The 281840-nt window shown below is 39.2% G+C and overlaps 24 protein-coding genes and 14 long non-coding RNA genes across 69 annotated transcripts in view; 20 read left to right on the top strand and 18 right to left on the bottom strand.

The window, feature by feature from the left end:
* Positions 1 to 5418, top strand: part of LOC138127799 (uncharacterized) — a 5437-nt gene extending 19 nt beyond the window's left edge. The window contains exons 1-5 of one of the 4 annotated variants that reach the window (XR_011158427.1): positions 1 to 132; positions 847 to 915; positions 1003 to 4773; positions 4830 to 5051; positions 5102 to 5418. The exon at positions 1 to 132 is cut by the window's left edge and continues 19 nt beyond it. This is a non-coding gene — a long non-coding RNA (uncharacterized lncRNA). Of the gene's footprint in view, positions 133 to 167; positions 916 to 1002; positions 4774 to 4829; positions 5052 to 5101 lie in introns of those variants that run through there. The other 3 variants (XR_011158426.1, XR_011158425.1, XR_011158424.1) reach the window with 3 other exon arrangements.
* Positions 5063 to 6013, bottom strand: LOC138127801 (uncharacterized). Its single transcript, XR_011158430.1, has 2 exons — positions 5683 to 6013; positions 5063 to 5529 (listed from the first exon to the last, which is right to left on the bottom strand). It is a non-coding gene; the product is annotated as an uncharacterized lncRNA (long non-coding RNA).
* A 4494-nt stretch (positions 6014 to 10507) lies between these two features.
* LOC138128115 (uncharacterized) lies at positions 10508 to 13448 on the top strand. Its single transcript, XR_011158537.1, has 2 exons — positions 10508 to 11436; positions 11524 to 13448. It is a non-coding gene; the product is annotated as an uncharacterized lncRNA (long non-coding RNA).
* A 1923-nt stretch (positions 13449 to 15371) lies between these two features.
* Positions 15372 to 15933, bottom strand: LOC138128116 (uncharacterized). Its single transcript, XR_011158538.1, has 2 exons — positions 15588 to 15933; positions 15372 to 15532 (listed from the first exon to the last, which is right to left on the bottom strand). It is a non-coding gene; the product is annotated as an uncharacterized lncRNA (long non-coding RNA).
* A 2075-nt stretch (positions 15934 to 18008) lies between these two features.
* LOC138128955 (uncharacterized) lies at positions 18009 to 19337 on the bottom strand. The gene is made up of 2 exons (XR_011158969.1): positions 18615 to 19337; positions 18009 to 18550 (listed from the first exon to the last, which is right to left on the bottom strand). It is a non-coding gene; the product is annotated as an uncharacterized lncRNA (long non-coding RNA).
* A 7543-nt stretch (positions 19338 to 26880) lies between these two features.
* On the top strand, positions 26881 to 50458 carry LOC138129100 (uncharacterized). 4 transcript variants are annotated; one of them, XR_011159080.1, is made up of 5 exons: positions 26881 to 27627; positions 27989 to 29557; positions 40977 to 42924; positions 42981 to 50023; positions 50219 to 50458. It is a non-coding gene; the product is annotated as an uncharacterized lncRNA (long non-coding RNA). The 4 variants fall into 4 exon arrangements; XR_011159078.1 differs by having other exon boundaries at positions 40977 to 42929; XR_011159079.1 differs by having other exon boundaries at positions 40977 to 45280; positions 49710 to 50023.
* On the bottom strand, positions 28261 to 38669 carry LOC138129099 (uncharacterized). 3 transcript variants are annotated; one of them, XR_011159074.1, is made up of 3 exons: positions 38512 to 38669; positions 36766 to 37017; positions 28261 to 29503 (listed from the first exon to the last, which is right to left on the bottom strand). It is a non-coding gene; the product is annotated as an uncharacterized lncRNA (long non-coding RNA). The 3 variants fall into 3 exon arrangements; XR_011159075.1 differs by lacking the exon at positions 38512 to 38669 and adding an exon at positions 37392 to 38460; XR_011159076.1 differs by lacking the exon at positions 38512 to 38669 and adding an exon at positions 37169 to 37379.
* Positions 29503 to 35438, top strand: LOC138129097 (uncharacterized). The gene is made up of 2 exons (XM_069045349.1): positions 29503 to 35137; positions 35199 to 35438. The coding sequence occupies exon 1, from the start codon at positions 32813 to 32815 to the stop codon at positions 34754 to 34756; it is 1944 nt and encodes a 647-aa protein (XP_068901450.1). The 5' UTR covers positions 29503 to 32812; the 3' UTR covers positions 34757 to 35137; positions 35199 to 35438.
* A 5644-nt stretch (positions 50459 to 56102) lies between the features above and the next one.
* LOC138129098 (uncharacterized) lies at positions 56103 to 74128 on the top strand. Of its 5 annotated transcripts, none has more exons than XR_011159073.1 (7): positions 56103 to 56189; positions 56997 to 57065; positions 57153 to 62230; positions 62284 to 66814; positions 66917 to 67177; positions 67232 to 67418; positions 70089 to 70449. XR_011159073.1 is itself a non-coding variant. In XM_069045350.1 (4 exons), the coding sequence occupies exon 1, from the start codon at positions 63030 to 63032 to the stop codon at positions 64092 to 64094; it is 1065 nt and encodes a 354-aa protein (XP_068901451.1). In that variant the 3' UTR covers positions 64095 to 66814; positions 66917 to 67177; positions 67232 to 67418; positions 70089 to 70449. The 5 variants fall into 5 exon arrangements, 1 of the variants encoding a protein (XP_068901451.1); XR_011159071.1 differs by having other exon boundaries at positions 56141 to 56280; XR_011159072.1 differs by lacking the exon at positions 56103 to 56189 and adding an exon at positions 56796 to 56934.
* LOC138129101 (uncharacterized) lies at positions 66810 to 70912 on the bottom strand. The gene is made up of 2 exons (XR_011159081.1): positions 70774 to 70912; positions 66810 to 70648 (listed from the first exon to the last, which is right to left on the bottom strand). It is a non-coding gene; the product is annotated as an uncharacterized lncRNA (long non-coding RNA).
* Positions 74129 to 77977: 3849 nt separating the features above from the next.
* LOC138129102 (uncharacterized) lies at positions 77978 to 79397 on the bottom strand. The gene is made up of 2 exons (XR_011159082.1): positions 78650 to 79397; positions 77978 to 78525 (listed from the first exon to the last, which is right to left on the bottom strand). It is a non-coding gene; the product is annotated as an uncharacterized lncRNA (long non-coding RNA).
* Positions 79398 to 82177: 2780 nt separating this feature from the next.
* Positions 82178 to 82792, top strand: LOC138129103 (uncharacterized). The gene is made up of 2 exons (XR_011159083.1): positions 82178 to 82281; positions 82330 to 82792. It is a non-coding gene; the product is annotated as an uncharacterized lncRNA (long non-coding RNA).
* A 412-nt stretch (positions 82793 to 83204) lies between these two features.
* On the top strand, positions 83205 to 86188 carry LOC138129096 (uncharacterized). The gene is made up of 3 exons (XR_011159069.1): positions 83205 to 85334; positions 85395 to 85538; positions 85599 to 86188. It is a non-coding gene; the product is annotated as an uncharacterized lncRNA (long non-coding RNA).
* Positions 86189 to 90677: 4489 nt separating this feature from the next.
* On the bottom strand, positions 90678 to 94200 carry LOC138127959 (venom serine protease Bi-VSP-like). 2 transcript variants are annotated; one of them, XM_069044101.1, is made up of 10 exons: positions 93995 to 94200; positions 93599 to 93723; positions 93373 to 93549; positions 93161 to 93323; positions 92907 to 93108; positions 92827 to 92859; positions 92612 to 92775; positions 92476 to 92564; positions 92198 to 92335; positions 90678 to 92054 (listed from the first exon to the last, which is right to left on the bottom strand). In XM_069044101.1, the coding sequence occupies exons 1-10, from the start codon at positions 94005 to 94007 to the stop codon at positions 91950 to 91952; spliced, it is 1209 nt and encodes a 402-aa protein (XP_068900202.1). In that variant the 5' UTR covers positions 94008 to 94200; the 3' UTR covers positions 90678 to 91949. The 2 variants fall into 2 exon arrangements, with proteins under 2 accessions (XP_068900202.1, XP_068900201.1); XM_069044100.1 differs by having other exon boundaries at positions 90678 to 92335.
* A 6286-nt stretch (positions 94201 to 100486) lies between these two features.
* LOC138127953 (ubiquitin carboxyl-terminal hydrolase MINDY-3 homolog) lies at positions 100487 to 103035 on the bottom strand. The gene is made up of 8 exons (XM_069044094.1): positions 102751 to 103035; positions 102561 to 102697; positions 102190 to 102513; positions 101983 to 102139; positions 101747 to 101884; positions 101250 to 101409; positions 101041 to 101200; positions 100487 to 100991 (listed from the first exon to the last, which is right to left on the bottom strand). Exons 1-8 carry the CDS (start codon positions 102854 to 102856, stop codon positions 100845 to 100847), a joined length of 1329 nt encoding a protein of 442 aa, XP_068900195.1. The 5' UTR covers positions 102857 to 103035; the 3' UTR covers positions 100487 to 100844.
* A 2208-nt stretch (positions 103036 to 105243) lies between these two features.
* LOC138127949 (uncharacterized) lies at positions 105244 to 114408 on the top strand. 9 transcript variants are annotated; one of them, XM_069044089.1, is made up of 8 exons: positions 105369 to 105491; positions 105549 to 105603; positions 105839 to 105987; positions 106109 to 106265; positions 111694 to 111998; positions 112182 to 112376; positions 112429 to 112833; positions 112996 to 114408. In XM_069044089.1, the coding sequence occupies exons 3-8, from the start codon at positions 105847 to 105849 to the stop codon at positions 114157 to 114159; spliced, it is 2367 nt and encodes a 788-aa protein (XP_068900190.1). In that variant the 5' UTR covers positions 105369 to 105491; positions 105549 to 105603; positions 105839 to 105846; the 3' UTR covers positions 114160 to 114408. The 9 variants fall into 9 exon arrangements, with proteins under 9 accessions (XP_068900182.1, XP_068900190.1, XP_068900184.1 ...); XM_069044081.1 differs by lacking the exons at positions 105369 to 105491; positions 105549 to 105603 and adding an exon at positions 105244 to 105364; XM_069044083.1 differs by lacking the exons at positions 105369 to 105491; positions 105549 to 105603; positions 105839 to 105987; positions 106109 to 106265 and adding exons at positions 106371 to 106565; positions 111310 to 111621.
* LOC138127958 (uncharacterized) lies at positions 107947 to 108359 on the bottom strand. Its single transcript, XR_011158474.1, has 2 exons — positions 108232 to 108359; positions 107947 to 108176 (listed from the first exon to the last, which is right to left on the bottom strand). It is a non-coding gene; the product is annotated as an uncharacterized lncRNA (long non-coding RNA).
* On the top strand, positions 114408 to 118716 carry anchor (integral membrane protein GPR155 homolog anchor). Its single transcript, XM_069044079.1, has 8 exons — positions 114408 to 114549; positions 114600 to 115445; positions 115506 to 115947; positions 115997 to 116162; positions 116218 to 116457; positions 116512 to 116860; positions 117195 to 117694; positions 117745 to 118716. Exons 2-8 carry the CDS (start codon positions 115043 to 115045, stop codon positions 118237 to 118239), a joined length of 2595 nt encoding a protein of 864 aa, XP_068900180.1. The 5' UTR covers positions 114408 to 114549; positions 114600 to 115042; the 3' UTR covers positions 118240 to 118716.
* Positions 118717 to 118960: 244 nt separating this feature from the next.
* On the bottom strand, positions 118961 to 125005 carry Polr1A (RNA polymerase I subunit RpI1). Its single transcript, XM_069044075.1, has 13 exons — positions 124729 to 125005; positions 123888 to 124612; positions 123694 to 123837; positions 122701 to 123412; positions 122341 to 122648; positions 121709 to 122208; positions 121245 to 121659; positions 121029 to 121190; positions 120808 to 120971; positions 120113 to 120763; positions 119731 to 120064; positions 119497 to 119649; positions 118961 to 119445 (listed from the first exon to the last, which is right to left on the bottom strand). Exons 1-13 carry the CDS (start codon positions 124904 to 124906, stop codon positions 119032 to 119034), a joined length of 4860 nt encoding a protein of 1619 aa, XP_068900176.1. The 5' UTR covers positions 124907 to 125005; the 3' UTR covers positions 118961 to 119031.
* A 1148-nt stretch (positions 125006 to 126153) lies between these two features.
* On the bottom strand, positions 126154 to 127290 carry LOC138127956 (dual specificity protein phosphatase 3). The gene is made up of 4 exons (XM_069044099.1): positions 127113 to 127290; positions 126907 to 127064; positions 126636 to 126859; positions 126154 to 126585 (listed from the first exon to the last, which is right to left on the bottom strand). The coding sequence occupies exons 1-4, from the start codon at positions 127134 to 127136 to the stop codon at positions 126365 to 126367; spliced, it is 627 nt and encodes a 208-aa protein (XP_068900200.1). The 5' UTR covers positions 127137 to 127290; the 3' UTR covers positions 126154 to 126364.
* Positions 127291 to 130127: 2837 nt separating this feature from the next.
* LOC138127947 (serine/threonine-protein kinase MARK1-like) lies at positions 130128 to 197738 on the bottom strand. Of its 2 annotated transcripts, XM_069044076.1 has the most exons (14): positions 197378 to 197735; positions 184693 to 184873; positions 184483 to 184637; positions 184295 to 184426; positions 136538 to 136661; positions 135860 to 136485; positions 135659 to 135811; positions 135229 to 135590; positions 135043 to 135179; positions 134749 to 134880; positions 134459 to 134620; positions 133973 to 134356; positions 133582 to 133920; positions 130128 to 131956 (listed from the first exon to the last, which is right to left on the bottom strand). In XM_069044076.1, exons 1-14 carry the CDS (start codon positions 197501 to 197503, stop codon positions 131112 to 131114), a joined length of 3858 nt encoding a protein of 1285 aa, XP_068900177.1. In that variant the 5' UTR covers positions 197504 to 197735; the 3' UTR covers positions 130128 to 131111. The 2 variants fall into 2 exon arrangements, with proteins under 2 accessions (XP_068900177.1, XP_068900179.1); XM_069044078.1 differs by lacking the exon at positions 134749 to 134880 and having other exon boundaries at positions 197378 to 197738.
* LOC138127952 (uncharacterized) lies at positions 136656 to 139793 on the top strand. The gene is made up of 2 exons (XM_069044093.1): positions 136656 to 138203; positions 139497 to 139793. Exons 1-2 carry the CDS (start codon positions 136833 to 136835, stop codon positions 139791 to 139793), a joined length of 1668 nt encoding a protein of 555 aa, XP_068900194.1. The 5' UTR covers positions 136656 to 136832.
* Positions 139947 to 142189, top strand: LOC138127951 (uncharacterized). Its single transcript, XM_069044092.1, has 2 exons — positions 139947 to 141341; positions 141395 to 142189. The coding sequence occupies exons 1-2, from the start codon at positions 139947 to 139949 to the stop codon at positions 141683 to 141685; spliced, it is 1686 nt and encodes a 561-aa protein (XP_068900193.1). The 3' UTR covers positions 141686 to 142189.
* LOC138127957 (uncharacterized) lies at positions 188054 to 189729 on the top strand. Of its 2 annotated transcripts, XR_011158473.1 has the most exons (3): positions 188507 to 189095; positions 189151 to 189539; positions 189597 to 189729. It is a non-coding gene; the product is annotated as an uncharacterized lncRNA (long non-coding RNA). The 2 variants fall into 2 exon arrangements; XR_011158472.1 differs by having other exon boundaries at positions 188054 to 189539.
* A 3346-nt stretch (positions 197739 to 201084) lies between the features above and the next one.
* Positions 201085 to 209137, bottom strand: PIP4K (phosphatidylinositol 5-phosphate 4-kinase). Of its 2 annotated transcripts, XM_069044097.1 has the most exons (8): positions 208829 to 209137; positions 208684 to 208781; positions 208521 to 208631; positions 208180 to 208318; positions 207785 to 208127; positions 207540 to 207734; positions 206468 to 206719; positions 201085 to 201379 (listed from the first exon to the last, which is right to left on the bottom strand). In XM_069044097.1, exons 1-7 carry the CDS (start codon positions 208958 to 208960, stop codon positions 206484 to 206486), a joined length of 1254 nt encoding a protein of 417 aa, XP_068900198.1. In that variant the 5' UTR covers positions 208961 to 209137; the 3' UTR covers positions 201085 to 201379; positions 206468 to 206483. The 2 variants fall into 2 exon arrangements, with proteins under 2 accessions (XP_068900198.1, XP_068900196.1); XM_069044095.1 differs by lacking the exon at positions 201085 to 201379 and having other exon boundaries at positions 205678 to 206719; positions 208829 to 209136.
* Positions 202033 to 204415, top strand: LOC138127950 (testis-expressed protein 10). Of its 2 annotated transcripts, none has more exons than XM_069044091.1 (9): positions 202033 to 202227; positions 202284 to 202490; positions 202539 to 202879; positions 202931 to 203157; positions 203209 to 203306; positions 203354 to 203600; positions 203650 to 203860; positions 203994 to 204148; positions 204199 to 204415. In XM_069044091.1, the coding sequence occupies exons 1-9, from the start codon at positions 202033 to 202035 to the stop codon at positions 204399 to 204401; spliced, it is 1884 nt and encodes a 627-aa protein (XP_068900192.1). In that variant the 3' UTR covers positions 204402 to 204415. The 2 variants fall into 2 exon arrangements, with proteins under 2 accessions (XP_068900192.1, XP_068900191.1); XM_069044090.1 differs by having other exon boundaries at positions 202928 to 203157.
* A 101-nt stretch (positions 209138 to 209238) lies between the features above and the next one.
* Usp32 (Ubiquitin specific protease 32) lies at positions 209239 to 226487 on the top strand. 2 transcript variants are annotated; one of them, XM_069044074.1, is made up of 15 exons: positions 209239 to 209381; positions 209677 to 210139; positions 215281 to 215496; positions 215544 to 215650; positions 215699 to 216046; positions 216099 to 216750; positions 216800 to 217448; positions 217503 to 217794; positions 217851 to 218120; positions 218226 to 218272; positions 219866 to 220197; positions 220259 to 220484; positions 220541 to 220726; positions 220788 to 221228; positions 225853 to 226487. In XM_069044074.1, exons 1-15 carry the CDS (start codon positions 209324 to 209326, stop codon positions 226399 to 226401), a joined length of 4836 nt encoding a protein of 1611 aa, XP_068900175.1. In that variant the 5' UTR covers positions 209239 to 209323; the 3' UTR covers positions 226402 to 226487. The 2 variants fall into 2 exon arrangements, with proteins under 2 accessions (XP_068900175.1, XP_068900174.1); XM_069044073.1 differs by having other exon boundaries at positions 218226 to 218320.
* A 621-nt stretch (positions 226488 to 227108) lies between these two features.
* On the top strand, positions 227109 to 228244 carry LOC138127955 (transmembrane protein 248-like). Its single transcript, XM_069044098.1, has 4 exons — positions 227109 to 227413; positions 227461 to 227811; positions 227888 to 227995; positions 228047 to 228244. Exons 1-4 carry the CDS (start codon positions 227255 to 227257, stop codon positions 228176 to 228178), a joined length of 750 nt encoding a protein of 249 aa, XP_068900199.1. The 5' UTR covers positions 227109 to 227254; the 3' UTR covers positions 228179 to 228244.
* A 298-nt stretch (positions 228245 to 228542) lies between these two features.
* Positions 228543 to 249357, top strand: LOC138129929 (rho GTPase-activating protein 12-like). Of its 6 annotated transcripts, none has more exons than XM_069046264.1 (7): positions 228543 to 229231; positions 243783 to 243949; positions 246763 to 247472; positions 247552 to 247820; positions 247899 to 248178; positions 248229 to 248614; positions 248703 to 249357. In XM_069046264.1, exons 1-6 carry the CDS (start codon positions 228827 to 228829, stop codon positions 248597 to 248599), a joined length of 2202 nt encoding a protein of 733 aa, XP_068902365.1. In that variant the 5' UTR covers positions 228543 to 228826; the 3' UTR covers positions 248600 to 248614; positions 248703 to 249357. The 6 variants fall into 6 exon arrangements, with proteins under 6 accessions (XP_068902365.1, XP_068902366.1, XP_068902364.1 ...); XM_069046265.1 differs by having other exon boundaries at positions 248677 to 249357; XM_069046263.1 differs by lacking the exon at positions 248703 to 249357 and having other exon boundaries at positions 228544 to 229231; positions 248229 to 248684.
* Positions 248763 to 252454, bottom strand: LOC138129933 (RE1-silencing transcription factor B-like). The gene is made up of 2 exons (XM_069046271.1): positions 252207 to 252454; positions 248763 to 252151 (listed from the first exon to the last, which is right to left on the bottom strand). The coding sequence occupies exons 1-2, from the start codon at positions 252336 to 252338 to the stop codon at positions 251339 to 251341; spliced, it is 945 nt and encodes a 314-aa protein (XP_068902372.1). The 5' UTR covers positions 252339 to 252454; the 3' UTR covers positions 248763 to 251338.
* On the bottom strand, positions 252447 to 265320 carry LOC138129930 (sperm-associated antigen 6-like). The gene is made up of 7 exons (XM_069046269.1): positions 265146 to 265320; positions 264941 to 265098; positions 264480 to 264891; positions 264164 to 264427; positions 263355 to 263704; positions 252654 to 252860; positions 252447 to 252598 (listed from the first exon to the last, which is right to left on the bottom strand). Exons 1-7 carry the CDS (start codon positions 265273 to 265275, stop codon positions 252497 to 252499), a joined length of 1623 nt encoding a protein of 540 aa, XP_068902370.1. The 5' UTR covers positions 265276 to 265320; the 3' UTR covers positions 252447 to 252496.
* Positions 265321 to 265546: 226 nt separating this feature from the next.
* Positions 265547 to 266296, top strand: LOC138129935 (CDGSH iron-sulfur domain-containing protein 3, mitochondrial). Its single transcript, XM_069046274.1, has 4 exons — positions 265547 to 265725; positions 265784 to 265910; positions 265959 to 266052; positions 266105 to 266296. The coding sequence occupies exons 1-4, from the start codon at positions 265678 to 265680 to the stop codon at positions 266235 to 266237; spliced, it is 402 nt and encodes a 133-aa protein (XP_068902375.1). The 5' UTR covers positions 265547 to 265677; the 3' UTR covers positions 266238 to 266296.
* On the bottom strand, positions 266275 to 266833 carry blp (mitochondrial import inner membrane translocase subunit Tim16). The gene has a single exon (XM_069046275.1). The coding sequence runs from the start codon at positions 266736 to 266738 to the stop codon at positions 266349 to 266351; it is 390 nt and encodes a 129-aa protein (XP_068902376.1). The 5' UTR covers positions 266739 to 266833; the 3' UTR covers positions 266275 to 266348.
* Positions 266834 to 267062: 229 nt separating this feature from the next.
* LOC138129939 (uncharacterized) lies at positions 267063 to 267559 on the top strand. The gene is made up of 3 exons (XR_011159437.1): positions 267063 to 267203; positions 267256 to 267356; positions 267412 to 267559. It is a non-coding gene; the product is annotated as an uncharacterized lncRNA (long non-coding RNA).
* On the bottom strand, positions 267551 to 268119 carry Tom7 (Translocase of outer membrane 7). Its single transcript, XM_069046278.1, has 3 exons — positions 267776 to 268119; positions 267673 to 267721; positions 267551 to 267623 (listed from the first exon to the last, which is right to left on the bottom strand). The coding sequence occupies exons 1-3, from the start codon at positions 267873 to 267875 to the stop codon at positions 267611 to 267613; spliced, it is 162 nt and encodes a 53-aa protein (XP_068902379.1). The 5' UTR covers positions 267876 to 268119; the 3' UTR covers positions 267551 to 267610.
* A 2275-nt stretch (positions 268120 to 270394) lies between these two features.
* ox (ubiquinol-cytochrome C reductase complex subunit oxen) lies at positions 270395 to 270750 on the top strand. The gene is made up of 2 exons (XM_069046276.1): positions 270395 to 270614; positions 270664 to 270750. The coding sequence occupies exons 1-2, from the start codon at positions 270471 to 270473 to the stop codon at positions 270700 to 270702; spliced, it is 183 nt and encodes a 60-aa protein (XP_068902377.1). The 5' UTR covers positions 270395 to 270470; the 3' UTR covers positions 270703 to 270750.
* On the bottom strand, positions 270700 to 271506 carry mRpL18 (mitochondrial ribosomal protein L18). Its single transcript, XM_069046272.1, has 3 exons — positions 271192 to 271506; positions 270989 to 271139; positions 270700 to 270940 (listed from the first exon to the last, which is right to left on the bottom strand). The coding sequence occupies exons 1-3, from the start codon at positions 271383 to 271385 to the stop codon at positions 270740 to 270742; spliced, it is 546 nt and encodes a 181-aa protein (XP_068902373.1). The 5' UTR covers positions 271386 to 271506; the 3' UTR covers positions 270700 to 270739.
* Positions 271507 to 272190: 684 nt separating this feature from the next.
* LOC138129932 (fatty acyl-CoA reductase wat-like) lies at positions 272191 to 274565 on the top strand. Its single transcript, XM_069046270.1, has 6 exons — positions 272191 to 272476; positions 272527 to 272775; positions 272821 to 272966; positions 273057 to 273166; positions 273219 to 273913; positions 274375 to 274565. Exons 1-5 carry the CDS (start codon positions 272285 to 272287, stop codon positions 273866 to 273868), a joined length of 1347 nt encoding a protein of 448 aa, XP_068902371.1. The 5' UTR covers positions 272191 to 272284; the 3' UTR covers positions 273869 to 273913; positions 274375 to 274565.
* Positions 274566 to 281840: the final 7275 nt, after the last annotated feature.

The following is a 281840-nucleotide window of genomic DNA, read 5'->3' as shown; positions in this document are numbered from 1 at the left end:
CAAAATGAATGGACTTTACACACGCAGTCCATGTTATAGAGGTCAGTCATAGATAAGAGACAATTGACACACGCGTTGGCTTGTGTTGTTATTAATTTATTAGTGTTTGTTAAATCAAATTGTTTTTAGGGGGTAAGTAATATGTCTTGATATTAATTAAATGGGTAATCTTGTAGTTTACGTCGCCCAAACTGTGCATCGCTTCGCGCACCATGCTAAATGTGTACAGCGTTGCCAGACTTATTTATTTGTACCGAAAAAGAGAAAATTCATCGCCTTGAAAATTCACAATTAAGATCACGTGTCGGTGATTTTAATTATACAATTATACTATGTGCAGGAGCCCCTCTACCACCCATTGTTTCGAAACAAAGTTAAAAAAAAGCATACTAAACCAGGGAAACAGATCAATTAACAAACGTATTGGAGTCGTACACATCCAACTAATTAACATCTGGCAACAATGCAGAGTCTATGGGGCTGCGCGTATGAGATACGCAGTTTGGGCCAGGGGGGTGAAACTGGCATTGGCAAAATGGCAGCGGAAAAAGTGTGTGTGCCACCGGAGGGGCGTGAAGCAAAGGGGGGAATTTTGAATAGACCGCGCAGACAAATGTCATTCTTGTCATTTAGTGACTCTTGTGAGCTTGCGCCTTTGCGGGTTTGCGAACTAGCATCCATCTTGTGTGTTTCGTTTTGGGTTATGCCAAGGATGCTTGGCAATGTCATCAGATTTTGTTCACACTATAAAAAATTTCATTTTCCGTTTTTTCTGCAACCAACTGTACATATTTTGTATTATGTTTAGGTCTCCAGATTGTTTTACATTATTCTTATTGTTTCTAGCCGATGAGTTATCATCTAGAAAAACGAGCAAGAATGGAAGGAGGAAGTGCAAATGAGGTACAAAGAAAGGCAAGTTTAATAAATGTAGTCTCATACCTGTTTATGTAGCATTTCTGTTCTTGCACGGTTATGTGATATATGTTTTTATCTTTTCAGAGCACATCACCAAAGAAAATATGTAATTTGTCCACACAATCATTTAGTGAAATCATACACGTTGCTGCCTTTGTGGATAAGACGCTATTTATTAAAGCCTTTCTTGAAGGACATAAAGTGGTAGTAGCTTTGGCGCCTCGCCGCTTTGGGAAATCAACAAACATGGACATGGTGAAAGAATTCCTAACAGGGAACAAAAAACTCTTCCAAGACAATCAGTTAAAGATATGGAAAGAGGAAAGGTTTTTTTTTGATAAGTACTGCCAAGAGAATCCTGTCATATACGTGGACTTTAAAAATATCTCTGGTATAACTGAAGATGAACTCCTTCAATCATTAAAGCATCTCATTTACTGTGCATTTAATGAACATCAATATCTTATAAAAAAGATCGATGGAAAATATTCTTGGTCAGATACGAAATTGGGGGTTCTGGGCCCTATTGAACTATTTGAGAAGTATTGGAAAACTTCTGAAAATTTAAGTCGAAATAATGTGATTCAGGGATTGAAGCTCTTATCTCGCTGTTTACATGTGTACCATAACAAACTCGTTTATGTATTAATCGATGAATTCGATTCTCCTTTCATGAACATCATCGTCAAGCAATCAACTTCAAAGAATGATGTTCTGTACAAAACCTTCTCTGTTATCGGTCGCATCATGTCCATTACGTTCAAAAACAACGAACATCTCAACAGAGGGTTAATAAATGCCTGTGTCCCCGTCGCAGAACAAGTTTTATCTGGCGACGCGAACAACATCGAGTATTATCAGTTTTTGAGTGACCCCAGATTTTCTCCTTATTTTGGATTTACAGATACAGAAGTGAAGAGTCTGCTTGAAAAAGAAGAATTTGCTACTTTTAATAATGACCAAGTAAAAAAGTGGTACAATGGTTATAAATTAATGTATTCAGGGGACTATGCCATTTATAACTGTTATTCAGTTTTAAAATATTTGAGCACAAGTCACGAAATGAAGAAACCATGCTTTGACAATTACTGGGTTGACTCGGACAGCATCACTCACCTAAAACATCTGTTTGGATATAATCGCATTCGTAAATTGATTGAAGAACTTATTGATGGAGAAGAGATCAAAATAAAGGCCATTCAAAAATTTTCGAAAGAAAACATAATTGACTTACTAAACTTGGTTCATCAAGAACTTAAATTTATACATATGTCAGATGCACATCTTTTCCTCCAATTTTTGACCAAAAATGGATACTTGAATGTTTTACGCACTAGCCCTGGGAATCAAAGAATCACCATTCGGATTCCAAATGAAGAAATTAGGATGTTGTTGCGGGGAAAATGTTATGATGTAGAATTGTTTTCAAAGAAACACCAGCTTTTAGATGAAAATATTGAGGGTTATTTGGCTGCATTAGAATCAGTGCTAACAAGAGAAGACAAAAATGTATTTACTGAATATGCAAAGGCTGTCTCTAAATTGTTTGATGGAGCCATAATGCCCCAAAACGAGGACGAATTTTATTGTATTCTCTTTGTTTTGGCATATAATGTTAAATTTTATATAGTTCGTAGTGAACTAAGCATCTCCCGAAGAAAATCTAAAGGAAGACCTCCTCATCTTGATTTGCTTATGATTTTGAATGAAGCTGGCTTGATTGTGGAATTAAAATTTGCCGACCAATCATCAGAGGCCGCTCTTTCTCAAATTACAACGCGACAGTATGAATCAAGCTTCGACAACTACAAAAATGTCACAAAGAAAATTCTTATGGGTTTGCATATGACTAAAGAAGGGAAAGTTAGTCTGACTTACACTATTGGCGATTCACCTCCAGAAACTGTTACCAGCCATGAATAGACTTTTGATGGCACAGACGTCTTTTTTTATTTGTATTGTCATTGTATTACCGTTGTTAAATGAATACAATAATTTTAATGGTGTTTTTAGCGTTTCAATTTTTATAAACAATAGAACTGCATGAGTCTGTGTTGTGAATTTAGCTTTAGGCAACTTTGGGAGTTTCTGGTGTTCCTTTAGTTGGTGGTAAGGTTATTTTTAATATCATAGATAGTGGGTGAAGAGAATTTTATGGATTTAGAGGAATCTTTCGGTTTGTTCGTATTAGGATAATTAATTTTTATTTTTATGGGGTTTTTAATTTCTAAAGATTTTTAATTTTTCTCAACTATAAAAATTAGAAATATAATCATAGGCTTAATTTTAAAATATTTCTTTAATTGGGATTTTTCCATTTTTAACTTACCCGACCAAAGGTGGGTAAGTTTTGAGGTCCCCTGAACACGTTTATGAAGTTTTTAGAATGATGTCTGTCTGTCCCACTTTTCGTTCTCCCACGATTACTCAAAAACGCTTTGACCGATTGCTTTCAAATTTGACCAACACAAACTTACCCATGGTCTCTCGAGTTGAAAAGCTTTTGGTGTCAATCGGATCACGGGGGGTGGAAGAGGGTGAGGGTAGGTCGAAAAAATAATAAGGGAACATGGAAATTTGACTTTACCGTTTGAAAGGGCATGTGTTTTTATGTTGGAAATGATATTTACTATTTGTGAGAATTAGAAGACGACTTATGTGGGTTAACACGGACAAGGTAGGTATCTTGGGTTAATTCAGGTTGGTTTAAATCACGACCTGGGGGCCTACCACCGACTCGTGTGAGATTTCTCACCGGTGAGTTTTGTCACCAAAATGACGTCATTTTAATGAAAAGTGCTAAAACCCTACTATTGACGCTGTGACTTTTCTCACCGGTGACAAAAGTCGAATGAAAACGCGTGAGATTTTTCGATCGCTTTATTATGAGTGGAATTATGGTGAGATTTGACATTTGAAGTGTGTTCAATTCAAATGAAGAATACTAGTTGGTTATAATGAATAATATATGAAATGTTTAATTAAACAAAGTGAATATTTAATATTTTTGGTTTATTATTATTAAATATCAGATAAAATTTGAAGAAAAACGCAGGTAGGTAACCAACCAAACGCTCTTTTTCTACATCTTGAGGAGACTATTATTACTTGCACTGTTAATTCTACGTTTCTTTCTTTAACACACCCCATAGTGTGCCCAATAGTTTTTGTACTTGTAAATTGTAAAATATGCATTACAATACGTGCTTTGCGTGTTTTTTTAGGTTGAAGTGGACTCTGTGGATTATATTTGTTTGGAATTATTCATCTAAAAGTGAACCATCCCTCCATCTATGCCTCTATGGGCAGTAGATCTAGTTCTGGCGCGAAGTCGGTGGTAGGCAGCCCCCCTGCGCCCTGCGTGTGTTCTGCGGCCCTGCCCTCGCCCCTCGTTCCTAGATCCTAGATCCTCGTTCGCGGTGTGAGTACGCCGGACGCCGGTTGTCTCGCTTTTCGTTCGTTTTCAATTCTAATCCATTTCAATCCGTTTGTATTGTAATCAATGCTATCAAATAATTTACCGTTCAAAGTGTTACCTTTTGTAAATTCAGTTTGTCAACTTTGTGTGTTGTTAATCTAATTCTAAGTGTTGACGTTATCCGTTCGTTTTTCTCTTCTTCACCCACGCGTTTCAGTTGTAGGTACAATTCGCAACAATATTCTTTGTGTTATTTTGCCAGTGGTCTGCAATCAAACTTGTGCATAAAATGGATGATTTAATGATGCTCAATTTAATTGAGAATTTGGAGAAGAAGTAGATGTGTTATTGAGGCGAGCTGCTGGAGTTATTTAATTTTATTGTGATCTTATATGCGTCTGAATAGAAGACCCAGTGATTTATCTATCCATACTCAAGTAATTAAGCTAATAAGGTTTTTTTTTGTCTGCATTATTTTTTTATTTGTTGGCAGCACACGCTTCTATGCTACGAGCAGCTATCAGGCTTATGTTGGATGATGTTGGATACAGTTGCTTCATAAGCATTTCTCAACAAACTGTGAGTGACGCACTTCATGAAGTAGGTAACAGAAGCCTTGAGCCAGCCCAAAGTAGGTACTAAATACTTATATTAAGTATCCTAACAATTTGGAAGCCCTTAGAAGTGTCAGACACAAATAAATTCATCAGTTTCAGTGAGCACATGTAACTTTTATGCATTTTTTATTTATCGTTTTATTTACAGGTGGAGTTTCTAATGGTCGGGTTTTTTGGACGTGGAGATCGACGAGGAAAAGGATTTGGTGCTGAACAACTATTAGGACTGGCAGGCTCTGAAGTCACTGAACGAATTGATTGGGTTGGAGGATGGTCAGAACCAGGAGCATTCAAAACAGCAACTGGTGTCAACACTGCAGCAATAAATTCTTCAGTTTGTGACAATGACTGAAAATTGCAAAACTGTTCACTCCACCTCCTGTTTTATTGGCTTTTCTCTTATTCACAGCATCTTCTTATTGTCTTGCCAGATCTGTAGAAATTAAAATAAAATGTTGAAATTAAGCCTTGGATATTTTAATAGTATACAAATGAGCTGTCACCACCAGTTTTCAGGTGCGTGGCTGACTGTTTGAAGCACTTAGCTTGCTGAGTACTGCAAAATAGGCTGAGCACCTGAAAAGTTACCTATTGACAAAAAATCGGTTCTAATTTTTTGATGTTATGTTTGGTAGATGTCAAATTTGTATATTTAGTTATATTCCACTTTGCACCCTTTGAACGATGTAGATATATATAAATTCTAAAGTAACGAATATGAAAAATTACCTTTCTTCACGCTTTCCACTCTTTTTGCGGAGAATTTTCCAGAAATTAATTCTGGGTGAGTCCGCATAAACTCGACCAAAATTTCTTTTTGCTCTTTCGTCACTTTTATGATTGATTATAAAGTTTCAAAAATCGTGAAAAATGATTTGTTAAATGTCAAAACCACGATTGAAACCTATATGTTGCTAAGCAACGAACGCGAATTGCAACGTTGCAATATCTAACAGATGAGAAAACTCATCGGTGAAATTTCTCATCTCACGCAATGTCAATAGTAGCGTTTTTAAAAAATGAGTGACAAAATGCACGTGAGTTTTTTCACTGGTGAGAAAACTCACCGAAGTCGGTGGTAGGCCCCCAGAACTTTAACTTGATGTTTTTGACAATATGTCATAATTTTCATAACCTTACTTGTAAAAAGCCAAATTTACACAATGTATATTTTTGAATTTTGACTTTATACAAATTTGATGTTTGTCCCAGTTTTTTATGTCCACCGATAGTACATTATTGTAATATTTGAATATTTTTCAACAACTACCAACGCACTTTTCCATTGGAACTTTCAAAAATTCCTAAATTCAACTTGACGGCTGAAAATTTCCCAAAGACCACTCACCAAGATAAAGAATGGAGTATACTTCTGGAATTTTCGCGTTTTTTCTGGCTAGACAGCCTCAGAGGGTCCTCCTAGATCATGTCCCACCATTGAAATCTTGTGCAAATGCCTTTTTTTAATCTCTTGTTGTATTTCAAGGTCGCGTCAAGGTCGCGCCAAGTCTTAGTATCAGTGTTGCCAACTTGGTGGAATTTCCACTAAATCTGGTGGATTGAGGGCCCCATCTAGTGGCTGAATTTGGTAGTTAGTGGGATAGTGGAAATTCTGGTGGAATGAGGTTTTTAATTACAGGAATAAATAAATGCATGATGAATTTAAAAGTAAGTAAGTTTTGATCATAAGTAAATTCATTTGAAAAGTTTTATAAAAATTGAAAGTTGAAAAACATTTGAAAAATCATTAATAGGCCCTCTATTGACGAGAGACAAAACTATATTTTGTTACTATGATTGCCGCTAGGCGGTTCAATGCAAGGGGGGTTTTTTCAAATTGTTCAAAAAGAAATCAGGAAAGCCCCGAACATTTTGCATAGCCCGAGGTTATAAAAGGGAGTCCACAACTCTCTGACGTCATTTACGGTTCATTTATTGACTTGCTCATTTGTTGCATTTTTTAAAAATTACATGTGAAGTAAAATTTGGTGGTGTGCAGTTTTATAATATAGGTAAGTAATATTTTATTCCATTTATATTAAGTTTTGAAGTTTATTTACCTGATGTAAATTATTTCACTTTAAATTTTTATTCTATAAAATCTATCATTTTAATTTTTCATAAATTTGAGACTAATACAGGTGTTAGGTAAATGTCTTGCCAAACTTTAAAGAGGGCATGAGAATGCTGAGTTGTTTTTGGCTCAGCTGCACAGTTCATTTTAAATCTGTTGACAAAAAAAGTACACCAACTTGTTGAGAACCACCGAAAATTGTATTATTGCAGCCACTACTACCGTAAAAAAATTAAGTAATATCCTTGGAAACGAAATTTTCTCTTAATTGTGAATCTCAAACGATGGGGTTTATTTTTCCGCACCCCATTTTGAACGAAATTAGCATCCAAATAAAAAATGGTAGAGGAAAAATCTACCTTTTTATCTGATAATGAACTGTTTACATTTTGGCAGATCATTTACCTAACACCCTGTACAAATACGAAATAATTTCCATTAAATCTATACCTACGAATATATGTGTGACATGATGACTCAATTTCACAGATAATAATAGATGCTAAAATGCCGAAACCACATTACCCCCAGAAATTCCGACAAGCTTGGCTCAAAGACCCTCTGTTGAAGGACTGGTTGCAAGCAGTCGAGAGTACATCAGGGACTACTGCAAAATGCAAATTTTGTTCGCAAATTTTAACCAGCCGATACTCAGAACTCAAGTCTCATGGTGAATCCAGAAAGCATAAAACCAACGCAAAAAATATTGTGGGGACATCTCAGCCCAAGATCCCATTTACCAGGTTAGATCAGCTTGATGGAGCTAGAAAAGCGGAAGCCAGGTTAGCACTTTTTGTAGCCAAACACACAGCTATTATTTTAACTGATCATCTGGTTGATTCTTGTAAAAACGTTTTTAAATGCGATGAAGCGCATTATTTGCAAATGCACCGTACAAAATGTAGTGGCATTATTCAAAATGTATTGGCACCTCATTTTGCAAAAAAATTATGTGAGGACATAGCAGATAATCCTTTCAGTCTTTTATTAGACGAGTCTACGGATATTACAACTGATAAATATCTAGGTTGTACAATAATATATTATAGTTATGACAAGAAAAAAATTGTAAATTCCTTCTTAGAATTGACTGAACTTGAAACCCTTAATGCTGATGCCATTGTTAGTGCCATTTTAAATATATTGAAAAAATATAACTTAAAAATCAAAAACTTAAAAGGAATTGGTACTGACAATGCATCAGTAATGACGGGGATTAATAATGGGGTTTATACAAAATTAAAAGAATTTTCTCCAAATTTAATTCTCACTAGATGCGTATGCCATTCTCTCCAGTTGGCTGTATCAGCCGCTGCCAAAGAATTTTTACCCACAAATCTAGAATTTCTAATAAGAGAAACATACAATTGGTTTGCACACTCTTCACTAAGACAGCAAGCATACAAACAATTATTTAATTTAATAAATGAAGGAGAGAATCCTTTGAAAATAACTCAAAGTTGTGCAACGCGTTGGCTCTCAATTGAAACTGCAGTAAGTAGAATTTTCAATCAATGGCTTGAGTTGAAAACGCATTTTGGAATTGCCAGAGAAAAAGAAAAATGTTATACTGCCCAAATTCTTTATGACATGTACAATGATGACAGTAACTACGCATATTTATGTTTCTTAAAACCAATTCTTGCAGATGTGCAAAGAGTTAATAAAGCCTTTGAGTCAAATAATGCAGATTCTACAAAGCTATTTGATGACTTAACAAAATTATTGGAGGGTCTTGTGCAAAAATTAACAACTCCAAATACCAAATTCAAATTATTTAAAGATGAAATTGATTCATTTGTCAACCGGTATAGTTATTTAGGATATCTATTTGAACATAAAATGCAAGAAATGAAAGCAGCGGGTTTTAGAGAAGATCAAATTTTGAGGAATAAGTGCATTGATTTTTTAATAAAATTAATAAAAGAAATAACAAATAGATTACCAGATAATATAGATTTATTAAGACAAATGTCAACATTTTCAGTAGATAATACTTTAAAGGTCATAAAACCAAGCCTGATTAATTTATTAGAACATTTCAAATACCCACCCGCAATTATTGAAAACATTGAAAGTCAGTGGAGAAAAATTACTTTAATTAAATGGCAACACGTCGATAGCACAATAGGGTTTTGGAGCGAAGTAATTGCATATAAAGATAGTAACGGGGAAAATCCTTTTAAGGACTTGGCAGACTTTGCATTGTCTTTTTTAGTGCTACCACATTCTAACGCAGAAGTGGAAAGACTTTTTAGTCAAATGAATATAGTTAAATCTAAACTTAGAAATAAAATGCAATAGCCAATGTTAAGATCTATTCTTCACATCAGGTCAGGATTGCAAAGAGAAGAATGTTGTTGTTATAATTATGATATTCCTACAAATGTTATAAAACAAATTAAAAGTAATGAAACTTACAGTTCTGATTTGACGTTGGGCTTAGATATAGATTTTGATATTTTTATTTAAAACTCCTATCCCACCTCCACCCGGCGGCACGGCAATTTTGCCGGAGTACATACACTATTACGGATAATACTATCAAGTAATAGTGCAGTGCTTATCAACATAATTACCGGCGTCTCGCCTCCGCATTTTGACTTTTTTGTGTTTTATGTTCTGTGTCAATGTTAAGGAATTTCCTCACGATGTGACATGAGTATAATAATATACCTTTTTGAATTTCAACCACCAATGTGTTCTCTAAGTCCAAAATTTTTAAATTTTTAAAAAGAGATTGGGGTACTATTCCTGTTGCTGAAATTATAAATGGTAAAATCGAAATTTTTTCTAAACACCAAAGATTTCTCATAGCAACGGAGAGTTCTAAATATTTATTAATTTTTGTATTATATGTCTGTGTTATATTGTGTGAATTTGGAACAGCTATATCTAAAAGATATGCTTGCTTTTGTTGTTTATTTAAAATAATAATGTCTGGTCTGTTATGCTGAATGTGAATGTCAGTTAAAACTGTCCGATCAAAATATAATTTGTAATTGTCATTTTCTAAACAACTTTCTGGTTTATCTAAACAACTTTCTGGTTTAAATATTTTTGTTATTGTTTATTACCTTATTTTTGCAGTTTTCTATTTTTTTCATTGTATTTTATTTTATTTTATTGTTAGTCTATCAATGTTTATGTTACATTTTGTATTTTATATAATAAAAGAATATCTAAAAAAACGCATAGTTTATTTTACTTTATTTGGAAAAAAGTTAGTGGAATCTGGTGGATTTTGTTCCCCCATGCAGTGGAATTGAATTTCCTAGTGTTGGCAACACTGGATGTAGAAATGCTCTGCATTGTTGCCAGATATTAATGGTGATATGGTGATGTATATGTATGATTCCAATACGTTTGTTAATTGATCTGTTTCTCTGGTTTAGTTTGTGTTTGGTGCTTTTCTTTTATTAACTTTGTTTAGGAACAGTGGGTGGTAGAGGGGCTACTGCACAAAGTATAATGGTATAATTAAAATTGCCGTCACGTGATCTTAATTGTGAATTTTCTCTTATTAAATACAAATAAATAAGTCTTGAGTAAAAGATTTGTAACTATTTTTAAATTGTGTATAATATTCTGCTACAATTTTGTTTTCTTTAGTATTGGTCATTTTTAAATTTATTCAAAAAAAAATATTAATCATTAAATATAATGTGCCATTGATGTTACAAAGATTGGGCGACTCTGTTATGTTTAGTTTAGTATGGTAAAGAGTTAATGATTTTTAAAATGTTGACAAACGAAATCACAATTAAGCTTTTGTCTGTTGTTATTTGGCGTTTTTTTTGTTCATGTGTTGATGTAAATTACGTATTATGCTGTTATACCCACACTATACAGTTTATACATATTAGGACTTATGTAAGCCCAAAATGGCATGACATTAATAAATGTTGATTTTATTTCATACTTCCCTGATCTTGTGCTTATTAAAAAAATAATACAGTTGGTTGCAAAAAAAAAAAACGGAAAATGTCAAAAACTATGTTGACGTTTTTCCTTAAAATTTTGTTAATGTAAAACTGTCGACAGGTCGGCGAGGTTAGAATTTCTTGTCACTGTACTTTTTACTACTCCAAATTCTGCATCTAGATCCGTAATTTTTCTATCATTTTCTAAATGGCCGGCGATGATACCTGTCTGTTTCAGATAAATGAAGCATTTTGGTAAAAAAAAAATTACATTAATTTTTTGAAAACTGTCAATGTCATCAGATTTTGTTCACACTATAAAAAATTTCATTTTCCGTTTTTTCTGCAACCAACTGTACATTTTTTGTATTATGTTTAGGTCTCCAGATTGTTTTACATTATTCTTATTGTTTCTAGCCGATGAGTTATCATCTAGAAAAACGAGCAAGAATGGAAGGAGGAAGTGCAAATGAGGTACAAAGAAAGGCAAGTTTAATAAATGTAGTCTCATACCTGTTTATGTAGCATTTCTGTTCTTGCACGGTTATGTGATATATGTTTTTATCTTTTCAGAGCACATCACCAAAGAAAATATGTAATTTGTCCACACAATCATTTAGTGAAATCATACACGTTGCTGCCTTTGTGGATAAGACGCTATTTATTAAAGCCTTTCTTGAAGGACATAAAGTGGTAGTAGCTTTGGCGCCTCGCCGCTTTGGGAAATCAACAAACATGGACATGGTGAAAGAATTCCTAACAGGGAACAAAAAACTCTTCCAAGACAATCAATTAAAAATATGGCAAGAGCAAAGGTTTTTTTTTGATAAGTACTGCCAAGAAAATCCAGTCATATACGTGGACTTTAAAAATATCACTGGTGAAACTAAAGATGAACTCCTTCAATCATTAAAGCATCTCATTTACTGTGCATTTAATGAACATCAGTATCTTGTGAAAAAGATCGATGGAAAATATTCTTGGTCAGATACGAAATTGGAGGTTCTGGGCTCTATTGAAATGTATGAGAATTATTGGAATAATTACAAAAATCTTGACAGAAATGAGGTGATTCAGGGATTGAAGCTCTTATCTCGCTGTTTACATGTGTACCATAACAAACTCGTTTATGTATTAATCGATGAATTCGATTCTCCTATCATGGACATCATCGTCATGGAATCAACTTCAAAGAATGAATTTCTGAACCAAACCATCAAAGTTGTCGGTCGCATCATGTCCATTACGTTCAAAAACAACGCACATCTCAACAGAGGGTTAATAAATGCCTGTGTCCCCGTCGCAGAACAAGTTTTGTCTGGCGACGCGAACAACATCCAGTATTATCAGTTTTTGAGTCACCCCAGATTTTCTCCTTATTTTGGATTTACAGATATAGAAGTGAAGAGTCTGTTTGAAAAAGAAGAATTTGTTGCTTTTAATAATGACCAAGTAAAAAAGTGGTACAATGGTTATAAATTAGTGGATGAGGAAGGGGACTATGCCATTTATAGCTGTTATTCAGTTTTAAAATATTTGAGCACAAGTCACGAAATGAAGAAACCATGCTTTGACAATTACTGGGTTGACTCGGCCAGCATCACTCACCTAAAACATCTGTTTGGTCATTATCTGATTCGTGAATTGATTGAAGATCTTATTGATGGAGAAGAGATCGAAATAAAGGCCATTAAAAAATTTGCGAAAGAAAACATAATTGCGTTAATCAACTTGATTCATCAAGAACTTAAATTTATAAATATGTCGCATGCACATCTTTTCCTCCAATTTTTGACCGAAAATGGATACTTGAATGTTTTACGCACTAGCCCTGATAATCAAAGAATCACCATTCGGATTCCAAATCAAGAAATTAGGATGTTGTTGCGGGGAAAATGTTATGATGTAGAATTGTTTTCAAAAAAACACCAGCTTTTAGATGAAAATATTGAGGGTTATTTGGCTGCATTAGAATCAGTGCTAACAAGAGAAGACAAAAATGTATTTACTGAATATGCAAAGGCTGTCTCTAAATTGTTTGATGGAGCCATAATGCCCCAAAACGAGGACGAATTTTATTGTATTCTCTTTGTTTTGGCATATAATGTTAAATTTTATATAGTTCGCAGTGAACTAAGCATCTCCCGAAGAAAATCTAAAGGAAGACCGCCTCATCTTGATTTGCTTATGATTTTGAATGAAGCTGGCTTGATTGTGGAATTAAAATTTGCTGACCAATCATCAGCGGCCGCTCTTTCTCAAATTAGAACGCGACAGTATGAATCAAGCTTCGACAACTACAAAAATGTCACAAAGAAAATTCTTATGGGTTTGCATATGACTAAAGAAGGGAAAGTTAGTCTGACTTACACTATTGGCGATTCACCTCCAGAAACTGTTACCAGCCATGAATAGACTTTTGATGGCACAGACGTATTTTTTTATTTGTATTCCCATTGTATTACCGTTGTTAAATGAATACAATAATTTTAATGGTGTTTTTAGCGTTTCAATTTTTATAAACACAATAGAACTGCATGAGTCTGTGTTGTGAATTTAGCTTTAGGCAACTTTGGGAGTTTCTGGTGTTCCTTTAGTTGGTGGTAAGGTTATTTTTAATATCATAGATAGTGGGTGAAGAGAATTTTATGGATTTAGAGGAATCTTTCGGTTTGTTCGTATTAGGATAATTAATTTTTATTTTTATGGGGTTTTTAATTTCTAAAGATTTTTAATTTTTCTCAACTATAAAAATTAGAAATATAATCATAGGCTTAATTTTAAAATATTTCTTTAATTGGGATTTTTCCATTTTTAACTTACCCGACCAAAGGTGGGTAAGTTTTGAGGTCCCCTGAACACGTTTATGAAGTTTTTAGAATGATGTCTGTCTGTCCCACTTTTCGTTCTCCCACGATTACTCAAAAACGCTTTGACCGATTGCTTTCAAATTTGACCAACACAAACTTACCCATGGTCTCTCGAGTTGAAAAGCTTTTGGTGTCAATCGGATCACGGGGGGTGGAAGAGGGTGAGGGTAGGTCGAAAAAATAATAAGGGAACATGGAAATTTGACATTACCGTTTGAAAGGGCATGTGTTTTTATGTCGGAAACGATGTTTATCATTTGCGGATTTTGCCAATATGGCGGACTTATAAAGTTATTTACGTCTTCATAGATCGACGGCGATAACTGCTGAAACTTTTAACAAAATAATCTCGGATCTTGCCATTGGAAATAAATCTGTAATAGTGACTACCGAATAGAGTTTGGTGTCAATCCGACTACGAGGGGTGGAAGAGGGTGGGGGTTGCTCGAAGAAATAATGAGGTGACATGGAAATTTGACATTACCAGTTGAAAGGGCATGTGTTTTTATGTTGGAAATGATATTTACTATTTGTGAGAATTAGAAGACGACTTATGTGGGTTAACACGGACAAGGTAGGTATCTTGGGTTAATTCAGGTTGGTTTAAATCACGACCTGCTAGATAGTCCGAGTGTCTATAGCGGCCTGGGCATAGAGCGAAAAATCCTATTGTTCTCATGATTCTGACCGTCGTCCGCGCCGATAATAACAAGTCGTGCCATTCGATGTGAAATGGCCACCAGAGGCACTTGGATCAGTTGGATCGCGAATGAATGGAAACTGTAATAACTACGGAAGGTTTACAACTAGAATAAATGTCAACCATTAATTCGTCATTGATTATCAAAATAACAATAAATACAATAAGAACTTCAATCATAATCGGTGCAAATCATTTTGTAATATTAATTTGTGTTCGCGAGAAACAGCTAGACATAAAAAGGGTTTGAAACTCGAATAAGTATCAATTGTCATTGATTGTCAAAATAATAAATACAATAAGAACTTCAATGACAATAATGCAAATCATTTTGTGATATCAATTTGTATTCGCTAGAAACAGCTAGACATTTAAATTTTGACAATTTGAATAAATTTTTCCTTCTGTAATTTCTGTAATACTATTACAGTTTCCCATAACGCGCGAGGTGGTGACATCTACCGATATTTTGACTTTTTTCCGGACGCAGAGTTTTGAGCGATTGGCACGACTTGTTATTACGATCAGCGCAGACGACGATTCTGACATTTGGGGTTGTTTTCGGGGGTTGCTGTTAGCAACTAACTGTCATGCTATCAAATGTGTGACAACGTCATGTGCATCGTGACAATTTAGACATGCAGACCACACTCCACACTCATGTATCTGCATGATGCATGCAGTCATACGTAGTTGTCCCGTGATAATTACATTTTGGATATTCTAAATTGGCAGAAGCAAGATGTTGCGCACTGGTCCACTGGTTTGGTTTGCGGAAGGGACAAAGTTTCGGCGCCGCGTTTTTTGAAAATATCTTGGTCAGTGGCGAGTACAAATTCATAGAATAATAATTGTCCAAAATTATATAATTACATTCAAAACTGTACAAAACTTAAAGTATACTTTCCACTCATTTCCACCAAGAATGGCACGGATTAATTAAGCAAATATAATTGTTTTGTTATGGACCCATCTTCATCTGAAATGACCCGTTTAGGAAATAATGTACCCACTGCAAATCCAAGATTGAGATGATAATTTTAATATTATTCCAGAAATAGGTTTACAACTAACGGAACTTGTTGTTGCTGCATTTACCGCAATATCAGTTCTAATATGATAAAAAAGCCACTTTAAACACTAACAGCAAAATACTAAAAACCAGAAACACCAAGCAGAAGTAGCATCAACTAAATTAATAACATTTTTGTTATTAAAGTTACTTTTAAACTGTGAGGCTCTTGACATTGCACTTTGACAACTTCACTGAATTCATTACATTTGTTTGTGAGGTTATGATTATTTAGTGACATTCCCCCCTAAAGTGGCGCCGTGGAGATCACAGGCATTAAACCTTCGCCCAGGCAGATGTATAGTGAAATATGTCAATCATCAAGACGGCGCGGCGGTGGCATAAACACATATAACTAGGAGGACTATAATGCGTGTTTAAGCTGAAAACTGTCGCCAAGAATATGAGATAGAAAATGTATCTTCTATGCCGTTCACTGGGTTCAATCCCAATATGCGCATGCGCCGCATCTACGTGGGGAATGTGGATAATTGTAGCCGACCGCACTACGTCAACTTACGGCTCGCGCGTACATGCGCACATTGGGACTGGACCCACTGAACGGCATAGAACAGTGGCGTAGATAGCTTTTTGCTTTGGGGGGGGTCCACGTACTTTTGCATTAAGTTTTTGGTTTTCAATGTAGTTTCCTACTTATAACACTAGAATATTAAATTATCACAATACGACTTGAAGGAACACATGTTTATTGTTTATACTCATGTTGAAAAAAAAACAAAAAAAAAACCCAAAGAACAATTTTAGATAAATATTCCAGCACGGAAAAAAATCGGCAAAAATTATGCTGTTTTAATTAAAAAAGATCATAATTTAAACAAATACGTACGTATAGTCGCGATCATTAAATTTTGGTCGTCAATGTCATTCTTTGACGCAATTTAAATGGTCCATTGTAAAACGGTCGTACCTAAATGTCATAACCTATCATCATGTCGTATGACATTAATTTTCATTTTTTTCTCATTTTTTGACACTTTGTTGACGTGGGCATAATCCGCTAGGGATTTTTTTTTTAAATTTGACTACCCAAATTTTGAGATGACATTGACGACCAAAATTTACCTATTGCTCGCGACAGTACATAGGTAGGCAGGCAATGTTCACGTTGTTTTGGCATAATGACAGGCCATGATTAATTTTTTTAACGTCGGACACACTGTTTGATTTCTGTCACTAAAGTGCCTGACATGCGGACCTATTAAAATGAACATAACATGTTGCTGAATTTCTCGCGATGTCTGAGTATTCTTCTATTGCAAAGTAGTAAAACTGACAAAAATGCAATAGACATTGACGCTATTTAGGTATAACCTCAAACTTAAAAAAATATAACATAATTCAACAGACAGCGTTACTAAAATTAAATGCAAAATTTCCATGGCCTCCCATTAGGCCAAAACTTTCTTTCAATTTTTAAATCGTGATTTTTTTTCAATACTTTATGTATAGGTACAGTGCATTTTTTTAACTGTTGCCAAAGGTAATTGCATGGTAAAACTTATACCCCCTCTTAACTTTTGTTCAGATGAAAATATTCAAACCATTTTTGGAACAAAGTTGGAAGATTTTTTAAACTAAACTGTCGAAAAAGTTGTGAAAAAAATATTTTAGTATTTTAGTAAAAGTATTTTCTTGCCACTATCATTTTTAGCAGGCTGAAATGTTAGTTAACTTTTGTCACCTTCATTTTAAAAAAAGTATTATTCAGTTGTGAAAGAATATGGATGAACTCTGGGGGGGGTCCGGACCCCCTGGACCCCCCCCTTATCTACGCCACTGGCATAGAAGATACATTTTTCTATCTCATATTCTTGGCGACAGTTTTTGCACATGGGAGGTATACAAAACACGCATTATAGTCCTTCTAGTTATATGCATAAACCATGGATCTATTAGTACTGGATACGGTGTACAGTCATCATAGTTGAACAAGACGTACCATCTATTTCTGTCGCTCTCAACGCATTATCTGGGTATTAGCACTATCCTTTAGCGAGTCCCCCGACTCTGATTGGTTAAAATTCTCAATCTATCAATTATTTATTACTCTCCTGTCATTCGTGTCATCTTTATTCTAATCTGTTTCTCTGAAGTTTGCATAGTTCGAGAGTATTTGAACCGTTAACTCTATCAAGTATTATTGTTTTAGAACTTGAACATATTAAGAATGACTAATTCGTCTAAAGCCAGGTATTTTTCACTCTAATGTGAAACACTGAATGCTGTTGGTAAAGATTTCACAAAAGGAAATCTAGGTTTGGACTACAAAGGTGAAGAGAGTTGTCTGCCTTCAACAACTACCTATATTTTTGTGAATCACTTAACTTTAATTTGTGCGTAAATTCAAACTCACAAAAGTATCCATGAAACTTACAAAAAAACACCAAAATATATATTAGTCGTAACAGATTCTTATATTTATTCATTATTAAATAATACAACTTTGTTAAGTTTACTTCTTATCTTGTTTTTGGTTGGAGCTTTCGCAGTTTTCTTACATTCGTAGTGTATTTCCCTTTGCTCGTCAACATGTTGGATCATATTTACATGTCGTTTTGCTTTTCGAGGGCTACTAAAATGCTCTACTGTTACATCTGCATTATATCTCGAATCTACTGATTAAGAAGCCGTAGTTTTATTTTCTAACAATTTTTAAAAATAGGTAAGTAAGTTATGAAAGAGAAATTAAATATTTAAGTTTTATACGCTCTATCTTTGTTGCCACTACAATGTTCTTCTGGGAAATTGAGATTAAAGGAGGCATTGGGTGTGGTAGGAAAATTCAGGTATTGTGAAGATACCTATACAAACCCTTTTACATTCATCCTAATCAGAATTCCGAAAATGTTTTGAACAAATAACCGCATCGTTTGCAACTTTGATTGTCTCTTCCACACTGATAACCATTTGTTTCTTAAGAATGTTTCTTTTGGAAAACTGAAATCATTTTTTCACCCAGGTCTTCGGTATTTGTAAAGAATCGTCTATTTTAGGTACATACCAGTGAAAAGATAAGTCTTGTCTTGAAGAACTATGAGGAGTAGAACAAATTCTGCAGGTTTTCATTATTGCAATTATTCTATTTTACGAATTCAGGAAGTTTTATGACAGTTCCGACCACAGGTTCAGACTTTTGAATTAATTTCAAACTTCAAAATTAACATTTGCAAAACATCAAAACGACATACGTATTGTAATAACAGAGAGAAACATATTTTAATACAGGTTAGAATGAAATGGGGGAAGGTACCGAAGTCTGTGATATGTTTTTTCAAAGTCGACATACGTTTATAGGGTATTGCCGTATCCAGTACTAATAAATCCATGGCATAAACATACCCGACATAACCTAATTTTTTTTAAATGTCGTGTCAACTTAAAACATCCGGTCAGTGCCAATTACGAAACAGAAAAACACCAATATTTTTCAATTGTTTCATTGCCAACAGACTCAGTCATTGTTGATCACGCTGTACATTACTGTTAGGGATTTTTTTTTTTTTTTTTGTATTGCAATGAAAGTGTTTTATTTTTTCTAATATTGAACATTCAAAGCGGACGTTTTGAATTTGTCAAAATATTTGACACTGTCACATTATAATTATTGAAAAAAATACGATCAAGTAGCGATATCATGGAGGCCACAGGCAGGGTTATAAAGAGAAAATGCTTCACTTTAGAAATAAAACAAAGTGTTCACCGGTGTTTTAAAAACATTTGGGAAGTAAATTGTCATGAACCAAGTGGGTAATTCAAAATTCCCACCAATCGGCCATCTCATTTTTTTTTTTACCAACAAACACAATGAGAAATAAAACCCGCGAAATTCAAAAAAACTGGCCAAGAGCGCGTGATCGTACTTAGTTAATTTCCCTACGTTGTGTTTTTTTTTTTTAAATACAAATTAAACATTACCAGATTCGTTCCAACAGGGTTTGTGAACCACACAGAAGAGTGCAAATAAAACAACACAATAATTAAAACCAGCTATTTATTCAAAGTTATGATTTTCGTTAACGCCGGGATTCATGAATAATAAAACGTCTCGGGAGAGGGCACCCAAGTCTCCTCAAATGTGAGAAGACTACTCATTTAGAACTCTAGGAAAATGGTGAGCTCTGGCCATTCTCCCAGACCCCCGAATGAGGCTCCGCTAAAAACCTCTCCTGAAAATACGAACAAGTCCGAAGTGACAACGTGGACGGGACAGCTAGTGAGAATTGAGCAAACTGATTTCATAAACAACACAATTCAAATTCAGAAAAAAACAGGAGGGTCATGTACCTTACAAACAAAACAGTTACTTCGGACCGTTCGAGCGAGAGCGGGCACTAGGCGAGAACTTCAGCATGTTCTTTTTTTCTTTTCCAAGTTAATTTACAAAATACGGCAGATACGCTGTAGAAGGAGTGAGTGGCTTTGGGTGGTCCGGGGGTCTGTGGTACCTATCCTTACGACTTTATCATTTCCCGCCTACCCGTGATTTAGTGCTAAGGGGAAAAATCCTAACTGCTTTACGTTAAGTCAACAAATTGAGGTACTCTAAGTTCATCGGTTGAATTGAATATGACTATTTCAGAGCAAAAACAAACGACGCTTGTCAAGTACCACAAACTTCGAGAACAGATTACCATTCCGGAAGTTCTGTGCCAAGGAACTCGGATCCAACTTACACCATGAGCGACGTTGCGGACCAGCATTCAGCAAGCCCCGCCAATCGTTATGGTTTTCGGGTCTCTCTTGGGGCACAACATGTTAAACGAGGGGCCGCGGGGTCGTGTTCAACGATTGGATGTTAGGAGCAACTAAACCCCTCAAACAGAGAGAGACCCTCGCGATAAGGAAGAATTGACATTTACAGCAACTGGAAAATGTAAACGAAACCGCGACAAAACTTTGTTGACGGAGTAATCTAAGAACACTTTCAGTTTGGGATGGAAAAGTGGTAACAACCAATAACACATACATAACAATAAAACAAAAAAACACAGTCCAGTCGACCCTAGCCTATTAGAGCCGGATCATCGACAAGGGGTCCCCCCCCCTTGGATAATATGGAGGGCGCCCCGGGACTAAACGATGAAAATACCTAAATGTAGAAGATCCCTGGATAAGGAAAAAGCCCGCGCAGATACCTGAAATATAATCCCAATTGGTTGCTACCGGGATGGAAAGTGGAAACTTTCAAATTTTGATTAAAAATGTTAAGCAATAAAGAAATACTTGTTACACCAAAAGCGTCACTCGGAATAATTAGAAAGGGGATCAAAGTGAGGGAGTGCGCTGATAAAAAGTGAAAGCCACAGACCCACGCTAAAACTTGGAGCCATTTTCTTTTAGGAAAATTAGTGAATTGTAAAAACCTGCTTTGACAACAAAGGGAAAACGTGATCCGTCAATTTTATAAATTTAGCAAAACTAGAACCAGGCTGCCTTACGCTCCTTCGCAAGCTTATAATGTTAAAAACATAATACATGGGGATGGTCGAGATAAATGTGGATTTTGTAAAACATGGTGGAAACCCACGTGCGACCCATTTGTGTCTTATTATTGTTGAACTACATTTCGCGCGAAGCAGAATTAATTTTAGTACCCCAAACACATACCTAGTTCAAAACAGAAGTTGGACAGCAACATTTAGCACAGTTCAATGAAAAAAACAACTAAAATCGCACAATTAGCACATAGAAAGATACACGGTACTTCTGTACTACTCTGCGGTCAAGAAAAAGTGCCCTCCAAAAAAAAAAACATGGCCGTTCATCCCCTGTCGATCCTGTCGACTTTCACCCACGCCCCCAAGCGGTCGCCGACGGTACCGAACGCCGGTAATTCTATAGCTTTCATTGGCGGTTAGTTTTGAATTCAAAAGCGGTTATCTCAAAATGGTCCAAATTTGGGGAAGATGCCAGTTTACCGAATGGTTGAGGAAATTTTTGCCGTAAGTTGATAAATCCACTTTTAATTTAAATTGATCTATTTAAAATGTTAGCTTCAGTCTCCTACAGATATCTGAAGGAAAAATACGGAGTAATTTCTGGATCGGGGGCACAGGCACAGAATGGAAACGACGCACGATGGAACAGTGAAGAAATATTTGCGCCGTTGTGCGCTTTTTTTAATTACAAGACCGCCGGTCTTCAGGCTTGACTTGAGAGGGTCTGCTCCTGAGCACTATTCATTTTGAATGTATCATGCTTTCACTCTGTGTCAGTGGCGGCTCCTCCGAGGAGGCAACGGAGGCAGTGCCTCCCCAAATAAAATTAAATAAAAAGAAAAAAAAATATAGTACTTAATTAAATATTATATTAAATCATATTATTTATGAAGATATTTGCTTATAAATGATAATTATTCTCTTAAAAATGTGTTACAAGAAGATTTTAGCGGTTAGCATTTGTTGCTTTTGTCGGCCGGAGGCAGAGTTTAATTTGGCGCAGCATTGTTCGCCGCTAAGCGGACGAAAATGCATGGAAATGCGCCTAACTAGCATCGAGGCTCTCGGAATAAATCGTTTTGTGCCCGAGAAATGACTTCGGCCGGTGGCTTGCCTTGTTTACAGACGTCACGATTCATGTACATATGACCATCGCGGGAACGAACGCTGTTGGGTCTCGAACTGTGGCCGAGCTCTAACGAGTCTTGACTCTTGACCACGCACCGGTGGTCGTTTACAAGTGTAGATTGTAGGTGCTCGTTTGTTTTTGTTTTGGATTTGGAATGGTGTTATTGGTCCCTGGTCAAAAGTCCGTGTTTTAGAGGTATTTTCATATTTGGTGGCGGAAACAAAAGACTGAGAAATGTCACAAAATTGTATTGTCAGTGTCAAATTTCTCATACACGCCGTAAAAAGGAATGTCGCTAAATAGTCGCTAAATAGACTGAAAAAATAAATTCTAAGGAAACCAATTTTTGTCAGTGGTTCTAAAGAAAAAGTTATTCTCATATAATCAAACGTATTACAAATTATTTCTCTAGTTCGACGATGAATAACTTTCTTATTGCCAATTTGCTGCATTTCTGTCGAAATCACGAACGTCTTTGAGAAATTTGACAGTGACAATACAAATTTGTGACATTTCTCAGTCTTTTGATTCCGCCATCAAACATGAAAATATCTCTATTTATTTTTATATTGTTTAATAAAATGAAGAAAGATATGGAAATTAAAGAAATTGCGAAGATGTTATTGATTAATTGTTAAATCATCCATTTAATTCATTGTCTTACGACAAATTGTAAAAAGTCAAGATCAGCCACAATCAAATTTAACCGGCCTTATATGCCTAAGTGGAAAACAGAAACGGTAATTTAACACTACGTGGTTACGTGGTATCAGAAATGCACACGACTAGTCGGAAGTGTGAACAAAAATTTGTTGTTTTGTTGGCCTTGCATGCTATTTGCTGTTGAAACAGAAAACACGGTTTAGTCGCGTTTAAGATTTAATGATCTTAAAAATATTGCCCTTTGTATCGAACGACACCAAAAATCAAAATACAACAAATATTATGTACAGTCGCGAGCAATAAATTTTGGTCGTCAAGGTCATTCTTTGATGCAATTGAAAATGCTCAATTGTAAACAGTCGTAAATGTCATAACCTATCATCCTGTTGTATGATATTAATTGTCATTTTGTTCTCATTTTTTTGACATGGGCATAATCAGGCAGGGAAATTTTTTAAATTTGTGATAATCTAACCAAATTTTGAAATGACATAGACGACCAAAATTTATTGCTAGCGACAGTAGGTTCATATCTTCTACAAAAAAGAAGATTGAATATTTTTACCTGATATTTTTACTTAACAACGTACTGGTAAGCATTTTGGGGCACCCGGTATAGTATATTTAAAAAAATTATTATTATGGTGTATTTATTATTACTATGTTTGTTCAAGTTTGCCTCCTCAACAATAAAACCCACGAGCCGCCACTGCTCTGTGTCCTGCTCTGAAATCTTTTCGTTAAAATCTGTTTATGTTTATTAAGGTACACCTACTTGTTGGTTTCAATGCCGGTATTTAATATTAACCTGTAGAATACCATATTTTAAGTAAAATATTCAAAACTAGTTTACTTTGCTTGATTGCGGGACTCGATTAGAGATTTGTAAAAAATGACAATAATCGTACATTATAACCTTCAAAATATACATACCTAACCTGAATTATTATCTGACATTGCGTTTACAGTAGAAAAAAGTTGTATCCTATTACACCACAAAAGTTACTAAAATCACTAGATTTAGTTGTGTATATTGAAAATGGATGGAGTTTAGCTAAACAACGAATGAAAAAAGTTGGTATAGTTTGTCCAGCGAGAGATTGGTTGACATAAAAATCACTAAATTCTACGCAGAGAAAGTAGTACCTAGAGCGCGTAAAATTTGAAATATATCCTTCAAGCAAATATTAAGAAAAATTAAAAAAAAATCATAACAACGTCATCATGGTAGTTTACTGTACCAAATCTGCGTAAAAGAACTTCTTTTTTTGTTACACTTTTTACTGAATTCTTTTTCGATAAAATGTTGATCTTATCTCAATTTGTGTGTACTGTACGGTTGTACCGTATTGTTTTTGCCAAATATGGAAAGAAGATTGCATTTAAGTGAATTTGAAGTGAATAGGGCTATTGGAATGCTTGAAGACGGTCCCGCCAAGCAGAAGTAGCCCAAAATTTTGGGGTTAGCCAGAGTATTGTAAGTAAACTGTTGAATCGGTTTGCTGAGACAAATTCTGGTAGATAACGGCCCAGAAGTGAAAGACTGCGAAGTACAACAGCTCCACACGATCGTTATCTGCTTCTAACAAGAGAAGGCATCCTTTCTATCGAGCGTTACAAGTATGAAATGCCTTGCGACATGCTGGTGGACCAACAATTCACGTTCAAACAGTAAGAAATCGATCAAAAGGATTTGGTTTAGACAATTTTTGTCCATACATAGCACCTCTATTAACACTAGCTGATCATGCAGCGTGTTTAGAGTGGACAAGAAAACATAAAAATTGGGTAGTGGAATGGGACTTTGTTCTGGTTGGAGATTAATCACGATTTGGTCTTCATAGCGATAGTGGTCCTGTACGAGGTTCAGTGACGGCTCGTTAGGGGCGGCAGAGTCGGCCGGGCCGTACCACACAAAATTACGAATTTTATTTTCATATTTTCTGATAAAAAAAATGTTTACGTTATTTTTCTTCAAACCCAAATAACAACTTAAATTACAATTTACATGTCTGTCTCGTACCTAATTACATTGTACTGTGTACGGTATCTTCTGTAAATATGTACACATATTGACATATTAGTATAAATACCTAAACGCATCCAGGATAGTTTTGAAAAAAAATGTGTGTGTAAATAAAACTCCGCTTAATAAACGCAAAATTCTTCTGGACATAAATTATGATGTCTGTTCGCCTTCATCGTTTTTTTTTAATTGCCTCAGTAAAGATCAATTTAAATTAGGTGTTGAAGTTAAAGTTATTTTTTCACCATTACAAAAATTAAATGCATATGAATATTTACAAAACTACGACAATAATAGACAAAGCCCTTCCTAGGCTCCTGCGGCAAGTGTTTATTAAATAATAAATACATTTACGATGTATATGAGAAATATTTTTAAGCGCATTCGAAGAAATCATTCGGCTCTGATTCGGCCAAGGAAGGGTCGGCCAGTGACGGATTTGCCGAGTGCAACACAGAGTGCGGTTTTGAAACGATGAATACATTCAGAAATACGTCCAGCTGTCTCGTCTCACCAATCTTAACTTATGTTGTTGTAACCATATAATTATAAAGAAATATAATGCGCCTTAGCTATAGTCTATTTTTTAATCAAAGAACCACGACCTGTTGATTTAGCTTTGTAAATATAAAATTTTACTAAATTTAGGGAATTTAATAATATCTATTGGCTATACCAGCCAATGTCTGTCATTTTTAATGTCCTTGAAAGTACGCAAACTCGCAGCTAAAGTTTAAACGTGTTATTAAACATGCTTAGCAAAGTAAGACATTTATTAAACTCTCAAATTAGTTGTTATTAGTTGTTATTAACTTTATTAACATGCTGCGCTACTAATATCTCTAATAACTTCAATTTTTATATGATGAGATTTTTCACCCTATGTCAAAAGTGTACAATGTTGTCAGCTCTATTTTGGGTGTGAATTGCGGTGTTGTGGCTCTGATTAAAAAATAAACTATACCTTCCCTATGCGTAGAAAGTCTTGCGGTCTTGCCATCTAAGTGAAACAAAACACAAGTGTCATCTCACTCTTTGAGACTGTCCACAAATGCGCATGAGCAAGAAAACAATTTAAGTTATAGCCATCTAAGTGAAACAAAACACAAGTGTGATCTTACTCTTTGAGATTGCCCACAAGTGCGCATGAGTAGTGCAGTACAGCGATATGTTTTTTGTCTAATAATGTTGGCAAGAAAAATTGGGCACAAGGCGCATTATATCTCTTTATAGTTATATGGTTGTAACTTGTAACGGATAGCTTAGCCAGAGAATACAGAGAAGTGACACTTCGCTTGATTTGCCAAAACCACCTTTATTGACATGACGTCATAGTACTCCCTGAACGAACTTTTATTTGCGCCAAATTTAATAATCTACTATTATCCACAGCGTCCTGTACATTTTTTTTCAGACTAAATACCAAGAAAGTATAATTGAACAAGTATTAACAGTAAATATTCAAAACACTATTAAAGGGTATTAAATACCTAAACTCGGTACAGGTTGCAGACACACTTGTCATTTGCAACAGCATTTTTTTCATATTTCTGAACCAAATAAAGGCACAAAGGGACCAGAAAATCATAGTTTGGGTTGAATATTTTCCATATAAGTACAGTTTTAAAGTAATTTCAAATGACTAATGCCATAAAAGTGCTGTTGCAAATGACAAGTGTCTCTTTGCAACCTGTACCGAGTTTAGGTACCTTTTATTAATTTTTTGCCTTTTGTTACAAGAATATCCATTGATCATTATCAGTTTTTAAGAAAATAATGACAGAATTTACAATCTACAAAAAACAGCCTAAAAACAATTTAAATCGGCGTAAACATCCCTGTGAAACTAAACAAAACAATATTTCAAGTAGGTAGGTACCAAAGTGTAAGAGAATTTTAAAAACGCAACAGAAAAACTACCTCTTCCACCCAAACATGTGGCTCATAAATTATGTTCTGAAAGGTCCTTGACTCGGGGGTGATTTTTACTGTCCCACAGGCGAGACGGGGACAGTGTAGCTTTGGCAGCTGGAACCGACGGGCTGTCCAAGGTACGAGTACGAGAGTGACGGCAGGTGAATAGTCTGTGACCCGGGAGTGGTGCAGTGAATTAGGCTTGTGCTAGCCGGTGATACAGTTACCAGGTGTGTCGGTAACTGGGTGATAGCAGGTTTGGGCAACCTGGGCTATGATGTCAGTACCACCAATGCGCTAAAACCTCTGGCAGATACCATGGTATAATTCCTGAGCACCGGATGTCCGGGTGAGGCATCTTTGGCTCATGACACGGCTCGGCCGTTGACTGGGCGCGTCTTGTCGAGACGGCCAGTGGTGACAACCAAATGTAACAGATCATACGTGCTTGATTAACGGTTGGGAGGTAACCCCGGCTCTCCTGTACTGAGGGAGCACAGTATCGTATGGAAGTGGGTTGTAGGCTCACACGCTGGCCGTGGCGGTCTTCTTCTGTGGAGACCGCGGGCGGGCCGTGCATCCCAAACTGCACACGGGGCTGTTACAGGTACTACTAGAACATCCAACGCAATCCCGGAACGTAGCGCTCTGAAGACGACGCCCGTGGTTCGAGCCCCTCATCATGATCGGGCTAGGGGGAGGAATCCCCCGGGTGAGTCACTGTATGACCTTGATTCGCGACAGATGTGTCAGGTGTTTATCATTTACATGTTTGTACCGTCCCATTGAGCAAACCCGAGTCCGGACCTGTGCTTTACCCTTTGAATGACTGAATGAGGTGGAGGTGAGTCCGATTGTAGATTATCGTATGACTGTAGCTGAGATTGTCTAATTTAATGTGTACCGATGAGTCTGATCGGTTAATTATCAAACATTGAGGGATAACGCCCTTGGGCAAAAATCAAGTCTTACAAAAGTCAATGTTAAATTGGTTCTCATAGCGTGTACTGTACATAAATAGAAATGTGTACATATAAAGTATCGAAAATATTTTATGTGCTTTAGATGTTCAGAATTTATTTGCTCTAGTTAATTATTATATTTTGAATAATTTATCAACATTTTATGGACTTCAGTAAATGTTTAGAATTTATTTACTCTGGTTAGTTAGATTGTATACAATATATCGTCAATATTTCATGTAGACGTGTGAAGAGCAAGCAGCTGGATCATGAAGTGTCGCCTTGTGGAGTGCCCCAGCTGGGTCATAATTCTCGAGTTCCTGCATAAACATTTAATAATATTATAATTCTTGATTCACTTCTGTAACACACAGCCGAAGAATAAAGAGTTTGTTGACAGTGCAAGGTTTTCTTTCGCTTAAAATATAAATATTTCCCCATAAAGCGTTTCACTATTTTAACATTAAGTACAAATAAAGATCTCAATATCGTCTGAGAAAAATAAAACACTTGAATAACTGCCTCATCGTTTATTTAGAATAACATTGAAATGAAATCAACAACGAAGTTCGTTTCAGCACCAAGTGGGTAAAGAAGTGGGTAGGTATCAAATAAAAATTTAATATCGTATGAGAAAAATAAAACACTTGAAATAACTGCTTCATGGTCTGTTTACAACAAAATTGAAATGAAACCAACAACGAAGTTCATTTCAAGATCCAGTCTTCATCGCTTGTGGTTGTTTGTTCTCATTTTTATTAAATTAATTGTATATTTTCAACAGTGTATCAAATTATAGTTAGTTTAGTGTATCAAATTAGAGTTAGTTTTGTGTATCAAATTAAAGTTAGTTTAGTGTTAAGTGAGACGATTTTTAGATAGGTGTAGAGACAATGAGTGACAATAAAAGTAAAAAAACCAAACCTAAATACTGTGCTGCCCGTCAGTGTAATAATAATACAATCACAAGTACCTATAGTTTCTTTAGATTTCCAAGTGATATATCAAGGTAAGATTTAACAACTTATTTGTTAGAAAATGCAACGGCTTTGGTATCTTGAATAAATTTTCTAAAACAGATAACGGAAAATGAAATAATTGGTGCGATTCTGTTTTAAAATTTACAAACATTGCTATATAACAATGTTGCAGTTGCTATGATATGAAGCTGTTGATTGGTTGTTCAATAACAATCTTGCTAAATTTTGAAACAGAATCGCACTAAATGTTTAAAAAACATGATTTATGGAAATTCACTGCTAAAGTTCAATAAAAGACTTCATTGTAACTCCCCTCCCTGCACTCAATACATTTGTTTAATACATACATTGTTCTTTGCTTTATAGATTCAAAACATGGGCCCTCGCTTGTGGTCGAAGAGATTTAGTAAACAATCTATATGCTAATCCTGAGAATTATAGACTTTGTGCTGCACATTTTGACAACGAAATGTTTACGAATTCGCAAAAAAGTCGACTACGTTTGGATGCAACGCCAAAAAAACCACTTGGAGATACTTTGTCGACTTTCAGTCAGACTGAAGTAACTGTGCAGCCTCCTGGTGAGAAACCCTCCACAGTAACGTCTGCAATATTTGCCGAAGAAGTCCGTGCCATTCCTTCAACTTCAAAACAAATATATTTGGAAATCCCCGCAAGTTCTTCCGGCGTAAGCCATCCTTCCTATGGGACAACTGCGTCTCAAACAGGATTAACCCTTTCTGCCAGGACACCACGAAAGCAACGATTACGTCGGGAACTGCAAAAGCAAAAAGAAAAATCAAGCCAAAAAGAAGAGTCAATGGAGGAAATGGTAATGCAATTTAATAATCTTAGCGAAAAATTATTACCCCCTAATTTAGCTACAATTGTTAAGACACAAGTTGCATTAAATCAGCAAAACAAAAGTCAATTGAGATATTCAAATGAATATAAACAATTTGCCTTACAGCTTTTCTTTTTGTCACCAATGGCATATCGTTTTCTTAGAACAACCTTTTTCTTGCCAACCATTAGAACTGTTTGAATTTGTACATAGTCAATCTTTTTTCCTTTTCCTTCTTTACCTTTTTTCTTTTGTTGTTTCATTACATTCTAGTTAGTTTAGCTCTTTATCTATTAGATCTTAGCATTTAGTTTCATTGAAAGTGGTTGCACTCTACCATCGTGTATCATTGGCGCGTTTTTCGATTCACGATTCGTCTGTTCGAAAACGACCATAAAACCCTCCCTCTCGGGGAGGCCAAAAAGAAGAAAGTAGTAAGTCTCAGTTCGTTCGTCGGTAACTACAAAAACTCAACATCTCGACCACGAAGTGAGTTCCACCGCGCACAGAGACACGAACGAAATTCAGACGTCCAGCCCCAACGGTAAGTCGTTTTTGAATTTATTGAATCGCGAATCCCGTAACACAGCTCTTCGCTTAGGTAGGCTTATAATCAACAATCGGTTGATATAAGTGCCCTGGAGACACACATTTTTTGGTCCTTCGAGCCGGATCGCATTCAATTTGTTTTTTGTTTTGTTTCGTTGTCGTAATTACTGAATTCAAAATTTAGTACTAAGTGTCTCTAGCGCAGTGTGACCACTTTCGTCTAGTAAGTAGATTAGCACTATCATTAGTTCGCATTTTAATTCTTTTTCTTCTCATTTCAATCGTTTTCATTCGTTTCGCAAATCATCAATTGAAAAATAACGGTACGTACGTACGTACTTCATTGTACTTTTCGGGTTTTCCCAACATCTGTTCGCCAAGTGCCGAAAGAGAGGTAGTAATTTCGTTTCTATCGGTCGTCGAATTGTTGACAATTTATTACTTGTTTCCGACCTTTTGCTTACCTCCCTTGGTACCTGACCACCCATTTCGGATTATCGCATCAAAACAAAGTTGGAACAATGGCCGCAAAAGCAAAAGAAAACCGTGCGTTGAGAAACACCTTGATAAACCAATTACGCGAAATTCGAGAGGTTGCTCAATCCGCGACGGAACAACCAGCATTGCGAGCTCTGCTAAAAAGACGTTTTGCACGAGCCCAATCAATTTTTGAAAAATTTGAGCCACTACATTCCGCGATTATTGCCTTCGTCGCTACTCAACCCGAATCCGATTTGGAAGACGAAGAACAAATACGGATGGAATTTTTCGAGGCATTTGACGAAATTGACGCGGCATATGTACGGTACTTTCCGGAAGTAGAGCGCCCCGCATCCAGTCCCAACTCGATCAACTCCTCTTCGTCAACGTGTTCGAACTTACGGTTGCCGAAATTATCATTACGTACCTTCGACGGTAATTTTAGCGAATGGACCTCGTTCATTCAATTCTTCGACAACGCAATTCATTCGCGACCGGAGTTAGCACGGATTGAGAAATTTCAATATTTGATTAGTAGCCTGACAGGGGAGCCTTTAAATTTGGTAAAAGCGATAACTCTTTCTGAGGAAAATTACCCAATTGCGTACAGTGCTCTAGTAGATCGGTACGAAAACAAGCGGAAACTATCATACCACTATTGGAACACGCTCAAACAGCTTGACATCCAAATTGACATCCGAATCAGCGTCCGGACTACGCAAGCTTTCGGATAAGTTCAAGGAAAATCGGTCTGCCCTTATGGCTTTAAATCTTGCAGAATCGCTGGAAGATTTTATGTGGTTCCAACTGCTGTTGGAAAAATTAGACGCGGACACTCGGAAATTGTTTGAGTCGGACATACGTACACTGGGACAAGCCGAGATTCCAAAATTCAAACAATTAGCGGACTTTATCGAAGGTCAATGTCGCGTTTTAGATTCACTAGGAAAACCTCGGGAACCTGCGAGTACAACCAATTCGTCTCGTCAGGTAAACACGACGTCGAAAGCGAAATCGGTTTTTATAGTGGACTCGTCACTTCAAAATTGTGCACTGTGCACTGGAGAGCACGTCATTTACAAATGTCCGGAGTTTACGCCGAAAACTTCGCGACAACGCAACGGTTTGAAATTGTAAAGTCTCGACGACTTTGCATCAATTGTTTTCGCCCTGCACACAATGCAAATGCTTGCTTGCAATTCGAAATCGTCGTGTCGTGTGTGCAAAGAGAGACATCATACCATGTTGCATTTCGAAAAATCGTCCGCCAGTCCGGCCAATCCCGGTGCGCCATCGTCGACGCTACCGCCCGCGTCCAGTACCACCGTCGCCGGTACATCATCGTCGTCGTCGTCGTCGTCAGCTGTTGACTCGTCATTAATGACGCTGACTAGCGCGATAGAAAACAAAATTGTGCTTCTCGCAACGGCGGTGATCGAAGTAAAGGATGCCCGAGGTCACTTTCAGCGCGTTCGAGCCGTTTTGGACAATTGCAGCCAAGGCAGCTTTATTGCCCAAAAATGTCTTCGTCGATTAGGTCTGCGATTCACACCGTCGAAAATTCGCGTGAGAGGAATCAACCCTGGCGCGGAGTCAACCTCCCCAGGATTTGTTGAATGCCGTATCCAGCCGCGAAACAAACCAGACCAATCGAAAACCATCAATGTCCATGTGCTACCCCAATTAGCGGGCGATATGCCGGCCGGTCCCGTAGATATCAGCAATTGCAATTTAGAACTCGCGGACCCGGATTTCAACACTCCCCACCGCGTTGAGATGCTCCTCGGCGGTGACCTCTACGCCAGCCTTTTAAAACCAGGAGTTTTATTAGGCTCCGGACCCGGTGAACCCGCTGCAATCAACACCGTGTTCGGCTGGGTGATAAACGGACCCGTCGATATTCGCACCCCGTCGGTAGTTCATGCATGTCTCACCACGGTTGATTCGGACTCCTTGGAGTTCACTTTGAAACGATTTTGGCAACTAGAGGAAGTACCAGAAAAAACATTCGCAAATCCTAGCGACGCGCAATGCGAGGAATTATTTTCAGCCGCGGTAACTCGGAGTGAAAACGGCAGGTACACGGTCGCGTTACCGTTCAAAACATCGGCAAGAGAATTTCCAAATTCCCGAGAAATTGCAGTGTGACGGTTTTTTCTCCTCGAAAATCGTTTAATTCGGAACCCCGCTCTCCAAAAGGATTATGTCGCGTTCATGCAGGATTATTTGGAAGCGGGTCACATGTCGTTGGCGCCACCCGCGATGGGCACCACAGCGCGAAGTTACTACATACCGCACCACTGTGTGCAAAAGCCGGACAGCGCTTCCACGAAGTTGCGTGTAGTTTTCGACGCCAGCGCCAAGTGCGCCAATGGTCAATCTCTCAATGACACCCTGCACACCGGACCGAAGCTTTTGCAAGACATCGTCAGGGTACTTCTCAATTTTCGCCTCCACCGAGTAGTTTTTACAGCCGACGTTCGCCAAATGTACCGTCAAATATCGATTGCGCCCAACGATCGGGAATTCCAACGGATTATTTGGCGGTCGTCTCCGGACGATGCGCTGCAAGATTACTACCTAAGCACTGTCACTTACGGAGTTTGTTCAGCCCCCTTTTTAGCTATTCGTACGCTCCTGCAACTTGCGAGCGACGAACAATCGCGTTTTCCTCGAGCGGCAGCCGTAGTTCGCAGCGACATTTACATGGACGACATCGTCACCGGTTGCGATTCGGTCCAAGACGCCCTCGAATTGCAAGAGCAATTAATTAAGCTGCTACAATGTAGCCAGTTTGAACTGAGGAAATGGGCGAGCAACGCGCTCCCGATAATCGAACACCTGGACTCCTCTTTCCGACAGGACGTTCGCGATTTTGATTCCGGAGATTCAGTTGCCTCCGTGAAGATTCTCGGTCTACAGTGGTTACCATCGCAAGATGTTTTTTCTTTCAAAGTAAAACCGACCGACCGCACTTGTACAAAGCGAACCATTTTATCGGAAATTGCTCGGATATTTGACCCTCTCGGTTTTTTATCGCCCTTAACGTTTTTCGCTAAGCACCTGATACAACAGCTATGGTGTCTTGGTTTGTCGTGGGACGAAACCCCCTCTACCGAAATAACCCATCGATGGGAGCAATATCGACCTCAATTACCGGGGATGTCCGAAATCAAATTAAAACGTCACCTATTAACCGGGCAACACCTCTCGTGCGAGTTACATGGATTCTGCGATGCCTCGGAGATGGGCTACGCCGCGGCCGTGTATTTACGCGTGATGGACGTTAACGGTGACGTGTCGATCAGCCTGGTGATGGCCAAATCAAAAGTTGCCCCTCTAAAACGTCGGTCCTTGCCCCAATTAGAACTTTGTGGTGCTCACCTGCTGGCAAAACTACTTAGTTATGTCAGTTCATTGTACGTCGAATGTAACATCACCGTCGTGACTGCTTGGACCGACTCGATGATAGTTTTAGGGTGGTTGCGGGCGTCACCTCACCGTTGGAAAACTTTCGTGAGCAATCGAGTTGCGTACATTCAGGACAAGGTACCTTCGGAATGCTGGCGTCACGTTCGGTCTAGTGATAACCCAGTAGATTGCGCATCGCGAGGCCTACTTCCCGACGAAGTGAAAAATCACAATTTGTGGTGGCGCGGCCCGAACTGGCTGCACCAAGACCCTGAATTTTGGCCAAGCGAACCGTCGACGGCTTCCCTCCCTGAAGAAGCCATAATTAACAGCGAAACGCGTCGCACCATTTTGTTAATCGCCACCGAAGAAGACGCCTTAGATCGCCTAATCAAAAATTGTTCGTCGTTGTCAAGGATCAAAATCATCATAGCGCATCTTCTCCGTTTCGTTCACAATTGCCGTGTTTCTTCAAATTCGAATCGTCGTTTCGGACCAATTTCGCTCGACGAACAAACCACCGCGATGAACATCTTGATCAAACATACGCAACGTTCGGCCTTTGAAGACACGATCCTCAAACTGGAAAACAGTCAACAATGCGCCAAGCCGATTCAGCGACTAGCTCCGTTCCTTGATCAAAACGGAATTATACGGGATGGGGTAGTCCGCGTCGCGACGGTGAAGACTACCAACGGCAGCATTCGACGCCCGGTGGTGAAGTTGTGTCCGTTGCCATCGCAATAGGAAAAATGCACCGCATTTTTGGCGGGCAGAATGTTTGAATTTGTACATAGTCAATCTTTTTTCCTTTTCCTTCTTTACCTTTTTTCTTTTGTTGTTTCATTACATTCTAGTTAGTTTAGCTCTTTATCTATTAGATCTTAGCATTTAGTTTCATTGAAAGTGGTTGCACTCTACCATCGTGTATCATTGGCGCGTTTTTCGATTCACGATTCGTCTGTTCGAAAACGACCATAAAACCCTCCCTCTCGGGGAGGCCAAAAAGAAGAAAGTAGGAAGTCTCAGTTCGTTCGTCGGTAACTACAAAACTCAATCATCTCGACCACGAAGTGAGTTCCACCGCGCACAGAGACACGAACGAAATTCAGACGTCCAGCCCCAACGGTAAGTCGTTTTTGAATTTATTGAATCGCGAATCCCGTAACACAGCTCTTCGCTTAGGTAGGCTTATAATCAACAATCGGTTGATATAAGTGCCCTGGAGACACACAAGAACATTACAAAGGTTGACGGAAAAAGTTGTTATTAATCCGGGCATTAATGCAATTGTTTTTAATATAATGAAGTTAAAAGCCAAACATTTTTCAAGTGAGGCCCTAGAATGCGTAATTTGTGCTGACGAAATGAGCATAAAGTCCAATCTTTATTATGACATTGGGGCAGATGAAGTTATAGGTTTTCATCAGGTGGGTGACAAAAAAGAGTTTCTTCCAGCGAATAATGTTCTCGCCATAATGGCTCGTGGTATTTTTGAAAATTGGAAGCAACCAATCGCTTATGTTTATGTCAATACAACCTGCAATTCAAATGAATTAAAAAAACTTATTTTTGATGCTGTAGGGGAATTACGCAAAATAAACTTTAAAGCGCGAGCATTTATCTCCGACGTGGGATCCAATTTTGTAAAATTTTCTAATATTTTAAATATTTCGCCAGAGCATCCTTTTTTCTATGCCGATTCAGATTTGCTAGATGAAAATAATTTTTTTTACATATTTGATCCTTGCCATTTGCTAAAGGCTCTCAGAAGTAATTTTTTAAAATACATTTTTTTGCTTGAAAATGGAGAAGCGATTGACAGAAGCTATTTAATCCAATTTTGTGAACGCGATTTTAAACGCAGTTTGCGATTTGCCCCTAAATTGACGAGAACCCATATTTGTCCGGGACCATTTGATAAATTAAAAGTTCAATTGGCAGCTCAATTATTTAGCCACTCAGTTGCTGCTGGCATGGAGGCTGAAATGGCACTCAATATTTTATTTTACCACAATCAGCTAAAGCCACAATAGAATTTATTTCTAATATTAATAATTTGTTTGACATACTAAATTCAACAGGACACATAGTTAATGAAATGTCATACAAAGCAATTTTCTCAGGTACTGGAAAGCAAATGGAACTTATTGAAAATATGTTACACTTCTTTGACTTAGTTACAGTACATGCATCTGGGGCTGATGTCACTAAAAGAATAAAATCATTATGGTGCTGGAAAATAACAATTAACAGCATAATATCTATTCACAATTTTTTAAAAAAACCTTTAATAACCAGACGGTTCAATCAAGACATCATTGAAAATTTCTTTGGGGCTATTCGCAAACAAAGTGGTAATTGTTATAATCCAACACCCATACAATTTAAAAGAGCCTTTAAAAAAATTTTTTGTTTAAGATATTTTCAGCATAATCCTGCTGGTAATTGTGCTGCTGATTTGGCCTCTGTATTGAGTGCCATTGAAGGTTTCTCCAATATAGATGAATCTCGTCAATTAGTCAATATAATAAAATTTCACAAACCATTATACCAGCCTGTGGCAATTGATTCAACAGAATACCGAAATTGGGACATATCGATGCAGAATATTTTACGATATATTTGTGGCTACTTAATAGGTAAATGTTTGCATAAACATAATTGCGCTGTTTGTTTTGAGTATGCCACTGCTTGCGGAAACTTATCGCAGGACACTCTTTTTTGTTATTTTAAAGCTTATGATGATGACATACCTTTTGGCCAGTTGAAAATGCCACATGAATCTTTTGCTCATTACGTGGCACAACTTGAGAACATATTCATCACCAAATTTCCAAATATTGCAATACTTGCCCAGCCCGGGTTAAATATGAAAAATGATATGATCCATCTAGAATTCCAACATCCTTGTCAACATTTTCCAAAAGATTATCTTGTGTCATTGTATGTAAGATTACGTATCTTTCATACATTAAAACGTCATAATAGGGAACAAAAAAGTTTGCCTAAAAAAGAAAGGAGAACAATTATATTTACACACTTATAATTGTATCACTTGTGAAGTTAATTTGCATAAGATTGAGATTTTTGGTTTGTCACTGAGAAGTTTTAGATTTAAGTTAAGAGATATTTTTTGTAGAACTTTGCTTTACATACCATGTATAATTCTATGTCCATGTCAATGATTTACTGATTTTCCTTATTAATTGTATTAGTTAATTTCAATGATCTTTGGTTAATTTATAATTAAGTTATTCTCTTTTATACTAATTCATGTAGAAGGGGTCCCTGTTAATAAAGGCTGTTGTTATTAGTCTAGGACTAGTTTAACAAATTTATAATTTAACACAGACCCCCTGTTATATTATATTCTACTTACAAACAAAATAAACTCTTACCACCATTTGTCTTTTCTCTGATAACGTACCCTTGTCGATACTGTAAGAAAATTTTAAAAACGCAACAGAAAAACTACCTCTTCCACCCAAACATGTGGCTCATAAATTATGTTCTGAAAGGTCCTTGACTCGGGGGTGATTTTTACGGTCCCACAGGCGAGACGGGGACAGTGTAGCTTTGGCAGCTGGAACCGACGGGCTGTCCAAGGTACGAGTACGAGAGTGACGGCAGGTGAATAGTCTGTGACCCGGGAGTGGTGCAGTGAATTAGGCTTGTGCTAGCCGGTGATACAGTTACCAGGTGTGTCGGTAACTGGGTGATAGCAGGTTTGGGCAACCTGGGCTATGATGTCAGTACCACCAATGCGCTAAAACCTCTGGCAGATACCATGGTATAATTCCTGAGCACCGGATGTCCGGGTGAGGCATCTTTGGCTCATGACACGGCTCGGCCGTTGACTGGGCGCGTCTTGTCGAGACGGCCAGTGGTGACAACCAAATGTAACAGATCATACGTGCTTGAGTAACGGTTGGGAGGTAACCCCGGCTCTCCTGTACTGAGGGAGCACAGTATCGTATGGAAGTGGGTTGTAGGCTCACACGCTGGCCGTGGCGGTCTTCTTCTGTGGAGACCGCGGGCGGGCCGTGCATCCCAAACTGCACACGGGGCTGTTACAGGTACTACTAGAACATCCAACGCAATCCCGGAACGTAGCGCTCTGAAGACGACGCCCGTGGTTCGAGCCCCTCATCATGATCGGGCTAGGGGGAGGAATCCCCCGGGTGAGTCACTGTATGACCTTGATTCGCGACAGATGTGTCAGGTGTTTATCATTTACATGTGTGTACCGTCCCATTGAGCAAACCCGAGTCCGGACCTGTGCTTTACCCTTTGAATGACTGAATGAGGTGGAGGTGAGTCCGATTGTAGATTATCGTATGACTGTAGCTGAGATTGTCTAATTTAATGTGTACCGATGAGTCTGATCGGTTAATTATCAAATATTGAGGGATAACGCCCTTGGGCAAAAATCAAGTCTTACAATACATCATTACTTTAAACATAATACAACAATATAACATGGTATCAGAATTACTTACCTTAATTACTGCCTATAACCTACCATCTCTGCTATCATTACTACCAAGGAGTTCCTTGATTAGATTACTACTAACTTGGACTTAATTGTTTGCCAAATCTGTCTTCTGTCACACTTCACAATCAAAACAACACACTTTTAGTAACATTTTATTGGATATTTTAGTGAATTCAGAAGTACCAACGCAAAATATGACGTCATAATGACGTCATGGTACTCCCTCAACCGTCATTTTGCGTTAATCACTCCTTGCCAATTGCTGCCAATGCTATTCTTATGGAGCGTTCAAAAGCTGTCGCTTCTCTGTATTCTCTGGCTTAGCTCGTTTCACAGAAACCCGGCCAGAGTTAATTTGGCCGGTGACCGCTCCAGCCTGCAGCGCTGCTAGACTGAGTTTGCCAGAAGGAGTCAAGAGTTTGCGTTTGCGTAGTTTAATTCCTTAATAGGGTATTTCACGGCGCAGGTTTAGAACACGCATGCGCCATTTTTCATACAACTCCTGTCAGATACATATCAGCTTGTGACCTAACCTCACAATATTAATAATAAAAATAATGATAATAAAGTCTTCAAAACTGTTTAAAATGGGTAAAGTTAAGGCAAAGTATTACGGTGCAGTTAAACATTGTGTTTTTGGCGACTGTGTTAGTCATAATAAACATATTCCGAGGAGGGGTGGGTCTCTTGGCACGTATCCTGCTTGGTTTGACAGGGAACTGATATACTTAATAAGGAGGAAGTATAAGGCATGGCAAAGATATAAGCGTTCAGAACGAATTCATGCCTACAATATTTTTAAACAACTCAGAGCCGAGGTTAAGGTGAAAGAAAGACACGCATACAATAATTACGTGACTAGGATGAGCGCCAGTGTCAAAGCTAATCCTAAATACTTTTGGAGTTTTGTGAACTCGATAAAAAAATCCACCTCAATTCCAGACGTCATGAATTATGATGGGTCTATATTAAAAGATCCTAAAGATATCGTAGATAAGTTTGCTGGGTACTTCTCGAAATCATTTATGGTAAATAATAAAAATCAACAATTTAATCAACGTCCTACTGAACTTGTGAACAAAAACGTGTTATACTTAAACGATATATCTGATGATGATGTACAAAAAGCTATAAAAAAGCTGAAAAATAGTCAAACGGCGGGCCCTGACCTGACCAGATACCCTCTTTTTTACTTTGTGACTGTAAAACAATTTTCTCAAGTCCCCTAAAAATAATCTTTAATCTTATTGTTAAAACTTCCGTGTTTCCAGCTAAGTGGAAGGAATCTCGACTCTGCCCAATATTCAAAAATGGTGATAAATCCGATATAACCAACTATCGGCCAATAGCAATAATCAACAACTTTGCTAAAATTTTTGAATTTATTCTGTTTGAAAGAATATATCACCACATATCGTCAAACATCTCTGTTAACCAGCATGGCTTTATGGCTCGAAGATCTACCGTCACTAATTTGGTTTCCACCACGCAATTTTTGTGTGAAAGTTTGGATGCGCACGGGCAGGTTGATGTTATATATATGGACCTGTCCAAAGCATTTGATCGCGTGAATCACAGGTTACTGCTTTATAAATTAGATGATTTCGGTTTATCCGATGGGTTGATTTTGCTCATTGAGTCATATCTTCAGGAAAGGGTTCAGTTTGTTCAATATAGAGGCTTCAGATCTGAATCTTTCTCTCAAACTTCAGGGGTTCCTCAGGGTTCTGTCCTTGGACCCCTGTTTTTTAATATATTTATCAATGATCTGACCTCTTTATTAAATGAAAATTTTCAAATGTATGCTGACGATTTGAAGATTTATCGTACAGTTTCGACACTTAATGATTGTTCTAGGTTGCAGAAAGATCTTGACATCATTCAAAAATGGTGCAATGACAATGATCAGCTAATCAATACTAAGAAGTGCTATGTGTTGACTTTCTCAAGGAAGTTAGACAAAATTATATGTGACTACTGGATAGGTGGGGTAAAGATACTGCGTGCTACTGAACTCAGGGATCTTGGAGTTGTCTTCGATTGTGGTCTCACTTTTCGCAATCATATTGAATATGTGACATCTGCTGCCTACAAATCTCTGGGTTTTGTTCTTCGTAACAGGAGATTATTCCATAGTGCTGAGGCAATTGTATCGCTTTATAAGGCTTATGTGCGATGCAAACTGGAGTATGCTGGTATTGTTTGGTCACCAATATACAATAACCACATCTGGGCCTTGGAGAAGATTCAAAGACATTTTGCTAAATTTTTAGTATTTAATGAAATTGGTCAATACCCACCTAGGGGACTTCAGCAGGAAACCCTTTTAGAATGTGTTCAGCTTCACTCATTGGCGAGTAGACGGGATTTTGCTAAAATCAAATTTCTGTCGGATGTCCTCAGCTTTTCTGTTGAATGCCCCTACCTTTTGTCAAAGCTTCTTATTAAGGTTCCTGCTTTTAATTGTAGAAGATGTGAAGTTTTTGAACTAAGATCTGCGAGGACAAATGTTCTACTAATGTCACCGTTATACCAGATGGTTAACAGCTGTTCAACCAAAACTGACTCCAATAAAATCGACATATTCTTTACAAGACCCTCTGAACTTAAGTCTGTCCTGACATATGCCTCTTAATATAGCAAGAATATATCTGTGGCGGTCGTGAAAAAGTAGGTAAGTCGAAAATGTTAATTTTTCAGGGCAACGATTCAAAATTCCACATCATTCCTAAAATCCTGTAATTAAATAGTCACTTCTTTCTACCTGTACTTGCTTTCAATATAAGTAAATTTTAAACTGTGAAAATCTGAATTATTTAATTCCATGATTTATTATTTTATTTTATATTTTTTTAATTAACATTAGACTTAACCATTATTAATCATGAGTTATCCATTTTTGCACCGTTATTTTACTCCTTCTTAATGAATTAGGTATATTATCGATCATAATGTTTTTTATTGTTGTGTGTATTTCAAAAGGAGTTGATTTTTACTTTAGTAGGTGAATTCGGTAAGCACAAAATAGCATAAAATTAGCTTGACGTTTCGCTTCGACAAGTTGTGACATTTATCAAAATCCGTTCACACAGGAGAAAATTCTCAAATTCTGACAGTGTCGAACAAAAATAGTTATTTATTTAACGAGTTCGTGTGTAAATTGGGCTTTTTTTTTTGCATGAGTGGGTCAGTTTAAAGTCTCACGACGATTGCAAAAAAAAAGTCCAATTTACACACGAACGAGTTGAATACAACGTTTTTTTGTTCGACGAGACACTTAAAGGCTCAAAATCGCTTAAAATATGTAACATTAGCTTGACATTTCGTTTTGACAAGTTTTGACATTTATCAAAATCCGACACTGTCGAACAAAAAAAACAACTTATTTTTTGTTACATTTCGTTACTAAAAATTATAAAATTAAAAAACTCTTACCTTGATATACAGGGTGATTCTGAAATAAGTTTGGAAAAAAAAAATGTGGAGTATCATTGACACAAAATAATTCTGCATAAATGACTTTTGTAGGTGAAATCAAAAGGATGGAAATTACCCTATATCCTTGTATATCCAACGCCAATGAATAGGGAAAATTTTTCCGAATTTGTTCACTTCATTAGAAACCATTGTTACATCAACTCCACAATAAAGTCGTGCAAGCACACTGCTTTGTAAATGTTTCTATGGCAATGATTGAGAGGACACCTTTGATTATTAGTGTTGCTAAACTACCAAGATAATCAGATAATCACCTTTAACTCAGCAGCGTACTAGCAATTTTGACCAAATTTTCAATCATTTGTATCTTGAAAACGAAAAAACTTTTATAAGAAAATTTTTTTGTCAATGACTTCTTCTCATCATCACCAATTACCGTTTTTTTTTTCCATACTTATTTCAGAATCACCCTGTAGACTGCTGTCGTTTTCGGTCTCTTGTTTATCATTAGAAAGAGAAGGCACTGGCACATTTTCGTTTATTTTAGAATTAACATTTTGCCGTACCTATATGGTTAACAAATTCAGATCGCCGATTGAATGACATTTTCAACGCGGTGATCGTGAATAAAAGCAGATTAGAACTGACTAACTTTTGAAAGAAAAGGCCGTTTTTGTTCCGTCTACTTCCCCAGATTGTGCAGTGTCCAATTTAATACCAGAAGTCCAAACGGCAGTACGATAAGTGTTACAATGACTTTAAAGAGCGGTGTAATAAAAATAATGTGAAAACGGTGTCGGAGAATGTTGTTTTGGCTTATTTAATGGAAAAATCAAAAACTGTGAAAAGTTCAACTTTATGGAGTACATATTCAATGTTGAAGCTCACGCTGAACATACGGGATGGCATTGGTGTTACGAAGTTTCTGAAATTGGTACCTTTTTTGAAAAAAAATCAGTTGGTTATCAGGTGAAAAAGTGTAAGGTATTGACACGAGACCAGATCAATTTGCTGTATAATCTGCCCTTTTTTTAGGTCATTTTAATCATGGGAATATTAGGAGCCATGCGAAGAGACGATGACGAACTAACCAAAATGTCTATCGATGACATCAAGGATGAACATTCTGTATTAATAGTGGCCGTTCCTGACACAAAAACTGACATAAAACGAACTTTTACTGTCACCAATACAGAATTTCTAAGATTATACCGCAAATATGCAGCTCTTGTTCCGTGTACTCATCCAGAGTTAAAAAAAGATTATAAATTGTGCAGTGTCGCATTTGAAACCTGAAAAATCGAAACAGCAATATAAAAAATGTTACAGTGACTTTGAGACTGATGTAACAAGAAGAATGTGAAAACCCTGTCGGATAATGTTGCATTTGTTACGATTCCCTAATGGGCGAAGGGAGGATCCCTCGCGGGAAGTCCCCGAGCAGCGCTCCATCGTGTCGGAGTGACCCGAGGAGATCCGAGGACTGCCGACGAGGGGAGCGCGTGGGGAAAAACTCCTGAAGTCCTGACTTGTAATTAACGCGTCGAGAAGAATAAACCGATTAAAAACGTATCGACTTGTTTTTGGGCGCCGGGCGTTAACAAATCTTCAGAAGTGGGATTACCCGTTCTACCTGTGTTTGAGTGTGTGACTGTGTGTACTGGATAATTCTGATTGGAAAAAAAAGTTAAAGGACAAAATAAAAACTTAAAAGAGGCAAGATGAGTGCAGAAGAGGAGGTCCTGGATCGCGACCCAAACAGCCTATACGAAGACCTCTTGGAACGCCACATAGAGAAGAGAGTGTCCGCGGTGTTGGCTAAGAAATATGCTCGTCACCGGGAGGAACCAGAACGCATGGACCTTGGCGTCGAGGATCGGGTTACGCCGTCCACCTCGAGCGGCGCCAGAGGGGACATTTTGCCCGCCTTCGATCCGGACGATCAGGGAAATGTTGTGGACGCCTGGCTAAAGAAAATAGACCAACATGGTGAGATCCACAACTGGGCGGAATATGATAAAATTTGCTTCATGCAGCAAAAACTACGAGGTGCCGCTCGCGAGTGGTTTGGGCGCTTAGAAAGCTATGACAAAACGTGGACCGAGTGGAAGGTCGCGCTAAGACGAGCTTTTCCCCGTTGTGTGGATCCAGCAACATTGTTGGAAGAAATGGTCAAAAGGAAGAAACGACCCGACGAGAGTATGACCCATTATTACCACGCAAAGCTTGCACTGATCCAACAATGTCGCTTGGACGATGAAACGACGATTTCTTGCGTTATCAAAGGACTACCGCTGGAACTACAGGCCAACGCGAGAGCGTATAAGTGCGACTCCGTCGACGAATTGTATGCTGGCTTCATAGCTCCAATGGACAATTACGATTCGTATACATGCCCGCCCGCACCAAAGAAAATGTATGGTGAGGAAAAGTTGCCCCGTTCCCGTTTCCCGCAAAAACGATGTTGTTATACGTGCGGTTCCTATAACCATTTAATGAACCGATGCCCCCGTGCAAGGGCTGCCTCCACCAGTGACATGAAGTGCTTCAGGTGCGGTCGCCTCGGACACCGACGTTACCAATGCACGGCGCCGCCCCGCAGTGCTGATACAGCGTCTGGTAGCTCCAAGGACGTGAAACTTATAAGTGCGAAATCAGTTGGCGACGTTTACAAAACAAAGTGCAAAATCAACAATGAGATCATCGACGCGTACTTCGATACGGGATCACAGCGAAATATAATTCACCAAAAATGCGCTGACAAGTTGGATCTTCCTCTAACAATTAAAGAAAACTCACTTCGTTGTTTCGGCGGAAAAACTATAATGTGTACGCATGAGACAGTTTTTACTTTACATGTCGGTGATATCACACTTGCAACCGATGCCATCGTCACCGATGCCGAAATGGGAGATATTGACCTGCTCATCGGTCAGCCGGTGATTAATCATGAGAACGTTAGTTTTGTAATCGACGGCGGACGGGCTCAGCTTATCGACAAAGTAACACACGAACTAAGCAGAATTACACTAAACGACGCTGAGGAACGCCCCCATCTTTTGGTACACCAGGAAGTGACGCTGCCAGCCAACTCTTCGACACTTGTCCAGGTCGACATCCTCGGAGCCGACGTTTCAGCCAACGTACTGCTGGAAAATCGGATTCATCATAGCGGCAGGGAAATGGTGTGCAGCATCCCTAGTGGCGTGCTACAGGCGCCTGGAGGGAAAATTTGGGTGACTAATCTGGGGGATCGGGACGTGACCCTGCAGCGGGCTAAGCTGATAGGTCGCGGTGATGTCTGCGAGGAGGTACCGGAGGTTGAGATATCCAAGGTGAGAGCTATGAATGAGCGAATGAATGTGGTGGAGAGCTCTCAGATCAATTTTGATAAAGTAAAGGTTGGAGGGACGGTGACTGATAGCGGAAAAGCTGCGCTTTACAGACTTTTAGAACGCCACGCAGGTTGTTTTGCAAATAATTCGAAAGAGTTAGGGACAGTCCAGGGAAGTTGTTTAAAAATCGAGTTGAAAGAGGGTGCGAAAGCTGTCTGTTATCGGCCTTACCGCATGGCGTTGAAAGAGAGAGAAGTTGTTAGGGGTAAAGTGCAAGATCTGTTGGATGCCGGAATTGTCCGGGAGTCGACTTCAAGTTTTGCGAGTCCGGTGGTGCTGGTCCGTAAGAAAAATGGCGATTATCGTCTTTGCGTTGATTACCGCGCGTTGAACAAGTGTACGGAAAAAGAGACCTACCCGATGGCTAACGTAGAGGATGAATTTAGCAAATTGGCGGGAAAATCTTACTTCACGAGTCTCGACTGTAGCCAAGGTTTCCATCAAATTGCGGTAGACCCAAAGTCAATACCAAAAACGGCTTTCATTACGCAAGACGGACATTACGAGTATGTCAAAATGCCCTTTGGGCTCGTTAATGCACCGGCCGTATTTCAACGATTTCTCAATGGGGCTCTAGGTAAATTACGTCACGATAAAGTACTGGCATACATGGACGACCTACTTTTACCATCAATAACGGTTGCTCAAGGACTGGAGTTATTAGACGAAGTGTTAGGGTTGTTGGGAAGAGCAGGGTATAAACTAAATATAGACAAATGCGAGTTTTTAGCGGATAGCGTTAACTACCTTGGGCATCAGATCAGTTCAAGGGGCATTACACCTGGGCTCCTGAAGACGGGGGCGGTTGAAAAATTTAAGAAACCGACCAACGCTCATGAAATACGCCAATTTTTGGGCTTGACCGGGTACTTTCGAAAATTCATCAAGGGATTTGCTACCATTGCGGCGCCTTTGACAATGTTGACGCGAAAGAATGCTGTGTGGAACTGGGGGCCAGAGCAAGACAATGCATTTCGCAAGCTGAAGCAGGCGCTCGTGGAAAAACCTGTGTCAGCCGCTTACAGGCCTGACGCGATTACGGAGGTACATACGGATGCGAGCTCGCAAGGCCTGGGTGCTATCATTTTACAAAAACAATCAGACGATACTTTGAAACCGATTGCTTATTTTAGCCGATGTACCACACCCGCGGAAAAGTTCTATCACAGCTTCGAGTTGGAAACCCTAGCGGTTGTCGAGGCGTTGAAGCGGTTTAGTTTTTATTTACGCGGGTTGCATTTCACCATTGTGACGGATTGTGCGGCAGTACGATATACCTTTTCGAAACGCGACCTTATTCCCCGTATTGCTCGATGGTGGCTTCAGGTGCAGCAATATGATTTTGAGATCGTGCACAGACCGGGTACTGCGATGCGACATGCGGATGCGCTCAGCCGAGGTGCGTTACCAATTGCGGAAGTTTCACAAGTTACGGTCACTGATTGCTTTCTGGCTCTCCAATTGCAAGATGAGTCTCTCCAAATTATTATAAAACAATTACAAGCCGATCCAAAGGAAGAGTTGCACCGAGAGTATAGATATAAAAGCAACCGGTTATATCGTAGGACTCTGAAGGGCGATAGGTTAGTTGTTCCTCGAGCGGCGAGGTGGCAGATTGTGAAGAGATACCATGACGATGTGGGTCATGTCGGATTTGATCGGTGCGTCAAGGCCATTGAGGAGCAATACTGGTTCGCCAAAATGACGCGGTTTATCAGAAAGTACTGCGGTTCATGTTTACAGTGTGCGTACGGCAAGGGTAATTACGGAAAGAGGGAAGGGCAGCTGCATCCAATCCACAAGCCTGATAAACCCATGGACACGGTCCATATCGACCATGTAGGCCCTTTTCCGAAAAGTAGAGCGGGAAACAGCTATGTGTTGACCATCATCGACTCTTTTACAAAATATTTGGTAGTGAAGCCGACAAAAACGTTGGGGTCGGCGGAGTGTATAAAAATTTTGAGAGACGTGTTCGGTACTTTCTTGGGATATCCTAGAAGGATCATCTCAGACAACGGGCTAGCTTTCGGAAGTAGGTACTGTTACGTTATAATTTACGCTCCCGAAACTGGGCAACCCTGTTACCGGTTACAAATCCGGAATGTTCAGGGGTATAACGAACAAGTCGTGGCTTCGACTCGGTTTACAGTGCGAACCACGAGAAACGCCGACCGAAGCTGAAAAATTGGTGAGAACAGCCCGGAGTACGGGAAATGATACACAATCTTCCAACTAATCGTTTATTCAGATGTCAAACAATGAAAATAATGATATAAATGAAAAAGGAAAACAACGAAGCCTGACTAGCGCTATGGCGTGTACAAAATTGAATAACCCTAACTCCTCGGAGGGTCCTCCGGGTCCCAGATATTCAACGAACGAGTACCGGCGAAACAGTAAAAAAATCCCTTCTTTAGCAAAGGAGGAAGGCCGACTGGTCCTACGTAACGTCGCTATTCGGCTACGCCGCCCGCATAAGCGGGGAGGTCCTCCAAGTCTTCCTTCGCTCCAAAAAAAAAAAATTGAAGTTAAGATGTTTTTCTCCGGTACGGACCGGTGAAGAACCACGCGCAAAAAAATGTTCGGTGAGCGCGATACACAATTCCTGGCGAGGTCACTCACGGATTGATAATCGTTCGTGAATATAAAAACCCGACGGACTTGATAAGAAATTTTTTTCTCAAGTTAGTACGATTAATGAAATGACGCGCCTTATGACAAAACTGCAACTTTAACAGTGGAACAAATTATAAATCCTAAACGCGATATACAAATTAAAGGAATTTGATAGAACTTTTCACCCGTCGAAATAATGAGTGACAATGGAAATTTGACTATAGTTAAATACAAACGCTCAATTAGTTCGACGGAGTGACAAAATACAACCGAAACTTTGGAAGCCACGGCCTGTGTAAATGGGGTGTCACCACTGCTCCTGACTTGCTGGAGGGTAGATCCGGCACCTTCCGGTGAGTCCGGGGACGACCTGGACTGACAGAACTCGACGAGATCCTGATCCGCAAAAGCGTTCGGTTTGGAACCTTCCGTAGTGAAGTCCTTGATCCGCTTGGCGATGTGGGCGGTGGTACTTTGACGAATCGTCTCCAACGGCCCTCGTGAACTCCACTACGTCGTCTCGTCAGCCCTGCAAATTCACTCGATCACTGTCCCCTTGACTCTCCCCAGGCACTCACAACACTCCCGGCAAAAGGTCGTGAAAAATCCCCGTTCTGTCTCTGGTTCCCCCGATTTATAGCTTCCACCCCCTCTGTGCGCAGATTTTTCGGCGGAAGTCCTAGTACGTTTCCGTCGCGATGAATTCTAGAACATTCTAGAAAAATCGCGAAGATTTACAATCGCGCGGCGATTTAAATCGTAACAGTACTTCAAAGAATTTGTTGACGATAAACAGATCAAACATGTCATGACTGCGGTTGCGACGCCTCGGGCAAATGGGCAAGTGGAGAGGTACCATCGAACCCTCCTGGACGCCCTTTGCGCGTCAGTGAACGGCTCTGAGTGTTACTGGGACACTGCACTTCCAGAAGTCGTGTGGGGCATGAACAACACGGTTAACTCTAGCACAAAATATAGCCCTTACGAATTGATGTTTAGTAACAAGGGGAGGTTGTTACAGGATTTGGAAGTGGCAGGTAGTAGTACCAGTGTAGAGGAAAAGAGGGAGGCGGCGCGAGAAAATTTGAAGAGGGTTGCCAAAAAAATGAAAGTTGCTTTCGATCGGAAACGAAAAGTCCCTCGCAAGTATAGCAAAGGTGACCTGGTTTTGTGGCGCGGCGGATCCGCTGGCAACACGAAGGGTGTTAGCACAAAGGTTGCAGCAAAATTTGTCGGACCTTATAGGGTGACTAAGGTCTTTGGTAACGACCGATATCAGATCACGAGCGTACGAGGCGTGAGAGGGTACAAGAATTATCGTGTTCTGGTAGCGGTTGACGCACTTCGACCCTTCAAAGCAGCGGTGGAGTATGACACGGAGAGTGACAACAGTGAGAGAGAGAGGGAGGATCTAATTGATCTCCTGGAGGGTTAGTCAGAAGTGCGCTGGAAAAAAAAAAAAAAAAAAGGGAGAGAGTGAGGAAGACGAAGGCAGTGGCTGGGATCTGTACAAAGTAGCAGCGAAAGGTAGCCTGTGTGGCTAATGACAGGTTTGCCTGCCTGTAGTGATGACCTGTGTGGCATGATCGGGCTGCCTGTGTGGCATAGTCGGCGAACCCGAACAGGCGAGAGAGAGAGCCAGGGGAGCCCAGGTGAGGCCGCGGCGGCTCTGGAGAACGTTGTACAGATCTCAACCAGCAGCAGAATACCGCAAGGTGCATGATACTGTTGAAAATGTGACATGTTTCAGGGCCGGAGCATCCCAGCACAGCGCGAGGACGCGCTTCGTTGTTGCCAGGATGGCCGAATGTTACGATTCCCTAATGGGCGAAGGGAGGATCCCTCGCGGGAAGTCCCCGAGCAGCGCTCCATCGTGTCGGAGTGACCCGAGGAGATCCGAGGACTGCCGACGAGGGGAGCGCGTGGGGAAAAACTCCTGAAGTCCTGACTTGTAATTAACGCGTCGAGAAGAATAAACCGATTAAAAACGTATCGACTTGTTTTTGGGCGCCGGGCGTTAACACATTGGCTTACCTATTTACTGGAATTTATTTATTGTGACAGGTAAACGTTAAATTCTGTTATAAGTTTTAGGTTATTTTAATCGTGGAAATATCAGATGCCGTGCGAAGAGACAAATAAACCAAAATGTCTGTTGATGCCATTCATGATTCAGGATATGTTACTACTTACTAGTTACTAGATATTTCCCTTTTTGACCGGTGGAAAATTAACCTAATTCATACGTGTCTGTTCTAGATCGATCTTTTTTACCGACTCGTCAATACGTCAATCATCGAATCATCAGGCGACCACTCCATTTGAAATTGGCGGGAACTTCAAACCGGATGAAAATTCTGTACTAATAGCGGCCGTTCCTGACACAAAAACTGGCATAAATCAAACTTTAACTGTACCCAATCCAGATTTTGTAAGATCACACCGCAAATATAGAGATAGATATGTTGTAATTGTGATAATAAATAAATATTGAAATGACTTTTACTTTTACGGCCGTCGTCAAGGCAACGGCTGCGAAATTCAATTTCGCGGCCTGCTCTAGGCACGCGAAGTGCTCATTTCGCGTACGGTTGCACACAAAATTATTTTGGCAATTTTGACTGTTCCTTTGACGGAAATTTAAATTATTTTTACACGCTTAACAAATCATTTAGTTTCTTACGAATATTAAAATGATCAATCCGGTGGCAAGAAAATGTCGAACAGACACTGACAGAAAAAAAAATTGCATCCGTTGCATCACTGAATCAGTTAGTCCAACATGAAAAGAAAAAATCATAGCCAACTCGGTCCCAAAAAGAACATTTATAAGAAAAAAAGTACTTAACTAGGAATAAACGTTTTCGTTTAATTTTTTAATTTAATCAATAAACGTTATAATAACTATGAATTCGGTCCACAACATTGAAAAAACTATGTACTTCTTACTTTCATCAAAATTATGATTACATCTTCAAAGCTCCTATAAATTTTGCTCGTAGATGATATAAGCTATTTCTCGTCTTTTTTGTTGGCCACGAAAACGGATGTTATTCATAGGTTCTTCTTGGATTTCATTCTCTTCAAGGTCAATTTGCTGCAGTAGTTCCATTTCATCTTTTAAATATTTGGCAATGTTGTGTAAAATAAAACAACAAATAATCAATTTTGGTACTGATTTTAGTGCTAATCGAACTTTGTACTGTAACACTGGGAATCTTTGCTTTAGTTGTCCAAAACATCTTTCAATAATGACTCTCTCTTTGGTAAATAATTTGTTGTAAGCCCTTTCTTCGGGAGTTTGAGGATTTTTAAAAGGTGTCATTAACCAAGGTGCAATACCCTTCATCTCCTAAAAGTAATGCCTTTTCTCGATTTTCTTCCATTACTCTTTTTATGTCCGAGTTTCGACAGATTCTTGCATCATGTACAGATCCTGGCCAAGATACGTGGACACTAATGAACCACTCTTCACTATTGCAAGTGGCTTACACATTTATACTTGGAAACCCCTTCCTGTTAATATACTCATCCCCATGTACCGAGGGCTTGACAATTCTAATGTGTGTACAATCGATAACACCTATTGCTGCTGGAAAATTGTATTTATCTAGCCATTCTCTTTTGGCATTCTGTATTTCTGCTTCAGTTTGAGCAAATTTTATCCAAGTTGATGCTTTTGGTAAAATCTTATCCATTATTTCGACAATAATTTTCGATACAGTTGTTTGGTGGATGCTTATATCTTCAGCAACTCCTGTCTGGAAACCTGGATCACCCACGCATCTCAAAAATATTTTAAGCTTATCGACATTTGATAAAGCACCGCCTCTTTTCTCGTTCTTCTCTTGTCCCATAAAATATGTTGCCATCCATTGAACATTTACTTCATCAAATCGATACAAAGATTTGTAGTCTCGAGTACAAGTCAATTTTCGCACGTTATAGAATTTTCTTCTGCGCACTATCGGATTTATGAACTCCGCCATTTCGAAATTTTCGATGTGGAGTCGGCAACGGACCAGACTCAACTGAACATGAGAATCTACTCACAAATTTGAGCATGAACAAATATTTTATTCTTATAAAAATAGAGTAACTACTCATACCAAATTTTACATAAGAGTATGTACTCCTGCCTCGAGGTGATACTCATATTTTATTATTAGGATTGGGAGTCTATACTCGTACTCCACATTTTAGAGAATGAAGTATACACTCACTTTTATTCATACCACCCAATGTTTGAGTGACATTTTGAGTAACGTCACTTTCAATCCCATTTACAAAGCCGAAAGTTTGGCGTTGTCAAAGTGTCTGAGTTTTCAACGGCCGCAACTGTACCTACATACCTACATATAGTCGTTTTCAATGACATCCGTGCTGCCAGTATGACAGCATGTTGGCATCACTGGGTGTTTCAGTTTAGTAATTTTGAATTTCCTAATTTGGCAATTTATCCTGACGCGGCAAATTGACAAATTCAAATTATTATTTATCATTTCCGATAAAAAATGTAGTCTGATTCGGATTCCGAGGATGACTTCGTTTAACCATGTTTTACACCATGTTGAAGATTGGGTTTTATCGTTTGTTGTTGACGTTTCACGAAATGTAAATTTTCTTTTACCATAACCTCAATTTCTTGTTTGACATTTTTATAACTAGGATTTTCTTATACTCTGAATACTGGTTATAAATTTGTGAGTACAATCTGCACCAACATATTAAAAATGACACTGACAGCACGGATGTCGTTGAAAACGACTATACCTATCCACACATTTAGGTATGTTCTTCAGTTATCACTCCTTTATGCTGTTTAAAATTAAGTTACTTTCGAGTTTTGTTCCTTTTCCATTGTTTTATGTAAATAATGTACATATTAAATATAGTTAGTTTACAGTCGATCATCGATAAATGTAGAATTTGCGGAACTGAAGGGGAAACCATTGAACACATCATTTCTTCTTTCACCGTTTTGGCTCAAAACGAATATAAAAAACGTCATGATATATTCGCTAAAATTATACACATGAATTTAGCAGTTAAATTCAACTTATTAAAGGATACACAACCACACTATATTTATAAACCAGAAAGTTGTTTGGAAAATGACAATTACAAATTATATTTTGATCGCACAGTTTTAACTGACATTCACATTCAGCATAACAGACCAGACATTATTATTTTAAATAAACAACAAAAGCAAGGATATCTTTTAGATATAGCTGTTCCAAATTCCCATAATATAACACAGACATATAACACAAAAATTAATAAATATTTAGAGCTCTCCGTTGCTATGAGAAATCTTTGGAGTTTAGAAAAAATTTCTGTTTTACCACTTACAATTTCAGCAACGGGAATAGTACCGCAATCTCTTTTTAAAAATTTAAAAATTCTGGATTTAGGGAACACATTCAAAATAGTATATTGTATATCAAGAGTTGAAAATGAAAGATTTCACACGAGTTTGCAGAATTGAGCCACAAGCCGTAGGCGCGTGGCTTAAGCAAACGAGTGTGAAATCGAATTTTCAACACGTGGTATACACGATATTTTTCCGACGACCACAAAAAAAAAACGCTAATATTCGGCGTCCCTTCAAACTTCAAATATTATTCGACAGAGCTGCGGACAAAATAATTATGCCGTTGCGCGGAGATAGACATCGTTAATCATCGGCCCGTGTACCTACAATATAAAAACGCACAGCTGTCGGCCAATCAGATTTCTCAAATTTTTCATTGTACACGGTTAGGCTGTTCGTTCGTGTTCGTGTTGAAATCGTTTGCAATTTTAAATTTTCACTGAGGGAAAACTGTGTGAAATGTGCCACATTGCATAGTGGTCGTCGGAAAAGGTATATAATTGTACTCATGTCATATCGTGAGGAAATTCCTTAACATTGACACAGAACATAATACACAACAAAGTCAAAATGCGGAGGCGAGACGCCGGTAATTATGTTGATAAGCACTGCACAATTACTTGATAGTAATATCCGTAATAGTGTATGTACTCCGGCAAAATTGCCGTGCCGTCGGGTGGCGGAGGGATAGTTATGTATTTTCCAGTTTTACAAGACTATTACATATTTTCGTTTGATTTTCATATCTTTTTGAAACTTCATGACACTTTTGAAGGAAACGTCAATCATTGTTATTAACATTTTTCTCCGCTAGTTGGGGCTAGTTACCAAACGATTTTTTGAGATTAGTAGAATCAATTTCAACAATGAAAATTGCGTGAAAATTGGCATAATGTTACGGCCGTATGGAGCGCAGCGGAAGCTAGATGAAGTTGGCCATGAACGATAATATGGTTAGCGCCATCTAGACCAGGATCGAGCGTGACGCTTTTTCGGTCGATAATTCAGTTTGGATTTTTACTTGTCGGTTGTGGTTCCATTGCGTAGACCACATAATATACACAGTTGAGAGTTGACACCATAGGTTGACAGTGTTGACACAGCGGCCGTTCCTGTGGGCCTGGGCCCATAGATTATAAATATATATATAGCTATAGATTGGCGACTCTAGCGTCCCCACCACAATTTGTACTTTAAGGTTCAGGGTAATGCCGCACAAGCGCTAGTTGTATCGCATTGCGGGAAATTCAAATGTTGGATTTCATCACTTTCGTAAATTTCTTAATTTTTTGTAAAAAATCTGCAACATGTGTTAATCACAAAAATCATGGATTAATCAAAACACATGTTACAATTTTTTTACAAAATGAAGTTTAAAACAATATTAAAAGAAATAAAACATTATATCCCATCTAAAAAAATATATTAAAAAATGAAATTATTAAAATACAAAGCAAAACACAAGCTTTTTCATCAAGTAGGTGTAAAGCATGTCTTTGGAAAAATTTGAAAAGTAACATTAACATTACTTCTTCTTCCGCAAGTTTTCACAATGCACTTAACCAAATACCACTTATAAATAAACTAAACACCACACCCGACTAACATCTACACAACGTTAACACTACATTAAATAGGTACCTACTACGAAAACTTTAAAAGAATAATAGGAGATTCAGAAAATTGAAAAAACACAAGATAAATTATTTCATTATTTTGAGTCTAGTGTTGTAAATTTACCGGTAAATTATATAATTTACATAATTTACCGGATTTTTAACATGTTAATTAACCAGTAAATCAAGTAAATAACAAAATCGAATAAAAGTGGTTTTATTGTCTTTCTCTTGACTTGCGCTTTTAAAAAATACCAAATTCACCTACCTTACCTTCTCTACCTTCAAAGAATAAATAAAATAAAAAATAAATAAATAAATAAATAAATAAAAAAATAAATAAATAAATAAATAATAGTTATTTACACAATTAGTGGGATAAAAGCAATATTACAGGATTCGAGTGTGAAGATTGCAGATGACGAGGGCGTTAGCCCGAGTTCATCTGTAATCACACGAGTTACCTGTAATATGCTTTAGCCCACGTGTTATGTACAAAATTTTATCTAAGACCGCCCCGAATTAAAAAAAAAAAAGGTAAATCTAATTTATTTCCGCCACTTTCATTACACCACTCAGTGGAATAATGACTAACTTATCCCACTGAGTGGGGTAATGAAGCTCACTTATCCCACTGAGTGGAGTAATGCAATGCGTCCGGTAATGAAGTTCCTTATTCCACTCAAATGAGTGGGATAAGTGTCATTTATCCCACGGGATTAGATAAAATAAATAAAATCCAACGTGAATGAACTTTATGTAGAAACGCCTTGTTTTATGCATTCGCTTTGCTCGTATATCAATTTTTGTATTCTTACATGTTTTATAAAAAAATTAAAATTTAATTTTTTTATAAAACATGTAAGAATACAAAAATTGATATACGAGCAAAGCGAATGTATCAATTTTTGTATTCTTACATGTTTTATAAAAAAATTAAATTTTAATTTTTTTATAAAACATGTTTTATAATAAATATTGTAACATTTTATTTGACCTTGTTTTGAATTATCACCCTAAAAATTTTTTTGGAAGCAGTGCATAGTACAGGATTCAATTTTGCCGCCTTAGCACGATTACAGGCCTCCAATCAACTTTTTACCGACTCTTCGTAAAACTTTTTTGCGGCAACTATAGATGGCGCCGAAACTTGTTATCCGTTGAATCTGAGAGAGTGGCCAATCTATTCTCTTCTTTATCTAGGGGGAGCACTACACACGCAGTCCATGTTATAGAGGTCAGTCATAGATAAGAGACAATTGACACACGCGTTGGCTTGTGTTGTTATTAATTTATTAGTGTTTGTTAAATCAAATTGTTTTTAGGGGGTAAGTAATATGTCTTGATATTAATTAAATGGGTAATCTTGTAGTTTACGTCGCCCAAACTGTGCATCGCTTCGCGCACCATGCTAAATGTGTACAGCGTTGCCAGACTTATTTATTTGTACCGAAAAAGAGAAAATCCACAATTAAGATCACGTGACGGTGATTTTAATTATACAATTATACTATGTGCAGGAGCCCCTCTACCACCCATTGTTTCGAAACAAAGTTAAAAAAAGCATACTAAACCAGGGAAACAGATCAATTAACAAACGTATTGGAGTCGTACACATCCAACTAAAAGACGCCCTCAATTCTAATTAACATCTGGCAACAATGCAGAGTCTATGGGGCTGCGCGTATGAGATACGCAGTTTGGGCCAGGGGGGTGAAACTGGCATTGGCAAAATGGCAGCGGAAAAAGTGTGTGTGCCACCGGCGGGGCGTGAAGCAAAGGGGGGAATTTTGAATAGACCGCGCAGACAAATGTCATTCTTGTCATTTAGTGACTCTTGTGAGCTTGCGCCTTTGCGGGTTTGCGAACTAGCATCCATCTTGTGTGTTTCGTTTTGGGTTATGCCAAGGATGCTTGGCAATGTCATCAGATTTTGTTCACACTATAAAAAATTTCATTTTCCGTTTTTTCTGCAACCAACTGTACATATTTTGTATTATGTTTAGGTCTCCAGATTGTTTTACATTATTCTTATTGTTTCTAGCCGATGAGTTATCATCTAGAAAAACGAGCAAGAATGGAAGGAGGAAGTGCAAATGAGGTACAAAGAAAGGCAAGTTTAATAAATGTAGTCTCATACCTGTTTATGTAGCATTTCTGTTCTTGCACGGTTATGTGATATATGTTTTTATCTTTTCAGAGCACATCACCAAAGAAAATATGTAATTTGTCCACACAATCATTTAGTGAAATCATACACGTTGCTGCCTTTGTGGATAAGACGCTATTTATTAAAGCCTTTCTTGAAGGACATAAAGTGGTAGTAGCTTTGGCGCCTCGCCGCTTTGGGAAATCAACAAACATGGACATGGTGAAAGAATTCCTAACAGGGAACAAAAAACTCTTCCAAGACAATCAGTTAAAGATATGGAAAGAGGAAAGGTTTTTTTTTGATAAGTACTGCCAAGAGAATCCTGTCATATACGTGGACTTTAAAAATATCTCTGGTATAACTGAAGATGAACTCCTTCAATCATTAAAGCATCTCATTTACTGTGCATTTAATGAACATCAATATCTTATAAAAAAGATCGATGGAAAATATTCTTGGTCAGATACGAAATTGGGGGTTCTGGGCCCTATTGAACTATTTGAGAAGTATTGGAAAACTTCTGAAAATTTAAGTCGAAATAATGTGATTCAGGGATTGAAGCTCTTATCTCGCTGTTTACATGTGTACCATAACAAACTCGTTTATGTATTAATCGATGAATTCGATTCTCCTATCATGAACATCATCGTCAAGCAATCAACTTCAAAGAATGATGTTCTGTACAAAACCTTCTCTGTTATCGGTCGCATCATGTCCATTACGTTCAAAAACAACGAACATCTCAACAGAGGGTTAATAAATGCCTGTGTCCCCGTCGCAGAACAAGTTTTATCTAGCGACGCGAACAACATCGAGTATTATCAGTTTTTGAGTGACCCCAGATTTTCTCCTTATTTTGGATTTACAGATATAGAAGTGAAGAGTCTGTTTGAAAAAGAAGAATTTGTTGCTTTTAATAATGACCAAGTAAAAAAGTGGTACAATGGTTATAAATTAATGTATTCAGGGGACTATGCCATTTATAGCTGTTATTCAGTTTTAAAATATTTGAGCACAAGTCACGAAATGAAGAAACCATGCTTTGACAATTACTGGGTTGACTCGGACAGCATCACTCACCTAAAACATCTGTTTGGACATTATTGGATTCGTGAAGTGATTGAAGATCTTATTGATGGAGAAGAGATCGAAATAAAGGCCATTCAAAAATTTGCGAAAGAAAACATAATTGCGTTAATCAACTTGATTCATCAAGAACTTAAATCTATAGATGTGTTAGATGCACATCTTTTCCTCCAATTTTTGACCGAAAATGGATACTTGAATGTTTTACGCACTAGCACTGAGAATGAAACAATCACCATTCGGATTCCAAATGAAGAAATTAGGATGTTGTTGCGGGGAAAATGTTATGATGTAGAATTGTTTTCAAAGAAACACCAGCTTTTAGATGAAAATATTGAGGGTTATTTGGCTGCATTAGAATCAGTGCTAACAAGACAAGACAAAAATGTATTTACTGAATATGCAAAGGCTGTCTCTAAATTGTTTGATGGAGCCATAATGCCCCAAAACGAGGACGAATTTTATTGTATTCTCTTTGTTTTGGCATATAATGTTAAATTTTATATAGTTCGTAGTGAACTAAGCATCTCCCGAAGAAAATCTAAAGGAAGACCTCCTCATCTTGATTTGCTTATGATTTTGAATGAAGCTGGCTTGATTGTGGAATTAAAATTTGCCGACCAATCATCAGAGGCCGCTCTTTCTCAAATTACAACGCGACAGTATGAATCAAGCTTCGACAACTACAAAAATGTCACAAAGAAAATTCTTATGGGTTTGCATATGACTAAAGAAGGGAAAGTTAGTCTGACTTACACTATTGGCGATTCACCTCCAGAAACTGTTACCAGCCATGAATAGACTTTTGATCGCACAGACGTCTTTTTTTATTTGTATTGCCATTGTATTACCGTTGTTAAATGAATACAATAATTTTAATGGTGTTTTTAGCGTTTTTTGGGAGTTTCTGGTGTTCCTTTAGTTGGTGGTAAGGTTATTTTTAATATCATAGATAGTGGGTGAAGAGAATTTTATGGATTTAGAGGAATCTTTCGGTTTGTTCGTATTAGGATAATTAATTTTTATTTTTATGGGGTTTTTAATTTCTAAAGATTTTCAATTTTTCTCAACTATAAAAATTAGAAATATAATCATAGGCTTAATTTTAAAATATTTCTTTAATTGGGATTTTTCCATTTTTAACTTACTCGACCAAAGGTGGGTAAGTTTTGAGGTCCCCTGAACACGTTTGTGAAGTTTTTAGAATGATGTCTGTCTGTCCCACTTTTCGTTTTCCCACGATTACTCAAAAACGCTTTGACCGATTGCTTTCAAATTTGACCAACACAAACTTACCCATGGTCTCTCGAGTTGAAAAGCTTTTGGTGTCAATCGGATCACGGGGGGTGGAAGAGGGTGAGGGTAGGTCGAAAAAATAATAAGGGAACATGGAAATTTGACTTTACCGTTTGAAAGGGCATGTGTTTTTATGTTGGAATTTAGTATATTGTTATATAAGTGAGGAAAGGGATGCATTGCTAAACGAGAATGACAATTGGATCACGAGCGATAGCGAGTTGATCTAATCATTCAAGTTTAGCAATGGACCTTTCCTCACGTATATAACATACTATTTTTTCCAATGTCAAGAGCTTTCGGTTTATCTTGCATAGGTATTATCAATTTATTATTTTATACAAATCAACATAGAAGTAAAATTTGAAAATCACGTTTCCATGCTCACAGTAAACAATAAAATTTAATTAATGAATGTCAAGTCGTGTTTTTACCAAAACGTGAAAATTAATCAGAATTTACTAAACAAATAGTGATGGAAGTAGAAGATAGTGTTGTAAATTTACCAAATACAGAAATTAAAGAAGCAGCGAACTAGGTATCTTTGGAATTATTACCTATAAAATCTCGAGCACGCTACGGAAAGGAATACAATCCGTTACTGAGATGGAGACAAGTAGTAAGAAGTGCTAGTTTGGCGTCAACGTCAAGCTCGGTACCGACACGTTATTTAGAAAAAAAAAAATCAGGAACATTTGGAGTTTTAATTCGTGTAAAAAATTGTACATTTAATTTCTATAATACATACTGATAAAAAAGTTAAGTATCTTTGTATGTGCTAATTGTTAATAAAGAATTCTTACAAATGTATATGTATGTATGAACGTTATTTTAAAGAGTACCTAAATGGGGATCAAATTTTTTTTTTACTTTCCCCACTAGTGAGGGAAGTGATTTACTTTCCTCACATGTGATGCAAACGCCTACTTTCATCTCTAAATTGAGTGATGGAAATGTCATTTTCAGACTTGACGTTGGAAAATAGTTATTTATTTAACGAGTTCGTGCGCTTTTTTGGCAAAAAAATCCCAAATTACACAAGAACGAGTTTAATACAACGTTTTTTTGTTCGACGAGCCCCCCCAAAGGCTCCAAATGGCTGAAAATCTTTAAAATTAGCTTGACGTTTCGTTTTGACAAGTTGTCAAATTCATCAAAATCCGTTCACACAGGAGAAAATTCTCAAATTCTGACAGTGTCGAACAAAAAATGATATTTACTATTTGTGAGAATTAGAAGACGACTTATGTGGGTTAACACGGACAAGGTAGGTATCTTGGGTTAATTCAGGTTGGTTTAAATCACGACCTGCTAGCTAGTCCGAGTGTCTATAGCGGCCTGGGCATAGAGCGAAAAATCCTATTGTTCTCATGATTCTGACATTTGGGGTTGTTTCCGGGGGTTGCTGTTAGCAACTAACTGTCATGCTATCAAATGTGTGACAACGTCATGTGCATCGTGACAATTTAGACATGCAGTTCACACTCCACACTCATGTATCTGCATGATGCATGCAGTCATACGTAGTTGTCCCGTGATAAATGATACTTTACTTTAATTGTAATTACATTTTGGATATTCTAAATTGGCAGAAGCAAGATGTTGCGCACTGGTCCACTGGTTTGGTTTTGCGGAAGGGACAAAGTTTCGGCGCCGCGTTTTTTGAAAATATCTTGGTCAGTGGCGAGTACAAATTCATAGAATAATAATTGTCCAAAATTATATAATTACATTCAAAACTGTACAAAACTTAAAATATACTTTCCACTCATTTCCACCATGAATGGCACGGATTAATTAAGCAAATATAATTGTTTTGTTATGGACCCATCTTCATCTGAAATGACCCGTTTAGGAAATAATGTACCCACTGCAAATCCAAGATTGAGATTATAATTTTAACATTATTCCAGAAATAGGTTTACAACTAACGGAACTTGTTGTTGCTGCATTTACCGCAATATCAGTTCTAATATGATAAAAAAGCCACTTTAAACACTAACAGCAAAATACTAAAAACCAGAAACACCAAGCAGAAGTAGCATCAACTAAATTAATAACATTTTTGTTATTAAACTGTCAGGCTCTTGACATTGCACTTTGACAACTTCACTGAATTCGTGGAGGGAGAAAAGACTGGAGATGGCACTAATTCAAATAAGTGTACCTGCCCGCGAAAACTACAGAGTCATAAAAGGTTTCGAGAGTAAGTTCGGCATCACTCTTGGATTTGTCAGATAACAATTATTGCGTTCGGCATTGTGTTCTGAGCGCACTCGATTGCGTTCGTGTTGCTTTTCGAGAGATGAAAATAATCGCTCAATTGGCTCGGTGAAAAATGATCGAGCATTCAGATTTTTCCCTACATGCATTGCATATAATTGAGGTTAGGTTGTTACTGTTGTTGTTGTTGTGTTACATGTAATATGTCAAATGTTTGCAATTTCGCGGCAAATACCTGATGCTAAAAATAAAAAGGTAGAGGGTGTAAAAACACAGGAACACAGCGAAAAAACATCTGTGCATCTCTCTGGTATCGTATACATTGCTCTTGTGTTATTTACCCGTCTCGAGCATGGCTGACAATGTGCAATACCAGTGTTTTCACTGCAAGTTTACGAATGAGGAGTACTCGACAATGTTGAAACACATTGAAAATCATGAAGATTCTGTTAATCATGAGGGATCTCTGGATGAGAGTGATAATACCGCTAGCAAAAATACCGAAAATGGCAAAGAAAAAGGTAATAAAAACAATTCTTTGGTGACACCAATGAAATTCATTAAAACTTTGTAGATACAATCAGTGACAATGACTCTGCTTCTTTGCCTACTTCTACTGAGGTCAACATTGAAAAGTCTTCCAATAATATTTCTTTCCGCTGGTCACAGCAGGACACATTATTGTTCATAAGAATTGTAGAAACACATTATAAAAAATTCAGCTCGTGCCTAAAAAAAAATGTGTGGCATATAATTGCGTCAGAGTTGTCTAATAGGACGCACAAGAACTTCGACTCAACCCAAGTGGATTCTAAATGGAAGAGTCTTAAACAGATGTACAAAAAAATATATGACCACGACCAAAGAACAGGCAACTCCCAAAAAACATGGGAATATTATGATGCAATGCATCAAATTTTATTTAATAAACCAGAAATTAAATTTGAGATTTATTTTCAGTTTGAGTTTTTCAGATTTATTTTCAGTTTAAGTTCACTAATGTTTAAAGTTTGTTCAATTAATTAAAATGTTTGTAAAATTTTGAGTCTTGATGTTCATCCTGCTTTATCTGAAGAGTCTGGCAATTCTATCCCTTTTGCGTCGAGCATCAGGATTAAGATTTACATTTTCTTCTTCATGACGTGGATTCATTATGTGTTCTTCTCTCACCTCATTATCAATATCTATATCTTCCCCATTGATTCCTGGTTTGGCAGCGATAGCGAGCAGACGTGGAAAAAGTGCAGAGATAACAAACGTAAACAACGACGAGTGAGTGAGAGGTGATAAGCAGAAGACAGCGGGCAAGAAAGAGAGGGCATGCCGAAATCGCCGAAAGCAAGGAAAGAAAGCAGCAAGAGAGAAAGAGAAGAGGGTAGGATGTCGGAAGAAGGCCTGAACCCATTCAGAAAGAGTTCCAGAACCGAAAGATCCCCAAGTAGAGGCGAAGAAAGAAATCAAAGCAAAGAAATAGAGAAGAAAATAAAAACAGTGCTCAGAGAGATAGAAGAGGATATGGCGGGAATAGTAGAGGAGAGCAGAGCACGAAGAAAGGAATTAGCGGCAGCGAGAGAGCAAGAGGGAGAGCAAGAAAGAGAGGACATGCTGAAATCGTCAGAAGTAAGGAAAGAAAGCAGCAAGAGAGAAAGAGAAGAGGGTAGAACGTCGAAAGAAGGCAAGAACCCACTCAGAAATAGTTCCAGAACGAGAAGATCACCAAATAGAAGCGAAGAAGAAAATCAAAGCAAGGAAATGGATAAGGAAATGAAAACTACCATGATAAGAGAGATGAGAGAGGAGATCAAAACACTAAGAAAGGAATTAGCGGCAGTGAGAGAGGAGAATGGGGAGCTAAGGAAAGAATTAGCGACAGTGAGAGAGGAGAGGAGAGGAAGAGACGAAAAAGAGCAGTTGGAGAAGGCAGATTGGATGAAAAGGATGGAAATGATAGAGGAAAAGATGGAACAAAGAGAAAAGAAGGAGAGGAAGAATAATGTTATAATAACTGGAATAGGAGCAATAAGTGGAAATATAGAGAAGGGGGTGGAAGAATGGTTAGAAAGGGAGATAGGAGTGAAAGTGAATGTAAAGGAAGCATTTAAAATAAATAAAGATAAGATGATGCTAGCAAAAATAGAAAGTTGGGAGCAGAAGAAGAACATAATGCTAAGTAAGAGTAAGTTAAAGGAAAAAAAAGGTGAGAGAATGTATATAGACGACGATTTGACAAAAGAAGAAAGGGAAACACAAAAGAAGTTAAGAGAGTTGGCCAGAGAGGAGAGAGATAGAGGAAAAAGGGTGAAAATAGGATACAGGAAAATACAGATAAACGGGGACTGGTTTAGATGGGATAAGAGACAGGAGAAACTGAAGAAAATTTGCTAAAAGAAGGAGAGAATAAGAAGACGACTCGGCGAGAAAATGTACAAGGAGAAGGTGAATAAAAAGGTAGGGGGACAAAGACACAGAAAAGTAAGAGAGAAGAGAGAGAATAAGAGAATCGAAGTACAATAGGGAGGAGAAAGAGTATGTGTGAGAGAGGAAAATGATAGCGGGTTGCAGAGGTGGGGACGAGGAGAGAGAGAACAGGAATGGGAAGGAAGGAGAAGAGAGAGAGAAGGTGCAAGAAGTGACGCGAGGATAGTGAGAAGATCAAACACATGCGACGAAATGAGAGAGAGAAAGAGAAGGGAATGGGGATTAATAGGGAGCGAAGACGGCAGGGAGATGGATGAAAGAATAAGCAAGAGGAGAGAAAGAATAGAGAACGAGAGGAGTGAGGGAGAACAATAAATTGTTATTTTTTATGTTTTGTAATCAGGAATCTGAAAGCCCGTAGGGCAAAATAAAGCATTTTTCGTATATCTTCCCCATTATCTGCATTTAATATACACACATTATGCAGTACACATGCACAGAAGATCATAATTGGTATTAATTCCATTCTCATAGCCTCTACAAGTTTTAGTTTGCGAAACCTTCCTTTTAATAGTCCAAAACATCGTTCTATCACAATTCGTGATTTTGAATGAGCTGTGTTGTAGTTTATTTGTTCCTGCGTCAGATGCCCATTATTTTTAAATGAAACCATCAAACGATCTTGTAGTGTATATGCTGAATCTCCAACTAAATGACTATTCTCAGGAATTTGCAATGTTGGCAATCTGACTGACAAATCAGATCTACGAAACAAACTAGAATCATGGAGTGAACCTGCTTCTCCAGTATAACAATCAATGAATTTTAAATTGGTATCACAAACTCCTTGCAACAGTATCGAGTGATATCCATTTCGATTAATATATGAACTCTGATGAAGTGCTGGGGATTTGATGGGAATATGAGTCCCATCTATTGCGCCAATAATTCCTGTAAGTAATAATTTATGGTTTTTCAATATTATGACAAATTACATACCATAAATACCTGGAAAATTTGCCTTTCTTTCAAATGCATCCACATTTCGTAAAGCTTGTCTCATCCCTGGCCAGGCAATGATCAAGAAGCGTCTATTTAGTTCTAGGATCTTCAAGCATGTCTTATAAAAAGATGACCAAGCTGTGGATTTGCTAATTCCAAATCTGTCAGCAACAGACCTAAAATTTCAATAGCTTTTTCTTGGTGAGGGTGACATTAATAATAATTAATTATTTTCACCTAAAACTTTCCAGATTAGCAATGTACCAAATACAAAGAAGAACTTGTTTCTCCAAATCAAGTTCTTGATTGCCAGCCTTGGCAACTTGAGGATAAATAGTGAACTGTTTAGTAGTCATTCTTGGGATCACTTCTTCCACAAAATTATCCACTTTTTCTAATACATTTTTTACTTCCTCTTCTTCATCAAATATAACTACATGGGCGGTAGCTATAGCGTTGGCTATAATAAAACGATCCATTTTTTCTGGATTGCACTTATTATTAAATTCAATTCTGGGTAATTGTTCACTTTAACTACTTCTGGAATTTTCGCGTTTTTTCTGGCTAGACAGCCTCAGGGCGTCCTCCTAGATCATTTCCTACCATTCAAACCTTGTGCAAATGCCTTTGTTTCTCTCTTGTTGTGTTTCAGGGTCGCGTCAATGCCTTAGGATCTATAACTAAAGGGTAAGGAAAATCCATTTGCAGTATTTGCACAAGGTTTGAATGGTGGGAAACGATCTAGGAGGACGCCCTGAAGCTGTCTAGCCAGAAAAAACGCGAAAATTCCAGAAGTACCTAGTTATAGTGAACAATTACCAAATTCTGTTGCAAAATTTACTTATCTGGCAATGGTTTTGTTCTGTTTAAAACAATAATAGAATAACTGATTTTGTTTACAAATAACAAATTACGTTCAACGGAACAAGTGTCAAATGTGTCAAAAATTAAACTGTCGTTTCTCATTTGACGGCCGGGCGCGTTCGGCATTGAAGGACTTCTCTCGGTCATCTGCGATTCATCCTCTCGCTCTAAGGATTGTAATGCCGAACTTACTCTGAATAGTCTGAATATAGACGCTACGACGCTAGGCCAATGGCTTCCTTCGCCTTCCTTCCAGGCGCATTGTGCTTCTTTATTCTTTATCTAGCGCATTGTGGACTGGGTCATAAAAGGTTGTTGCACGTGCTTTTAGAGGGTTCGAATTTTTAACATGGGAAGCATAGGAAATGATATCTCCAGTCTTTTCTCCCTCCACGACTGAATTCATTACATTTGTTTGTGAGGTTATGATTATTTAGTGACATTCCCCCCTAAAGTGGCGCCACAGTATAACCAGTAGCGACACTAAATGACAGGTCCATAAGAAAAGCATTGGGTCGTTATGAACACGATTAAATGACGGTTTGGGTAGTAAAGTCCTCGAAAATGCTTTAAAATTTGTGGTGGTAGCCCTGAATCACTATGAATTCTCTGATTAATAAATGTAAATTCCACTAGAACTTTCTGTTTGTTTTCTGACATTTAAGAAAACAACATGTGAACAACATAACCAAGCATTAAAAGTTGTTTCTTTTTCTTTACGGAAAATTTTGTAGTGCCACTGGGATAATGTTTTTGTGTATTGTGTAAAAAATGGAAATTTTTGCATCTCAGGATATAAAAAAGAAAAATGTATAATGCAGGTGCGTAAAAAATTTATTAAACTGTACAATATATTCATTGCATACACCTTGATTCAATCTTTGTGAATTACATAATTAATACAAAATTATCTTTTATTTCAGCTATAATGTTATTGCCACGATCACTGTAATAGCATGACCAGAGAGCCTTAATAAAATAAACCTATCAGAAACATACAAGATTACTGTAAGATGGTTTATTCACAATCGTTAATTACTAGGTCAATTACAGGTAGTGTAACAAGGAGGGAACTTGATAATTTCTGAGTCACCATGCAAGGCATGCTTAAATTAATTAGAAAATTCAACAAAACAAAGAATAGTCAAAACGATAACTAGAAATATGTTTTATATAAAGTATAAGTAAGCAAAGTAATGCAACAAATGCATTCTTTATTTATTTTTTTGTTCTTTTAGGAAAGTCAATGTGAATTGAAATGAAGCAATGGAATTCCAAATCTCTGGATGGAGTACAGTGTGCTATTTCAATGATTCAGTAAGAACTATTACAGATCTTGCAATAAGATAGAACAGAATAACTTGCCATCACCAATGGTTAGACAGTGGCAGTTTTCAAGTTTTTATATTGCCCACTCCAAAGAAAGTAAGTAACATACTATGACATTGATAGCAGATGAAATAGGTTGTGGTTCAATTATGAATGAAAATTATGATTAAAATATCCTATTCATAATACAATTATACATAATTATGGAAATTGTAAAAAAGTACTGCCAACAGCATTGGCCCCCATATTATCTAAGAGAAGAGAAAGTCATGCTACTGTAACAACAAATCCAAGGTGCGTTTGCAAATGTGTCAGTCACATTAAAATAGGACTCACTCTAGTATGAATGGGCCTGTACATTCAAATTATAATGATATCTACCAAAAGATTAAAGAAAATATATTTTTTAAATGTGTTAAACATTGCAAAATTATTCCAAATGTATACCTAAATTGTAATGAACATTTTCAACATGACTACACTGACTTTTCATAGAAGTATGTACTAGCTAATATTTATACATAGTCATCCAACCCCAACATCTTTAAAAACAAACTTGATGCACACTTTCGATGACGAAGCAGATGCGATCAATTGAAATCGAAATAGTTATTTACTTTTCCGTTTTGATCTGGGAGCTAAATAGACTTCGGTCTCAGCTTCTATTTTGCGTAATAATAATAATAATTTAAATGTTGAATTATAAATTTGAAAAAATTATCAATCTTCGTTGCTTTATAGGTTTTTTATTAGTCTCTTTATTATGATATTTTAAGGTATAGAAAATTCGCATTCTCGTAAATAAAGCTAGCAAATAGTTAGATGGAAAGTCAGTGCATGGATGTTCAAAAACAACTGTAGAAAGCTCATCTTTAATTTTGGAACCGACCCTGTCCTGTATAGAATTGTTCTTAAATGCATTACTTGAAAATTTATTTTCCAACTGCGCTACATAAAAAGCAAAATGCTCATGTGGCATTTTTAAATTGCCAAAAGTTGTGGCGGTATTGTATGCCCTAAAATTACATAATAGGGTATCTTCCGATAGTTCACCACAAGCGTTGGCATAATCCAGACATATTTGACACGTGTGTTTTTTTAAACATTTGGAAATTAAGTACCCGCATATATAGCGCAGAACATTTTGTTCGCCAATTTCTATATTACGATAATCAGTCGAATCGATTTCTAAAGGTTGTTGTGGAAGTTGTGCTCTGTTAACAATTTGGGCAATAGGTAGTTTTTGTTTGAGCTAAATGCGGCATATTTTCAATAGCGCTTAGCACAGAAGCCAAATCATTGTCACAGTTCCCTTGTGGGTTGTGTTGTAAATACATATTTCATGCAAAATAATTTTTTAAATGCTCTCTTAAATTGAATAGGTGTGGGATTGTAACAATTCCCACTTTGTTTACGAACTGTCCCAAAAAAATTTTCGACAAAGTCTTGATTTAATCGACGTGTAATAAGAGGTTCATTTACATCCTGATGCAACGATGTCATGTTTTTGATGGTAAGTTGCCAGCAGTGTAATGATTTAATTCTTTGTGTCACATCTTTTCCCGATCTATCTTCTACTTTAACGGTTGCAAACAAATTTAACATCTTTTGTAAATGTTGAATTTGGTAATCGGCTCCCTTGAATATGTTTTTATAATTTCTTTCGTCTGTGTCTATGTTGCCCGTGGAATTTAAAATATCGAACAAACTGTTAATATTGGAAATGAAATCTATTGTTGGAAATGCCGATGCTGGCAATAAATTCGTTGACAATTCCGTTTCCATGCCGGTAGCCACTTGGTTACTGAATAGTTGTGCTGCTAATTTTACTTTCATTTTGTCAAAAGCACCAGGATGTAAATGAACTCTTGTTAACTTTGGCGCAAGGCGTAAATTTCGACCTTGATCCCTTTCAAAAAACTGATGCAAGTAATTTGCATCTATAATTTGGCCGCATTCTAAAATGAAAAGATATTTTAAAAAATTATTTCGCAATGCTTTAAGTAAGTGGCATATATCGAAAAAATAATAGATTTTCATCGTTTGTTCGAGGACGTCCGTGTAAAAAAATGGTGCATCTATTGTTACATTTAGAAGTTTGGATAAATTTACAAAATTAGACCTCACGTCAGATATGAAGCCTCGAACTCGAAAACCAAGACTGCGTAAATTATCAATTACCTCAAATAACAAAATTTTGAGTTGCTCTACGTTACATGAAGTATTTAAAAAAACATACGCCAAAGGCTGTTTCCAATTTTCAAATATGCCTCGAGCCATTATTGCCAGTACATTATTGGCCGGCAAATAGTCTTTAGACGCACCAAGCTGTTGGAAACCTACAATTTCATCTGCTCCAATGTCATAGAATAGATGTCCTTTTATATTCATCTCATCTGCACATAGGACACAATCTTTTCCCTCGTCACCTAGACTCTTGGATTTAATTTTTAATATGTCAAAAACCACTCGACTCAGTCCAGGGTTGATTTGAATTTTCTCAGTCATTCGCTGCAAGGTACGAACCGTTGGCAATAAAAACGTGGTTCTTAAAAAACGATACGCCATCGGTGACAGAAAAAACAAGGTAATTGCGAATTGCTTATACTCCCTGGAATATCTCCGGAACGTGGGGGCGTTCTTATTAATTACTTGCATTTTTACAATTCCCGCTAAGTTTTGTGGTGACAACTTATCACATAATAAGCAAAATTTTGCGACATCACCATCTTCCTCCTCACCTGATGTTTCTCTTTCTCTTCTTAGCTGGCGCCGGAGATCTTGTTTTCTGGGAGTACTGGATGACAACGTCAACCCTGTCTGTGTGCTGACGCTGGTTCCCATCGGCAAGGAAACTCCACCAACAGTCGCGTAGTAACGTGATGTGGATGGCCGTGGTGTTACTTCGCCTAGAGATGTGGAGGGACGTGGCGATACTTCGCGTTCAGATGAAGAGGGCTGCGGCGATACTTTGCGTTCAGATGAAGAGGGCTGTGGCGATACTTCGCGTTGAGATGTAGAAGGTTTTGGCGATACTTCGCGTTGAGATGTAAAGCGGTGTGGTGGTGTTGAACTATAAGGACTTCTAATTGTACCTACAAGTTATAAACGTTTATCATTAGGTTGATTAACGCTCTTTTACTTTGGTTCCAAATTTACCTCGTAACCGGTTTGTGGGCAATGCATCAAATACAAGTCTCGATTTTTGCGGATTGGAAAACATTTTGTTTTCAAAATGACATGCACACAGTTGGTAATTTCGATGATAAATGTTAGGTTTATTTATTAAGTCCCTGCGTCCGCAAGACAAAGCCCACAGTTTGAACCTGCAAAATAATTCCGTGTTATGCACGTCTATAATGTTGCATTTATACACTGGTAAAAACAAATTTAAATACTTGTTATTACAGAAGAGTCTCGATTATCCGAGGTAACGTGAGCTGAACCTTACCTCAGATAATGAAAACTCGGATAATCCAGAACTAGGTAACTTTTTGTAGGATGTAAATATGCTAGAGATATTTTCATATTTGGTGGCGGAAACAAAAGACTGAGAAATGTCACAAAAATGTATTGTCAGTGTCAAATTTCTCATAAACGCCGTAAAAAGGAATGTCTAGGTAAATTTAAATTTTCGCTAAATAGATTGAAAAAACAAATTTTAAGGAAACCAATTTTTGTCAGTGCTTCAAAAGGAAAAGTTATTCTCATATAATCAAACGTATTACAAATTATTTCTCTAGTTCGACGATGAATGACTTTCTTATTTCCAATTTGCTGCATTTCTGTCGAAATCACGAACGTCTTTGAGAAATTTGACACTGACAATACAAATTTGTGACATTTCTGTCTTTTGTTTCCGCCACCAAATATGAAAATATCTCTATGTGATAATAGAAATGCATAGCATGCTTTTATAAACAATTATTATTAAAGTAAACATAATTATACTGACATATTTTGTGAAATAATTGTCAATTCCCGGATTTCAACCTTGGATAATGCGGTTAATTTTTAAGCAATCTCGCATAATACGAAAAATTGAAAAGATTATGGATCCAAGTTTGGATCTCGGATAAGTGCGACTCGAATAAACGGATTATCGATATTCATCATTATTTGGTGTAAAATTGAACAAAATCTTACATGATAAAATGTCAATAGTTATAACTATTCCTTAACATTGACACAGAACATAAAACACAAAAAAGTCAAAATGCGGAGGCGAGACGCCGGTAATTATGTTGATAAGCACTGCACTATTACTTGATAGTATTATCCGTAATAGTGTATGTACTCCGGCAAAATTGCCGTGCCGCCGGGTGGAGGTGGGATATACTATATTCCAAAGTTCAAACAGTTCTGATCAATCGTTTTGAACATATTGAACCGTATCCATACTTGTTAGCTACCCTGTAAAGTGGGAGCAGTTTTTTTTTTTTTTTGTTATATTTTGCTACATAGTAATTATACATTAGGTAGGTAGGTACTTACCTTTCTGGTTCCTTTGGGAAGCGAAAGAAACTGTAATTACAATTAAGAGTATTGTTTTTACACTGTAGCACTACAATAACGGCGCCTTGTTTTATCCATATTGTGTGGTCCGTGATTAATTGTTGTACTCTACATTAAAGTTAATATATATTGCACTTAAGATTACTGAAATCACAATAACATAGACACTAATGTTGCAATTTTTGCTACCGAACTTGCAAGAACTCTAGGTGAATTATGAATGAGCGTTTAGACACAAAGAGCTGGTGACGATTTTGAGATAATAGGTATATGAGCTTTTGTTTTACTTTGAGCTCCGGGGTTGGATTAAAAATTAACACTGGAATAGCAACTTCTTTAATCAGAGTTAAGAGAATAATAATACATCGTCATCTCAGCTCCTTTTATATGGGCGTTCATTGGGCGTGCTCCTGTCCTAGTTTTGGACTATGTTTTGGATCAGCAAAGTAGCTTTTCGTGGAAGATCTCGCTGCCTCGTGCCATGACGTGCTGCGTTTCGCAGAATGCTTTGCTGGCGCTTCACTTGAAGTGCACCACTTCAAGTTCCGTGGTGAGGTAATCCGGGGCACCGAAGGGCAATCTGGGCGCCGAAATGCCCGCAGGTACATGCAAACACCTTTAGCATTTACTAATACCACAGTCTAATACTAATACCCCAAAACTGGCCCTTAGGGCCAGTTTATAACGAAATTAAGCTAATCGTAATCAAATGCTAGATTAACTGAACAGGTTATCAGATTGAACCAATTGAAGTTTCGGATTCATGGGTTAATCACGCATTAAAATTTAATTCGAATTAAATATTTAATTCTCTTTCTATAAACTGCCCTTAAGGGTAGGGTTTACCTGATGAAAATTTCATAATTCGTGTATATTGGGTTGCATTATTTGAAATGTTTGAAACGAAATAAATGGCTTTTCAGTTGGCCTACTTTTACCTGAAATTCGTAAGTACCTGCCAGAAGGTGTAGTTAATCAGCAAATTTCATTACTAAGCTTTTAGATATTTTCGTTTCCCAAATAAACGTTCAAATGTGAATTTAGTGGCAAAATCGTACGTACGTATGTTTATGTATAATAAGATCTGTGATTCTTTTGGAAGCACGGTGATGACACCAAACGCTTTAAAATTCAATTTCCGAGGTTGTTAATTTCGAATTAGGTTTTAGTGTTACAGCTTCCTGGATGGTCCTCAAATTGCAATTTATTTTATTGTTATTTATAATGAAATCGGAAAAAGAAAAGTATGGGGCCCTGGAGGAAAGACGTATCTTTCAAATAAAAAAAGGACCCTGCCTTCATCTGTTGCGTTTTTCGACCATTTCAAATCAGGTAAACCCCACCCTATCACTGGAAAATTAATATTTAGTTTCGTAAGATTTCATTAGATGTCGCGCAAATATGTGTAATTTTTATGTATAAGAAGTTGCCTATTCATATTTGAGAAGTGACCTTGGAAGTGACGGTTTGGGTAGTATGTCAATAACACGGCTTCCTAGATTAATAAGAGTCGAAGCCTCTAATACGGCTGGTCGAGTTCATCAGTTGCAAGCATTTTTTCTGTTCCTGAGAGGGCGCCACTATACATTTGTGTATTTGGCTGCTTAACCGCGTACAAATCTCATTTTAAAAAGAATCGTAATTTGTATGTTACATACACTACTTCAAAAAGTAGATTATTGATAGAAAAAAAAACATTAATACGATTTTTCATTCATTTAATTAAAAAAATATTCGTTTTTTGGTAGAGGGCGCTACTATACTTTTGGCTTTTGAAGGAACAGACAGTTCAAGGAACTCGACCAGCCGTATTAGAGGCTTCGACTCTTATTAATCTAGGAAGCCGTGGTCAATAAGGGACACGTTCGCAAATCAAGCCTTCTGTCGCTACTGGTTCTACCACTTTGGACTTGAGTTGTGGGGAGAGGTGTGAGCTGTTAGTTACACATTTGGTAAATTGTGAGGTTAAAATCATAGTTGTGATATAAAACAACTAAATAATATGTGTAATAAGAGCTGCAAATTTTCTTTGTTATAAATGTATAGAAAATGGTGCGTTGCAATTGCCATCGCCAGAGAAGAGCTGATGGTTAAAATTCTGGCTGCAAAAATATTATCGGGTTTGTGATATACATTTCGATGAACAATCCAAATCTCCAGATAGTCCCAACTGACCATTTTCCGAGTCCCGACCTGTCTGTTGCCGTTCAACTGACGGATTGAAGTAGAGGTGAATCCGATTTAAAATGTGTACCAACGAGACCGATATTTTTATATTAATTGTATTATGTAGGGATGTGTTGTTATTTAGCAACCTGTTATTTTACAACAGTTATTTAGTTGTAGCAGTTGCCACCTGTTATTCGTTTTTAGAAGTAACAGGTTAGAAAATAACAGTTTGATAAAAACATCCGCATCACACAGCAGAGAACAGAACACTACAATCACATCGGCACCAGTCGACACAAGTCGAGTCGCAGTTGAAATGTCGTAAACAGGTACTGAAGCAGAAAACCAGAGTATAAAAATAACAGGCAACGCAACAAAAGCAGAGAGCAGAGCTGCAGAGCAGACAACGTCTAGCCCAATAATCGACAATCGATTTGAATATTCGAAGCTGTGATTGGTTGAAAAACAATAGTTGTGGAAAATGACATAAGTGGTACCTATAATAATATGTATCTCATTTCTCATTGAATAGTGAATACTGGACTGTTACTGCGTGTTTGAGTGTGGCATTGCGGAATATTATAATCGCTCTGAAAATAAATTAAGCATTTCCAAATAAAAACGAAAAATAATATTTTATTAAGAAATATAAATGTAAATAAAAACAGAGCAGAGCGTTAGTAAACCAACTGTTATTTTGAACCTGTTAAAAATAACTGTTATTTTAAAATAACAGAAACAGATTGTACCTGTTACCAGAAAATAACAGTTTGGCCCATCCCTAGTATTATGCGTCGTCTGCGCTGATCGTAATAACAAGTCGTGCCAATCGCTCAAAACTCTGCGTCCGGAAAAAAGTCAAAATATCGGTAGATGTCACCACCTCGCGCGTTATGGGAAACTGTAATAGTATTACAGAAATTACAGAAGGAAAAATTTATTCAAATTGTCAAAATTTAAATGTCTAGCTGTTTCTAGCGAATACAAATTGATATCACAAAATGATTTGCATTATTGTCATTGAAGTTCTTATTGTATTTGTTATTTTGACAATCAATGACAATTGATACTTATTCGAGTTTCAAACCCTTTTTATGTCTAGCTGTTTCTCGCGAACACAAATTAATATTACAAAATGATTTGCACCGATTATGATTGAAGTTCTTATTGTATTTATTGTTATTTTGATAATCAATGACGAATTAATGGTTGACATTTATTCTAGTTGTAAACCTTCCGTAGTTATTACAGTTTCCATTCATTCGCGATCCAACTGATCCAAGTGCCTCTGGTGGCCATTTCACGTCGAATGGCACGACTTGTTATTATCGGCGCGGACGACGGTATTATGTATCTTGTATTTGTAATACGGTTTTATAACAATACTAATTATTGTCTACATTTCTTTGTTTTCTTTATTTTATTTTGATACTAGCTTTTACTCGCAGCTTAAAGTAATTTTCCCCTTGTTTTGAAGGTCAAGTGTGCAAAATTTCATCACAATCGGAGTAAAACTGTAGATTTGCATACAAAACAGACATTCAAACAAAGATCAAATTTGGCGCGATTTTACAGAACCTTGGCGACGCTAGCGACCACGCGAAAAGCGACCGAAGGTAGAACTAAACCCACTTATGTTGTTATTGGCAGGAGTGGGCTGTCTATATACCCAATATATATCTTTAGTCTGTGGTGACGCTTTTGGTGTGATAAGTACCTAGTTATTGTTCAACACTTTAATCAAAATTTCAAAGTTTACACTTTCCATCCCGGTAGCAACCAAATGTTTTATATTTCAGGTGTATCCGTGGGTTTTCCTTAGCTAGGGATCTACTACATTTAGTCCCGGGGCGCCCTCCATATTATTCAGGGCGCCCCCTTCTTGTCGATGATCCGGCTCTAATATGCTAGGGTCGACCGGACTATGTTTTTTTTTTTGTTTTTATGTATGTGTTAATGGTTGTTACCACTTTTCCATCCCAATTTGAAAGTGTTCTTAGATAGCTCTGTCAACAAATATTTGTCGCGTTTCTTTTTTTGTTTGCTTTTTCCAGTTTGCTATAAATGTAAATTCTTGACCTTACCGCGAGGGTCTCTCTGCTTGAGGGGTTCTGTTTTTCCTCTAACCTCCCAACGTTGAACACGACCTCGCGGCCCTCATAAAATTTGCACCCCAAGGGAGACCCAAAAACCTAACGCTTGGCAGGACTTGTTGAATGCTGGGTTTTACTCGAGCTCCATGGCACACTTCCGGAAATGTGATCAGGTCTATTTTCCCTGAGTCTGTGTAGCCTGACAAGCGTCGTTTGTTTTTGCTTTGAAATAGTCATATTCAACTCAACCGATGAACTTAGAGTACCTCAATTTGTTTACTTAACGTAAAGCAGTTAGGATGTTTCCCCTTAGCACTAAATCACGGGTAGGCGGGAAATGATAAAGTCGTAAGGATAGGTACCACAGACCTCCGGACCACCCAAAGCCACTCACTCCTTCTATAGCGTATCTGCCGTATTTTGTAAATTAACTTGGAAAAGAAAAAAAAAGAACATGCTGAAGTTCTCGCCTAGTGCCCGCTCTCGCTCGAACGGTCCGAAGTAACTGTTTTGTTTGTAATGTACATGACCCTCCTGTTTTTTCTGAATTTGAATTGTGTTGTTTATGAAATCAGTTTTGCTCAATTCTTACTAACTGTCCCGTCCACGTTGTCACTTCGGACTTGTTCGTATTTTCAGGAGAGGTTTTAGCGGAGCCTCATTCGGGGGTCTGGGAGAATGGCCAGAGCTCACCATTTTCCTAGAGTTCTAAATGAGTAGTCTTCTCACATTTGAGGAGACTTGGGTGCCCTCTCCCGAGACGTTTATTATTCATGAATCCCGGCGTTAACGAAAATCATAACTTTGAATAAATAGCTGGTTTTAATTATTGTGTTGTTTTATTTGCACTCTTCTGTGTGGTTCACAAACCCTGTTGGAACGAATCTGGTAATGTTTAATTTGTATTTAAAAAAAAAAACACAACGTAGGGAAATTAACTAAGTACGATCACGCGCTCTTGGCCATTTTTTTTTAATTTCGCGGGTTTTATTTTTCATTGTGTATGTTGGTAAAGAAAAAAAAATGAGATGGCCGCTTGGTGGGAAATTTGAATTTACCCACTTGGTTCATCACAACACATTGGTAGTTGAAATTCAAAAAGGTATATAATTGTACTCATGTCATATCGTGAGGAAATTCCTTAACATTGACACAGAACATAATACACAACAAAGTCAAAATGCGGAGGCGAGACGCCGGTAATTATGTTGATAAGCACTGCACAATTACTTGATAGTAATATCCGTAATAGTGTATGTACTCCGGCAAAATTGCCGTGCCGTCGGGTGGCGGAGGGATAGTTATGTATTTTCCAGTTTTACAAGACTATTACATATTTTCGTTTGATTTTCATATCTTTTTGAAACTTCATGACACTTTTGAAGGAAACGTCAATCATTGTTATTAACATTTTTCTCCGCTAGTTGGGGCTAGTTACCAAACGATTTTTTGAGATTAGTAGAATCAATTTCAACAATGAAAATTGCGTGAAAATTGGCATAATGTTACGGCCGTATGGAGCGCAGCGGAAGCTAGATGAAGTTGGCCATGAACGATACAAGGCCATCTGAATCAAAAAGCTACGCTTATAAGGCCGTTTCAATGTACATAATAATTGTTTCTGCAGAGTGGCCATAAAACAAAAGAAGGCAGAACCTTATTGCGCGCCCTCGGTGGCCGATTAACGAATCAAAGCTACAATATTGGCGGCAATTTAAAATATTACCCTTCTATTTTACATGAAATGGTAAAAGCGTGTTTCATTTGTGGGGCAAAAGATGTTCGCTTATTTGAAATTCGCAGCAATATGAAACAAAGACGAAAATGGTTCGAAGCTTTTGAAACGTTTTGCGGGAAGCAAATTTATGGAGACAATGATAAGCACAACCTTTTAATTTGTATTTGTAATATAAAAAACTACAAAAATTACGGATTACTCAGAAATTTGTGAGCAGCATTTTCAACAAGACTTTATAATTACAAACCCCAAAAGACGACGCTTATGTAAAGATGCTGTTCCTTGTCCTTCTATTTTTGTAAGTATCTATAATTAAAAAAGGGTTGTGGTGTTTATTGCTACATGAAATATACATAGAAGCGAAGTCAACCACGAAATATGAGAAAACTTCCTCTTCTCATTTTTCGACCTCCAGTTATTAATTACTGTCATCTTATTAATGTTTTTGTTTTTTAGACTTTGCCCACTGAAACTCCGGTTGAAATTTCTGTACCCCAAAATCCTGTAAAGTCTTTCATCATTCCAACTGTTCCAATGACGTCCAAATGAATTCAAGTAAATAGTATTTCTGCGGAGTATATGCCACCAAATGGTTGAGATAATGGGCCCTCATTTGCTAGAAATTCCAATACTTTCATTTTGTCTGGTACATAAAAATCAGATCTGCGAGCTGATAATAACCGCAACGCTGAAACCAGTTTTAGATAATACAAATTTGTCAAGAAAAAACAGATTTATTAAAGGAGAAATGTGCAATCCAGAACAAACTCCTTTGCAGAAAAATATTAAAGTTATAAATTGTTTTAACCTACCTTGTGTTATGATTTCATGTTTTTTTTGCAATTCTAATTTATTAGTATTTTGCTAGTCCAGAATGTATCCAAAATAAGCTCGGATCGTGGAGGGAGAAAAGACTGGAGATGGCATTTCCTATGCTTCCCATGTTAAAAATCCGAACCCTCTAAAAGCACGTGCAACAACCTTTTATGACCTAGTCCACAATGCGCTAGATAAAGAAGCACAATGCACCTGGAAGGAAGGCGAAGGAAGCCATTGGCCTAGCGTCTATATTCAGAAACCTTTTATGACTCTGTAGTTTTCGCGGGCCGGTACACTTATTTGAATTAGTGCCATCTCCAGTCTTTTCTCCCTCCACGGCTCGGATCTTGGATATTTTATTGCATTCATGTTTTAATTGACGTTTTAAGCACTTAACCTCAAAGTAAAAAGTCTCAATCGATTGCGTTCGAAATCGGTAGATGGAGCGCAAAAAGGTTCTGCCGCCCGAAATGTCACAGAAACAAAGTTTATATGGAAAACTCGAAAATTGAAACGGCCTTATAAGCGTAGCTTTTTGATTCAGATGGCCTTGGAACGATAATATGGTTAGCGCCATCTAGACCAGGATCGAGCGTGACGCTTTTTCGGTCGATAATTCAGTTTGGATTTTTACTTGTCGGTTGTAGTTCCGTTACGTAGACCACATAATATACACAGTTGAGAGTTGACACCATATCTTAGGTGTTCTGTGGTTGACACCATAGGTTGACAGTGTTGACACAGCGGCCGTTCCTGTGGGCCTGGGCCCATAGATTATAAATATATATATAGCTATAGATTGGCGACTCTAGCGTCCCCACCACAATTTGTACTTTAAGGTTCAGGGTAATGCCGCACAAGCGCTAGTTGTATCGCATTGCGGGAAATTCAAATGTTGGATTTCATCACTTTCGTAAATTTCTTAATTTTTTGTAAAAAATCTGCAACATGTGTTAATCACAAAAATCATGGATTAATCAAAACACATGTTACAAATTTTTTACAAAATGAAGTTTAAAACAATATTAAAAGAAATAAAACATTATATCCCATCTAAAAAAATATATTAAAAAATGAAATTATTAAAATACAAAGCAAAACACAAGCTTTTTCATCAAGTAGGTGTAAATCATGTCTTTGGAAAAATTTGAAAAGTAACATTAACATTACTTCTTCTTCCGCAAGTTTTCACAATGCACTTAACCAAATACCACTTATAAATAAACTAAACACCACACCCGACTAACATCTACACAACGTTAACACTACATTAAATAGGTACCTACTACGAAAACTTTAAAAGAATAATAGGAGATTCAGAAATTTGAAAAAACACAAGATAAATTATGTCATTATTTTGAGTCTAGTGTTGTAAATTTACCGGTAAATTATATAATTTACATAATTTACCGGATTTTTAACATGTTAATTAACCAGTAAATCAAGTAAATAACAAAATCGAATAAAAGTGGTTTTATTGTCTTTCTCTTGACTTGCGCTTTTAAAAAATACCAAATTCACCTACCTTACCTTCTCTACCTTCAAAGAATAAATAAAATAAAAAATAAATAAATAAAAAAATAAATAAATAAATAAATAAAATAAATAAAATCCAACGTGAATGAACTTTATGTAGAAACGCCTTGTTTTATGCATTCGCTTTGCTCGTATATCAATTTTTGTATTCTTACATGTTTTATAATAAATATTGTAACATTTTATTTGACCTTGTTTTGAATTATCACCCTAAAAATTTTTTTGGAAGCAGTGCATAGTACAGGATTCAATTTTGCCGCCTTAGCACGATTACAGGCCTCCAATCAACTTTTTACCGACTCTTCGTAAAACTTTTTTGCGGCAACTATAGATGGCGCCGAAACTTGTTATCCGTTGAATCTGAGAGAGTGGCCAATCTATTCTCTTCTTTATCTAGGGGGAGCACTACACACGCCATGACCAACTTCATTAAACTATGTTATGGCCATCCCAAATGTCGAAAAAACGTAAACCAAATGACAAGCCGATGATGGAGATGAAGTGGCGATATCTAGTGAAATTTAGAATAACCACACATTTAAAAAGTTAAATATCAGGTTATGTTATATGCCATTTCATTGTCAAAAACTGTCAGTTTATACTTTTATGACACTATGGCAGGAACATGAAAAATTAGTTGGCGTCTTAGAACCTCGAATTCTGTAATTCTTGCATCGTTTTACTCCGAAATGATCAAGCTCCACGACGAAATTCCCATTCGGAGCAGTTTTGCTGTGATCTTTCATACTTGCGTGTGTAAAAACGTATTTAGAGGAAAGTTAGCGTCTTAAAACCTCGAATTCTGTAATTCTTGCATCGTTTTACTCCGAAATGATCAAGTTCCACGACGAAATTCCCATTCAGAGCGGTTTTGCTGTGTTTTTTCATACTTGCGGGTGTAAAAACGTATTTAGAGGAAAGTTAGCGTCTTAAAACCTCGATTTCTGTAATTCTTGCATCGTTTTACTACGAAATGATCAGGTTCCACGACGAAAACGTATAAACTGACAGTTTTTGACAATGAAATGGCATATAACATAACCTGATACTTAACTTTTTAAATGTGTGGTTATTCTAAATTTCACTAGATATCGCCACTTCATCTCCATCATCGGCTTGTCATTTGGTTTACGTTTTTTCGACATTTGGGATGGCCATAACATAGTTTAATGAAGTTGGTCATGCACACGCAGTCCATGTTATAGAGGTCAGTCATAGATAAGAGACAATTGACACACGCGTTGGCTTGTGTTGTTATTAATTTATTAGTGTTTGTTATGTTGCAGTTTAAGGTCCTACTAGTACGCACCGCTACTGCGCACCGGGAATACGTGCACGATTTCTTCTCCCATTTTCCTCTGTATTTGCAGTATGAACTTACACCGTTGCCAGATTTATTAACGAATTAACACCCTTTTCTCGATCATGTGCGTTTTGGAGCAATTTGTTAATTTGTTTAGTTCTATTGGTAGTCTTGTTTGTAATAGGGTGATTAGCCCAATTTTTTAAAGAATCGCTTCATTGTTTAAACCAACCTTAAAAACAATTGTTGCTACGATTTTAATAATTGTAACCAAGGTTTTATGCTTTTCTTATTTTTAAGCTACGACGGTGCAAACGGCTATTATAATAGTCGAATTTATACACGTTCACATTTTTTCATAAACAAAATTATTTCCCTATGGTAACAAAAGCAGAACAATTTGAACAATCCTGATTCCGCAAGTGATCGAGAAAAAGGTGTTAATTCTTTAACAAATCTGGCAACGGTGTAAGTTCATACTGCAAATACAGAGGAAAGTAGGAGAAGAAATCGTGCACGTATTCCCCGTGCGCAGTAGCGGTGCGTACTAGTAGGACCTTAAACTGCAACATTACCTCAAAACATATTACTTACCCCCTAAAAACAATTTGATTTAACAAACACTAATAAATTAATAACAACACAAGCCAACGCGTGTCAATTGTCTCTTATCTATCAGGGGGTTGGCACTTCATATGAAACAGCGAGAAACACATATTTAGTTAATCATACTTTTTATAGATGGCCCCACCATCGTTCCTCCATGACACTGCCAACAGAAACTTGGTGGGTAAAATTGGTAAAATAAAAATACCAAGACCAAGTTGTTTTTAGCACGTGCGGACGCTGTTTCGTTGTTTACTTCTTTTCCTTCTTTCGCTGGTCGTGAACAGTTCGTCTTTGCATCTCCGCTCTTTCGTTTTTCTTCAGTGTTCCGGTCTGTGTTACTGTTAAGTTAAGTTTTTCTACTACGTTTTATATTCCTAAAGCTACAAAACAAATGTGTTACTTAAGTCGCCGGTCATTTTAATGTGTAACAACTTTAATCAGTTCGCTACAAGGTGTGACATACACTTTGACTCTCTGAAGACAATTCTCGACGCTGTAGAATGTCGACTATTGTCTTTAGAGAGTTGAGATCATTATCTGTAATCTTGTCGTATGTACCGTGCTCTCAGCACATTATTTCCTATAATTGGGTGCTTCCTGTAGGAAATATATTTATGTATATGTACGTTGTTTTGTCCCATCATTTTGTTACATAATGACAGTAGTTATAATATAGTTTGAAAGTTTGTATTTTTTTTTATTGTTACCATTCTCTTTGTGTATGTATTTTTTTTTAGGTTGCTCATTCAACACTAATCACATTTTAATCAAAGTTGTGTTACATATAATTATTTAATATTTTATTTTAACGTAAAATATTATTATATTTTTATGTACATACAATGTTGATTGTGATTAGTGTTGATTGGGCGACTGCAATTCCTTGGAAAAAAAATATTATTTGAATATCCCGCGCATTTTTCTCCGATGTTTTACGTTAAAGAAATCTGTATTTCTGAGACCTTTTAGCGGCTGTGTAAACCCATACCTTCAACAGATGGCGCTACAAAATGTGTTTCTCTTTTGAGAGAGAGAGTGGCCTATCTATTTCTCTTCATCTAGGTTATCTATGACTGACCTCTATAACATGGACTGCGTGTGTAGTGCTCCCCCTAGATAAAGAAGAGAATAGATTGGCCACTCTCTCAGATTCAACGGATAACAAGTTTCGGCGCCATCTATAGTTGCCGCAAAAAAGTTTTACGAAGAGTCGGTAAAAAGTTGATTGGAGGCCTGTAATCGTGCTAAGGCGGCAAAATTGAATCCTGTACTATGCACTGCTTCCAAAAAAATTTTTTGGGTGATAATTCAAAACAAGGTCAAATAAAATGATACAATATTTATTATAAAACATGTAAGAATACAAAAATTGATATACGAGCAAAGCGAATGCATAAAACAAGGCGTTTCTACATATACACATATATTGCGATCAAAAAATTTTGGACACTAATGTCATCGTGCTGTCATACATTTTAAAACGACCCTTATGTATTAATAACCTCAATTTTGATTGTGACAGTTTTGAAAATGTGAATGTCAGATTTACCGAGAAAATATTAAAAAAATTATATTTTAAACCGGTGTCAAATTGACAACAATTTCATCTTTCATGTGACAGTTTCAATAAAGCATGGTTTAGAGTAATTTTTTTAAATGGGACAGAAGTTTGATATCCAAAATTTTATGATCGTGATAGTACGTACAAAGGCCGGCAAAAAAAAAAACTAGCCATCATTTAAATGTCAGTGTCAAAAAAGCATTAATTACACATTTGGATTTTGACGTAACACAAAAGTGATGTCTGGTTTTAATTGTATGTATTTCAATTTAAAAAAAAAACGGGAAATGTCAAAAAAAAAAAACCCGACACGTTTCTTTTCATGTTTGTCAGTTTGAAAATAGCTTTTTAGAAATAGATTACAATGTTTTGACGGTATGTCAGGATATAAATAAATAATTCAATGACATAAAGTGTTTAAAAATTATTTGATAGGTACTGTCGAGTAGACAATTAATTGACAAATATTTAAAACCCAAATTACATTACGAAATACATATGTCATTTCCCGTTTTTTCAAATTCACCTACATTTTGAATAATAATAATAATAAATACCTATTATACACATTTATACACAATTTTTAATAAATATACAGGAGAACGAAACAACAACAATTGACCATTTCTATCTCAACAATTAATGACACAGATTACTTCGGAAAAGGTATTTGAATTTACTTTTTTTGTTATATTTTTCAGATTGTAGTGCAAGTATAATAAAAAATAGCGTATAATACACGTTTTAAGGGTCTTTAAAGCATTTGCGACGTTAAAAGCACTCCGCTACGCGTCGTGTTTTAAAGGCTTCCTTATAAACAATATTGTACAATGAGGGACATGAAATCCTGGGCAGTCTGTTATTGTCATTTCAAAAAGTGTCAATGTAAATGCACCTTTACTGTCATTATGATTGATATTTTCAAAAAAACTGTCAAATTAACTTAAGCTTGGTTATGAGTAGCTAAGGTATGGTTTAGAAATGTTGACAATGAATGACACATCTGCCCACATCCTTTTGCGCGAGCGCGTTATCGCGGTGTATGCGCGCCGGGGTGCGCAGAACGCAGAATCGTTGCTTGAATATTCCAACAAATTCTATACTTGGGCCAACCAAGAGATATAGTAATAAAAAAAAGGGGATGTGGCCTAGTTGCGTAGAACGATATACGCCGAAGCCTGTTTCACAATGAAGTAAGTTCTTTGCCATTTGTCATTCTTATAAGTCTTGAAAAAAAAAACTATTTTGTAATACAAATTTAAAAAATGCCAAGGAAAACAAACAAACATAAACACGTGGTCAAACTCCCGAAGCGAGGTTAAAACGAATGAGATGCCGGATGCCGTCAAGTAATTTTTGTGGATGTACATCAGGCTTTCGAAAATCTGCTCACGTTTTGAATAAGCCAATTGGAAGCTGCTATTTAAAATACGCGGGCACTAGGGGGCGGTTTTATTACTATATCTGTTGGTTGGCCCAAGTATAATGTCGCGGCAAGTCTGTTACTAAAATTGTTTCGTTGCAGTGGCAAGGTAGTCCGACTACAACAGCTGTGTGAGTTTCCAGAAAGTGCTAACATCTTGTCTTCATCAACTTCCGTCTACATAAATGAAGAATTTTCGAAACCAACGATCTCAATGTGTAATCAAGAAGACAAGGAAAATGCGGGGTATGAAAATTTTGACAATGCCAATGTCGCGGCAAGTTTGCTAATGCTATTTCGTTGCAGCGCCAAAAAAGCCGACTACAAGAGCCGTGTGAGTTTCCAGAAAGTGCTAACATCTTGTCTTCAACTTCTGTCTACATAAATTAAGAATTTTCGAAACCAACAACCTCAATGTGTACCTAATCAAGAAGACAAGGAAAATGCGGAGTATGAAAATTTTGACATTGCCAATGTCGCGGCAAGTTTGTTAATGCTATTTCACTGCAGCGCCAAGGAAAGCCGACTACAAGAGCTTTATGAGTTTCCAGAAAGTGCCCCCACATCTTGTCTTCAACTTCTGTCTACATAAAAATTATTATAATAATCGATTAACTTCGAATAAACTTTACTTACCGTTCTAGAACACCAAAAATTACTTACCATCGAGTTTATCGTTAGCAACGAGTAAACAGAGCTTACCATCTTGGAAACAGACGTGGTAAACTGCTCTTGTCCATGACAACGGTTGTCAAGAAGTTATTGACAGGTTATGAATATGATTGTGTAAAAACCGAACAAAAATCTTTTTCTCTTAAATAATTTCGGTAATCAATTTCAATTTGTTCAATATTTTTTAGAATCGACAAGAAGAATATGAAGGTTTAGCACAATTGGGTATGTTTAGCTTTTAAGAAAAAAAAATGACGAAGAAAACCATTTAGATAGTTTCTACATATCGACGGCTCCAACGCAGTACCTCGTAAGTGCTTAAAACTAAATTGTGCAGGAATCGAAAAAAACGCTGACAGTCAATTTTTAATAGATTTTGAAGATTATGTTGTATGAGTATAATTATATAATAGAGACAAATCATGTTTCTATAATAATTTTGTTCGATACCTCCCTAGAAAGTGGGTCTGTATCCATGGTTACCAGTGAGGGAATGGTTCCACTTTCACTCACGCACTTTCGCTCACGCATAATTGAAATTCGATTTTTTGAAAAAGAATTTTGTATATTGAAAATAATTACATACCAATAATAACTAAACGTTATTCACGTGGAGTTGAACATTTCAAGGTCAAATAATTTTATTTTTTGGCTCTGTAATTATGTTATGTAAATAGTGACATGCAGCTAACCAACATAATGCGAATTTAGCAATGCTTTTATTATTTGACCTTGAAATGTTCAATTCAACGTGAATAACGTATGCAGTGCGTTTTTTAGGGACTGGTCAGAGGGTTTTCCATGCTAATTTTTCAACCTCCTGTTAACTTTGTATTTGTAATACCTAAATGGTTGTAATAGACAATTTACAAATAAAATGTTATTTGTAAAAAATAGTGTGAACATTAATATTTTACATTTTATAACGATATATTCATTATTTATGTTATAACAAGTTTCTTTACTTTAATAAAAATTAAATGAAATGTTCAAAATGTCCTCCAGAGGCAGTTAAGCAATCACATAATCAATTACATATCAAAATTACAAATGTCAGGTGAAATTTTAACCTACTGAAAATTTAAAATTAGAGCAAACGGAATTCAAAAAACGTTTTTTTGCTATAACTTATTCCTTGATTCTGGTTATTAAATTGAAATTGTTTCAATTCATCATCATATCCCACAACTTTACTACAAAACTAGGAGGACAAAAGTTAACAGGGGGTTGAAAAATGTAGCTTGTAAAACCCTATGGCCAGTCTTAAAAAAAACTCACTGTATAACAATTCATCACTTTACATAATTAATCACGACGGCCACCGAATATGCCCATCATCAGTACAACTTTCTGAAGGATCCACTCTTGGTCCGCCGCTTCCAGTAAAAACTTGCAAACATCGTTTCTTGATGAAGTTGTAGCTTTTTTCGGCTGATAGTTTCTACATTTTGTTTTCAAAAAGGAGGTGAGACTGTTGAACCTGTACAATTTATTATATTAAAACAACTAATAACTTATTAAAAAAACCTCTTACCTGGATACCTGGACCTGGAGATATAAACGTTTTGAAATACAAACAGTGTACTCTTCAACATTGAATAACCGCGCTGATGCTGCTTTCGTCTTTTCCCTTGATCTCGGTCTGCCATTGTGTAAATATTTCCAATTCTTTCTGGTATCGTAATTTTGATTTCGTAGGCACCATTTGGTACTTCGCGGCACTTGCCTCTTCCAGGACGTCATCAGGAACACAGAATTCTTCTTCATCCATTTCCACAACGTGGTGTGCACAATCACTTTATTGACTTTGCAAAACTTTGTTTATTTTGTATTTTATTTTTTTCCATAGCAACAGATCTCTCCGAAAATGTGATTTATTTATTTTATTTTAATTTTATTTAAAATTTTGAATATGAAGTTACAGACTCATTTTCTAAGGAGTTATGTCTGGTATCGAACAAAATCAAATACAGCACTCGAGAGTAAGGCCGCTTTTGTTCACTTGAATTGCATCGACCACTCCGCTGCGCGTCGTGGCCGAACATGCAATTCGCGTGAACAAAAGCTTTACCTTCCTCTCTCGTAGTGTAAATAACTATTTCCCATCATATTTGTTTACGAGGTACTGCCTTGTAAAAGGTAGGCACATACGAGTTACTGTTTCGTATGTTGAAATATTTAACCAACAAAAAAAAAATTATATCAATTTTGTTTATTTTTTTTAACGCTGACTCTTTAGTAAGTAGCATAATAATCATAATATAAGTCAACAAAAATTTAAAAAATATTATCGTATAAGAAACTTAAATGAAAAATACTAAATATAGTCAAAACAGAAACGAAATTTTATTTTTTCTTAGTATGGAATCAGAAAATATAATAAACAAGTCATTATTAAAAAATTAACATTGTTAAATAATAATTATTTCAATTATTATAATGTCATCAAGGCATCATAAAACGGCCAGCAATCTTTCGGAATGACTAGCTTAATTTGTTGCAGGTCCTCAAATTTCTTTTTTGTTATTTTGCGGGTCGTCGAGAATAAATTTCCAAATTGGCATTCTCGCAAATTAATATTTTTCGCACGCCGTGGTAACAGTTTATACTCATCATCAAAATCAATTTTGAAATAAATTTCTCCAGATGGAAGATATTGAATTTCCCGCAGGTCAGTTACGACGGGATCCTTTACAGTTGTCCCTGGACGGATAGACTCATATTTGAGATTCTTTTTATCACCATAATTGATGAAAAACGTGTAATCTGGACATTTAACTACGTAAGGATTCATTAATTTTTCATTTTGGAGTTTTTGTTTTCGCCTAGATTTTTCGCACAATCTTGCATAATCTAATGGCAGATAAATACCTATCTTGATTTTTTAGTTTCCTTTCAATGGTAGCATATACGGAGTCACACTCCATTTGAGTGTGACCCTTTTCCAAAATTTTTTGCGTAATGCACACTTCATATTTTTCGGCAAGATAAAGTAAGGCATTTGCCATAGTTGCATTCCTGTTCTGTGCTGTGCACCCGTCTGAATATATTATTATTGGCTTTTTGTCAACGTTCAAATATTTTTCTTGTAGAAAATCTACTAAGCACGATGCAAAAGTAGAGGCCTGTAAATCGGCATTCGTCTCATCGAACCAATAACATCTCACATCATGGGATTCTAAATCATAAATTGTATAGTTGTGGCAACACAATTTGGTTCTGTAATAAAGTGCACTAGCTTTAGTTTGTGGGGACAACTTTGCAGCCTGGAGATCAACTGTGATAACCAGTGTCCGGACGAAATAGTACCGGACAAGTCGACCAGTACAACTTTGCGTAATCCCTCGCTCGCACATGAACACGATTCAGCTGGTTCCCTGTTATTGAAAGCGAACCAGCTGAATCGTGTTTATATGTGAGTGGGGTATTACGCAAAGTTGTACTGGTCAACTTGTCCGGTACTATTTCGTCCGGACACTGGTGATAACATGACATGTGCCAGATTCAGCCTTTTGTTTATCACTGTCCTTTTCGCTTCTTGCTTTTATCTTCTTTTGGTTGTGTTTCTCCCATTCTTCTTGATCTAAATTTTGATGTTTATATTTTTCGCACAAGTCGCATCTGTCTTTACGGGGTGTAAAGACACCTATATTTTTTTCACCTATTGCTTTCATGAAACTAGTTAATGACATATTTTTTAAACTGCTTTCTTCACATTGTTTTTTATATAAATTATATACATCACTCACAGTTTTAAATGTTTCTTCAAGATACAACTTATTCGTTGCTTTACGACAGTAATGCGACGGAAGTTTTGGTAATTTGTCTAAAAAATTGACCATAAATTCTCGATCTTCTTTATGTACGTTCGTTCGTGATGGTCTACTTTGAACCCTTTTTGCCTGATTTGTTGTTACTCCCATCTTGCTTTGTGTAGCCCAATTTCTCACCGACCACTCTTTTAACCCAGTTGTACGAAGGTACATAGTTTTACAAACAGGCAACAATCGATTCTGGTTCCATAGATTATACTTTAGTGTATTTAATCGTCGCTTGTTTTCTGTTTCTGGATCACGTCGTTTCTTGGGTTCTGAAACTACTACTGTATTAGCTACAAAAGTTGTTCTTTGGTCCCAGGTGGTTAACTGCCACAAATTCGTAAAAATTTCTGTGTGGATATCTTCGGAAAATTCATTGCACTTATAGTAACCCGATTTACATTTACATCTGTCTCCCATTTTGCGTTCGTCCCTCTGCGCATTGTGAAAAGTATTTCTTTGGTTTCGTGGTTTTGAAAATTCTATATAAGATTTTCCTAACCTTCTTTTCATTTTATTAATAACTCTCTTATTGCCCTTATTTTTTTCGTTCTTCGGATTTATTGTATTGTTTTGCTCCTCAGTTTCAACGTTTTCTTCAGTCTCAACATTTTCTTCTGTCTCATAAGTTCTGTCTACTAGTTCATTTTCACTATATTGATAGTGAATTGTTTCATTTTCCATTTCGATAATTATATTTTCAACAGGACTTAAGATGGCTGTATTATCATTAATAATGAGAATGGGTTTCAAGTTGTTAACTGTGTCATTCATTGTAGTCTACTGGAGACAAAACATTTTATTTATCTCATTGTCAGAAAAACTTGGTAGAACTTCAACAACACAGTTTTATAAATTACTTTTTTGTAGGTCTTTTTCTTGTTCAATTTGTCCGAGACTCCGAGATTAGGTTTTTACCCTCCTCGTTTATCAGTGATACTTCAAATGCAGGAACGGACAGGCACGTACGAGCTAATGCCTTTAAAATTTCGCGGGTAAAACATACGAGGTCCTGTTTTTCTAAAATTTTGGAAAACGTGTTTACTTTATTTAGTTTAATGGTTTACCAACAGATGGAGTATCAAAACATTTATGAAAATCATCTAAAAACTTTATTTCGCTAAAAATGGAACTTACGAGGTACTGCGTTGGAGCCGTCGATATTCGTTCCACTTTGTCCATTACACGATAATTACATACATTTACAACAACACAAAATCAATGCAAATTGTTTAATATGTTTCAGGCAACAACTCTATATCTAGAAGATTTTGTATTGGGCCATTTTTTCCATAATAAAGTTAGTTAATGTAGGTTCCAACTCGAGTATAAAGGTCATATTTTGACGATATTGAATACGGTGCAACACATGACGTCGACAATAACTTTACAAATGACCAAATAGTCGTTTCACAACATTTTATTTTAGTTTTTATCTTCAGTAGTTTACAAAACAAATGAATAACTCTTAAATTGTATAACTGGAAACTTGTTTATCACCTAACTGAATTTTTGCTGCAACTGTGATAACATCCTTCGTAACACTTCAAGCTCAAGTCTTGAAATACAGTAGATTCTGGATATAATGAACCCGCTTTTAGTGAACTTCCGGCTATAGTGAACTTTAGGTATCCCAATGTTTTCCCATAAGACTAATACATTTTTTATCCGGTTATAATGAACCCGCTTAAATTAACTTCCGGATAAAGTGAACCGAATTTTATAAACTTAAGGTTTAAAATTTCCGTTTATAGTAAACTTTCCGGGGGTTCCCCGGGTAATTCCCCAACTGTAACGTACGTGCTTATGCGTATCTCATCGCGTGGGCCACTTTAAAACGCCCAATTTACACAAGAACGAGTTGAACACAACGTTTTTTTTGTTCGACGAGACACTTAAAGGCTCAAAATCGCTTAAAATCTTTAAAATTAGCTTGACGTTTCGGTTTGACAAGTTGTCACATTTATCAAAATCCGTTCACACAGGAGAAAATTTTCAAATTCTGACAGTGTCGAACAAAAAAATATTTTTTCCAAGCCAGTAGCTCGTGGTGAAAATTTGTACACGCATTTGAAAAACACTCTGTACAGTTGGTTGCAAAAAAACGGGAACTGTCAGAATAAAACTGACACAGATAGGTTAGAATTATGGTCAAAATTCAATAACGTTTTTAAAAATTATTTGATAGGTATGGTCAACTAGCCAGTTAATTGACAAATGGACAAAACCAAATTTACATTAGGAAAAAATTCCTTTCCCGTTTTTTTTCGCAACCAACTGTACGTTAAACCTATAATCAACATGAGAAATTTTATTTTCATTTTTAGTGAACCTCGGATATAGTGAACCAATTTTCATGTATTTTTCAAGTTCACCATGTCGGGGCTCCACTGTATGTCAATTCGAATGTAACCTGTTTCCCTTGAAGCATATCCCACGATTTTCCATCTTTATCGACGTAATTCGAAATAAAAACCTAGAACATTCAAAATTAAATCTAGCCTAGACTCTTCCATTCGTGCAACTTTGTTTTATAAATTGTTCTCCATAATTGCACAATAAGTATAAAATTTCAGTTTTCAAAAATTTAGACTTGACAAAACGAAACAAATAACTTACATAGTATTTAAGCTGATTTAGAGTTCCTCTCGGATATATCTTTATCCAGTCACATGTCTTTTCAAGACTAAGCGCAGTCTTGAAGGTCTTCTTTACTACTATAAACGTAGTGTTTTCAATTACCACAATATCACCCAACTTAAAAATAATAACAATATAAGTAACCAAGATACACAAACATCTCTTTGGAGGAATGTTTGACACGTTTCTCGCAAATTTATAATTTCTCTTTTCTTCTTGGCTCGATGACAATATACATATTCTCGATTTGTACTTACATCAGTATAATCGTCCTCGTAGGGGTTGAAAAGATCTCTTTTAATCCTGTAATCTTCTTTTCGTGATCCAGGAAACACACAAGTCCTCACTAAAATAACAACAATTTTCAATTGGTCACACTTGTGGAAAAACTACTTGTCAGAAGAACTTTCTCGTTCAGCAAGACTCCGCTGCAGAAAATAGTCTTGACTCTCATTCCAACATACGAGTATATGGCATGTTGCCGAGGATTTCGTTCCTGTACCACACTCCCGTTGGCAATCTTTGTGGCTAAATCTTTCGGCAAAGTGCAACCTTTCCTTGATTTGCTTTAAGTATTACTTTGTTTCACAATTCTGGTCTTTACTTACTCTGGTGAGCAGCCATCGCAGTTGACATCAGACCTTATATGACAATAATTATCAAATTTAACAACTTTGCTAAAACTTACGACTCAAATCGGAGCATATTCCTTAGGATGAAAATGTCAGCGTAATTGTATACGAAAGTGTAAAGGCTGTCTTGCTGACTATTGCATCCTCTGTCTGGTGTGTCGGTGATAGGAGACGAGCTGACAACACCGCCAATGTAGTACCTGTCCTGATATTTAAAAACCAGACCTCCACCACTGTCCCCGAGACAGACTGAAGTACCTGAAATGTCAACATTTCTTATTGTTGAAGCGCTTCACTGAAGCGTAATTACTGTGGTTCAAGTAGCCCGCACATAACTTATCATATGTGAGATATCTTGCGAAATCTTCGGGTACTTCCTTTTCGCATTTTTTCTTGGGAACAACTGAAACCTCTAACTTTCGAAGGGCCTCTGAAGAGTTTCCTGTTTCTCGAGTATAACCCCAACCACTAACCTACACCGTCAAGATCTAGACAACACCAAAAATGAAACTCTACACTTACCACTCCTTTTTTCTTTTCGTCCAAAATTAACCTGTCATAATTTTTCTGCCAGTCTATACATACAGGTTGGACCCAAGCCGTCAGTTTGAAAGATTTCACAGTAGCTATTAGAGCTATGTCGGCTAGGTAATTCTGATCGAAACCTTGATATTGTTCAGGAACAAACATTTCGTGGATCTAAATCGGAAAAGAAAAATTGTTTGCTGATTCTTGACACCAGACTTACAGAAGAGGTTTGCTTGTGGCTAGAGTCTCGAGAGTCGTCGAAATTTCGGTAATTTTTTCCAACGGCTACGACGTAATCTGCTTTAGGAAGGAGATGTCCTTGGCTATCCGTTATGCAGTGTGCAGCTGTTGAAAAAAAGAGAACAATCAAAATAGGGAAAGGATAGAAAAGTATTGAAGTCGGGAGAAGAATTGAAGGAAAAGAATAAACCTTACAATTATTGAAAGGTCGAGGGAGTGGAGGATGATTGTTTCAGTTTCATGGACTTAGAAAAGGCTTTGGGGTCAGAAATAAAATCAGTGAAAAACACAAAAAGATTTGTTGTTGGAAAATTTTGGAAGGAAGAAGGATGCAAATGGTGTTGAAAGAAGAACTGTACTGATGGAACTGACAAACCCGTCAAGATCATTCTTGCGTTCAACAAACTTCCCCCGCAGAGCAACTCCTTATCTTTGAGTCGATACAAGGCCACCTGCCATGGAAAATCTTATAACGTGGCATCTTCTCCGTTAATAATCAACGTAGGATCTCGCAAAGCTGACGTCTTACCACATGCTGAAAGCAACAATAAAATTCCTCCAGACTAGAGTGATTGTACTAACTTGGAATGCATCTAGGAGCCTCCTCACTCCATCTCCCATCAAGACAAATGGCTGGGAGTATGAAACGTCGCGAATTTTCATAGAAAGAAGCACAGCTGAACCGTGCCATGGTACCATGAATGGCGTCAGTACAGTTGACCGCTTCTTTTCCGTTGGTGGTACATTTGACAGTCATGATCGGTGTAGAATATATTGCTGGACACGTTTCAAAAAAAAAAACTTAATCTAGGAGGTAACGATTAAATAAGAAATTGATTACTGAGACAACGTCCAATGGTCGGTGTCCATTTTCCGTCCAGACACGCTACAATACTGGGACCTTCCAAGATGTGAGTCTCGTTGCAAAATATTCGCAGAATTGTATATTCCAACACCGTTCCGGTGTTCGTTGACTCGTGGTTTTTATTTGCTATTTTCCAAAAACCGAAATTTGGATGTGGTGGTAAAACGCAGTCACTTCTTTCAGATGGTACATTCATATGGAAGGGGTTGTGTGAAGGATTTGATTTTTTATTTACTTGAGGATCCCATACCGGTAAGCACCGAACATGAATTATTTCTTGTTTTGAAACATCACATATTAGCAACAAAAATAAATGCATTCGTTGTATACTCACCAAGAAGACATAAAAGAAAGAGCATTTTCAAACTTGTTGTGCAATACATTTTCGTTGAAAATTACGTCACGCTCTTGCAGTATCTTTATAAAGTGAACACAAAACGACAATAGTTATTGTTATAGCTAGAGAAGAAACATTTCGCAAGTGAGCAAAAAAATGAAGATGGCGTTATCACTGGTTGTGAGGTCAATTTCGCGGTAATTCCAAAACTGATAGCAATATTTAAATTTAACAGTAATTTTACTCTCAAACTGCAAGATTATCGTCTTCTTCTAAATTCGACTCTCCTTTATTATTCATTTTGATGTTGTGGTAGTTTTTACGTCAAATTAACAATGATTCGCGTAAAGTATCTCGGCCACATACTTCAAAACGTCAAAAAAATATACTAATTCACAAATCGTGATAACAATCTTTTCTGAGATGCACAGCTAGGTTAAATGAACAACTTTTCTTAGTGACATTTTTTTTTAATTTGCTTTTTTTATTATGCTGAAGTAAACTGACTAAACTCTGTTTCCACTGTTTGAGAGCCACTATTCGTATCTGTAATTATTAATACCAAGCTAATAAAGATTTGTAAAGGAATATGCGTTAGCTGCCGCCTTTATAATTTAGAAATCCGGTGGATCTCACACAGTAGCTCTATCAAATTGAAAAAATGATTACTAGAAAATTATAACACATACTAAAAAATGTTACTAGAATAACAGTTTTATTTTGTCTATTTCTTTACACAGGAGAAGTTTTTTACCCTATACCCCAAACACCCTGTATATTTTATTTATATTTATATCAATGTTCACTCTATTCTTCTTCTATATTGGCCACTCTTTCCTTAACAATCAATGTAGAATTTTTTGCCGAGCGTGTCTTGAAACACTACTTATAAGAAATTCGCTTTTTTCCAAATTTGGAAGTTTTCGTTTTCGCTCCATGTCTCATTTAGGTAAAGTCTTGAGTCTTCGTAAAAAGAAGCACAGCTGGACTGTGTGATCGTACCATCGAAAGCACTAAATAGTACAGTTGAATCTTTCTCTGCAGTTGTCATACACTCTAAGAATCGATGTAGTTGACTATTGATCATCGTCCGAAAAAAGGGTGTGCAGGTAAAGGACAATCACCCTTTAAACAAATTGGCCATTTAGGTGGGTGAACTTCAAAATATTATTTGTGACAATAAGTACCGAACATTAACTGTACAACTAAAAAGAAATACAAGAATTATTTCATTTTTTATACTCACCCAATAAAAAACAAATAAAACAAATGTTATAAATTATCCTGTGTTGTGCATCTCTTAACACAAAACTAGTTAGATGAAAGCGACAGTATTTTACAATACAAGTCCAACAGTTTTTTTTATCCTGATTGAAATGAAAGTTAAAGTGAAACTCTGTACGATCTCTTCGCGGAAAAACTGAATGTTTAAGAAGTTTTAATTTGATCTTGGAGATCATTTTTTTCTCAGCCATACTGATAACCTATCATTTTAAAATTAGAGACATTGTTTGTTTTGAATCGATACTGATACTCATGACCACCTTATGCCAAGTCCATCTGGAAAAAACGTGCAAATGCACAACATAAAATATACAGGGTGTTTCATATAGGTATCATACAAACTTTAACCGGTGGTAGATTCCAACCTCTAGACACTCTTACAAAAATGTTTAGGTTCTAAGGTTAAAATTGTTGAAGATAAAGCATGTTGAAGAGTGTACTACCGTCTTTTAAGAACTGCAGCTAAATGAAAATATTTTACGTTGAAACAAACTGTCAGGTATTGTTGTCAAAATGAAACTAAAGCGGACTTTATAATACCAATATTCTCTCATAGCAACAATTGTTTCTTTTTGTAATTGACATTCATGACATTCATACATTGGACGTAAAGTGGAATAATCTAGCGAAGAATGGCATAATAGTGAAAAAACTGATATTGTAATTTTTGCCAATTTTTGAAGTGAAACTTTCTATGGGAGGGTTTTGAAATTCTGATCGGCAACCTTTTTGTGTGACGAAAAGTGGTGGGGGTAAACGCTGTCGGGGCGAGTGGGAGCAGTCTCTCGCACAACGGTTGCGCCAATATTTCCATCGCACTTAAATGTAAGTTAATCTGTTTGACACGATACAAACATCCCTTAAAATTGTGTATACTTCTGTCTTTGTCACACTCACGGCATTTATCGATAATGTCCTCTCTTTTAATTTGGAGGCTTAAAAATGAACAATGAGTTACGCATTTCGATGTTGTTTAGTGTTATCGTTGTTTATAATTTATTTTCTTCATTAAAATATACAATTTTGTTGTGAATATGCTATTTAAAAGTGATTGATGAATAATTACAATGTTTCCCTGTAATACAAAAGTTTCATTTCTATCGTGCGTATTTACGACACATTCTGTTTTTCTTCAGAGTTTAACCTTCGTTGCTTTGGAAGACATTCGAAAACGTTCTTTTGAATTTCATGATTATGGTCTGAGGTCTGTGACTGCTGTGAGTCATTTTTGTTAAGGTAAAACACATTTTAAAAGGACAAAGTACCGGATCTTTATAAAAATAAAGTCGTGATCCGCAATTTGCGACTCTAAACAAGAGAGAATAGAAGTACGCAAATTGCGGATCTATAATGTTCGGAATGGATCTCTAGTAACATCATATACGGATGCGTAAAATTGTTTAAATTTTAATGAATTTATTCCATACTTTTGACAAAAAAAAATGTGGAAAATTGGAGAAATATGCACTAATATGCATTTTTTCCCAAAATATGCTCAAGGTGCCTAAAATATGCATTTTCAAAATGACTTAATTTCATTCAAAATTTGTTAATACGCCCAGAAAATCCAAAATTTTGTCTATATACGTCATAGGAACAAATATACAATTTGCATAGAATCTGAGCTTTACGGATACGCAATTTGCGGACTCCGAAACTCTTCCAAACGTTTTTACTTGAAAAGATGTTGGAATTCGATTAATACAGTCCCTCAATGGCAGAGTAATATTTTTCCTTTATTTGAAATTAAGATTAAATTGGATATCGAAACCTCTCTTTTGATTTCCCAGTCTACAAAATGGCGTTTGTAGGCGGAACTTTCCTTATTTTCGTATTCATATCGTACCGCGTGAGCAACAATTACTGTTTGTGTTGGCTATAAAAAATTTTACTTGTAATTGGCAAGACTGTGAGTTATAGTCCATTCAAAAATCAAAAAACCACCAACGTCGCATTTTCCTCGATAATTACTATCGGCAACGCTGTCTAGTGTAAAATTTGGTGAGAATTGTAATTTTGAGGTTAAGTACCTATTTATTAAGTATCTTGTTTTTCTGGGCCTGTTTAAGCAAAAATAATAAAAATGAATGACTGAATCGTACTGAGCAATAATAAAACAATTTGAACGAAATTCCAAGCAATTGAATTTTATTTTGAATCAAATGTCATAATTTATAGTTACAAACATTGCAACAAAAAATAACTACCTAGGGTTTTTTAAATTTTACCAACCTATAATTGATTTCATATAAATGTTCATCAAGTGAGCTGTGCATTTGTAAAAGCACCTTTAATTTAGTTACATTACAAAAGTCACATTTATGAAGGTCATGTCCAATAAATCTTTATTTGCTAAAAATACAAAGACAAAAACAAATAACAATTACTTTAATTTAATCAGTAAAAAGACGTAACATTGCTTTTGAAATCAGCAATGTTAAAATGGACAAAAACTGAAAAATTAGTCAAATCGGGTTCGCGCAGAGCAAGCAACTTTGAAAGTCAAAGTCACTAGCTTTAGCTTTAATACCAACAGAAAATCAGATTTTCATGGTTTGCTTAGATGCACATTTATATGAAATTGAGTATAAAGCAACAGGTAGTGGTTTTTTAATTTTTGAATGGACTTTTTTTTAATATCTATTTCCGTTTGTTTTATTGTCATTATTGACAGCTAACATAAATTTCAAATTTAAACATCTCGGTTTTTATAATCTTTTATTGACAACTTGTTTGTTTTTAAAAATCCCTCATTCTTCAATAAACCGTTGCTTCACATAACACATAACCTAATTTTCAGCGATCTATCAAACCACGTCACTTTCGGTTATGTGACACATTTAGCCAACAGGGACGCAAATAAGTCACCATAGTTTTATTGCCAACTCAAACAATAAGTAACTGTTGTTCACGCGGACATTTATTTTTATTCAGCTATATAGCAACTTATATCGATGACTCTTGCACCGTTGGATTCGTCTCTTCAAGTCGCTTCTTTTTAGCTCAAAACCTTCGCCATTTCATTTTTCGAGAAAATTACAAAACACTACAAACAGATTTTTTGGCACATGACTTTATACAGAGTAACTACAGGACAACGATTCTTGCTTCTGTGGACTTCACAATAGAGATGATTGGAAACTTTTTAAATCTTCACCCTGTGGCAAACCAAATAAATGCAGTTTTTGCAACGAATATTAGAAATATAGATATGTGGTTCTTTGCATTTGATTCGTCATAATCAAATATACAGAGCACAGTTTTCAGGTTTGATCTAACTAAAAGCATAAGGGAGATATCGTTGTTTATAATGTATGCCGGCGCCTCCACCATTTTCACAAGATATTTAATTGTACTGTTCCAGATTTCTCTTGGCAACAGAGTCATGCATTCGTCATAATTTAAACATATAAAACATAGTCTGCGGGTTGAATCTAGCACAACCGATGAGGGAAATATTTTTATTTTACTGAATAAATTAAAACCACCATTTCAGCAAGCCACGTAAATGCAACTTTCTCAACCAGTGTAACGCGACTTTTTGCGTTCGATTCACCACCCTTAAATCTACAAAGCACAGTTTTCCGGTTTGATTTAGCTTACAACATAATAGAGATATCGTCGCATTATTTTAAAAAGCATCCCGGCACCTCCACCATTTTTGTAACGTGTGTTAATATAACTTCTGCAACTGCTGCTATCGACACAGTCATGTGGTCTTCTGCATTCAATAAACTATTCTATAAAACACAATTTTCTAATTTTATCTAGCTCAAATCGTAAGCGAAATATCTCTATTCTGTCAAACTAAAAACTTTCATTTTAGCAAAGCATTTAAAGATAAATTACTCAAGCGGTGTTGGAAATAGAACCATGCGGTTCTTTATTCGGTTCTCTATGATTAAATCTATAAAGTAGTTTTAGGTTTGGTCTAGCGGCAAACGTAACGAAGATATCGTTGGTGTTAATCTATAATCTCTCCCGGCGCCTCCACCATTTTTGAAATGCCGCTTTGTAGCTTTCTTCATCTTGTTAAATACACGTTATGCAATATTTTACATTCTTTTCGTCACAGACCGAACTATGAAGCGTACTTCTTTCATTTGCTGTAGTTCAAATAACAGAAGACATTCGATTAATTGTCTCTTTATTAATGTTTTTTTTTTTGTATCTTTTAAAACATGTTCTTTGTCTCTATTTAATTTTGTTTTTCATTCTTACTCTCATATTAGTCCTAGTAACAGCTAACTAACCATTTAATCCATCTTCGACGGATTTACTTATTTCGTTTTTGGTACAGTTGTCGTTTCTTCTTTGCCCTTTCGTCCATTACAATTTGTGTTGGCGGCCCTTATCGCGACGTAGTAACTCGAATGAGAAGAGAAATGCAACATATTTTATTGTTTTGAAAATACACATGCACTAACAGAACTTAAAATATCTCTCATTCGATAATATTTGTGTTTTACACGATTCGCCTTAACAAATATGTATAACAATGCACATCTCAAAAACAAAATCCGACGAATTTTTCGACACACTGTCAATACAAAAATAGAAATCGAAGAAATTCGCCACAACTAAAAGTGCCTGTGTGTTGTTACTCGATTAAAAAAATTAGGTACGGTTTATTAAAAATTTTTAAAATACAAAACTAAGCAACAATAAATTATTTCCTTGCAACAATATGACCGTAAAAATTAAATAGAATAAATGCGAAAAAAAATGGTAAAATCTTTGTTAGTTGAGTGACGGTGTCCCTAGTTCGTTCCATCGGATTTCTATATTTGGCCACTTGGTTTGTAGTACGGTTAGCATCGGGTTCGACTCGCTCACCGCCCTCAGGTCTGACTCCAGGAGGACGCACTCCCCTATCCTGTATCTTATCTGAAAAACGACGTAAATACAAATTCACAAAAACCGAATCGATTCTCACTTGTCCGTCCAAATTGCTCTGAGCCAATCCGTTATAGTGCACCAGAGAGAACAAGTCGGGCATCGGATTGTCCTCTCTGGGAAAAAACTCGTCCATAAAGCTATTCAACAGTATAATACCTAGATTCTCGGGATCCAGTCTTCTCTTCATAATATCTACACTGAAAAAGTAGTTTTTTAAAAAGATTCCGCCAAATCTGGGACACTTACTATGCTTCTTCACTGACTAGGTCTAGCGCTTGGAGGACATCTTGAAGCAATGAAGAACTTATGAAATTGTTACCGTCCGGATCGAAATGCTTGAAGACGCGCTTCGCTTGATCCGTCTTCGTCTCCGGACTGACCAACCGCCGTTCAGTGCTGAATAATACTGAAAAGTGTAACACGAATTGCATGACATACGGGACAGTCTCTACATCCATTCTGTACATGTTAAAGACACGAACCGATTTTTTGACAATAATATCGAGAGTTTTCGTTACAAACGGCCTTGAACAAGTGTTTGGATCAGTTTGGCCGGCAGTGATCGATCGAAAACGTGATTTTAAATTCAAATTTAAGTTTATTATCGTGGGCAACAACCGGAGAGTTGACGGAATGTCGAAGATGGCGCCACTTGTGTGTGTGGCGCCTCTCGCGGCGGAAACGCGAAACAACAACGTCACTCCATTTATGGATTTAATTTATTTAAATGGATAAACTGGTACCTGTGAGGTGAGTATCGGATCCTAAGACCCACACCGGATGGATGGGATTCTTGTAAAACGACCCCACCGTGCAATACCTCAAGTGTTCCATGGTGGTGATGAAACCAATCTGGCTCTGTTTTTCCAAACCTTTCAATTCTAAAAGCAACGATTACAACCTAGAAACTTGAACGGGAGAACTGCGTCAAGACGGGTTTTCCCCCCACCGTAACGAATAAAATAAAAATGAAACCTACTCAAACCGTCGACATCTTGTTCGTGGTCCCAAACGTACGTCGTCGATCGACCAGTTATCATAAGATTTATTAGGCTCTGACTGCCGTAGCCGTACGTGTCGTCAATAAAAGGCTCCGAGGTGTCGTTTGAATTGTCCGATTTGACCCCCTCCAACCCCTACAAACACGATTAGTGAGCGATTTGTGCGGTGCGAGTGCGCTACTGACCCTAGTCATTATGACCGAGTATAGGAACAGTAGAATGCCGTATTGCGACTTGAGGAGTTGGATGTTGTCCAAGTAATACTTTCTGACCTCTTCCATGTTCTGGAAGGTGTGAATGTGGAGGTTCTCATGGAAGGTGGCGGCTTCGGGCTCCACTGTCAGCCCGTTCCCCACCACGTATCTGTCCAGGTCAGACAACAGACCGTTGCTGGCGTCGTTAAGGTCACTATTTAAATACACTACATAATACTTTTGACTGCTACACTGTTCCAAAATTTCACTTAAAGCGTTTACGAGGAGGAGGTCCTGCATTTCTGGGGTAGCCGCCTGAAACTCGCCTGTCAGTCACCAATTCGACCAATCTCTAACTGTACCTTGTCCCGGAATGATAAATCTTTATATTTTAATAACAAATTTTTTAGAATGAACGCTTGCACCGGAGCTATTATTGCGCACGGGCCCCCTTCCGACTGTTCCAAGGCCGTCGGCTCGCTCGTGCTGAAGTAGAAACCTGAAACGGCAGAGAGCGTGAGTGACGTCGCGGGGGCCCCCGTAGGGAAGTACCTTGGGACCAGCGCCGGAAGATGTCAGGTTTTATGTCGTCGCCCCAGATCAGTTTCTTGATGACGGACAGCTCCTGCTCAAAGGCTGAAGGCGACGTTTCGGCCATTCTGCTCGTAAATACACGAAAAACTGCTAAAAATGATAGAATTGGTTAATAATAAGCACTAGATATATGTGAGGTTAGGATGTAGCGACATTTGGAAAACGCCATTGTGGGGCCAACTTCGAAAAACAAAAAGTACCAAATCGCGCAAATTACAAAATAAAGGCAAAAAGGAAAATCCTTCGGGAATTGCGTCGTAACTGCAATCCGAAAAAGTCAAGGTCAAGGTCCTCATATTATCCTAAAAACATAAACGCAAAATTGATGTCTTGGTTCTTTTTATTTTTTTTATTACATCATCTTTTTTTTTATTAGTTGTGACCGTTCAGCGCAATTTCTCCATTGATTTAAAATGACGTCACATTTTGCCATGGGCTTTTCCTCCATTCTTATTTAAACTTTTTTTTTGCGTTGCTACGACGTAAAATGGCACAAACTGTATGCAATAAATTCCTCATGTTTCGGATGTAAATGAAGAACCAAATTTTTAAGTGCAAAAAAAAATACCAAAATATTAATCTGGAGTTGGGCAACTGGCCAAAAGGTGCTAATTTCCGTTCATCAGATCTTGCACGGTGCACTCCGTAGTGTTGGTTGCAAACATTTACTCAAGTTTCATTCAAAAAGAAAAGTTTTTTTTTAATTGAGAATTAACATTGGAATTCGAGGAAAGAAAAAAAAATTGAAATGTCTGAATGTACTTTTGTATTTGACTAAACATTAAAAAAATATCAAATTCAAAAAAAATTAGATCATGTAATCAAGAAATTTTGTAATCGAGTCGGCCTTGGAAATGTCCGTGATTGAACCGCACCAGTAATTGTAAAAAAAAAATAACAGGGAAAACTAAACGGCGGAGATGATAATTTTTTAATAAGGTTCTGTTATTAATAATAATGTATGTAAAATGTTGGCCAAGATTCCGTGTCCGGAATAGTACTGTCGCGAGCAATAAATTTTGGTCGTCAAGGTCACTCTTTGACGCAACGGAAAGTGCTCTAATGTGAAACGGGTATAACCTCTAATTTGTCTTGTCCTGTCAAGATCTTGTCAACTTTTTGAAAATTCCTACTGGGTTGCCACCCTAGCTTCTGACACATCCGTCTCTATCAGAGAATAATTTTTACTTTGTTATAATATCGCGCGTTCAAGTGAAATCCTGGGCTCTGAGTAGGCGTTGGAAAATTTAAACCGTTTAGAATAGTGTAAATTACACTGTTCAGAGTGTAAAGTTTGAATTTCCCGCTGTTTGACACGAATGACATTTGTTTATGTTTAATCGAGACATAATTGAACATGTTTGTTTTCAGCAAAGAGTGCCCTTAGATATTTGCTTCGAGAATAGAAATCGTTACGTTATTCCATTTTTGGATGTAAAACATTGCAAAGAAACAAAAAAAAAGAAAAATTTTTTGGCTCTAAATTTTAGGTTAGCTGTCAACATGCTCCAATTAATCTACACTTTAAAAAGGACAACAATTGACGGTTTCCAACGCCTTCCCAGCCCAGGATTTCATTTGAACGCGCGATACGATATTGGGGCCATAATTTTGAATGTTTAGAATAAAACTTTGACAATTTTTTTTTTATTAACGTTTTATTGACATTGGCCCTAATTAAGCGGACAAATTTTTTAATTTGTAACAGTAGCGGGAAATTTGAAAATAACCTTGATGACCAAGATTTAATGCTCGCGACTGTATGTCAATTTTCAAAAAAAATATTTGGTTTATTTATTTTATAACATTTATGTTATTAAATTGTGTCGACATAACGGACACTGGACAGTGAGAAAACAAGAATGCGAAAGAGTAAGGTTACCAAGTTGTTTGTTGACGATTCGTGTGAACACATGTGCAGCTGTTACAACGAAGCGCCTACCAAGACTGTCCCAAAATTTAAATTAACGAGAAAAAGTAACTTTCTACGTCCATATTTAAAACGGAACTTTAGATGCACAGATTAACCGTATCAATCGTTGTCATTTTTAAAGCTGCATCCACACTAATTTTCTTGATCCCACGAGACTGCGACCACATTCGATGAACGTATTTCACTTCATCACACACTGAATGACATATGTGACCTTGTCCTTCTTTGAATATTTTACACTTGACTTTATTTCAATTTTTGTAACTCCAAGGGTGAAAATTCTGCTTAATGTCCAACGAACGTTGCCCTACGATTTTCTTCATGCCACGGGATTATTTATTTTAATTTAATTTAATTTAATTATATTATCTATTACACATTTTATAGACGACCCTGTCAAATTTACCGGGTGTGTTCTCTTAAAACAGTCAACTCTTGTCATGTTTTATAAATGTCATCGTCGCAGCTTGCTCGACTGATGCGGAACTCGCAAAATATTTTTCAGATGCAGCGCCAAGTTTAAATGTACGTCCATGCCCAAATTAAAAATCCTCAAATCCTCAATACCACTTCTGACAGCCGCCCCCGAGCATCCACCACCCCCGCAACGACGCTCGAGGAACCGAAAATCATTTGAGCGTGAGCACCGGTCGGACGAGCCTTTTGCTCGTTTTTTTGGCTCAAAGACGTCGAGCACCCTCAAAACGCAGTTACCGAATCCGCACCGGTCCCTTTGAGGTTATTAAGGCCGTCTAAATATAGCGCAGTACGTTTTGAGGTCCGACATAGAGCCGGTAGTTCCATTTTGCTTGTGTATTTTTAGGAAATTTCCAAAATTTCTCCGCAGAGAAACAGCCAAAGTCCGAGCCCTGATTTAGGTAAGGTGCCCTCTCAACCGAAACAACGTTATCGGCGAGTTTCGCTCTCATCATCGAAGTGAATACGTTAAAAATCAAATTTAACGAAAACGGCAACTTTATTGATCTCCGGACATGTTCTATATTTAGGTCCCCTGTCGACGAGCGGTTCCCAAACGGAGGCAGCGTCGCGTCGCTCCTGACGACCGAAACCGGAGCGCCACTTGGAGAAAAGTAAAATTGTCGTTTTTCGCAGGTGACGGGATGGAGGAACAAGTCGAAGTGATCAAGTCGAACAAGGGGGGGATGAAGGTGATACACAAGGGGTACATGTACACCGTGCACAAGAAGCGCCAATGCGGGGGGATCAGGTGGAGGTGCGCCCAGCGCAGCTTGCACTGCAAGGTAATGTCTCAAAGTTGGAGGCGAAAAGCAACTCGGGGGGTTTGGCGCCCTCGAGCGTGATTGGTCGTCGCGAGGATTCGGCCGGAGCGACCAATCGGCGCTGAGCAATTTGACGTTTCAGGGGAGCATCTCGACGGGCGCCGACGGCCCCCCCAAGATCAACATGCCCCACAACCACTTACCCGACTTGCACTCGGTGGCGCTGGCGCGGGGGCGGCAAGCCGACGACTTCACCCCCCTGTCGCACATCCTGGACGTGAAGTTCGAGGAGGACCCAGGTTTGAAATTGGCGCTTTGAATAATTGTCGGTTTGTATTTTTTAATGGGGCGCAGATCGATTGATTGGAGACGATCGTTTTGAATTTTTAATGAGGAGCGCGGTGCGAACTTTTGAGAACCGCCGGTCGACACCGTCTGCTGCCTCGCGTATTTACCTCCAGCCGAGACAAGTGTTTGTTTGCGTTGTCGGTGCGAAAGCGAGCCGGGCCCCGTGTTTGTTTCGCTTTTTGGGCGAATCGTCGACGAGAATCGTGCAAAAACCGCCCGATTCATGATAGACGCCAGGGGAGGTCCGTACGGTAAGGTTATGTCGAACTGCGTATTTCTTTGCCAACCGGGGTGGACCGTGCGCGCGCGGGGCGACTTCGGGGGCGCGTCAGGAGCCGCGGCGCCCCCGGCCGCCTCCGGTCGTCGGAAGCACGGCGTGGCGCCGACAGTTTGGGTACTGCTGGTCGAGTTTTATTGTTGCTGTCGAGGCTAGCTTGGATCTAGCCAGCGTGGTTCGCGTCGAATTTTCTCGAATTTGGTTTTTTCAGTTGGCTGTTGGCGATCGGGGGCTCGAAATGGCGTGATTTCAGCTCGGCCCCCGTCGAAGTCGTTGATGGAGCGTCAGTTTTTGTCGCTCTTTCGCCGGTTCAGTGCTAAACAAAATGGCCGATTGGTCGCTGCCCAGGAAGCCGCGGAAGAGCAACTTCTCCACGGACGAAGTCGATGTCCTCGTCGACTCGGTTAGGTCGTACTACAACGTCCTCTACGGCAAGTTCGCCAAGCGGGCCACCAACAGATGGATCAGGCAGAAGGCCTGGATGGACATTTTGAAAAAAGTCAACGGCGTCAGCATCGAAAAGCGCACCCTGCAAGAAGTCAAAAACAAGTGGAAGAAGTGCCAGTACGCCCTCAAGGAGAAGGCGGTCCACGGCACCCTCGCCGACGACGCCGGTGACAGTTCCCTCGACGACATGGGTACGTTTTTGACAACATTTTTACTTGCGGAGGCGGCCGGGTTTGTTTACTCGGACGTTTTGGTGCCGCTGAAATGTGACAGATGGTTGACAGGTGACAGCGCGCCACGTTCGAATCCACGATCTCGTCTCTTCTGTTTGTATGCATCCACCTCGTGCATCTTTTATTAGCGTCGATGAATCAATAGGTCTTGGGGACATCTAAGTACCGTTCTGGACAATAGTTGTTACCCATCTACGCACAAATCGGACCTTCACTTCGATTATTTCCTCCTCAGTGTGTTCCCGCTCTTGTTTGCGTTACCGGCAGCTCTACGTTCAAGCCACATTTTTATCCTTTTACACGTTTACAGGTCTACATTCTTGTTCTTTTTACTCTCTAGTTAGGTTTCGGTATGTACTTTTACGTTTCTTGCGCACTTTTCACTCCACAACGTCACAAAATCTCAATCTTTTTCATCGTTATCCTTCCAGCAGCGTTGGGCATTCAGTATTTAATTATGTCCTAACCAAATAAAAAAATGAATTGTTATGATCACGATTAATTTATTTTTCAAATATATGTATTCTTAATTATACATAATTACAATCAATTTATTTATTGATTGTGTATTTTTAATCGTCAACGATTCTTGATCTTCTTAAATTATCCCTTTTACATCACTCTTTGTCTAAATGTTACTTCCTCCTAGTAACAAATGTGCAAAACAACTTTAAATAATTTTCACACTTGTACTTTTTATTTGTTTTGTACTTTGACATAAGAAAAAAAATATGATTGTTGTAACAAGTCCTACGCAATACCACCCAGATTGTAATTTATATGTAATTCTTTTTTTTTCTCCAAGACTTTGTTACATTAATTTATTTGACCTTCAGCTCTGTTAATTGGAACTGAAAATTTAAATTGTTTTATGGATTCTCTTGGACATCGTTTCAGTTCAGAACCTTGAAAAGAACTTGCAATAAATAATTCGTTGTGATAAAGGTTAAGTATTCTTACTCGTTCCGACTTTTGACTTCTACAATTGCGAAACGTGTGAAAATCAGTACAAGTTTTTTTCTCCTTAAATAATTAATGAAATGCAACCTTGAAGTTCATCGATACCCAAACTGCGCTGCACCAGTTGTGCCACTATTGATTGATTTTCATTTTGAGTAAAAATTTAATTTTTAATTAAAATTTCGTGCGTTTTAAAAATTCAAATGTTGATACTTGCAAGTTGACATTTTGCAGAATTTAAAAATATTTATATTTAACCATAATATCAAACGATCTTTTATTACAAAAATATGTACTTGCATAAACGTTTACATATGTTACATGTTTACATAAATATTTAAATGTAAAGTTGTATTAATTGGTTGTCACTGTCAAGTTCCGATCGAAGCTGCCAACCCCACAAAGTAGAACGTACTAGAAGTTAATTTTGCTCCTTGTCCTTGCCGCAGGCATAACCTTACTTTTTATTCAGTGGACGGAGTTTTTGTAGATGTTGACTGAAATTACGAAATGAGTGGTTACTGCCTGTCGTGATTTTACACATTCACCGTAAGTTGTGGTCGAAATGGGAGCAAATCGGTTTAATCAACTTTCACCAGTGGTTTTATAGAATCACCAAGTACTGTTAGCTGCCAAGGTCGCTGACATTAGCTGTTGCTGACGTGTCGGGTGTGGCACAAAACGCGTTTCGTTACACTCGCTGTAAAGTTAAAATTAAACTTAACCTAAAACTTGTTTGATTACCGCAATGGAAGAGGAGTACAATCGTCAATTGAAAGAAGACAGGGCGTCGGTGAACGCAAATAGCGTCTGGTTGTCGCAAGAGAAATACAACGAGTTGATAAATAAGGTTTTGAGTGCGAGAGTTAAAGGGAAGAAGGACCCTAGTGACTACAGAGTGTTGAAAACGTACAGCGTCTTGGAGGTGGACGGGAGTAGAAAACTGATAGTGCCCCCGACAGATGGGTCAGATGTTAAATATTACGCGCACGACGGTGAACTTTATGAAATTTTGGACAAGATCCATACTGCTGTCGGACACGGAGGGCGCGACAGAACGATGCGGGAAGTGAGAAAAACTTACAAAAATATCACGTACAAGGATATTATGTTGTTTTTGAGCTTGTGCGAAACTTGTCAACCGAGGCAGAAAAAGGAAAAAAAAGGTGATGGCAAAATTCTTATTTATTAATACATTGAAGTGATTTTCTACATATCTGGGTATTGTGGGAATTCAGTATTCTTTTGTACATCCTTTCGCACTAGATCAGTGAATGTGTACAATCACTAGTAATAATATACAATTGCTCTATTTCCGAAACATGAAGTAATTGCGTTTTTTGCATCAATACAGTATGAAGATTGTTTGATAGATTTTTACAAGACTGGTCTTTCAAGAAAATTGTTTATATCTAGCGATTTTTTTAAATTTCACGTCTAGCCGGCTACGACTTGTTTGTCAAGAAAAGGCGTATTGCTTAGATAGAACTGGCTTAATGTGTTGTATTTTGAGTTGTCTAAGATCGCTCTGCCATCTACTGCCTTTTGTGTTTATAAATTTCCTTTCGCCACTTATTTTTTTAAAACTTCACTTTCGTTTATGATCGAATCAAACTTACCCAAGCGTTTTTCAACTCGAATCAAGCAATATTTTTTTATTTGTGGGGTTCACCGAACGGCAACGGCCAATAAATCGATGGCCAAGGGGTGTAGCAAGCTCGACCGTATCTTTGGGAATTTCGTAAAACATTCCCAGATGTTGCTGTAACGAAACGAATTTCCGATACTGCTGAAAATATGAGACGAGCAGTGAATGATGAGCTCCACACGTCTGTAAGAAGATTTTCACAACAAGTGGACACGGCACATGTTAAAAACTGTTAAGATAGACCACAGTCACTGGTTGGATCAGACAATGAACAACAATCTTCTGGATTTATTCTTTTTCAGTGACGAAGCTTGGTTTCATCCCTAGGATATGTGAACGAAGAAAATGTGCGGATGTGGAGTGCCGTTACACCCTCAAAAAATTTGAACGACGTGGGTCGCCATTTCGCGTAAACGTTTAACTAGACCAGTTTTCTTTGAAGACTCTTTCACAGCTGTGCGGTACCAAAACATTTGGAAGAATTCATTAATCAACTTCATCCCGATGAGTAACCTAACAGTTATTTGCAGCAGGATGGAGCAACAGCTCGGATGACGCTAAATTACCCAAAGAAATTTTATGACGGTCGTTCCATTAGTTCCCACACGGACCACATCCATCCACCTCGATCACCCGATTTGACTCCACTAGATTATTTCTTGTCGTCGACTTTAAAAAACACAATTTTCAAACAACCAACGTACAATTTACGACTTAAAATTGAAAATTAGACAAGAATGTGCGAGTGTTTCACCAGAACTTCTCATCAGAGTATTGGAAAACATGAAACGCTGAGTAACTTGTGTGACGTCGAAGGCCAAGATTTCCAGCAATTGTATGTTTTATAAAAATTTCTGTTGATGTAAATTGTTATAAATAAGTAAACCCTTTTCGTGGTTCTATGTTTGAAATCCAACAACAAATTGTAAACCTATTCAAACGTTTTAAAGAAATTAAGGTTATTGTGACATAACGAAGTTACGCCCTACGTTTCCGGCTAGATGTGAAATTTTAAAAAATTGCCCAGTATTTATAAAAATTATGCAATACAGATGTTAACGTATTGGATCATCTCAAGAGGAAAAAAGACTTAAAATGTCCGTTATATTTTTGTTACATTTATGTAAAATTGAACAAAACCTTAAATAGTGTTTGCGAACTCGAAATGACTTGTAAAGATTTCTACCGCTTTGGTTTGTTTTTGATTTTTGAAAAATGTGTAAAAATGAGATTTTTAAGTCGTTAATCGTGGTTAGATTTTGCCCAACTTTGCGTCCAGCTCCGTTTGTTCATTTCGTGTGAATTCCCGGTCGTCCAGTGTGGTTCAGTTTGTGTGGCGCGACTCCGTCTCGTGGTCCACCCCCTTGGCAAAGAAATACGGCCGGTCGCACCGTCGCTGATTGTCGCCCAACAGTGTTGAACCGCTCCAGCGTGGCCCCCGCGAAAAACCATGCGCCGCAAAAATAAGTACAACCGCCACCTGTACAACGCCTACGACTTGGACCTGAAAAAGTCGGTGGTGATCTTCGCCGAGGAGAACGGCAACAAAGAGGCGCAGGCGCGTTACGGCATCAGCGAGGCCAACATCCGTCGTTGGCGTCGCTTGAAGAACGACATATTCGGCAAACCGGACGAGTACGACCGCGGCAAGCTCCGCACCCGCAAACGCGTCAATTACAATTACAAAATCGAAAAGATCAACTGCGACAGTTTGCTGGAACAGGAGAGTCAGAGTAGCGTTGGTGAGTCGACCAGCAGTAGGGAGAACACGGAACTGTCGCCTTTCGGTATTTGTTGAGTAGTCGTCGTTTTAGATTCGATGCCGCTCCAGGAGAGGCTGTCCAAAGTCGCCGCGCAGGAGAAGATAGCGGCCGGGGCCCAGGGCCAGGTGCTCAAGAGCCAGCCGCTGTCGCCCACCAAGCTGAAGGTGACGCGGCAGAGCCCCAAGGCGGCGCCCAAAGTGGCGGAACCGCCGCAATCGCCCGTCAACGAGGAAATGTGTCTCAGATGGAACAGTCACCATTCCAACATGCAGAAGGCCTTTCCCAGCATCCTCAGCAAGGAGCAGTACGTCGACGTTACGCTGGCGGCTGAAGGGAAAACACTCAAGTGCCATAGGGTGAGTCTGAAACAGGAAAAAATAGAAACATTTGAAAATAATGTAAAGTGACAGTTCAAATGTCAAAGAATTACAGATATCTGTAATGACGCAGGTTTCTGTAAGGGTAAAAAGAAATGTAAACACGTTGCGTTCTGAGAATATTATCACTTGGACAAAAATGACAAAAGTTTTTTTTTGCAGCTTATCCTCTCGTCGTGTAGTCCTTACTTCGAGGAGATACTCAGCGGGATCAGTCCTTACCAACACCCCGTCCTGTTCATGAGGGACATACCATTTTGGATCCTCAAATCCCTGTGCGATTTCATGTACGCCGGGGAAGTACACATTTTCCAAAACAAGCTCGAAGAGCTGCTGACGGTTGCCGAAGCTCTGAAGGTGAGTCTCGTACGGTCGCACATTCAATTTGAGATCACGTGATCTCTTTCAGATCAAGGGACTGGCCGGCAAGTCGACCCCACCGGAAAACCACGAAGAACAATCCGGCAAGCATGACAACACTTCAAACAATAACAACAACAACAACAATAAAGAAGTGAAGAAGAAGCACCACCAACACGAGAAAGAGAGACCGCAACATCTGCCGCCACCGCTGAAAAAGAATCCGGTTTTCACCCAGACGAACAATTTCGAATCGACTAGTCACGACTACGACAATGACGATCTGTTGGATCCTCTGGATTTGTTGGAGCCGCTATACGAGGAGGCAGCTGAAGAGAAGAAGCCGACGAGTACTGTGGTCAGGCCGAAGGAGAATAAGTATCAGTACCAACCAATGAAAAAACCGTTCACTAGGCGGCTGAGGAAGCGGAAGTATTCGGAGCAGAGGGATCCGGTGAGTTGACAGTTGGAACTGTCTGTAGAGTTGAAAATTGTCAGATTTGAGGGTCACTTGTGTCAACACAAAATTGTAGTTGTCACGTTTCAAATTTGCGGACAGTGATTGCCGATCGCAGCGCCTCAAGCGGACGATTGACACATTCGTTTTGATTTTCAGTCTCCGCCTCCCGTCTTCTCGTTCCGCAAGGGTACCAGGTCGCGCCCCAACGTGAAGATCCCCAAGTACTACCACACGGACTACACCAACCCCCCGAAGCAGATGTCCAACGCTCAGACCGACCCGCTCCTCGAGGTGGACGAGATCAAGACCGAGCCGATAGACGTCGAGGACAACCTGATCGTCTACAGCGACGAGGACCACTACATGGAGAACTCCCTCGATCCGGCCAACTGTAACAGCCCTATCATAATAACGAGCGCGAAGCCGTCCCTCCCCCAACAAGACAAGTTCAGGAAGATTAAACTGTCGAAGCCGATTATAACCGAAGTGCACACGATCAAAGAGTCGAACACGACGCCCGGGGGACTGGAAGTGATCAAGATCACGGTCCAGCAGCCGGAAGAGCCGAACGCGAAGCGCGGGGTGCAGGGGACGGATCCCCTGCAAGAAGCGGCGAACGTTAAAGAGGCAGTCGTGGAGCCGGCGGTGGTCATCGCACAGGGTGAAGAGGTGGCGCAGAGCGAGACGCCGCAAGAAGGCGCTGCACAAGGCGAAGGGCAACTAGGGGCGGGGGCAGCAGAGGAAGAGACTGAAGTCAACGTGGCGGAAGTCACGACGGCTGAGACCGTGGAGGAGGCGGATCTTGTACAGGGCCCTGCTGAGGTCAATCTCATAGAGGTGGTCACTGCGGAAGTGAATCTCGAACACGACGCTCCAGAGGTGAATCTCGTAGAGGGCGCTTCAGAGGTGACTTTCGTAGAAAGCGCTCCCGAGGCTACTCTCGTAGAAGACGCTCCTGAGGCTAATCTCGTAGAGGGCAACACTACAGAGACAAATCTCGTAGAGGGCACCGCCGAGACAACGGACGCGAGCGAGGCGGTAGATTGTTGTTCTCGGGAGGTGGACTCTACGGAGCAGACCCCGGAACAAGAGGCTGGGCCTGAAGAGGTGGCTAATAACAATAGTATAGAAGAGAACGAGGAGCAGCTCCATCCAGAGATTCAGATCGAGGACGTCAGGACCACTTGTCTCGAGGAGATGGAAAACGAGGCAGAGGAGGAGAGGAGGACGGCGTCGCTCGACCACTTGGAGAAGGAAGCGATGAACGTCGCCAACGCGATTAACAAGGAAAACCAAGCAGGGCCTCCCGATATTGAATGATACGCAGAGAGGTTGTAAATACTGTTTTAACAGTTTATTTGTATTTTATTTTTCTAGTAGATCCATAGCTCTAATTTCTTGAAAGCGTGATAATGAAGGATTTAAGACTCCAACGTCGGCAATTTTGTAAATAAGAATTTGTTTTCGTTTCACCTAAGAAAGTGTAATTGTTGTTTTTTCTTGATAATTAAATATTATTCATTTTTTATAATTGTACTAGGAAGTAATAATATGGTAATGTTCACTGAAGTGTGCTTTGCTTACCCGCTCCTCCTCAAGAAACTTTTGTACGTCAATTTAAGAGATGTGATAATACAATGTGGAGACTTCACGAAATAAAGCATTTTCAAAACATGGCTGTGATTTATTCACAAGTGCAAAATGAAGACAGTAAGTACAAATTTTTGCAAATGTGGCAATGTTTACTTATTTTGTTTCAGGACTTGTGCGGTGTCATTAAATTCAATCAAGACTGTACTTTTCATTTATGTTGGCCCAGATTACACAAAATCACATTTTCTCCTTTGCGTTGCACAATTCCCATTCCACATTTTTATCAAATTTACAACCTAAAAGCTATTGTGGTCAAAATATTGATTATTTTGGTTGCAAATCGCGCAATCAACAATACATCGCTGTGACCAAATTTGACATCTGTCAGTTGTCAAAAGTCAGGTGTTTTTAAATGTCAAACGTCACGGTTACAGCTGTCGGTACTGCGACGATGATTGTTCGCGATAAAGCTAATTAACACAACAATGCAAAAACTCGATTGATATGTGAGAGCCCGGCGAGCCCCTCGACCGATTGACGTCCGTCACCATCACCAAATCGAATAAGTATTGATTTTCTCTCGACGCGCTTTGTTCCAGTGCGAGTGAAAATGAACGAGACAGCTTTCAAGATGAACGAGAGCGCGGCGCAAGACGCCTCGGGGGCCACCATCGAGAATCTCTATCCGGCCCTGACCGAGTGTTTCGCCATCATAATGTGCGGCTACTTGGCAGGCCGCATGAACATCATTTCGGAGACCGAAGCCAAGGGGATCAACACGTTCGTGGGGACGTTCTCGCTGCCGTCGCTGATCTTCATGTCTCTGGCCCAATTGGACCTGACTTCGGTGAATTGGCTCTTCTTGCTGTCCATCCTAATAGCTAAGAGTATCGTGTTTTCTTCCGTGATCGTGGTCACGCTTTTGGTTGGTAGACCTGTTAACCTCGGCAGGGCCGGGATTTTCGCCATTTTCTGCACGCAAAGCAACGATTTTGCCATCGGGTACCCCATTGGTAAATTTATACTGGTGTACAAAGAAAACACATCTCTAATCCTCCCATATTTCTGTGTAGTGGCCGCACTGTACAGGAACACCCACCCTGACTACGCCTCCTACCTCTACCTGATGGCTCCCATCAGCTTGGCCATCCTCAACCCCATCTCGTTTGTTTTCATGGAAATCGGACGTCGACGAAATGGCACCTCCGAAGATCTCCTCATCGACGGCGAAATCGTCACTTCGCAGAGCGTCCACAAACAGCGATTCAAAATGGTGGTGTCGGTCGGCAAGAGCATCTGCTTCAATCCCATAGTATTCATGACAGTTCTGGGAGTATTGGGAAATTTGATTTTCAAACATAAAATCCCCTGCTACTTGGGCGGCGTCTTGGACGTCCTAGGCTCTGCTTTTTCCGCCAGCGCCCTCTTCCTACTAGGTCTGAGGATGGTCGGTAAAGTCCACAAATTGCGAGGGGCCACACTCGTAGTCCCCGGAATCCTGATCATGGTCAAACTGTAAGTCTCTCAACAAGTCGGCCATGATGATCGCCATCTTGTTTCGTAGAATCGTCTTGCCCCTAGTCACACGCGAAGTAATCAGTATCCTCCACCCCGGATTTAACGCGAGCGAAACAGTAGATTTGAGTACTTACGGGTTCTTGTACGGGACATTCCCGTCGGCCCCCACTGTCTTTGTTTTCGCATCGCAATACCTCATAGATGTTGACCTTGTGAGTGACAACAGCGCCATCTCCACTGTCAATACTAGAAACGCCATGATTTTAGATCGCTAGTGCCATGGTTGCTTGCACTTTTATCAGCGCCCCCTTGATGTTCGTCTCTGCTAAAATGATAACCTTGACGAAAACTGACCCCTCGGAGTACATAAAACAATTGGATTCTTTCACGCTAGATGTCAGCATCATCGCAACAGTGGCTTGCTGTTGGGTGATTTTTGTTTTCGTCCTGACGAAAAAAATAACTAGGTTGCCGCACAAGATCACCGCTTGCTTGATCATATCACAGGTGAGTGTGACACGTGCCCTTTTATTGTAGAATTATTATTTATTTTTTTTGCAGCTGATAAGCTGCTTAGGGGCTATATTGTGGAACACTCTCAATCAAAAGGAGGGCATAGCTGGTTTCATCCAGTCCTCCTTGTTCATAATCGGAGTGTACAGTACTAGGTTGTGGACAACGATTTTGGCTATTACTTTGTTGTTTCTGCAATGCAGGAGTCTCTGTTACGTACTTAAACTCCAACCCTTGTTCTTCTTGGCGGGTTGGGGGCTGCCAGTGTGCATCACTGTGATTCTGCTGTTGTTCGAGAGTAAGAAACAGCTACCGTTGGATAAAAGAAACCCCAATTTTGTCTACGGCACCCCTCAGGCCATCATCGCGGTCACTCTTCTTGTGTTGTGCTTCATACGTACGTTAAATAATAATAAGTTACAACAAATGTCAGTAAACGAGTCTCGGATGACATCTGTCAAATGAGCGACATCTGTGATCGTCTTTCCAATTTAAGATGAGACATCGCCGTTTAGTAAATTAACGCAAATTAATTGTGTTGACAAATCTTGAACCTTATTTTCATTTGAAATGGTCGAAGTCACTTGGGCGATTGTAATAACGTCTTGAGCAGCATTCGTGATTTGTCGAGTGAAGCGAACGACAAATGTCGCTCTACAAGTGTCATACTTGTCACTTGTCGAATTTAAATGTCGCGTTGACAGTGATGATTGATTTTATTTGTTGTCCAGTGACCGTGGGGTGCCTCATCCTGCAGCAGCGCCACCGCCGGCGCTTCTCGCGCTACCTGGACCTGGCCCAGGACGTGTCCTCCGAGCAGGAACCCTCGCCGTCGAGCAGCACCGAAGCGGAGACGAACATCGAGAGTCCCAACCCCGGAACGAGTTCCGACAGCGGTATAAGTCCCGGGAAGGGTAACAAGTGCGGCAGTTTGCCCACGATAAACGAGGGTTGCTGCGAGGAGAGCCCCGTGGTGGACATAGAGGACCTCTTCGGGGGCACGTCCTCCGACATCAAGAATCTGCTGCCGGCGACCGACGATGAAGGGCTGTGTCCTTCTAGGTTCGGGTGTCAGGGGCCTAAGCGGCAGCAGTGCCAGGGGATCGTGCGCCAGTACCAGGAGCAAATCGACAACGACTTGGAGTACATCGAGGAGGAGCCGGAGTCCCACGAGCCCCAGATCTTGAGACACACCGTGCTGTTGATCTTGCTGTTGTGCTCGATGTTCGTGGTAAGTGTAAGCGTGAGGGGGTGTCGGTGACGGTGACGGTTTGTCTCCAGGGGCTGGCCCTCTCCATCTGGACCCTGGTCATGGAGCAGATCTCGGGCATCTACGTGGAGTTGTCGTTCCTCGACGCGACCCTCAACTTCGGCCAGAGCATCATCGTGTTCGGCATCTTCGGCCTCGACATGAGGGAGGTCGCCCTGCCGCTCCTCAAGCTGCGACGCTTGGTCTGGTACGGCGCCAACACGCTCGTCCTCCCCTCCTGGCACGAGCTCAGCCCCGAGACGAGGCACATCTGCGACCAGTTCGTCACCCACCACTTGCAGAGCTGTCGCAACGCCATCGCCTCGGACAAGAGGTGGCGCATCAAGGTCTACCGGAAGGTCTTCACCGGCCACAAGTTCGTCGACTGGCTGATAGAGGTCGGCCTGGCGAGGGACAGGGGCGAGGCGGTCAACTACGCCCGACACCTCATCGAAGGTAAGGTCCTCAAGCACATCAACGGTGTCTACCACTTCTACGACAGAAATCTGTTGTACAGTTTCGTGTAAGCTTTTTCAGCGATTTTTTTTTAAAGCCAAAGAAGTATTTTTGTATCTGGAGTTGACACAACGAGGTGCCGTAACACTGTCTAATTTTAGGTGAACGTGATCATTTCTCGAAACTCACGTCAAATGTTTTTCTGTTAGGTACGGCACCGAGAGTAGGTCGAAAGGCTCGAATGATTTGGTGCATGTGTGAATGTCTGTTTAAATTTAGGTTCTAGGGGGCTGTGCTACTTTAAGTTAGCAGCGTTACCGAGTAGACCGGGCAAAGGTTTTATTTATTTTATTTGCGAGCGAGCGGGGATTGTTTTTTGAAAAAAAAAAACCGGTGAATCTCGAATGAATGAAATCTTGATTTTTGGGAAATAATCCCCGACGTTCTCTTAGCCTGTTGACATACAATGTTAGAAGAAATTGTATCAAGTCTGATGTAGACAATATACCTATGTGTGATTGTTGCAAATAAAGACAAAAATATCAGAACGCTTTTCTTTGTGCCCTCGTCTCAAAAAATCCTCCGCGTTGATGGCCACTTTGAAACTAAAAGAACTGATAGTGTTTTGCTGGAATAGTTGTGACAGTGTCGGATGAACGGTTAATTTTCTCCAAGCGCTGATATTCGATGGTCGCATTTTGCACTGTCTTCGGGTACGGGGAACGGTCACAATACATTTTGCCGAGCTGTACGAGTGACATCCGAAAAGTTACCAGTCAGATTTCGCAAGACTTTTTTCGCTTAAAAATCTTTATTTAATTAATAAAAAAAATGACTTTACAAAACTTCCAATCGTTCGCCCATCACGAATCCATCGTAAACTTGTGCATCACTTCGAAGCAACCCGTCCCCGTGAGACACGGCTTCCCCACCATCAAACAGCTGGACGGATTGCGCAGACTGTCGCTTTTCCCGCCCGTGGTCGCATTCTTCAGAAACGTGAGCGACGATTCGAACGACATCTGCTGCAACGGCGACGCACTATTATCCATCCCCGTCCTGCTCAACGGCTCGAAGCTCCCGTTGAACGTCATGTAGTCGGCAATCAACGAGAGATGGCGCGGATCCACCTTGATCCCGTACACGTTGAACACGTCCTTCACCTCCTTCACGATGATCTTCATCGCCGCCTCGATCCCGTACGTCTCCGCCATCTTGTGTATGTCGTTGCAGTACAGTTTGTTCAAGTCGAGGATGCCGCGGTGTTTTGACATTTCCTGCGAAACGAAAATCAATTGGTGGCACGTGACCGAAAACACGTCGCTTACCAGGATGTTGATGCCGTCCGTGCGCAACGTCAGGCTGTCGTTTTTCATGTAGGTGATGGCCCTCTTGATGCTGGAGGTCTCCCACAGCACGGACTTGCTGGCGACGTCTTTCAAGATGGCCGTCAGGTCCAACTTTTTATAATTCAACGGCAACTGAAAAAATCATTGGCGAATCTTACCAATCGATATTTTTGCGCTTACAGCGCCCTCTTCCGATTTGTCAAGTGTACTCACCCCAAACGTGATCTCACACCACCGATGCTTCTTCTTGTCGTACACATAATTCTGGGCGAAAGTGTAACTCTCCACAACCGTCGCGTCGACTCCTTCGTCCTCTCTCCTTTCCTCCAATCTCTCTTCATCATCTTCATTCTCCGACTCCTCCCTTTCTTCCTCTTCGGGTTCTTGATCGTCGTGCACTTGCTTGAACTTGTTTCCGCTCTTCGCGTCCTCCACATCTTCGGGTTCTTCGTCCGAACTGTCTTCCTGCGCGTTATTCCCTTCGTTGCCTTCACCTTCTTCGCCGTTCTTCGATGCCGTTTGACGCTTCTCCTCGTCCACGACCACACTGCAACTCCCCCGTCACGAATTGTATCTCCCCGACCGATCTACTTACAAATTGGACACGATCTTCGAGTGTTTCCTGATCGCCGTGAACATCTCCCCGAAGAACTTCTTCGTCATGTGCTTCAGTATGTACTTGGGCCCCACGCAGTAGTCGTCTTGGTACAACTTCCTCGGAAGAAACTGGAACTTGAGGGTGTACTGGTTCTGTCTGATCGGTTGGACCTTCAGCTCCACGGTCACGTCCACCTTCTCCAGCACGTCGGCGACCACGACCTTCGTCAGAAGCTTCCTCAGATTATCCGCTTTCTCTTCCAAACCTTCGACCGGGAGAAAAGGAATCTCCATCGAGGGCGTCTTGATGTTTTTCGACGCCATCATCAGTATCTCTCTGAGGCGGGGTATACCCAGGGTCACGTTCATCTCGCCTCTTCCGGCGAAGTGGAACGTGTTCAGGGTCATCTGAGTCGAAGGTTCGCCAACGGATTGCGCCGCCAAAAGACCGACCGGTTCTCCCGGAGCGCACATCGCCCTCATCGCTTTGATCTTCATCATGTTTTCGAATCTCTTGGATTGTTTCTTGTCCTCGCAACGAAAGCTCTCCACCAACTCTTCGATTTTCTCGTTGAGGGAACCAAAGTGGTGGTCCGGCTGGTAGATGGCGTTGATTGGGTCGGGACAGGGTTCGCACTGCTCCCTGAAACTAAATTCACTCGTCAAGAATCCAACCCGCCCGTTCGCTTTTACTTTTCTTTGACGTCGTCGTCGGATTTTCGCCACGCTTTCACCATCTCTTTTCTGCCAAATTTGGGATCTTTTACCTTGCTTCGCACCACCGACGAGAACAGCGCAAATGGACTCTTCCGCTCTTTGGCGATACCCTTACCAAACTTCTCACGCCACTCCCTCAACTAAAACAATTCCCAAAAAAATCAAAAAATTCTAATCTTTACCACAAATCCCATTACTCGTTTCTTGTGCTCTTTGATCAATGCTTGGTCCTCATCCTTCAACGATTTGAGCACCTTCTTGTCGACCATGCCCTTCGCGTTGTCCGCCAAGAACCCCAACTGTTTCTCGTTGAGAAACTGCACCTTCGAGATGTCCATGCCGTCCTCTCCGTACAAAAACTACAACGCAAAATATTTGCACCACTTTCTTCCGTCACCTGTCAAACTCCCAACCTGTATGACACTTCTGTCACTGTCTCTGACTGTCATGTCGTAGCCGACCGTCAAACCTTCGAGATGCTTGATCAGGCACCTCTGCAGGTACCCACTGCGACTGGTTTTGACAGCAGTATCGATCAGACCTTCGCGCCCCGCCATGCAATGAAAGAAGAACTCTTGGGGCTGTATCCCGGTCATGAATCGCCCGTCGATGAAACCCCCAGCTCTGGGGGTGAACTCAAAAATCGGAAAACTCGGCAACGACTTTCCGCTTATCATGACAGGGGGGCGCTTGCCCTCGAGCTCGATTTGACCCAACAAACACGAAATCTGCATAGTGTTCACAGTCGTACCTTTCGCCCCCGACTGCACCATCAACTGTAGATTGTTGTCGGGGAATCTACAGACCAACCCCCCCGGCAAACAAGACCTAAAATCACAAAATAAATCGTGACAAATGAACGCGGCGCAACTCTCACTTGTTAATGTCGTTGGTGTACGAGTCCAAGGTCGATTTGTACTGTCTGTCTAGGGTGGCTCGAAACTTGGGATTTTTCACCCTCGACTCCTTCATTTTCTCCACAATTTCCTCTAGTGGAGTGTCGGGGGTCAGATCTAGTGCCCCGCTCACCACCTCGACTCCGATCGTTCGCGATTTCTCTATGATTCGGCGCCGTTTGGCGTCTGCTTTGGGTACGGCGACGATGTCGTGGACTCCCAAGGTGAAACCTTCCTTCTGGAGGAAACACGTGAAGAGTTTCGCCAGAGCGCTGAGAAGACGAGTCGCGTAGACCGCCCCGTACAGTTCGTAGATGCAGTGGACGAGACCGTATGGGGTCGCACCGTAGTGGGTCTTGTCCAAGACGCCCACCAAGAGTTGACCATCGCGAATCACCACCTCGGCCTCGCTCATGCAGTTGGGGTTCTTGAAAGGGGTCCCTCCGGCCTTCCAACTCCTGGGGCGGGCACTCTCCCATGCCTACAAAATACAACAACACCTGTCACTTGTCGTACTTGGTGACGTGACCTACAGATGTCGCCGCAGCGATCAGACTTCACGACGCAAAACACAGATGTCGCCGCGTTGACAGACACAATTATTGTCACTCACCTTCGCTCCGATTTTCGCCGTAGCTGTCATATTAATCAACTCTTGTCCTTCTGGTATGACGTTGATGATGACGGTCGACAAGATCTGCTTCCCGGACCACAACGCCCTCGGCTTGACTATGGAAGGACGAAGAAGAGTGATTTTACCTGACTTGAACGAAAGCGCTTGAAAAACCAACTGTTTGTAGTCGGACTCGGTGAAGAAGCGCCCCCTGAGTGACAACTTCACCCCCGCGATCATGTGATCTTGAATCAAGCCGCTCAACGGAGTCCCATCTTTGGGTACCAGGTACTGGTGGCACACGTTCACTGCAACGACAATTTTACATTATTTGCAATTTAATTCTAGCTTGTGACGTACCCAAATTGTAGGCCTCGCTCCTCGCCAACTCGTTCTGGGGGAAATGAGCGTTCATTTCGTCACCGTCGAAATCGGCGTTGTACGCCTTGCAGTTGGCGTAGTGCAACCTGAGAGTCTTCTCCCCTTTCAGGACCCTAGCGGTGTGCGCCATGATACTGGGTTTGTGCAACGTCGGCTGACGGTTCAACAGGAGAACGTCGCCGTTGCAAAGATGGCGGTGCACTCGTTTCACCCCTCGGAACCCCACCACCTTGTCCGGCGTGAGAAGACTCTTCAAGATACTCTCCTGTTGCGCGGTGTTTTGAGGATTGATCCTCTTGATTGTTCCGTCTTCGTACTCGACCATCACCGCCCCCGGGTGTTGAGTGGGACCGTTTTTGATCATTTTGCGTAGCTCTTCGACGTTCCAGGTGGTCACCGGTACCGGGTAGGTCAAGTGTTTGGCGAAGGCTTCCGGAATGCCGATTTCGTCGATGTTCAGGTTGGGATCCGGAGTGATGACCGAACGGGCCGCGAAGTTGACGCGCTTCCCCATCATGTGCATCCGGATGATTCCGGACTTCTTCTCGATGATCTGCTTGAGGCCGTTGCCTCCGCTGAGGTTTCGCAAGTGGGAACTGTCGACCAGGGCGTCGACGTCGCTCTGGAGGACCTCCCACGCGCCGTTCAGCTTCTCCACGGGCGACTTACCGGGGGCTATGTTGTACGCTCCCTAAAAACCACAAGGACTTTCGTTATCCCCTCGAAACACCCACAACGACAAACAATATCATTTCTCTGCTGCATTTAGCTTAATCTTTCCAACACTTTGACGTGGTGTTGCACCCCATTAGAGCCCCCTTCAAAGTTTTTGACATAAACTCACAGCCTACTTTGAATTTAAATTACAAGCAGACTATTAGTTCACATTTTAGTCGCGGCGCTGTAACCAGTTCTTGCTGTCACTTTGACCGCATCCATTTTGACAGATAATAATTACGAATTCTCACTTACCCGAGCCTCTGTTGGTAGATCATCCAGCTCCCCCTTACTCTTCACCACTTGTATGATGAGCCGAAGCAAAATAGTATTGTGAACGATACTCTTGTACATAGTAGACAGCGGATGTTCGCTGATCCGGTCGTTCACCACGTTAACCTAAAAACCAATTTTACAATCAATCAATTGCTATTTGAATCATTAAATACCGGTCTCATATTCGGAGGAACTACAGGTATGGTGTCCCAATAGAAAACATCAGTAGGGTGGTCGCCTTCGATCCCTCTCAAAACCGCGACGAGCTCCCTCATCATATCCTTCTCCTGTTCCCAAATCTGCCTCATGTACTGGCGGGACTCATCCGGAGTGACGTACTTGGCCTCAGACGCCTTCACCCTCGACCCGTCACTTTTATCGCTCTTGCGATTGCCCAAAATCACCCTGTTCCTCAAGATCTGCACCTTGTCCATGCTGCTCTTGCAGTGGAGACAAGTCATGTTCGGCTTTATCTCCCTCAGCATCTCGTGGACGAACTGATGCCTCAACATTTCAGTATTCTTCGACAACTGCACTGTCTCGCACTCCTTCACCAAAGTTTCGTATTTTCGAATGGGGGCGAGCTCCTCCTCGGGGATGTTCTCCAGCGACTCGTGAACCTCGATGCTCGCGCTGATCGCGTTGGCCACCTCGTGGGCTTCAGTGACTAACCCGCAATCGAGAAGTTTCATCTGCAACGAGATGCAGAATTTCACGTGCTCGGGGATCTGCAAGCGGAAGCAGCTGAGACAAGCCATGCGCAAAATCGTCCCGATTATGCGGTAGAAAATGGGGTTGACCACGGGGAGGGGCAGTTCGATGTAGCCGAAGTGGCCAGGGCAGAAGTACAAGTTCTTGCGGCAGGTCCCGCAAGGTTCGCTCCTATCGGTCATGGGGCCTGCAACAATAATGCTCTACTGAAAAAACAACTAGGGGACAAGATGATTTGGAAACAATTATATCGAAACTACACTAAATTGTGAACTGTTAGTTTGTGGGCAGGGGATTTGCTACCTAGTGTTTTGTCGTAGAGGCCGCCGGGTAGAGGGTGCCCCAAAGGGTCCAGAGTCAAGGGGGTGCAAATCTTGGTTACGCATATTTTCTGGATTTCTTCTTTAGTGAAAACTGAAAATTGCACAGAGTCGAAGGCGCAGTGTTTGGGGGTGTTTTCGTTGCGATTGTTCTTGGACATTTTAAGGGTAAGTGCACGTTTTCCACATTGACATAACCTCAAAATAACACCGTCGACTACTTCTCACCATGGCACGCACTGCACCACACTGCACTGAGTTGACACTTGACAGATGCACAGATGACAGAATGTCATTCATGCAAATCTAAAATTTCTAAATTAACATTAATTATTTTGTAAAGTAAAAAGTAAGTATATTATAAGATAAATGAGATATTCATGTAAGTAAATTAATTCTATTACGTAAGGAAAAACTACACACACAGTGCTTTCGTAAAGTTCGGAATAAATTCGATAAAACTAAGTATTAATTTCTGAGAAAAATCCTTGTTTTTAAAAACTGCATATTCTTCAGTACTTTATTTATGTTGACATCTCCTAATTATGACGTCATTTTGTTCACTGCTTGTTGGTGTGAAACACATGTGAAATGTATTTTTCTCCCTACCGGTTAGAAATGTAGGCTGTGGATACCTCATTTGAGGTGAGAAAATTCAACTTTCTCGCTAAGGTAAGAAAGTTAATCATGAAATGTTTATGGTAAAACTGTACCAAAATACAAATGTCAAAAGTGTCAAAAGTGAAATAAATTATTGATAAATGAAAGCCAATTCAATGAAGTAAGTTGGTAGGTCAATCATATAATCTGGAAAATAAACAGATAAGCTAGGTAGGTAGATTACTTTACCCTGTTTATATCAAATTTTTGAACAAACCTCAAATCTTCAAATGCGATGACAAGTTAATTAAACAAATAACACAGCCTACTATTCAATTCTCAAAATTTTCGTTTTAATCACGAATATAACCATCTTTTTTTACTTTTTTCAACAAAGTTGTGCCGGTAGGGAAAAAAATTGTATTCAAACCTTGTTAAGAAAGTGTCCTTGCAGACCTTAGGCACTTACAAACCTCGTCTACGACTCGGTTTATAATCTTTGCCTGCGGTCTGCAAGAAACCACTTTCTTACCTTGGTTTGAAATATACTATTTCATAATCCCAAGCCGCACGTTGCAACCGCTGTGGCGCTGGCGTAGCTATTTTTTCGTGAGCGCAAGCGCAAACACTGATTTTGTCGCCAATCGCCATTTTCCCAAGAAAATTTTAAAATAACAATTAATTACGACCCACGCTAATCGGAAAACTGCAAAATAGAGTCTGTTCAGATCCATCAACGCCATGCAATGTACGCAGAAAATGCAGGTAGCAACAACACTGCTGAATGACGCACATTATACCAACCAAATAGCAAACTAGACTTTATTACAATTACAACCATCAATAAATTACAGTTAAGAAGTAACAAATAAAGAAATGACTTTCGTGTAAAATGTAATTATTTTCGTGGAATTCGCTTTGCCGAAATGAAACATTGTATGTAGGACCCATCAACGCTCGAACTAAGCTCGGACATCGCTCAGGCACAGCCGGCACACTCAGCCCCCAAACTGTTCTTCCTAAAGGAGGTAACTCCTGAAACTGGGCTCTCTCGTTTTGTTCAGCACGGAGTTAAGTTGGGCCAGCTGGTTGAGAAACCCCCGATTGGGGTAGACTTTTCGCCTTTTAAAAGTGTAGACGAGCGCTTCCGCGGCGTTCATCCCTTTGCAAATCATGAGATAGGCGATGACCAAAGTGGCGGACCTCGAGATGCCGACCACGCAGTGCACCAGGACCTTGCCTGAAAGGGCGCAGCGTTAGCGGCGTCTTCTTAGACGATGCGACACTCACCGCCGCTCTTGACGGCCTGGTCGATGAATCGCGCGGCCTCGTCGAAGTAAACCGAGATGTTCCAGGAGGGCCTGTCGTGTCCCGGTATTCCAAGATACTTGATTTTCGCGTCTCTGAAGTAGTATTGATTCGTATTGACTTGGTACTCGTCGGTGCCTTCCGCCGCGTTCAGGACGTGGGTGAAGCCGTTCCGCACCAAGAAGCGCTTGTCCTTCGACGTGTACCTGAAACGGGAGGCTCTACGAGGGGTCGACGAGCGGGTGGGGCTCACCTGTCGCCGAGGTACAGCCCGGGGGTGATGAGATTGACGTCGTGCGCCTCCGACAGTTTGCTGTCGTGGTTTGTCGTGACGGTCATGCTGATCCCGTTGAGCAGGTCGTCCAAGTATTCTCCGGTGATCACCTCGTCGGATTTTGGCCGCAAGGTCCCCTACGACACGGATATTACAAAGTTATCGAGAGTAAAGGCGCCACTTACGTTGTAGACACGTTCTCGCCACATTCTACCGATTTTATGATGCTCTATTACCGAGCAGTCTTTCACGTGTGGACGATGTTTAAAATTGGAACACTCGCAATAACAGTCGGTTCTCGAAAATAGATTATTTGATGGTTTGCCAAATATCTGCAGTGGCTGATCTAACACAAACGCGTAGTTGACTCGTGAATGCGACTGATTGATCAAAACCAGACCCCGTAAAAGGTAATGGTGACAACAATGGCAAGCAGCGGCGGCGCATCAATGCAGCGGTTCAGCAAGGAGAGGTCACATTTTCTATATTTTGGGAATCTAAAAGCAGAAAAGTAATTGGAGAGCAAGCGCACCCCTGTTATGATAAGTGGAGCTTGTCGAGTTCGCTTAGGGGTTGGGGGTCGTACAGCTGAGGGACTACGCCCTCTGCAGTTCTTCTGTAGTTGAACGGGGGGCCACAACTGTCAAAACTTTATAGTCGCAGTGGATGTCTGATCGTAAATTAGTAGTTGGCTGTGACATGACGCAAGTTGAAAATTTGACAGATGACAGAACTTTTTTCAAAAATGTTGAAAAATCTTCTGAGTTGTACGACGAGGGCGGTGTGGGTGTCTCAGAAAACTTGTTGAGGGACGAAACAAAAAAGCACTCAAGTTGTTGATGGACGAGAAGTAAGAGTCGAGTCGAGGGGGCAAGAAGAGTAATGTGGTGACTTGCCGCGATAATTTTGATTTTTTTTTAACTTGTTCTAGTTGAGGAAGTTTGGTCAGACGTAAGAAGCATAGAAAACAGGAGTATCTTTATTCTCGGCGATTTTAATAAGATGGTGAAAATGCGATGAAAATCCGACGGTGGCATTAAATGAAGGTAACTTTTGCGAATTCTTCTTTGCAACTCTTTTTCGAGAGGTAACGAGTGTTAAAAACCTTCGTTCAAGCCAACCGTGACTTTGTCCTTCTTTTACAAACGCAGTTGATACGTTTGAAATTTGAATTTTCCTTTATTACATAGATAACCTCACTTTCACCATTTTAATGTAAATGAAATGATTAATTTAAAGTAAAAACCATTTTGTCGCACTATAAGAAAATCAGAAACGCTCTCGTCAGTTGGTTCTATAATAAAAAAAACACTTTGTCTTTTTTTTTGGAAAATTCACACGGATGGTCGTTCACTGAACAAAGACACAATAAATGAGGTTTGGCAGGTAATGAAGTTATGAGTTAGGTCATCATAGGTAGACTAAATGTCGCTGACAGCATAAAGACATATCTTGAAGTTTTTAAAATAAAAACAAAAAATTGAAGAGTAAAGCGCCCCCATGTCATGATAACTAGGAACACCAGGAGACAGATTTGTAATTTTTTGGTTCACTTCAGAGCTGGGGGTTTCACATAGAGGTGATTTATGATTTATGGAAGGGTGAGGATCTGATGTGATCGATGCAACTGTCAAAAATATTTACAGTGAATTAGTGCGATTCTGTTTCAAAATTTAGCAAGATTGTTATTGAACAATATTGATTTTGCATAGATCCAACCAATCAACAGCTTCATATCATAGCAACTACAACATTGTTATACAGCAATATTGGTAAATTTTAAAACAGAATCGCACCAAATGTCTCCAGGGGTTTCAGATAAAACATTTCGAAAGTTGGCCATGACATGATAGAAACAAAAAAACAAATGTCCAACAAGTTGACATTTTGACAGACGACAGAACTTAAAAAAAAATGACGATATTCTTGCGTTGTAGTTTTTGTACTTTGGGGACGGTGTGGATATCTCAAAAGTACTGTTTCTCAATGAAACGGTTGGGATTCTTGACGGATAACGCAAGATAGCGGCAAAATTGTTGAAGGACGAAGACCGAGACTCGAGCAAAGAGTACAAGAAACGAGTAATAATAACAAGTGATTTGAGGTCACAATTTTGATTTTTTTTGGATGTTGTTTTAGTTAAAGGAGTGGCGTGAGAAGTTTGGCGAGAGTCAACGAGTCAATTTTTTTCGTCTCCTCGGGGGTGCGGGGCGAGATGAAGAGTGCAATTTTAGCAGAAAGGAGATGGCCAAAGTGTGAGGAACTGAGGAAGATCCAACGATGACATCAAACAAAGGTAGCAATTAACAATTATTCTTCTTGGTGATTCTAGAGAGAGATTACCGCTCAAAAACGACTATTTTTCGGTACATGACTTAAGGAGCGTTCAAAACTCACTGGTTAAGCAGTCAGCAGTCCGTGGTGTTCCCCCCTTTTACAAATGCGTTTGGTATGATTTCACATCCTAGATAAAGAAGATTCACATTTCCTTCCGATACATAACCTAACTTTCATCATTTTGATGTAAACTAACTAATTACTTTAAATTGGAAGCTATATCGTATTACACACTAAGAAATCCTAAAACACTCAAGTTGTGGACTTCTAAAAATACCGTTTTTGCGAGAGGAATGATTCACACCACTGCTTCTTCCCTGAAGAAACACGAAACAAATGACAGTTGACAATGTTGTCATGCACGATTACCATTTAACAATTGATGGTGATCTGCCAAATTCACAACAAATATTTTCCAACACATGTCGTGCAGCACAAACATTGAGAATCTTAAAGCAAAGAATAATAAATTAACTCACTCGGTGGTTTTAAATGTTTTGGATCCATCACTTTTTTTATTAAATTTTGGAACAAGATCCTTTCGATTGATACATCAATACTGGCACCCTTCAGCTTCGTTTTGAATATATTTTTAAATAGTCGCGTTGCTTGGAAATATTTTTTAAGTAATTTAATTTTCGCGGTCGCATCGTACGTTTTGCGAAGCGTCCACGGAGAGGCGCTGCAATTGCCCCATCTTTTTCTCCACATCACAATTTTGTTTCTTTGTTGAGCGTGTTGTGGTAGCACTGGGCCGAATTAACAGAATTACGAAAGGGACAAATGTAAGGAAAGGGACAAATGTAAGGAAAGAAACAATTAGGAGCTAGAGGGAAAAGGTTGAGGGTGGAACGAAAACGAGATTGTTGTTCCAGTCATTCATTTATTGACATCACAGATTTGAATTGACAGAAAATACTAAATTTTACAACCTTCTTTTACGTAGGTGCCAGATAAGACGAAACATAATGAGAATTACAGTATTACAACATTTTTGTGTATTTTTTTTTTAAGTTTGAGAAAAAAACGATGTATTTACGATACGTATTTAGAGCAACGGAACGAACTCAAGCTCGAAATTGCTCGACGACATTAAAAATTCCTCTACTATAGCTAGTCGAAAAACGTTTCACCGGATGAAAAAGTTGCTCTAAAACCCTAAAAACACCTAATCATCGAACGAAACGGAAAGCTAGTATTGGTATTGTTATATCATTTTTAAGTCAAGTAGAAATCTTAAACACTAGAAGTAGCATATTAAAATTGTGCTAAGTGAATATGAATATTGACAAAGATTTAAAAAATCTTCTCTTTCCCTACCTAATAGGAATGTTCAAGTAAAACTATTTACAGTATTTATAAAAATATACAATTTCAATGCAAGATTTATTAGGTTTGCTTAAGTCGCTGAAACAGAATTTTGTAACGAAACACGACAATATTGCACTAACTTATAACTCGTTACAGTATACTCAAGTCAGGAGATTTATTACAATCTTATATACATTGTGCGATAGTTCAATTAAATATTTACATTATTTCAAGTCCTATTTACAGTAGTAGATTTACCTTACCTAGATTAGTGTCTTCACCAACAAATAAAATGTGGGGGACGAATCAGTCAGAATAAAAAGAAAATCTCAGCGTTTTGGTAACGATCGACGAAATCAATATTCTAGTAGTGGAATGTTATCCTTGGAAAAAATGTATGGCAACGATTACAAGTACATCACATTTAAACGAACCAAAATTCCATACCGCCCGCGACGAATCTTGGATTCGAGATTATTCCATTAAGCACTAAATGAAAACGAAGCGTAATCAAACTAAGACGGTCCCGTTAAATGCTAGGAGACCGTCATGCACGAGATCAGCTGCTGACAGAGCTGGTTGTAGACTAGGTGGTCGCCAGATATCCGCCTCATCTTGAGCCCCTTCGAGTCCTTCCGCTTGTCGATGACCTTGAGCTCGATCTGGATGCCGCCCTCGTACTCGAGCGCCAGCCTGTCGCTCACGTCCTCCGAGCTGGAGTACGTTTTGGGCGGGATCTGGTCGTCGATGGTCCTCTTGACCATCTCGAGTATGTCGGTCGACTGCAGCTTGGAGCAGACCTCGCTCAGCTCGAACTCGAACGAGCCCGAGTTCTTGTGCAGGTTGGTGTCGGCCACGTGGAAGTACCCGCCTGCCCCCCCTCCCTCCTGGTTGTTGCTGTTGTCGTCCTCCAGTCCCAGCTTCAGGTTCTGGAAGATCTGGAAGTTGCTCGTGCCCGAGTTGGTCAGCTCGTGGCTGATCTGCATCTTCTCCCAGGCGTTGTCGACGGGTCGCGACCGGATGTCGCTGTCGCAGGCGTGGCTGCTCTGCGTGTTGGAGCTCGAGCTGGGGCTCTGGTTCCCTATGCTCAGGCTGTCGTTGGAGAGGGAGTCGTCCGAGTAGCACGAGCTCTTGTCCGAGTTTCGCCTCAGAAAAAACTCGTCGCCTTGCTGGGGCTCGCCGGAGTCGTGGGGTTTGCTAAAAAATTTTGAGTCGTCGTTCTCCTGGCTGGTCTTCCGGCCGATGCCCTTCGTTATCGAGGGCAGGTTCTCGGACGGCTCCGATATCACGAACGAGGGGATCTTGGGGATCTTCTGGTTGTCGAGGCTGTCCATCGAGTCTTCGGAGGTGTCGGATCCAGCCACCAAGGTCACCTCGCTCCCTGCAACACGCCACTCAAATTTATAATCGACTCTTACGTGACAAATGTTTTTGTTAAAAGCTGTTATTATTACGTGGTCATTAACGAGCTACTAGATTTTTTATTTTTTTTTTATTTACGAGTAACGCTCCCTGTCTGTCTATCTTGCACCGAGTGACGGCAAAAAACGGCTCACCCTTGATGTCTTATTTTGAAAAGAAACATATTTATTTTGAATTGGTGCCTGCGAGAGACATTTTCGAAAGTTTAATTTGTTTTTGTTATCTTTTGTCGTGTTTGTTGTTTATCTAAATTTTTGTACGAGCAAAAGTGGAAGTCTCGATTAGTTCGCTGACCTGGAAAGCTCAATTTTCAGCTCAAGAACTGAGTTTCGGAAGTGTAGTTTTGACTTTGTTTTCGTCTTAATTAATATTCGAAAGATAGAAGGGGAAGGAAGCTCTCGAGATTTTCGACAAAATGGGATTAAAATAAAATATGACCTACTTTTTAAGATCCACAAATACATCTATCTGTTGGCTACTACTTTTTCTCCACATAATTTTCTGTTGCGTAAAAATTTGTCTCGAAAATCTGTTAACAGACAAAATCATTTGACCTTCGCGGTTTCGTGACGGTTTTTTTTTCATCAAATTCCCAGGCATTCAATTTTCGTTGAAAACAAAAAAACTATCGGATAAAAAAGCTATTTTTTAAATCTTCTTATTTTGTGCTCTCAATTGAATTTAGTGATTACACATCTCATTAAAATGTTATTATTTTGACTCCTTCCTAAGCAAAACATACCGTTTTTTTAAAACGCATTCACATTATTTTGGCATAATGGGAGGCCTTGAAAATTATGCATTTAATTTGGTAATTAAGCTATCTGTTGAAATTGGTTATGTTTTTCTAAGCTTGAGGTTATAAATAGCGTAAATGTCTAGTGCATTGTTGTCAGTTTTACTAGTTTGCAGTAGAAGAATACTTAGAAATCGCGGGAAATTCAGCAACATGTTAGGTTCATTTTGATAGGTCCGCATGTCAAGCACTTGGAAATCAAACAGTGTGTCCAATGTTAAAAAAAAAAAATAAATCATGGCTTCCCATTATGCCAAAACAAATAACGGTCTTTAGTTTAGTCTAGTCTAAACACAGGACGGTCTAATTTTGTTAGTATTCGGCCGAACAAAAATTTTAACAAAACTTGCTTTCCATATTGTTTCTTCACAGACTGAAAATTTTCAGCGTTTTTGTAAACTGCAAATTTATTTACAAACAAACGAGAACACACTGACTTACCCCCACTCTACTCTACACTCAGTGATAACGAAAACCGGTCGTTCTCCTTTTACTTTCACCGGAAATAACTGTAATTTTTAAATTTGAAATTAAGATCTCTACGAAGCTGCAGCAAAACGATTATAATCGTGAAAAAAATTAATAAAAATTCGAAACCATTCCAGATATAGCATTTTCTAGTAGTTTATTGTAACAGAAAAAACAGGGTGAGCAGGTTTTTGTCATTCTAAATAAAAAAAAGTACGGACATCATTTTCAACTGTTAACTGTATCAATCGTTGGCCCTGGCGGCAAGTCGACGAACTACAGAACTACACCTATCAAAACGGTCAAATTTTTCCACTCACCCAACACGTCCGTGACGGAGATCTGTGGATGTCCCACGTTCTGCGGGTCGCTCTTTGCCACGCTGTGCACGTGGGGCAATTCCTCTTGGATCATGTCCAATCCGGGACTCCCCGGATTGCTGATGGGCGAGTTGGTCAAGCTCCTGTGGTTGTGTATGGTGAGGATGTGATGCATGTGGTGGGTCTGGTGGAGGAAGTTCGGCTGGAAACTGCCCAGGCTCGTCGCGTAGCTCGTGTCCATCTTGTCATCCTGCATCTGCTGGTTCCTGATCTCCAGCTGGAGGTTCGTGGAGGGCGTCCCCTGCGTGATCGAACCGGTCGTGTTCAAGCCGCTTATGCCTGCGCAAACGAACGATCAGCCAAACAATTCTCCACCCGCGAGTCGCCTTACCTTGTGTGATCGACGAGATGCTCCCGGGCGCCGTCTGCGTCTGCACGTAATTTCCGAAGACGGGCGACGTGCTGGGGCTCAGGAGGGGGTTCATTATGGGGGAGTTCGTCCCGGAGTACATCGTCAAGTTGGGCACTTGGGAGAACAAGTTCTGCTGGATGGGCGAGTTCAGGTTGCTGCTGGGGCTGGTGTTGAAGGGGGACGTGTGCAGGGGGCTGTTGCCGAAACTCCGGTTGGGGTCGTACGCCTGGTAGGATTCTGGGGGCAGGCCCAGCGTGGGGTCGCGGGCCGGCTCGCTGGGGTAGAACTGGTGGATGGGGGAAGAGCACTCGGTCATCTGGTGACGAACCTGCGAGTCCGAGACCAGCTGGTGTATGGGGGAACCTGCAAAAACAACGTCCTCACGATCGAGTCTCGACAGCCGCGTCTAGGGTAGGTCTGTCATATCGTTTCGACACGCGACAGCGCCACCTATCGCTTCCTCACCTGGGATCGACCTGGGGGGACTGGACCTCGCCTGCAGCCCCCTCTGCAACCTCTGACACTCCTGTTGGGGGGTCGAGGGGCTGAGAGTGCGCGGCCCCGAAGCCGAACCTTCGCTGCCCCTCCTCACCGGACTGAACCTCTCCATGGACTTGGGCTCGCGACCTGCACAGAATACCTCCGCTAACACGACCGCATCGCACGTGACAGTTGAGCATCGAAGCGCGCGGCATTACCAAAATGATGAAGAAAATACAAGAGGTAAAAGAAAACAACAAAAAAAAAACACAAACCTTGCAACTCTTGCACTGTGGGTAAATGCGGTTTGACAGCGTGCCGCGAGTGTTTTCGTTGTGGCAACATTGGAGGCATGTAGTTACGCTTCATGCGTGCTTCGACTTCCATGACTACTTCAGGTGGGATTACTAAACAATGCATGCATATTACACATAAACAGAACCAAAAAAAAAAAAAATAAAAATAAAAAATGGACGAAATAAATAAACAAAAAATATTTAGTGACACAAAAGCAAGCGACACACACGACAACTCTACGATTATTTACAAAAACCGCCGATCTTTGGTACCTGGTGGGCGCTCCATCACCGTCAGAAGGCCGGTACGTCTGGTGCGTCCCCCGGATGCGCCCCCCGACTGCAAGGAGTGGACGTCCTCGGGGTTGGCCATGGTGTGACGTTTGGCGTTCCCCCTCCCTTGCATGTACCTTCAAATGGATGGTAAGTGAGAGTGCGTCGTGAGGGGCGAACGCGTACCTTGCCACCGCCGCCAGCTCGTCCAGAGCCGGCTGGCTGTGTTCCAGGGGTTGGGTGACGGTGCCGCTGCTCAAGCTGGGGTTGCCGCTTGAACTGGTCGACATCATCGAGAGCTGTTCATGCGAGCCGGGCGTGCCCCAGGCCATGTGGAGGTTGGCACCGCCGTCAGACGCCCGCCTTCCGAAGCCGCCGGCCGCGTTCAACACGGTCGGCGGCTTGAGCAGGTGAGGGTCCTTGCCGCCGAAGTAGTGGGGGTTTTGCTGGCCCAAGATGGGAAGATGTAAGGGAAGATTCGTGTGGGGAAGTAGCTTCGCTCCGTTGGGATCTTGCTGGGCCTGGGCCATGTAGTGCGTCTCCAATACCTGTTGTCATAAAGAAAGTGAGGTTAGGTTTACAAAATAAAATAAATGAAAGAGAGTGTAATTTTTACCTGTTCGTGTGCCGAATCCCCCGGCCCCACGGTGTGCCTCCTCACCGTCAAATACTTGTCCCCCGAAGAGCCGCAACTGCTGTACCCCGTCGACGTGGAGGGGACGCTCAACGAACAGGCCTCCTCGGAGGCGTCCTGGTCCATCTCCTTGAACTGAAACCGATCGATTACAATCCGAAGGGCGTAAACCCGATCCGGTACCTTCTCCAGGGGTTGGTTGTCGCCATCGTCGACGAGATACACCGCCGGTATGGTGGGCATCGAAACGAACGGCGAGCCCCCATCCTCGGAGATGCTCTCGTTGAAAGACCTCCTCCTCTCCTTGGCCTCCTCCCGCCTGAGACAGTTCTCGTTGAAGCTCTCCCGTCGGTAGTTGAACGACTCCTCGACCTGGTGGTCGGCCGCCTGGCGCGCCTCTCCCGCCAGATGCGTCACCAGCTGCTGCTCGTTGAACGACTCGCTCCGTTCGTTGATCTTCGGCGGCCTCGTGTGCAAGTAGTCGCAGCCGTGGTCCTCGCCCCGCCTCTGCTGCGATATCTTCGACTGGAAGTTGATTGTGCGCTGGTGCAGCTTGTCCAACAGGAGGTTGTAGATGGCGTGGATATGGTCGAAGGTGTTGTTCTTGAGCGACTGCAGCACCATCGCCTGGTTCAGGTTCGGCAGTTGCAGCATGTGGTCTATCACAGTCTTGTTCAGTTGGAGTTCGCGCTCAGGACCCGTGTCCACGGGGGGCGTGTTCGCTAGCCAACGGTGCTTCGCGATCTGAGACATCGTCAGTCTTTTGTCCGGGTCGACCACCAACATGTGTCTTATTAGATATTCGCAATCTGCAAAATTACGATCAAGTAGGTATTCATTACCGCCTCGAGGTCTCCTCACCTTGTGACATGAAGAATGGAATACGGAATTTGCCTTCGATCACGACATTGCGAAGGTCATGTAATGTTCGACCGTCGAAGGGGAGGGAACCACACACCAAAACGTATAAAACTACACCCAAACTCTGAAAACAAAAGAAAATCATCACAAAATTACCACAACCAATCAAAATGTCTAATGTAGAAAAGATGAGGCTCTAATAACGAAGGACAAGAAAATTGGCTTTTAAGCTGTCACATAAATCATGATCTAATAGTGATGAAACGCCAACGCCAGTTAATCTAGACCACACAAAATGGCGCCAGTGAAACTCTTTTTCGACATGTTGCTGTTGCAAACGGCGACTTCTCCTCTGCAAGAATTTATTTGGAAGCATTTCCAAGACAAAACCGTGGTCGTCGTCAGCTCGAATTTCGAAAACTGGGACCCGAGACTCTTCTTCATCTACAGCTTGGGTCAACCCAAACTGTTGGTGCGACCTGAAGCTCGACACGATCTCAAAATTTTCGACGACTACATAATCGCCGAGAGCAATTTGACCGTGTTGAGGTCGAGTCTGCACCGGTTGAAATACAAAATCAACACTAGAGGGCGCTTCGTGGTGATAAACCAACGCAACGAGGACGATTTGAGATCAGTGTTGGAAACCTTGTGGCATTTCTACATCTACAACGTGGCGGTGTACTCCAATTGGACGAGTTTCGTCACGTGGTATCCGTACAGTACTTGCGGAAACGTCACCGATCTGGTGACAACACCAAAATCCCTAAACCCATTCGCTAACAAAATCCCCAAGATCGTCGAGGGTTGTCGAGCGAACGTCACTTGGAACTACCAGTCGCTGTCTATTACGACACCTTTTGATAAGAGCAATCCGGGGTACAGTGTCAGACTGTTGGACGCCGCAACCGCAGCGATCAACCTCACTCCGGTGTACTTGACCGCAAACCTCAACTACATGGAACTGGCGCGCACCAAGGGAGCTTACCACGACCTGAGGGCGGACATGTTGCGACGCCGCATCGAACTAGCTTTCGTCACTGGTAGATACCGAGAACCGATAGGACCGGAGTTCGAAGTGACCTCATCCTATTACTACACCGACTGTTATTTCGTGCTACCCCCGAGACGCACCAGTCGTACCAACATCTTGGCGATTTTCTCGATGGAGATTTGGGCGACGATTGCCGTCTCTTTGGTGTGCATGGCGGTGGTGTGGAGACGGTTGGACCGCTCCAGTTTCCAAATTGTCCGGTTGGTTTTCCAAGGCGAGGTCACTTCGCCGCTCCCCGAGACCGCCCCACAGAGACTGGTCTGCCTCCTGTTCTTCTTTTACGTCACCAATTTGCAATGGATTTACGTGAGCCAGTTGAGCGGCGTGCTCAGCAAGCCCGGCTACGAACCGAAGATTTCGACCATGGTCGACTTGGCGCGGAGCGACAAGAAGTTGAAGTTTGTGGGCGCGTACAACAACTACTTGATGTACAGAGGCGATGGAGTCTACGAGAGCTTGATGAAGAAGCGGATCGAAGAAACGAAAATCGCGAGTTTCGAGGCAGGATTGAAGGAGTTTGTCCGGAAGTTGGACCACGGGATCGTGATCACCGACCACAGGATGTTTCTCGTCAAGGACCACCAAAAGCTGCAAGTGGTGTCGCACGACAAGGTATAGTAAGACGAAAAGATACTGGAGACGACTTATGCAGGTCCTTATAACATATGTACTAATACTTTTATGAGGGTTGGAACGATGGGGATATGCTGTCGGCCGTCACAAATTACTCAAATTATTGAAGGTTCAGAAATGGACCGTATTTAAACATTTCTTACTGGGGGACTTTAACGCATCATGGTTGTCATAAATGTCATTTTTGACAATAGTAATAATTTAAACCGGACCGAGTCCACTTTTAAACTGAAGGGGTATTCTACCGTGAGATCGAAAAAAAAAAAAAATTAAGAGTAGGCGCTGACCAAAAATTTCAATTGGAAATTCGTTACGATTTCAATTATCTGATGTCAGTCTTAAAAGTTAGGTTAGTGATTTTGAGAATGTTGAAATCTTGATTTTCATAAAGAATTTTGTGTGACCTGTCGGTTGTAAAAGAATTTCCTCAGCTAGTGCAATGGAACAATGAGATTTTAAACCTCCCGCACCTTTATTTAACGTCAACGGTGAGCAGGGAGCACGCGCAGTCCGCTTGTTTATAAATCGATCCAAGATCCAACGATCACCGATCAATAAATATTATCCAGAGAGGTTGTTGTCGGTTGTGGGGTTCTTATTGTCAAGGGGTCATTTCATGCACAACAGACACACGATAGAGAAAAAAGTGCAAATCTTTTTTAAAAGGATAAGCTGAACTGTACCCAAGGATAGGTTAGTTTCTTGGGTTAATCTCTGCAATAATTCTTTGTTCACCCTCTTCAATATTTTCAGCTGATCTTTTTGTCGGTCGTCTACTGCCTTTTTTGCGCAGAACACTACCTGTTTCCAAAAACATGTTTACGTATTTGTAGACTTTCTGGGCAAGTTGTTGGTTAAGTGCCTTGAAAGTCCGAAAACTTTTGTTGAAATTCCTCAAAAACTCGAGGTGTCGCGTAGGACCAAGCCTTTCTCCATTGCTGAAGAAACACTGGACAACGAAAATCTGTTGCTCTAAAGTGAACATATTGTAATAGCAAATTTTAATAGTCAATAATTAATAATGACAACTGCCACTGTAATGACATTTGAATTAAATTTTTACGTGCTGCCAACTGAAGTGTATTATCATGGCCATCCCGATTTTTTTTTATTTTCGATCGCACGGTAGTATTTACAACATCTTTACGGACAAACCATAAACCATTGTAAGAACCAATCGGTTTATTTTATAACGTGATTCCAATATCTTTTGGTCCCACTATAACAAAACGCGATCGAAATCGACGGCGCTTCAGTCGAAATTATTTTCAGATCACCACTTTGCAATCTTTCCTGGTGGTGAGGAAAGGATTTCCCCTGTTCGACAGGCTCAACGCCGCCATTTTGCGCATCACCGAAAGCGGCCTCATGTCAAGATGGATCTACGAGTCTCAAGTCGGCATCGACAAGATGTCGATGTCTAACGTGGAGACGCACAAAAGCAGATCCATAGATTTGCAACGAGTTTTCTCCGCCGTTGTCATTCTAGCTTTGGGACTTTCCGCATCGGGGCTAGCTTTCGTGGCAGAAGTGCTTTGGAAGTGGCTCCATAAAAAGATAAACGAATAAATGGTTTTTGTTGGCACGTTTACGTTAAAATATTTGCTTTCAATTTGTGAGCATTAGCAGAACAAACGTTTTTCTAATAAAATGTTGTTTCGAATTATTTGTTGAAAGAAGCTTGAAGAAGACAATTTCACTTAACGTGCGCTTGTTTTCGAAATGGTTGCGTTTGCGGCGACCGTTCTTATTCTACAGATCATCACGATCCACTCTTTGGAAAACTTCATCGATCGACACTTTCAAGACGAAACGGTCGTCTTGGTTAGCTCTGATTTTGGAGTTTGGGGCGAAAATCTGGATTTTCTGTTGAGACGACAAGATCGGCCGAAGGTTATCGCAAATCCGGGAGTTCCCGGAGAAATGATCACTCCGTTTAAAAATTTCGTATTCGTGGAGGCAGACTTCGACTATTTCGTACCAGTTCTGGAGCAGTTGCGCCACAAATTCAACACCAGAGGCCAGTTGGTCGTGATCTTCCACGAAAACTCTACCGAAGATGATTTAAAATCGACGTTCGAAACGTTGTGGTCTTACTACGTCTACAACGTTGTCGTTTACGCAAATCTGACGCGATTCGTCACTTGGTATCCGTACAGTAGTGCCAGTCGGTGCGGCTCCGTTGTCAATCTGGTGACAAACGCAAAATCCCCATTTGCGAATAAAATCCCCAAAGATTTGGGAGGCTGTCCTGTGAATATCACCTGGAATAGGGTGTCGTACGTCGTGAAGATCCCCTTCGACGACGAAGATCCTGGATATGCTGTCAAAGTACTCAAGACCATCGGAGAAAAAATGAACGTCAAAATGGTGTACCTAAACGACAACATCAACTACTTCTCTTTGGCCATCAAATATGGAACGTTCCACCACTTGGTGCAAGACATGACGAGACGACACATCGACGTTGCTTTGACAATCGGTGACTTGCACCAGGGGAAAAAAGTAGAAACCGGCCAGCACATTCTCCTCTTCGGCCAGTACTTCGTTTTACCACCAAGAAAACGCGTCCCAAGAGGTGGAAAATTTTTGGAGATTTTCTCCGACGAAACCTGGTGGAGCATACTCGTGTCGGTGGTGTCAATGTCGATTGTTTGGAGATTCGTGACGGGAAAAGAACTGATCGGCAGCGTCTTCTACGTGGTGCAGCTGGCCGTGCAAAACGTGGTGAAACAAGCACCCAAAATCACCACCTCCAGATTGATTTTCGTCACGTTTCTCTTATCCGCGACCACTTTGAACTGGTGCTACCTGAGCCAGTTGAGCAGCGTCCTGACCGAGCCCAGCTACGAACCCAAAATCCAAACGATCTCCGATCTGGTCAAATCCGACAAAAAACTGAAGTTCTGGGAGTTTTACAAGGACCATTTCGCGACTTACGGCCGCGAAATCTGCGAAAACCTGATGAACAGGAGAGTCGAAAACTCTGACTCCATGACCCATTCCGGCATGATCAGAGAGTTTGTCGCAGATTTGGAGTACGGAGTTGTTCTGGGAGAAATCGCTTTGTTCCAATTCAAGAATCCGAAGGTGCTGCAAGTGCTCTCTTACGACAATGTACTGTGGCACGCTTTGGTGAAGTTGCGCGATTGATTCGTCTTTTGTTTCAGATCAACACGGTCCCTGTCGCGTGGAGCGTTCGTGGGGGGTTCCCCCTGCTGGACCGGTTCGATGGGTGGACTCTGCGTACCATCGAGAGTGGACTGGTATCGAAATGGGTCGACGATGCTTACAACGATAAATATTTTGTTCCCTATCAAAAGGTCGAAGGGTTTGTCCCTCTCGATTTTGACCACGTATTTTCGATTTTTGCGCTTTGGATTTTCGCTCTCTCCGTATCTTGTTCGTGTTTTGTCGCGGAAATAATCTGCGGAAACCCACGATTCAGATTTATAAAATGAACAAAGAAAACGTCGCTCACTGTCTTTCACTCACGGGTTTTCACTCACTCGTAATGTTTCCAATTTCCATTTGGTAACTCGCGGAATTTGCCTCTTCCACGACATGATCAGGAACATACAACTCTTCAACATCCCTTTCCACAACGTGCACACAACCATTTTACTGACATTACAAAACTTTGTTTATTTTTTATTTTGTTTTTTTACATACCAACAGATATGTCCAAAAGTGTGATTTATTTTTATTTAAAATTTTTAATGCAAAGTCAGACTCACTTTCTAAGGAGGTATCGAACAAAACCAAATACAGCACTCAAGAGTGAGGCCGCTTTCGTTCACTTGATTTGCATCGCAATCCGCGTGAACGAAAACTTTGCCTTCCTCACTGTCACTGTAAATAACTATTTCACGCTTCTTTCTCTGCCCTTATACCTGCGTCCATTCCTTTCCATTCCATCCCTTTCTTTGTCTTTTGTTTACAACTAACAAAAAACACTAATTGGCAACAATTAATAGAATAAAAACAAGTGATAGTTAATTAAAAATATTTTCTATGCACAAAATGCGTTTTTAATTACGCCTTTTATATCCAGCCAAAGTAACGAGAACACTATGAATACTTAATAATTCTGAGAGAATAATTATTGTTTACCACTCAGCAACATTAGCAGAACTATTAAAACACTCGGAAAATATTCTTTAACGATCTCGCCACTTTGGAACAAAACTTTATCCACTTCCTTCTTGTAACGCAACTAAAAGTGACACTTCGAGAATGGTGTCCTCAAAAATACTCGTTGCACTGATTTTACTGATCCCAAAAATCTACTGTTTGGAGAATTTCATTCGTCAATACTTCAGCGACGAAACACTCGTCGTGATCACCTCAAACTACGACGTTTTGGACGACAATCTCAACTTTCTATCGAGACAAAATCGACCAAAAATAATGGCAAATCCAGAAATCCCCGAACTGACAATAACTCAGTTCAAAAATTATATTCTGGTGGTGATAGATCGGGACAGTTTACTGTCATTCGTCGACGATCTACCCTACAAGCTCAACACTAGAGGCAAGATTTTAATCATCTTCGAGAAAAACTCCACCGAAGATGAGTTAAAATCGACGTTCGAAACGTTGTGGGGCTACTACATCTACAACGTCGTCATCTACGCGAACTGGACTGACTTCGTGACTTGGTACCCGTACAGAGCTACCAACCTGTGCGGCACCGCCGTCAATCTGGTGAGAAATCGTGACGACCCGTTCGCCGACAAAATTCCCCCAGATTTGGGAGGTTGTTCGATAAACGTCACCTGGAACACCGTCAGTCCCACCGTGAAGGACCCTTTCGACGGCAGCGACCCCGGATACGCCGTCAAAGTCCTCGACACGATAGCAGAAAAAATGAACATCACAGTGTCGTACTTGAGCAACAACTTGGACTACTTCGCTTTGGGCATCAAAACCGGAACCTTCTATCACCTGACCGTGGACATGAAGAGTCGAAGAATCGACGCCGCTTTGACCATGGGAAACGTGGGGGACCGTTGGGGCAAAGAAATAGAAACCGAACAACCTCTGTACCTCTACAACCAGAACTTGGTCTTGCCCCCGAGAAAACAAGTGCGACACGGTGACAAAATCTTGAGCGTCTTCTCGACGGCCATCTGGTGCAGTGTGTTGGCGTCGATGGGCGCGATGGCGCTGCTGTGGATGACCGCGACGGGGACGGACCTAAGCGGCACAGTTTTCTACGTGGTCCAGCTGACGGTGCAGAACGTCGTGAGGAGACCGCCCCGGGGGCGGGTTGCGCGGGTCATCTTCCTTTTGTTCCTCGCCTGCAGCGCCAACCTCAACTGGTGCTACCTCAGTAAACTGAGCAGCGTCCTGACGCGACCCAGCTACGAACCCAAGATTCGAAAGATCTCGGACCTGGTGAGGTCCGACAAGAAACTGAAGTTCTACAAGTTCTTCGAGAACTACTTGCGCAGCTACGGGAAGGAAATCTGCGACAACCTGATGAGTCGCCGAGGCAGCGATGGTGACAGGATGGTGGATTTTGCCGTCGAGACGGACTACGGTACTATAATGGGGGAACCCGAGGTGGCCCAATACAAAAACGCGGAGGCCCTTGAAGTGATCTACACCAGCGTAACGTCATAAAACAGCGGAGAACACCAGAAAACGATTTTTTTTCCAGATCGTCAGAGTCGGGGTCAACTGGAGTGTCCGGCGGGGGTTCCCCCTGCTTGACAGGTTCAACGCGTGGACTTTGCGCATGGTAGAGAGCGGCTTGGTGGTCAAGTGGTTCCGAGACGCTTTGAGTACCGTCCCCAAGCAGTTGATTCCTGACCAGGACGACGAAAAAATCGTCGCCCTCAACGTGGACCACGTTTTCGTGGCTCTCGTCCTCCTCCTCGTCGGTCTGTCGATATCTCTCGCGTGTTTCGTCGCCGAGGTGCTCTTCGGGGGGTGGCCGAAGCCGCCCCTTGGTTTCGTCGAATGAGCAAAATGAAGCGAGAGTAGAAGTACTGTCAAAAATACAGTAAATAGTTGATACAGCGTGACGTAAAAAATTTCTTTGTTGAGACGAGGAGGTACAGTAAGCAAAAAAAATTATGTCGCCCATGTGCACGGATGACAGATGTCAAAATGAAGAATAACAAAATGGCCGTTCAACGTTAAAAAGTAAACTTTAGACTTTAGTACACTTTACTAATATTATTGAACTTTCAAGTACTAGTAATATTGCAAAAAGAGAACTAGGACCTATTTCCTTACTACTAAATAAAACTAAGAAAAATCTGCAAAATCCAAACATTTTAAGTTACTTTTCCTCGTTCACGAAAGAAAATCTAACTTTTCAATGTCAGTTTGATAAACCTTAGCGTACTCGTGCGAAAATGAGTTTTTTTTTGCACTTGGTGTGAAAAAGTCAGAATATGAAAAAAACTCTTGTATGACACTCTTCTGAAAAGTGCGGTTAAGGCTAAGGCTAAGGTTAAACAGGATAATATTTTTAAAATTAAAATTCAGGTAGAGCACGAATAATTGTTTAAGGGGACCACAGAGTGGATCAGAGAGGAGCAGACCTTGTCATAGTCATAAATTCCATTAGTAGTATGTATTCAATAATAGAAAATTTTCTAATAACTTTTATTAAAAAAAATCTAATTCATCATGTTTATTGTATGCAGTAAATGAAAAAATAGTCATAAATTCTCACAACACGTGACATCTGTAAATACCTATGCAATTACATCTTATTAAAACACAATTTTTGTCAATATTATTATTGACAAATAAATTAGATTATTTCAGAAGTGTCACTGTAAACAATAAAGTGTGGGCAAAAAGCTTTTTATAGAGGGCGTCACAGAAATATTGTTCATCTTTGATGAAAGCCATCTTTTGTTAAATACTTATTTATACATATTTACATTCGTTCGTTATACCCAAGAAAAATATTTTTTATGAAAAAATTAATGTTTTTAGCACTTTCTTCAATGATTTATATGATTGTATAATAATTTAAATTAAGATACAATTTTCATCCATTAATAACTCCTGTTATTTTAAAATTTACGTGAGTTATCTAAAAAATTTTCTAATCACATTATTTTAATCTGTGTGTAGAAAATAATCGAAAAGAAAACAAACAAGATATCATCAAATAAACAAGAGCAACATTTTACATTAGTAAGAATGGGTAATTTACCAGCTTTATTACCAAACGCAACGCCGCTGATAAACAGATGTTTCGTTAAAATGTCAAATAAACGTCAATTTTAAAGCAATGGTGTTGTTGTTAACCTTGAAAGGAAGTTTTTTCGATTTCGGCAAAGTTTACGGACGTTTCCTGTAATTAAGCAACAATTATCCCAGAATAAGCGGTAGAATGGGTTTTACGATTGAAGACAAAGCATTTTTATTAGAATCTTACTTTCGAAACGGGGTGAATAGGCAACCAATAAAACGACTGTGCATAGCAAGTACAGTGTGGGACAAAATGATTATCACTTAGCTGGCTTTGGAATTTTTCCACAAGTAAATTTTCCTGCGCCGCTTTATTCTTTTTGAAGTAGCGATGTAGTTCTGTCAATAAATGTCATCAATCAAACGGACAATTATGTATTACAATTGACTGAATTGAAATAAGAAACGATTAAAATGTATAGGTACCATGCAAGAACACACTTTCATTATTGAGGCGTATTTCCGATCTGACCCCTCGCGATAAATCACATTTGGAATTTTGATGTATATTTTGAGGTTGGGGTACTGCCTTCCTTTTTTTTGTAGAACGGCACATCGTATTTTTACTAGAGTAATGCAAAGGTAACTAAATGAAGATCATTTTGTTCCACACTGTATAAATTTGGTACGATTCAAAGTAGACAAACGTTTCGATAAAACAAAAGATGAGGTAGGACTCTTGATTTGTTTTTTTTTTTGATCATCTTGTACTTGTAACGTAGAAATTTAATATTATTTATCGAGCGATCAAATTAATTTGTAATCGAGTTATCCATGAATCCGAAAACGTATGTCGTTACCTGAACAGCGCGAACACGGGTTAGGTTTTGATATAATTTGTTTCAAAATCAAAAATCTACCAACACTGCATTCTACCTCGAAAATATAACCGACAACGTCGCCAACTTTTGTTTTTAGTGTGTTTCAAAGTGTCAGAAAAACGTGGGGTTATGAAATAAAACTGTTGACAGTCGTTTTGGTCGTAGTTCATCGTGTTTTTTAAATTCTTCGAAGCACTTAATGAACGCTCGCTTTAATTTAGCGGTTAAAAGATTCCTTGTTTTTCGAGGCATTTTTATAATTTGATATTTGTGACACACTGAAAGTCAAATTTTGGCGGAAGGTTGGGCCAACCCAGAAAAATGGAACTTATCTAGGGATTTATTTTTTTCTACCAACATAATTCAACAGGTGGTGGATTTTTGATTTAGAAACAGATTATAGTTGACATTTCGCGTAAATTATTGCAACGGTGGTTAAAGTTATAACGAATTTCATTGCAAACTCTGTCCACTCATAGATTGCTTGACATAAATGTCACTAATAAATGTTCACTTTACGCTACAACAAATAGATCCGGCGCGAAATTTAAAAATTGGAAAGAGCAGGTTTACACGTGATGTTTTATTATTATTTTGCACTTAGGAAAGACGAAAGAAAAGTTCAGTATATTAGGAGTAATATATTTGATTTTATTAATACAGGGTATTTCACGAGTGATAATGTGCCCGACGGAATTAAAAATGCAACCCACAATACATTTTCGAATTTCCGAAAAAAGCTGGCTACTGAAATTAAAATATGCAGCTTTTTTCGGAAATGGCTAAACACAAGCAAGAGATTATTTAATATGTACTATTACGATCATAAAATTTTGGACATCAAACTTCTGTCACATTAAAAAAAATACTCTAAATCATGCTTTATTGAAACCGTCACATGAAAGATGAAATTGTTGTCAATTTGACACCGGTTTAAAATATAATTTTTTTAATATGCGAGTACATTTGGGTATTTGTTTTATATTTTTTATTAATTAAAACCTCATTCTATTCCATTTGTCTGATTTTTACAACTTTTTGAATATTTTTTCGATAAATCTGACATTCACATTTTCAAAATTGACACAATCAAAATTGAGGTTATTAATACATAAGGGTCGTTTTAGAATGCATGACAGCACGATGACATTAGTGTCCAAAATTTTTTGATCGCAATAGTACTCCTATTTAATGCATGAACAAAAATTACCTCTATCATTTTCGATGTTTGTAATTAGATTCTTGAGGCACGCACTGACTTCACAAATTTAAAAAAATCAACAAAAAATCGCAACGGAACAGATCAAAACCGCAACACGATCAAAACGAATAACTCTTAAAACCAGAGAATCGCAAAAGAAAGCTCTAAAGATGAAAAATCGGAAATCTAAATGCTTAACCACTTGACAGAACTGACAATTTCAAATTTGAAATGTCATATAATTTATTTTTCGCGTGGGTTTCATAACAACCAATGAGAATCAGTGACGCGAATGCTTCAAGATATTACCAACACAATCTATGATCCTTTCTTAATATTTTAATGTTATGGTTTGGGGATTTTGTTATCTAAGGATATTTAAAAAAATGCATTCTATCAGTAGACGTAGTCTACTTTGTTAATATTTTAATGTTCTGGTTTGGGGATTTTGTTATCTAAGGATATTCTATCAGTGGACGTAGTCTATACTCAGGATTAGGATTTGACGAAAAATTGAAATTAACAACAAAATTACTTAAAATGACGTAACTTTAAATCCCACAATTAAGCATATCAATCGCAAAATCTTAATATACGAAAACCCACAACCCCTAAGAAACCTTCCCTACAATAGTAGTTTATTTAATGAGTTCGTGCGTAAATTGGACCTTTTTTTGGCACGCAGAGCTAAGCACTTACATATCACCTGCGGAACAAATCTTGTTTTTACCACCTCGAAAAACCAAACCCAAGTGGAAAGAATTCTTCAAGTTTGACACTTTGACGGCGTCCTTCCTCGCACTGGTGATTTTCGGCTGTGGGTTATTGTTACGCCTGTTCTTCAAACTTCCACCTTTGCACTCTTTCTGGCTGTCCTTTCAAGTATTCATTCAACTTGCAACCTCTCTAGAGCCCAAATCGTTCTCCAGTAAGTTTTTCATCTGGTTCGTGGTGGTATTTTCGATGCTGGTCAACACTTTCTACTTAAGCATTCTGAGTGGAGTTTTCACAGAACCAAATTACGAAGCGAAAATCACAACCTTCGAGGATTTTGCAAAATCCGATGTTGTCTTGGAGTAGGGCGAACATCATTTCTGGCTGTTGTCGAACCTTTACGATTCGACCACTTTGAAGATGGTGGAAAAGAAGGTGAAATATACAAGACGAACGGGTTTGGAAGAGATTTTGTACTTTTTGGACAGACCTGATCACGCGTTTGAGGGAAGATTCAAGTACTGTCAAGTCTTCACTCAAACGCACCAACTAACGGAACTGGTTTCAGATTATAACTTCTTATTTTTTTCTATTGGTTCGACCGAGATGTCATCTCAAGGAAAAAATTGACTTTCTCGTTAGAGAAATCGAAGAGAAGGGTTCGAATCGATTTCTGGCATGTTCTTGTCCAAACGTATTTTGGAAGAAAAAGAGAACGTGACCATTTTGAAAGTTGATGATTTGCAAAGAGTGTTTCTTTTGTGGATGTTCGGGTGCCTTCTGGCAACCCTGACGTGTTTTGGGGAGCTGGCAAGGAAAAAAAAAATGAAATTCTGATTTAAAACAAGCGTCGATGAAGAGATTTCTTTTATTTAGAAATTGTAGTATTTCTTGGTCATTAATAATGTATTATCGTAAATGAGGGAAAATTTTAGGGAGGATTGTGTGGCATTTCTGTCAAAAATGATCGATTTTGGTGTATCAAAGATGAAATTGTATCGAAACTTGGTCGCAATAAAATCAAAAATTGTACCCAGAGGATCAAGAATTGAAGCAATTTTTCCATTTTGTTGATAGCTCACTCTCCTGGGACCATAATGAGAATCTGATTAGATTCTTTCCAATTCTGAACCATTACGAATTGTTCTAAATGCGTCTAGACCATACCATCGTCAAAGTTTTAAGCCATGAAGATTTATTTGCTTGTGCTAATTGTCTCAGCTGGTGTCGACTCGATGCCAAAGCTATCGATTGTCAACAAGGAGAATTATTTGAAGAAAATATTTGAAACAGATCAAGACTTGACGTTTGCCACAAGTACGACTTTCGCAAGTTGTGACTTCATTTTCGAAATCCCCAATCCAAAATTGTTGAGAAATTACAAGATAGAACGCACGCAGCGTGTCAACGACAGGAACTATAATTACGTCATAGTGGATGACGATTTTGTCCATTTCCAAAACACCATTTCCAGTTTGTTGAAGGAAGACAATTTGAAAGTCGCAGGAAAATATTTGATACGCGTGGGAAATCTAGGAGAGATCGAGATGCAACTGGTTTTTTCTTCTTTGTGGAAACACGAAGTGTACAACGTGGTCGTGGAAAACCAAGACCAGTTTTACACGTGGTACCCTTACGAAAAATGCGGAGAGGTAATTGTTCGTCGTAGCAACTTGAGTCGACTTTTCGCGAACAAAATCCCCAGAAAACTGAACTGCACTTTGAGGATCGATTGGTCTCGTTCGGCCATTTTCGTCAAAGATCCTTTCGACCAATCGGATCCTGGTGTTCAGGTTTTGTACGCGAATCAAGTGGTGGAGAGCATGGGGGCGTCCCCCGTGTACCTCCAAGACAACATCGACTTCATCAGCAAATTGATGACAACAAAACGATTCGATTTTGGCGCAGCGATGGTGGAGAAAAATGTAACTTTTGCTCTTGGCGGTTTCGGTTATTTCTTAGGAGAAGAGATTTTAAATTCGACTGTCATGTCAACTTTCATCGGTTCTTTGGAACAAGTCTTGGTGTTGCCTCCGCGAAGACTTCGACCGAAATGGAAAGAATTTTTCCGATTTCACACGTCGACCTTCAGCTTGCTGGTACTAACGGTACTCGCGTACGCACTTTTGACACGCCTAAGAACGAGAATGACGCTCTTGGACTCGATTGTTTTATCTTTCCAATTGTTCGTACAACTGTCGACTCCTCGGAGACCGCAGACACCGAGTCGAAGAGTGTTTTTGTTGTCCATGTTGATTTTTTCCATGTTGGTCAACTCGTTCTACTTGAGCATGTTGAGTGGAGTGTTTACTCGACCCAACTGCGACCCAGAACTGACATCCATCGAAGATTTCGCCAAGAGCGACATTCCTGTCGAGTGTCACACCAAGTACTTTGCCTTGTTGGGTAAATTTTTGGAACCTGCCACAAGGAAACTGTTACAGAGGAAATTGATCCACACGAACAAACGCGGTCTGGAACAAGTCTTCAGCTTTTTGGACAATGCGGATTACGCGATTTTCGCATCGACTTTGCGCTTACGCTTCGTCAAGAATGGGGAGCGCTTGGAGACGATTCGAGTACTGTTGGGTACTTTTCGAGAATGCCTCGATTGATACAGTTTTCATTTTAGTTTCTGGGATCGTATTATTTTTTCTTGATGCCTCCCAGGTCGCACCTCAAAGAAAGAATTGATCGCCACATCAGAGATATTGAAGAGAAGGGTTTGAGACATCGGTTCGAGGTGATCTCCATCATGTCTCTGCCCAAAGGAATTTTCAAAGAACCAGATAGAGTTGTCAGTGTAAATCTTGACAATTTACAAGGAATCTTTCTGCTGTGGGTTTTTGGTTGTCTCATGTCTGCTCTGATTTTTGTGGGGGAGTTGGTCTGGAGTAGAACTGCGAGTGGAGGGGAGTGAGGGATTCAAAATAAAGTTTCTGATAGATGACATTCCTTTTTTTTAAGCTTTGAACAATATTATCACAAGCAAAAACCACAGAACCAAAAAGTAGTACTGTAAGAGAATTAGGTCAGTAACTCTGCAACAAGTGTCAAAGTCGCTATCATAAATCCCACTAGCAGAACAATCAAAGCTAAAAATATGTGGTCAAGTGTGAGTTTGACAACTTGATCATCTTCGTCTTCAACGATTGTCATTTTTTGTATGTGTATGGACGCGTCGCGCACCCATTTGAGTATCAATCCGGACTCTCTGATCAACGCGATCCATTTATTAAATTGCTCCAGCAAGGGAAATCCATAACGCACACAAAGATTGACACCGACGGTATTAATCTGGAAGCAGTATCAAAATCGAGAGAACGTCAAAGTGGAGCCAGTGGCCCAGTGAAAAGTTTTGGACTCGTACCTTGTCGTGCACCAGAACTTCCAGTTTCTTGTTGTTTTTGATCCAGGCCAGATCGGTCTCGCCCATGACGATCCCGTGATCTCTTTTGTCGACAAAATCGCGTATCAAGCCGAAATGGTCCATTCGGTCGTCGTCCTCCAACCTTCTCCCAATCAGGTTTCGGTAGGTTGTGTTGCCGAAAGCGGCCAAGAACTGCACGTGGACAGTTTTGAATTTGAGCTTTTTGTCTGAGGCCAACAGGTCTTCCATTTTTCGAATTTGCGGTTCGTACTGGGGACTGGTCAAGATGCTGCTCAGTTGGCTCAAATAGATCCAGTTCAGGGCGGTCATGTACACCACAAACAGCAAGAACACCACTCGCAGAAGAGCGGACTTGGGGGGGTTTCCGACGCTCTGGAACGTCAACCTGACCACGAAGAAGACACTCCAAGGGAGGGGTTCTCGGGTCAGGTGTTTCCAAAAGACGATCATGGCGGTGATCGAGAACAAGATGGCGGTCCAGATCGCCGCCGAGAAAATCCCCAAGATGTTGCGATTGGCTTTGAGTTTTTTGCGCGGGGGGAACACGAAGAACTGATTGGTCTGGAAGAAGGGGCGTGTCGTTTCGACTTGCCTGTCCAGTCGATGAGTCAGACTGGCATACGCCACGCCCACGTCGATCCTCCTGACTGTCATGTCGTGGACCAAGTAGTGGTACGACCCGTTCCGCATGTTCTCCAAGAAGTAGTCGCTGTTGTTGCGCAAGTACTGCATCTCGATGTTCATCTGTTGGGCTATGGTGTCGAGGAATTTGATCGCGTACCCTGGGTTGCGGCGGTCGAACGGGGACCTCACCGCGTAGCTGAACTTGTTCCAGGTCACCTTGACAGGACACCCGTGCATGTCTTGGGGGATTTTGTCCGCGAAAGGTGACAGATTTGTCACCAGATTGACGACTGTACCGCACCGGTTGTCCACACCGTACGGGTACCACGTCACGAATCGCGTCCAGTTCGCCCAAACGACGACGTTGTGGACGTAGTAGCTCCACAACGTTTCGAATGTCGATTTTAAATCATCTTCGGTGGAGTTTTCGTGGAAGATCACCAAAATGCGACCTCGAGGATCGAAGTTGTACAAGAGTCGGTCCACGGACGCGGTCAGAGCGTCCGGATCGTCTTCCACGATGATGTAGTTTTTGTAAGCGCGGAGCGAGTGCGGAACGCGCGGGTTCGCTGCGATCTTCGGATTGTGCAGGTGCAGCAAAGGTTGGAGTTTTGGGTGCCAGTTTTCGAAATTTGAACTGACCACGACCACACTGTCGTCGTGGAAGTGTAGATTTATGAAGTTTTGTAAGGAGAGGGCCGTCGCCATTTCTACGATTAGCAGGAGAGACGAAGCGGCCATTTTAGACTTGGCTTGACAATTGAGTCGTTTATTTATGAGTTCGATTTCGCGTGTAGACAAATTGGAATGCATTAAGTGTCATTTGTCTACCATACATATTTATTTTCTTAATTATTAATAAATAATGGGATAAGTTTGTTGCTGATGGAAATGTCAAAGAGTGTCGACCTTGAACGGTAAATGTGCAAGGTTACAGCTTACACCCACGTTCGTAGGTAATTAAGATAAGTTCATCGTTTTTTCAGTGTTCCTGTGTAATTCGTGTGTTTTTAAGAAAGAAAAAAAAGTTATATCGGGCCGTTTCTGAGACTACAACCAATATTAGGGAGTAACGTGCGATCGAATAAAAAAAAAATCGAGCTACCTGGATTGTGCTATTCTGATGCTTTGATTGGTGCAAATCACCATTTTCGCCTACTCTAATTTTTTTGTATTTGATCGCACGGTAGGGTAACGCGATTTGGATAACTAATATCTATTCACTTTGATTGTGACCACAACGCAAAACATAGTAGGCGCTGTTTAGCTGTGTGCTGCATACGTTTTACACTAAATATTTGTGTGGTGTGAACATGATGTGAAAATGTCAGAATTGTCAAAACTTTACCATGCTAGTAAAGCAATGATTTTAATGTATTTATCAATATTAATAACGGAAGTCAATATTTGAAGTAGGAGAAACTAAAAACGTCTGTCCGATTCTGTGATCACGTCTGTTGAAAAGTGGGGTTATATCCAGGTACAGATTATTTAACGTAAAAACTTCGAAATAATCTCATGCAATTCTCGATATTAATGAAGAACGAAGGAAATGGTCATTTGGCAGTAAGACAAACGTGAAAAATGCCTGGGGATTACCTACTAAAGGTAATAAAAAATTTGCATTGATTCATACAAATATTTTCAGATAAAAACTAGTCAGACAGAAAGTTCAAAAAAATGATGTCCAGGGGAAGAAAAGGCAGAAGGTATCAAACTACAACACTTACTAGCCAAAATGTACAACAAAAAAAGCACAAATAGAGTTAACTTTATTGGTGATGTTCGTCTTTGTGAGTTGTTTTCCCGTTGGCTTCAATAAATGTCTCGAAACAAGTCAATATTAACCGTTTGGTCCCAACTTTGAGAAGACGACGTGGCATTTTCTTTTTGAATTCTAAAATTTTGTACCAAAACTCAATTTTATAGATATGCGCACAGTGTACGTCGAAAAACGTTTGCGCAAGTCGTTCTCCGATCTGTCTTTGTGAGCTTGACGTTTCTGTCAAAATGGCGCCTCCGAGAGTTGCCAACTGCGACTGGATTTAGTGTTATCTAAAATTCCCTATCAATAACCTAGCAACTGAAAAGTTACTAGGGAGTGGTCACAATCAAAATGAATAGATTATATTTTTCTTTATACCATACTGTTATTAGGATTTATCAGTACTCAATGCTTGATTGATATGACACCTATAACAGACTAGGCCGTTATTCAAAATTATCAGACCGAGGCCGTTATTTTTGATGCCATTGCTACGGTTACGGCACAAATGACAACTAAATTTAATTTTTGAAGTAAAGAGAAATGTCAGTCTTACAATTAAATCATCGCTAAATGTTAAGTATTATTGGTACAAAGAAAACTATAAAACAACATACGGCCGATATGGATATAACAGACTCGGTTGATTATAAAATCTCAACCTCGTCTGTTATATAACCCATATCGGCCTAATACCGTTATATACTATTTTGTTCGACACTGTCAGAATTTGAGAATTTTCTCTGTGTCACCAATTGTCAAAACGAAACGTCAAGCTAATTTTAAAGATTTTAAGCGATTCGGAGCCTTTAAGGGGCTCGTCGAACAAAAAAACGTTGTATTCAACTCGTTCGTGTGTAAATTGGGCCTTTTTTGGCACGAGTGGACCATCTTAAAACGCGAGTGAAACACACACAACGTCGTCGTTTGGGCGAACTGGACGCGATTCGTGACGTGGTACCCGTACGGTGTGGACAACCGGTGCGGTACCGTCGTCAATCTGGTGACAAATCTGTCACCTTTCGCGGACAAAATCCCCCAAGACATGCACGGGTGTCCTGTCAAGGTGACCTGGAACAAGTTCAGCTACGCGGTGAGGTCCCCGTTCGACCGCCGCAACCCAGGGTACGCGATCAAATTCCTCGACACCATAGCCCAACAGATGAACATCGAGATGCAGTACTTGCGCAACAACAGCGACTACTTCTTGGAGAACATGCGGAACGGGTCGTACCACTACTTGGTCCACGACATGACAGTCAGGAGGATCGACGTGGGCGTGGCGTATGCCAGTCTGACTCATCGACTGGACAGGCAAGTCGAAACGACACGCCCCTTCTTCCAGACCAATCAGTTCTTCGTGTTCCCCCCGCGCAAAAAACTCAAAGCCAACCGGAACATCTTGGGGATTTTCTCGGTGGCCATCTGGACCGCCATCTTGTTCTCGATCACCGCCATGATCGTCTTTTGGAAACACCTGACCCGAAAACCCCTCCCTTGGAGTGTCTTCTTCGTGGTCAGGTTGACGTTCCACAGTGTCGGAACCCCCCCCCAAGTCCGCTCTTCTGCGAGTGGTGTTCTTGCTGTTTGTGGTGTACATGACCGCCCTGAACTGGATCTATTTGAGCCAACTGAGCAGCATCTTGACCAGTCCCCAATACGAAACGCAAATTCGAAAAATGGAAGACCTGTTGGCCTCAGACAAAAAGCTCAAATTCAAAACTGTCCACGTGCAGTTCTTGGCCGCTTTCGGCAACACAACCTACCGAGACCTGATTGGGAGAAGGTTGGAGGACGACGACCGAATGGACTATTTCGGATTGATACGCGATTTTGTCGACAAAAGAGATCACGGGCTCGTCATGGCCGAGACCGATCTGGCCTGTATCAAAAACTACAAGAAACTGGAAGTTGTGGTGCACGACAAGGTACGAGCCCAAAATTTTCCACTGGGTCCACTTTGACGTTTTCTCGATTTTGATACTGCTTCCAGATTAATACCGTCGGCGTCAATCTTTGTGTGCGTTATGGATTTCCCTTGCTGGAGCAATTTGATAAATGGATCGCTTTGATCAGAGAGTCCGGATTGATACTCAAATGGGTGCGCGACGCGTCCATCCACATAAAAAAATGACAATCGTTGAAGACGAAGATGATCAAGTTGTCAAACTCGCACTTGACCACATATTTTTAGCTTTGATTGTTCTGCTAGTGGGATTTATGATCGCGATTTTGACACTTGTTGCAGAGTTACTGACCTAATTCTCTTACAGTACTACTTTTTGGTTCTGTGGTTTTTGCTTAAAAAAAAGAATTCAAAAGTCGTCTATGAGAAACTTTAATTTGAACTCCTTCACTCCCCTCCACTCGCAATTCTACTCCAGACCAATTCCCCCACAAAAACCAGAGCAGACATGAGGCAACCAAAAACCCACAGGAGAAAGATTCCTTGTAAATTGTCCAGATCTACACTGACAACTCTATCTGGTTCTTCGAAAATTCCTTTGGGCAGAGACATGATGGAGATCACCTCGAACCGATGTCTCAAACCTTTCTCTTCAATATCTCTGATGTGGCGATCAATTCTTTTTTTGAGGTGTGACCTCGGCGGCATCAAGAAAAAATAATACGATCCCAGAAACTAAAATGAAAACTGTATCAATCGAGGCATTCTCGAAAAGTACCCAACAGTACTCGAATCGTCTCCAAGCGCTCCCCATTCTTGACGAAGCGTAAGCGCAAAGTCGATGCGAAAATCGCGTAATCCGCATTGTCCAAAAAGCTGAAGACTTGATGCACACCGCGTTTGTTCGTGTGGATCAACTTCCTCTGTAACAGTTTCCTCGTGGCAGGTTCCAAAAATTCAGCCAACAAGGCAAAGTACTGGGTGTGACACTCGACAGGAATGTCGCTCTTGGCGAAATCTTGAATGGATGTCAGCTCTGGGTCGTAGTTGGGTCGAGTGAACACTCCACTCAACATGCTCAAGTAGAACGAGTTGACCAACATGGAAAAAATCAACATGGACAACAAAAACACTCTTCGACTCGGTGTCTGCGGTCTCCGAGGAGTCGACAGTTGCACGAGCAATTGGAAAGATAAAACAATCGAGTCCAAGAGCGTCATTCTCGTTCTTAGGCATGTCAAAAGTGCGTACGCGAGTACCGTCAGTACCAGCAAGCTGAAGGTCGAGGTGTGAAATCGGAAAAATTCCTTCCATTTCGGTCGAAGTCTTCGCGGAGGTAAGACCAAGACTTGTTCCAAAGAACCGACGAAAGTTGACTTGGCAGTCGAATTTAAAATATCTTCGCCTAAGAAATAACCGAAACCGCCAAGAGCAAAAGTTACATTTTTCTCCACCATCGCTGCGCCAAAATCGAATCGTTTTGTTGTCATCAATTTGCTGATGAAGTCGATGTTGTCTTGGAGGTACACGGGGGCGCCCCCATGCTCTCCACCACTTGATTCCCGTACAAAACCTGAACACCAGGATCCGATTGGTCGAAAGGATCTTTGACGAAGATGGCCGAACGAGACCAATCGATCCTCAAAGTGCAGTTGAGTTTTCTGGGGATTTTGTTCGCGAAAAGTCGACTCAAGTTGGTACGATGAACTATTACCTCTCCGCATTTTTCGTAAGGGTACCACGTGTAAAACTGGCCTTGGTTTTCCACGACCACGTTGTACACTTCGTATTTCCACAAAGAAGAAAAAACCAGTTGCATCTCGATCTCTTCTAGATTTTCCACGCGTATCAAATATTTTCCGGCGACTTTCAAATTGTCTTTCTTCAACAAACTGGAAATGGTGTTTTGGAAATGGACAAAATCGTCATCCACTATGACGTAATTGTAGTTCCTGTCGTTGACACACTGCGTGCGTTCAATCTTGTAATTTCTCAACAATTTTGGATTAGGGATTTCGAAAATGAAGTCACAACTTGTGAAAGTCGTACTTGTGGCAAACGTCAAGTCTTGATAGGTTTCAAAAATTTTCTTCAAATAGTTCTCCTTGTTGACAATCGATAGCTTTGGCATCGAGTCGACACCAGCTGAGACAATTAGCACAAGCAAATAAATCTTCATGGCTTAAAACGCATTTAGAACAATTCGTAATGGTTCAGAATTGGAAAGAATCTAATCAGATTCTCATTATGGTCCCAGGAGAGTGAGCTATCAACAAAATGGAAAAATTGTTTCAATTCTTAATCCTCTGGGTACAATTTTTGATTTTATTGCGACCAAGTTTCGATACAATTTCATCTTTAATATATCAAAATCAGTCATTTTTGACAGAAATGCCACATAATCCACCCTAAAATTTTCCCTCGTTTACGATAATACATTATTAATGACCAATAAAAACTACAATTTCTAAATAAAACAAATCTCTTCATCGATGTTTGTTTTAAATTAGAATTTCTTTTTTTTCTTTGCCAGCTCCCCAAAAAACGTCAGGGTTGCCAGGAGGCACCCGAACATCCACAAAAGAAACACTCTTTGCAAATCATCAACTTTCAAAATGGTCACGTTCTCTTCTTCTTCCAAAACACGTTTGGCCAAGAACATGCCAGAAATCGATTCGAACTCTTCTCTTCGATTTCTCTAACGAGAAAATCAATTTTTTCCTTGAGATGACATCTCGGTCGAAGCAAGAGAAAAAAATAAGAAGTTATAATCTGAAACCAGTTCCGTTAGTTGGTGCGTTTGAGTGAAGACTTGACAGTATTCGAATCTTCCCTACGCTCACTTTATTATTGACGTATTCCAGTCCAAATTGAGTTGAAACAAACGCGTGATCAGGTCTGTCCAAAAAGTACAAAATCTCTGCCAAACCCGTTCGTCTTGTATATTTCACCTTCTTTTCCACCATCTTCAAAGTGGTCGAATCGTAAAGATTCGACAACAACCAGAAATGATGTTCACCACAATCCAAGACAACATCGGATTTTGCAAAATCCTCGAAGGTTGTGATTTTCGCTTCGTAATTTGGTTCTGTGAAAAATCCACTCAGAATGCTTAAGTAGAAAGTGTTGACCAGCATCGAAAATACCAGCACGAACCACATGAAAAACTTACTGGAGAACGATTTGGGCTCTAGAAAGGTTGCAAGTTGAATGAATACTTGAAAGGACAGCCAGAAGGAGTGCAAAGGTGGAAGTTTGAAGAACAATAATCCACAGCAGAAAATCACCAGTGCGAGAAAGGACGCCGTCAAAGTGTCAAACTTGAAGAATTCTTTCCACTTGGATTTGGTTTTTGAGGTGGTAAAAACAAGATTTGTTCCGGAGGTGATACGTAGGTTCTTAGCTCTACATTCCCACGGCTGGCTCTTCCAAAATAATATTTATAACCACCAACAGAGACGGTGACGTTTTCTTCTTTCATAGATTTGACAAAATCAAAAGAACGATTCGCTTTGGATTTGGTGAAGAAACCAACGTTTCCATTTGAATACTGAAGAGACACTCCCATCCTTTTTGCAATTTCGTTGACGTACAAGATAATGGTTCCAGGATCTGCGTCATTGTGAGCATTCTTGGTAATGAGAGATGATTGAGACCAGTCGACCTTCCAAGTGCAGTCGAGTTTCTTGGGGATTTTGTTAGCAAAAACTTAAGTCAAGTTCGTACGACGAACTGTCAACTCTCCCCACCTCTCGTAAGGGTACCAAATGTAAAACTGGTGATTCCTTTCGATCACGACATTGTACACTTCGTACACAACAAAGAAAAAAACAATCGCATCTCAAACTCCTCTAGATTACTTTTCATTTTTATCAAATATTTTCCATTGACTTTCAAATTGTTTTCTTTCAACAAATTGGAGATGGTGTTTTTAAAATCAACATAGTCGCCATCTACGATGACGTAATTGTAGTTTCTGTCATTCTTGCTGCTTAACTGTTCCCCTCCCTTGTAGTTCCGTATCAATTTCGGGTTGGAAATTTCAAAAATAAAGTCATTTTGGAAAGTTGTACTTGTCGCAAATGTAACATCTTCGTCGATATTAAATATTCCTTTCAGACAATTTCCTTTTTCGTTGTCGATCAAGACACTTGATTTTGTCCATTCTGATGTGACCAAGACAACCAACACAAAAAAATAAAGCTTAATCATTTGTAAGCAGATACTTTGATAATGGCCCAAACACAATAGACCAATTTGTAATTACATACTACGGATGAAACAGTCGATAAAAATAATAATTGTTTTGAACGAATTCTCCCCTTGAAACATGAACACCTGTAGATTTTGACAAACGAAATAAAATTCAACGATTGCTAAATGTTTAAATATACTATTTACTTATCATGGAAAATGTAACACCCAGAAACTTTGTACAATAGTTGGGCCACAACTAAGATAAGACAGTGAAAGTTTCAGTAACATTGGTCTTCAAACCAGGCACGACAACACCGTAACACGGTGGCCACATTTCGTCCCACACGATGAGCGATTGCCGTATCTATAGGAAAGACCTGTTTCTCGGCCGTCTTCGTAATGCACTTCGACTTCGTCTCGGTCTTCCATCTTTGGGCTTAGCCCAAAAAGACTCACTTCTACTCTTAATGATACAGGGTGTACCTAAAAAAGAAGACGAGTCCATAGCTCCCTTATTTATCGGACGATTTTAATTATCTATATACCAAATTAAATGGTTGTGAATAGGCTACAAGATGGCCTACTAAATTCACGTATAGCCCTAAGGGCTTCAAGGCTAAACTGTCAAAAAAAAAAATCTAATGGGAACACATTTTTTTTAGCAATTCTGATAGATTTTTATTCTGAAAACAACATTGTACCACAAGTATAACCTCACATAAAAAAATTACACCAACTAACAAATTAATAATAACGTAGGGATTGGGCAATGTTTAGCGCAAAATGGAGCGCATAGACGATATAGTAGCGTTTTTTTTTACTTTTTTTTTTTGTTACGTAAGTGTATACATTGTTGTTTACAGAATAAAAATCTCTATCGGAATTATTAAAAAAAAAGTATGTGTTTGCATTTGGAAAAAAATATTTTGACAGTTTACTATTGAAGCCTTTGAGGCAATACATGAATTTATTAGGCTCTTTCGTAGCCTATTCACAACCATTTAATTTGGTGTATAAATCGTTAAAAATCCTCCTATAAATAAGGGAGTTATGGACTCGTCTTCATTTTTTGGGGACATCCTATATAATCTAGTACATATTTTGTTTGGTTTAAAAATGATAGATATAATCTTCCAGTTTAATTTTTTTGTGATAATTATTATTATTACTATGTATTATTTTTCCAGGCTAATTCCCCACAAAAAACCACAGTCGACAATATGCACCCCGATATCCACAAAAGAAACACCCCTTGCAAATCGTCAACCAACAAAATCGTAACCCTTTCCTTCTCTTCCAAAACTCGTTTGGCCAAAAACATGCTAGAAATCAATTCGAACTTGTGTCTCAAACCCTTCTCTTCGATATCTCTGACGTGAAAGTCAATTTTTTCCTTGAGATGACATCTCGGTCGAAGCAAGAGAAAAAAATAAGAAGTCAAAGTCTAAAACGGGCTCTATTAATTAATGTATTTTAGTGTGAAGACTTGACAGTACATGAATCTTCCCCACATTTTCTTTATTCTTAATGTATTCTAAATGCAACCGAATTGAGAAGAAGGCGTGATCAGGTCTGGCTAAAAAATAGGAAATGTCAACCAAACTTCTCCGGTTCGTTCTGATTATTTTCTTTTCCAACATGCTTCTAGTAGTTGAATCGTAGCCACTCAGCAATATTGAACAATAACTTTCTGGGCATTCGAACACGATATCACTTTTTGCAAAATCATCGAAGGATGTGACTTTTGCTTCGTAATTAGGTCGTGTAAAAACGCCACTCAGAATGCTTAAATAAAAACTGTTCAGCAGCATCGAAGATACCAACATGCACCACACAAAAATTTTACTGGAAAAAGTCTTGGGTTTTAGAGATATCATGAATTGAATATACATTTGAAAAGACAGCAGGAAAGACTGAAGACGTGGGACTTTCAAAAACAGATTTATCAATAATCCACATCCCAACATCACTGTTGTGATAAAGATCGCTGTCCAAGTGTCAAACTTGAAGAATTCTCTCCATCTCGGTTTGGTATGTCTCGGTGGTAAAATCAAGAGTTGTTCCAGAGGTGCCAGGTAAGAACTTTGCCCTGTATTGGTCAGGTTTAACACTCCAAAAAAATAAGTATAGCTACCGACAGCGACGGTGACGTTGTTTTCCTCCATCGCTTTGTCAAATTCAAAAGAGCGATTTGTTCTGTATCTGTCTAAAAATCCAGCGCCTGTTTTTGAATACTGAGGAGACACTCCCATTCTTTTTGCTATTTCGTTAACGTACAAAATAAAAATTCCAGGATCTGTTTCGTTGTGAGCATTCTTGACGACCGTAGAGGATGATGTCCAGTCGATCCTCAAAGTACAGTTGAGCTTCTTGGGAATTTTGTTGGCAAAACCTTGCGTCAGATTGGTACGACGAACTGTCATTTCTCCCCACCTCTCGTAAGGGTACCAAGTGTAAAACTGGTGATCGGTCTCGATCACGACATTGTACACTTCGTATTTCCACAACAAAGAAAAAAATAATCGCATCTCAAACTCCTCTAGATTATTTTTCATTTTGATCAAATATTTTCCGTTGACTTTCAAATTGTTTTCTTTCAACAAATTAGAGACGGTGTTCTTAAAATCAACATAGTCGCCATCTATGATGACGTAATTGTAGTTTCTGTCATTCTTGCTGCTTAACTGTAACCCTCCCTTGTAGTTCCGTATCAATTTCGGGTTCGAAATTTCAAAAATAAAGTCGTCATTTTGGAAAGTTGTGCTTGTCGCAAATGTAACATCTTCGTCGATATTAAATATTCCTTTCAGACCATTCTCTTTCTCGTTGTCGATCAAGAGACTTGATTTTGTCCATTCTGAAGTGACCAAGACAATTAACACAGTCAAATAAATCTTCGGCATTTGTAAGCTGAGACTTTGGTGGTGGCCCAAACAGAATAGAACAATTTGTAATAATTTGTCCTTTTCGAAATAGATTTATTATTCATTGATGATGCAAAATTGGTCCCATTTGGAAATACGTCGTGTCAGAAACATTAGATAAAAATAACTCTCTTGAAAACGGTTTTCTACAAAACGAAATGATTCCCTAATAATTGTTAAACCAACTCCTCACTTAATATTACAGTCGATAAACATCCACAAAAGAAAGACTTATTGCAAATCGTCACCACCTCCTTCCATGAAACTTGTTTGGCATCGGAGAAACCAAATTCCCCCAAAAGCCAAAGCAATCAACACAAAACAATATACTTTCGGTTGTATCTTAAATTCTCTGATGCTGGTTGGAAAAGAAGAAAAACAATTTGTCATTCCCATTTGAAGAAAATTCAAAAAGTGATTCCACTCGAAGAAAACACGCCAAACTTTTACGGACATACATTAGGGGCTTGAACAAAAAAATTCGATAAACTGATTGGGTTTTAATTCTCCCGGGACTACTGATATAGTTTATTACTCCAATAAATTGTCTGGTCGACCCCCCAAACCATTGATTTTTACAAACAAAACATCACTCTTCACTTTGTTCTAATTGTTACACCCGATACACAAAATGACGGTCCAGACAAGCAGACAAATTCTTATTTAAAACCTTCTCCTCCTCCCCCAACATAGACCTTCGTGGTCGCTTTCGTGACCAACTCCCCCAAAAAAGCCACACTCGACAGAGCGCACCCGAACATCCACAAAAGGAAAACTCCTTGCAAATCGTCAACTTTCAAAACTGTGACCCTCTCCTTCTCCTCCAAAACCCCCTTGTCCAAAAACAAACTAGAAATCGCTTCGAACTTCAACCTGAGACCCTTCTCCTCGATGTCTCTAATGTGAAAGTCGATCCTTTGCTTGAGATGGGATCTGCGTGGCAACAACAGAAAAGAGTAGCTCGCCATCAACTGCAACAGATTCGATCAGTTCAAAATCGTCGAGTCTGGAGGCGACAGTACTCGAATCTTCCCCAAAGCGGCCACGTTCTTCACGAAGTTCAGGTGAACAGACGACGACAAAAACGCGTGATCGCTTCGATTCAAGAAGTACAAGATTTCGTTCAAACTTGACCGTTTCGAGGCCTTCGTCTTCTTCTCGATCAGGCTTTTGGTGTTTGGAGTGAAAAGCGACAACAGCGTCGAACAAAAGGCCGCGGGACACTCGAAAGGGATATCTGTGGTGGCGAAGTCGTTGAAGCTTGTGATCTTCGATTCGTAACTCGGTTCGGTGAAAACTCCGCTCAAGGTGCTTTGGTACAAACTGTTGATCAACATGGAAGAGACCAACAAAAAACAGAAAAAAACCTTGCTGGACAATCTCTTCGGTGTCAGGGGGATCGTCAGCTGGATGAACATTTGAAAAGACAAGAGGAGCGACTGCACGGGCGGAAGTTTTGCCACCAGACAAATCAACACACCGCACCCTAAGACCGTTGCGGTGAAGAGGATCGCCGAAGTGGTGTCAAATCTGAAGAATTCTCTCCATCTCGGTTTGGTCCTTCGCGGCGGAACGATCATGAATTCTTCCAAAGGTGCTATGTAAGTGGTCTGTTCCGTGGTGGTGAGATTCATCAGTCCGAAAAAATACGAGAAGCCACCAACGGCAACCGTGAAGTTTCCTTCGTCCATTGCTTGACCCAGATCGAAGGGTCTGATTCGTTTCAATTTGGACATCAAGCCATCATCGGTTTTGGAGTATTGAAGAGACACTCCCATCCGTTTCGCGATTTCGTTCACGTACAAAATAAAAATTCCAGGATCTGTGTCGTTGTGAGCATTCTTCACGATGATCGAAGACGGTGACCAGTCGACCTTCCAAGTGCAGTCGAGTTTCTTGGGGATTTTGTTCGCAAAAGCTCGCGTCAGGTTGGTACGACGAACTGTCATCTCTCCCCATCTCTCGTAAGGGTACCAAGTGTAAAACTGTTCATCCCTCTCGATCACGACGTTGTACACTTCGTATTTCCACAACAAACCAAAAAACAATTCCATCTCGAGCTCCCCTAGATGTTTTACAATTCTAATCAAATATTTCCCACCGACTCTCAAGTTTTTCTCTTTCAACAAATTGGAGACTGTGTTCTGGAAATCTACATAACCACCGTTGACAATCACATAATTGTAATTCCTGTCATTGTCGACCCTCAACTGTTCGACTTCTTTGTAATTCCTCAACAATTTGGGATTAGGAATTTGGAATATCTTGTCACAATCTTGGAAAGTCGTACTCGTGGCGACCGTGATGTCTTCGGAGGTTTCGAAAACGTTCTCCAAGTAATTCTCTTTGTTTTTCGAGATCGGGAGACGCGATTTGATCGATCCGCAAGCGGTTAAGACAATTAACACAAGAAAATAAACCTTCATCGCTTGTAACCCAAGAGTTTGATAGCGATGCTGACACAATGGGGACAATTCGTCGTAATTTCTCCCTTTTCAAGTGCTTTTATCGTGCGCTGTCCCGACGGGACGAATCCATCAATTAACGTGTCCCCACATACAGAATGTCGAACGAAAACGCGTCATTTTTTAGGCTCAATACACACAAACTACCCCAATTTTCTCTCGTTTATCCATTATTTATTAACGGCCAGAAAGAATGATGTGCCACGAGTTCGTACGAATACGGTCAAAATACGGAAACATTTGCAACAGGCTTCAAAAAAATTCTAAATAATAATAATTATTATAATAAGTGGGTGATATATAAAATAAATCATAATTGAATCGATAATGTAATCCTGTATCATTACTCCATAGAAATGAAACCGGCCTGGATGCTGTGCTCTTGTTTTACAAGAAGGTAGAAAAATCCACCAACAGCATTCGTGTACTTTTCCTTGTCCGTAACTTTAGGTAAAGTAAAAGACTTCCCAAGATATGCCTTGATGAAGGCGTCTTGGACAACCATAGACGATGACGGGAGACCAGTTAATTTTAAACGAACACCCCAGTTTCTTAGGGATTTTGTTTGCAAAACTTTACATCAAGTTGGTATGATGGATTTGGTACCACTTCACGTCTTTCATAAGGGTACCAAGTGTATATGTGCTATGGGTCATGTCGTAGCGGAATTCTATGCAAATAAGCGTTCAATGCATGAGCGTAGACAATTTGTGGTGTATTTATCCTACCTCATGAATTTTAGACGTTGGAATTATAATTGCGCATTTTATTATTATTTGATATTGGAGAAAATTTCTAAAATAAACAAGAACAACATTTTGTATTGGTAAGAATGGGTACTTTACCAGCTTTATTGACAAACGTGACACCACTGGTAAGCAGATTTTTCGGTGAAATGTCAAACAAACGTCAATTTTAAAGCAACGGTGTTGTCGTTAACCTTGAAAAAAAGTTTTAGATTTCGGCAAAGTTTACAGGTGTTTCCTGTAATTGTAAGCAACAATTATCCCAGAATATGTAATTGGTAAAATGGATTTTACCATTGAAGATAAAAGATCAATTATTTACAATTAATTAATTAATAATAGATTTTTCTAGAGGTAAGTAACCAACAAAACGACTGTGTATAGTAAGTAGATATACATATGTGTACGATCAAGCTAAGAAAGACGTTTCGATAAAACGAAAAATGAGGTAGCACTCTTGATTTGTTTTCTTGTTGATCACCTTTTATACAGGGTGTTTTCGAAGTTGAGGCGTTCCTTTTAACATGTGATAGTATGCGTTGTTCTAAAGAATTTTAGCCAAAATCACCTTAGTAAAATGTGTACGGCAATGAAGATACAATAAGTTAATTTTTTTGAAATTTTTGAAACCGGTCCTGCTCAAATTTGCGCTGATTTGTTAGAAATTGGAATTGACAAAAAAAAAAAATCAAATCAGCATGGACGTTAATCAAAACTACTGTCAGAGTTGTCATCTAATTAGTCGAAATGGCATTATTATTAGGAAAATAATGAGCTCACAGATATGTTGCAAATGCATGGGCAATGTTATCACGTTATCAGAATGCATCTGCAGCGTCCAGAGAGTATTGCAAAGCGATTTCCGGAAAGACACCATCCTGGGCCAGGTTAGTTATTAATCTAGTACAGCGGAGAAATGGACAGGACCGGATTCAAAATTTTAGAAAACAATAAAAATATACAAACAATTATCTCCCTTAATACAAACATTTTACTAAGAAGATTTAGGCTAAAATTCTTAAGAATAATGTATAGTACCTCGTGTTACAAGGAACCCCTCAACTTCGAGAACACCCTGTATAAAACGGTGTTCTCGAAATTGACAAAATCGCCGTCTACTATGACGTAATTGCAGTTCCTGTCGTTGATACGCTGCGTGCGTTCAATCTTGTAATTTCTCAACAATTTTGGATTAGGGATTTCGAAAATGAAGTCACAACTTGTGAAAGTCGTACTTGTGGCAAACGTCAAGTCTTGATAGGTTTCAAAAATTTTCTTCAAATAGTTCTCCTTGTTGACAATCGATAGCTTTGGCATCGAGTCGACACCAGCTGAGACAATTAGCACAAGCAAATAAATCTTCATGGCTTAAAACGCATTTAGAACAATTCGTAATGGTTCAGAATTGGAAAGAATCTAATCAGATTCTCATTATGGTCCCAGGAGAGTGAGCTATCAACAAAATGGAAAAATTGCTTCAATTCTTAATCCTCTGGGTACAATTTTTGATTTTATTGCGACCAAGTTTCGATACAATTTCATCTTTAATATATCAAAATTAATCATTTTTGATAGAAATGCCACATAATCCACCCTAAAATTTTCCCTCGTTTACGATAATACATTATTAATGACCAATAAAAACTACAATTTCTAAATAAAACAAATCTCTTCATCGATGTTTGTTTTAAATTAGAATTTCTTTTTTTTCTTTGCCAGCTCCCCAAAAAACGTCAGGGTTGCCAGGAGGCACCTGAACATCCACAAAAGAAACACTCTTTGCAAATCATCAACTTTCAAAATGGTCACGTTCTCTTCTTCTTCCAAAACACGTTTGGCCAAGAACATGCCAGAAATCGATTCGAACCCTTCTCTTCGATTTCTCTAACGAGAAAATCAATTTTTTCCTTGAGATGACATCTCGGTCGAAGCAAGAGAAAAAAATAAGAAGTTATAATCTGAAACCAGTTCCGTTAGTTGGTGCGTTTGAGTGAAGACTTGACAGTATTCGAATCTTCCCTACGCTCACTTTATTATTGACGTATTCCAGTCCAAATTGAGTTGAAACAAACGCGTGATCAGGTCTGTCCAAAAAGTACAAAATCTCTGCCAAACCCGTTCGTCTTGTATATTTCACCTTCTTTTCCACCATCTTCAAAGTGGTCGAATCGTAAAGGTTCGACAACAACCAGAAATGATGTTCACCACAATCCAAGACAACATCGGATTTTGCAAAATCCTCGAAGGTTGTGATTTTCGCTTCGTAATTTGGTTCTGTGAAAAATCCACTCAGAATGCTTAAGTAGAAAGTGTTGACCAGCATCGAAAATACCAGCACGAACCACATGAAAAACTTACTGGACAACGATTTGGGCTCTAGAAAGGTTGCAAGTTGAATGAATACTTGAAAGGACAGCCAGAAGGAGTGCAAAGGTGGAAGTTTGAAGAACAATAATCCACAGCAGAAAATCACCAGTGCGAGAAAGGACGCCGTTAAAGTGTCAAACTTGAAGAATTCTTTCCACTTGGGTTTGGTTTTTCGAGGTGGTAAAAACAAGATTTGTTCCGGAGGTCATACGTAGGTTCTTAGCTCTACATTCCCACGGCTGGCTCTTCCAAAATAATATGTATAACCACCAACAGAGACGGTGACGTTTTCTTCTTTCATAGATTTGACAAAATCAAAAGAACGATTCGCTTTGGATTTGGTGAAGAAACCAACGTTTCCATTTGAATACTGAAGAGACACTCCCATCCTTTTTGCAAATTCGTTGACGTACAAGATAATGGTTCCAGGATCTGCGTCATTGTGAGCATTCTTGGTAATGAGAGATGATTGAGACCAGTCGACCTTCCAAGTGCAGTCGAGTTTCTTGGGGATTTTGTTAGCAAAAGCTTGAGTCAAGTTCGTACGACGAACTGTCATCTCTCCCCACCTCTCGTAAGGGTACCAAGTGTAAAACTGGTGATTCCTTTCGATCACGACATTGTACACTTCGTACTTCCACAACAAAGAAAAAAACAATCGCATCTCAAACTCCTCTAGATTACTTTTCATTTTTATCAAATATTTTCCATTGACTTTCAAATTGTTTTCTTTCAACAAATTGGAGATGGTGTTTTTAAAATCAACATAGTCGCCATCTACGATGACGTAATTGTAGTTTCTGTCATTCTTGCTGCTTAACTGTTCCCCTCCCTTGTAGTTCCGTATCAATTTCGGGTTGGAAATTTCAAAAATAAAGTCGTCATTGTGGAAAGTTGTACTTGTTGCAAATGTAACATCCAGAAACTTTGTACAATAACTGGGCCATAACTAAGATAAAACAGTGAAAGTTTCAGTAACATTGGTCTTCAAACCAGGCACGACAACACCGTAACACGGTGGCCACATTTCGTCCCACACGATAAGCGATTGCCCTATCTATAGGAAAGACCTGCTTTTCGCCCGTCTTCGTAATGCACTTCGACTTCGTCTCGGTGTTCAATCTCTGGGCTTAGCACACAAAGACTCACTTCTACTCTTAATGATACAGGGTGTACTTAAAAAAGAAGACGAGTCCATAGCTCCCTTATTTATCGGACGATTTTAATTATCTATACACCAAATTAAATGGTTGTGAATAGGCTACAAGATGGCCTACTAAATTCACGTATAGCCCTAAGGGCTTCAAGGTTAAACTGTCAAAAAAAAATCAAATGGGAACACATATTTTTTTTAGCAATTCTGATAGAGATTTTTATTCTGAAAACAACACAGTATCACAAGTATAACCTCACATAAAAAAATAACACCAACTAACAAATTAATAATAACGTAGGGATTGGGCAATGTTTAGCGCAAAATGGAGCGTATAGACGATACAGTAGCGTTGTTTTTTTTTTTACTTTTTTTGTAATTTTGTAAGTGTATACATTGTTGTTTACAGAATAAAAATCTCTATCAGAATTATTAAAAAAAAGTGTTTGCATTTGAAATTTTTTTTTTTGACAGTTTACCATTGAAACCTTTGGGGCTAAACATGAATTTATTAGGCTCTTTCGTAGCCTATTCACAACCATTTAATTTGGTATAAATAAGGGAGTTATGGACTCGTCTTCTTTTTTTGGGGACATCCTATACAGGCTGATTCACGTAGCCCGTTCATTAGAAACTTTCTGATTTCCCCAAATCATCTGAAAATTGGTAGTTGACTATAATCGATTACTCCAAGTTCAAGTGAAATATTTTCAAAATGGTGGCATTTCCGGAAATACCGGAAACAATTGTTTTATTTAAATTTTTATTCAAAAATTACATGCAATAAAGAGTAAATAACAACGAAATAATAAAAAATAAGCAAATTACAAAAAAATATTTTCAATGAATTCATCTACATTAAAATATTTTTTTTGTTAATTTGCTTATTTTTTATTGTTTTGTTGTTATCTAATATTTTTTGCAATGCTATTTTTGAATAAAAATTCAAATAAAACAATTGATTATAAAAAATATTTTATTCAAAAAATTGAAATTACGCCTAAACGACTGCAAATAGGCATACATAATGTTAATAAAAGTGGCCTTAAAATTTAATTGTACATTTACATCTAGTATCAGAAATGATAGTTGCTATTTAAAAAAATTAAGTTTTCGACATTTTTTGATTATCAATTTTAAAAAATTGCAGTAGGCGTATGAAACATTAAAAAAATATCATTGATAGCGCAAAAAGCGGCCAAATCTTTGGCAAGTCAGTAAAATATAAATAAATTATTTATTTCTGATGGTTCAGGAATTATAAGTTTTTTAATGGAGCCCTGCAACCTCACTTTTTGCAAAAAAGATGACATAGGTCAAAAACGATGACAGATAAGTATTGACAAAAAGACGTACTAAACTCAAAAGTTAACGTAGAATCGAAATGTGAAGTCAAAATGGGGCCTTTCTATTTAAAAAAAACAAAGATGGCATCGATTTCCGGTATTTCCGGAAGTGCCGCCATTTTAAAAATATTTCATTTGAACTTGGAGTGGTCGGTTATAGTCAACTCCCAATTTTCATATTAATATGATTTTGGGAAATCAAAAAGTTTCTAATGAACGGGCTACGTGAATCAGCCTGTATAATATAGTACTTTGTTTGGTTTAAAAATGGTAAAAAGGTATAACATTCCAGTTTAATTTTTTTTTTGTGATAATTATTATTACTATGTATTATTTTTCCAGGCTAATTCCCCACAAAAAAACACAGTCGACAATATGCACCCCGAAATCCACAAGAGAAACACCCCTTGCAAATCGTCAACCAACAAAATCGTAACACTTTCCTTCTCTTCCAAAACTCGCTTGACCAAGAACATGCTAGAAATCAATTCGAACTTGTGTCTCAAACCCTTCTCTTCGATATCTCTGACGTGAAAGTCAATTTTTTCCTTGAGATGACATCTCGGTCGAAGCAAGAGAAAAAAATAAGAGGTCGAAGTCTAAAATGGGCTCTATTAATTAATGTATTTTAGTGCGAAGACTTGACAGTACATGAATCTTCCCCACATTTTCTTTATTCTTAATGTATTCCAAATGCAAACGAGTTGTGAAGAAGGCGTGATCAGGTCTGGCTAAAAAATAGAAAATGTCATCCAAACTTTTCCGGTTCGTTCTGATTATTTTCTTTTCCAACATGCTTCTAGTAGTTGAATCGTAACCACTCAGATATGTTGAACAATAACTTTCTGGGCATTCGAACACGATATCACTTTTTGCAAAATCATCGAAGGTTGTGACTTTTGCTTCGTAATTAGGTCGTGTAAAAACGCCACTCAGAATGCTTAAATAAAAACTGTTCAGCAGCATCGAAGATACCAACATGCACCACACAAAAATTTTACTGGAAAAAGTCTTGGGTTTTAGAGAAATCATCAATTGAATATAAATTTGAAAAGACAGTAGGAAAGACTGAAGAGGTGGGACTTTCAAAAACAGATTTATCAATAATCCACATCCCAACATCACTGTTGTGATAAAGATCGCTGTCCAAGTGTCAAACTTGAAGAATTCTCTCCATCTCGGTTTGGTATGTCTCGGTGGTAAAATCAAGAGTTGTTCCAGAGGTGCCAGGTAAGAACTTTGCCTTGTGTAGGTCAGGTTTATTACTCCAAAAAAATAAGTATAGCTACCGACAGCGACAGTGACGTTGTTTTCCTCCATCGCTTTGTCAAATTCGAAAGAGTGATTTGCTCTGTATCTGTTTAAAAATCCAGCGCCTGTTTTTGAATACTGAGGAGACACTCCCATTCTTTTTGCTATTTCGTTAACGTACAAAATAAAAATTCCAGGATCTGTTTCATTGTGAGCATTCTTGACGACCGTAGAGGATGATGTCCAGTCGATCCTCAAAGTACAATTGAGCTTTTTGGGGATTTTATTTGCAAAACCTTGCGTCAGGTTGGTACGACGAACTGTCATTTCTCCCCACCTCTCGTAAGGGTACCAAGTGTAAAACTGGTGATCGGTCTCGATCACGACATTGTACACTTCGTATTTCCACAACAAACCAAAAAACAATCGCATCTCAAACTCCTCTAGATTATTTTTCATTTTGATCAAATATTTTCCGTTGACTTTCAAATTGTTTTCTTTCAACAAATTAGAAATGGTGTTCTTAAAATCAACATAGTCGCCATCTATGATGACGTAATTGTAGTTTCTGTCATTCTTGCTGCTTAACTGTTCCCCTCCCTTGTAGTTCCGTATCAATTTCGGGTTGGAAATTTCAAAAATAAAGTCGTCATTTTGGAAAGTTGTGCTTGTCGCAAATGTTACATCTTCGTCGATGTTAAATATTCCTTTCAGACAATTCTCTTTCTCGTTCTCGATCAAGAGACTTGATTTTGTCCATTCTGAAGTGACCAAGGCAATTAACGCAACCAAATAAATCTTCGGCATTTGTAAGCTGAGACTTTGGTGGTGGCCGAAACAGAATAGAACAATTTGTAATAATTTGTCCTTTTCGAAATAGATTTATTATTCATTGATGATGCAAAGTTGGTCCCATTTGGAAATATGTCGTGTCAGAAACATTAGATAAAAATAACTCTCTTGAAAACGGTTTTCTACAAAACCAAACCTTTCAACGAAATTATTCCCTAATAGTTGTTAAACCAACTCCTCACGAAATATTACAGCCGACAGACATCCACAAAAGAAAGACTTATTGCAAATTCTCCTACGAAACTCGTTTGGTACCGGAGAAACCAAATTCCCCCAAAAGCCAAAGCAATCAACACAAAACAATATACTTTCGGTTGTATCTTAAATTCTCTGATGCTGGTTGGAAAAGAAGAAAAACAATTTGTCATTACCATTTGAAGAAAATTCAAGAAGTGATTCCACTCGAAGAAAACACGCCAAACTTTTACGGCCATACATTAGGGACTTGAACAAAAAAATTCGATAAACTGATTGGGTTTTAATTCTCCCGGGACTACTGATATAGTTTATTACTCCAATAAATTGTCTGGTCGACCCCCCAAACCATTGATTTTTACAAACAAAACATCACTCTTCACTTTGTTCTAATTGTTACACCCGATACACAAAATGACGGTCCAGACAAGCAGACAAATTCTTATTTAAAACCTTCTCCTCCTCCCCCAACATAGACCTTCGTGGTCGCTTTCGTGACCAACTCCCCCAAAAAAGCCACACTCGACAGAGCGCACCCGAACATCCACAAAAGGAAAACTCCTTGCAAATCGTCAACTTTCAAAACTGTGACCCTCTCCTTCTCCTCCAAAACCCCCTTGTCCAAAAACAAACTAGAAATCGCTTCGAACTTCAACCTGAGACCCTTCTCCTCGATGTCTCTAATGTGAAAGTCGATCCTTTGCTTGAGATGGGATCTGCGTGGCAACAACAGAAAAGAGTAGCTCGCCATCAACTGCAACAGATTCGATCAGTTCAAAATCGTCGAGTCTGGAGGCGACAGTACTCGAATCTTCCCCAAAGCGGCCACGTTCTTCACGAAGTTCAGGTGAACAGACGACGACAAAAACGCGTGATCGCTTCGATTCAAGAAGTACAAGATTTCGTTCAAACTTGACCGTTTCGAGGCCTTCGTCTTCTTCTCGATCAGGCTTTTGGTGTTTGGAGTGAAAAGCGACAACAGCGTCGAACAAAAGGCCGCGGGACACTCGAAAGGGATATCTGTGGTGGCGAAGTCGTTGAAGCTTGTGATCTTCGATTCGTAACTCGGTTCGGTGAAAACTCCGCTCAAGGTGCTTTGGTACAAACTGTTGATCAACATGGAAGAGACCAACAAAAAACAGAAAAAAACCTTGCTGGACAATCTCTTCGGTGTCAGGGGGATCGTCAGCTGGATGAACATTTGAAAAGACAAGAGGAGCGACTGCACGGGCGGAAGTTTTGCCACCAGACAAATCAACACACCGCACCCTAAGACCGTTGCGGTGAAGAGGATCGCCGAAGTGGTGTCAAATCTGAAGAATTCTCTCCATCTCGGTTTGGTCCTTCGCGGCGGAACGATCATGAATTCTTCCAAAGGTGCTATGTAAGTGGTCTGTTCCGTGGTGGTGAGATTCATCAGTCCGAAAAAATACGAGAAGCCACCAACGGCAACGGTGAAATTTCCTTCGTCCATTGCTTGACCCAGATCGAAGGGTCTGATTCGTTTCAATTTGGACATCAAGCCATCATCGGTTTTGGAGTATTGAAGAGACACTCCCATCCGTTTCGCGATTTCGTTCATATACAAAATAAAAATTCCAGGATCTGTGTCGTTGTGAGCATTCTTCACGATGATCGAAGACGGTGACCAGTCGACCTTCCAAGTGCAGTCGAGTTTCTTGGGGATTTTGTTCGCAAAAGCTCGCGTCAGGTTGGTACGACGAACTGTCATCTCTCCCCACCTCTCGTAAGGGTACCAAGTGTAAAACTGTTGATCCCTCTCGATCACGACGTTGTACACTTCGTATTTCCACAACAAACCAAAAAACAATTCCATCTCGAGCTCCCCTGGATGTTTTACAATTCTAATCAAATATTTCCCACCGACTCTCAAGTTCTTCTCTTTCAACAAATTGGAGACTGTGTTCTGGAAATCTACATAACCACCGTCGACAATCACATAATTGTAATTCCTGTCAGTGTCGACCCTCAACTGTTCGACTCTCTTGTAGTTCCTCAACAATTTGGGATTAGGAATTTGGAAAATGTTGTCGCAATCTTGGAAAGTCGTACTCGTGGCGACCGTGATGTCTTCGGAGGTTTCGAAAACGTTCTCCAAGTAATTCTCTTTGTTTTTCGAGATCGGGAGACGCGATTTGATCGATCCGCAAGCGGTTAAGACAATTAACACAAGAAAATAAACCTTCATCGCTTGTAACCCAAGAGTTTGATGGCGATGCTGACACAATGGGGACAATTCGTCGTAATTTCTCCCTTTTCAAGTGCTTTTATCGTGCGCTGTCCCGACGGGACGAATCCATCAATTAACGTGTCCCCACATACAGAATGTCGAACGAAAACGCGTCATTTTTTAGGCTCAATACACACAAACTATCCCAATTTTCTCTCATTTATCCATTATTTATTAACGGCCAGAAAGAATGATGTGCCACGAGTTCGTACGAATACGGTCAAAATACGGAAACATTTGCAACAGGCGTCAAAAATAAATCTAAATAATAATAATGATTATAATAAGTGGGTGATATATAAAATAGAATCGATAAAGTAATTCTGTATCATTACTCCATAGAAATGAAACCGGCCTGGATGCTCTCTTGTTTTACAAGAAGGTAGAAAAATCCACCAACAGCATTTGTGTACTTTTCCTTATACGTAACTCTAGGTAAAGTAAAAGACTTCCCAAGATATGCCTTGATGAAGGCGTCTTAGACAACCATAGACGATGACGGGAAACCAGTTCATTTTAAAAGATCACCCGAGTTTCTTAGGGATTTTGTTTGCAAAACTTTACATCAAGTTGGTATGATGGATTTGGTACCACTTCACGTCTTTCGTAAGGGTACCAAGTGTATATGTACTATGGGTCATGTCGTAGCGGAAATAAGCGTTCAATGCATGAGCGTAGACAATTTGTGGTGTATTTATCCTACCTCATGAATTTTGGACGTTGGAATTATAATTGCGCATTTTATTAATATTTGATATTGGAGAAAGTTTATAAAATAAACAAGAGCAACATTTGGTATTGGTAAGAATGGGTAATTTACCAGCTTTATTGACAAACGTGACACCACTGGTAAGCAGATTTTTCAGTGAAATGTCAAACAAACGTCAATTTTAAAGCAACGGTGTTGTCGTTAACCTTGAAAAAAGTTTTAGATTTCGGCAAAGTTTACAGGTGTTTCCTGTAAATGTAAGCAACAATTATCCCAGAATAAGTGGTAAAATGGATTTTACCATTGAAGATAAAAGATTAATTATTTACAATTAATTAATTAATAATAGATTTTTCTACAGGTAAGTAACCAATAAAACGACTGTGTACAGGGTGTTATTGAAAGTTGTACAGATATTTTAACCAGGAGCTACTGGCTTCATGTAGAACTCGGAAAAAATATCTAAAAAATTCTATGTCAAAAAATAAAATGACATTTATTTATCTACGGGGTTGTAGGACAACGTAGAAAACTAAAAGCAATTTAAAAAAATTGTAGCTCAAAAAAAATGTCATTTTATTTTTTGACATAGAATTTTTTTGATATTTTTTCCGAGTTCTACATGAAGCCAGTAGCTCGTGGTTAAAATATCTGTACAACTTTCAATAACACCCTGTACAGCGAGTATACATATGTGTACGATCAAGCTAAGAAAGACGTTTGGATAAAACGAAAGATGATTGATTAATTTATTTTCTTGTTGATCACCTTTTATATGAAACGGTGTTCTCGAAATTGACAAAATCGCGATCTACAATGAGCTAATTGTAATTCCTGTCACTGACAAACCTCAACTCTTCAATTCTTTTGTAGTTTCTTAATAATTTTATTTCTAACACAGTCTCTTTTCTGTTTCCACTCAAGATCACCATAAAACAATACATAACATTTTATTGTTGTCCCAATACAGTGCGAACAATTCGCACTACTAATTCTCGCCTTGTTAAGAGTTATTTATTATTTATTAATGACTGAAATGTAGTCGTGTACGACTAAATCTACATCGAATCTATTAACATGGAATAAATTGCAATAACGCCACAGTTGAACGTTTTTCGTTCTATTGAAAAACATTTTAAATTGTGTTTAAATCTGATGATATTTACCAGAAACATCTCGACTAATAATGTGACACGAATTCATTATTAAAATACCATCCAAATCGACACAGTGGGACTCGAGATGAAAAAATTCTCAATAAAAATCAAAGACATTCTTCGAATTTTTTTTCAAATACCGCACAAAGAAATTGACAATTCTTTTTATTGCAGGAACGAAAAAAGATTGCATAAGAGCTTCGAATTTGGACGAAAAATTACACAGTTCGACGATAAGAACATGCTGAAGACTTTCGAGCTATAGTTGTTAATGCAACATGTGTATAAATCACCACTTTTTTATTACAAGTGGGAAGTGTGCACACGTGAGCGCCGCGATTGTTCTAACGCCACCATTTATTTGAAAACATGAAGCGAAGAGAGTAACATTATGTTTGGAAGCTGAAGGCAGACATTTCGAACATTTACTCTAGTTTTTGTAAAGAATACGATTGGAGCTCCTCATGTATGATGGGTCTGTCACAATAGTGTTAACGTTAGTGGTAATGTTATAATGTTAGTGGAGATGGCAATGGTGATGTTAGTAGTCCAGTGTTCACAATAATGTTAACGGAATGTTACTCTTACAGCTGTCAACGTGGTGTGACCTGTCACTGCGCCTGCGCGTGCGTGAAATTCTCGATGGTGATTGGTAGATGTTAACGAAGATGTTAAAGAACCAGACATTTTCTGGATCTCTTAACATCGTTTCTAACATTAACAACATCACCATCACCATTATTGTGAACGGTTGAACGTTTCACCAATGTTCTGAAGATTAACATTCTGGCTAACACTAACATTAACATTACCATTAACACTATTGTGACAGATACATGACCCTTCTGCACAATGTTTGAGCTAGTTAGTAATACATAAACATAATCTTTATCCTGGAAACAATATTTGTTCTTTGATTTCATTGGTCAATTATGAAAATTCGATCGTATTGCAGTCATTTACGGCGTAGCTTTTTGTTTTTTTTTTTTTTCACTTGATTTCAGACAATAGAGAGCCCCCTCTCTGAATATTGATCGTTGGATTGATTTATAAACAAACTGCGTGCTCACCGTTGAATAAAGGCGCGGGAGTTTTAAATCTCAATGTTTCATTGCACTAGGTGAGGAAATTCTTTACAACCGACAGGTCACACATAATTCACACCTTTATGAAAATCAAGATTTCAACGTTCTCAAAATCACTAACCTAACTTTTAAGACAGATATTTGATAACTGAAATCTTAACGAATTGCCACCTGAAATTTTTGGTCAGTCAACTCTAATTTTTTTTTTTGATCTCACGGTAAAATAGTTCACGTGAAAAAACAAATAAAGTATAATAAAAAAAATATGATGCTTGTGGGTCAACTTTGAAGTGACGCCAACATCGACAAAGCATTCGTAAAATTTAGACAAACGACGTTTGACCCGAAACCACAAAACACCACCGACCCACTCCTATTTTGACAGTTATTGCGGTCGTACGAATCAATCCGCGACTCCACTACTACCTTTCGGGACCCTTCGCCTGGGAAATGAAATGAACAAAGAAAGAGCGTCATTCTCACTAAATAAATTTTATTTTCGGCAAAAAATGTTATGTAACAGCTCTCGCTGGCATAATCCTTGCTTTCAGTCACAACACCGGCAAGGTCTAAATGCTTGTTTGGCAGTATAAAATTTCAACAGACAAATGTGACTCAAAACAAACCAACGAACCAGGTGTATATTATATATTTTATCACTCAAACTTGTATGAACAGGTATAAAATTCGAGATGAACCGGTGACTGCGGTGGACGATGTAAGTGTAAAAAGTTATCCTTTATTGCACGAACGCGTTTAAAAGACGACCGAGGTACGAGGGAGTATTTTAAAGGATGTGAGTGCAACAAAGGAACTTTTTACACGTTTGTCTTACAATTTTTTATCTACGATCGTGAGATCATCGCACCGGTTTTAACATAAATTTGTATAAAATAATTATCATTGACTCAACATTTTATGAATAACCAAAGTCGTTTGAGAACCACGTCGTTTAGCAACCTACTTCTAAACAATGTTTCCAACAAATTGTATTGTTGTATTCTGACAGTTCTGTGCCATTAAAGCGTGCACTAAAAGTTTTATGGCACGATTCCGCCAGTTCACTAAACGACAATTTTGACAACGATTTTTAGTTCAAAAAGTGCCTACTTTTTACAGTATCGTAGATAAAAAAACGTAACAACTGCAACAATTAAATAATCCCCCGACAAACATGTAGCACCACCTTCATACCGATCCAGATAAATAACGTCAATTTTTTTCTCGTTTGCGTAAATCGTTTTGTCGCGTGGATTTATTATTCATCAGCGACAACCCGAAAAGTTGTCCCAAATAAATGAATAATACATTTAAACGGTCACATTTGACTGTTACGAAAACTAAAACGGACATAACGATCGAGGACTCCGTCCACTTTATTCCCAGCCGTGAGGGGAAAACTCGCAAATTTATTTCAACCGATACTGGAAACGTCCAGTTTCGTCTACTTTCGCCACTGCGAATTCACTTGAAAATTTCACTTAATTCTCATCCCACCGCCCACCCAATTCGTCCCAACAATCGCATATGAATAAATAACCGACATAATAACGTCAAAATCGAAATAATTTTCCCAAATATGTCACCGCAACGACCGTCCCAAAAAAAAACTCACATTACGAAAATGTCGCTGCCGACGCGAGTTTACTTCTTTTCGTTGCTCGCCACCGTCAATTCCGAATTGTCGAAGTGTCAAAGCGTCAAAGATTTCTTGACACACTTCGACGAAACAACATTCGCGACGAGCACATCTTTCGCAAACTGCGACACCCTTTTCGACTCGCCTGACCCAAAACTGATCAAGAACTATCGAAAACTGTCTCCGGAAAAAAATCACGATCCGAGAGACTACGATTACGTGATAGTCGACCACGACTACGACGATTTCACCAAAACAATTGCGAATCTGATGTCTGAAGACAACCTGAACGTCCACGGAAAATATCTTGTGGTTGTCGAAGCAGCGAACTTGTCACAAATCGCAAGTTACTTCCGTTTTTTGTGGAAACGCGATGTGTACAACGTGGTTGTCGCGACCGACGACTCCTTCTACACTTGGTACCCCTACGACAGTTGTAGGGACGTGAGGGTCACTCCTGCCAACTTCACGCACGGTTTCTCCGACAAAATCCCCCAAAAACTCCACTGCCCGGTGAGGATCAACTGGTCGAGGTCATCCATAAATGTCAAAGATCCTTCGAACCGGACCGACCCTGGAATATTTATTTTGTACGCGAACGAGCTGTCGAACGTGATGGGGGCCCCTTTCGAGTACACCGAGGGTAAAACGGACCTGACTCGAACGATGCTGAGAGAACCCGAATTCAATTTCACCAGAGCAATGGAGGCGGAGGATGCGGCCGTATTCATCGGTGGCTTCGGATATTTCCAAGGACAATTCGTCGACCAAAGTCTCTTCTCGACGCACGTGTCGTCCGACGACACTGTCCTGCTCTTACCCCCCCGAAAAATCACCCCCAAGTGGAGAGAATTCTTCAAGTTCACCCCTCCAACCGCGATACTTTTGATCTGCACGCTGTTCCTGTGGGGACTGGCGATTCGCACCTCCACCAACAAATCTCTCGTTCGCTGTTTTTTCCTCTCTTACAGAATCCTGATACAAATGTGCGTCCCCAAACACCCCGACAAACCCCACCAGAGAGTCTTCCTCTTTTCGGCGCTCGTCTTCGCCATGCTGGTCGACTCCTTCTACTTGAGCGTGCTGAACGGCGTCTTCACCAAACCCAACTACGAACCGAAAATCGCAACGGTGGAAGACTTCGCCAGCAGCGACACGCCCCTGCGATGCAACCCTCTCCTAACCGACCAAGTCGACGACGACCTGAAGAACCTCCTGTTGCGCAAAATCACCCCCACCTACACCAGAGGTGTCCAATTGCTCACGGAATTCTTCGACGATGCGGACTACGCGGTCGTACTGACTTCGTTGCACTTGCACTACGTGAAAAACCCCCAAAACGTGGAGAAAATCAAAGTGAGGGTTGGTGTGTTCGTTTCTGGTTACCATTCAAAGCGTACTTTTCAGATGACGACTTCGTACAAAGCGTTTCTGGTACGGCCGAGGTTTCACCTCAAGACAAAAATCGACGCGCACATCAGAGAGATCCAGGAGAAAGGTCTGGGGAGCAAGTTCAACACGATTTCCAGTTTGTACTTGAACAAACGGGTCGTTAAGGAGAAGGATGCGGTCAGAATTGTCGATCTGGACGATTTGAGTGGAGTGTTTGTGTTGCTGATGGTCGGTTGCGCCCTGTCGGTGGTGGTTTTTTTGGTAGAAGTGAAGCAAAGTTTTGTTAAACTCACAGTAGCGTCGGATTTATCCGTGAACACCATTTTCGATGCGAATTTCGTAAATGTCAAACGTCACTAGAGCAGTGTGGCCACCACAGGAAACAGCGCCCCTGTCGGCGCAAATTATAAGCACCATTCGGAGTTGTTAATGGAATGGTAGAAAATGTGTGGTTTTACAAGAATTTAATACCTAGCACAGCTTTGTACGGTACAAGCGTATGCGTTAAATGTAAAATAGTAGCGGAAAAGTATGTAGCACAATTATTTTGGGAAACTTCATGCACGCCACCATTACGAGACTAAAAACACCAAGAGTACGTCATCGTTCTGGAATAATACACTTTGGAGTAGTTTCCGCACTTTCCGCTAATAATTTGTAACTTAAAAGCGTATATGGATATTATGTTACCGATTTTAAAATAAATCTCAAATTTTAAGTCTTCGAGATCATCCGGAAAAACCAATTCCGACACAAACTAAATTAGTACAGCAACTGTCAAATGTCACTCGAGTAATGAAAAAAGGTGCCTCTGTCGGCAAAAACTACAACTAAAACGAACTATGCTTATTATTTTATTATTCCCTTCATTAATGTATTTTTCTACAGTGCGATCGCAAATAAAAGAAGGTCACGATCACTATTCGACGGTTGGCAACATGTTGAAACGTCATTATTATAGCTGTCAATGGTAAAATGGGTTTATTATTCGGAATAAATCAAACTGTCAGCTTGTCAAAGTCGCCGATGACAGATGACATTTAAATTAGAGATGAAAAATCAGAATTGACAACTGTACGATGATAATCATGATCTGGTTTAATTGACAATTTCACCATTACCAACGTCCCAAAAGAAAAACTCGTTTGGAAACAATCCAATGTTCACTAAAATCGCAGTTAAATAATTCGTGACGCTCCTGGGCTGATCTTAATACAAATTTGATCAACGTGACGATCGATCCAAGTGTCAAACGTCACTTGATCAGTGTAGTCACCACAAAAAACAGCGCCTCTGTCGGCGAAAACGAACAACCACGAGCAAGACTTCTGCCATCAAAGCTCTTAGAGTATTGCCGCGCCCCCTTTAAGATATTGATGCCTCTTCAATGGCGACGACTACAAATGGTAATTACTATTCTGTCAATACCTTGTACAAAGCAAGGTATTCTGTCATTTTTATTACATTTTTACCAACCTTCAAAATAAAATTCATCCATTATTTACCAAAGTCACAGTTAAATCTTCAGTGATTCTCCGTAAGTACCATTTATGACGCAAATCCTTTAATATATTATTTAAACTAATTGATCAGCACGTAAACCAGCGTCTGTCGGTAAAAACAACACCACAGTAAACACACAAAATATCAGTAATTCTTTTCAGGAGAAATTGATTCTTTTCATAATAATTAAAGATGCCAATATGGAGAAATCAAAAAGGGCAACTGTCAACATGTCGAGACACGGAACAGATAAATCGCTACCACACGTTATTTCGATGTTTTTGACGTTTCTCGCATTCAAATAGTAATATACATTACATATGCGGTAGGCTACATTTTACAGCGCGAGGTTTTTAGATTGAAACACGACCGCGCAGCGGGAGTGTTTTAACAAAAACCGAGCGATGTAAAATGCCTACCGCATGAGTAATGTATTTGTCTTATTGGCTGACGACCCATTAAGTACTTGTTTTCTCAAATTTGAAATTTGTTGTAACCAATAATTTTGCAAAACCTGTCAAAGACTGACATTTAATGAATGAAATGGCAGAAAGTTATCTATTATACCGATAACTGACACGCTTACGATTTACACCACAAGATTAGACTTTAAAAGAAAACAATTAATTTCTGTGATACTTGTGATACGCTAAACATTTTTTTGGAGGTTCCAGAAAGCTTAAAATTTTCTTGTTATTTTACACACTCCGTGCGGTAAAATGACAGATTGATATTAGTGTGTAAAAATCAAGATACGCTAGCTGTTCAAAATGTGTAAACATGTCATTTACAGCTGAGGCCAAAAAATATTTTTAGTAGTGGCGTGTCAATTCTGACATTTCGTGTGTTACCAACTTTCCAAAAGGAAATCTGCATGGAAGATGCAAACATTCCGAAGTCAACTGCACCCGGATGGCGTAATTAGGGTACCGAAACGTCACTCAGACCATTGTTGCCACTACAGAAATCGAGGTAACGAACAGCGAAGGTGAAACAAAGAACCGTGCTTAGATTCACATATTGTAGAGATACACCACAGCACGCTCTTGTTCCTTGTCACGTTTAAAATCTACGATGCCACGACTGCCAACTTTCAACACAAAAAAAAAGTTTTTCAAAACGAAGCGTTCGGGAAAACTTCGTCTCTGTGTTGTGAGCGGTTGCCAACTTGAGACGACGAAAAGAACTGACTCACCCATATATCGGCTTTAGGTCCGTCGTATTTGAGGCCTTGAAATAGTTCAGGAGCTGCGTAAGGCGGCGAACCACACCACGTCGACAACAGACAACCCTCGGTGAACTGATTGCTGAAGCCGAAATCGGCGAGCTGCAACATTCCCCCGGTCAAATAAAAAACAATAACGAGGTGGGAAAGTTCGGCACCTTGATGTTCAGATTATGGTCCAACAGTAAGTTTTCAGCCTTTAAATCTCTATGAACTACCCCCTGAGTGTGACAGTAGCTTACGGCCGACACGATTTGACTAAATATTCGTCTGGCTTCGTCCTCGGACATGCGGCCCTTCGCCACCAGGTGATCTGCAACGGCACCACCCCATTAAAAACTCATCCTCTTCGATCGACCAGTACTCACCGAAAATCTCCCCGTTGCTGGCGTACTCCGTGACCATGTATATCGTTTGGTTTGTTTCCATCAGCTGGTACAGCCTCGTTATGTGTGGATGTCTTAGTTTCTTGAGAATGGCAGTCTCTCTGAATATTTTTGTTAAGTTTTCTTCATCTAAAGCAGTCTTATCTATTATTTTAATGGCCACCTGCAACAAAAAACCCCTTGAAGCTATGCAACCAACAGCGCTCGTGCCTCGAACACCTGAGACCCACAGCGCCATCTCGATCGCGACGGAACCGCAAAAATCGAGCGGCGGCGATCGACAAAAGACCGCCGGCTGGGGCACATGTGGCGGTGATTTCAATTGTTTGATTGGCTTTAATTCGCGGAATTGACCTAGAGCGACCAAATTGACGTTGGCGGTGTTGAGCCAGAGCGAGACGGCGACAGCATTATGCAATTTATTTGTTTTAGAAATCAATTGTGGATTTTGGCCGTTGTTTGGCGACGAACTCGAATCACTACAGATTAAAATTTATGATTAGACGAAAAACAAAACGCATCTGAATGACAATCACGGGAAACTGGTTCTGATTAGATAAATCCGACGAGTTTCGCACTTGATTGATATTTATTTATTGCGGCAGGGTTGCCATCGAAGTGCGTCCACAACAGTGTTTTGCACGTTCTTGACCGACAATTTTTTATCTCGACGAGAAAAAACAAACCTTTTACTAATAAAAATGGTGTTAAAACTACAGTTAATGACACGCAACACATTGTAAAATTTTATTGGGCGACATTAAATCGCACATAAAAATTACAAATAATTACAAATAGTGGAAATGTGGGAGGAACTGGAAGGAGAAAATCAAACAGTACATTCCAGACACGCATTTTGCACTACAAAGGATTACAACTCCCAGGACCTTCCCCTTTCCTCCAGTCCTGCAACGCCTCTGACGTTGTTGTCTTCTGATTCCATAAAGAAAAACAGAAATCTAAGTGGGATTTCAAAGACGAAACGTGCAGGGAAGAGAAACTTAAAGAGTCATGGAAGCCACAGAAGAACCGCCGCAAGAAAAGATTGTGATAGTTAGTTTCTTTGTGGGAGGTGATCGGAATTACCCCAAAGTCGAGGAATTCCAATAAGAGGAATGTTTTTGATTTAGATCAACACGATCTATTTGGTGCACAGAAACAAAAAGAAAAGAAACAAATAAAAGAACACTTCAAAACACAACAAAATAACATTAACAAAACCCAAGAAAGAGAGGAGGGTGTAGAAACACTAGAAATGAAGACGAAATTATAATCTCTCAGCAAGAAGTAAAGGAAACGGTTGAAAAATTGAAGAAGAGGAAATCAGCCAGTGAAGACAACATAACTAAAGAACAAAACTAGAAGAAGATAATGAAAACATCCACAATGCCAACCGAGTGAAAAACAAGCATTGCAATATCAATGTTCAAAAAAAAGATAAGAAAATAGCGGAAAACTACAGAGGCGTTAATTTACTAAGTAACACACTTAAGGTTATGACAAAAAATCCACAGCATAAACTAATGGAATACATTAATTTAAAAGGAAAATGGAATGGTTTCACAAATAGAAGATCATGTAAACTGCGTCCAGCGAGAGATTGGGAGATTTTAAATTGTAGATTGTAACCCAATCCATGCTACAAAATGCACTAGAATAAATTAATTTGAGCATAATTTCAGGGCAAAAATGTTACTGCTTGAAGAATATATTTCAAATTTTACGTGCGTTAGGTAGGTATAATAGTACTTTCTCTACGTAGAATTTAGTGATTTTTATGTCAACCAATCTCTCGCTGGACAAACTATACCAATGTACGTAACAAATAAGGGAGAAAGCATTAGAAAATCAGCTTATGTGTGTTGCGTAGATCTACAAAAAGTATTTGATACAGTTGAAGTAACAGACGCATTTAAAATACCGTGCGATCGCATAAAAAAAATCAGAGTAAGCGAAAATGGTGGTTTGAACCAATCAAAGCATCAGAATAGCACAATCCAGGCAACTCGATTTTTTTTTTTATTCGATCGCACGTTACTACAAAAAAGTGGAGGCGCAAATCGAATGGTGATGAAAGTAAAAGTAATGGGAAAACTACTAAGCAAAATATATCGGGTGTTTTTTTAATTTCACCTCAAAGTTAGCGATGAAGAGTCGATTGTGAACGCACCATGGATTACGGATCAGCTGTTTAAATCTAACCTCACTTTTTGCGTTGTTTGTGTTTTTACCGTGCAGACTGACGAGTGGTTGGTACATAATCAACTCATCAACGCCAACTTCGACGCCAAATTTAAAAAAACACCCGTTATGTGTTATGTTATGCAGATGATGCTATATTGATGACAGAAAACGAAAATGACCTACAGAGTTTTCTATTTAGATTTAATATGGCATGCCAAAAACAATGTGAAAATAGCAGAGGGAAAAACAACTACAGGGTTATTATAAATGATTGTAGTCGAAGCAGGCCATGACCATGTTATGAAATTTTTGCCGCTTTTATGTGAACTGTCAATTTTTGTCGCTGTCACTGTCATTTTTTAGGTAAAGATGAGGATTTTCTATTTTTTTTTTTAATTAACGATTGAATCCAAAAATACTGAGTTGTTTTGCACCCAATTTAACTCCTGTGTGTGAACGGTGTGTACTCACTTATTCACATCATTTTGATGTTTCTCATATGCAGCGGCAACCATAATTTTTACATTCAGTTTTTACGCCTACTTGGACTACAATCATTTTTAATAACCCTGTATCTCTCCTCAACCAATACGATACAAGTGGAAGAAAAAATATTTTACTTGAGGAGCGGAAGCAAGAATCTGATGCGAAGACAGATACGTCAACAGACGCAAACACATGGATTATGGAAAGAGGAAGATTGAGGAATTAAAATATTTTGAGAATGGACGAAACAAAGCTAGCTGAGAACCAAATATGTAGTAAAAGAAAACGATGGTGGGATAGGATGCAAATGAAAAATTAAGAATTTTAATACGACCGGACAGTGTGAAAATGAGTTCACGAAGAAGAAAAGAAGAATAGAATTGTGTTGAATTTGCCAGAATTTAGAGGATGGTTTCCAAATGTGGCCATCCTTCAAAATGCACTCTATTTAGAGAGCAAAAGCAAAGCTGGTTGCGTAATTGTCATATTCCAAGCTAATTTTGAGGTTAGAAATATTTTGACAAGAAATTGAATAGTTATTTCAAATATGTATACAAATCTAAAGTCAATGTTAATTCAACAGTTTGGTGAACACATTTGTACAACGTCCTCTAAATCCTTGCAAGCACTTTTCAACAATATACAGTTGATTCCAAAAAAAAAAGAAAAAATGAATTTTTTTAATGTAAATTGTCTTTTGCCTTTTGTCAATTATTGCGCATTTTTCGTCAGCAACGTCATTCCAATCATAACCTTTGTACAAATGACCTATTTTCAAACTATAAGAAAATGTTAAAAATGTGTCAATTTTTTTTCTGACAGTTCCCGTTTATTTATGAGACCAACTGTACTTCCATTCTCCGTTTTCAAAAAGACGTACTATTCCGGACACGGAATCTTGGACATAACTGACAAACATGTGTAAACTGTGAACTGGCCTTTATTGAATACAACCCAACTTTTGACTCGATAATGCCATTTCCTTGCTTTTTTGATGTCAGAATAAAAACTTTAAAGTGATTTTTAATAATTCTCATTTACTAATGACGCTAATGATTGGTTTACATCATTTTTTTTAGAAATGTCAAAAAAATGTTGGCCAAGATTCCGTGTCCGGAATAGTATGTACAGAGTGATCAACAAGAATCCAAATCAGAGCAAGCGTTGCAAATTATAGGTCACGTCGTAGCAAAATCATATGCACATAAGCGGTCAAAACATGGGCGTAGACAATTTATGGTCTCAAACGCTACATAATAAAAAATGATACTTTATGAATTTTAGACGTTGGAATTATAATTGTGCATTTTATTATTATTATAAGATAAGGGAAACAATTTATAAGATTAACAAGAGCAACATTTTACATTTGTAAGAGTAAGTAAATTATCATCTTTATTGCCAAACGCGACGCTACTGGTACGGAGCTGCTTCGTTGAAATGTCACATTTCAAAATTCAAGGTTGTTGTTGTTGACAATTTAAGTGATTTAACCTAGAAAACAAATCTTCCATTTCGGCCAAAGTTTACAGACGTTTATTGAAGTTGTAAGCAATAATTATCCCACAATAAGTTGTAAAATGGGTTTTACCATTAAAGAGAAGGCATTTTTATTACATTATTTTCGAAAGAGGGTGAAACAAGAAAATGAAGACTGGCCTTACTTTGTACCCCCTTACACCGAAGAATTTTAAGCCAGATGTCCGAACCTGATGGTATTGGTTATCAACAAGTTTATCAATGTCTTAAAATTATAGTGCCTAATTTTAGCAAATCATAACCCATCATTAAGAAGAAGTCAGGTCTGTCCTTGGTGCAAATTTTAGAAATGGTGCAAAATGTTCAACAAATTATCAAGGAACATCCCTCAACTTCCATAAGGCGTTTAAGACAAGACAACAAGTTAAATTGTGTTATGGCACTTATCAGAAATTTTTTAAGAGGGATATTAATTTGTTTCCCTTTGTGTGTTGCAAGAAATAAAACCCACACATTACCCTAAACAAATTGACAGCTTCATAAGGGTTTTTGAAATTATGAGAGGCGAGTTTGATTCTGTCTGGACCACAATGGAGAACATTTTGAGCAGTTTTTGTGAAAACTTATTTTTTGACCTTGGAGTAATTTAAATGTTTTAAACACTGCTAGAAAAGATACGAGTAAGTTCTCAATTACCCAAAAATTAGTGAATAATAACTTTTACACTTTTCTTACAGAAAACAACAAAACAAAGAATTGTGAAAAATAATTATTTTTAAAATTTTGTAACTCAAGATTGTGCCTTATGAAGGAATTTTGTGTAACTGTGTGTTTTTTCCTTAATCAATAATAAATAATAATTAATTATAACTTGCTTTTAAATCTATTATTCATGAATTACAAAAAATTTATAAAGGCAATTAATGATAGATTTTTGAGAGGTAGGCAACCAACAAAACGAGTGTCCACAGCAAGTACATAAAAGCGGCTGATCCATGATAGAAATACGTTTCGATAAAACAAAAGATGAGGTAGCACTCTTGATTTGGTTTCTTGTTGATCACTCTGTACATGAATTCTTCAGGTTCATTGGTCACACCATCTTCGCTACTTTACATTAATTGGTTAACAGTCTTAGCGGTTCAACAATCCCACAATTATTGTAATTTTTTTACAACAAAGATGCCACATTTGGCACATAAAATCGGAAAAAGTTCTACCAACGTTAAGACATGTGTGTCATAAATCCAAAGGCGACTTCGACGAGATTTTTTAAGACACGCTACACACGATTTAAGACGGAGTGTCTTGTTACTGATGATCGATTATGCCCCATCTGCAATCGTTTCTTTGGAACGAGTGCTGCAAGGACCTGATAAAATCGCAGTGAGATCAGATTGACGCATAAACACTCACTAAAAAATTACAACCCCCACGGTGAACATCAATTTTGACACACACATTTTGACATGTCAAATCGACAAATGTCACTCGAGCGAAGCGATCACAGTGCCTGTAGCGACCAAAACTCGAAACACATTTTTTAATCGAATTGTCATTGTAACTGTTGCGGTTTTAGAGGAATTTTACGGATCGCTAGGCTTTGTGTGATAAACAGGTGTACTTTGCAAAATAATTGTAGAAACCTGAGTCGCAACAATTATTTTGGAAAATTTCAGACGTTCACTTTTTACGAAACCTACGAGATTCACAATGATGCGTCATTCAATAAACTAACTTCTGTCGGATTTCGATACACAAATTCATCAAACTGAGACGTAAACTTTCAAAACAAATTTAATTAACTACCAAACGTCAGTTGAATTGGTACAGTCACTATAAAAACAGCACCCCTACCGGCAAATGCGTCAACCATATTTAAATATTTTCTTATCAACTCGGATGATCTCAGGAGATGTTAATGTCTTGCATTGAGTGTAAAAAAATAACAGATCTAGTTCAAGCCTTTTAAAAGAAACAACTCGAAGCTTCGAGCGGCAAGACTAAACTTGAGATGCCCAAATGACCTTGAATTTTCGACTAGCAGACTGAATTAGCGGTTTTGAGGAGAAAAATAAAGAAAGAAAAGGATTTTTCTTGTGAGGACTTTAAAATGTTTCAAAACAATATTTAAAACACAACACTCCAATTTACTCTTGTATTGAATTCACACACACAACGCCAAAATCCCTAAAACAGTAAATACACTACACTTGCAAATAAAAAAAGATCAAAGTGAAGTTGCGGAACAGAAACATGTTTCGAAACTTCTATACAGATTGAATATGATAAACATGGCAGCTATTAAACTGTCAATTGAATACTTGAACCGGACAAGAGTTGACACTAGTTGCAACAAAAACAAATGACAAATCGTTATCGTTATCAATTTTTTTGTACACTCGATTTCAATTTCTGTATTGTTTGTGACGATAAGGAAATGAGACAGCGTTATCGCCGCTGATTTAAAAATGATGTAACGAGTCGTTCACTAAACTGGCGAAATCGTCTGAAAGCAAAACCAGAACAAATGCGATACCAACACAAAAAACAAATTCACTCTGATTGTGTAGAATGACAGTTTGACACTTCCGTCAGAATCAAATTTTAAACTATACTTCAAAAATGACCGAATTTTTCACGTGACAGTGGTCTACAATTGATTCGGGTGTTTACAAAAACGCTTTATTAAATATCAAATGTAAAGGAATTGTGCAAACAAAACGAACGGCTCGGTCAGTGCAGATTCGGAGAGGACATTTCACGGATTCATTTCCAGAACGCTGATTATTTGTATTTGTACAAACGTATTTACACTTTCGACTCTAAAACAAACTGTAAAAAACTAGGCGAATTGAAAGTATGGTACAACCGCGATGAACGTCGTAATAAATTTCATCTCGCGGCGAGTGCAATAATTACACGAGGGATGAAACACACAACTTTCGTAGTTCACACGCTATTTTTATTTAATTCACAACTTCTGCTTTTGTAAAAATTGCAAATCTCGTCCGCATGAACCTGATTTTTTTTAAATTTCCTTCGCGAAAAACAAACGTTTCATTCAAGATTTCCTTGCACAAAGTCCATCAGCAAAACGAGGTGATTCGAGGTGAAACAAACTGTCACAAGGCAACACCTGATCTAATCTGGCCTAAATCTTGTATTGAACGCTTGAAAAATATTACAAACAAATCGATTCCATTTCGGGTCAAAAAAGCATCGAGTACCAAGATCAGATTAGAATCTACTCGCGTTGACAAATGTCAACACAAGAAAGTACCCGTTGAGATGCACTTGTCTTCGAGATTTATGCAAAAGCAAAAATCGAAAACAATTCGATTTTCGATAAATCGTTCTAAAGAAAAATCGAATCAACTTTATCTGCCACTACAGGTTAACAAAAAGTGACGAAGACTGTCTTGACCAATGACCAGAAGGCGTTCAAAAACGCATTCAGAGAATCCGGCAGCATATTTGCAAGACTTTTACCATTAAACAATTTGTCTACGTTTCATCCTTCGTAGAATTATTGTCTTCGCTGCACTGGTGCAAATTAACTTCTTCCAACGATCAAATGCAGTGGGTCGTGCGAAAAACAGTTGTCTACGTTACCTCTCGTGTAATTATTGTCCTCGCTGCACTCGTGCAAATTTCTCTCATTCGGTGTTAAAAAAATTACAACCGCGTCTACACCTACTAGACTAGAAACCGCTTCCTGTGAGAAATTGTGTATTTTTCCCAACAATCTAATAAGAGAATGCGGGTCATGTGAACTCGAAGATTTCATCGACACAATGAAAACCGCGAAAATTTTCCACAGTGATAAGTGTGAAAGTGTCGTCCAGTGTGGCCCCCCATATAGATTGTTTCCACTGTCAAAATCCCGTCTCTCTTCGACGCCCTTGAACCCTACTCCTTATCACCCGTGCAATAATAGTGTTTATGTAGAGGAGAGATAACGCAAGGCAGAAAAAATGTCCGTTATCGCTGTTATCTGCACACGAAATTTATTATGATATAACCGGTTCGGTACTGGTTTCTCCGACGTCTTTCTCTTCTCTCCATCTGTGCGTACGTTTTTCGGTCAATCGTAGCGATTTGTTCACCTTCTCCATCGATAAAAATCGTTCTGTTTGGGTGGAACGAATCCGACGGTCTCTCAACGGACCCGCTCATTTATTCCGGTTCCTTTGAAGCCGCGTTTATTTTCAAAACAAACAAGATCTTCGAACAGTTTCATTTCGAAAAGTCTCAATAACAAACGAGATGTTTCGAATGCGTGTGCAGAAATCGGGTCGCGTTTCGACGATCGTCCAGACGGAGGATTTCCAAGACGAACTTTGACCCACAAGACAAGACAAATTCCTGAAAGAATCTCGTTCAACCCTTTGGTTCAGAAATCCAGAAGCGGACAGAGAGAGATGACTGCTTCGAGGTAGTTCGGCACGTCAAAATTGTTTGGCAAAGCTTCAAGAACAAATTTATCAAAACACCCCTCTTGCAGGCCTGATTTGGCACCTCCTGATTCGTGTTGGTTTAGAAAAACCTTGAAGGATCTTATAGTGAGTAGAATTTTTGACTGGCTGTATTGCACCGCAAGTGAAACCTTGAAAACCAAAAACAAAAATGTTTCTCGAAAAATACAGTTTGTTTGACTAGACTATAGAAACTGTCGCTGCAGAAAACGCATTTTTGGAACAATTCAAGAACAATGCATGATGATTTATGGTATTTGGGCAATACGTATATCAGTTCTCCTTGAGTTTATCAAACAATCGGTGATTGATTGCAAAGACATTCTTGATTTATTATTTGACAATGGATCGTTCAAAACGGTACTCGACGTGGGCATTTGGTAATTCAAATACAGAGATGGAGGAAAAAACGAAAAAGAGAGTCAACGAGAAAACAAGACAGAAAAAGAAACGATAAAGTTTAGTGTGTTAAGAATGGGTTAATGACAATAAAAAAAAGAATAGAAGACAATTATACAGGGTGTTTCTGAAATGCGTGCACAAATTTTAACCACGAGCTACTGGCTTCATGTAGAACTCGGAAAAAATATCTAAAAAATTCTGTCAAAAAATAAAATGACATTTATTTTTGAGCTACTTTTTTTTTTAATTGCTTTTAGTCTTCTACATTGTCAAACAACCTCGTAGGTAAAATTTCGGCACATTTTAAAAATACACCCTATATATCACATTTTATAAAACATACACCATTGCGGTTTCCTTGTTTTAAAGCATATTTCCTATAGGTTACTTCGCATTGGCGTACATTTTAAAAAACATAATATACAGGGTGTATTTTTAAAATGTACCGAAATGTTACCTACGAGGTTGTAGGACAACGTAGAAAACTAAAAGCAATTTAAAAAAATTGTAGCTCAAAAAATAAATGTCATTTTATTTTTTGATATAGAACTTTTTAAATATTTTTTCCGAGTTCTACATGAAGCCAGTAGCTCGTGATTAAAATTTGTGCAGGCATTTCAAAAACACCCTGTATTTAAAGCGAATGAAGAAAGAAGAAATAAATAAGTTCGTCGGTCTTGAATTTTCAACAAATGTATTGTGATCACTTGGAGTCAGATCGGGACTGTAACGTGGCGATTCAGTTTCTGAATAATTTTTTACCAAGACGAGAAGTCTCAGTGAAATCATTAGTATTTCATTAATTATACTTAATTAAAAATGAAAATTCATAATTAGTTAATTAGGTAGTTGTGCACCAGGACAACATTTCTCATCCTGTACAACCAAACTTGACATATCAGACTTGGAAGCAAAATTATCAAGACAGCCGCCTTGCGAACCTGACCTGGCACCTCGTGATTTTTTGTGTTGCTCGGATTAAAAGACAAAATCCCAGGTTTCAAGTCTCGACACAAAAATGTTCTGCCATTCATTTTAAAACGTAGAATTCTCGTCTTAACCATTCAATTTGCATTTTAATTTCTTACGTGAAATATCTGATTTGAAATGTTGCCGCCCTGCGGTCAGAAATAACACGTTAACACATTTTAACAGTAACAACATGTACTGTACGTACTTTTAATAAAACAATAAAAACACATTCAATATGTACCATGTGTTTCAAAAAACGAGCCGAACATTCCAAAACTGGTGACTTAACTTGCCTGATGAACTCTCATGAAATAACGAATAGAGGTGTGTGTGGGCAGTTGCAACAAGATTAGAAATAATTTTCGTTCGAGAACGGTTCTTATACGAATGAGTCGCCGTTACTGACAGCGGTAGCACTGTAATTCACGAATTTAAAGTTAGGTTATGTGAATCTTGGTCTGTGGTTATGTCACGTTACTCATTTTCGACAATTTTGTTTTTCACGGCCGTATTCTTTTTGAAACACGCGGTACACAAAATTCGTTAATAAAACGTAATATTTAAACGTTCAATTTAATTTAACCGTGCCACTCTATTTCCGTCGTGTCTATTGTTCTTCCCTTAATATATTTATGTATGTTTTTTAATTACACTAACAACACTAATTTAGTAAATTAAAAAAATATTTAAGTATCATGCCCAGTTCTAATTACGATTTTGGGCCCCTTTGATGCCGAGCCTCGAGACAATCATCTCTCTGCTCGCCGTCTGAAGATCCTACTGCTCTCCGAAGAACCCAAAACTGTCAAAATTTATTCAAAAATTGTCAAAACAGGCCATTCATGTCGCTTGCAAAAAAAAAACAATGAAACAGCTGACAAGCAACCGACGTGTTGTGAAAAGTGATCGCGCGTTCTAATTATGAAGCATAATTTTGAAAAATTACACCAATTAAATTATGCAAATGCAATAATTGAATTTAAATTGCGTGGCATGACTTGTACTACTGAAACATCAGTACACTAGGTCGAACTGTGAACGGTGCCCTAAAATTAAATTGAATTAAATTATAAATATCTAATTTGCCAAATGGAACTGAACTGAGTGATTCTTTAATTATGTACTGTCAACGCGTCCTTGAATTATTGTAATTAAATAATTGAAATACACTTTTACAGAATCAGACGATTTGAATTTTGTACAAAGTGATCCATTTCATTTTGGACTGACAATAATTGTAGAGAATAATCAAGGGTAATTGCTTGTTCTAACAATTAATTATAATTAAAAAACTTATGGTAATTAGATGTAAAAATATAATTAGTAAATTTAAATTGCAAAATGTAATAAAACATTTTAACACTACCTACCGAAAGTGGTAGATCATAATTTAAGGAAGTATACCCAGTAATTTTTTGAAATAGTTATTTAAAAAGCGTTCGAAAAATGTGTGGAACTTTTCGTATGGATTAGCTGTCAAACAATAGATGTCAAGCATCATTTAATGAATTCAATGAATGGTATGAATATTTCTAGAAAGGGTTGAAAAGTAAAGAAGCGCTTGGGCACAATTTATTTGAACGCTCGTTATAACCATAGAACAAGTTGAAGTAAAAAGACAATTTTTAAACATTCAAAATTTGTAGATATGTATAGATAGTAGGTGTGTTTTAAGGTTAGAGTTATTGTCACTTCATTTTTACATTGTGGTACATTGTACGGGAAAAATTTGAGTATGTTTTGGCACTCGCCCAGTATAAAATAAAAAAAATCTCAGAATAAAATTATGAAACGAAATTGGCACAATGAAAACATGAATTTATTTATATTCGGGCGAAAAGTGTCAGTTTTCTGCGTAAAATTGACACCGACAAAACGACAGCTGAGACAAAGTCGTTTGTTGATTTTGACTTTTGACGTGTCAAATGTCAGAATTCGATTTGCGAAGTCGTTCGAGTGTCAAATGCGTGGAGATGCAGTTCGGCGACCTTGAGATTCCTGTCGTTCCGCACGTTCCTGCCGCGAGCGCCGCCCCCGTCGATCGGCGGCGGGCTTGCATCGATCGCACCCCGATCGATGGCAGATCGTTATCGATCGCCGTCGATACCCTCGACGGGTCGGACGGGCGGCGCTCCAGCCGAGCTTGTGAAAAAATAGTTTTTGCACCGTCTCCAAGATCAGATAACCTCAATTCTTCCGTCGGAAACGCACCCCGAAATAAGTCGTCCTGTGTCCTTTGTGACGTCACCGTTTGACAAAGTTTGTTGTCAAACGTGTCAATGCCCCCTGTGCGCTGTCAAACCGAAAAATTTTCAGGGGTGCACCGGGGTCAACAAACCCGACGAAAACAATCGCCGCCCGTAATCGGGCCAGAGAAAAATCAATCCGTCCTTGAAATTCGATAAGACAACACGAACGACATAACCTCCAAATATTTACACTGCGAATTAACATCTCGAAAATATCTGACGCCCGTCCAGTAAACACAGTGTCACACTGGTCTAATTGATGGGGCGGCGGTGGGGCCGCCTGGGCCGGCCGCGCCGGGGGCTCGGCCGCCCCCGAGGGCCGGGCCCGCCGACCAAAACAAAAGAACGAACTGCTGGAGGACGAGACAAATGAACGATTTAATCTGACATTTGATGTGTTGATGTGCGAATATTTACCTTGGTTCTGGTGACAATGTGTGTGGCCAGTTTGACCACGGCGAAGTTGCCCTTGCCGATGGTCTTTTCGAGTTCGTAATAGCCGACGCGCACTAATTTTTCAACGGGAGACGGTTTCGCGGACATTTTTCACCGTAATTTGTCGTCAGGTCGTCACCAAATAATATTCTACAGGCTACTAGATTTTAGTACGTTGATTCACATGTAGATCTCGCTCGCCTTTTACGTCACGTGACGTCACCGGTACATTACGGGAAGAAATTCGTCCGACGATAAGATCGATGTTATGTAAATTTCTGTCGCTGTAATACAACTTTATCTCGTCACATTTCATTATTTATTTCTTACCCCCTCTACTGGGGGATCGTCGACGGTCCTGCTGATCGACGGCCGCCGCCGGCAACTGGGGCCGCACCACTGCCGGCCGGGTTGCATACGTCACCACCTCGCCTTCTTCAAAAATCTATTTGCGAACGGAAAATATGGAAATCGGACGATTCCGCGTACGGTCACAAATAAATGTGCCGACCGACTCGTTTAATTTGCAATTCTATCGCCGCCGGTGTAATAATAGCGAAAAGAACAATTACTTCCGTGCTGTCAAACCAGTGGCGGAGGTGTCACGCTACCCCGCAGATCGAAACGAAATATCGACGCGTTTCGACCTTGCCAAATTATACTCGCAAACAAAACATTCTAACAAACTCATGACGCAACAATCAATTTTTCACTATACTGCACGATCGAATCAACGGAAATGCCTAATTACACGTGAAAACTACATCGACCATAGACAAGTCGGCTAGAATAGAAGAAAGACAAAATAGATTGTACAAAAAAATTCTTACAACTCATTGGAGGACGTAATTATTCATAAATCTGACTGATTTAACTTTGAACCGTGTGAATCAAGCTACGAAACGACTAATTCTGTTTTAATTTGACATTTAATTCGAAACAGATGAACCAATCTACGAATGGATTCTTGACATGACCAACTGGATGTTTGATCAGATAGCAATTCAAAGCCGTGGCTACCATTCCACTTTATTGTTGGCAGGTACAAAAACTACACCACAAAATCTCACGAGAAAAGATTTTAATAAAGAACTTACAATTTTAGTTGCTCTTGATGTGAAATTTATTTGCTCACAGGATTTAAGTAAATTCACAAGAAACTAGACATGACTGTCATGGTCCTAGTTTCAGGATTTCCGTTGTCAAATAAACATACATATTTAAGCTCTAACAGAGAAACTTGACGCTTGTCAAATACTGCCAACTGCACCATGATTGGCTAACTCGATTTGTTTTGTTTTCGATCGCACGGTACAATAAGAAACGGAAAGTTTTCCTCCTGTATTATTTGTAAGTGTCAAGTTTAGTCAAAGAAAAATATCTCAGTCAAACAATATACAGTTGGTTGCAAAAAAACGGGAACTGTCAGAATCAAGTTGACAGTTTTTTACAATTTTTCATGTGTGAAACCTTCTTACGAGAGATAGGTTAAAATTACGGTCAAAATTCAATGACATTTTTAAAAGTTATTTGATAGGTATTGTCAAATAGAGAATGAATTGACAAATGTACAAAACCAAAATTACATTAGGAAAATTTTCATTTCCCGTTTTTTTTTTGTAACTACTGCTTGATCAGACAAATTGAGAAACCTAGAAAATTAAAAGATAGGTGTAGGTTGGCTGATACTAGAATTAGTGTCATAACAGAGGTAAGCCACATCCGTAATTCTATGATAATTTTGTTTCTAGAATAGATCAATGTATGCAAAAACTATACCCAAATAAATCAATCTACGAACTGACTTCAATTTTTCACAGCCAACTACACTCACAAATTGATCGTAGCTCGTAGCTAGAAGCTATCGATTACGATTTGATGAATTTTACCAGATATATAATTTTTACTTATTCGATTTATTTGTCCTCGCTTGAAAAACAATGATTTGGAGGGCTTTGACACCCCACCGACCCCACCACTGCCTTCCGTGCACTTTACCCGCCACAAATATGAATAAACAATTATTACCAACTGCACCTGAGTGTACTTATGACGTCACGGGATGACGGTGTCGGTCATCGCGCTCTAGATCAACTGCATGCGACAATGCATAAATCTTTGATGCGGATCATACACTTACGTCACAACTTCAAAAATCTCCCTTAATAATCTATCGACCAAGGATCTGACATTTACCACCCGCACCCCAATTCCTCCCTAATTCGATTTTGCTCCATTCAAGAGGAGCAAATCAAGTAATCAATGAATTCTACATCTTTGTCGTGTCTTGTCAACGGGCGACGTTTCTTTGTTCTCTCGGAGGTAACGCGATTGTGTCGTACGTGGGCTCGGTGAGGGCCTTGTCGGGGGTAAAAGTAGGGCACCCATTAGATATTCATTGACGAATTCATTTCTGAAAGGGTGGTTTCACCAGGAAAAAGTGTCACGTGGTCGATCTTACCCTTGTCCGGTGAATAATCGAGCGCCCGGCGCATCCACCAAATTATTTATCAAAGCAAATGGCTGCCGAGGGGTTGCTAACCCCAATTAAACAACTCCAACTGCGATTATCAATAATTACAATCAGGCGAAAGTGTCAATGCCATTTTCGGTAACAACAATCAAGGTGGCGTTTTAATTGACAGGTTGACATGTCACACGGTGACAGTTGCTCCCGAGACGGGACATACTGCAATCAGGATTGTCTGGATGGAAACAAGTGAAGCCGCTGGAAAAAGAGATGAAAGTTGAGAGGTCGCGGCAGAACCCACTCGATCTGACCACCTGTAAATAATTGAAGATCGCCGTCCTGAAGTGGCCTCAAGCACAGCCTACCTGTTTGTCAGCGACCGCCGCCAGGTAGAGGGGGTGTCGAGCCTTTTGTCCGTTCACCCCGACCGACCGGAGTCGACCGGCCATCTTTTTTGACCTAGGCTCCTAGATGCGCAGCTGTCCAAACTAGACAAAGCCGAGACAATCGACAGTCGCCTGCTATTTAACCCGGCCGGATCTGGTGACCCGTGCGCGTAAACAAGTGAGTGCGTTGGTGTTTTGTTCGCACCGAGATGGCCGAGTCCAACGCGGACCCGGCGGACAAGTACGGCGCCCTCGCCGCCGGGGCGGAGGACCTGGGGGACAGGGTGGCGCCGAGCAGCGAGGACGCCATCGACGCCAGGTTCGCGCGGCTGGACGAGGAGGCGGACCGGCTGTACGGGGAGGCCTGGGGGATGGAGCTAGCGCCGCCGTACGAGCGGGGCCACGCCGAGAGGCAGATCGAGCTGTTCCGGAGGGCCCAGAGCAAGTACCGACAAGCGTACAACCTCAAACAGTTGGTTTACATCAGCCAGCTGATCCAGTCCATCGACATCAAGATCGAAGCTGACGTCTTGCTGCGGGAGGCCGAGAACTACGATCCGGGGTCGCCGGAGTCCTGCCACGAAGCCGTACAGAAGCTGTCGAGGGTAGCGTGGTCGCACGAGATGTGCAGTGACATCCATATGGGATTTTTCACCAATCTCCGGCACGTGGTACGCTTGAGGAGGCAGATCATGACAAGGATGCAGGAGCTGGTGAAGGGTCAAGGCCATTGAGGACACCGCACCCCAACAAGTGTTACTCACCTCGTTCATCACTACATTCGTATTGTTTACTCCATTTATCTCATTTTTTAAATTTATACACAACTAACGTAGATTTTATATATTTTATTATTTTTATACATCTAGTTTTAGGTTATGTTTGACAGATACTCAATTTTGCGAAATAAACGTTGCGAGTTAAGGTCTTTTTTATTTAAAGGGAATTGACAGTATGAAGGGCGCAAAGTGGTCTTAAATATCCTTCCGGGTCAAGGGAAATTCAAAAAGCTTTAAAATAAATGCCAAAAATTCAAGGAAAATCCATCTGAAAATCGCTTCAACCAAGACGAATTTCACTAAAATAATTTGCCCTTCCAAGTTGTTTCGGGATAAAAGATGTAAACACCTGAAAAAAACGCACAAATAGTCGAAAATGTGACAAATTATTCTGATGTGGAGCTTCCAGCTTACTAAATAAATTAAATCTTGTGAAATATGGGAGCAAACCAATGAAACATACTGAGAATTAAATATTTCCTGCACCATTGCCACCATTTAAAGATTCACCAGATTTACCAGATGCTGACCAGAGTGGTGAATATTTACAAGATGTTTTCAACATTCTTAGGCGATTTTTTAGCGACATTTTAATAATTTTTAGATTGATTTCTCCTAGTCCAGATAGGTATAATACTTAAGTAAATTCAAAAATATCCAAAATTTTATAACTCTTTCGAAAATATGACAGCCAGGTGTGCAACCTTCAATACTACTGAATATTTACTGTTTTTAGTTTACTACTGGCATTGATTAATGGATCCTGAACGCAATTTATAATTTTAATTGGCACTAACAATTAACTCGGGGGGGATTGGAACATTCCATAACTTGGGTTTCTAGTAAAATAAAGTGATTCAATCGTCTAAACTAGGGAATTTCTTGGTGAAGTATGGCGAAGCTGGGGAGATTGGCAATGGTGCGGCTAAGTGAGCATGGTGAGCACGTGTGTATTGACGTTTGACAGATAACCTAAAGTGCAGTGTTTACATCGTCGTAAACATGGGGAAAAATCACAGACACGCGAAGAAACTCAAATCAGAAAAGAACAAAGTGCACATTACGAGTAAAACGAAATTTCTGCCGAAGGGTCAAAATGTGACAAACACCGCGTTCAAGATAAAACCGATCGTGCTGCACGAGCAGTTGAAAGAACGAGAGGCTTCAACGTCGAGTAATAAGAAAGTCAACGTAGACGTGAGTAAATAGTTAATTTCGTTGTAAAATGCATGTTTGTGTTTGGTGTTTTGCAGGAACTGATCTCGAAGCTGCGCCACTTCAACGAAACGATAAAATCCGAAGCATGCCAAGACCTGAAAGACTTCATCGCCGTCCACACCCTCGAATCCACGCACATTTACCTCTCCTCGATCCTGCAAACCTCCAGCGCCCTCATACAAGACCGAGAGAGGAAAGTGCGTCGCGCCGCCACCAAACTCCTGGCCACGATTCTGGAAAAAGTAGCTTTTTCATCATTTTCCCAAAAATATAATAACCGCGAGTTCTAGGCGACGGACGTGCAAGTGCGCCCCTTTTTCAACTACATCCTGATAAACCTGAAATGCGCGATGACCAACATCAACAAACACATCCAGGAGGACTCGCTCCTCCTCCTCGACGCAGTCCTCGACCACAAAGCCCCCCTGATCGCCGACAACTTCGACAACTTTTTCCCGAATTTTTTGACGCTCATTTCCAAATCCAAAACGCACAGTTCAGAGCGCAGTCTCACTCTCAATCTGGAAGGGAAAGTGTCCAGCGTCAAGTGGAGGGTTCGAGTGCTGACTCGGCTCTATGGGATTTTGAACGCGATGGTGCAAAGTCGGCACACCAAACACCCAAATTTGAAGTAAAAAATATCAAAATGAAACGAAAAATTCCTTAAGATTTTTTTCAGTAGTTGCGACAGTGTTGTACCGATTTCGCTGAATGCGAAAGGTACGGTTTTCGTCCCGATTTATAAAAACTCCAAAATTTATGAAAACGAGAGTGTTCAGTTTAATTCATCCTACGTCACTGATAACAACTGTCCAGATTTTGGCGGCCAAATCTCGAATTTGGCGCAGCTCTTGCACGAAATCTGGATGGAGGTGGTGCCGGAAAAAGCCCAAAAGAAAAATGTTTCAGGTAAATATTTCCCAACTGCTTTTGATTGTTTGTAATGATTGTCGTCAACAGAACAAACTACTTTGGGCAGTGAAGAATTCGTCGCCGTTTTCATCTGCACTGTGAATATTTTGCGCTTGTTGCATCAGTACATCCAGTTTTCAGGAAATGTAAGTCTGCACCATCGGTACTGAACGCTGAAAAATCTCGATTGTAGGTACAAGTCGGCCACGATCACCTGTCCACGTTTTTGGACCACTTGCTGAGTAATTTTCCCTACAGTCACAACAAGAAACTTTTCCAAATAAGTAAAGATTTCCCAAAATCGTTTAGTTTCAATTTTGACCCCAACTGCGTCGAGGAAAACTTGACAATTATTCATGTTTTCGTCACGCTTGGAAATCACTCAGACTGTAAAAACGGTGCCGGAAACAAAGCCAAATCCATTGGACCCTACCTGAAGAGTGAGTGTGATGATTGAGGTGTTCAAAAATCGATTCCAAAAAATTCCAGATTGTTTAAGAGCGCAAAGTCGACTCAGTTCCAGTAATGCGTCGTGTCTGGTCAAGATCGTGAAAGAGCTTCTGCTTAAGAGGCCCAACACGTGTCAGAAAATGGGCACCAGCGACGTGGAGTTGATGGAGAGCGTCGCATCCTTCTACAGAAACGGGAAGGTGCCGGAAGGGTGCAGGAGCGACATTTTGGAAATTTTGACGTCGTCGAGGTAGTTGCAAAATAAAAATGTTTTGTTTGTGCATAAAATTGTACAAGTGGGAAGTTTGCACTCGCGAGCGCAGTGGTGCAAAAATACGTGTGCGCAATTTAAAAACGACTAATCCAAGAAAAATATCTTTCAGGTTTGAGAAACACCAGTCATGGGTGGAGAAACTTCCCGATTTTCTGTGTGCCGGTCAAGTTCCGGCAAAACTGGTCGAAGCTTGTCTGGAGTTGGTGAGAAAAGGGCACGAAGGGCTTCAAGAGGGTCTGAAAAATCACGTGAAACTTATTTTAGGTACGTGCGGTCAAGTTTGAACCTGGAGCACTAACGGAGATGCATTTCAGATAATTTACCAAGCTTGGAAATTACAGAGACTGACAGTCTGGAGTCGGTTAGAAAAAGTCTCGTGAACATCTTTTTCTACTTGCCTGGTCTAAGCTCGGACATGCTTCGCCAAATTGACACTTTTATTGAGACACACCCCGACCTGAGCTACTCTCACTATTTCAAAAACGTGTTGGAATTGAGAACTCTATTTGCAAAATAAATGTTGGAAGTGCTTGCTTGTGTTTGTTTTTTTGGGTAGATGAGTAGTACAGGGTTATTATAAATGTTTCTAGCATCGTAGGTGGCTGGACGCTTTATTTAGGTGCACCGCTACGCCAACTAGATGTTGGAAACATTTATAATAAGCCTGTATATAAAGTGTTACTTCTGGACCAGACCAATTGGCACATGCGTCGGTTTGGGAATAGTTATTTACCAAACGTATGCGGGAAGTTACATTTCCCGTGTGAGCACTTTGTTGCATTAGTGCGAACGCGGGAAATTTCTTCCCGCAATATAAGTACTGTCGCGAGCAAAAAAAACTGGTCGTCAAAATCATGCTTTGACGCAATCGAAAATGCTCCATTGTAACACGGTTGTAAATATCATAACCTATCATCATGTTGTGTGACATTAATTGACAAGGATTAATTAATTTTTTGACACTTTGTTGACGTGGGCATAATCAGGCAGGGAATTTTTTTTTCATTTGTACCAATCTAACTAAATTTTAAAATGACATTTACGACCAGAATTTTTTGCTCGCAACAGTACAATAAATGTATAATAAATAAACTATAAAACTCAGCTGCTCCAGAGATCCCTGTCTAAAAATGAAAAGCGTCCTTTTTTGCTTTTGAATTTTTTAGTAAATTGAAACCTATTTGATTTGTTTTAACGATTTTTGCTAAATATTTTTGGGTGTCTAAACTAGGTTAATAGGTTTCGAATGGTTTTTCTTGGTTTTGGGATTTTTAAAGTGCCTAATTGTCCTGGCCCTGAACTAATACATATTTTGTTTTGAAAAGTAATAGATATTGGTTCTTTTGATTTTGCAGTGGTTTCATCTGGAACCGGTGGAATATTCAGACAAGACTGTACATTTTTTCCATTTCACCAATTGTCCTGATCAATGAAAAGCCATTTTCGGGTATCTAAAAAATGAGGAACTTTGACCTTCTCGCTTCTTTTCAATGATTTTAATAACTTTTTAGCACTAATTTCCATGATTTTTTACGAGGTTTTTTAAAGTGCCCATACATCCTGGTCCAGAAATAAAAATCCAATTTGGGGTGTCTACAAACAAGGGATATTGTAAGTTTTTTTTTTGGCCTTTTTCCGGTTGTTTCATATCCTTTTTTTTTTGGTCGTTTTTCAATCATTTTTGCATGTGGCAATTGGTCTGGTCCAGAAGTAACATTTTATACACTATTTAGATGGCGTCCAAATCTCGTAGATTTTTTTTTTCAGATTTATTATGAAAAAAACACAGCTGATACATATAAAGACAAGTTATCTTAAATATACTGATAGTGAAAATTGAAAATTTATTACAAAGTATTAATTACCGTAGCGATAATCTGTAGTAATAACATAGACTAGATATAAAATTTAAATACAAAATAACAAGTATAGATATTATTAAAGCTCGTTTGGCAAAACTAATCCCAATAGTTCGTATACCATCGAAAACCGGCGCAGCAAAGACAGAAAGGGGAGGCTGTATTTAAAAGTAGTAAAAATCTTATATAAAAAGTGTAAAAACGGTGTTATTATAGATTTTCTTTGAGACAAGCGTTATTGTCATCAACGAAACGAAAAAAATTACAATAGAAGTACGTCCACTTTGTAAATCAAACGTCATTTAGAAGCCTTTAGGCGTGAACATCGGCGAAATCCGGTCAGTCAAGCCAAAAGTATCGAGACATCTGAAGAAGAACCTAACGGATTCGTGTTTCCCATTGACCATTTAATACACTGACTTTTGATCTAATCGAAGGGCCCTGTAATACTGCTAGTTCAGTTGCGTAATGAAACATCGACTCGTAGTTCGTATATCAAAAGGTCCTAATTAAAACTGCAGCCGTTTGAAGCGAATCTAACCGTGAAATTTCCCGACTGCGACAGAATTGACTATTGATACTTAAACTTGATCACATTATTTATGTACACGTCTAAAATTTATGATATTTACAATTATAAACACAACGTGACGAGAAAAGAAATTAGAAAGGTTTCCGTTCGTTTTTCCCCCTCTCTTTTTTATTGTTTTCCTCTCGTACTTACTTGCCTAACCGATAATTTATTCGATAGCTTTACACATGAAATCGATGAACCTCCTGGCGTACTGTTCGGGGTCGCAGGTGCTGATCCCGTCCACGTTCGAACCGTACTTTACCGTTTTCGCCGCCTTCGCCGCCTGCTTCTTCACGCCGTAGTGCGTGAGTACGTCGATTATGGCGATGAAGTAGATCTCTTTCACTGGAGCCGACTCGCAGCTGGGTATGGCGTAAATATCCAATTCCGGAATTATTCCTCCTGAAAGTCGAATCAAATTAATATTATTTTCGGTTCAAACCGCGTTCATTTTGCGACAGCAGCGACATCTGGCCGCTCAACGCAATAAACTGCAGCTGCTGTCATTTATGAGCCATTATTTATTTACGAAATCAATGAAAATTTAAACGCAACGACTTTCACGAGAACAAAGCGGAATCGATCGTGGAAAGCCAAAGTCGGTTCGAGAAAATCGCAACGTTCGCGTCTGATTAATTTTAATTTTACGTTACTGATGTAATGTGTTTGTTATTTTTTAAAAATGAGTCACTTTTGATGTAGTTTGCGTCATAAACTGTTTAAATAACTTTCAATATTCATTAGTTCGCACTATTTTAACAACGAAAAAAAGTAACTTTTCAAACAGTATGTTCCAAAATATGTAATTTGATTTCACTGTGGTAATTTCCACATTTGAAAAAACTACGCCAATTTGATCCGGCATCTTTTATTACAATAACGTTTCCCAAAAATCAATTTGGAAAACTGCATTTCACTTCTTTCTATCGCCTTTTCGTCACTATTTTTTAAACTGTTGCATCACGATTTGACATGTCAAACAGCCACGCCGTGTCGATAAAACAGTTACCTACCAACTAATTCTTAAAAATATTGTCAGCAACGACACACTTAAAACATCAAACAACCATTAGACATGTTTGGAGGAACAACGGAAGCAAAAACCTCATTTATCGTTAAATATTGGCCCCCTCACGCGTGCTGGCGAGTTATCATAGAGGGCGCTTCGCGTCGCACTGAATGTCAACAGTCGACAAGAAGACGACTTTCCTGGCGTGATTACCTTCATATTGCAGACTCTGCTCTCTCATAAACTGGGCAAGGGCGTTCGGCGAATCCGGGGGGGTGTTAAACCCGAAAGTCCTGTTCTCCAGACCCGAGCCGGACTCACTCTCGTCCGACTCCTGTCCCGCGTTCTCCGTCTCTTGCTCCCTCTCCCTCGCCATCTCCTGTTCGCCCCTCTCCACCTCGTGTATCCCTACAAGCATCCAGATCATCCCACGGCACCCACGACCCGACTCTACCCACCGAGCAACAAACTGTAGTCCATCAGGTGCAACTTGGTCAAGAACTCCACGTCGGCCGTCAGCGTGTCCATCAGCTTCTGCTTGGCCTCTTCCCCTATGTAGACCTTCATTTGTTCGTTAACGAAGTCGTTATCTTTGAGCGTCGGGAGGTCCTTCTCGCGCTCCTTCTCCGACGCCTCCCTGTCCACCGTCGACCCCTTCAAGTCGAACTTTCGGTGGATATTCAAGTGATTCGAGAAGACGTTCCGCGTCACCACGATGTAGTGCTCCACGTTGTCTACCGTTAAGCGGTACATCCCCAGGTACTGGGGCAGCAAAGTTTTGCCGTGCCTCTCGACGATGTACTAGAAAGACGGGGTCAAAACGATTTTTTTCTTATTTCTTAGGAGGATATACCGGGTGGTAGTGTTTGAGGAAAGAGTGCATCCTCTCCACCTCCTCGGATGTTAGAGTCTTTATGATGAACAGTTTGTCCGAGCTCTGGTAGAATTTCGCGCCGCTTTTGCCGCTAGAGTCGTCTGGCAAGGGCTGGGATCTGTCAAAAAAAAATATGCAACTCAGTGCATTGTTGAAGGTCACGCAAGGCTTCCAGTGTACATAACCTATATGTTAAGAAAAAATGTACAAGTTGTTTGTCAAGTACTTATCATGACACTTTGTACAGTTTGCATTGTGTTAGCTGTTATAAAAAATTGTTACATGATATTAAAAAAAAGATAATAAAACAACACACTTGCCTTGTTAAAGATTCTTTGTAATCTAAGTCATCTATTCCAAATCTTTCCCTAATATTCCTAAAGACCAGAGGACAGTACTCTTTGACTTTAAAGTGAGATGACATGTTCTCTCTGCAAAAATCAATATTTTTTTTTGTTGTTTCAAATTACTGCAATGACATACTTGTTGAAAAGGTGGTTGTCGATCTTAATCTTGGAGTAGGCTCGGAAATCGTCGGGGAACAGCATTACCGGGATGGTAACATGCATCAGTTCATTAATCTACAAGAGAGTTTTGAGTGACAGCCGGCTCAGTTTGGGGCACTCACCGTATGATTGATCCCCCACATGAAGACCGACAAGAACGGTTCGTTGGCCCTAAACAATTTGACTTTCTGGTGTTTTACTCTGAAGTGTTTCTTTTTGAGCTTGGACAGCCCCGTCGCTCCCGGCAGAGACATTATCGTGACACTTATCCAAAGCTGGTCCTGATTAAAATTTAAACGTCACGTGACACATAAATCATGTTCGTGAATGCGGAAAAACGGGAATTTCGAAGTGTTCGGCACGGTTTTTCAGCAAAATCAGATTGTTTAGAGACACACACCTTCATTGATTAGTTATCGGCGGCTTTCGGCGCCCCTCGCCGCCAAACGTCAACCTGAACGAACCCGACGCCGAGAAATCCCCCAGATTGTCAGCTGTCGGATTCATATGTCAAAAGTCAAAGGCAGTGTTCGCCTCGTCGTGTTGACTGTGGTGTGTATCGCTAAAAACTGCTAAATTCGACGAAAAATGTTAGAAGATTGCGTTAAATTGTGAAAATGGGTGCCAAGGACTCGAAGAGGTCGTGTTTGCCCTACGAAGATGCCGTCAAACGAAGTAGGTAACAATAATGACAAATGAAATTAACTTACCTGTCAGTTTTTGTTACATCATGTGACATAACTACGTAAATATTATTGTTGTTAACAAGAACGGTAATTAGTAATTAATGGGGAGAGGACGCGAGTAGCCCACTCCCGTGCTCGCCCCGACCAATTTTGGCAGTTTCCAGTCGAGGGCCGTTTGACGTCCTTAATTATTTAATCGTTTAATTGTATAAATACTTAATCTGGAGTGTTATTATGACTAATTCGTTCTATTTTTATCGAGACGAATTGTTTGCTTTCCGCAGTGTCCGATGAGGAATTCAAGAGGATATGCGAAGCATTCAAGCGACTCAGCGGCGGCAACCAGCTCCTCACCAAGCAGAGCTTCATCGTGCACGTGCTGGGCGACGGAGTGCCCCAGGCGATAGCCGAGTGGCTGTACATAGCCTGCGGGGGCACCCCGAGGGGCATCGCCCTCAAGGACCTGATCTGCGGCCTCGTCCTCCTCACCAAGGGCAAGCAAGACGAGAAGATCCGTTTCCTCTTCACCCTCTACTGCAACGACTCCGGGACGCACATCACGCGCAACGAGTTCCACAATGCGCTCCAGATCGAGGGTACCATACCGCCTGACAAGCCCAACAGGCCCAGTCTCCTCTCCGAGCGGACCATGCTGTTGCTCTTCTCAAACGGCCAGGAACGCGTCACCTACGAGCATTTCAGCGCATGGATACAACACAACAAGGACGCCACCATACTGTCCAAGTGGTGAGTGAGAGTAAACGAAAATCGGGGGGGCCCAACTCTCCAGTACCTGTGCCGCATTTACTAGGGGAAAAAAGAAAGGAACTAGAAATTCATTTTCTTATTGGAATCTGGTGTCGTGTCGGAAAAATGTGATGAGCACCTGAAATATTTTTTATCTGGATCAATAACAGATAAAATTGTTTTCTAAGAATAACAACAAAAATCTATTATTACTCTTGCAACACGAACTAATCAATTTATGGATATCGGAAATGTCGAACGGTGCTGCCAACCCCAGCAAATTAATTTACTAAAGTCGTCTGTCACATCAAATGTCATATTTTTATTAATCACTTTTGTATTTGTAAAAATGCAAATAAGTGCACTGGCAGTGCAAGTTGATGCAAATTTTGATCAAAATTTACAACACCCTTTGTTTATGGCATTTTGTCAATTAAGAGATTTCGATACGTTGCGATTAAGCGATTAGATAACAACAATTGTATTAATTACGAAGAATTATTTAAGAGCTTAAGTTTTATCAGTTGGATCTGAAATGTGTACTTAAAAGATCTGAAACAATGAGAATGGAGCGCGATTCGTTGTTTCGAAATAAAACTTAAAATTATTTAGTTGAAATTTTGTTGTCCAAATAATGATCCATTCATTGTTTAACGATTACTGATAAAACAAATACTATCAATGTTAATGGTATCAAATAGTTGCGTTTCAAGTTTTAATTTTTATTTTTCTGTTTTGAAGATTAATGCAAGTTGTGTACATTGCCGGCCATAAAAATTGCAACACCAATAAGTAATGCACGTAAACTTTCGTCACTAGATGTTTGAGGTAAAAATACGTCTTTGCTAAGAAGAATCGTGACGAAATCAACCAGACATAAAATAAATATATTTTTTAAAGATTGCAGTTTATCGGGATTGTGTTTGTGTCTTTATAAAGCACAGTAACTTCCTAATCAAGTTCAGAAGTAGTCCTGAAGACTTGAGTTTTTGTTGTCAGAAGCGTCATGGGAATCGCAAGTGCTGACAGAGCACGTAAAAGAAAATGGTTTGAAATTGATGTGCAGAAGGAGGAAGATGTTCTAAAAAATAAAACAGAGTTTTACAGAACAAACTGATTTGACTAGGAATGGAAATGTTTTATTTAGTGTTGGAGAGAATAAGTTTGTTTATATTCTGATGGGTTTCAGTTGGTAAAAAGATTTTCGGGATGGGTTAAAGGTATAGGAGAAGGTGGTGAAGCATAAAAGAGTGTTCATGATGATTTGGGCCTGCTTTTTAACCGAAAGAAAATAATTTTGCCACAATTTACAAAGAACGTGTTGGATGACGTGACATAATTATTTCGTATGTAGAGGATGCATTTACTAGTGCAACAAAACAGCAGCGACAAATACAAAGCGAGACGTATTCGCGTCATAAAAGTGTTGATTACGAAACGATCAGTTGGATCGCTGGACCTGAATCCGATTGAAAACACGTAGGACGAGGAAAAACGAGATAAAACATTTCGGTTCTACGTTTTCCACGTGTGGAGTTGTTATCGAGCAAAACAAACATCCAAATATCAATATTAAAAAGTTTATTTTATGTTGTACTGATTTGGCCAAGAAACTACATTTCTTGTATTTTTCTGATACATTTTGCTCGCGCATTAATTCAACGCGCGAGCACAGAGCATCGACAGTTTAGCGAAAATGGGAAAAACCTGTCAGAAATCAAAAAAACCAACTGTCGAAATGTTTACGAATGTTGGTACGTCCCAAAGAAAAGTCGTTTGGTCATTTTTTGTTTGAATCGTTACTGTCGTGTGAAGTACAGGGTTATTATTATCTATGTTTGAAACATCGTAGTTGGCTGTAATCAAGTTAGCCTTGAAAATGTCGGTGAGTTGACTGCACTGATAACTATCTAATAAAATTAAAAAAAATAAAACAAAAATTTCGCAGGTGATAATTTTTAGATAAAATTTAGAAAATATGAATGTCAGAAAGCAAGGTTAGGACTTTGTTTGTTGACGTTTCGTGGTGAAAACTTGTGTGCAGCGGTGGTTCAAGTTACGACAAAGTGTTCACCGAGAATGTGACGAAGAATTTAAATCAACGTCAAAAAATAAGTTGCAAAGGGTGCTGTTTCCACCTATTTGTTTAAAACATTGAGCACATAAAATTTTTAGCAACTGAAATGAATCGGATTAGTCTTGAAGTGACGTAATTTTAGATGCCACAATTAAGCGTGTCAGTCGAGACAAGACATACGGGTTCATCTCCAAGACAGACATCTATAAATTTTCTTGATCACATGATATGTCCACATATGTATTTGCCGCCTATTCTGAATTTGCAAATTTGACGTTTGACATCTCGCACGGCGTGTTATTTTGCACTTTTCATTATTTGTCTTTTTCCAAAGTGTAAATTATCGTCGCGAGCAACAGAGCTGGTGAAAATAATAATCTTTATTGTCCAACAAACAGAAACCAGTCAGAAACGGGACGAGTTAAATATAAAATAAAATAATTAAGCAAGTTACCTAGAAAAATACAACGAACGATTTCAACAGCCCGAATATTTATTAAATTATCTATCGTTAAAACATCTAGTTATTATAAACACCGTTCACGTTGTTTTGGGATAACGGGATGTCAGGATTAATTTTTTGAACGTTGGACACGCTGTATGATTTCCGTCAATAAAATGCCTGACATGGGATGTCTGAGTATTCATCTATTGCAAACTAGTAAAACTGACAACAATGCACTAGACATTGATGCTATTTATAACCTCAAACTTAGAAAAACATAACCTAATTCAACAGACAGCTTTACCATCAAATTAAATGCCAAATTTCCATGACCTCCCATTATACCAAAACAGCGTGAATGCATTTTATAATCTGTTTACGATGAATGTGGATAAGGGGTGGGTGTGATTATTTTTATCATGTTGGATAAAGTGACTCAATTTTATATTTTTTTTGTTCGACACTGTCAGAATTTGAGAATTTTCTCCTGTGTGAAAATTCACAACTTGTCAAAACGAAACGTCAAGCTAATTTTAAAGATTTTAAGCGATTTGGAGCCTTTAAGGGGCTCGTCGAACAAAAAAAACGTTGTATTCAACTCGTTCCTGTGTAAATTGGGCCTTTTTTGGCATTCGTGGGCCTTTAAAACGCTCGTTTCACTCGCGTTTTAAACTGGCCCACTCATGCCAAAAAAAGCCCAATTTACACAAAAAACTCGTTAAATAAACTACTATTTCCTGTCAGAAATATGACATGACTGTTCCGACATTCAAGTTTGGGCAACGTTGTCTAATTTCATTTCATTAAAAAAATGTTGTTTTTAATCAAGTATTATTCAGTTATGATTCAACTCGAAATACGTTCAAGTTGGCAACGATGTTATCGTTTCCGCCCGTGGAGGGAGAAAAGACTGGAGATGGCATTTCCTATGCTGCCCATGTTAAAAATGCGAACCCTCTAAAAGCACGTGCAACAACCTTTTATGACCCAGTCCACCATGCGCTAGATAAAGAAGCAAAATGCGCCTGGAAGGAAGGCGAAGGAAGCCATTGGCCTAGCGTCTATATTCAGAAACCTTTTATGACTCTGTAGTTTTCGCGGGCGGGTACACTTATTTGAATTAGTGCCATCTCCAGTCTTTTCTCCCTCCACGTTTCCGCCACATAATTTAACCTTGATTTAACCGTAATTGAAATCAACCTAACCACGAAAAATTTCTATTAGGGAATTTTATTTCTTTTGTAGGTACCTACTACCAACAATGTTACCAGATGTCATAGCCACCTCATTCATCGTGAATAGACTATATTATAGATATGTTAAGGCACCAAAAGAGTCTTTTTCAAGACTACCTAGCCCGGGACAGTTATTATTTGTCTTTTGTTTTAACCTCCCTGTTTTAGGTAACCAATTAATCACATCTCTTTTGTTTGGCATAGATTTTTTTTAATTAAAAAATGTTCAAAGCACTGTTGGACAAAAAGTGACCCATATAAAAAAAAACGAAAACTGTAGCTGCTTTATATTCACACATGAATGCATAATGTACAACGATAAGCTGGCAAAATAAATTTGAATGTTTTTTTTTATCTAAATGTTCGAAATAAATTCTAACAAAAGTCGAGTAAAAAACTAAGCTAGGCATCTTGAACAAGTTTGGACTTTTCGAATTAACGATTTCGTGGCTTCTTGAGGTCTTTACCGGTCGTGAAAAATAATGTTGCAACTTTTTTGGCAGAGAGTGTATTCATTTTATTTTTACTCTGAATGTGAGTGAACTATTAAGCGACACTTTCACATCAAGAACTGATCCAGACATTTTAAACTTGGCAGAGAATGTTACGAACTGTCGTTATGAAAAAAAAAATAAATAAAAAATTGATGATTTGGATTTAGGAAAGGTTTTCGGTACCGAAAATGTTAGCACCAGATCTGAAGCTCATCTGACTGATCCAGGTCCGGCGAATTTCGTGAAAGATTCGTTTGTCAAAACGCCAAAGCGTGCAGCGGAGACTCGATCATTCTTCGCCAAGGATGTGAAAATTTTGTTCATCTGAGACGCCCACCGCCTCAGCAACTTCAGAAACTTTTAATCGGCGATCGTGCACTTTGTCGACGATTTCCGGTGTCGCAGCACTCGTTAACGCCCACAACGGGGTCACCTCCTGGGCTCGGACGACAGCGTCTAAATCCCGAAGTGCAATTTTTCACAATTAGAAACGAAGTCTAGCTCGCAGCACGCTCCGTCTCGCCACAAATTTCCGTTGGCGTGATGCTCTTAAAAAGGAAAAATAATTTGTACTGCACAATGTTCAAAAGAGCACCGGGAAGTACTCCAATTTGGCGTGACTCTTTGCAAATTTTTATCGAGCACTGATTGTCGTTGTTATTATCATACACGAGTCAACAAATAACGAACGTCGGCGTAACGAACCAGACCGTACGAACACCCATTTAAAAACAATTGAGATTAGGTTTTTTTCCAGTTCTCCTAACTGAAGATTATCACAAAAAACAAGTACCTGTGATGTGTAATTGATACTTGACCCGAGACTGTTTTTATTATCTTGTCGCACTTCTTTTATTTTCACTCAAAAATCACAAAATAATATTTTCCAGGTTGTTGTCGAACCCTTGCGTCTCCCTCAGTTCCGAAGTGGAAGCTCCGACTTTCTACCAGACTTTGGCCGGCGTGACCCACCTGGAAGAGCAGGACATCTGCGAGCTGGAGAAATGTTTCTGGACGTTGCAGAGTTCGTCGCCGTCCTGCCACCTGGACCTGAACTGCGTCAGGTCGATGGTGTGCCCCCCCATCCCTCTGACGGCGTGCGAGGGGTGAGTCGATCTCGCTTCACCGCGCTTCTATTTTTTTTCTCTTGCAGTTTGTTTCTAGCGCTGGACGTGAACAGGGACGGTCACGTCGACTTCAAGGAGTTGTGCTGCGGGATTTCGGCGGCCTGCCGGGGCCCCACCGCCGAAAGGATGAAGTGTAAGTTGGCGTCGAGACGTCGCCGGAGAGTAATCTGGTGATTTCCAGTTTGCTTCAAAATATTCGACATGGACAGAGATTGCTATTTGAACCCGGACGAGCTACGCCACATGATCAACACCCTCCTGCTCGTAGCCAACGAGAACAACAAGAGGTTCAGGAGGGGCAGCTTCGACGGGAGCTTCGTCGAGAACTCGAACGAGACCGACCACTCGAAGATTCTCGATTCTTTGACTCGAAGGCTCGACGACAGGGCCGGCTTGAGTCAAGAGGAGTTTCTGGTGTGGGGCGTGGAGGAGAACGGGTTGGTCGAGCCGATGTTGGAGCTTTTGTTTCACGTCTGCCACGTGTCGTTCGTGCTGAGGCCGCACTGTAGACACCACGAGCACGACATCGGTGAGTGCGGAGGGGCGGCGGTGACGATGACGGTCTATTGGGGGTGTTGCAGTGACCGGATGGCTGCAGCGCGAGGAGCGCCGCGGCTACCACGTCGGCCAGTTCTGGTACTTGATCTCGTCCGAGTGGTGGCAGAACTGGCTGAGCTACACCACGACCCCTCGCAACAACCTGGACCACTGCAACTGCCGCGTCGACCCCCGCATCGTCGAGGAGGGCATCGTGTGCGACGAGAGCCTCATCAGCAACGGCACCGACTCCAACGAGTTCAACTCGAACAGCATGGAGTCGATGGGGGACCTGCTGAGCAAGGGCGACACCTGCAGCATCGCGTCGAGCTCGGGGGTGTCGAGCAGCTCGGGGACCACCGGGCCGAAGCGCGGCCAGGGCCTGCCGGGGCCCGTGGACAACTCGAATCTCGTCGCCGAGCCGCTGCACAAGGTCAGGACGCTGACGGGCGAGGGCGGGCGGCTGAAGAAGGACACGCCGCTGGTGCAGCACAGGGACTTCGAGCTGGTGCCGGACTCGCTGTGGAAGGCGCTGGCGCACTGGTACGGCGGCCCGCTGCCGCTCCCGAGACAGGTGATCCTGCCCCCCGGGAGCCACGAGGTCGAGCTGGAGCTGTACCCGCTGAACCTGAGCATCTGGATGCACCAGTCGCAGGCGGTGGGGCCGTCGGCGTCGTGGAGCAGCGTCGTGGGGGGGTAAGTGGACGGGTCGCCGCGCGAGGCGCACTGACGGTCGCGCTTGCAGGTACGGCGCCGCCGCTTTGAACACCGCCGGCATCACCACGTCACCCATGGCCTCGCCCCGCCGCTACCTGGCCCACACCGCCGCCTTCAGCCGGCTGGCCAACGTGCGCCAGGTGATCGAGTTCCTTTGCTCGCGCCTCTCGCTCCGCATCGAGGACGTGCGGCTCTGGCACATCAAGGACTCCACCACGCTCCTCGAGGACGAGAACGCCACCCTGCAGGACCTGAGCGTGATCGACGGCGACAAGATCTTGCTGGAGGTGCGCAACAAGGACCTCACCTGGCCCGAAGAGCTGGGCGCGTTGGCGGCCGGCGGCCAGATCATCAGCGCGGAGCGGCGGCCGACGATCTGCCTGCCCCCGGGGGCGACGGGTCTGCACAACCTGGGCAACACTTGCTTCATGAACGCCGCCCTCCAAGCCGTCTCGAACACGCGCCCCCTCACCATGTACTTCCAGCGGGACGGGCAGCTGTGCGAGCTGAACAGCATGAACCCGCTGGGGACCAAGGGTATGGTGGCGAGGAGGTACGCGGAGCTGTGCAGGGAGTTGTGGGCGGGGTCGACGAGGAGCGTGGCCCCGCTGAAGCTGCGCTACTGCGTCACAAAACACGCGCCGCACCTCGGGGGCGGCGGCCAGCACGACTCGCAGGTGGGTCTTCCAGGTCGCGCCCTCCCGCCGTCGCTAACGACTCGTCTGCTCTAGGAGTTGCTGGCGTGGCTGCTGGACGCCCTCCACGAGGACCTGAATCGCGTGGCGCGCAAGCAGTACACCGAGCTCAAAGATTCGGGAGGTCGGCCGGACGAGGTCGTCGCCGAAGAGGCGTGGGTGCAGCACCTGGCCCGCGACCACTCCATCATAACCGACCTCTTCTACGGCCAGCTGAAGAGCAAGGTGACCTGTCAGACTTGCGGACACGAATCGGTCCGGTTCGACCCGTTCAATCTGTTGAGTCTGCCGTTGCCGATGGAAAGTTACACCCTCTGCGAGGTCCTAGGTAAACACGTCCCGTGTTTCCGTCGAATCGAAAGAAACGCGTTTCTCTTTCAACAGTTGTGAGATTGAACGGCGAGACACCGATTAAGTACGGTCTCCGGTTGAATTCCGAAGCCAAGTACGTTGAGCTCAAGCAGCAGCTCCACCGTCTCTGCAACATAAGAACGGACAGGTTTTTGCTGGCCGAACTCGCCTACTCTCAGATCAGGCAAGTGTTGAACGACGAGGCCAGGATTAATCCGGGGACGGCGACGGAGTTGTACGCCTACGAGTTGCCGGATAACACCAGGAAATCGCACGAGATCGACGACTTGTCCAACGACACCGGTGAGTGATTTTACGCCTCTCCGCTGGTGACTTTTTGGGGCAAAACTTGTTTGGGTTGGTAACTGTTTGACGTAAGTCAATATCTGTCAATATTTTTGTCTCCAGATGTGGAGGTTGCAGCATCTGATAGTTCCTTGGCCCGCAGTCCTGAGGTAAGAGGTGGTTCGGCCCTTTGCATGCCCAACATTCTATGCTTTAAGGTATGCACGCGCCCAAAACGCCAACGAGTGCGCAATTATTTTTTTTTGCTGTTTTTTTTTAACGAGCGACGTGTGTGTCGATTTGTGTTTTTTTTATTTGTTGCTATTAACGTGACCAGCTCTGGGCCATGCCTTTTTGTTTTAATAATGTAAAATTTAACGCAAAAAAACAATTTTAATTCAATTTTTGCCACAAACAAAAAATACGACGACCGGCTAATTGAAGTACGAAATCCCTAACCTTGAATTTTGCAAAAATTTTAAAAATAATGCTCATGTAAAACTAATTCTAATATACAATATTTAAGTGTGAACAAAATAGTATGACATATACAGAGTGTTGGTACAAAATTTAGGCAAAAATGAAATAAACTTTGAAATTTTATTTGACAGGGCTTACTTCACCATTGTTTACATATTTGAATAGTATTGAGTAAGGTACTAGATCAACACACTACGTATAGAGGTACCGCCATTCCATTCCTCGCGAGAGTGGATTTTAAGACAAAGATATCAAATGCAAATTTCACAAGTGAAATAAGGAAGACAATAGTTTTGGGGATTTTTTTAATGAAATAATGGCATTACTACAATGTCAAAAATATGTTAGGTTATGTCGCCCAAAATTAATCAAAATTTTTTAACTGAAATGTTTTACTGGTTGCAGATATCTTTTTAATTAAAATTTACAAAAACACCACTAATAAAACCCAAACAAGTTACCAAATTTTTAATCGTTTAAAAATACAATATCAAAATATATTTTGAACTGCTCTTCTCATTCCCGTACTTTTATGTAGATACTTACACAGCAGATTTGTAGTTCACGGTTGGAGCACGAACTCACAGACAGTCTCAATTTTTTAGCCACTGTTCCCTCCGTATTCTGTTTTTGACTCCTAATATTAAATTGCTTGTTTAAATCCATTTTTTCTAGAACTTGAACAGCCGCTAACACAACACTTGTTACTGACCATGTTAAAGTATTAAAATAAACGTAAGTAACTGAACCAAGTTAACATCTTTTAACTTTTAACGAGAACAAAGAAATAAATGGCAATACTTAAACACAAACGAAAACTGTAACGAAATAATAAGTTAGATGAATCTTGAACGAGGATTATTAAATATGCAGCAGAATAATGACACTAGTTTTTGTCAAATTACGTCAAATCATTTTTAGATTGTGTTTTTTTTATCCCCAGTTTGAGTAGATTGTGCGACAAGGACAGACATAAAAATCACTGATGGCGGTACCTCTATACGTAGTGTGTTGATTTAGTTACCTTAGTATTGAGGGATGATGGATAAAATCAAGTGTGTTGGGTTTTGTATTATTATTTTTTAACATTGTTGGGCCACTTTCAATTTTAAGAAGTACAGTACGTGGGGTAGACATGTTTGGGCTTGATTCGATGTTGTTAACAGTGGGGTTTGTCTCGTTTTTGATTTGTCGAATAACAACGCCGTAAGACTCGTGTTGTACGTTTGTGTTGTTTTTTTTTTTCTTGTGTGTGAGTACGGACTAAAGATTTGATCTTTCAGAGCAAGCAGAAAAGCGAGAGTCACTTTTTGACGAACGGCGTGACGTTGAAGAGAGCGTCGATGTCGACACATTCGTCGGGCACGTCCGAGAGTCGGAGTTTTTCTTGTAAATTTCCCAGTTATTTAATAGCGGTACATCGAAAGTGCGTGCGGCAGGAGACGTACTTCCTGTCGCAGCAGAAGAGCAAGCCGAGCCTGTTCGGTTCGCCGCTCCTTTTGGGCTACCATCACTCCACCACCTGTCAGAGTTTGTACGAGGCGGTGTGGAGTCAAGTGACGAGGCTGTTGAGTCCTCTGCCCCAGAGCGACCAGACCAATCACGCGACGGACTGGTAAGTCTCTAGAATTACACTTCGAAGGCACCAAAAACTGACTGAGTTGTTTGATCCCCAGTGATGACTCGTTGGGCTACGAATTCCCCTTCACGCTTAAGGCCGTTCTGCAAGGCGGACAAATCTGCGCCATCTGCCACTGGACGCAGTTCTGTCGCGGTTGTACTCTGCCCTGCAGCGACAATAAGTTGATTGACCACTGTAGAGGTAATATGCACGCGATGTGCATAGCCATCGATTGGGACCCCACAGCGTTACATCTCAGATATCAGAGCGGCAGGGAAAAGGTGAACAAACGAGATTTCTCGACGAAAAAAAATCACATCGGAAACTATTTTTTCAGTTGTGGATCGAAGACGAGAGCGTCAGCAGGTGTAGGAAGCTGCACACGGAACCCATCGATCTGGACTACTGCCTGAAAGCGTTCACCTCGGAGGAGAGGCTGGAGACGATGTATCACTGTTCGAATTGTCAGGACAAGCAACCGGCGACGAAGAAGTTGCAGATATGGCGGCTGCCACCGATTCTGGTGAGCAGAAGAGATTCCGATTGTTTGTGAGGTGTGTTTGAATTTTTTTTTGGGCTTGCAGATCGTACACCTGAAGCGTTTCGATTACGTGAACAGCAAGTGGGTGAAGACCCAGAAAGTGGTGAATTTCCCCTTCAAGGACTTCGACCCGACCGCCTACCTGGCGTCCGTGCCCCAGGAGACGATACTCAGACACCTGCACCTGCGCGAGAAGCGTCAAGATCTGGAGAGTTCGTGCGAGAGTCAGTCGTCGGTGAAGACGATAGAGGAGAACGGGGAGACGCAACAGGTCAGCAACGAACACTCGAAATTGCTGATGAACGAGAACAAACCGAACGAGAAACAAAAGACTAAATTGAACAACAAGGTCAGGGCGAGGTTGGAGTCGACCAGTCTGCTCAAGACGCCGATTATCGACGAACACCTGAAGGACTACCACCAGCACAAGTTGCTGCCGGGGCAGGATCCGTTCGATCTGAAGTATCAGCTGTACGCGGTCGTGGTGAGTGAGAGATTTGGTTTGGTCGTCACGAGTGTAATTGTTGGTCTCGCTGCAATGAAGTAACGGTCGGGACGGAAAGGCGCACTTCAGTTGCTCGTCGTGTAAATGTATTGGAGTGTGGTCAACAAAAAGACGGGAAAAAGAGCGGCTGTGGAAAAAAACAAAGTTTCTGGAAACGTGGGGCGTATTTTAATGAACCGTCACTTGTCAATTTTGACGTTTAGGTGAATTTTATTTTTAAGAAGTGGTTTGCGCTCGAGAAGACAAATTATTTTTGACAGAAGTCTATTTTCGAAATGGAAACGTAGAAAATGGCGATTGGGTTGACCCACGACCTGCTGTATTATAATAAGCGGCCTGTACATTTCATTAAAAATGCATTATGAAAATGTTTCCGAGGAAGAGCCAATTTCCGCCGATGAGGGCGCCACAAAACGGGCGCTTCATTAAAAATAAAAAGAAAAACAACGAAAAATAAGGAAAAAATTCCCGAATTTAATTTCAAAGCAGCAAAAAACGAGGAATATTTTTTGATTTCAAATTAAAAAAATGATTTGAAAAAAAATTCTCGGTGAATAAGCGCCCGTTTACTAGCGCTCTGCGGAGATCACTCAAACTACACTTTTGAACAGGCCGGTTATAATACAGCAGGTCGCGAGTTTACCATACATGATTTTGTTTATTGGAGTCGGGACAAAATGTCTGGTCATCGTGGATGTTGGCATGATTAAAGTTGCGCAGTACGTTTTGTTTTCTATCGTTTATTTTTTTATCTCTATTTTTGTCGAAATAACGAGACATTCATTTAAAAAAACTTGGATGTCACGTCTTGTTGGGAAGTCGGAGGAGGTAGAAGAACGATTTTATTTAATGATTTTTACACTTTACATTTTCAACATTTATTATATCTTGGCTGCCACCGAGGGCCAGTTGTCTTCCTTGTTATATAACCTACATAATATTTTTTTTTAAACGTCATGTGGAGTTAAAATATCCGGTCAGTTTCATTGCCAACAGACTTAGTCATTGTTGATCGCGCTGTATAATAATTTTTGTTAAAATATGTATTCCCGGTTAGGGAATTTATTTTTCTTCCATTGGCAACATAAAGGATCCAAGAAGCGACTGACACTACAAAAGTCAATCAATTCGTTAAATATTCAAAATCGTCGTCGTCCTCTCTGTTGTTCCTAACCCGTGGCTTGATAACCCCCTCGGCCTCTACTGCTATATTGTACAAAAATTTCACGTGACTTTGACATTTAGTGCCGCCAACCTAAAATCTTTCAGTAAAAATTCCTGTTTCGATTTTCTTGCCAACCAGAGCGCTTGCTTTCATCCAATCAAAAATGTTTATTGCGATGAAAACTTCCTACTACTCTGTCATGTGTCAAAAGTGATTAAAATTGCATGCTATTCCTGTCAGACTCTCAAATTGTTTTTCATAATTGTGTTTTTAATAACTGTATTATAAATAAATAATTACCTAACGTTAAAGTTTGTATTCTGGAATTAATCTTGCCAAAAATAACACGACCTAATTTTTAATATCTGATGAATTTCCCAATTTTCACTTAAACATTTTTGCTTTAGACAATTTTATTCGTTAATATTTGGGCATTTTTATTCAAAGGTTAAACCCTCGAGCTAAAGCTCTCGGGCCTAACCAGAATAAAAATGCCCAAATTCAACTCGTAAAATTGTCAAAGCAAAAAGTTTTCGTAAAATTGAAAAATTTATCCGATTAAAAAATTATACAGCATTCACGATTGTTTCAAATTCGGAGTGTCTATGAAAATCTGACATTTTAGTTGGCAATATTGTGATTTGGCATAAAAAAATAATCAAATTGCACTAAATCAATGACTGAATTGACAACAAGACGAATATTAAATAACGAAACGTCATATGACAGGACCTGACGCCAATCTAACAAAAAATATCTTGGCCTGCTGCGTGTTTAAAACAATCGTGAACGGCTAATAGGTCTTGTTATTTTACCTTCAATAAAAATGTGACATTTGATAAGTAAAATTGAAAAACACGCTGCTTGCACTATGCATCCAAAAGCGACTTCGACGAGAATTTTTTTAGACACGCTGTATTAGATTCTTAGTAATTATTATTTATTCATTATATTTTTTTAGCTTCAAATTTTCTTTTTTTTTTGCCTTATTTCAAAAATACTGGCACACGTTTGTATTTATTCATTTATACTGCGACGTTCCGGAAGCAACAATACAATCACAATCTAAGGAGTGTTGTTACAGGAAGTGATTTCATACATGACTGATAAAATCTTTTTGGCCTCCTCAAATCTAAATGACATGTTTACACATTTTGAACAGCTACGGTATCTTGATTTTTACACACTATCAAACTATCTGTCATTTTACCGCACGGAGTGTGTAAAATACCACGAAAATTTTAAGCTTTCAGGGACCTCCAAAAAAACTGTTAGCTTATCATAAATAAAGTCCATTTATACTAAGACAAGATACCGCTACCATTGATCCGTTCAGTTATCCAAAGTGAACATTATTTAATTGTTTTCTTGTGAAAAATTGTGAAGTCTGATGGCGCCATTTTGTTGTATAAATCGTATGTCGCATGTCAGTTATCGGTGTAATATATAACTTTCTGATAACTCATTAATCAAATGTCAGTCTTTGACAGGTTTTGTAAAATTATTGGTTACAACAAGTAAAAAAAGTAAAGTCGTCGGCCAAAAAGATTAATACGTTACTAATGCGGTAGACATTTTACATCGCTCGGTTTTTGTTAAAACACTCCCACTGCGCGGTCGTGTTTCAATCTATAAAATTTATAAAAACCTCGCCCTGTAAAATGTAGTCTACCGCATTTGTAATGTACATAAATAACTATTACCGCATCTCGATTATAAATGTGGCAAGGAAAATTAAAAGTTACAAAAAACTTTTACATTTGCGATGTAATTACTTAATTAGCAACTGAAGGTGTTTTTTTTGTGGGAAATTCTGCAATATTTGTCGTTTATAAATAATTTTTTATTATTTTGGGGAGACAAGTTGTGATAAAAAAAATGTCAATCGTCGCAGTTTTATTTTAAAAATACTCAGGTTACAATTTTTCAAATTTTCCGGAAAGATTCACTGCATCCGCCCAGAAAGTTTTTACGAAACAGGAATTGACATATTTTCTATGAACCTTTGACTGAGCGATTTGGCATTGTTGTAGAAAATGGAAAATTGTTTCTCCATTTTTTTTTTGATCATTACGATCCACTTCCCCTTTCTTCTCGACTCTTCTTCGTAGAATACATAGTGTCTCTTTTACAATATTTTTTCAAATTTAATTTCAAATTTTTTTATTTGACGGTACCTCTCCGTAAACTCGTTATTCGTTGATGATTTGTAAATTATTTCTACACTTTACATCTCTTTCCGAGATGAATTTACAAACAACAATTTACAACAAAGTTTGTGTCATTTCCGGTCGAGGTTCGTAAAAATGAATTGTCGACTGAGACGATATTTTAACATTAGAACAGAATCCTTCAGTATTGCAATAATATTTAAGGAAATCCGTAGCTCACCCTTTATATTTACAAATATTTATTTTTGCTGATAGTCTACAAAAGTCTTCTCCCTTAAAGTAAACAGTGTCTCACAACAAGTGTTTACAAACTTTAAAAACATTTTTTGTCATCAATATTTTTTATTTATATTATTGAGTAATCCAGGTCACACGATATAACCAGAGACAAACATTTTTTGGTCCTTCGAGCCGGATAAGCCATAATTATTCGTTTAAATTGTGGCTTTTCGTTTGTTGTAATTGTCAATTAAAATTTCAAAATTCATTTACTGTCTATCGGAGTGTAACATTTTTTTTTCTCAGCTTGTTTGTTTAGTTATATCGTCGTCAATTCATAATATAAAAAAAATATATCGTCAATTGTTTTAAGCTATTTTATTTATTTGCTGTTCTTTTAAAAAACACGTTTTTTTAACAAAGAACGACCTACAAAAAGGTTTTTTTAAATCACGACTTAATTCGGAATTACATATAAAAGTTATGTTCAAAAGATTGAATTTTTCATTTCCAAATTATGATTTACCGTTTGTGTTTCCTCTATTCGATAATGGAGTGTTTGTACTCTACAATATCTCTTCTGTTTACTACACCAAAATGTTAACTTTACAACATAGTTACTTGTTGACGTAGAGGGATCCCTCTACGCTTGTTGATAATTTTTAATAATTTAACAGGTTGGTTTGAAATAAACAAAAAAGTTGACGTCATTTCGTTCCGCAACAGACGCAATCGCACTCTTCACCAATCTGATAATTGAACCACTTCCTCGACTTGCTAAACGGCGTTCAAAAACTGGCACATTTGGAATCGGCTGTGGTTGGGAACACGCTCGTCGTTACTTAAACCACACAACATAAAATCAGATTTACGAATGGCAAACAAAACGTCAACTGCGTCTTAAACAGACGTACGTTAAAAATTGCGCCAAACGGATTAGTTTCCGAACGCCTTTTCATCCCTCGTATAATAATTGCGCTCGGGTCTTTTTCACTTTCTTGTCGCATAATATACAACATGTTATTTATTTATTAATCGTGATTTGCAGAGCCATTCCGGGATGCTGAACGGAGGCCACTACATCTCGTACGCGTGCAATCCGAACGGCAACTGGTACTGCTACAACGACAGTTCTTGTCGCGAGGTCCTCACCGACGCCGGCGAGACCACCACCAAGGTGAAGAAGAGCGGCTGCACGCCTCTGCGCAGACGCAAAGCAATAAGACCGGAGCAGAGCGAGAAACGTGGCGATGACAACGCGGAGGAGGCGAACCGTTCGCAGCCGCCGTCGCTCGCCGACGACGCCAACGAAGACCACCACGGCGGTGACGACGAAGATGACGCCACCGCCGCTGCCGCCGCCGACATCGACGTCGTCGAAAAGACGATCGAGTCGAACAGTTACAAGTGTGCTTACAGTGACGTGAAAGTACCCAAGATCGACACCAGTTCGGCGTACATTCTGTTCTACGAAAGGTCGGGCCTCGACTACAAACCGTATCTTCCCGAGGTCGTTTCGAACGGTCAAATCGTGCCTGAAGTCGAACTAGACGAGAACGAATCTGAATTACGTAAGCAATTGTGTTCCATTCAGTAATTTTTTAACTTAAATTGATTGTATTATCCCGTTTTGTTGTTAGTTTTTTTAATGAGAGTTGCGAAAATATATTTTTATAAATGGTGTGCCACTTTTTTTAATTCGGTGATGATTTCTCTTGTGTCCCGTACTGTTTAGTATTACGTTTGTTGTTGTTATCACTCCATTGGAAAGATCTATTTGCTATTATTTGTGATGAAAGTGTATTTATGATATAGATGTTGATAATATTGTGATCTTGAAGCCTAAAATTGTACGCCCACGAGGTAAACGATTATTTTGTCCGTAGAGTAGAACAAGTCGTTTTGTATGGGTACAAATCAGGACAAATTAAATGAGACTCGAACGGTCGACAATTTAATTTGAATTGCGTTGTACTAGGTCACGGGCTCCTGATTTGACGCAACCAAAGATGTAGACAGTTTCGTTCAAAAATAAGTTGGCTGTTATACAGCGTTTTGGGGTTATTTATTTTACTAGTCTGATATTCTTATCTTATTCCACTAAGTTTGTAAGATATTTATAAGTGTTGCTTTTTGACACGGTTAAACATATTTCCATTAGACATAATATTAATGGTGCCATTACACAATAAAATAAAGCTTGTATATTGTTTAAAACGTTTTTATTCTTCCCTCGAAAATCCAACTCGGTGGCGCCGACGGCCACACCTCGAACTAACCTCTACCGTAACCTCAATTTGACATCCCCGGAAAATTACTAAAATTGCACAATTTTGAGGTTAGGAATCCTCATACAATTTCAAACACACACAACTCCGCAAGCCTCAATTATGCCAGGTATCAGCTCATCTTATCTCAATCTCTGATAACGAATCTGATGGAAGTGGAGTATGTTGTTCGCATCGGTGAAAAACTGCAATGATTTCTTCAAGACGCGCCCCCCGATGGTCATCTTCCTCGTCAGCCTGGTCCTGATGATGGTCGCGACCTTTTGCTTGACGTTCTACGTCAAGTACACCGACAAAATCGCAAACACGGACGTGAAACAAGTGAGCGAGCGCCTCCTCGAACCCCACCACCTAACCTCAATTTGCAGAACTGGGCCTCTCTGACCGAGCACGCGAGCAACCAGGATCTGTGCGCGGGCAGCGACGACCACGCCGCCCAAATGGAACTCAAACTGCAAGCCGGCGACCCGACCAGCGTCGCGACCTGGATCACCCTCAACCTGACCGACTTCAAACGTGGGAGCGCAGTCAGGGGTTTCTACGATCTGCGACGGTGGCTGCCGCGGTGCGCGAACAGAGATGAGACGGCGGTCTTGAGGGTGGATTTCGTCATGCCGAAGGGCGAGAGCAACGGGACTGTTTGTGCGGTCCTCCAGGGCCCCTCAAAATACATCAGCATGCCAGATGTGAGCCTTTGCGAGGCCACCAAAGCGGCGCAGGTATGACACCTGTCAAAAAAAATTTGGCGACGAGAGCTGCCAAAGTCACGTCTTAGCTTTATTCGACTTTTTGTAGAATGCTACTGTTACAACGCTCTACTCAAATCCGGACCTCTGCACCCACTCAAACTTGGCGAAGTTGTTACTTAACACCGGATACGAACTCGAGAGTTACTTAAGTCAAGTACGTTGCAACCCCAGTTTCAACAAAAATTAACAATTGGGTTTTTTTCAGGAGGACAGAAATATTATTTACGTTCACCTAGTTTGGTGCACTTACATTCTTTTGTTTTGCATTTTAATTGTTTTATTCTACGCCATGTTTTACCAGTACGAAGAACCGGGGAAGAACTACAGGTTAACCTAGAGGGCGCACCTAGCGCATGAACTCTAGCATTGTATTTATTTAAGTGTGAAATAAATTATTTTTTTTTAATATACTTAAGTAGAGAACTTATTTTTTAAGACGTGTAGATTTAAATGAGTTTTTTCAAAGCACAAAAGGTCCAAATAAGTCAAAATGACGTTGCATATAAGGTGAGAAAGTCACGTCTTAGCTTGACGTTATTTAATCTTGCCGCAAAGGATGTGAAGTTAGTCGCTCCAAGGTCATTGCCAAAAAAAAATTGTAACAATTCAATTGCAGAATGTTCAAGGTTAGTTGTGTCATTCGGCGAATCAGCGAACTTACAGAGATAACGAGAAACAGTTTTATCCTGTACATTCTGCATAAATATTTGCAGAGTATTTTTGTGGAAGTGTGCTGTGACTGCTGTGTGAATTTAGCCACTCGCCAGAGGGCGCTTGCACAACTCAATCGAAATTTGATTTGTGAAATAAATTGTGATGTTTGAGCAGAACAGACCTAATTTCGTGTCGTAAATCATGAAGAGGCGAGAGCGCGCTCAGTTCCTTATCTGGAGTTCGGCTACGTTCCGTCATCGGGTGGCGGGCGATAAGAAAATCAGTCTTATCAGACTGCATTTTTTATTCAAGACACGTTGAAAGTGTGAAAATGTCGGTGCTGCGCCGTTGGAAAAGTTTCTCCTCGAAGAAGTACAGCAGCACTGGCGAACTGAAAGCGAGCGAGCAGGACGCGCCCCGGGCGCGGATCCGCGGGCGAGGCCTCGTCCGGGAGCGTTCCATATCGATGGAGACCGTCCCCCTGCGCTTCGCGCTCGAGTCCAACGAGCTCTACCTCCGCCAGAAGAAGAAACAGGAGCTGACGCCGCCTCGGACACCCCAGACCCCGCAGCCTCCACCGCGCCGCAACCAACCCAATCGGGCCCAGCTGAAGAAGCGCAAGTCGCAGTCATTCGACGAGACGAGGTTCGCCGCCTGCATCGAGGAGATCCAGTTGCGGGGCGCTCAGGGGCGCCCGGGGCACCGCTCCCGCTACAACACTGTCGACGTTATGAAGGTCAGTTTTTCATTAATTCGCGCGCGGAAGGCTCGAACGAGTCGTTTTCCATGTACTGAAAATTTATAGGGGAAAAAATTCAGAGTTGCCAACAATATGTGTACCTAGGATTCAGTACTGTCCGCCCGTCCTAGGGTTAATTCGTGTTCGTGTGGTGTTATTAAGGTGAAAATACGAGTATGATTGAGGTTAGAACGCTGTCACAGTGTCAATATTAAACACACAAATGAGATCGTGTAAACATTATTTCTGAAGTGGTTTTTTCTATATGAAGTGTAACTGTATCTGATCAATTGTAGTCGCTGTCAAACATGTACAAATTGGTTGACTTGAATTCCCCTGCTGACAAAGATCAAAGCTGCCAACCGTATAAAATAAAGAGCAGGTACAGGAAATGTTCTATGTGGGGTGTGGGTTTTTTTCGACCAACTTATAAATGCAGTGATAAACTCGTTGCAATTTAACTCTGGAAATGAAGCGTTAACAACACAGTGAAATTTGTATGTGCAACATACCTATAACATTTTGTAACATTAAATGTTAAAGGCAATTAAGAATTACTGTTTGAGTAGGCAATACAGTTAAGGAATATTTTTTATTCGGTTTATTTGACACATATCTGACGTAACATTAACAGCAGTTACTTGTCAATGCTGCGGCTGTCAGTGTAGAACAGTCAGTAACCGGAAGTTACTCCAGTTGTACCATTAAAAAATAAAATTCAGTATTACCAACTTAAACAGTCCTTCTCGATCAGCTTATATTGGGTGATTCAAGATGATTGTGGATAAGTTTGGCAACTATGTACGAAAATGTATGTGCCAAGTGTGTGGATGGGTTGACAGTTGACATTTGTATGACATTTCATAGGCGTGCATTTAATTTTTTTTATACATTTGTACGTTGACTTGACAATTTTCAAAATTGCGCGACTATGAACTGTCAAGGAAATGTCAACTCTATCCCACCCACACAGCTGCCACATAAATTTTCGTACATGGTTGCCATACTTATCCACAATCATTTTGAATCACCCAATACCATGGACCTAGTATTAGAAAAAAACATGGCAAATTTTGAAGGGTTTCTAGCGCCGCCGCCGGTGGGCCAGGCCGAAGGGTCGACGCTCCGGGTTGGAATCTTTTTGCCGAAGTTTTTTTTTACTTGAAGAAAGAAAACGCATTATTGTACCTAACCTTCTTTATATTTTTTTGTTTTGTTTTTTAATGAAATTAGGTTTTAAAATTTCATTTTTAAATGCCTTTAGCCGACTGGCCCACCATTTTTTTTCGTAAATTCGGGCGTTTCCTTTCAGGGTGGTGATATGGGCACTCAGGGCAACCACCCTGATTTTCTTTTGTTCAAAAAGCCGTCGCAAATCTGGCGACTTCTCATGGTGAGTTTTACAAATCTCACCTGTGATGCAGATTTATGATTATTTTTTTGGTTATCGCCGTTCAAAAAATGTTGTTTTTTTGAACAATCTTTGTAGTACTTTTCAAAGCGATGAACTTGTGAGATGTCCGAATACTAATAAATCCTCAATTGTTCTTTTTTTTTCATACTTACAATAGAGCATTAGATACATCATATTTAAGCAATAATATTTGAATATCCTCAAATATGTTATTATTGTTGTGAATGCATCAGTTATAGCTTATATAAATAAAAGGGAAAAAAAGACGAGCCATCATACAAGCTGGCAGGGCCAATACTTTTTATCAACTTCCTAATAAGTGATTCGGAAGTCACGTTAAGCCATTGGTCCCGGTCTATTGAGTTGGTCATCATGCCCCTCATAGATTTGTAAACCAGTCCTCGACTGTGTAACACATTTTTTTTTTCGTACACTTTTTTATTTAAAAATGTTATCGAGATAAAATTGAACGTAATAATAAAAATAACAATACAATAAATCCAAACAGTCATAGATCAAGTTACTTTTTCTCATTCACGAATGAAAAATTAAACTTTTCGATATCATCTTAGTTTGCAAAACTTTAGCGCACTCGTGCGAAAATAACTTTCTTTTCGCACTAAGTGTGAAAAAGTCAGAATCCGACGTATTTTCATATTTTATAATACCTATGTACTAATTATTCAAGGAAACGTCGAAGTATTTGAACTACTTTTTAACATTTAAAAGTTTCAAAAATTCCGTTAGTTGTATTCAACAATAGAAAATCTGGTAATACGGGGTGATCAAGGGGGACTGTTTGAGTTGGTAATATTATTATAAACATTTTTTTATTCGGCTGTTTGCAACACTGCAACCGGATATGTTTTGTTGGTTTATTTGACATATATCTGACGTAACATTAATATTGCCAAAATGGTAGGTTATGAGAGTAAAAATTGACTAAAAAGATATTAAATTTGAAATGCAGAACAATTATCTAAAAATTAAATAAGGGAAATACCCCAAGTGCCCCCCATTTTGGCTTTAAACATAAATTAACCTTTTTTAGGCTTTCGAGCAGACTCACCAGCATGTTTAATTTAATTCGAAATGTCGAAAGTTACTTCTCAATGATGCGGCTGTCAATCTCAAGCCGTCAACAACCGGAAGTTACTCCCGTTGTACCATTTAAAAATTCAATTCGATTAAAAAAAATAAATAAACAATCGTATACCTTCTGGCTAAGGCCAAGTGCTAGAAGTTTTCAGGTCGCACAAGCGCCGCTAACATGACCTAACGACCACTACTATACTTGGGCCAACCAACAGATATACCTAGTAATAAAACCGCCCCCTAGTGCCCGCGTATTTTAAATAGCAGCTTCCAATTGGCTTATTCAAAACGTGCGCAAATTTTTGAAAGCCTGATGTACATCCACAAAAATTACTTGACGGTATCCGGCATCTCATTCGTTTTAACCTCGCTTCGGGAGTTTGACCACTTGTTTATGTTTGTTTGTTTTCCTCGGCGTTTTTCGATTTGTATTACAAAATAGTTTTTTTTCAAGATTTTTGTTTCTCTAGTTGAATGACAAATGGCAAAGAACCTGCTTCATTGTGAAACAGGCTTCGGCGTATATCGTTCTACGCAACTAGGCCACATCCCCTTTTTTTTATTACTATATCTGTTGGTTGGCCCAAGTATAAGTAAGTAGCCGGGACCCGGGATCGACAGCTTTACATCTCCGAAAGATGGTAGTGATTTGAAAAAACCTGATGATTTAACTGGGAATCGAACCCGGGCGGTATGGGTGATAAGCCAGTATCTATTCAATTCAATTAAGTAAGGGAAACTAACAACTTTTAAAAAAATCGAAATCCAATTAGGACGATTTATCTTTTCTGGTAGATAAAAATTGATACAGTACTTATGTAATTGTTATCAAGATACCATTTTTGTCAATATTTGTCACCCTTTTCTCAATGTTTCATCACCTGTAATATCTTTAATGCGGAAAACATATTTTATCAGTTAATAACTCTTGCTATTTTAAAATTTACATGAGATATTCGTATCTTAATAAAAATTATTTAAATTTCTCCAATAACATTATTATTTCAGTCTGTAACTTCAATGTTGAAATATAAATACATATTAGATATCATAATTTACGGACGTTTGAAGAAAAAAATGTTTATATTGTTTAAGGAATTTTATAGACCATACCAACGCTCGACCATCGACCGTCTTTTGTTTAACTAAAACGCTCAAAAGTCGAAATGTGTTATTCGTTATTAAATTTAAGCGCTGAACGTTCGAGCGTATTACGTGCGTGTTTATCTTTAAGAAATAAATTTAGATACAATAGTTATGTAAGTACAGTTGCGGACACGGAATTTCGGACAGCCAAGGTCACTTCTATCAAAAAAATGTAAAACTGCCTTTATGCATTAGTAACCTCAATTTTGATTACCGTCAAATTTGTCACTTTGACACTCGGACACTGCAAAATCAAAGTATTGATCTCATAAATGATCACCATGTGAATTAACAGACAGCGTAGGACAAAAAGTCCAAGATTCAGTAAAAAACACAAGTAAAAGTGGAAGCAAAGAGCAATAAGAATACGGACGCTTTATTGAAAAATGTAAATTCAACAATTTACGAAATAGCTATTTATGTAACCAGTTAGGAAATGCGTTATTTTGTGTAACGAGTGGAATATTTGCGGGACGAGCGCAGCGAGATCCCGCAAAATCACAGGAGTTACACAAAATTGCATTTCCTAACGTGTTACGTACAAGATTTTTTCTAATTTTGACAAAAAAAAAGTTTCTGCAAACGTTAAACGAAGTAATGAATTTCATTAATAATAAATTATTATTGTGTTAAAATATCAAGTAGGTAAGTAGGCACGGTTATTTTGCTTAAAAACAAAAAATATGGCAGTCTCAACTGGTGATACAATAAATTTTTCCTAACCAGTTAGGAAAGATTTTACTTTTCGTAACCAGTTACGAAAAGTGTGACGTTTCCAAACGTCAATTAATTTTGAAAACTGTCACTTTATATGTCAAAATTAGAAAAAATAAATTTTTGTTGGTCTATAGATCTTTGGGTACTTTTGGAGTGAATAAAAATTAATACTTTTTAAAAGGGTTTTAGGCCTTTTTCAGTTGTTTTTTTTTTTTTTTTGGGGAGAACAGTTAAATTTTTAGGGTTGTGCTTTGTTTTTTGAAAACGCCAAATGTCCTGGTCCAGGAATAATAAGCCATTTTGTAAGTTTTTTAGATCTTTTTCGGATGTTTACTTTTGGGAAAACACTAAATTTGTAGGACTCTACCCTGTTTTTTCATGTGCCCAATTTTTGGTAGTCTACAGATACCGAGTATCTGGGTACTTTTGGAGTGAATAAAAAAAAATTAATGCTTTTTGAAGGGTTTTAAACAACAGCTAAATTTGTAAGATTCTACCCTGTTTTTTAAGACGCCACATGCCCTGGTCCAGAAGTAACATTTTATATCCTACTTAGTAAGGTAATTGGAGTATGTTGACAGCTAACCTAAAATTTAGAGCCAAAAAATCTTTCTTTACAATGTTTTACATTAACAATAGAATAACTTAACGATTCCTATTCTCGAAGCTCGAAGCAAATATCTAAGGGCACCCTTTGCTGAAAACAAACATGTTCAATGATGTCCTGATTAAACATAAACAAATGTCATTCGTGTCAAACGGTGGGAAATTCAAACTTTACACTGTTCTAAACGGTTTAATTTTTCCAACGCCTACTCACCCCACGATTTCATTTGAACGCGCGATACTATTTTACTTGCTGTACTTACCAGAACGTAACTCTGTCGAACATTTAAAATATTTTAAAATACCTGGTGATTTATTTAATTTTACGTCTAGCTGACTACCAGAAAAAGACGTATTGCTCAGATAGAACTGGCTTAATGTATTGTATTTTGGGTTGCCTAAGATCGCTCTGACAGTTTTGCCATACCATAACCTCGTTTCTGCTGCCTTTTGCGTTTTTAAATTTTGTTTCACCACTTGTTTTCTCGGTTGTTACCAAAAATCAGTCTTTATCAAGACTACGCAAGACACCGAAGAACACGAGACATCCACAATTGAATATTACTTCCAACAAGTGCCAAGGGGTGTGGGAAGCTCGGCCGTGTCTTTGGGATGTTGCTGTAACAAAAGGAACTTCTGGCGCTGCTGAAAATGTGTCTTCTTTAAGAAGACTTTCACAACAAGTGGATTTATCACACGCTACATCTCAAAAAACTGTTAAGATAGACCAGATTACGAAAGAGAATGACTTACTGTCACTGGTTGGATTAGTCAATGAACAACGATCTTCTGGATTTATCCTTCTTCAATGACGAAGCATGGTTTCATTTCCAGGGATACCTATGTGAATTCACAAAATGTGCGGATGTGGAGGGCAGAAAATCACATTTTTTTATCAAGAATCGCAGTTGCACCCTCAAAAAATTGGAGCGCGGGTCGCCATCTCGCGTAGACGTTTTCTTTGATGTGTCTGTCACAGCTGTGCGTTCGGAAGAATTCATCATTTAACTTCATCCGACTTAAAATTGAAAATTAGACAAAATGTGCGTGTATTTCATCAAAACTTGTCGTTGAGTATTCGAAAATATGAATCGCCAAGTAACGTATGTAGACGTCCAAGATTTACAGTAATCGTAAATTTTACGAAAAATTATAAATACATATATTTTTCCGTAGTTCCGTGAGATTTGAAATCCAAGAACGAATTGTAGAACTAACCCAATTTGTTAAACAAATTAACGTTATCGTGACATAATTAAGTTACGCCATACGTTTTGATCAAGTTTGTTTATCTTATCAAAGACGGCTAGACGAGAAAAATCACCTGCTAGTAAATTCACATTCTGTGGATTGAGGTATTACAAAAGAAAAACTAAAAGGGGCACTAAGTCACTGAACATGACAAAACAAGCTGCAAAATTGGCGATCAAAGAACGATACGAAGTGTAGCTAACACATGGCTGGACCAGACTGGCCAACTGCCTTTTCTTAAAAGAAGTCCAAGTCTTTCTGTAAGATCACCGGAAGCAACAAGTCTCGGTCGTGCCTCCTCATTTAACAAAAGCAACGTTCGTGGCTTCTTTTTAAAGCTTGGCAACATCATGCTTAAGCATGAGCTACCTCTATCTGGTACCATCGTAGTTGGCGTTGAAAACCCGGATGTGCCGCCAGCCTCGCAACGTTAGACAAACTGGTAGACAGATTTCCACTACCGCCAGCAGCGCTACCTATCGGCGATACTAGTCTCACTCATGTTATGAAGCTTGCGGCACATTCAACTAAGCCACCAACGCCTACTACGATGGTACGTAAAACTAACTACTTCTGACCCCGTACTGCTATTGCTAGATACGATCATTAGTGCCACATTGATATGCAGGTACAGGATTCCAAGTAGACAGACACATTAGTAATAGCAAGGTATCGACAACAAAATAGAGAGCAAGTAGCAGAAGTGGAATATCTAGGGATAAAGATCTCTACTAACGGAAAAGTAGAGGAGGAAGAAAACATCAAATAAACAAAGATAACAGAGCGAACAACCAAACACTTATCAGTAGCATTCTGCCAAGAGCAGAATTCCCAAGAGCGTAGCTAAACCAATGATGACATGCACAGCTGAAACAAGGCCGGAGGCAACGATCACCAAAAGAATATTAGAAACAGCAGAGATGAAAATATTAAGGAAGATAACAAATGAGACCCTTAGAAATAGAGCAAGGAGTGAAGATATTGGAAAAACATGTCAGCTGGATAATATGAATGAGCTGTTAAGTGGAGGAAAAAAAGAATAGAAGGAATGGCAAATCGCAAGAGATGGAGAAGAAGATCAACAGGAAGAAGAAGAAAGAGGTGGTGTGACGACTAAATAAGAGGTTAAGAATCGAAGAAGGAACAGGCAAGTTGCCTATTAACAAAAAGGAAGAAGAAGATTTGTTTGTGGATAAAGTTGGCAGTCCTGGAGGTCCGCAGATTTATTTAATCGAACGGCGGCAGCGTTCGCAATCTGTCACAATCGATTCGGCTAATCTTATCAGTTCGATGGAAAAAGGCGAGAGTGATCGGTCATGTATTCTCGCGATTTCGAAAAGAACGAAAAGAGGGCGAGGAAGAATCGGGTGGAGCTGGTGAGGATGCGGTCTAACGACGGCGAAGACGAAAAGCCGTTCGGCACCCTCTACAAGAGCAAATCCGACTGGTACATCAACTTGGTCCAACCTGATGACGTAAGTGCTTTTAATTGGGCCAATTTAGCGCAAGGGAACGAAACCCGACGGATGAGTAATAATTTCGTAATTGGGAGCGCCGCGTCTTATCAATGAGCTCATTATTTGCTCTTTTAGTACATAAAGAGACGTCAAGCGACGACGTTAGCGCCGGATGTGGTCGCGCTCGCTCCCGAAACACTCCGTCGACGATGTGGAATCGGTGTGTTGTCCAATGGTTGGACGAGTTGCGGTACGCGCCCGAGTACTACGACGAAGTGGCGTCGGCGATGACCTCCAGGTGGTTGCGGATCAACTACGGACAGGTGTGCAGAGTGTCGGTCAATTTCGGTGATTCGGTGGAGAGGTTGCGCCGCGAACCGGTCGTCTACGAGACGCTCGACGACGACGCCGCCGAAGACGTCGTCATGTGGAAGAGGCAGTTGAGGCACTCGTACTGCGGCGAGGAGGAGCACTTCTTGGAGAACGAGGTAGAGGCCAAAACAACAACACAGACACGGCTGGCTGATAGCGCCGATAAGCGATATCGCGGACCAAACGGGAGGCGGTGCGTTGACGTGGTGCACGTTTATGGACAAGAAAATACAATGCATCGGAGATAATCGAAACGCATAAGCGCTGCCCATCCGGTGCGATTAATGCGACGGAAGGGTTATTTATTATTCACGCTGGAATGTGGTGAGGCGAGACTCGATCCAGTCGTCGTGGCGTTTGACGTTTAACATTTGACATCTGACATCTGTCACCTCTTCAATTTTGTCATTTTGGAAAAGGCGACGTTTTTGCTCGAGAATTAAATTATTCTCCAGTTCAACTCATTAAAGCATCATTTAAATGTTGCTTCCTGCGATAAGAGTGAGGTTTAGAGATTTCTGGAAATGGCATGACGCACTTTATTTGGTTTTTCTAGACACTTTCGGAAGTTTCTATCGTTGTCTTGAAACGCCGGTTTGATAAGATTTCTCAAAAGCAGAGTAAAATCTACGACATTATCAAAAAGCGTGAATCCTTAGTGCCCATTAAGAGGTTTTCGAAACATGCTTAAATGTACCCAGTCGACTACCGACTAGATCTTTTTTAATGTTGCAATCAAAGTAACCCGCGTTCGGAAACTAATCCGTTTGGCGCAATTTTGAACGTATGTCTGTTTAAGACGCATTTGACATTTTGTTCGCGACCGTAAGTCTTATTTTATGTTGTGCGGGTCAAGTAACGACGAGCGTGTTCCAAACGTGCCAGTTTTTGAACGCCGTTTATCGAGTCGAGGAAGTGGTTGAATTATCAGATCGGCGAAGAGTTCGATTGCGTCTGCTGCGGAACGAAATGACGCCAACTTTTTTGTTTATTTCAGACTAACCGGTTAAAAATTATCAACAAGTAGTTATGTTGTAAAGTTAACATTTTGGTGTAGTAAACAGAAGAGATTGTAAAGTGTAAACACTCCATGTTCTAATCGAGGAAACGCAAACGCTAAATCATAATTTGGAAATGAAAAATTCAATCTTTTGAACATTACTTTTATAATTGCGAATTAACTGAGTCGTGATTTAAAAAAAAACCTTTTTGTAGGTCGTTCTTTGTTAAAAAAAAGCGTGTTTTTTAAAAGAACAGCAAATAAATAAAATAGCTTAAAACAATTGACGATATTTTTTTTATATTAGATGAATTGACGAAGATATAACTAAACAAACAAGGTGAGAAAAAAACTGTTACACTGAGATAGAGATAGAGAATTTTGAAATTTTAATTGACAATTACAACAAACGAAAAGCCACAATTTAAACGACCAATTATGGCTTGTCCGGCTCGAAGGACCAAAAAATGTTTGTCTCCGGTTATATCGTGTAACCTGGATTATTCAATAATATAAATAAACAATATTAATGACAAAAAATGTTTTCAAAGTTTGTAAACACTTGTTGTGAGACACTGTTTACTTTAAGGGAGAAGACTTTTGTAGACTATCAGCAAAAATAAATATTTGTAAATACATATAAAGGGTGAGCTACGGATTTCCTTAAATATTATTGCAATACTGAAGGATTCTGTTCAAATGTTAAAATACCGTCTCAGTCGACAATTCATTTTTACGAACCTGGACCGGAAATGACACAAACTTTGTTGTAAATTGTTGTTTGTAAATTCATCTTGATGTGTGTGTTCTATGACTTTTCTCGGAAAGAGATGTAAAGTGTAGAAATAATTTACAAATCATTAACAAATGACGAGTTTACGGGGACGTAACGTCAAATAAAATCATTTGAAATTAAATTTGAAAAAATATTGTAAAAGGGACACTGTGTATTTTATGAAGAAAAGTCGAGAAGAAAGGGGAAGTGGATCGTAATGATAAAAAAAAAACAAAGTGGAGAAAGAATTTTCCGTTTTCTACGACAAACAATGACAAATCGTTCAGTTGAAGATTCATAGAAAATGTGTCAATTCCTGTTTCGTAAAAACTTTGTTTTTGATTTTCTTTGCCACATCTATAATCGATAAAGATTTTATCAGTCATGCATGAAATCAGTGGCTGCAATAACACTCCTTGTATTGTGTTGTTGCTTCCGGAACGTCGCAGTATAAATGAATAAATACAAAATGAGAGAACAAATCTTGAAACATTGAAAAGTGTGCCAGTATTTTTGAAATAAGGCAAAAAGAAAAAAAAGAAAATTTGGAATGGAATGTCTAAAAAATTCTCGTCAAAGCCGCCTTTGGATTTATAACGCATATGGTACCGTTAGCGTTTTTCGATTTTACTTGTCAAATATCACATTTTTAATGAAGGTAAAATAACAATTTTTCAATTTTACGAAAACTTTTTGCTTTGACAATTTTACGAGTTGAATTTGGACATTTTTATTCTGGTTAGGCCCGAGAGCTTTAGCTCGAGGGTTTCATCTTTGAATAATAATGCCCAAATATCAACGAGTAAAATTGTCCAAAGCAAAAATGTTTAAATGAAAATTGAGAAATTTATCAGATATAAAAAATTCGGTTGTGTTATTTTTGGCAAGATTAATTCCAGAATACAAACTTTAACGTTAGGTAATTATTTATTTATAACAAAACACAATTATTAAAAACAATTTGAGAATCTGACAGGAATAGCATGCAAATTTAATCACTTTTGACAGATGACAGAGTAGTAGGACGTTTTAATCGCGATAAACATTTTTGATTGGATAAAAGCAAGTGGTCTGATTGGCTGAACACGTACGTGGGAATTAATCACCTAAAATTTTACATAATTTAATTGTTTAATCAGTGCACCTTAATTTATCATGTCAATTGACAAAAAGTGACGAAGACGATGTTGATTCACGAACAAAAAGCATTGACGACAAAATGGTACTTCAGAAAGGGAAAATTTGAAAAAAATGCTTTCGATAACTTTGTGCTTGTAATTTGTACATTTGAAACAAACGTTCATTTTCTTTTCAAAATTCATAAAACGTAAAGCAAGGTTCGGCACTGTCCGTTTTCAAAATTTCTATTCCTAAAGTACCTACTCTAGCCGTTTAAATCCCATTTTTCTACTTTGCGTCTGTGTGAAAGCTACCGAATGATCAAAAATGACTGAATCGGTTAGTAACAATGAAAATTTGAATGATTTTGGTACCACTGTAATCTAAACACATTTCCGGTTGTCAGCTTTGACTGTGGTGACAGGCAAAATTGAAATTTACCATCAAAGGTTCATTTCTGTAATAGCATAAATATTAAATGTCGTGTCAAGTTAAAACATCCGGTCAGTGCCAATTACGAGACAAAAAAACACCAATATTTTTCAATTGTTTCATTGCCAATAGACTCAGTCATTGCAAACCCATTTTGAGTGCTGTAATTCGCGTTTTGAAACAAATTAGTGCAATTTACGTTTTCAAGGTTGGCATTCCTGCTCTTGGCATGAGGAAAATGAAATGTCAAAACAAAACGAATTTTAATGTAAGTTGTTTCCGTGGAATTTAAACATTAATCTCGTATTTCTGGCGGGGAATAGTTGGTTGCAAAAAAAAAAACGGGAAACGAAAATTTTCCTAATGTAAATTTGATTTTGTCCGTTTGTCAATTAAATGTCTATTTGACCTCTCAAATAATTTTGAAAAATGTCATTGAATTTTGACCATAATCTTTCGTAAGAAGGTTTCACACTAGGTATGTATGAATTGTAAAAATATGTCAATTTTATTATGACAGTTACCGTTTTTTTTTGCAACCAACTGTACATACAAAATTGTCTTCGCTCATTTGTAATTTGTTAATAACAATTGAAATTTGAATCTTCCAAAGAATATGACAATTGTTGGCAACCACGACAAAATTCCCAAAATTTGAAAATTGTTACTTTTCACTTAAAAATGGCTTGAAAGGTGCAGAGTATGTACGATATCATTTCATTTATAGGGCATTTTGTATTGAATTTTGCATGGCAAACGAGCTCGTCATGCCCTAAACCCGTGCGTGCTACAATTGCTTCTTATAAGACTGATACAGGCTGTTTGATAAAAAACGCCTCAACCCATAACTTTTTTATTTATTATCCGATTTCAATGAACAAAAAAACCGAAGATATGGTTTTTCATGCGCTACGAAGCAGCCATAAAATATTATTTTTTTTGGCGTAATTTTCAGTAGCTTACGATAGTCAACTTTTTTTTTTTAAATGGACACATGTAGTTTTTTAGGCTCGGTCTGATAAAGTTTTTTTTTCTGAATCTAACGATGTATTAAAAATTATCGTTTGGTTCATAGCTGACTGAAAAAAAAAACAATTTTTAATTGTGGTTCAGTTTATTATGAAATTTTCAAGTGTGCCGTGAAAAACAATTGGAATACAAATAGCAACAAATGTCAAGTGTGAGTTTGAAAATTTTCAGGTGCAATCTTGAAGAGTTTTATTATTATTTTCTTGGAAAACATAAATAATAATTAAAAAAAATATTTTTTTTTAAATTATTATTATTTTTTCTATTAACTTTTTGTTTTTGACTAATTACGATTTTTAAAACACTCGAACATAAAATAATAGTCAAATGACTGCTATCCTGCATGACTGACAATGTTATTTTATACTTAAATAAAAAAAGTTTAAAAAAGCAGATGAAAACTTCTAAGCTGACGTTTAGATAAATGATAACTTTCAATACATCATTAGATCCAGAAAAAAAAACCTTATCAGACCAACCCTAGAAAACTACATGTGTCCATTTAAAAAAAAAGTTGACTATCGTTAGCTATTGAAGATAACGCTAAAAAAAAAAACATTTTATGGCTGTTTTGTAGCGCTTGAAAAACCATATCTTTGATTTTTTTGTTCATTGAAATCGGGTAATAAATAACAAAGTTATGGGTTGAGGCGTTTTTCATCAAACAGGCTGTATAATATCCAGGGTCATTATAAATTACTGTACAATGGCCTGCAATAAAAAGTAGCCATCACTTTTCTGTCACATCAAAATCCAAATGTGTAATTAATGCTTTAATAACACTGACATTTAAATGATGGCTAACTTTTTTTGCCGGCCACCGTACTTAGTCCAAGTTATAGGTTATTGTTATAGGTAAGTGAATACACACCGTTCACACACAGGAGTTAAATTGATTGCAAAATGCAAAACAACTCAATATTTTTAGATTCAATCGTTAATTTAGAAAGAAAGAAAAAAAATTCTCATCACCGCACTTTTCACCTAAAAAATGACACTGACAGTGACAAAAATTGACAGTTCACAGTGAGGCGGCAAAAATTTCATATCATGAGGATGGCTTGCATATACAGGGTGTTTCTGAAATACGTGTGTTAATTTTAACCAGTGGAAGAACGCGCCAAATCATGGAACTTTTCTCTATAACATTTTTACGAAAAAGCAATACAAATTGATTTAAAATTTGGAATAAATAAACCATCAAAGTGTATACCCGCCAATGGGTAAGGGCGAAAATTTTCTGTTGTGATAGAAACAGAGCTTTGTTAAAAAGTTCCATTGTTATATAAAAAAACAAATACAAAAAAATAGAAGCTAGTTAATCACACAAAACGACTCGTTTGGTAAAAATTGTGGGACAAAAAATCTTTGAATAGTTTTACGAATTTTACAAAATGTTATAGAGAAAAGTTTCATAAATTGGCGAGTTCTTTCACTGGTTAAAATTAACACACGTATTTCAGAAACACCCTGTACAACGACCTTGTACCATTTTTACAAGTTCAATAATGTCGTAATTTTTACGACAAAAATGTATTTTTTAAAATTATTTTGGAACATCTGACAGGTAACAGACATGCAACGAATACTTTTTATCATCTGCCCGGTATAAAGTCAAAATAACAATAAACGTGAACATTTGATTTTTGGAAAAATCCGAATTCATCGTTACACCGACCACTTCGGTACATCCGAACGACGAATAAAAATTTCTCTAACAACCATCTAATTAGCTGTACCGACAAATGTCAAATTCCACACAGCGATCAGCGTTTATCCGGCACTTAGCGCCGCAACTCGTCCCCCTATCCTGTCCAATTGTGCAATAACAGATCGTTTAAAAGAGTGGGGACCAACGCACACAGCCCACACAACTTCTTTATCAGCCTCGTTATCACTCTTTTAACATGCGCGTGCTTATCCCACCTTCGTCACGCCAGTTCGTTGTCGCTCTACCACCGGTCATGTGACGAATAATAGTACAAAAAAAGAGATAAACAAAATGACAAGAAGTACGATACACTTCGATTGTTTGCCCGAAAACGAACTCAGACTGCTCCAGGTGCAGTACACGTGCCGACCGGCGTCTCCGTCGAGACTGGTCCCTCGGATGTTGACGTTGTGTCGTTTTGCAGGACTTGATCAAGGAGTTCGACGGAGCCGAGGATGCCACCGACAATCTCAACAAACCCACAAATTTTCCGGTCGAAGATGATGAAGAAGTGAAGATCAGAGACAACAGACATTATGTCAAGCAAGAACGGCCGCAGACCTACGCTTCCACCTATGCTTCCTCCACCACGTGAGTGACTCAAGTCAAGTCTGTCAAATTGTGCAAAGGGTGTTGTTGTGGTCGTTTCGAGCAAAAATCTACACACACAACCTTGAACGGTTCGATTTTGCTATAAAACAAACAATTAGTGTACTCTTAGGTTATTGGCATGCTGAGAAGTTTGCTGATTAATGTAGGCCATGGAAATATCTGGCATGTCTTTGCTCGAAGCGGCAAATAGCAAAGGTCAAATCTGTCAAAGATTTGCTTGGTACCACCAATAGTGTTTTCATACACAGGATGAGTAAAAAAAATATATACAGGGTGATTCATATAGTATCATACAAACTTTAACCGGTGGTAGATTTCAACTCCTAAACACTCTTACAAAAATGTCTAGGTTCTAAGGTTAAAATTGTTGAAGATACAGCATGTTGAAAAGTGTACTACCACCTTTTAAAAACTGCAAATAAATAAAAATATTTTACGTTGAAACAAACTGTCAGGCATTGTTGTCAAAATGAAACTAAAGCGAACTTTATAATATCAATATTTTCTCTATAGCAACAATTGTTTGCTTCTATTATGACATTTGTTATACATTGGACGTACTAATAGTAAAAAACCGATATGGTAATTTTTGATGTATGACTCAAAATTTTATTGTTAAGAGTCTTTTGAGACCGGAATCTACCACTGGTTAAAATATTTATGAAACTATATGAATCACCCTGTATAAACGATTATATGTAATTACGTTTTTAAATTTAAGAAAATGGGTAAGTTAAAATTTCCAAATTGTTTCAACATGAAACTATTTCATTTTCGTTACGAATCTTGCCGAAGACCGTTCCGTTATATATTAGCAAACAACCGAATAAATTATCTGTTTGTCAAATTATAATTTGTTTATACCGCAAACAACAAACCTGCTGATATGATTTTGACATTGAGGGAGTTGCTAGTGGTAATCTATATAGAAAAGCGCGCTCTGGGACAAGTAACAAAATATTTTGCGTTTTCGATAAGATAAAGATGCGTGTGTTGTGTTATCATTTCACCAAAACAGATCGCGTTACGGTCTAAACTTGTATTTTTTAATTATTGGCGCATAGATGATAAAAAAGAAATTGAACTGTCACGGCATCCAGGCCGGGTTACAAATACATATTTGGGCTAGACCAGCGGTTCCCAAAGTGTGGGTCAGGATAGTGAGCTCGCCTACGGCTCGTAATGGAATTTTCGTCCTCTTGAGTAGTAGCCATCATTATACTCTCGTTGAGGAATCTACTGTTCCCCACGACTATTAAAGAATGAATGCATTTTTGTTGGATATTCTATGAAAGAATTATATCAATTCCACGCCTCGTGATAGAATATACTGCAATCCACGGCTGTCGGCCAATTATATCCCTCGTGTTGTCATCACGGGCAGATCGTCAATTGGATGCGTTTGTAAACAACAAGTCGCGCATCGCGTAGCAACCGCTAAACGAGGCACAATTTTAATTGTCAAATATTAAAAATCAAATTTACTTAAATTTTCAAAGATTGGTTTTTCTGGGTTTGGTCGTGGAGAAAGTATAGTCTTTAACTCGTCTATAATGGTTATTATTCAATCGGACGATTCCACCACTCGCCTACGGCTCGTGTTGGAATTTTCATCCTGTTGAATAATGGCCATCATTATACGCTCGTTGAAGAATGTACTATTCTAAACACCGTTCACGTTGTTTTGGCATAATGAGAGGCCATGATTTATTTTTTTAACGTTGGACACACTGATTTCCGTCACTAAAGTGCCTGACATGCGGATCTATCAAAATAAATTTAACACGTTGCTGAATTTCCCGCGATGTTGTTCACGTTTTTTTGACATAATGGGAGGCCTTGACTTATTTTTTTAATGTTGGACACACTGTTCGATTTCCGTCATGAAAGTGCCTCTATCAAAATGAACACAACATGTTGCTGAATTTCCCGCGATGTCTGAGTATTATTTTATTGCAAACTAGTAAAAGTGACAACAATGCACTAGACATTGTTGCTGTTTATAACCTCAAACTTAGAAAAAACATAACCTAATTCAACAGACAGCTTTACTACCAAATTAAATGCAACATTTCCACGGCCTCATGTCAAAACAACATGAATGCATTTTACAATAGTTATTTGTACAACTAGTTATGAAAGTCATACTTTTTTTCACGAATTTGCAGATTGATTAATCAAGCAAATAAGTGAAAAAAAGAGACTTTCATAACGTGTTGTACACACACTTTTTTTTCAATTCGATGTACTGTCGCGAGCAATAAATTTTGGTCGTCAATATCATTTCAAAATTTGGTTTGATTGTCACAAATTTAAAAAATTTCCCTGCCTGATTATGCCCACGTCAACAAAGTGTCAAAAAATTGAGAAAAAAAATGACAATTAATGTCATACAACATGATGATAGTTTACGACTGTTTTACAATGCATTTTCGATTGCGTCAAAGAATGACCTTGACGACCAAAATTTATTGCTCGCGACTGTACTCGTATGAAAAATTACAAAAAAAAAATATAGGTATGATTTGACAATCATCTCCAAGGAAATGGAATAAAATGATGCAAAAAGTACTACTTTCCCTACGATTTTTCGTGTAAAAAAGTGCTACTTTAACTACGATTTTGCGTGTAAAAAAGTGCCACTTTCATTACGATATGCAAAAAAGTTTGGGAACTACTGGTCTAGACATATTTGCATTGTTTAATTTGTAAATTGTTTTTGGTTAGAAGAGAAAACGTTTCAATTTCGGGCCGATTTGTCAATTATCCGTAATCGTTGCGTAATTTTTCAGGAAGAAAAAGGACGAAATCCTTGATTTCCGGGGTGCGTCGCGGCTCGAGATCGACAAGGAGCGTTGCTACAAGATCTGGCCGAAGGAGCGGCTTCGCTTGCGCAACGGCGACCTCTTCATCATGAAAGAGACGGGCGAGGTGGTGGCCACCATCGGCGCCAACCTCACCTTGAAGAAGGGCGTGAAGATGGTGGGCCGCACCGACCTGGAGATCACCGACGTCGACAAGCACATCTACCGGCTGCACTTCGACACGGTGAAGGACGCCAAGTCGTTCGTGGAGACGGAGAAGGCGCGTCCGTCGCCGGCGAAGGGCGCCACCCCCTGGTTCCAGCTGAAGTGGCTGCTGAAGAAGCGGTCGAGCAGGGACCTCCTCGAGTCGAAGGGCATCATCAAGAACGAGCCGATCTTCGGCAACACGCTCGAGGAGCTGTGCGACAGTACGAATCCCGTCCCCGAGGTCATCACTAGGATAGTCAGGCTGATCGAGGAGCCGGCCAACATCACAAGCCTGGGGCTGTACAGGGCGTCGGCCAATCTGGCCGTCGTCCAGAACATCCGGTTCGAGATCAACTGCGGCAGGTGGGAGGTCCTGGAGAAGTACAGGAACGAGGTGGACGTCCTGGCCGGGACGCTCAAGCTCTTCTTCAGGGAGCTGAAGCGGCCGCTCATATCGTACGAGGTGTACGAGCTGCTGCGACAGGCCACGGGTGAGACGGGCTGATTAAAATGATCCGGCCTGGATGCCGCGTCACACAAGCAGCTGACCAAACGTTCACAATTTTCCAGCGAATCCGGAACGCAAACAAGAAATCAGCGCCATCGTGAACAAGCTCCCCCAACCGAACAGAGCCACCCTCCTCTACATAATCCGACATTTACTCAAAGTGTGCCAGCACAAAGAACACAACAAGATGGATTTCCACAACTTGTCGATATGTTGGGGCCCGTCGCTCATCACCCTCCCGGACAACTGCACGGACCTGGTGACCCAAACGACGGAATTCACGAGAATCGTCGAAGATCTCCTTTTGCACTATGAAAACCAAAAAATAGACGTAAGAATGTAATTTGCGCTTTTGTCCCGTAAAATCTTGCAAAAGCTTTCGCCCCCTCAACTGGTCCCTTTGTCGCAGGACAACGTCCCCAAACGAACGGACTTCGTCCTCGAAGTGGTCCGAAAGCTGACGGGTATGATCGAAGGCCACCTCGAAGTGGAAGGAATCTACCGGAAGTCGGGATCGAACACGAAGATCGACAGGATCATGAAACAACTAGAAAAACAGAACGTCAACGACGCGGACCTCGCCAAAAGCGACATCCACGACCTCTGTTGCGTCGTGAAGAAGTTTCTCTCGTCCTTGAAAGACCCCCTCCTCCCCGAAGACTTTTACAGTCGTTACTTTTCAATCTGTGGTGAGACGCGCGACGCGACCTCCGACCGAATCCAATTTCAAATTTCGCAGATAAACTAGACGACGACGTGTTGAAACACGAAGTTCGAAAAATGGTGGACGCCATCCCCAGGCGAGACGCCCTCCTAGTCCTCGTCGGTCACCTGAACGAGGTCGTCCGACACCAGGCGAGAAACAAGATGCCGATCGCGGTGCTGTCCGACATCTGGATGACGACGCTGGTGGCCACTTCCAACGTCCAGAACTACAAGAAGAAGTCGCCCAAGTTTTCCAAGCTCTTCCAGATCTTGATGAGTCTGAACGACAAAGTTCTACCCGATGTGGTGGCCGGGTCGGGGTTCGCCCCGACGCTCAGGGAAAGCAAATACGATAACGTACCTCATGATATTCACGACGAAGCCGAAACGTTCACGAAGATGTGACAAAGACTAATACGTGTACGTCTGTTTTTTAAATACGTAAATCAATGTTTTATTTATACGAATTTAATAAAAAAAAGGAAACTCACGAGGCATGTTTTGATAGTTGACACGTGATCGGGACAGTTGGCTTCCTGGACTGGCTGGGATTTATCGAAAGCTGAAATCTCGAGCGGGGAACTTTATTGGTCTATCGGCTTAAGCTGACAACGCTTACATGTTCTTAAGGATAATGGATGAGTATCATGGCCGACTGCCTTACAATTGAAAAGCACCGGCAATGCGGCTCGTTCTTGTTTCGTCCTTATTTATAATGTCAAATTGACAGGACCTGTCACAAAAATATTCTTCACCACTGAAGATGTCTGATTTCATCATATATCACCTGGCGTGTTGATTTAAAAAGTGTCCTAATCCACTTTCTTGGAGCAAGGCCTGCCTGAGATATGACATTTGGTGGGGGAAATCTGCGAGGATAAAATATTCCAGTGGCGTGGCAAAACCGGCCACAGTAACAATCAGCTGATTTTTAATCTGTTGAACACCCCTATTTTACGAAAGATGGACTCGTCCGCCTGTTTTCCGTCTACGCTCACCCCCACCAAATGTCATTCAGGCCGGCCTTACTCTAAGTTCTGTCAAAATAACAGTCAGTCAAGGTGGATAAGGTTACGTCGCCACAGACATCGATTGGCAGTATTTAAGGTTACAGTTAAAAAATTGATATTTTTTTTAAATAAAAAATTATTAGAAATCTATAACTTAATACTTATTTCCGTTTAAATAATGAAAATATCTTATTCTTTTGAGATATTGTCTTCACCAAACTGAAATACTAAATTGTAGTTATTTGTACAACTAGTTATGAAAGTCATACTTTTTTTCACGAATTTGCAGATTGATTAACGAGGGCGTAGCCCGAGTTAATCAAGCAAATAAGTGAAAAAACGAGACTTTCATAACGTGTTGTACACACTATTTTTTTGCATATCGATGTAGGTAAGTTGAGAAATTTGGTCTAAAAGAATTTATGAAAAAAAAAAAAAAGATATGCTTTGACAATCATCTCCAAAAAGATAGAACAAAATGATGCAAAAAAGTACCACTTTCACTACGATTTTGCGTGTAAAAAAGTGCCCCTTTCATTACGATATGCAAAAAATATTTTTGTCAAACTAAAGATGAGTCTTCATTACATAAAAAGTCAGACTTGACAAGTTAGTGTAACATTAAAGATACGTCGAAACGTATTGTTTAATGTTAATTTACGTTTTAAATATTTGTTGTCACTTTCAGAAATAAACTTAAGCATCAGCGCCAACAGCGAAACGATGAACTAATCAAAACGTCACACTTTGAACCGGTGCTTCCCAACTTGACAGTCTACGGTAGCTATTTTACAGTATACAAGCATTTATCTAAAAAAATAAAAATCACAAAAATGAACACAAACACTAATTATTTTTTATAAATTAATCTACGTCCTTATAAGAGAGTTAATATTTTTTTAATATGTATATCGATTTTGATCTTATATGAACGCAAAGAAAATCACGTGACAACTATACAAAGTGTCACGTTATTTTCCGTGGCTCATGTAGGTACTCTCAGGGCTGGAGATTCATTTTTCAAAATCAAATGTCACAACATCACAGACAATTATGTAATTATCATTTTGATAATATTTTGTGCTTGATCAAAATCAAAATTTCAGCTTCAAAATATAGACTAGTAAAAGGGTCACACAGTCGTCAGGAAAAATTATTCGCTCTGTATATGAGACGAAAAAGTTTGAGAATCACTGAAGTGGCGAGCGTTAGCAGAACGCTTTTCCTGTACGTGGGAACCAAAAGCGAAAAAACACCGAGCGATCAAAAAGAAAACAAATCAAGAGTGCTACCTGTTTTTGTTTTATCGAAACGTTTGTCGCAGTTTGAATCATACGCATAATTATACTTGCTATGCACAGTCGTGTTTTATTGGTTGCCTATCTCGTGATTAATTAATAATTTATGCTTTATTTTCAATGGTAAAACTCATTTTACCACTTATTCTGGGATAATTGTTGCTTGCAATTACAGTAAACTTTGCGGAAGTTTTCTAGGTTAACAAGAGCACATCGTTGACGGTTTTTTGACATTTCAGCGAAAAATCTGCTTACCAGCGGCGTCGCATTTGCCAATAAAGCTGGTAAATTACCCGTTCCTACGAATGTAAAATGTTGCTCTGCACTGAACGCTTATTTGCATAGAATTCCGCTACGACATGACCCATAATTTGTAACGCCTGCTCTGATTTGTTTTCTTTGCGATCACACTGTACTTTTGTCGTTATGAAGCGATGAGAAAATTTTGAAGGCCACTGGTTTCTCGTTAGCACTGTTGCTCGGCTACTCTCAACATGTTAAATAATCACTCTGTATGTATTAAACGTGGGGGGTCTTCGTGTAAATTTTCCGTAAACAAAAACTTTTGTTAATAAAATATTAGGGAAAATCAATCTCAAAAGAAAGATTACTGTAGATGGCGCGTTGATATAAAAGTTTGAGAGCCGCCGTTTTCCTCCAGGGCGAGCCAACCAGTCGAGCGTCAGCGGTCCTCAAAATGTCCCCTCCGCCCTGACACCCACCTGCTTCGCGCATTCAGCCCGTACACACGCTCGACTCTTCTCATTTGACAAACGCGCCCTAACTAGCCGACCCGAGGAACATTTCAACACTGACTTGGCAAAAGACAGTCAGTCTCACACGTGACTCCTCTTGTAGTGCTTCTCCAGTTGGTAGGGCGAGACGCACTGGTAGCTGCACTTGGTGCACTTCCTCGGCTTGTCCCCGTGTATGTACAGGTGCTTGCGGAAATTGCTTTTGTCTTTGGTCTGGTACGAGCAGACGGTGCAGCACTGCATGACGGGGCCGTGCTGGGCCACCCTGTGCCGCTGCAGCGCCACCGCCGAGCCGCTGCTGAACTCGCACAAGGGACAGGTGAACATCTCGCCGGTTTTTTCACTGGGGCCGTGCGTTTTCTGGTGGCGCTTCAGCAAGTTCGCGTCGTTGGTTTTGTAGTCGCATTGTGCGCACTCGTACGAACTGGTTTTGGTGTGCTTGGCGTTGATGTGGTAGCTGAGCCTGTACCTGCGGCACGTGGAGTAGTCGCAGTAGGGGCACTTGTACTTGTCAAGGGGGGTCACTTCGAGGCACTTGTGCCGCACCAACTTTACTTGGTCCATCGTGACGAACGAGCATTCGTTGCACGAGAAGATCATCATTTCGTCGGAAAACTCCGAGTTTGGGGCCGTCGCCACTTTGATCGAATCCGCCTCTCGCATGTTGTCCATTTGGATGACTTCGCCGCTTTCGTCGACTCTCTGAGGTGGCTCCGACTCCTCGTCGACCACGCGCGTCAAATTTACCTTGCACTGGAGCCCCATTTTGTTCCTGCTCAGATACTTGTGGATCTTCTCTTCGGACGCCAGACACTTGTTTTTGAAGTTGTAGAAACTCTCGAACATGCTCAGACACTCCCCGCATATACCGGGTTGCTCAGAAATGTACAAGTCCTACAAACAACGCCAATATCCACCACAATCTCCCCGAAAACCATCATTTACTCACCATCTCCGGCACGCACAACTGTAACAAATCTTTCGGTATTGTATTGGGAATTTGCGTGTTGTCGAACGTGTCGATGTAGAAGTAGCCACTTTTGTCGACATTCTGTAGACAAGCGCGACAAATTATCGACATTTTGGGCCATAAAAAACCAAAACAATAAGCCGACTCGCGATTGAGGTTATGTCCGGAAACAAACGTCAAAACGCATAGGCGTGCGCAACAACTTTTGCCGGAGCCGCAAAATTTCAAACAATTTATTTGGCATGAAAAACGTGCGATTTGGTACAAAATTAGACAAGCAAGTTTTCCAGTTCTTCGCTGGGCGACGAGTGCGGTAACATGATCTGAGTCTCGTCGTTCTTGGTCGAGGGCTCTTGCAGAACTGTCATCATCTAAACAACAAAAAATGAGGTTCGTCGACCTAAAGGACGAAACGTCGCGCGTTACTTGTGGCGAGTATTGCTCCACTTTGTCCAAGAGAGTCTCGGGGTAGCCCGGGGAGTAGTATCGAACGATTTCTTCCGGGAAACAGGAATTAATAATTGAGATGTATTCCATGAGCGTAGTGCCGGGTTGGGCCTCGATGTACTGCATTCGTTTCAAGCCGCCGGTGGTGACGAAGAGTCGGCGGGCTTTGGGGTCGTGCGGCAAGATCTGCAAAAGATGACATGTTCAGAAACCGAGTGATTCAAAATAATTTTATTTTGGAGGTCTAGCACAGAGCAAGTGTGCAACAGAATCATCCCGTATATTGTGCGAGACCAGGATTGCATGTTAATTATCCGTAAAAAATAGTATTTATTCCATCCTAAACGATAAAATGGTATTTTATCTACTGTTTTCTTCATGGTAAAATGAAGTTTTATCGTCTAGAAAAATAAAATAATTAATGTTTAACATCCATTGTTGTTTTTCTGTTTTTGACGTTTTTTTGATTGTTGAATTTTTTTGACGTTTATAATTGTCATAATCAAAATAATTCAGTAATTCAATCGAAGTAATGGAGGATGGAATAAAATTTTGTATTGTACACGACGATAAAATTCACCATTATCTTCTCGAGCGTATTAGCCTCTCGGCTTAGGCCTCGAGGCTTAAACCGCTCTCGAAGATAAAATACAATTTTATCGTCTTGTATAATAAATAACTATTAACGTGTGCGTTGCCAAAACTTTGACATTATCTGATGACATTTACACCGAAAACTGTAAATTTCATCTTTTGTGGTGAAAATCAATACAGCGAGTGGTGAGGGCCGCTCCGTGAATTCGACTTAATAGCAATGGATTCGTAAACTTTATTTAAATAATACCGCCTGATGAAATAGGTAGTAGCTTTTGGTGGCTTTCACGGAAAAGTGAACACAATTCGTAGATTGATTCATACCGTCGAGTGGGTCAGATCTGTCAAAAACAGTTGTGAGTTTAGTTAATTACAAGAGATGTTTATTTTCTTTTATTAAAGTTGAAGCATATGTTAGTGTTTCCGTCACCAAAAACCAAAAAAGTTTGCATAAATTCAAATTTCCGAATTATCGAGGCACAGAAATCACTTTATTGTTGTTAAAAATTCTACTGCCATTTTCTTGTACTGTCAAACTTTGTCCTAAAGATGAATATTCTGTAGTCTACACAAAAATGTGTGGCTATTATTTTTTCTGCAATTGAAAACTTTAGTTTTATTCTAAGAACTATTATACATATCACGCATTTGTCACACTATTACTTTGTCAGCATTGTTTTTGCTACTGAACTGTCTTCATCAAAATAATAAAACTAGAATACAAGGAAAGAATATTTGCAGATTCTTTATTCGCCTTATTATTATACAGTCTGATTTTGAAAGTTGTGCAGATATTTTAACCTGAGGTACCTAGTACCTACGTGCTAAAAGAAGGCAAAATAACCCAACTTGCCTTATACAAATGTTAATGGTTTACAAGAAAATCGAAGTAATCATTTTGTTTGGAAACCGCTAAAAATTTCAAATTTGGCGGGCAGTTTTGACGTACAACCAACCTAAAATGTCAAGTTAACACTGTTAAATAAAGTCCATTCAAAAATCAAAAAACCACCAACGTCGCAGTTTCCTCGATAATTACTATCGGCAACGCTGTTCAGTGTAAAATTTGGTGAGAATTGTAATTTTGAGGTTAAGTGTTTATTAAATGTCTTGTTTTTCTGGGCATGTACTATGGCGGCCAAAAAATTTAGGCCGTCACTTTCTTGACATTCAAGTAAAGTGTAAATAAACCTTTAGGAATCGTAACCCCACTTTCGATTCTTGTCATTTTGACAATCAATTTAAACTGCTCAGATATTCCAAAAATCCGACATGAATAAACAAAATTAGAGCACACATACATAGATAACCTTAGGTAAACGTTCTGTGTAGTAGAAATGACAAAATAATTTTGAATTTTGAAATTTACCACCCAAAAAATAACCTTCATAATCAAGATGGTAATCATGATGACAATAAACTATAAAGTACGGATTACAATTTTTTTTTTGAATTGACAGACAATGACGGCCAAAATTTTTTGGCCGGCATAGTATAAATAAAAATACCTAATAAGAATCAATAAATAAATGAAACCTGCTGCTAATAAAACAATATGAAAGAAATTCAAAGTAATTGAATTTTATTTTGAATCAAATAAATGTCATAATTTATAGTTACCAACACAGTATGAAAAAATATCTACCTAGGGTTTTTTAAATTTTACCAATCTAAAGCAACAGGTGGTGGTTTTTTGTTTTTTGAATGGACTTTAATGACTTTATATGAGTTTTTCTATGGTTTTTCTGTCATACGAGGTTATGTTTGGTTTTTGTCGTTAAATTTTTTTGAGTTTTATCATGAATCTTTGATAAAATTTTAAAGCAGTGATAAAATAGTGCCTACAACTTATTCAGAAAACAGCAAAGTAAAAGGACTGTAATTGTGAGTAAAAGCATAAAATGAATCATCAAAGAAATTGTTTAAAATGCTTGCCATCGTTAGCAATGCAAGCTTCAGCACGACGTGCTCAAGAAAGCCGAACTCGAATCAGAATTCCTCTCTTTTCACGAATTTCCTGAGCGGCGTTTTGAACTCGCGAACTGAGAAACTCCCTGGTAATTTGCAAGACGCCGAGTACTTGTTCGTGGCTGTTTTTCAATTTCGTGAAGAATTTCTTCTTCTGTAACTAAAATGCGATCTTCTCGTTGGCGGCCAAGACGCTCGAAATCGCGAAGAGGCCGCACAACGTTTACAATGGTTCGTGCATTGGGAAGAAACCTTTCACCGTAGATTTGTCGTGCTACCTCTAAATATCCACGGGCTTCGCCATAGATCCAGGTTGGTGAAAGCCATTTATAATTTAAATTGAGGTTCTTGTCAAAGTGACTTAATTTTGAATTAAATAACAACAAAAAAGTCTACTATGATTTGTTTAAACCATTTTTTCATAAAATTCAGTGGCTCCCAAATTTTTTTTTTGAAAAACTTTTAGCCCCCTTTTCTCGAAAAATATCAATATTTGTATAAGGCATTATTGGCTCAATCGTTACCTATTGTGGAGTTCTACCACCGGTTAAAATATCTCCACTACTTTCACCCTGTATTTATGATATTAATTAATCTACGCCACTGTATTAATTTTTTAAAGATAAAATGCCAATTTATGACAAGCATACGCGGTGTCACACAATTTTGTTGTTGTTCAAACAGTTGTTTAAAACACTTAAAAAAAATCATTCAAAACCACTGTTTTACTGTTGATCTGTCAAAATAAATATTAAAAAAAATATGACCTGACTTCATCATCATAAATAATCCGTTTGATGAGCTTCGGTTCTGGATATGAACATTCTGCACAATCATATTCTCATAATACTCCTTCTGTAATCTAAAATCGATTCTCGTGACGTAAATTGGATGACGATTTAAAATTTTGCTCTGGAAATGGCGAGAATACAGTTTCACAAGTAAAGAAATGTGTTTATCTAGTTCAAAATGTACAGAGTGTCACATATAACTATTATGGTCGTGGAGCTAAAAAGATCACTTTTCAAAATTAAACAATTATGATATTTTTTTTACTGTTTCATTTATTTTCTGTTTTTCGGTACCTAGGTACTTTTTATTGTTAATATTTCTCAGCAAACCAAGGAACGAAAAGTTTATAAACGAAATTAATCTAAACGTCAAAGAAAACGTTTGAGAAGCATTGTTTATTCTTAATGTGATCCAAAAATACGAAAAAAATCTAAATATGAGCCTCAAGCTTTAGGATATGAACATTTTGAATTTCGTTGTTTAGTACTATAAAGTATTGTCCGATTCTGACCACGAATAACCTGTTTGATCCAACTTGATTCTGGAGATGATCATGCACAAAACTATTTTGACGATATTGTTTCTGCAACTGAGAATGTACAGCTTTTAACTTAACCACTTGTGAATTAAAGTACCTACAGTGCGATCGAAAATAAAAAAAATCGAGACAGCCATGATTAATACACTTCAGTTGGCAGCACGTAAAAATTTAATTCAAATGCCATAAGATGTCATTATTTACAATAGTAACTGTCATTCCGGACTTTCAAGACACTTATCAACAACTTATTATTTTGTCTTTCCATACCTGAAAAAGAACGTGTTCAAAAACAGTCCTGGCACAATTTCCGAATTAATGCAAGTAATTACTGACAACTGCAATTTAATTGATGTCCCGACTTTGCGAAGGTCATTTGAAAACATGAAGCGAAGAGAGTAGCATTATGTTTGGAAGCTGAAGGCAGACATTACGAATATTTACTCTAGTTCGTAAATACGAGTGGAGCTCCTCATGATTCTTTTACAACCGACAGGTCACACATAATGCACCCCTTTATGAAAATCAAGATTTCAACGTTCTCAAAACCACTAACCTAACTTTTAAGACTGACATCTGATAATTGAAATTTTAACGAATTGCCAACTGAAATTTTTGGCCACAGCCAACTCTAATTATTTTTTTTTTATCACACGGTAGAATAGTTCACGTGAACAAACAAAGTAATAATAAAAGATGATACTTGCGGGTCAACTTTGAGGTGACGCCAACATCGACAAAGCATTCGTAAAATTTAGACAAACGACGTTTGACCCGAAACCATAAAACACCACCGACCCACTCCCATTTTGACAGTTATTGCGGTCGTACGAATCAATCCTCGACTCCACTACTACCTTTCGGGACTCTTCGCCTAGGAAATGAAATGAACAAAGAAAGAGCGTCATTCTCACTAAATAAATTTTATTTTCGGCAAAAAATGTTATGTAACAGCTCTCGCTGGCATAATCCTTGCTTTCGGTCACAACACCGGCAAGGTCTAAATGCTTGTTTGGCAGTATAAAAATTTCAACAGACAAATGTGACTCAAAACAAACCAACGAACCAGGTGTATATTATATATTTTATCACTCAAACTTGTATGAACAGGTATAAAATTCGAGATGAACCGGTGACTGCGGTGGACCATGATCTCCAAGGCATAAACATGATTAATGACCGTATAAACATCCACTAGTGTCCTAATAAGGTATCCACTTTATAATAAGTATAATAAATTCTCTAAACGACGTCTCGGCTAGTTCTGGTGGTGATTCTGTGAAGGCACTTGTTTGACAAACACTTAGAATTTTTTTTGCGAGATTTTTGTTGTTTTTTTTTTTTAATTATCTTAAGCCGATGAAAGGGGGGACAGAGATGAGTGCGAGATTGAGAAAGGGCGCAGGACGGCCTAAGCACTTTTAGCAGACACACACAAACTACAACAACAACTACTATTCGGATTCCGCGTCCTGTTTGATCACGTTATAGTTCGATTTTTTCGTCTTCAACATCCTGAGGAACGAGCCGAGGGCGAAGATCGACCTCCTGTGCCTCTGGAATATCTCCGAGTAGAGGGTCTCTCTCAGCACCTTCCTGTCGATGTCCCTGGTCTTGACGTGCTGCGTCAAGGGGGGCACCTTGCAGTCCATCTTCCCAGCCGACGCACCCTGTAGTTATATCACAGAAGATTCCGCCCGGTGCCCTCCGTCGTCTAGGTGATCGAAGACATCCTGTTCCTGATCACCTCGCGGAGCAGCGCGTAGTGCGCCCCGAAGAACTCGTCGTACACCTCGCCCAGGTCCCTCACTGGCGGGGCCCGCTTCCGTGCATGCCCCGCGGCGCCCGTCACCCCGCGCAGAAGCCTCTCCAAATCCTCCACTCGTACGGTTTCCCTGATCTTCCGCACTTGCCTGCTGACGAGGTCGTCGCTCAGCGGGGCGCACTCCTTCGGCTTGATCGTCGCCTTGGCCGCCTTCACCTGCTCGACTTGGTCGTCGTCGCGGGGGCTGTCGACGGTCGACGGGGGCCCGATCTCGATGCGGTGGTGTCGGGTGGCGGCGGTGCGGACGACGGAACGGGGCGCGATCGCGATCCCCTCGCCCCTCAACGACAGGGTGTTGCTGTTTATGTAGAGCTTCTGCGGTGGATTCGACGGCGACGACGACGACGACAGTTTCGTTCTCATTATTCACGACGCGCCGGTCGACATGTTTGTCTCGATCTTGTTTGTTTTGTTCTGATTAGGCGGCGGAGACGGCCACGACGGCGGCAGCGGGGGCGGCGTAGACGCGACTGGGTAATCAATAGCGCTCAGATCGGTCGTCTCTCTCCGACGGACGGACGGAGGGCGGCGGAATGACAACTCGCACACCGACCGTACACCGGGTGTCCCAACATAATGTCGTCGATTGAAACTAATGACATTTGCCAAATAATATTTTTCGTCTGTATGAAAGCTATTACAAACTCCATTTTAGGTGCTGTAATTGAAATTCGCGTTTTGAACCAAACTAGTGCAATTTACTTTTTTAAGGTTGGCATTCCTGATCTTGGCATGACGAAAATGAAATCTCAAAATAAACGCCAAAACAAAACGAATTTTAATTTAAGTAAGTTGTTTCCGTGAAATCAACAACAAACAAATTATAGGCTATGTATGTATAAAAATCAACGATGCAAAGAAACAACTTGAACTACAGAACCAGTAATTGTATAAATCCCACTTCGAAAATAAGCCATGCCAATAAAAATGTTATTTAAGTTGACACTTGTCGTCTCCTAATAATGACGTCATCAATAATTTTTTTAAATGACAACCCTCACTTTTTTCATCTTTTTCTGGCAGACCTTCTTAGTACTTAAACGGCTAATGAAAAAAATTGATACCTTACATAACAATTTTTTTGAGAAAATGACAAATTTTACTTAAAAAATTTAACTTAATTTTTAATGTAAAAATTTTAATTGACCTCAAACAAAATTAAACAAACATCTCAGGTTAACAATACAATTTTACGCAAATGTTGAAATTGCCTCCCGCCAACTATTTGGCACTCACCGACACTTTGTACACTGCGCTCAATAATGTCAGGGCTTATTTGTTCCGTTTCAATGCGAATTCTCTACCGCAAATCGTTCTAAATTGTTTGGTTTATTAAAATAAATCTTCCATTGTAAATAAATCTATTGAAAAACAAATTTTTAATTTGTTAATAACAATTGAAATTTGAATCTTCCAAATGATATGACATTTGTTGCAAACCGCGACAAAATTCCCCAAATTTGATAATTGTTAATTGTCACTTAAAAGGTGCAAAGTAGAAGAAAATAGTGTATGACATCTATTTAGTTTATAAGGCATTTTGTAGCACTTAGTCCTTACTCCTCGCAAGCTCGTCGTGCTCTAAACCCGTGCGTGCTACAAAATGCTACTTATAAGACTCGTATCATAATATACTAATTTTCGGCATAAAGTTCATTCGGGAAGGTAAAGGGGAAATGTTGAAATAGAGTTTCTAGAAAAATTTCTGTTAATCGGATCTTTTCTCTCCGAAACACTACAAAGTCTTCAATAGGTAAATGAATGTTGCCATATTGAACGACACAGGTAACAAAAAATCGACACGAGTCGTGCGCAATGTGGTCGAATGTTCGAAACGATCTTAATTTTAAAATGTACAGTACCAATACCAATGCATCACATTTGTTCCAATTGCAGTACATGTACTATGGCGGACAATAAATTTAGGCCGGCCTGTCATTGCCTTGACATCAAAATGTGAAGCCGGCATTATGTTCAACTAACCCCATTTTCGATTTTTGTCATTCTTGTCATCGTGACAGCGATAATCAAAATTAAAATTGGGAAAAGAAGCGTGCACCAGGGAGAAGTGCTACTACAAATCAGTTATGCTAGTGCGGTATGATCTGTAAGTTACGAAAAGGGTGAAGGAAACGCCAAACAGCTTGAAAACCTTCAGTTTGACAAACTGACACATCAGTCATAATGACAATAAATGGTCGCTTGCATTGACTTTTTTGAAATGTCAGAAATTTGCCGGCCTAAATTTATTGTGCGCCATAGTACGTAATCGCGGTCAAAAAATACTGGTACGCATAGTCTTAGATGATTCAAAATGATTGTGAATAAGTGTGGCAACTATGTGCGAAAATGTATGTGGCAACTGTGTGGGTAGGACAGAGTTGACATTTCTTTGACAGTTCATAGTCGCGCAATTTTTAAAATTGTCAAGACAACGTGCAATGGTATAAAAAGATCAAATGCACGCTTATGAAATGTCATCCAAATGTCAACTCTACCCCATCCAGACAGTTGCCACATACATTTTCGTACATAGTTGCCATACTTATCCACAATCACTATGAATCTCCTAAAATTTGTTTCACAGTCTAGGACACGGAATCTTGGACGATTTGTCATTCGATTGACATAAAAAACTCGCTTTAGGTGCAACTAACCTCACTTTCGAATTTTGTAATTTTTATCATACTGACATGCTAAAAATAATCTTTCAAATGTCAAATAGTTTCAGACGTCCATCATAATGACAATAAAGCGTAACTTAATTGACATTTTTGGAATTGATATAAATTTGACGTCTAAAATTCCGTGCCAGCATACATATTTTTTCACCTTTTTTTAATAAATGAACACGTTTTGTTTTGACATACAGAATGACATAACTAACCTTGTGACTCCCAATATTCTCTGACTGAACTGTCATTTTATTATTTTAATTGTGATTGTAAAAAAATTACGTCATTCCGTTCTACCGATGAACATTCGCCCCAAAAATTTTTCGTTGGAAATTATTCGGCACTTAAATTGTCAGCAATTTCACATATATCCGCATATTTCCTTGACAAATTAAAAATTTTAAACAAAACTTCGTACATGCCAGTTTGTTCTCACACTGTATATTTTGTAGTCCACGTAGTAGATACAGCGTGATCAACAATGACTGAGTCTGTTGGCAATGAAACAATTGAAAAGTACTGGTGTTTTTTGTCTCGTAATTGGCACTGACAAGATTTTTTTAACTTGAGACGACATTAAAAACATTTTTAGTTATGTCAGTTTTATTTATGCTATTACAAAAATGAACCTTTCATGGTAAATTTCAAATTTGCCAAATTTCATTATTACCAACAAATTTAGTCATTCTTGATCGCACCGTATTTTTCACATTATTATTATTAAGAAATTAACACATTCTGTGTTGACATAAATGACCTTGTAATTTTTAAATATTCTGCAACCGAAGCATCTCGAGTTTTTTAACTATAACAGTAAACAATCTGTTTTATTCCATTTTGCCGACGAACATTCGTCTCAAAAATATATAATTTTTTTGCAGAAAGTGCGTCAGAATATTGACAAAATGAGCCGAAATATTCAAAAAATTTCTCGCATAATGCACATTTCCACAACGGATTGTGACAGAACGTTCAAAAAGCATGTCACAGAATTTCCAGAAAATAATTTCAGTTCATCGGATCTTTCCTCATTCGGGCGTTGCCTTTCAGAGTGGCGATATGGCCTGTCGGGATAACTACCCTGATTTTTTTGTCCAAAAAGCCGTCGCACATCTGGCGACCTCTCCTTGTTAGACATTTTCCAATTTTCAATCATGATATTAACATGTTTTATGTGGACATACAGTATGACACAAGTAACCTCATAACCATTTCAATATTTTGCAACTGAATTCTGCTTCACTCCAATTTATACAGAAGAACATTCCTCACAGATTATTTTTCTGCAGAATTTTTCATTTACAGAATGGAATGTGACAGGATATCGAAAAACGACCCTCTACGGTTGTAACAGAACATTTATAAAGTGAAATTTATTGCAGAAAATGTAAAGCAGAATTTCGAAGAGAATAATTTCTATTAATCAAATTTTCTCCTCGCACCCTCTGGTTTTCGTTGCAAACATTGTTCCCATCTCTAACATTGAATAAGTACAATGGCCGGCAAAAAAAAACTAGCCATCATTTAAATGTCAGTGTCATAAAAGCATTAGGTAATTACTATACACATTTGGATTTTGACGTAACACAAAAGTGATGGCTAGTTTTTATTGCCGGCCATTGTATCTATGTTTTGCAGTAAGAGACAATGACATAAGTGACCTTGTTGCTCTTCGAATAATCAGTAACCGAATGAAACAATTTTTTTTTTAACTGTAAAGGCCAGAATTTTATTTTATTGAATTCTGCTGAGGAACATTTTCCGTCACTTGAGTTTTTTGCTTTTTTACGATTTTCCGTGACAAATCAAAACCGACTCTCACATTAACTCGTACGAGTTTAAACGTGAAAAATTAAATTTCAAGAAACTTTGATACGGCACTCTGTAGGTACACACGAGTCGATGAAATATTCTTGTAATGGGATTTTCAAGAAGATTTCAAATAAAATGTTGTCCCTCACTATTTATTCTCACGCTGTATACTCCGACCTGATCCATAGTTTTACGACATAATTCCAGCTTAGTTTTGTCACTTTTCCCCTTTAAATCGATAGACCATTCATTTTTAATGGCGCGACCCTTTCTTTTTTCTCGATTGTTCTAATCTACGTGGACATCTGATCGTAACCGACAGAAACGCCCAATCAAAATCCAAAATTCAACAAAAACGCGAAACCACAACATCTCGAACCAAATCATACTGAAAACGCAGCTTTACACACACACGCAAAAATATTTCCCTCTCATTCTTCCCATTTCTCCCGATCCAAACCCACACAAACTCTTACCTTGCTGTACTGTCCGAGAACATATTTCAGTATGTTCGGGGGTGCGTCGTACAGGAGCGGCTCCAGCGCTGACGTCAACAAACACTTCTGCAGACACAGCTTTAAGGCGAGTTTACACTTGAACTTCAGATCTTCCCCAGATTCTTCGTTCGTGTACAGTTGCACCAGTCTCGGGAACAGATTTGCGGAAGCCACGGCCTTAGCGTGCTCGGGACTGTGCTTCCCGATCTGCCCCAACGTCCACGCCGTCACTGCCAGGACATTTTCGTCCTTGGACTCGTGCAAGATGGTACCCAGGATTAGGATGGCCTTGCAACCCAACACCGACATCGCCAGCTGGTCAGAGTGCCCTAGAATTAATTACAACCGCGTAGAAAAAAGTCCCACCGCAAAATCAAGTTCTTGCAATGAGTAACAAGATCAAAACAATTTAAAACACGTGTTTGTTGCGTATTTAGGGTGGCATAAAACATTTTATAATATCTTTTTTGAATTTTCTGAAACTGGTATGGCTGTTTTTACCCATTCATTTTTACCCACGAATCGTGACTCCCCACTCCCTCCTAAACTGTTACAAATTCAAAACCACTTACACGTCTAAACTGGTTCTAAAAACCTTCATCACCACTTTTAGTTCGTTATTTATGCTTCAACAAGCCACTAACTAACCAGTCAACCACTCAATTTTGCAACTTTTTAAAATATAAACACACCTGACCTGACCTAACCTAACTTTTGACGTGTTCAAGATGGCGGATGCGCAAGGAAACAACTTAACCTCTAAAAACCCCAGAATCGTGTCTAATTACCGGCAATGTACCCCAGAGCTGTGATACATGGTATCCGCGCCTCCCCCGTGTCCTCGTTCAGCACCTCCATCAGTGCCCCAATCCCCCCCGTGTTGACGATCAATTGGGTCAACTCCAGGGTGTGCTTCACTATGTCTCTGGTCAAAGCGGCGGCGTTTTTGCGTACATGGGGGCACGCGTGTGCCATATGCATAAAAACTGAAGGAAACACTTCGGCTTCTACGACGACTTCTGCTAGTTCCGACGAGTGCTTAGCGCACGCACCTGAAATGCAAAATCTCGTAACGTCAAGCTCAACCACGTCGATGTTGTTTACTGAGGGCTGCCAAGACTTGTCGCTTCAGTTTCTCATCCAGATTGTTCAGGTTCTTGGCCAGGTAGGGTATGGCCCCCGCGTCTACGATATTCTGCGCCAGTTCGATGCTGTGTTTGGCTATATCGGCCAAAGCGCTGGCCGCGATTTGCTTCAAGCTCAAGTGGGGCCCCTGCAGCGCCATGATTAGCAAAGGGACGCAACCGGCTTCGACGCACTTCTGGGCCAGGGTTTGGTTGTGTCGTGCGATGTAACCGATGACCCACGCCGCTGATTCCTGCACCGAAGGCTCGAAGTCCTCCAGGCAGTTGATGATGGGGAGGATCGCCCCGGACTCCACCACGAAGGTGGCCAGTTCGGAGTCGTGCTTGCATATGGACCTCAAGACGAAGAGGATCGAGTTCTTTTGGTGTTTCTGCAAAGGAGGGATTTGATAAGTGTCGACAAGATGGCGTACTTCTAACGTTCTCTTTGGGGAGGCTGGCCAGGAGGATCGGGAGGAGTTCGGCTCGGGTGAACTTCTTGGCCACGTTCACGTCATTCTGGATGATGCGGCCGAGGGCGATGGTGGCGCAGTGCTGGATCTGCTTGCAGATGTCGCTCAAGAGGGGTTTCAGCAACTCTGGGGTTCACAGGTTAGCTGGGTTAGAGGAAAGTTGTGGGTTTTACCGAGAACGTTGGCTTCGTTCAGGATCGGGACATTGCTCGATCGCAGTGCCAGTTCTGCAACGGATTTGGTGAAATTCAAGCGAGCTTTTTCGTACTGGTCGAAAATTTGCAGAATTGACTTTGTTGTCATTTTATCAACATAAGTAAACGTCCAATCAAGGAATCAAGAGTGTTGTTGCAATAATGTCAAATTGCAATTGTTTCAGGTTTTTGATTCATTTTATTCTCCTAAACCTTACAGCAAATAATTATTAAAAATAATTGTGAATCATATTTTACGATCAGAATGCAGAAATACAAGGAAATGTATTTTTTCATTTTTTTTTAATGTTCTGGGGTTGGTCTATGGTGAACTTCAGCATGTCCGGCAGTCTGTATCGCGCATGTTCAATGGTCCGTGGTTTTGACCATTTGACCTCGGATTTTATTGAACAATTGAACTTACGGAACTTACTTATCGAGGTTAGGTCACATCTTGGTAAACAGAACATCCATTAATAAATACTTCCCCGTCGATTTCCTGAATGAAAATATGATTTTCGCAATTAGAAGAGCAAATACTCTCAAAAACTGTGGTAAAGTATGACAACACTTTTTTGAGGTTACGTCCCTTGTACTTCACGGCTGATTGATTCAAGGTGTTGTTCAGTTCCAAGTCGACAAAAATTCCCGAAAACAAACTGAAAAACGTAATTTCGGCCAATCACCAACCCGAAAATGGGACCGTTTATGATAAGAAACCCTTCAAATTGCCCCTCGAAGCTGGTAAATTGACTAATTTTTAAAATCAAAATATATTTGGTGGAATTACAGGAAAACGATATTCTTGGTGCTTATGTGGACACAGTCATACCCAGCCCTTTTGCGACGGAACTCACAAAAACCAACAACTCAAAATAAAACTGAAGTAAATATTCACTACAATGATCTTGTTTGGGACTAAATGTTGACAATTTCAGACCTGTAGCATTCACAGTTGATGAGAGCAAAGACTATTGGTTATGTAACTGCAAACAAACCAACAATCGGCCGTTTTGCGACGGCACTCACAAACTTCCTATTGTGCAGGATGCCACCTCCATTGTTAAATAGTGATACACACTTTGTACGTTTGTAAATAAACACGAGGTAATTTTATTGTAATTAAAATATTTTTCAACTTTTATTAACATACAACCTTTAACTCTCTATTACTGTACTAAGTCAAGTTTTGCTAGCACCCGACTCATCTTTCCCTGGACTCTCTTCTGCCTTTTGACTGTTCAATTCCGCGTCGATTCGTTCTTTAGCGCGCACCACCTTCGACTGCAAATAGAACGACCCGCCGTTCGATTTTTCGTTGGCTTTGAACAGTGCCTCGTATCGTTTTTCGACGTCCGTCTTGTCTAAATTTGTTACGTTTAATATCTGCTTGGCTTCTTCCAAGGACAAGCCGAGTTTTTGGTTGGCCATTCGTTCCGTTCGTGTTTTGGCATTTCCTAACCTCTGAGCCGCCTGTTGCGACGCTTCGTATTCTTGTTTTATCGCCCTGGCGAAGGCTCGGCCTATAACTTGCGTGCCCGCTACTATTAGCTGTGCTATGTACCTTGCCATTTTCGGAGGAAATTTGCGGCGAAATATACCACCTAACCTAAAAGTGTCTGGAACGATCCGCGATTCGGTCGGCGCATACGAGCGCTCTCTCGTGCCTACGCACGGAACTAAGAACAGAGACCTGTTTGCAATAATTTAAGGCACGAATTCGTCATTTTCACGTACTATAGTGCCTCAAATACTGCACACTTCTCAACCTCATGTAATTTTTTTCATTTTCAATCGTAGCGATTGCCGTACACGTGCCATTTAAACGAATAAATAATCTTTACGAATGGAGCGTCCTCTCGTGGTCGCGGGCCAGTCTTACAAGTGACACTGCTCAATTAATTTAGGTTAAGTTATATCCCAATCAAATTTACTCGCAAATGTTAACATTTACACACTGATTTGTAGGTTCTACGCATTATATTCATGACTTTCTTGAGCTGTATCGTACTCCTTACCAGCTTTTTGCCCAATTATGTATTTATGAACGGTATGAAGAAAAACCCAATAATTTTTTAATTTTCCGTAGGCATTGGCATTTTATTGTGAGTTTGGATTCTGTGAAGGTGACAAATACTGCTGTGGTGATAACGAATGTTGTGACAGACTCACAGATTTGTGGTATTTTTGGTAAATAAAGCGCCCCAACTTCCAGATTCTCTTTATAAAAACATTCTTTTTTTAGGATTGGTATTGTAATTGTGGTGATTTTCATAATTGCTGTTATTTTCCTCAAATATTACCAGAGCAAACACAAATTACCTTATTCTCAATATAATCTCCTTACATCGCCTTTTAAATCTTAATTCAATAAAACGGAAACATTTGTGAAACGATTTATTTCTACAACCTCAACAAACTAGCATCTCTTTCAGGAACGAATCTTACCACAGTAAACTAAAAGTTAACGTTAAATTGATGTAAGCAAAAAATATGGGGTACCTACTTGGATAAAGCAAATTCCGGCATTCCAGGATCGGCCCCTTTACGAAACCCTTCACAAATAAGATTTGGTTGGCTGTATTTGAAAATATAAAAGAAATAGTTACCTAAATAGAGAACTGTTGGGATAAAACTGTAATGAAAAACTGTTTTCGTAACTTCAATTACGATCGACAGCCGTTGCTTTGCTCCATCCGAAAGTGCCATTTTGCAGTTTATTTATTAGTTTCTTGTGCACTAAATGATAATTACTGCTTTATTTGACTGCAGAGTACTTTTTCACGGTACAACTCCACACAAGGCTTTTAGGTTATGTTTGTCGCAATACCGCGAGCACGACAAATTAACCAATTATCTATTAAAGACATTAATTGATGTCGGTAAATAATAATTCAACTATGTTTTTTAAAAATATAACTGAAAAAGCATTTACACCTATATTTTCTTTACATTAATTAAATTAAAATCAAACTTATTCGATCGGTTTGGGGATTTTCAATTGTTTTTGTTGGTAGCAGTGTTGCCAGGTGACAAAAATAAAAATCACCAGATCAGAACCAAAAAAGTTGCCAGATTTTCACCAGTTCTTAAATGTTTGACGAATTAATAAGTAAATAAAGTAAAAGGTTATAACAAACAAATTTATTGAAAATAAACGAAAATCATAATAAAAAATTAAAAGATGAATAATAAACAATCAATACTAAAGTGGTAATGATAATATTTAGCATTAAAAACAAAACAACTGTTGATAATTGTGCTCACGCTCCTTGTGCTCACGTGTGATTGAAAAAAGATGAGGACAAGTTGAATGTGGCGCCATAAATGATGGTGCGTTTTATGTTTTGTGTGTGGCAGTTTTGCTTCAAAAGAACATCGCTGTCAAGATTTATCCATTGGCTTCCGTCAAAAGCCCATTGTTTTGATTTGGTTTGTCAATTGTCACCAATTTCCAATTCCCCACTAGAAACGCCCATGATCATATTAGACTTTATTTTTGCTGTCAATACTTGTTACCAACATGACAAATTATTCACTAGGCGCCAAATTCAACTTGTCCTCATTCTTTTCCAATCACACTTGTATAGGTATACGGGTGATTAAGAAGGACTCTTTGAGTTGGTAATACTGAATTTAATTTTTAAGTGGCACAACTGGAGTAACTTACGGTTGTTAACGATTTGACACTGACAGCCGCATTATTGACAAGTAACGTATGACCGTGGAGGGAGAAAAGACTGGAGATGGCATTTCCTATGCTTCCCATGTTAAAAATCCGTACCCTCTAAAAGCACGTGCAACAACCTTTTATGACCCAGTCCACAATGCGCTAGATAAAGAAGCACAATGCGTCTGGAAGGAAGGCGAAGGAAGCCATTGGCCTAGCGTCTATATTCAGAAACCTTTTATGACTCTGTAGTTTTCGCGGGCGGGTACACTTATTTGAATTAGTGCCATCTCCAGTCTTTTCTCCCTCCACGCGTATGACATTTCAAATTGAACTAAACATGCTGGTGAATCTATTCGAAAGCCTAAAAAAAAGAGTTACTTTATTAGAGTAAAATAGGGACAATGGGCATTTTCTTTTGTTAATTTGTATACAATTGTTTTGCATTCTTAATTTCTTTTTAGCGTAAATTTTTACTGCCATAACCTGCCAAACAGTCCTTCTTGATCACTCCGTACATTGTTCAACTAAAAGTACTGCAGGTTATGGTACTGTCAACGGCATGATATGTGCCAATTATGAATTTACATCCTTAATGAATTAAATTTAAATCAGTGGCATTAAAAATGCACAAAAATCACCAGATACTTGAAATTTTAAAAAAGTTTTTACCAAATCACCAGTTTGAAGCTAAAATCACCAGATCTGGTGAAATTTCACCAGATCTGGCAACACTGGTTGGTAGTTAAATTGTAATCACAATCCATAGACAAAAAATACTGATACTACCACTGCCCACTGCCGTCTCTATTTACAAGCCACGAACCATGGAGGATCATGCCATGAACACATAAAACTGGCAACAATGCAAGTAGTCCCACTGACTGAGTTTTTATGTTATACAAGGCCTATGCTCTAAGTGCTTGCTGGTTGTAATTTTTGTGCGATTTGTTCGTCAAGTAATATTGTTTTTGTGCTACTCTCGTGTCAAAAATGGATTACTCCCTAGAGTTCGAACTTTTAAGGAAATAACGTTTTTCATGTTGTGTGTAACTAGAATTTTCAAAAGTTATTTTGAATGCCTAAGGTTGGTTACTTTGAATTGAGAAATTAAATCCAAATAAATATGCCGCCAGTAACCAAAATTGATTGTGAAACGAAAAATCATCTATCACTTAGCGAGAAATTAGTCATTTGCAACTGTTACAATTAACTTGCTGCCTTACATTTTTGGGATATCTTTTGTTTGTCACCAGAAACCACATAGCCTCCAACCTAACCAAATTTATGGCAACCTAGTAACGAATATCCCTAAATCTTAAGAAGTAATCCATTTTTGACACGAGAGTAGTTACTTTTAATGTTAGCGCTCCTGCAGACGTCGAAAAAAAAAACAACATAATAGATATGTACGAATAACTTATTTAGAAATCAGCAAATTCAGTGAAGGAGTTACCCTTTATGTATGCGGTTATGCAAGCTTCTCCGTATCAGAGATTCCGTATTCAAACTATCAAATTGTGATTGAGAGTCGGCTATCTACTTTTGTTCTTTATCTATGATCGCGAGTGACGTTTGACGTTTGTAGATCGACGATTTTGACAGGCGACCCGAAGTACGATAAAATAAATAAAATGGCAGGAATTTCGAGCACTCTGTACAACAGCATCTTCAAAAGAACCTCTACTTTTGCTCTGGCGTGCGTAGGGGCGGCGTTATTCTTCGAAAGAACGTTCGATCTAGGTTCTGAACTGCTCTTTGAGAAAGTCAATGAAGGGGTATGTTACGTAACAGCTCTGTCGTCGGTCTAACACCTTTTTCTTACAGAAATTGTGGAAACACATCAAACACAACTATGAAAAGTAGTTCCCTAAATGTAATATATTTATTTAAATAAAATTAGTTAATCAGTTATTTCCCATGGTTTCTGTGGTCTATATTGGTCCCACGGCCTCGCAGGCTTGAACTGTGGCGGTTCCTCCAAGACGACTCCCCCTTCCTGCAAACCCATGAGAAACTTGGCCACTTTCCCATCAGGCTTGGGTGGCTCAATATTACTGTACATTTCTATCAAACCTGCTTTCAAGCAGCGATCAGCCAACACCTAAAACGCGCGATTAAACTGTGACAGTCGCATTTGCGCCAGTCTTACTCTCCCTAGATTGTAAAACGCTACGGAGTCATTACATTTATACAGTTGTTTTTTTAACGCCCATTCTAACGTGCTCGCTTTCAGGACTTCGCCGTTTTCGAAATGTTCGACGCTGGCGTAGGCGTAGCGCCCGCTCTGCGTCAGTTTTAGTCTGAAATTCCCCACTTTTAAGTCAGAACTGTTCACATTAAGATCCCACTTACTTATGCCAGAATCTCCTACCGGATTTCTCTACGTGATAGCCGTCGGGTTTGTATCCGATTCGCATTCGTTCCAAGTTTCGGGGGTTGCGATTGACAAAATCGGGCGAAATTTGGAGGTTAGAATTTTCGATTTTGGTGGAAAACTCGCGATTTGTCAGCACAGAAAGTCTGTTAATCTGTGACAAACGAAACATTTTGGTTTCTAGTTCATCAATGCCGAGAATGTCTTGAAATATTTATTAAATGTTGATGTTTCCAAATTGTAGGTTACGCTGTGAAGCCACGCGCACACGTGAACACGCGATCGGTTAAGCCCCGCTCACCAACCATTCTTATTATTTAACATAATCAAGATTTCAAAAAGAAATAAATAAATTAAGACACAAATTTAATTGTCCTCGCTTAAGAATTAAGAAAATTTAGCTATCATAGTTAATTCTTGTTCAAATATAACTTTAAATTAACTCGTTCTGCCTGTCATTTATTTTTCTCTTTTCTATTTAACTATCAGGAAAAAATAGACTTTATAATTGATTCCTGTTTGTATACTTTGAATCACTATTTTATTACTTATCTATAAATAAACTTCATTAAAATATCGAATCAACCCGTAGAATCAACCCTAATTAATGTAATTATTTAAAAACCAGACCTTGCAAAACGGTTTTCTTTGGAAACTCTTGTCAAGAGCTTATAAAAACGAAAACATTATATACACCTAGATGATGATTCTAAAGTGGATTCGCTAAGTAGATTAAGATATGCTTTTAGGGTCCTTGCCTAAAATCCTATGTAGTTTCCTGTGGATGCTTCAAGGTCAGGTTAGGGTGGAGCAGTCGAGAAGAATCACTTTTAGCGTTATGCATTATTTTAATCTATAAAATACTACCTTGATGTTTGGAGTCCCTTTTTAATAAATAAAACAGGTAATAACTGGTAGAAAAGAGTAAATGAAAATAATTGGACTAGGGTATAAAAAAAATTATATCAACTGAATGATCTTACTTAAAAGTTGTAGTGGAAAACTTGCCATCCTTCCCAGAGCAATTGCCCACTTGATACTTAAATAAACACACTAGCTAACCAAAGAAAAATGTCTCGATCAAAAATTCTAGACTTTTATGAGAACCAAAGTGTTTTTATTACTGGAGGTACGGGTTTCATGGGAAAAGTCCTGATCGAGAAACTTTTACGAAGCACCAACGTTTCCATCATCTATGTTTTGATGAGGGCGAAAAAAGGCAAAACCTCAGCGCAAAGATTAGAAGAGATGTTCAATTGCGCGGTAAACAACAATTACTAACGTTAAAGTCGTTAAAAGCGATCCTTTTTCAGCTCTTTGACAGACTAAAGAAGGAACGTCCAGATTACGAAAGTCGTGTAACTGCGGTCGTCGGAGACTGCGTCCAAGAGGACCTGGGTTTGGCACCTGAAGATCGAGAGGAGTTGATTTCAAAAACCAACATCGTCTTTCACGTTGCTGTGACTGTAAGCTTCACCGAAAACATCAAAATAGCTTATGACGTCAACGTTAAAGGGACCAAGGCTCTGCTGGATTTGTGCAAGAAATTTGAAAATTTTAAGGTAACGTTGATCATTCTGTGAAGAGTTTTCTACAATTCCTTCCAGTCAGTGGTGCACACTTCTACGGTAAGTGTTTATTGTCATCTCGACGCCATCGATGAAGTTATTTACGATCATCCCTTACATCATGAACAAGCAGAATCGATGTTAGAGAAACTTTCGCTAGAAGAAGCTCTTCGCCAGATACCGAGGTAAGGGACAAAAATACTCCACGGGTTTTTAGAAATGTCCATAAGCGAAAGGTTCTATGGTACCTTTTTATGAGATTCTTTCCTTTCCAGTATTTTGAAGAAATGGATTAACACTTACACTTTCACCAAAGCTATGACGGAATCCATGATTAAAGAAATATCCGATGGATTACCGATTGGAATTTTTCGACCGCCGATAGGTGTAATCTATCACGATCTTAAGACGTCACATACTAATCACAAAAGTTGTAGTGACTGCTTCGTACAAAGAACCCATGGAAAGTTGGGTCGATTCTTTTGCAACTTTAGGTTTGGTCGCATTCATGTCATTAGGAGTCATTCGAGTCGTTCCCTCTAAAGGAAGTTGCCCCATGGAGTTGGTCCCTGTCGATTTGGTAATTTCAGCAATGATAGCATGCGCTTGGGACATATCCCACAAAGACTCCATTCCTGTGTACAACTACGTCTCCTCCATCGACAACCCAACCACTTTTGGCGATTTTCTCAAAATACATAAAACACAAATGTGTCGTTATCCTTTGAGTAGAGCTGTGTGGGCGCCACAATTCATATGCACTACCAATCCTGTTTGGTACAGTTTGTCCAAAATACTGTACAATCGCACGTTGGCTCTTTTCTATGACTTCTGTCACATCCTGACTTTGAAAAAACCACAAATGCTTGGCAGAATCATAAAACTCGAAGAAATCGTCGACTCGATAGCTTTGTTTTTGAACCGATCATGGAAATTTTCGAATGGCAACGTAAACAAATTATGGGATCGAATGAACGACGAAGACAGAAAACTGTTTCCATTCGATATTCGAATGGTTAATTGGGAAGCTGTGTTGGGAAGCATATTACAGAAATCTTCAAAAAGGAATAAGGGTTTACTTGCTTAACGATCCGTTGAGCACTTTACCAGAGGCAAGGATCAGGATGGAAAGGTAAATAACGTAATTTACAAACAACACTTTAATTTTTCGAAGTGTGGTATAGATGTTGGATTTTCTCATGGGCTATGAGTCATATCTGCGCAAACGACAAAATCGGTCTCAAATAGGCGCTACAAACCGACCGGAAAACATTGTCATTCTTTACGTTAATGTCTCTCGTCCATTTGCATTTAAAGTAGTCGACGTTTTCAGTTTTCATTTACAGATTTTTCACTGGTTTATCGGTTTGCTTTCGCGTAGATATTTCCAAGGTCACAGCCCATGAGAGAATACAACACGTTTAATATCGGCTTGAAAAATTTTAAAAGCGGGGTTAATTAAAAAAAATTAATTCAAATTAAATAAAGACCTACTGGTAAAGGAAATGTACCTAACTGTGCTTTTAATTTATTTACTGTTAGGTCTGTTTTCGATCCGAACATTTTTTCTAATTTTATTGAATTGATTTTCAGGTTTGAGAAAACTCACGAAGTCACGAAGTTTCTGTTTTATTTCTTTTTGGAAAATTTAGGATGGACTTTTATATCTAAATTATAGTCGTATCAAAGTTATCGTTGCTAGTTGCTAGAGGAGGATAGGATGTTATTATTATAAGTTAGAAAAAAATGGTAATGGTATTAAATAAAAATAAAGAAAATCGTCATGTGTTGATCTTTTTTGCCTAATTCCCCATAAGAGGAAATACATATAGAAATAAAAGTAAAGTCTTTTGATAAATGACTAAACTGCCCTATACAGCGTTCTTTCGATTTTTGTGGTAACAATTCAGAATTTAATCCTTCTGCCACTAGTCGAACTGCTTCTGGTGTCACATTTAACTCACTATCTGAACTAGACATTTTTTCAGTCGATTAACATACCAAAATCAAATTTTCAAGCACCAACAGTGAAAATGTAACCTAATAAACACAGCAAATAATTTGTTTGAAAAAAAAAAACAAATGAGCGGTCACCGTCGGCAAGGAATTGATTCCACCGCATTCGATTGTTTATTGACGATGTCAAATTCTACAATAAAATTGGTCTTGTTTTTTTTTTTTTTTTATATTTTGGTCAGGCGAAAAGTCTAATACAAATGTCGTACAGGAGGTATTTTCCGGCGCTCCAATTAATCAGCCACTCGGCTGCGCCATCGTGCCTGAAACTAGTTGTCGCGCTGGAAAATTCACCTCCCGTACTCTAATGTAAATACATAATTATTTCGAGAGGATTGCCCTTGTCATTCAACGTGGAACGCTGCAAGCTTTCCGGGGCACTTTTCCAAATTCCGCATTATTATCGGAAATTTTTGTATTGTAAAACAAAAATATTATGTACTTACTTAATGAGTTCAATAATTGAAATAAAAATTCTCATGGTTACAAAAAATGGAGACCAGCTAATCACACAAAACGACTCGTTTGGTAAAAATTAGGGGGCAAAAAATCTTGAAAAAATTTTGCAAAATGTTATAGAGCAAAGTTTCATAAATGAGCGTGTTCCTCCACTGGTTAAAATTAACACACGTATTTCAGATACACCTTGTATTTCTAATAATTAATTGGTACAGTCAAGTTCAGATAAATCTGGGACAATTTTATTTTTCGAGGGAAATGAACATTGAACAATATTGCCATGGATTTTTTTGCTGCTAGAAAAAATAGCAGTTTTCATTTATTTGTCAAAGTTGACAAGTGTATACTTTTCAAAGCAATTTTAGCGCAAAATGCTTAATGATAATAAAATAACAACAATTGAATTGTTAATTTTAGCCAAAATATTTATTTTTAGTAAAATGTTAATTAATTAACTGCTTGAAGTCACATTTAAAATAAAAAACAAAGGTGGCCCAGATTTATATGCACAAGTGAAATTGAGAGTTACAACAGTTGTCCCAGATTTATTTGAACATACTGTACTATTCCGGACATGGAATCTTGGCCACAACTTACATTTAACTGACAAAAATGTGTGAACTGGCCTTTATTGAATATAACCCAACTTTTGACTCGATAATGTAATGCCATTTCCCTGCTTTTTTGATGTCGCAAGAAAAACTTCAGTGATTTTTTAAATTTTCATTTATTAATGACATTAATGATTGATTTACATCATTTTTTTTTGGAATGTCAAAAAAATGTTGGCCAAGATTCCGTGTCCGGAATAGTACCGGGTGATTTTAAATGATTGTGACTTTTTTTCTTAAGTTGGGAACATTTTTCATAAATTATTTTGGCAAACTTGATACCGTAATCAACACATTGGCGTACGTACGTCATTTTGACATTTTACGTATTAATAAATTGTGTCAAATTGGCGAGGACGCCTATGTTTATATCAACTATCACATTAAAAAGCAGAATAACCAACAATAATATTACCAACCTGTGAAAAAAAGTCACATTCATTTAAAATCACCCGGTATAGTCCAATTTTTACCCTTTTGCGATGACGTCATTATCTAGTAACTTTATGTATGTTTGAGCTAGGATCAGAAACAAATTTGAATTGATCATAAATAACTATAAATGTGTCAAATTTGTTGACAATTGCTGCGAAAGGTTATGTTTGTAATCAATGTAATAAGTGAAAGAAATTAAAAATTGTCAAATTGACAGAAGCATAAAATAACCTCAAAGTGACCATCAATAAATAAACGTGCCTTTTTTTTTGTTTTTTTCTGTTTCTGTCGTTTCAATAAAGAGAAAGCGAGCAAGGAAATCGTGACGTCACCTCAAAAGGGTAAAAATTGGACTATACCTACTTACTTCGTACACTCTTTGTAGAGTACGTAAAACATATAAATAAGTATTTACTCAAAGAATTACGTTCTGTTTTAATAAATTAACGAGTAAGTTAACTAAATACACTCACCGGCACAAAAAACGACTCATTATGATTTCTTAAATAAATGATCTTGAAATTATATTTGTGCTTATTTTTCTTTATTATAGTTAAATTGGGATATTTTCAATGATCGGGAGTACTATGGTCACCATGGCAACCGAATTGTTTTGTTTAAATAAATATGTAATTAGAAAATTTGCGTTTTTCCACGGTGTGTTTTTGTCGGTTGATTTACGTGTTAAAAGATTTAATGTGACAATACGAGATACTAATTTAAAATGCTGTTCAAATTTTGGCAATTTTTCATAACATAAAATTTTTTCTGGAAAATTACTTTTTTTTTTTCATTAAAATTTTATTTGCTGTGTTTAATGTTTTGTTTGTCGGATATTCTTTGGCAAAGAATAACTTAAATAGCACCTACCAATACAACATGATACCAAAAAAAAAATCTAAGACAATGAATTACTTAAAATTCAAAGTGAGTCGCGAAGTGAGTCGTTTTTTGTGCCGGTCAGTGTACAATTGATTTAAAAAAAAATAGCGTCCAAGTGCTGAGAGTGATTTTTATAATATTTTCTAGTGTAAATGGCCCGCTATAAACTACATATATATTTCTAGGATTCTAGGCAAGTAAATTTTCAAAGTTTAAAATGTATTAATGGAAACAAAGCCAACATTACATGGGGAAATATTAGGTGTACGCTATTTTTTTGAAATGAAGTGTACGTGATTTTTTACTCGTAATTGCGAATTCCTGTATTTAATTGCTGGGATAGTAGCCTGCATCGTTTTTAAATTTCGCGGCATTGGCAACATGGCAACGTCGGTACGACATCCTGCTTTTAGCCCCTCCTGTTTTCTTTGAGCGCGATAGTACGTCAAAACTGCCTGCCAAATTTGAAAATTTTCAGCAGTCCCCAAACAAAGTGATTCCATTCATCCTCTTGTACTATTGAGGACAAATTACTTTGATCGTCAAAATAAGTTGAGTGACATGAAGTTGTAAAGCAAGCATTAGAATGGATAACCTTATTTTTGACTATTGTCAACCATTGTCACTGAGACACTGAGTGTCACTATCAGACTCATCATTGCAAAATGTTAAATACCGAAAAAGGTTTCCACAAGGCAATTTGACCCGTCGACAATTCCTCAGAAGAAAGGAAGACGATTCTACATTTTTGAACGGTTGAAGGTGCCACATTTTTGACAAGAGAAAAGTCAATAATTTGAAATTGTCATCAATGTTGACTTGACGTTAATGCTTGGTTTACATTAATTTTTTTTTAAGTGACAAAAATGATGACCAAGGTATTTTGTCCCCAATAGTAAACCATTAATATTTTTATAAGGCAAGTTGGGTCATTTTGCCTTCTTTTAACACGTACTATCTCAGGTTACAATATCTTCACAACATTTCAAAATCAGACTGTATAATAAATAATAAGGCGAATTAAGAATGCAAATATTCTTTCTTTGTATTTTAGTTTTATTGTTTTGATGAAGTCATTTCTGTAGTAAAAACAATGCTGACAAAATAATAGTGTGACAAATGCACTACCTCAAGTTAAAATACCTGTACAACTTTCAAAATTAGACGGTTAACGAATCGATTAGTGTCTTATTTAGTCCTTTCTACAACACAAATTACTTTGTCACAGGATGCTTCGCAGTTTTTTATTTCAATTTATGTTTTGCAATCAAAGTTATCAAATTTTGAGAAATAAATAAAATAAAGGCGCTAAATCAGTTTCTGTTTTATATCTTTTTTGGCACATTAAGGGTGGACTTTTATATCTAAACTATAGTCGTATCAAACTTATCGTTGCTTGAAGGATATATTTCAAATTTTATGTGCGCTTTCTCTACATTGAATTTAGTAATCTTTATGTCAACCAATCTCTCGCTGGACAAACTTTAGTTGTTGTTAATTGAAGGATAGGACGTTATTATTGTAAGTTAAATTCGACAATGGTAATGATATTAAATAAAAATAAAGAAAATCATCATGTGTTGATGTTTTTTGCGTAATTCTCCATGAGAGGAAATATACAGGGTGGAACAAAAGTATATTGGCTGTAACTTTTTAATTTGACAATTTATGAAAAAAATTTTAATATAAAAGTTTATTGGTGTATTATCCTGCATCATCTGGTCTTTCTAGTTTGTTTCTATCTTCTTTTGTTTCGCTGCTATGGCAACCAAATTTGGTTTTTTAAATAGCACCCATACATTTTTTGTGTGATTTTCAAACAAGCGTATCTTTCTGTATTCATAAATACAGTTTTGCCATTATGGGGAAAAAGAATAAAAAAAAAAACAAATTAACTTACTAATGGGGTCATTCACGAAACTCGGTAAGACTCGATAAGGCGTTGCAAATTCAAAACCATGACAACCGACATTGCTGAAGCATTGTATTTGCCGTTTCGTTAACGATTTGCAAATTTGCAAAGTTTCGTGAATCTCCCCCTAAGTATGTAATAAAATGCAATATCAAGAATGCCATGGAAATTTGACAATTTTTGTTGAACGTCATGCATGATAATAAACCAAACAATTTTTATATTAAACATTTTTTCATAATTTTTCAAATGAAAAAGTTACAGCGGTATACATAGAAATAAAAGTAAAGTCTTTTGATAAATATTTTTTCGGCCTCTGTCTAGAAACACTGATTTTTCATTCATCTAAATCGTCTGGAAACTAGCATTTCCCTGCCTAGGCAAGAAAATCGACACAGGAATTTTTAATGAAAGATTTTAGGTTGGCAGCACAAACTGTCAATGTCATGTGGCATTTTTGTACAATTTTTTAAGTGTAAAATATTGATGTCGGGCAAATTTGTATCCTTTATCGCAAGCTGTACATTGTGCATAGCAGTAGGGGCCGAGGGGGGTATCAAGCGATGGGTTAGGAATAACAGAAATGACGACGACGATTTTGAATATTTTTATATGAATATATTTTTATTCTGAAAACAACAATGTATGACATGTGTAACCTAATATAAGAAAAAAAAATTAAAAAACAACACTACATTTTGAAACAAATGACGAGCACCAAGCGAGAAGCTATCAAAATTCATTGCGTTACAATGTAATAAATTAACCAAATGAAGTTAGTTGAAAAAACAAATGACAAATATGTAATAACATTTGGGATTGCACGTACAGAGCGCAGTTTAAGCATCGACGATAGTAGCGTTTTTTAAGTTTTTTTTGGTTTTTGGGTAAGTAAGTGTACACTTGTGATACACTGTTCTTTTTAGAATAAAAAATCTCTATCAGAAGTGTTAAAAAAATTATGTGTTCGCATTTGAAAAAAAATATTTTGACAGTCCTTGGACCTATATGTGAATTTATTAGGGCTGTTTGTAGCCTATTTAGGGTCATTTCATTTGGTGTATAAATAATTAAAATCCTCCGATAAATAAAGGAGTTATGGACTCAAATTCTTTTTGGGGGACACCTGTGTATTACGTTCATACACTGTAAAAAATTAGCGGAGTAAATGCGGAGTGAATTTGGAGCGAATGCGGAGTGGGTGATTTGTAATTGATTTAATCCTCCCCCAAGAGGGAGTTTATTTAGATTATTCATAAAAAAAAAAAAAAACTCTTCGGAGTGAAATACAAAATTCTTTGACTATTAGTGGTTTGCCACCACATAAGTTAGTATTGAAAGTTAATTGCACGTTTTACCGATCAGAAACTTAAATACAAAGCAAGCATTACTCTATGGAGCAAGAATACGCATCAAGTTTATGCATCGCAATGCTATTGATTGCGAAGTTTTAACTGGAACCGAACGCAATAAGAGAATTTTAATTCCACGTATAAATTTTACATATTCAGGTACTATTTTACCATTTAATTTTCAAAGAAGTCAATTTCCAATTATAGCTGCATTTGCGATGACAATAAATAAGTCTCAAAAACAAACATTCGAAAAAATTGCATTTTTATTGAGGCAGCCAGTTTTCAATTGTACGTCGCAGCAAGTAGCGTTCGATCATCATTCAATGGTTTGAAATTTTATATTATACGAAATACGTGTTTTTTATTTCATTTTTCATTTTTTGTATTAATTTTTTATTTCAATTTTATATAATTTGAAAAAGATAGGCAAATTAACTGTGTAGCCTTGGCGAAACCTGGTCAGTATAGCAATAAAAAAACCTAATGAAATGTCAGAAAACGCGTTATTGTTTTTTAAATATGGCATACCCAAACTATACCTCGTTTTTCCTATCGTTCGTATTTTTCAAATAACTCGAAAATTAGTGCATAATGACATATTTGTAAACGCTCGCAGCTGACGTAATAGAACAAAATTCAAAAAAAAATATATGCAATAATTATAGAGGTATACTCTTTGATAAAAAAAACCACCTCAGTAACGTTCAAAGTTCAAACTTAAAAATTTAATGAAAACGGTCGAATTTCGACCGCTGGGCGATCTCTAGTAACTATTACAACACTAAATTATTTCCCCGACACCAAACATACCTCCTTGTAAAACTAACGCGCCTGCAAAAAGAATAAGAAATGAAATAAAACTTGGCTTGAAACGCTTTTACTAAGTGCTAAGAATTTGACCTTTGCAATGCCATGCACCTGCAACATTGTTGTCTGCTACTTCTATTACTTGTTCTATTTTTATCTGAATTCCCCAAAACTTTCCTTCGTTTCTACTTTATTTTGTTACTTTTCTAACTACCTACAAGTATAAACGATTTTTGGTATTTTCCACAACGAAGCGTTTCGTTTCTAATTTGCAATTCTCGCCCTTTGATTACACATTTGGTAAAAAATTGAGAATGTTAAAAAGGTCACTTAATCTAGTGAACATTAATTTGCTGTTTCTCTCAATTTGAAATTTGCTAACATCAAATTCATTGATTCGATTATTCCCTGATTTTAATTGGAATTCTCAAAATATCTAACGAGTGTTTTATTGCAACTTTTTTCCCCATTTTTGCTAACAGAGCTGTCGAGTGCTAACTTAAAAAAAAATACCTTTAGGTAAATTATTATAAAATTTTAAATGCGAGATACCAGCCTAATGTCAGTTTGCGTACTTTAAGG

The sequence above is a fragment of the Tenebrio molitor genome, chromosome 4 (genome assembly GCF_963966145.1).
Source record: "Tenebrio molitor chromosome 4, icTenMoli1.1, whole genome shotgun sequence".
Lineage (NCBI taxonomy): Eukaryota > Metazoa > Arthropoda > Insecta > Coleoptera > Tenebrionidae > Tenebrio > Tenebrio molitor.
Note: the sequence above shows the minus strand (reverse complement) of the source record. Positions and strands in the feature narration are given on the sequence as shown.

Excerpts from the sequence above, each read along its gene's own strand:
- anchor (XM_069044079.1), top strand. The coding sequence starts at position 115,043 with ATGAACGAGACAGCTTTCAAGATGAACGAGAGCGCGGCGCAAGACGCC. Across the intron at positions 115,446-115,505 it reads TGCCATCGGGTACCCCATTG|TGGCCGCACTGTACAGGAAC; the intron begins GTAAATTTATAC and ends ATTTCTGTGTAG. Across the intron at positions 116,163-116,217 it reads ACCTCATAGATGTTGACCTT|ATCGCTAGTGCCATGGTTGC; the intron begins GTGAGTGACAAC and ends CCATGATTTTAG.
- LOC138129932 (XM_069046270.1), top strand. The coding sequence starts at position 272,285 with ATGTCTCGATCAAAAATTCTAGACTTTTATGAGAACCAAAGTGTTTTT. Across the intron at positions 272,477-272,526 it reads AAGAGATGTTCAATTGCGCG|CTCTTTGACAGACTAAAGAA; the intron begins GTAAACAACAAT and ends ATCCTTTTTCAG. Across the intron at positions 272,776-272,820 it reads AGAAATTTGAAAATTTTAAG|TCAGTGGTGCACACTTCTAC; the intron begins GTAACGTTGATC and ends AATTCCTTCCAG.
- LOC138129930 (XM_069046269.1), bottom strand. The coding sequence starts at position 265,275 with ATGACAACAAAGTCAATTCTGCAAATTTTCGACCAGTACGAAAAAGCT. Across the intron at positions 263,705-264,163 it reads AGCTCTGGGGTACATTGCCG|GGCACTCTGACCAGCTGGCG; the intron begins GTAATTAGACAC and ends AATTAATTCTAG. Across the intron at positions 252,861-263,354 it reads TTCTCGGACAGTACAGCAAG|ATCTTGCCGCACGACCCCAA; the intron begins GTAAGAGTTTGT and ends CATCTTTTGCAG.
- LOC138127952 (XM_069044093.1), top strand. The coding sequence starts at position 136,833 with ATGGCGCCAGTGAAACTCTTTTTCGACATGTTGCTGTTGCAAACGGCG. Across the intron at positions 138,204-139,496 it reads AAGTGGTGTCGCACGACAAG|ATCACCACTTTGCAATCTTT; the intron begins GTATAGTAAGAC and ends AATTATTTTCAG.
- LOC138129929 (XM_069046264.1), top strand. The coding sequence starts at position 228,827 with ATGTCGGTGCTGCGCCGTTGGAAAAGTTTCTCCTCGAAGAAGTACAGC. Across the intron at positions 229,232-243,782 it reads ACACTGTCGACGTTATGAAG|GACTTGATCAAGGAGTTCGA; the intron begins GTCAGTTTTTCA and ends GTCGTTTTGCAG. Across the intron at positions 247,473-247,551 it reads GCTGCTGCGACAGGCCACGG|CGAATCCGGAACGCAAACAA; the intron begins GTGAGACGGGCT and ends ACAATTTTCCAG.
- LOC138129097 (XM_069045349.1), top strand. The coding sequence starts at position 32,813 with ATGCAGGATTATTTGGAAGCGGGTCACATGTCGTTGGCGCCACCCGCG.
- LOC138129935 (XM_069046274.1), top strand. The coding sequence starts at position 265,678 with ATGATTTTCGCAATTAGAAGAGCAAATACTCTCAAAAACTGTGGTAAA. Across the intron at positions 265,726-265,783 it reads CTCTCAAAAACTGTGGTAAA|GTGTTGTTCAGTTCCAAGTC; the intron begins GTATGACAACAC and ends GATTGATTCAAG. Across the intron at positions 266,053-266,104 it reads CAACTCAAAATAAAACTGAA|ACCTGTAGCATTCACAGTTG; the intron begins GTAAATATTCAC and ends TGACAATTTCAG.
- LOC138127959 (XM_069044100.1), bottom strand. Across the intron at positions 93,324-93,372 it reads ACGAAAAGAAAAAAGGAGTG|GTTAGTGGTTGGGGTTATAC; the intron begins GTAAGTGTAGAG and ends TTGACGGTGTAG. Across the intron at positions 93,109-93,160 it reads TGCGGGCTACTTGAACCACA|GTACTTCAGTCTGTCTCGGG; the intron begins GTAATTACGCTT and ends TTGACATTTCAG.
- LOC138129098 (XM_069045350.1), top strand. The coding sequence starts at position 63,030 with ATGCCGAAATCGCCGAAAGCAAGGAAAGAAAGCAGCAAGAGAGAAAGA.
- Tom7 (XM_069046278.1), bottom strand. The coding sequence starts at position 267,875 with ATGGCACTTTCGGATGGAGCAAAGCAACGGCTGTCGATCGTAATTGAA. Across the intron at positions 267,722-267,775 it reads CCCAACAGTTCTCTATTTAG|GGTTTCGTAAAGGGGCCGAT; the intron begins GTAACTATTTCT and ends TTATTTGTGAAG.
- LOC138127950 (XM_069044090.1), top strand. The coding sequence starts at position 202,033 with ATGGGGAAAAATCACAGACACGCGAAGAAACTCAAATCAGAAAAGAAC. Across the intron at positions 203,861-203,993 it reads GAAATTTTGACGTCGTCGAG|GTTTGAGAAACACCAGTCAT; the intron begins GTAGTTGCAAAA and ends AATATCTTTCAG. Across the intron at positions 204,149-204,198 it reads TCACGTGAAACTTATTTTAG|ATAATTTACCAAGCTTGGAA; the intron begins GTACGTGCGGTC and ends GATGCATTTCAG.
- mRpL18 (XM_069046272.1), bottom strand. The coding sequence starts at position 271,385 with ATGTTTCGTTTGTCACAGATTAACAGACTTTCTGTGCTGACAAATCGC. Across the intron at positions 271,140-271,191 it reads GGTAGGAGATTCTGGCATAA|ACTAAAACTGACGCAGAGCG; the intron begins GTAAGTGGGATC and ends GGGGAATTTCAG. Across the intron at positions 270,941-270,988 it reads CGTTTTACAATCTAGGGAGA|GTGTTGGCTGATCGCTGCTT; the intron begins GTAAGACTGGCG and ends CGCGCGTTTTAG.
- LOC138127953 (XM_069044094.1), bottom strand. The coding sequence starts at position 102,856 with ATGGCCGAAACGTCGCCTTCAGCCTTTGAGCAGGAGCTGTCCGTCATC. Across the intron at positions 101,201-101,249 it reads CTAGTCAGTGAAGAAGCATA|TGTAGATATTATGAAGAGAA; the intron begins GTAAGTGTCCCA and ends CTACTTTTTCAG. Across the intron at positions 100,992-101,040 it reads AGAGCAATTTGGACGGACAA|ATAAGATACAGGATAGGGGA; the intron begins GTGAGAATCGAT and ends GTCGTTTTTCAG.
- ox (XM_069046276.1), top strand. The coding sequence starts at position 270,471 with ATGGCAGGAATTTCGAGCACTCTGTACAACAGCATCTTCAAAAGAACC. Across the intron at positions 270,615-270,663 it reads TTGAGAAAGTCAATGAAGGG|AAATTGTGGAAACACATCAA; the intron begins GTATGTTACGTA and ends TTTTTCTTACAG.
- LOC138127951 (XM_069044092.1), top strand. The coding sequence starts at position 139,947 with ATGGTTGCGTTTGCGGCGACCGTTCTTATTCTACAGATCATCACGATC. Across the intron at positions 141,342-141,394 it reads AAGTGCTCTCTTACGACAAT|ATCAACACGGTCCCTGTCGC; the intron begins GTACTGTGGCAC and ends CTTTTGTTTCAG.
- LOC138127947 (XM_069044076.1), bottom strand. The coding sequence starts at position 197,503 with ATGTCCGCGAAACCGTCTCCCGTTGAAAAATTAGTGCGCGTCGGCTAT. Across the intron at positions 184,874-197,377 it reads ACATTGTCACCAGAACCAAG|GTGGCCATTAAAATAATAGA; the intron begins GTAAATATTCGC and ends TTTTTGTTGCAG. Across the intron at positions 184,427-184,482 it reads ACCATAATCTGAACATCAAG|CTCGCCGATTTCGGCTTCAG; the intron begins GTGCCGAACTTT and ends GGAATGTTGCAG.
- blp (XM_069046275.1), bottom strand. The coding sequence starts at position 266,738 with ATGGCAAGGTACATAGCACAGCTAATAGTAGCGGGCACGCAAGTTATA.
- LOC138129933 (XM_069046271.1), bottom strand. The coding sequence starts at position 252,338 with ATGTCGATAATTTGTCGCGCTTGTCTACAGAATGTCGACAAAAGTGGC. Across the intron at positions 252,152-252,206 it reads AGTTGTGCGTGCCGGAGATG|GACTTGTACATTTCTGAGCA; the intron begins GTGAGTAAATGA and ends CGTTGTTTGTAG.
- PIP4K (XM_069044097.1), bottom strand. The coding sequence starts at position 208,960 with ATGTCTCTGCCGGGAGCGACGGGGCTGTCCAAGCTCAAAAAGAAACAC. Across the intron at positions 208,128-208,179 it reads TCCTCAAACACTACCACCCG|TACATCGTCGAGAGGCACGG; the intron begins GTATATCCTCCT and ends CCGTCTTTCTAG. Across the intron at positions 206,720-207,539 it reads GCAGAGTCTGCAATATGAAG|GAGGAATAATTCCGGAATTG; the intron begins GTAATCACGCCA and ends TTCGACTTTCAG.
- LOC138127949 (XM_069044080.1), top strand. The coding sequence starts at position 108,980 with ATGGAAGAGGAGTACAATCGTCAATTGAAAGAAGACAGGGCGTCGGTG. Across the intron at positions 109,398-111,693 it reads GCAGAAAAAGGAAAAAAAAG|ATTCGATGCCGCTCCAGGAG; the intron begins GTGATGGCAAAA and ends TCGTCGTTTTAG. Across the intron at positions 111,999-112,181 it reads AAACACTCAAGTGCCATAGG|CTTATCCTCTCGTCGTGTAG; the intron begins GTGAGTCTGAAA and ends TTTTTTTTGCAG.
- Polr1A (XM_069044075.1), bottom strand. The coding sequence starts at position 124,906 with ATGTCCAAGAACAATCGCAACGAAAACACCCCCAAACACTGCGCCTTC. Across the intron at positions 120,972-121,028 it reads TCAAAGAGCACAAGAAACGA|TTGAGGGAGTGGCGTGAGAA; the intron begins GTAATGGGATTT and ends GAATTGTTTTAG. Across the intron at positions 120,065-120,112 it reads TCGAAGATCGTGTCCAATTT|TGTGGTCGTGGACGAGGAGA; the intron begins GTAAGTAGATCG and ends GGGGAGTTGCAG.
- LOC138127956 (XM_069044099.1), bottom strand. The coding sequence starts at position 127,136 with ATGTGGCGAGAACGTGTCTACAAC. Across the intron at positions 127,065-127,112 it reads GGCGAGAACGTGTCTACAAC|GGGACCTTGCGGCCAAAATC; the intron begins GTAAGTGGCGCC and ends TCCGTGTCGTAG. Across the intron at positions 126,860-126,906 it reads GGGCTGTACCTCGGCGACAG|GTACACGTCGAAGGACAAGC; the intron begins GTGAGCCCCACC and ends CTCCCGTTTCAG.
- Usp32 (XM_069044073.1), top strand. The coding sequence starts at position 209,324 with ATGGGTGCCAAGGACTCGAAGAGGTCGTGTTTGCCCTACGAAGATGCC. Across the intron at positions 216,047-216,098 it reads ACACCACGAGCACGACATCG|TGACCGGATGGCTGCAGCGC; the intron begins GTGAGTGCGGAG and ends GGGGTGTTGCAG. Across the intron at positions 216,751-216,799 it reads TGGAGCAGCGTCGTGGGGGG|GTACGGCGCCGCCGCTTTGA; the intron begins GTAAGTGGACGG and ends TCGCGCTTGCAG.
- LOC138127955 (XM_069044098.1), top strand. The coding sequence starts at position 227,255 with ATGTTGTTCGCATCGGTGAAAAACTGCAATGATTTCTTCAAGACGCGC. Across the intron at positions 227,414-227,460 it reads CAAACACGGACGTGAAACAA|AACTGGGCCTCTCTGACCGA; the intron begins GTGAGCGAGCGC and ends CTCAATTTGCAG. Across the intron at positions 227,812-227,887 it reads AGGCCACCAAAGCGGCGCAG|AATGCTACTGTTACAACGCT; the intron begins GTATGACACCTG and ends GACTTTTTGTAG.